This window comes from Vipera berus (genome assembly GCF_964194415.1).
Source record: "Vipera berus genome assembly, chromosome: Z".
Lineage (NCBI taxonomy): Eukaryota > Metazoa > Chordata > Lepidosauria > Squamata > Viperidae > Vipera > Vipera berus.
In genome coordinates, this window is record NC_138205.1 from 91,300,415 (window position 1) to 91,522,857 (window position 222,443).

Sequence of the window (222,443 nt, forward strand, 5' to 3'; positions counted from 1 at the left end):
TGGCATTGAAGTCTCCTGCTAGTATTATAGTAGCTTTTGGGTGATTTGAATTTATCTTTAACAGTGTCCTTTCTGGATTCACTCAAATATTAAAAGAAAGCTGGGGAAACCTGTGTGGTGGTAGATATATGGAACCATTTCAGAGACATTATATGAAAATTTAACAGCTAAATAGGGGGGCAGCGGTTTGCAAGGGTACTAATTCCACCTGATGTCCCCTTTAGACTAGCACTCCCTTGCAGAAATAGTCCAGGATTTAAAGCCTAGTAAATGAATCTTTTCCTCATTTGTAGTCAACCAGTTCTCTTAGAGTGCTATGAAAGGAACTCCACTAGGTCCCCTCCATTAATCTTTTCTTCCAGTCAGCAATATTCCAAGTCAGTATCTGTATAGAGCTCTTTGCTTAACATTAATGGGGATGATTGGGAGGGTATTGGAATTTGGGGTTGAAAAGCATGCATTTTTCAGTTATTCAACAAGAATGATGATATCCAAAATTTCTTCAGTGCAAAAAAAAAACAAAACCAACCCACACTGGTTCAAAATTTATCTACCTTCACCACTGCCTTGTAAGCATCTGTGGTTTTTGAGATAAGCAGAAAATTGGGTGGGGCACGTTTGTAGGTTGGCAAGTCAGAATATATCAAAGTCCAACAGGGATAGTTTACCTCTAAGTGGTGTGGATTTTTCTGCTTCATATTCTCTCCTTAGCTCATTTTGAACACCTTTGTGAGCTGTAACTCTAATGATGGTTTGAGGCTTGTATGTATTTTTAGAAGCAATGAGCTATAAGTATTTTCCTTATTACTCAGGCCTACTCCAAGACTATCTTTGATTACTAAGTCACAAAGATTTGGGCTGCATCTTGCTTCCTCTTGACTGTCAACCTCTATTTTAGAGGCTGTGACTAGGCCACGGATCATGATTTACATTTGTATGCATCCCATAAGTTGGGGAGCCCTGTTCCAATGCTTCCCGGGAGGGTGGAACCTGCTTTGTTTGAAAATCCATTGCTGTCATAAAAGTCAAACTCCTAAGTCACCACTGATAAGCCTTGATTAATAAAAGAAAATATTGACAAAGAACTCGAAAAATGTCTCTGAGTTAATTTAGATGTATTAGGGAGAGCAATAAGAGAATTCCTCTTTTAGAATTACTTCTTGGATTTCACTTATTTTTGTCATTTGACATTCCTTTAAAAGGTAAGGGTAAAGCTTCCCCCGCACATGCGTGCTAGTCGTTTCCGACTCTAGGGGCCGGTGCTCATCTCCGTTTCAAAGCCGAAGAGCCAGCGCTTGTCCGAGGATGCAGTGGCTCAGTGGGTTAGGACACTGAGCTTGTCAACCAGATGGTCAGCAGTTTGGCAGGTCAAATCCCGAGTGCCGCGTAACAGAGTGAGCGCCTGTTACTTGTCCCAGCTTCTGCCAACCTAGCAGTTCGAAAGCACATAAAAATGCAAGTAGAAAAATAGGTGCCACTACGGTGGGAAGGTAACAGTGCCTTTGGCATCTAGTCATGCCGGCCACATGACCACGGAAACATTCCTTTACACAGAGGTAAAAGCAAGAATTTAATTTCTGATAAAGCCAGTATATTACATGCTCCATCTCTCATATGAGAAAGGCTGGGGTTAGTTCTGTGGGGATGAGGAGAAGGCTCACTCCCCAAAGATGCAGTTATGGAAGAATGAAGCCCTAAATATAATCTGTCAGTTAAATCTATCCTATCAATCTGCCTCTGTATGTAGGCTTACATCTCTTAACTTATTCTTCACTCTCTCTTTTTAGGTTCCAAATTATCTGCTTTTGTATCACACTTGCCTCTGCATGAGCTTGTGTTAACTGACTCAGCAGTAGTATACGGATGAGTGTGTTTAAGATTAATATAGGTAGTCGTCAACCTATGACCACAATTGAGTTCAAAATTTATGTTGCTAAGTGAGAAATTTGTTAAGTGGGTTTTGCCTCTTTTTCTGACTTTTCTTGCCACATTTGTTAAGTGATTCACTGCAGCTGTTAAATTAGTAACACAGTTGTTAAGTGAATCTGTTTTCCCCATTGACCATGCAAAAGGTGGTCACATGACCCTGGGCTCTACAACCATCATAATGTGAGTCAATTGTCAAGTATCCGAATGTAAATCACATGACCATGGGTATGCTTCAGTGGTCATTAGTATGAAAAATGGCCATGTCACCTTTTTTAGTACCATTGTAACTTGAAATGGTCACCAAGTGAGCTGTTGTAAGTCAAGGACTACCTGTAAAAGCTCTTTTAAAGTGTCCACTTTGTTGTTTACTGTGGTCAGAACCTCAAAAAGTGACAATATTTCTGCTGTCAGTAGACATTGTTGGCTATAAAGTCGGTAACCTTTTTTTGTTTTTAACTCCTCATCCCCTTTTTTCATAAGCCTTGCAGCAACTGGATAAATGGCTTCAATCTGAGAAGGAGAAGCTTGTTCAGGGATACAGGGAGACAGATCTAAAAGTTGAGAGCTCTCTATCTCTGTTGGTAGCTCCCATTTCATGGGGTCATATCACTTTGAAAGGTTATCAGGAAAAGTAGGAAATATTTGCTTACTTATGGCAAGTGGCTGGTTACTTTTTAGGTATCTCAGTTTTGAGCTGCTTACTAGCTTAAGTGAAGTCTAAGATGCAGAATGGGAGTGCTTCTTGTATTATATGTAAGATCATTAACGTTAAATAGTTAAAACAGTTGTATTAGTCGTGAGGTAAACACCATGACAGCCAAACACGCGGGAGTTTTGACAGCTGTCAAAACCTCCCCAGCGAAGGCGCAGGCGCAGCCAGTTGACAGCTCTCCACTGTTAACACAAGCACGGAACCACGCACGCGCCCAGCCACACGGACGATGGAGCTATCAAACACAGCCTACAGCGGATTGGCTCCAGAATCCTGGCAGGAGAAGAACGGCCACTGATTGGACTAGCCGGCCGGCTGCCGGCTATAAAAGAACGAAAGCCTAACACCTGTTTGTCCGATTCTGAATAAACTAGTTGAAGTTAAGCCTGCTGTCTCTGAGGGTCTGTCAGCCACTTCACTTCTTCTTCTTCCTTTTCCCCATGGAAGAAATGGTAGAGTATCAATCTGTAGTAAAAGTAATAAAAACACAGGTATCCCCAGAATAAAAGAGAATAAAATGAAATGAAATAAAAGCAAAAGAGCTAGTTAAAAACTAAATTAAAAAGACCTTAAGAACAGGTGTGTCTAACACACAGCCCATAGGCCACATGTGGACAGCTAGTAAAGTGGTTCCATGAGATCATAAATATTTAACATTCTTACATGATTTTTATTGTTATTTATATACATTAACTATATTATACATTTTCTGTATGGTGCAAGACAATTCTTCTTCACTCAGTGCAGCTCAAGCAAACCAAAAGGTTAGACACCCATGCTTTAGAGAGAGCTCTTAACAACAGATGCTAGTTCTATGCCATCTTTCTGGGCTTCTCAACTTTCCTAATAAAAAATCTTCTTAGCTAAAAGGAATAAATGAAGCATGCACAATTTTACATACTTTACAAGTAGTATATTGTCCAGAGGGAGTCACTGTCTCTAAAGTAGTTTCCTTATAGAGAGAAACATTTTAATGATACATACCTTTACACACAAATCATGCTTTTCACACAAATCATGCTTTTCACACAAATCATGCTTTAAAATCAGTCTAATTTAAATAGTTTGATTAGCAGCAAATTCCAGGTAACTATGCTTTGAATTAAATCCCAAAGCTACATTGTCTTAATTGTCTACAATGGCATCAAAGTATCTTGTGGCACAGTAGAGATTAACAAAATGTCTTTGGTATGTATATTTATAAACATTTATAGGTACAAACCCCCTTCATTCATTAGATATTACCTGTTTTCCCAAGAACCTTGGCAACCTTGCAAGTCACTTGAATAGACAATTATTTCTAATAATATTTGTAAGATGCCTGAAACATCACAGAATATCTTGGTTATGTTAGTGTAACATAACTGAAGTATTTATTTTAAAATAATCTATCTTTCATTGGAAGTCATAAATAAATTGTCTATTTGTCTAGCTCTATTAAAGTAATCATAGTGTTTAACATGTCCTTACCCAATGGTGCAAATATATATCCTGACTTTCAAATAGTTTAGAACAGACCTACAAACAACATTGTTCTTGAGGCCTGCTAAGCCATATGGACTCCATAAATGAATACAGCAAGAACTGATTTAAAGTACAGGTAGTCTTCAAATTAGTGACCATTTGAAATTACAAAAGTACTGAAAAAATATGACTTATGACTATTTTTCACACTTATGACCGTTGCAACGTCCCCATGGTCATGTGATCAAAATTCAGACGCATGACAACTGACTCATATTTATGACGGTTGCAGTGTCCCATAGTCACCTAATACCTTTTGCAAGTTTCTGACAAGGAAAGTCAATGGGAAAGCTAGATTCACTTAACAACTGCAGTGATTCACTTAACAACTGTGGAAAGAAAGGTCATAAAATGGGATAAAACTCTTAGTGGCAGAAATTTTGGGCTCAAGTGTGGTTGTAAGTTGAAGACTTCTCCTATAACCCACTTCAGAGAGCCAGCTTAGTGTAGTGGTTAAGCTGTCAGGCTAGAAAGTAGGAGGCAGTGAATTCTAGTATTGCCTTGGGCACAAAGCCAGCTGGTCATCTTGGGCCAGGTATTCTCTTTTGGACCTAGGAAGCAGACAATGGCAAACCACTTCCAAAATCTTGCCAAGAAAACTGCAGGGTAATATCAGGATCAAAAGATAAAAGATAAAAATCAACCAGCAAAAAACTATACATAAAACCCAAGAGTGAAACCACAATAAGTTAGTTAGTTCTGAAGACATGATGAAATTAAATGGTTTGAAATGACTTGCAAAGTTTCTGCCAGGTGGAGGTCCCACACACCTCTATGGGGATCAAATTTTTTCAAGGTGGAAGCTGCCACAGAGAAGGCCTGTGACTCTCTCACTCATGACCCACAGGATTCTTCTCAACAATTCAGCCAGAAAATAAAGTGCTGTCTGGCAACCTGCAAAACAGAGGCAATTCTACAGTGGCATTTCAGCATTTCAGCTTATTGTTTTGTTTTTCATCTCCCAAGGACATAGAGGCTTCAGCCCACCAGATGTGAACATAACAACCTTGGTGGGTGCTCCTCAATTTCCTAATTACAACAGCCAGCTGGAGTTTTCTTTGCTCCATATAATCTGGGACAAGGTGACCCAATGCATGGTGTTCTCTGTGAAGGTATAAAACATCCCTGAAACTTCCTGGAACTAACCACCAGATCTCCTTAGCAAAGTCGATGAGATAAAATAACTTTGTGGGATGAATTGGCAGCAAGCATTTACATATGCTGGCAGTTCCCTGGGAAGCAATTTATTTTACTCAGTGATGGAAACATATCAACAATTAGGACTCTGAGCTCTCTTCATTCCTTGATTTTCTTTTCTTCTTTTTTTAAAATAAATAGTATGTGGAGCTAAACTGAGATTACCTTGAAAAGTAGAGCACCTCAAAATACTGAAAAACTTTATTTTAAAAATTAAAAAGTGACTCTGACTCTTTTTTAAAAGAATGCTGTGTATTGCCAACATTCCAAGACATATATGTTGTATAGGAATTGCCAAACTGTTGCCGTTAAATTTGCTTATAAGAATTGTACTGCATGTTTACTCAGATATAAGACCAATCAGTAAATAAGTAAATAACCTAATTTCAACAAATAATTCTAGGACACTCAGGTATGAATTAAATCATATCCCTGTTGAATATACAATAGAGGTGACAAATAGATTTAAGGAATTAGGTATGATAGACAGAATGCCTGAAGAACTATGGACAGAGGTTCGCAACATTGTACAAGAGGTAGCAACTAAAACCATCCCAAAGAAAAAGAAATGCAAGAAAGCAAAATGGCTGTCTGAGGAAGCTTTGCAAATAGCTGAGGGAAGGAGGGAAGTGAAAGGCAAGGGAGAAAAAGAAAGATACGCCCAATTGAATGCAGAATTCCAGAGAATAGTTAGAAGAGATAAGAATGCCTTCTTAAATGAACAGTGCAAAGAAATAGAAAAAAACAATAGAATAGGGAGGACCAGAGATCTTTTCAAGAAAATTGGAGAGATGAAGGAAATGTTTAATGCAAAAATAGGCATGATAAAGGACCAAAATGGCAGGAAGAGATTAAGAAGAGGTGGCAGAACTACACAGAAGAACTATACAAGAATGAGCTTAACATCCCAGATAACCATGATGAGGTGGTCACTGACCTCAACATCCTAGAATGTGAAGTGAAATGGGCCTTACAAAATCTGAGCAACAACCAAGCTAGTGGAGGTGACAGTATTCCAGCTGAGCTATTCAAAATCTTAAAAGACGATGCAGTAAAAGTGCTACACTCAATTTGCCAGCAAATTTGGAAAACTCAACAGTGGCCACAGGATTGGAAAAGATCAGTTTACATTCCAATTCCAAAGAAAGGCAGTGCCAAAGAATGTTCAAACTATTGCACCATTGCACTCATTTCTCATGCTAGTAAAGTTATGCTTAAAATCCTACAAGCTAGACTCCAGCAGTATGTGGATCGAGAACTACTAGAAGTACAGGCAGGATTTCGAAGAGGCAGAGGGACTAGAGATCAAATTGCCAACATACGCTGGATCATGGAGAAAGCTAGAGAGTTCCAGAAAAACATCTACTTCTGCTTCATTGACTATGCTAAAGCCTTTGATTGTGTGGATCATAACAAACTGTGGCAAGTTCTTAAAGAGATGGGCGTACCAGACCATCTTATTTGTCTCTTGAGAAACCTATATGTGGGCCAAGAAGCAACAGTGAGAACTGGACACGGAACCACTGATTGGTTCAAAATTGGGAAAGGAGTCCGGCAAGGCTGTATACTGTCGCCTTGCCTATTTAACTTATATGCAGAACACATCATGAGAAAGGCAGGGCTAGATGAATCAAAAGTTGGAATTAAGATTGCCGGAAGAAATATCAACAACCTAAGATATGCAAATGATACCACTCTAATGGCAGAAAGTGAAGAAGAACTAAAGAGCCTTGTGTTGCGGGTGAAGAAGGAGAGTGCAAAACTTGGGTTGAAACTTAATATTAAGAAAACCAAGATCATGGCATCCGGCCCTCTCAATTCCTGGCAAATAGATGGGGAAGAAATGGAAGTAGTGACAGATTTTATTTTCCTGGGCTCCAAGATCACTGCAGATGGGGACTGTAGCCAAGAAATTAAAAGATGCTTGCTCCTCAGGAGGAAAGCCATGGCAAATCTAGACAGCACACTAAAAAGCAGAGACATCACCCTGTAAACAAAAGTGTGTATAGTCAAGGCTATGGTCTTCCCAGTTGCAATGTATGGCAGTGAAAGTTGGACCATAAAAAAGGCTGAGAGCCAAAGAATCTAGGCCTTTGAACTATGGTGCTGGAGAAGACTCCTGCGAGTCCCTTGGACTGCAAGGCGATCAAACCGGTCAGTCCTAGAGGAGATCAACCCTGACTGCTCTTTAGAAGGCCAGATCCTGAAGCTAAAACTCAAATACTTTGGCCACCTAATGAGAAGGAAGGACTCACTGGCGAAGAGCCTAATGCTGGGAAAGATTGAGGGCAATAGAAGAAGGGGACGACAGAGAATGAGGTGGCTGGATGGAGTCAGTGAAGCAATAGGCGTGAGCTTAAATGGACTCCAGAAAATGGTAGAAGACAGGAAAGCCTGGAGGAATGTTGTCCATAGGTCGCGATGGGTTGGACATGACTTCGCAGCTAACAACAACAACAATATATATAATATACACACACAACAACAACAACAATATATATAATACACACACACACACACACACACACACACACACACACACACACACACATATATATATATATATATATATATATATATATATATATATATATATATATATATATATATATATGTTGACTCAGCCTTCCATCCTTCTGAGGTAGGTAAAATGAGGACCCAGATTGTTGGGGGCAATTAAGCTGACTTTGTAATAATGCCGCTTGGTGTGTGTGTAAGCCCTAATAAGCAGGCATATACATAGAATGAAGGCTACTGCTAAGTTTGTAAGCCGCCCTGAGTCTTCGGAGAAGGGCGGGATATAAATGGAATTAATATATATATATATATATATATATATATATATATATATATATATATATATATATATATATATATATATATATATATATATATATATATATATATATATATATATATATATATATATATATATATATGAACTAATTATAATGGTTTAATGTTATATACTAATCCAATGTTTAATCTAATCTAATGGTTTAATGTTATATACTAATCCAATATACCCATGTTTTTATTTAAAGCTAAATTTATTCTAAACTCCAGGATATTTTTGTGATGAAATGTCACATATACATCACAACTGAGAAAAATCAGGAATAAATAAATGAAAAAAATGCCTGTGAACAACAGAGTGCTTCACTATCCTATGTCTGAATACCCCATTTAAAAAAATAATAATAGAATTTCTAATCGTGTTCTGCTTGTTCTTTTATGTGACAAATGCATATGTTTATTGTGCTGACCTTAAAAGCATAATCAATGATGATTTTTTGAAGTTGGAATCAGAGTGTAGCTAGAGTTCTTCATTCTGCTATAAAATAATATGAGCTTTAACTGCTATATGGTGAGATAGCTACATTACTAAGTCTATACATATTAGCAATGAAGGAGAATATTTGTAGCTCAGGGTTGAAATCAGGGATCCTTGGTGCTTCTCTGAATTTGCTTGTTTTCTTGCAGACATTTCATTACCCTAACTAGGTAACATCATCAGTGCTATTAGGAGTGCTGTTTGCTGTAAGTTTAGAAAAATGTGGAAAAATGTGACAATCCTAGACCAGGTCAAATCCAAAAATACCAGGGAATTTCTAGAAGCCTGGCACTTTGACAAATCAGCCATCAATAGACACATAGATATTAACAACATCTATAGATTATGCAAAAGAGACAATCCACCAGCCCAAAAGAAAAAAAGAGTAAGCACTTCTCCACCAGTAATCAGCACTCAGATCAGCATAGATTAACTCCAAGGTCACCTTCAGACCAACAGTCAAGTAAGCAATACCCCAATCAAGAAACTCTGGAAGACCCATTAGTAAAGAGCCCAAGTAAAGAATCCCTAAGACCGCCCGCACCCACCCAGACAGGCAAGACACCAGAATATGAGCCGACAGCAAACAGCACTCCTTACTAGCACTGATGATATTACCTAGTTAGGGTAATGAAACGTCTGCAAGAAAACAAGCAAGCTCAGAGAGCACCAAGGACCCTTCTATATGTATTAGCCAAAGAAAATATAGGACAAAATAGAGGTAGTCCTCGAGTTATGAATGTAATGGCACCTGCCTATTCCATTCATACCTCAAGGATTCATAGGAGTGAATCTCATGCCTTGAATGTGATTCACTCCCAGCTTTCGCCCACACATTCACTAATTTAATGCGTGGGTGAATGCATGGCTCGTTAAGTGAACAGGAGGTATTTCAGGGTGGGGAAAGCCATGGGGTGCTAGTTATGGAACAAGCCATCTTCAGACCACCCAAGTCCTCCCCCGACCCACTGAAATACCACTCGCTTCCTCCTCTGGAGGCCCACAATTGCTCCTCCCCATCCTGCCGCATTGGGTCACTTACCTTTTGAAGATCTGTTTCCTCTCCAGCCTCTCTGTTTCTTTCTCTGGTCCCGGCAAGAGCAGAAGGAGGCTTCCAAGGCACAGAACAGACCTCCAGAAACATGTGGCTACCACCCACGGCCTCTGTTCTGGGCTGAAGTGGCTCAGAAAGGGCCTCTGATGCCCGGATCAGGCCTTCAGAGCCCTGCTAAATCATCCCCCGGCGTCCTTTGCAGGTGGCAGCGGCCTAGTAAAAGGCTCTGACATCCAGATCACTGGTAATTTCAGGGCTTTTTCATAAAGGTAAAGGTTCCCCTGCACATGCGTGCTAGTCGTTTCCAACTAGGGGCCGGTGCTCATCTCCGTTTCAAAGCCGAAGAGCCAGTGTTTGTCCGAGGACGTCTCCGTGGTCATGTGGCCGGCATGACTAGACGCCAAAGGCGCACGGAACGCTGTTACCTTCCCACCGTAGTGGTCCCTATTTTTCTACTTGCATTTTTACATGCTTTTGAACTGCTAGGTTGGCAGAAGCTGGGACGAGTAACAGACACTCACTCTGTTACGCGGCACTCGGGATTCGACCCGCCAAACTACTGACCTTCTGATCGACAAGCTCAGCATCCTAACCCACTGAGCCACCGCATCCCTTTTTCATAAATATTAGGGGATGGTTATTGCATAACTTCGAACATTCACTAAGGGAACCCTCATAACTAGGGGATTACCTGTATAGCAAACTGCAGAAAAGGATTATAGTTGAGTGGAAACTCTGCTTGTCCCAAGTAATTGATACTGAGCATCAGCAATACACATATGTTTTCTATTGTGATTTGCTTTGCTGTTTTATCTGACCAATTAACCTCAAATGATTGTCAGTATATATGATAAAATTGCCTTTCCATTTATTTCTTTTTATGTGGATCCCTAGTGTTCCCTGAGCTTGGTGGTTTTCTTGAAGATGTTTCATTACAAAACAAATGTTTCATTAGTGCTAGAAGGGAGTGGAGTTTGCTATTATTTTTACTAGAGGTTTGCCCTTTCAGTGCTGGTGGAAGTATTCTTGGTGGTTACTTGATTAGGCTGTTGTTTACTGGTAACTTATTTGTCTGCATTGGTAGTTCTTGACTGGAGTATTGTTTACTTGATTGTTGATCTAGCATTAATCTTGGGTGAGGAGGTGTTTGGGTCTTTTTGTTTCCCTTGGAGCTTTTTGATTGTCTTTTTGATTGTCTTTTTGTAGTGGTATGTAGATATCGTTTATTTCTACATGCCTGTTGGTGCCCAATATTCTATTTTTGTGTAGAATAGTGGTTGTGCACACAGATATCTGGGCAAACAAATGACAAAATGCATGTGTCAGTGGTTGAGACACGTGACAGAATTTGCATGACAACTTCACTGCAACTATGTTGTCATTCTGTTGTCATTGCAGATTGCCGCAAATGTTGCTGCTGTGTGTGATAGCAAATATCTTTAGCTCCCTTTATGTATAATATTTAGTTTTAATCATTTGTATCTGCAGGTACAAGTTGGAAAGATATAGAATAACCTCTGCCAAGTATTAACTGGCCTTTAGATATGTTAGAAAACAACTCTTATATGCTCATTCATCTTTATAATTGCCTGCCTTTCTCAAGATGATGAGACTTAGGTGGCCTCTTGGTACTTTACCTTTTAACTGCACTCATACTTCAAATGATCTATCAGCCATTTATGCACATGAGGTTTTAAATAACTTCCTTACTTAAGATTAGTTTAGTTCTACCTGTAGGTGTGATAATCTCAGTGACAAGTTTCTGAAAGCTGATTTCATAAGAGATGCAGCTTAGTGAAAGCCAGTTTAGTGGATGCATTAAAAGTTGCTAACCATGAAAATGATCACTGCTCACATGAAATTTTCTCCTCTTGGTATTCATAAAGTTACTTCTGGTAAGGATGACACCACTATAATAATTTATTTTCCTTCATGCTTTTGTAATTTGGTAGTTTTTCCAAATGTACATTTTAATCATCTCGTCTGCATACATCCATTTGCAAAAACATATTTTAATCCCCTTGCATATATATGAAGTTATGTGTATGTGCAGTTTTTTAAAAAAAACCTGTTTTCTTTCTAGGTTGTCAAGTGTTACGAAATCTTGCTGGTTCTCTAAACTCTTTATTTCTTCTGCCACCATTTCTCTCTGGTTCCTTTCCTTGCCTCACATTGCAACATTTGAAAATAGTTACCTGAAAAATAGGTTTAATGAAAAAACAGTGAGTGCCTATATTAGGGTCACATATTAATTAAAAAGAGAGAACAGCTGACTTTCCATGTGTAAAATGCAGCTAACACAAGCATATATCTGACACCCATAATAATTAGAAAGATTACAGATTTGACCAAGAGTTAAAAGGATAGGGTGACGTGCAGAACAGCCACAGAGTACAGATTAGTGGAGCTGAAGCTGAAATATTCCTTTTACCAAGAAATGCCATTAAGAAATTACAATGTAGTGTGCTGTAACAATTGTATTTGACATATCAAAAGAAATCATTTTTTTTTCTTAAAAAAGGGAGAATAGTTTGGTCACATTTCATATGGCATATGCCAGTTCAGTACAAATCTTCATTGCATTTCTTTCAATAAATTCAGTTAAATTCTGATGGGTTGAATCAGATCAAATGACCCGATATGATATTTTCCTTGTTCCTGTTGTTCCGTTCAATCATGTCCAATACTTGGAGGCTGCCTGCAGAAATCCCTACAATTTTCTTGGCAAGTTTTACAGAAGTGGTTTGCCATTGCCTCCTTCCTAGGCCTGACAGAAAGTCACTCAAAGTCACCCATCTGACTCTGCCTAAAGTAGAACTCGTGGTCTACTATCAAGATCTTCTATCCTATTGCCTTATCAAGAACTTCAATCCTATTACTTTAAGCACTTCAAGTAATTGGTAGGTTCGATATATAAGTAAATTGAACTTCAAGTCAATTGACTCGACTCATACATTTGATCAATTATTCAGACAGTTTTTATATTTGAATCAGTTCAGTATTACAAATTGGAGCAATCCAATTTTTCAAATGAATTTAATACCAGGAATAAATTTAATACCATATGTCCCACCATGTCCTACAGAAGATCTTCAGCTTACAGTTTTAAACTCAGTTATTTGTGAATAATCTAAATCTATGAATCAGCCACAGATTATAAATAGGGGACTTTGAAACTTCCAACAATTTTTGGAACTGAATGCTCATTATATCATGGTTACTAGAGTTTGTGAGAGATGAAGTGTGGTCTATTAAAGAAATAGAAAAATGATGAAATGTCATCATTTTTCTCTACAAGATTCACCTAAAATTAATTATTGATAAATATCAATTTACTTTGACATCTTATCCAATTATTCTCTGATGTAAAACTACAAAACATTATTTCTATTTTAAGCTTTCTGGTGGGGTATTCTGTGATGAAATTTAAATAAAATAAAACAAAATCTAAACAATCTTAACAAAACTAAATATAATTGTCTATGAACGAAGTACATGATGAAGGGATATGCAAAAAAATACTTTAAAATAAAACAGAAAAGCATTCAAGTATGCCAAGGAGGTTTTTATTTTAAAAAAGGAACAGTGGGGAACATTACAGAAAAAAAACATTCACAAAATTCCAAATAAAAATGAAGTCAGTATATGTTATCTAAATATTTGAGCAGAATTTTCAGTTTTCAGAAAAGTTGGTCTTTCACCTCTTTATTAGGTATTGTGGAATGTAGGTAGTTCTTGACTTACAGTAGTTTGTTTAGTGACCATTTGAAGTTCAGTGGCACTGAAAGAGTGACTTATGACCCCATTTTCAACTTATGACTGCTGTAGCATCCCCACGGTCCTGTGATCAAAATTGAGACACTTTGCAACTGACTCATTTTTATGATGGCTGCTGTATGCTTTTGCAATCCTATTGATAAGTAAAGTCAATGGGGAAACCAGATTTATTTAATAACCATTTTACTAACTTCACCACTGCAGTGATTCATTTAACAACTGTGACAGGTCGTAAAGTGGGGCAAAACTCACTTAACAACTGTCTTGCTTACCAACAGAAATTTTGGGCTCAGCTGTGGTCACAAGTCAAGGACAACCTGTGAATACTAATCACAACATCTCACTCTATTATTTGGTTCACTACATTAAATTCATGCGATGGATGGGGCATAAATCCAATAAATAAAATAAAATAACTAAATAATAGTTTCCATTCCTTATATCAGTCCAATTTTATCTGCCAATTTTGAAATCACTGAGCACTATAACTATCTCTATAACAGTTGTTAACATTCAAAGCCATAATGATCAATTGTCAGCAACTAATTTTGGAATCCATTATGAAGCGGACAATGCATATACTGTATACTAGTTTTGCATATATACACTGTCCACTTCATAATGGATTCCAAAATTCCAGATGCTCACGACGTACCATTAAATTCTATCAGCTTATAAGATTTTATAAGAAAATCCAGCATAATATTATGGGGCAAAGATCTTATTGTAATCATAGATATTCATGTGATGCATCATGTTGTGCAGTTTTGGAGGTGATATGAGGAACTGAATATTGCCAAATATCAATATTTTCCTTAGCATAAATTATTTCTTATTATATATTTGTAATGAAAAACAGTATAAATACTATCTGTTGTCTGGGATATAGTTATGTTTGGTTCTGCCACAACAGATATTAAAAATTCTTTGACATTTTAAAGCTTAATAGATTTATTGCGGCATACCCTAATTCATGAAGTTAATACCATAATAGTCTTGATAATAGTGCTGCAGACTGTTGTTGTTTCTGACAAGAAACTGTGTTCTACATTAATTATATATAAAAAGAAAAATGGGCATTCATCATAACCTATCTCTCCAAATATTTTTAACACAGTATTACAGTGTTGGCATGGAACATTTCACATGTTATTTAACAGCACATCTGTACTTCAAGTCTTTCATAATGTCCCCCCAAACATGATTTGGGTGGGGGCAGGTTAGCTTTCTCTTGAAAAAGTTTCTCTAATTGAAGAAAAAGCAGTCTACCTCAAAAATTTGGGACACTAATATAGTCCTGCAACTTTGTAGTAGTGGCTGTTTAGAGGCACTGTACTTATACACTGCTTATAGTCATCCTATATTAAGCATTTTTAAACTTTTTAAAAACTATTTTAGGAAAGATGTTCTCAAAAAGCAATCATTCTTTAAAAAATGATTTCTATGATTGTTTTGTAAATAAAAGGGGTTGGTTTTTTTTAAAAAGGCGGGGAGGGAGAGATGGCATTATTAAATTAATAATCAATCTACTTCTATGATGATTTGTTTTATAATATCAAAAATGCTAATATAGGTTCTTAGACAATTGCATGCATTTTAACATACTTGAAGTGTATATCATTAGTTTTGTATGTTACATCTGATCCTTCCCTGCTCACTTTGATGTGCTAATGATCAAATTGCCTAGCAAAATGGGAATATGATGACTAAAGTAAAAATCCTCCTTATACAGTACTAAGTAAGTTCTGATTTTGCTATTAATATCTCATTTTCAAAATAATATGACTAGAGTGCATTTATGTCAAGAAGCAAATGAAGTCTTCAAAATATCTGTTTGTATTATATCTTTATTGGCCTTTTCCATAAATGATATCTGCTCCCAAAATCACCACTACACTTTTACAATTGCCACACCAAACTGAAGCAATTGATTGGGATAATGCTGCATGCAAATTTCATAAACTGGGAAATTCAAAATCATGCGGGTGAGTTCATACAACCTACTAAGCCCAAACCAAAGAAGGTCGATTTAACATAGTTGAGGGTAGAGTAGAAGTTGTGGTCTTATATGCAAATCAGTCATATGATGCAAAGTGAGCTATTGTCGAACTCCATAATTACTTACAATGTTGTCTGTGAGAATTAAATCTCTGACACTAGAGAGTAAAGAATACAGAATTAATGCACTGACAGCCTTAACTACATAAACATTTTATTCCTGTATTTATCAATCAAACTTAGGTACATTTCACTCTTAGCGTCAGTATCTTTTATAAGGGAAAACATCCCCTAGCAGAAATCTTTCATGACCCTGAGAATTGTTCCCAAAACAAAACAAAACAAAATTCTTATGGAAAGAGTTATATTCCTTATCAGTCATCTGCTGCTTAGCACTCTGAAGGTCAGATCATTAGCTGTTTGAGAGTTGTTGAGGCCACTTGGAGGTTTGTCTGTACTCTCAGGCTTACCTGAATCACAGTGCAAATGGGTCTTTTAGCAATTCTTTTTAGCAAGCCCAAGAAGATTCCAGACCCATTTGTGCTCTGATTCAGGTGACTCTGAGAGTACAGATAAAAACCTCCAAGTGGCCTCAACAACTCTCAGAGAGCTAAGGACCAGATGATGCTAAGGAATATAAACAGGGCTTTTTTGTCATAGAACGCTCAGAACGGAGTTCCGGCACCTTTTCTGGATGGAACCTTGTAGGATAGGCAAGGCGGGTTGTATGACATGTGTGAGTTCCGGCACCTTTTTCTTTTACAAAAAAAGCACTGAATATAAATCTTTCCATTCCCCACCATTCAGTCAGAACTGAAGAACTTCTTGGATGAGAAGGGAAATGTTTTCAAGGAGGGAAAAAATAGCTGAGAAAGTCAAGTTGCCTTTGGATTAAACATGACCTGGATGATAAAGAATTTCCATATACCCTGAGAATTAAAGTACAGGTAGTCCTCGATGTATGATCACAACTGAGCCCAAAATTTCTGTTGTTAAACAAGATAGTTGTTAAGTGAGTTTTGCCACAGTTTTTTGCCACAGTTATTAAGTGAATAATTGCAGTTGTTAAGTTAGTAACACAGTGGTCAAGTGAATCTGGCTTCCCCATTGACTCTGTTTGTCAGAAGGTCACAACAGATGAACACATGACCCCAGGATACTGCAACTGCCACTTAGCAAGCATCCAAATTTTGATCACAGGACCATGGGATGCTGCAATGGAAAATGGTCAGAATTCATTTTTTCAGTGTCATTATAACTTCAAACAGTCACTACCTGAATGGCTGTAACCAAGGTCTACCTGTAGGAGCAAAACGGGAGAGGAAATTTACAGAACATTCGTGACCAATGTACAACATAATGCCTTACCATTTTCACCATACAGATTTTTCACCACCTGGTGGAAAACACCTGACGTACATGAAACCTGAAGGGCACAAACTAAAGCTACATTAAGACACATGTGTTAATATGAGGCATTACTGTCTGAAGGTTGTTTGGGTCACACTATTTTAGTAAATTAAAAATGTCCTTGCAACATCTATATACTAGCACATATATTAATATGAAATCACTTTAAGATGTGTACAACACTCATAGTAGCACCGCCAGTCTTTAAGCTCAACTTTTAGGATGTGTTAGTTAACCCACAATTTATATACTGAAGCATCACCAAAGGCTTTGCATTTTGGAAATAGATTCAGTCCTGGACATTTTGCAAGCTGGGAGATAGAAGGTGCCCATTCCCAAACCTTTATCATACTGTACCTAAAAGTCAATAATAGTGAATTGGATTCACAAAATAGTTGAGTATATTTTACAAAATGTTCAGCTTTGATTACTATATGAAAAATAAATGCTTTTCAGGTCCAATTTCAGACCAGCTTTCATTTCCTTTGAACAATGAGATCTAATTTGCCTTATTTTCTGAATCTCCCTTTATCACTAAGATTCACATACGACCACTCCACGCTTGACATGTGGATGGCTTCTTACTGGCTTATGAATTCTATGATCTCATACTGTTGTTCTTGTTGGACAGCTGAACTTATTTAATTTGTAAAAAAATTGCTCTGAACAGTTTTCAAGTTGAACTTTGGAGCTCAAGGTTTTGAGGTTGGCTAACCTGAAAACAAATGTGAGTTGGGTTGAAATTTTCTCTTAAGATTTGATGGGAGTTGGGAGTATAAAAAGGAGGATTGCCTTAGTGCCATGAAGTGCTTTTTATTTTTACATGATCTGTCACTAAAACCCTCTCTTGTTCACATGTCCTGATAAACTCCCATTTGGATTTCTGTATTTTGGGCTATCTTGGAATTAGATCACAGATGTCAGATGCCACAGAATAAAGTTGCATGACTTTTGAAGGTTAAAATATACTAAAGGTATTCTGCCAATAGTTAAAAGTCTTCATTTCCAAACTGTCTACTTCAGAATCTAAGTAAGATAAGGTATTGGTCTAAACTTGGGAGATCCAGATTTATGTCTAACTTCAGCCTTGGAAATTTAATGAATTACACTGAGCCAGTTATACTTTCTTAGCCAACTTCCTTCCACAGAATTGTTGGACTTGGGAAAAACTCAGAGAGAAGCTACATACAATGTGCTGGCTTGAATGCTTGAAGGAAAGGTCAGATACTATCAAGCAAACAAATTATAGCACCATGATTTTTATTTATTAAACACATCCAAAGTCTTGTATTATTAGTATTACTAAAATATAGCTGAATCAAATTGCAACACTGGACAAGCCCAAATTAACAAAGTGTCATATTTATGTATATACAGTACATAAAATACACAATATGTTATGCCATCTACACTAGAGGTCCCCAATCTTTGGGGCACCAGGGATCAGTTATGTGGAGAGAGGTTTTTCCGCAGACTGGAGGGGGCGTGGTTTTGTGTACTGCCTGCATCCCGCCGATGGGGCTTTGCTTGTTTGTGCAGCCCGGTTGCTGGCATGCTGCGGCCCAGTACTGGTCCCCAGACTAGGGGTTGAGGACCCCTGATCTACACTACATATGGATCTGCACAAGTACTATTTAAAATTATTTTTAAAATAATAATTTTAATAATTAAAAAATACCCTTCTTGAGTTTGAACACCTGGCAAGTTTTTACAACACACAAATCCCAATCCTAATTTACAAACGATGATTTACAAAGTAATTTACAAACCATTATTAACTTCAGGGAATAGGCCAAACTAAATCCAAACCACACTGTGATTTAATGTAATGTGTGGACTTAGTCTGGATAGATTGCAAAATGCTGTTTAACTGGTGAAGATAAATATCTTATATATATATATATTGTCCACTAACAAAAAGCAGGTTGTAAAATGTACCGTGTGCATGAAGAATATGAATCTATGTTATTTGACATAAGAGACAGATCATGCATACTGACATAACTGGGGCACTAAAAACCTGCCACTTGTTTGACACCTGGATTCAAATCTCAAAGCTATTAAATTTAGTGTTGGGCCACTTATATAAATTCTTCTCCCAACACTAGGAAGATTTGAAACATAAATGCTGTGAAGCTGGATAAGGTAAAACTGTAACAATCTTTTTTTTCCTTCTGGAAAACTACCTTAATAACTTTATATCCTAAATGTTCTATATGTAGGGTCTGATGATATATATGGGGGAGGGGAGCAAATGTTGTGCACCCCAAGCAGGCCTCAGCACTGGAACCCATAATCTAACTGTTGAGTCTCAGTCCCAGCTCCAGCTGTTCAACTTTCATTCTATAGCGTGTGGGGGTAAAAAAAACTTAAGAAGTTACTGAGAAATAGGCTCAGACACACCCCCAACTGTTGTGCTCCCCTCCCCTCCGCGCCCACGCTGCCGCCCAGCTCATAAAACTGCTGGCCGCTCGTCGCCGAGAGCAGTTGCTGCCCAACGTGGCCCGGGTCTTAGGCTCCCGCTGCGGAGGCAGGCAGCGACGGCTGGGGTTGCCCAGCTGTTTGAGTGCGGCAATGATCCCTCCTCCCAGCTGCGCCTGCCTCATCTCCCCCCACCCAGCAGCCCGTCCCTCCCCTCCGCCGCTCCCGACGCTGCAGCCGCCACCTCCTACTCTTCTTCCTCCCAACCCCCAGCCTCTCTCGCCCGCTCGCTCTCCATCTCCTCTCGCTGGCTCTCCCGTTCCCGCCGGCGGCCCTGGCAGAGTAGGCACCGCAAGGCGGAGGCGGGAGGAATCTCCATGCAACACCATGACAGGCATCGCCGCCGCCTCCTTCTTCTCCAATACCTGCCGCTTCGGGGGCTGCGGACTTCACTTTCCAACCCTGGTGGAGCTCATCGAGCACATCGAGGACAACCATATCGGTGAGCCAGTGCAGCCGGGTGACGCGTGGGCATCGGGGGGGGGGAGCCGGCGGGGGTGGGGTGGCGGAAAGGGATCTCCCCCCCCACTCCCAGCCGCGCTAGGGCGGAGGATTGGGCGGCAGCGGCATGGAGTGCGGAGCGGGAAAGGAGGGGCGTGGGGTCAAGGGAGCGGGCGGGACTGCAGCCGGGATCGAGCGTGGGATGAATGAGGGTAGAGGCTTGACGGGGAGAGGGGTGCCGGGCTGGATGGCAGGCGAGCAGGCACGAGGGCGGGTGGGTGTGTTGGAGGGTGGGGAGGATGACGGAAGGCGGCGGCGAGTAGCTGCCGGAGGTACATGGCCGGGTGGCTGCAAGGCGCATATGCAACCGCAAAGACGACTGAGTTTGCCTTGGCAGCGGTAGAGCGCCGAGACCCGGAGGAGGTGGAGGACGAGTCCAGCACGCCGCCTGCTGCTTCCGCCCCGGCTCTGGCTGTCAGGACTGTGGGGAGGGAGCAGCCGCCGCCGAGGCGGCCATTCCGCTTCCTCCTCCTCCCGCTGTAGCTGCGGCGGCGGCTGCGTCCTGTCAAAGCTGTTGCTAGGTGTGGAGGCTAGGATGGCGAGCGCTAGCCCTCGACCCCTTACTCCGATCAGCCCCAGACTGACTGCACCGTGTACCGGAGGGATCTGTTTGAGAAGGCGCCGTGTCAAGCCAAGCAGGCCGGACGGACGTCGCTTGGAGGGCGCCGGCGGCGGCAGGAGGCGGGGAGGTTAAGAGGCTGCTGCAGGGTGGCGGCGGTGCGGAAGGAGTTGCCTGTAAAGCTGCCGGCTGGCGCAGTGTCAGCGCGGCCGTGCGGGACACGCGAAGCGGCAAGGGTGTGGGATGTGCACAGGCGAAGTTGCGGTTAACTCCGCCTCGCCTTGTTCCTGGTTGTTTCCAGTGGGAGTCGAGCTGGGCCTCGAAGCCAAGACCTAAAGGCTGCGGAATGGGCACGATGAGGTCGTCACCTGTAGGATAGTCGTCTCCCTCCCCCATTTTTTTTCTCTGGTGCCAAGCAAATGCTTCGGGAATTCCAAGTGACCCTCCCCTTTCGCCCACCCCCAGTTATGTTCTGTAAAAAAAAAAGGCAGAGAACGGTGCCCACTATGAAATTCAAGCGGCCAGACTGAACTTGCTGATGGGAAATCGGAACGGTGTTCGCTTTTTAGGGCGTTGGCTTTTAGTTTCCCAATCTGTTTTCAAACAGGCGTTAATAAAGTTCAGAAGGAAACCCCACAAAACTGGTGCTTCTTTATCTAAATGCCACAAGTGAATGAAACGAGAGTTTTGGAGAGTGATTCCAAAATGATTTCAGGTTATAGTCCACTAGTGCCCTAAAAATAAGACCAACAGGTAATAGAAAATGTGATAACTCCCTTAATTACAGCAAAGAACAATAGAGGTCTTGTACAGGAGGTTTGGCAATTATTTAGAATACTTTCCTGCTTCCTAAACTATGTTACAGCCTGCAAACTATTAGGGTGAGGGGCACATATAAGAATGAAGTTATATAATGCTGCAAAATAAAGATTTGTCATTTTAAAAGTGCTTGTTCTGCTTTGACTTCATATCTTCACCGTGCAAGCTTTAGTAATTCAGTAAAAATGTAACCAAGTGCCACATTATGCTGTCCTGTAATGGACACGCTGTTCTATTTTATGACTCTCAGAAGAGAGGCCTAAATAGAGGGTAAAAAGAGAATAAAGTGAAAAGTCTAAAGTAAATTCCAGTCTTGGACTCAAAACTATGCACTCACTTTTAAAAACTCAAATTTGTTGTGAAACCAATTAAAGGTAAACAGGCATTTTGCCAGCAGGGTACTCAGGAAATCAGAATGACAGCTTCAAGGAGTCTTACTGATTTCACAGGACTTTCTGATGAGTAATTAGGAGCTGCATGCTTAGACCATTCAGGAGTTAGAGAAAATTCAAAAGCTCCCATATTTTAATATTTATGATACAATATGTTTTGTTTCAAAGTTGATGGGAATCAGTCCTGTATCTGTTATTTATCAAGATCAAGGTCAACATCCTGGCAAAAAACCTACCACTTACTAGAGCCAGTCCACCATCTAGAGTTGCTATCATTCTGTCATTAATACTGTAGCAGGTGATTTTTTTCATCCTTACTAATCCAATGCAGTGACAGGGACAGACTGTTCAATTGTGTATTACCTTTACTTTTCAGCCCATCGGGACACAAGCAACAATAATTGCTACAATATCCCCATTGAATCAAGAGAAAGAGTGAGCAAGTGATCTAAGGGCTGCATTGGATCTTGCTGTGGTTTGCCAATCTGGCTCTGGGGGGGGGAAGGGAAGATCTTGGTGTAATCTGGTAGGGAGTATGAATTACAGCAGTATTTGTAGTGACTGGAGTCCACTTGGCCAATGACAAGTAAAGTCAATTCTGATGCTGTATCTATTTTCTTCCCATTCACTAATAAGAATTTTGGCTCAATAGGTTTCTGTATTATAGATGTATACTTACATAATCTTGACTCTGCTAGAAGAAAAACGTGACAGTTTTAACTTACCACTTTTTCCAGATACTCTATTAGGCCATTATACTAGGTGAGAAAGTTCATGCTGAAGGGAATATTACAGTATATCCATATAGCGCCATTGCTTTGTAATGGCTCTCACATGCAATTTAATGTGTTGTTTATCACCCATGAAGTCCTACAGGGCCAGGTTATTTGCAGGATTGTCTGTCTCCCATTAGACCTCCACATACATAATAATAATAATAATAATAATAATAATAATAATAATAATAATAATAATAATAATAATAATAATAAAGTTGGAAGGGACCTTGGAGGTCATCTAGTCCAACCCCCTGCTCAGGCAGGAAGCCTTATACCATTTCAGGCAAATGGCTGTCCAGTCTCTTCTTAAAAACGTCCAGTGTTGGAGCATTCACCACCTCTGGAGGCAGGTTGTTCCACTGGTTAATTGTTCTAACTGTCAGGAAGTTTCTCCTTAGTTCTAGGTTGCTTCTCTCCTTGACTAGTTTCCATCCATTGCTTCTTGTCCTGCTTTCAGGTGCTTTGGAGAATAGCTTGACTCCCTCTTCTTTGTGGTAGCCCCTGAGATATTGGAACACTGCTATCATGTCACCCCTCACCCTTCTCTTCATTAAACTACACATACCCAATTCCAGCAACCGTTCCCTATATGTTTTAGCCTCCAGCCCCCTAATCATCTTTGTTGCTCTTCTCTGTACCCTTTCTAGAGTCTCGACATCTTTTTTACATCGTGGTGACCAAAACTGGATTCCAGGTGTGGCCTTACCAAAGCATTGTAAAGTGGTATTAGTACTTCACTTGATCTTGATTCTATCCCTCTGTTAATGCAGCCTAGCACTGTGTTGGCTTTTTTGGCAGCTGCAGCACACTGCTGGCTCATATTGAAGTGATTGTCTACTAAGACTCCGAGATCCCTCTCACAGTTACTACTATTGAGCAAGGTACCACCTATACTATACCTATGCATTTGATTTTTCCTGCCTAAATGTAGAACCTTACTTTTTTCACCATTGAATTTCATTTTGTTAGATAGTGCCCAGTGTTCGAGTCTGTCCAGATCCTTCTGTATCTTAAGCCTATCTTCTGGAGTATTGGCTATTCCTGCCAGCTTGGTGTCGTCTGCAAATTTGATGAGTTCCCCATCTATCCCCTCATCCAAATCATTAAAGAAGATATTGAAGAGCACTGGGCCCAGAACAGAGCCCTGGGGCACCCCACTACACACTTCCTTCCATGTAGATGCGGTTCCATTGAGGACCACACACTGAGTACGGCCTGTCAGCCAGCTACAAATCCATCTGGTGGTAATGCTATCTAACCCACATTTTTCTATCTTATCAAGTAGTAGGTTGTGATCTACTTTATCAAATGCCTTACTGAAGTCCAAGTAAATTATATCTACAGCATTCCTCTGGTCCACTAGTTTTGTTACTTGGTCAAAGAATGTAATAAGATTTGTCTGGCATGATCTGTTTTTAACAAACCCATGTTGACTTTTAGTGATGACTTTGTTTGCATCAAGGTGTTCGCTGATTTGTTGGGCTTGCTCTAAGCCCTGTCTGTGCACCAAGTCATTTGGCTGGACCTATCATCTAGGTCTGGGGAGATCACTGCCCTTTGGAGTGATCTTCCCACTGCTCAAGATTTGTTTAATCCTGATCCTGCTACCCTTCAGAAGTTAAAAAGCGAGGGGTTTTTTAATGGACATTTGAGTCAGAAAGAGGCGTTCATTTCAGGAGATGGTATAATGTGTTTATATCTGAATGTATTTTTAAATCTCTTGATTATTTTTAATAATATGTTAGTCACACTAAATTGATTTTCCATAATCAATAAACCAATAGATGTTTTATCTCCTCTCTTAACACAGAGAAGGAGACACCCTAAAAGTTGCCTTCTGAAACATGGAGTAATGGTTTCCTGTGTTCATCTCTAAAAAAGAGAGAAAGAGTTTGACTGTTATTGGTGGGTTAATGTATTTACTGTATCTGCTAATGCTTGAAACATAAAAAGACCTAAAGCCAGAGCAGCTTGCAGATCCCTAGCTGAATTGAGTGGGTCCATATCTGAGTTAAGGTCTTACTACAAGTAAAGAACTAAGTTTCAGAAAATCATACTTAAAGGATTTTTATTCTTGTATTGGACATTTTCTGGACTTAAGCACAAGTGTTAAAAACACACTAAATTGGACATGTTCTGTTGCTACTCCTTCCGGTCCAAAAACTCATAAATAGATGTTCTAGGACAGGAGTGTCAAACTCAATTTCATTGAGGGCCGCATCAGCATTGCGATTGCCCTCAAGGGGCCGGGTGGGTATGGCCAGGGTGGGCGTGGCCTACTGGGTGGGCGTGGCTACAGTGCATATGGCCTACTGGGTGGGCATGGCCAGCTCTACATCGTTCACATCAAGGGTGCCTATGGGGGCCTGGGCAGAAGTGGGACAGATCTGAGGGTCTCTGGCAGAAGGAGGGTCTCTGGGCCAGGGCCAAGGCAGTGGGGGCCGTTCCCTCACTGTTTCCAGGATGGCTTCACGGGCCGCATGAAACCACTTCGCGGGCCGGATCTGGCCCCCGGGCCTTGTGTTTGACATGTCTGTTCTAGGACATGGACCAGGCCTGGAATCTACTATTTTTGCTACAAATGTGGGTCTGGGAAAGATTAATTTGTTGCTATATTCTACACACACACACACACACACACACACACACAAAGTAATGAGGAATTTCCATATCTGGAATCCTGATATGAATTACTGCTATAATTTTTAGGCTGAATTAACACCGACTAAATTATAAGTGTTAATATTTTAACACTGTGATTTGATATGCAACAACTGGGTAGCCTAAAATAGACAATCATTTTATATTATCGATTTGACATGGTAATATTTATGACATGACATGGGCATTTGACATGGTAATATTTATGAGTATATACTAGTTGGAAGCAGTGTTACTCGTAATGCTCAGTTAATGTTACCTAAGTTTTTACTTGTTATATTCTCAGGCCTTGTCAACTAAAGATGAGATTTAAATACTTTATTCTCATGAATTTCTGTAACCAGCAATTTTTTCCTGTCTTGGGGCATGCATCTCTTTTTAGCCACCCATGCCCTCATTGCTTCATGGGTGGACTATTGCCTGCATACTATATGGGGCTGCACTTGAAGACCACTTAGAAATGCTACAAAATGCAGTGGCAGGAGCAAGCCTCACTGTGTAACATCTTTGCTTTGTCACTTGAACTGGTCACCAGTAAGCTAAGTGTAATTCAGTGCTGGTTGTTATCTATAAAGCCTTGTGTGACATAGGGTCTAGCTATCTGAGGGACAATACATTTCCTGTTTAGCTCCTTCTCCTGTGTGATCCTTCTCCTGTGTGATCACACAAAGTCAATAGTTTTGGATCCCTTCAATCTAATGGTATTCAGGAAGTAGATCTTACCTGTTGCAGCACCTGTCTTCTGGGACAGAATTCCCTGGAGATTTATATCATCTATCATTCAACCCACTGCTAGGGCTAGAGATATAGAAATTGTATCCACCTGCCATTTCTGCATATGTAAAGTGTATAAAATACATATCCATAAAATTCTACACCCAATTTATGCATGCAGAAAATATATAAATTGTGCAAAATTCATATGCATAAAATCCGATTTAGATTCCCTGGAAGTCTGCTTTATCGGATATACACTTTCCTACATTAGATTGTTAAGTCATGGTTTATTCTATTTGTCTTGCAATTGCTTGCTAAAAGACTGCCTTGCTTATCAGAGAAAAGAGAAAAGAGACTTTTCCTTTGAGTCTACTCCAAAACTACAAAATAAGGAGGCCATCACAATTTCACCTATTTGCCTTCTTTAAATTTAGCACTGTAACCTGATGTGATCAAAGATTGATAGCTAGTTTGCATCTATACAAAAGTATTTTATCTGTGCATCAATTAGCAGAATTTTTCCCTTCTTCAGATCAAAGCTCTTTTTAGCAACTCCCAACTAATGACCTGTAGCTGAGTTTCTTCTATCCCTCTGTCCTCCCATTAGTTAATAGGTTTTTTCTGATTCTCTCTTCTGGAGCCCCAAAATCTTTTTTCTGAAACTTTTGGCAGCTTTTCCTTTCAGTTCAACTTTTCTTCAATCTTAATTTTAATTCTTCTCTTTTAATTCTACTTTTAATTCTTCATCTCTGTGATTTATTACAGACCACACTGAAAGTGTGTGTAGGAAGATTTTGGTTTTCTCTGCTTTGGTTGCCCAATGTGACTGATAGTCATCAAGTATGTTAATAAAGGTAAAGGTAAAGGTTCCCCCGCACGTGCGTGCTAGTCGTTTCTGACTCTAGGGGCCGGTGCTCATCTCCGTTTCAAAGCTGAAGAGCCAGCGCTTGTCCGAGGACGTCTCCGTGGTCATGTGGCCGGCATGACTAGACGCCAAAGGTGCACGGAACGCTGTTACCTTCCCAGCGTAGTGGTCCCTATTTTTCTACTTGCATTTTTACGTGCTTTTTTTTTCCAATAGCAGGAAGCATTGTTGAAGAGTTTTAAAATACAGTTTTCCTTTAAAAATCCCCCCTTCCCCCTCCCTCCTCCCCCCTCCCTACCTCCCCCCCTCCCCCCTCCCCCCCCCCGACTTCCCAGAGCTAAATACAAGGTATATATATAAAAAGCAATCATAAACAATCATATACTAACAATTATAAACTCTAAAATCCATCACTTTCTAGCTTATATAAGATAAAACAAATAATAATAATATTGAATATGTATAAAAAAAACTAAGATAATAAAAGAAAAAAAAACGACGAAAGAAGACTTTTTACGTGCTTTTGAACTGCTAGGTTGGCAGAAGCTGGGACGAGTAGCAGGCGCTCACTGTGCTACGCGGCACTCGGGATTCAACCTGCCAAACTGCCGACCTTCTGATCGACAAGCTCAGCGTCCTAACCCACTGAGCCACCGCGTCCCTTATAGTATGTTAATAGGATGAGTGAAAGTTGTTCTCACTTCTTCTTATGGAGCACAAATATAAAGCAGAGAGTGCATCACATGACTCATCAACCTCCTTGTTGGTTTGCAGGGCCACAATCCTCTTCCATTGATCCCAGTGGGCTGAGTTACTAGCAGTTTGCTACCCCACTATGATGGGTCCTAGATACACACACACACACACACACACACACACACAAAAACAATCTAGGAAGCTGGCACACAAATCATGTATCTCAGACTGTTGCTACAACTTAACCCTTTTGATCAGTTGCAACAGAGGCACCTGCCACAACAACTCAATGCTGAATTATGAACTGCAAACAATATTTATAGTCATTTAAAAACAATAATTGCCTATGTATTATATGCCATTATTATAACTGGTATCCCCTCTCTGTTCTCCTTTTTGTTTCACACTGCAGACATAAATTTAGGTCTGCCATAGCCATTTGTTAGAGAATTGTAATCCAGCCAGTATAACAGAGTTTGTTTAAATTTCCCCAACAGTATTTATAGCTTTTTTTCTTTTCTTTATCAGATAAGCAATAGACTAATAAAGTTGCCTTGGACCTTACTCTCAGCAAAATTTCTATATTGCTAGTGTGAAAATATTTTTTTATCTGTGTATCTTATCTATCTACCCATGGACTCAACAATGTCTTTAGTTTGTATGGTGGTTCAACTCACTATGTCTCTGGTAGCTGGCAAATAAATTCATAAAAATCAATGCATATCAGTTTCAATCAATGCACAATGTTCCTTAGAGACAAGCCTATTCAATACTCCAATTCAATGTTGAGGAAACATCCAGTTCTTCAGTGTCTTGCAAAAGAGCATTAGAGTCAGGCCTATCTGATTTTGTGGTGTGTGTGTGTGTGTGTGTGTGTGTGAGAGAGAGAGAGAGAGAGAGAGAGAGAGAGAGAGAGAGAGAGAGAGAGAGAGAGAGAGATGGACGGATGGATGGATGGTGGGGAGGTTCCAGATAACAGCTTTAATGCCTTTAAAAATACTTTTCATGTATGAGTAATTTTTCATTCCAATTGGTAACTAAAGCATAGGCTTAATTACAGGCAGTGAAACAAATATACATTTCAACCAGGACTGTGTGTCACAGGTTGTCTTCAGAGTTAATATTACATGCCACTGTGCAGTAATGTGTGTTTCAAACTCTGTCACTCAGTTCAAACTGATCAGTGGTTTGCTTATTAATCCCACATTTAATAGTGAATTGATACATAGGATGTTTAACATATTGTTGAGCTGGAGCTTGAACAAATGTCTTCAGGTATCTACAATATAAGTTCGGTACAGCACTGAGTCTTCCAATCTTTTTTTTCCTGAGTGAAAATAATTATTCAAGTTATAGGTTAAGTTCATGTCTTCTGCCATGTTACATATCTTACAGGGGTGTCAAACTGCTGGCCCATGGGCCGGATGCATCATCCGGACGCCGTGCCCACCCCATTGCCGGCAATGGCAAAACCATCCCGATACATTGTGTGATGTCACGTGTTGTTGCGCAATGTATTGGGACGTTTTTGCCATTGCCGGCAATGGGGTGAGTGCAGCTTCCGGATGACGCGTCTGGCCTGCGGGCCGGCAGTTTGACACCCCTGCTAGCTTTGCCTTTTCATACAATGAATAGGTTGCTATTCTTTTCAGGTAAGAAATACATATATGTATGAATTGGTTAGATATACTCTTTGGTGGACAGTCATTTTTACTTTAGGGTGCACTGACTGCCCAGAAGTGGTTTGGGAATGTTGCATGTTTGTGGTCACACACATGTCCTTCCCATGCACTTATCTATGACTCCCAACATGCATTGATAACACCAATAGCACTCTGACTTATATACCGCTTCACAGTGCTTTACAGTCCTGTCTAAGCAGTTTACAGAGTCAGCATATTGTCCCCAACAATTTGGCTCCTCATTTTACTGACCTCAGAAGGATGGAAGGCTGAGTCAGCTTTGAGCCAGTTATGATCAAACCTTTGGCAGTCAGCAGAATTAGCCACTGTGCATTCTAACCACTGCGCCAGCCCAGCTCAATAGATCTGAGAAGGATTCCCACAGGATTTCCCCTTTATTCTGGCCACCCTACTTCCGGTTGCTAAATTCCTGCTTCTATTTGTACTTCTTCACTAAAGCTGTGCCAGCTTCACAGCTGAATTTGTTACATGTATCAAAAATAAGAATAGGCAACATTTTGAGGCCATTTGGAATTTTACCTGCACAAGGGAGCACTCACAAAACAGCAGTCATGGGGGTCTGTTAGGTCCCCATTTAGTAAATAATAGCCATTCTACAACCCTGTCCCTAAAAAAATCTCAAATTGAGTTTTATGGGTCTAAAGCAGGCATGTCAAACTGCCGGCCCGTGGGCCGGATGCATCATACTAAAACCGCGCTCACCCCATTGCCAGCAATGGGGGAAAAGTCACAATACATCGTGCGATGTCACATGTCGTCACGAGTTTGACGTGCCTGAAAAGGCTTTTGCTCCATTTGAATATTAAGCTACCTGCTGCTGTTTTCTTTGCAGCATATCAGTTTATTTTTTAAGTTTCTACATTTTAGTGTAAAAGCAGTTGGAGGAGGGAACCTGCTAGATGAAGGAGAGTGGCTGGGACATACTGGTATTCAACAGTATTATATTGCTTGTCAATAAATTAGAAGCATTATTTCATTTTTAATTGGTCTGTTTTTATCTCTGTTTTGAGAAAACCCTACGTTATACCCTTAGCATGCTATCAGGAGTTTTCAAAGGATGGAATGTGACCTGGGAAATTGTGAAAGGCTTGGATGGGGTTTGCAATTTTACAAAGTAGAATCAAGTTTTGAGAGTGCTCTTGCCTTGCTTATGTAGCTCTGGCACTTTGGCCATTACTTTGAAAACTTGCTTCCAGTTTTCCTGGATAAATCCCCAGCTGGTTTGCACAGCAAAGTAGAGAACAAGCCAGCTTTTGAAATTTTTTCCACGTTGCCTGGGCAAGCATGCAGTTAGAGAATTCGCAAAGCTCTTTCTAACTTAGCTAAAAGCAGGCTGATACAGGCAAAGTTGGGAGCAAAGCCCCAAGTGAACATGGAGACTTTTTTATTTATTTAATAAATTTATAAGCTGCTGCAATAATTATTAAGTTAATACAATATAAAACTCAATATCATTACCATACTTATTCACTTTCAACATAAATAACATAATTAAGCAAACACCATGTTGCAAAAAGGAACAATATTGCAACTTCCTCATTCTTAGGGGTTTTGTGGCTTTTTAAAATTCTAATAAATTTGGGAAGAGTTTCCTTCAGAGGAAAGTTGGTTCATAGAAGGTAGCGATGATTGAAGACAATTTCCTCTGAGAAAGAAGGAAACAGAGAGCCCAATTTTCTAGATCTGACTGGACATGTATATACTTTACAAGTAGGTAATTCTGTTCTGTGCCATATAGGCTATAACCGTGGTGGTGAACCTATGGCATGCGTGCCACAGGTGGCACGCAGAGCCCTTTCTGTGGGCATGTGCGGCGTCACCCAAGTCCTAGGCCTTCAGCTGGGTTTTATAAAACCTTTTTGCTTTAGGCTTCCACCGCCGTCTGCAAAAAAAAAAAGGTTCAATCAATCAATTTCAACTTCTCACGGGGAAAAGATGTTGCAAAGTTGGAATTGATTGATTGAACTTTTTAGTCCCACCCAGTCTGCCGTTACCACCGCAGCACGCCCACCCAATGGGCCATGCCCACCCGGCACCCGACAATACGTAAGTGGGTTTGGGGTTGCAGTTTGGGCACTTGGTCCCTAAAAGGTTCGCCATCACTGGGTTAAGGTAATAACCAGTTTCTAAAATGCCACCCAGCAACCTTTCACTTCAGGAGGGATTGTATATTGTGCACAGAATGAAGCTTTACAAAGGCCTGCTATCATGCTTTGATTAACAGGCAATCATCACAGAGTTGTACAACAATTTAAGGAAAAAAACAGGTATCATACAATCAAATAATGAAGACCAGTATTTGGTGTTTGCATTTTGCAAACATAGGAATTCCTAGAAGATCACTCAGGGTGTTCTACTACTATCTTCCCAGTACAGAGATTTCTAAAATTGGATCTAGAAAAGGGATTGAATTATATTATCCAGACTTTCCTTCATGATTTAAAAAGGTAATTCACAGGCTGAGAGTGTACACTTTTCATAAATCAGTGTTTGGTATCCGGTGTATATGCCTGTTTCTAAACACATATCAATCTTTTGAAAAACAAACAAGATCAGAATTCTTCACAATTAAATTCCAATGTTTTAGAAGTATAATTCAATAATACATTAACGTGTTTAAATCTTAAATCTCCTCCATCTTTTCTTTATTTTCTTGATAAAGTAAACTCATCTGAAGATTAAAAAATATCAATCCTGTCAATCAATCCCTTTAAAAAATAAAATACAGTTGTGAAAAGTTGGAGTTCTGTCTTCCATAACAAAAGAAAGGTTGAAAAGGGTAAAAGAACAGATTCACAGACCAGATGGAAGAGGATAGTTCCAAAGAACCTAGCAGAACCAGTTGGAGGTATAGGTCTACCAATATGGCGCTTGCCATTTCAAGCCATGTCTTCACATCCAGCCACATACCACACATTTCCTGCCTGCTACATCTAGAGGCAAGCTAAAGGGAAAGGCACTACTTTCAGAACACACTATCTAAAACCACCTTTAAGCTTCCTCAACTGTGGGTAGACAGGTAGATAAACATGTTGACATATCCCCTGGAAATAGCCAGTGGCTGTCTCTGTGCTGAAACAAAGAGGCTGGGCAAATTTTTCCTTTAAGAGGAAAAACCTTATGAAAACATTTTTCCGTAATAGCCACTAGAGGCTGCTGATTAACTGTGTATGGAAGATTTAACACACTGAACTTTTTTGTGTATAGTCGGCTTGAACCTGTATTAGTTCTTGATACAACGTCCCCTCCAACTTTTCACAACTGTTTTTGTTTCAAGCATTTGCGTTTTTTCTTGGTAGACAAATATCATTTTTCTTAAGGTCTTTCATTTTCTTCCACGTGGAATGAATTTTTCTTTCAAATGCATCATCAATAATTATGGATGTTCAAGAAATCCTCTACTTACAACCATTTGTTTAGTGATCTTTCTAACAGCACTGAAAAAAGTGACTTACAATAGGTCCTCACACTTATGACCCTGGCAGCATCCCCAAAGTCAGATAATCAACGTTGAGGTGCTTGGTGACCAGCATGCATTTATAATGGTGGCAGCACCCTGAAGTCATGTGATTGCCATTTCCAAGCTGCCTTCTAACACACGCAGTCAAGACGAAAGCTGGATTCGCTTAATAGTTGCATGATTCATTTAGCAACTGCAGTGATTCACTTAACAGTGGCAAAAGTCATAAAATTGGGCTCATCTCATTTAATAACTGCCTTGCTTAACAACAGAAAATTTGGTCTCAGTGGGGATTATAAAGCAAAAGCTCCCTGTATGTTATGAACTTTCATGTTACTAATTGCACCTAGCAAGTAGCTCAAGACTAGTTACTTCTCTTGGCCCAGTCCTTGGCAGTTCAGGAGTTAATATAGTTCTCTGTACATCTCTAAAATAATAATCAAATACTCAGCCAAACTGGCAGGATTCTCAGAAATAATTGGATCCTTTAAAGGCAGCTGTTAAGGATTTTTTTTTCTCTCTGCTAGGGATGATCCCACTACAGTATATCTGGTGATATATATGGGGGCTGAATCTTTTTCTTGCTCATGAGACAAGTGCCAAACTTAGTAGAATCTTAGTAGATCTAAGATGGCGGCGCCTGGAATGGCTGCGGCTGCATTGGCTCTTGAAGGCAAATAGTTTTGGGAGGGATAGTAAGGGCTATAGGCCACATGATCAGGAAGATTTTAATGTTTTTGAGCAACATGGTGGAACTAAGGTAACATACGACATACGACCGACAATCTTTGCTGGCATGGCAAGTTTCTAGTTGTTTTGGAACTGTTGGTGAGACCGTTAAAAGTCGTTGGCACTGTTTGAATTTGTTCTACCAGCAGCAAGATCTGACTGCTGACCCAGTGATGGATTCTATTGCAAATCAGGGCTGTTTCCAGAGGAGGCAGAGGAGGAGAGGATCTGGAGCTTATGGAGCGAAGGAACTGGATGAGGCTGTCGGCAGGCCCAGAGGATGGGAGTGGGGCTTTTGGAGGAGTTGGTGGCGGCGGCAGCATGCTCCAGGGGCGAAAAGAAGCAAGGCCTCTTTAAGGAAAAGGTGGAAGAGTCAGCATCAGAAAAAGGAAAGAAGGCGAGGTTGTCAGAATACAAGCAAACTTGAGGGCTAATCCACATGGAGCCCCATTTCCATCTGTCCTGTTTGCCATCGTTCAGTCCCTAGAGACTAAAATGGACAATGTGAAATTTGAGCGGGCCCCGAACAAGGAGTATATAGCGGAGGTGGTGACCCTTTGAGAGCTGTATGCAACGAAATTTCATTTTGATGTATGCCGATTGGTGTACATTCAAAGTGACAATAAAGTTATCATCATTTAGAAGATTTAATTAAAGTTTTTGCTTACCATTACATTTACAAGCAGTCCAATTACACTTTCAACAGCTCCTGAAGGGGGAAGAAAACAAACTGCAATTTAGTGTTTCTCCACCTTTCTCCCATTAAATTATCATACCTACATATTATCGTGCTGCTTCTTCTCAGAATAAACTTTTATGCAGAAAGGGAATGAGAAATAGAACACAAAACTAAGTAAACACAGGAGATGGAAACAGGTAATCTACCTAAATCCTTGATTTCGTGTGTTCGTACAGCAGTTAATATATTGTCTATTTTTTTTATTTCTCATTAGTCACTTTTAGAGATCATTTCAATTTTCTTGAACTTTCCTCTTTTCTCATTCATTATTTATGTGTTTGTTTTTAATTCAGTCTACATTAATTTGCTCTTTTTGATCAAACCACTTGCTAGCTATCTACTTTTGTATTCAATTCATATAAATTTATTCATTGATCATTCATCCTTAATCCTTTTCTTCTCTGTTTTCTTTCATACACTTTTTAAGTAATTTTTCCCATTGCCTTTGCATTTTAACTTTTTCTTGGCATATCCAACTCTTACTTCTATGTGAAAAATGAAAAGTATATTCTGGCTTTTTTTTTCTCTTTTGATATTCATTGCTTACAGCTGACCTAGTACTAGCCACTATCTTTTTGATAATATTTCTCAACTAATATTCCCAGCTTTAGTAAGCATTCTATACTTGCTCTATTTTTTTATTATTTTTGTCCAACTTGCAATCCTTCAATCCATTTTCCCTATTAAACATAACTATTTTAGACTTTGATACTTTTGTTTCCAAATGCATACTCCTGCAAACAATTTGGTTTCTGGTGAACAATTCTGCATCACTGACATAAAAAAAGGAAACACCCATATATATCCTGACCCAACACACTCATAATGTCACCGCAAGCATTTCTTTCATATATATCCTTAAATGGATTATAAAACAAAAGGGATATCAGACAGTTTGTGTGACTCCTTACTGATCCATGTGCTCAATAATTCGGATGAAACTTTTTTTATAAATGGACATTTACTAAAATAGTTTGCATTTTTATTCATTTATTCAGACTTCCAAGGTGCTCGCTTATCTTTTCTATACAATTGTTCTGTACCAGCCTGCTACCGGCCCTGCAGAAAAGGCAGGGACAACCCCTTTACAAACGGCAAGAGGCTGGAATAAAGCCTGCCAAATTTATTAAGATAAAACAGAGCAAAACAAGACACCAACCATGAAACAGAAGCTATGAAACAGGAACTAATCAAGCGGTTGCCTTCAGCAAACCAGCCCTCCCACGCATTCCCCTTTTATACAGTTCAGGGCGTGGCTTCTCTCTGCCTCCTTCCGAGGTGCCCCATTGCCTTCCTCTGTTTATTCCTGATTGACTGCCTCCTGCGTCGGGCGTCCTTGAACAGGGCCAGCTGTGGGTCATCTTCATCCACGCTGTCAGGCTCACACAGCTGGGTCTCCGTCGTGACCAGGTGGGAGGGGCCTGGCTGAGGGCTCTCATCAGCAAGATCTTCAACCCCCTCAGCAAGCTCTTCAACACCCCCCTCCTCCTCTGAGTCATCCGACCCAACTGCCGAACCCACAGGCTGACCCTGAATCACAACAACAATTTTGCTATATACTTATACATCCAGTCATGTCATCTAAGAGAATTAGCTTTTTTGCACTATTTTTCTCAAAATATCCTAATTCTTTTTTTAATCATAGTTCACTAAAGCATAAAGTAGAATTATTGCCAATCTCTGAATCCCTAAGAATCCATTTTGTGTAGGGGTTAAGATATTAGGCTAGAAACCAGGAAATTGTGAGTTTTAATCCCATTTTAGGGACAACGCCAACTGGGCAACATTTAGTCAGTCCCTCTTCCTTATCCCTAGGAAGAAGGAAAGGACAAACCATTTCTGAAAATGTTGCAAAAATAACTGCAAGGAAATGTCCAGGCAGTCGCCAGCAGTGAAGATTAACTGAAGGTAACAAAAAGAAATAGAAAAAAATAATTTCTGCTTTCATAAACATTCACAACAACCAATTGATTTTTTGACACACATCTTAACCCTATCAAAATTAAACCTGCCACCTGATTTTCATGTATGTATTGACTCTATTCTAGAGGACACAATATTTTATTCTCATCATTTCTCAGATACAAAAGATTTTTTTCTTTTTCCTTTTTTCCATGCATTAATTCATAATCTTTATTATATATTCAACCGCAATAGTCTGTATATTGGCTTTGATCAATAAATCAGTAAAGGTTTTCATACAATGCTTTTTAGTAAGACAAAAAGAATAAATTACCAGCCTTGTTTATACTATAGGACACCTAATCCCTAGTAAAGGTACAAAACTGTTAGTCTGGGCACCTTTTGCCTATATCCCACAAACTCATTTATGCTAAGCAGCCTAAAATCTTAAAGAGTGTCTTGCAATCTGACTTATTATTGTCTACAATTAATTAGGAATCATCAATTAGGAAGTAGGTGGGTGTAGTGACATTTACGAAATTAAGTTATCTATAGATGTTAAAGGAAAATGTAATTTAGTCATGCAGTAATTACACTTTAAAATGTTTTAAATTGCTTTAAATCCTGCAGAATTCTAAGAAAGGTAGAACCTCTTAATTCTGTCAGTTTGACAAGTTGGCAAAAAATTATGTTGTAGACTGAAGAAATTACCAGCATCGTAATAAAGGTAGTTATGGATGTTGACCATGGACTCTTCCACACATTCACATTTCTTAAATCAGATTTTAAGACCCCTCCACAGACCAGAGACCAAGCTCTTCTCCTAGAACCTGCCAGCTGAAATTACTTGACTGACAGGGGGATGGTAGCAAGCCTTTTCTGGTGGAGTGAGTGGACCAGGCCAAACTTATATCATGGGGTCATAGACCATCATGGGGATAATCTATGTGGTCATTACGAGTCAAAACAATTTGATGGTACATAATCATCCATCAATATAAGCACATTATTTTACTGAAATTATTATTCTAAAAAAATATTTAAGTTTCTTTTTCAAAATTTAAATTCTTGTGTACACAGCAAAAGTCTGAAAAACAGAAAAAACATTATTTATTTTAACTTATCTAATGAGGGAAAAGCCACCATTTTCTGAAAGTCCTGTTTACTATAACTCAAGATACAGGGCATGGAATAAAAGATTTAAATTACAAAATGTTTGGATTTGATATGAACCCCAATTGTACAATAATTTCAGTTAGTGGAACCAACTATCCAGAGAAATAGTTAGCTCCTCTTCAAGTGGAAGGAAAATATTGAGGATCCTTTGATTTGCATTCTTATATTGAATAAGTGGCTGGGCTTAAATTATTTCTTCCATCACAAAGCTGGAAGTCCTTATCTAGGGAGCCAATCAGTCACAACCATTCAATCTAGTTAGGATTGAGTCAAAGTTTGTTCCTCCTCATCCAGACCCAAAGAATTCCAGACACTGAGTCAGTACATTGACAGCTGAATTGAGATGTACAGTTGAGCATAATTTACATACTGACATACTGAAACTCCAAACCAATAGATAATTTACCCAGAAGAATCATCAAACTAATGACAAACTGCAGTTGGGATCACTCCTGTTAACACTGACTGGAACTGTCCACTGAGGAAGGAGGTGAACCACTGCAACAAGGTGCCTCCCACTCCAGTCCCTAGCCAATTCAGAACAATACTGGAGTTGACAGTATCAAAGCCAATGAGAAATCAGGGAATGCAAGGATGGCTGCATCACTACCATCTTGGCTCCCCATAGGTTATCAACAATCACAACTAATATTGTTACCATATTTTATCCTAGCTACGTAATTCATAGCTTAAGCAAGGATCACGTTCCACAGCAGATGGGTTAGTAGAGCAGCAATAACCCCAATTGTTTCATCAACCAGAAGTTCTCATGCCTGGTTATCTGCACTGCAAAGCAGAGCCTCTGACAGTCCTCAACATTTCACAGACAACAATAATCACCCTATCCCAGGATCTTGATTGGTACCAAACCTGAAAGCTAGGAAACTATATTTCTGAGAAGTATCATCCCATTTAGGCTCACCAGGTCTTGATAATACATGCCAGATTGGCATCCTTCTTCACAATCAAGCCCTGGATGAGTGCAGTCATAATATACACCTGATATTCAATACTTCTTTCTAATGATTTGCATAACCTTATCAGCATTGTCAATAAGCAAATGGAATATTAGATTATTTGAACAGAAATAGGAAGTAATAGTTTCACTTTACTTTTCATTGGTCACAGTTCTTAGGTTAAGTTCTGGAAACCAATAGAACTGATTTAGAAGAGAACACAATTATAATCAAAGGACTAGAAATTACATCCTAGAAAGAAAAACTGAAGGGATTGAGAACATTTAAATTGGAAAAATAAAATGAGAGGGAATTAATAATACATTTTAAAGTAAATGTAAAGATTCCCCCGCACATGCGTGCTAGTCGTTTCCAACTCTAGGGGCCGGTGCTCATCTCCGTTTCAAAGCCAAAGAGCCAGCGCTTGTCTGAGGACGTCTCCGTGGTCATGTGGCCGGCATGACTAGACGCCAAAGGCGCACGGAACGCTGTTACCTTCCCACCGTAGTGGTCCCTATTTTTCTACTTGCATTTTTACGTGCTTTCGAACTGCTAGGTTGGCAGAAGCTGGGATGAGTAACAGGCGCTCACTCTGTTACGCGGCACTCGGGATTCTGACCCGCCAAACTGCCGACCTTCTGATCGACAAGCTCAGCGTGGTTAACAACTATTTTTTCTTGTCCCAGAGTACAAATTATGTAATAAAGAATTGAGATTCATACCAACAAATTCCAGTCTTTTCCTAACATTTAGAGAAAGTTGGTATTTGAATCTGTTACCAAAGAGATGTACATTACAGTTCAACAGATGTATATCCAAACAGAGGCCAATCAGCTATATAGAGATTGAGGGCATTTAGTTTGGATTCCCACCTGGTGAGACTTGATGGCATAAAATGATCCTTTCATCTATATGGTTTTAACTTACTCATGCTTTGATGACAAAAGTTAAGCAGCTGGAATGTGATATTATTCCCTCGTACATCCACAAGTGTTAATACAGTTGGCAGAACTATGAAGGGAATACACATTTTTCCTCAGAATCTTTACTCTTCATTGATGAGGGAGGGAAAGCAATCACCAGGAAATTCAATAGGTTGAATAAATTCAAATCATTCCTTCATTACTCCTAATTAAAATTGCACATTTGTTTTGGTGAATACCAATCTTAATAAAAATCACTAAAAGGAAAACTAAAGGAGAGGAACTAGAGCAGGGGTCAGCAACCTGAAACAGTGAAAGAGCCACTCGGAACCAGTTCCCTCACAAAAGGAAAAACTGGGAGCCGCAAAAAATGTGTGCGCATGCGTATACATGCGCGCATGCGCAGAACAGGGTTTGACTGAAGAGTGGAGCCAAGGCGAGATATGCACCTACCCTGCATATTAGAATTGATTGGTTGAACTTTTTTAGTCCCACTTTTTTTTTTTGGACTGCACATGGCAGAGGACTGGGAGCCGCAGGAGACGGCTGAAAGAGCCGCATGCGGCTCCGGAGCCGCGGGTTGCAGACCTGTGAACTAGAGGAACTAACTAGAGATCAAATTGCTAACATACGCTGGATCAGGGAGAAAGCTAGAGAGTTCCAGAAAAACATCTACTTCTGCTGCATTGACTATGCTAAAGCCTTTGATTGTGTGGATCATAACAAACTGTGGCAAGTTCTTAAAGAGATGGGCATACCAGACCATCTTATTTGTCTCTTGAGAAACCTATATGTGGGCCAAGAAGCAACAGTGAGAACTGGACACGGAATGACTGATTGGTTCAAAATTGGGAAAGGAGTCCAGCAAGGCTGTATACTGTTGCCCTGCCTATTTAACTTAAATGCAGAGCACATCATGAGAAAGGCAGGGCTAGATGAATCAAAAGTTGGAATTAAGATTGCCGGAAGAAATATCAACAACCTAAGATATGCAGATGATACCACTCTAATGGCAGAAAGTGAAGAGGAACTAAAGAGCCTCTTGTTGCGGGTGAAGAAGAAGAGTGCAAAACCTGGGTTGAAACTTCACATTAAAAAAACCAAGATCATGGCATCCGACCCTCTCAATTCCTGGCAAATAGATGGGGAAGAAATGGAGGTAATGACAGATTTTATTTTCCTGGGCTCCAAGATCACCGCAGATGGGGACTGTAGCCAAGATATTAAAAGACGCTTGCTCCTCGGGAGGAAAGCCATGGCAAATCTAGACAGCACACTAAAAAGCAGAGACATCACCCTGTCAACAAAAGTGCGTATAGTCAAGGCTATGGTCTTCCCAGTTGCAATGTATGGCAGTAAAAGTTGGACCATAAAAAAGGCTGAGAGCCAAAGAATTGAGGCCTTTGAACTATGGTGCTGGAGAAGACTCCTGCGAGTCCCTTGGACTGCAAGGTGATCAAACTGGTCAGTCCTAGAGGAGATCAACCCTGACTGCTCTTTAGAAGGCCAGATCCTTGAAGTTGAAACTCAAATACTTTGGCCACCTAATGAGAAGGAAGGACTCACTGGAGAAGAGCCTAATGCTGGGAAAGGTTGAGGGCAATAGAAGAAGGGGACGACAGAGAATGAGGTGGCTGGATGGAGTCACTGAAGCAGTAGGTGTGAGCTTAAATGGACTCCAGAAGATGGTAGACAGGAACGCCTGGAGGAACGTTGTCCATAGGGTCGCGATGGGTCGGACATAACTTCGCAGCTAACAACAACAATAACAACAACAAAAGTATCCTCTTTTCTGCCAAATCACCTTTTTTTCATAGACAACTTCTTTCTCTCATTTAGCAGCAAGGACAGTGTAATACTGATATGTATCATCCAGGAAGAAAAGGCTTTGGTCTCTTGTTTCTCCCAGGGATTATTAAGATTACTGTTTTCTTTTATGTTGGGAATGAGAAGAAGTAACATGTTCCTGTCCACTTGGTTTGGTTTCTGGAGATCAATATGGAGAAGTGGGTGGGATTTCTGGATCCTGGTGATTCAAGAGCAGTTTTGTTCCATACCTCAGTCCTTTTTTTCCTGTTCAATAGTGTCCAATTCTTGGAGATTTCCTGAACAGAAAACTGTCCCTGCAGTTTTCTTGGCAAAGTTTTTCAGAAGTGACTGGTCCAAGATCATCCAGCTGCTTTGTGGACGTGGTCTCCTAGGTTCCAGCCTGATGCCTTAACCACTACAGCAGACTGCTCTCATTGTCCATACATATGCTGGCAAAATGATAAATAGTTGGGATCCATTTGTTTTGCTCTCCAGTTATGAGCAGGGGATGGTGACAAGTTTGAGGCACAATCCCAATTCTTAGTCCAGGGGTGTCAAACTCAATTTCATTGAGGGCTGCATCAGCATTGCAATTGCCCTCAGGGGGCCGGGTGGGTATGGCTTGGTTGGGCGTGGCCTACTGGGTGGGCATGGCTAGAGTGCGTATGGCCTACTGGGTGGGCGTGGCCAGCTCTACATGGTTCGCATCAAGGGTGCCTATGGGGGCCTGGGCATGAGTGGGACAGATCTGAGGGTCTCTGGCAGAAGGAGGGTCTCTGGGCCAGGGCCAAGGCAGTGGGGGCCGTTCCCTCACTGTTTCCAGAAGGGCTTCACGGGCCACATGAAACCACAGCGGGCCGGATCTGGCCCCCGGGCCTTGTGTTTGACATGTTTGTCTTAGTCTTTTTCTGGGTGTTGCATGCACTAGGTATTTATATCTACCATTGGCAGTACACAACAGTGGTCTAGTAAGGTAACTGAAGTTGTCAATATACAAAGAACATCTTGTTCATCATCTTTGCCTCTATTACCATGAATTCTTTAACTGTTTCTTTTCAATTGCCAAAAGATTGGTCTCGAAGATAAGGGCAACTTTGGTTGCTGAGCCTATAAACTCTCTCAACTTTCTTCACTTTTCATTCTTCAGTGAAGTTTTTATGTAAAAGATTACAAATCTTGGTATAAAAATGACTATGATGGTTAAAAGAAGAATGAAGCGTCCATATTCTTCAATAAAAACCTTCATAGTACTTTTTAATCCTGCCAAATTGTTAAATAAACATTGCAGTGAAGAAAAGAAAAGCATGGTTAGGAAGTATGTAACAAGTTTCAGGAAGACTTTTTTTTATACTTAATAGTTTAATACATGTCAACAAAGACATGTTACTGCTTTTGTCTAACAGACCTGTCATTATGCTTTGTATGATATATACTTACAAAATGTTCACAGAAATAATTGTACTTTGCCACCAAATATGTGACAGAGTTTTCAGTGGCTCCAGCCAGAATTTTGTTTTGTATTTTTAAATTGTATACATAATATATTTTGAGTACTAATCACAACAAGAGAAAAGTACACTTTAAGAAGAAAGGTATCAGAAAGGTGTAGTAGAGAGACTCTTGTGCTGTTGGCATATTTCTATTGCTCTGTTCCAAAACCAGAAAATGTTAGGCCATGTTGTGATTCAGGGTCAGCCTGTGGGTTCGGCAGTTGGGTCGGATGACTCAGATGAGGGGGAGGAGGGGGGTGTTGAAGAAGAACTTGCTGATGATGGCTTGGAGGCTCCGCAGAGCCCCCAGCCAGGCCCCTCTTACTTGGTGGAGACCCAGCTGTGTGAGCCCGACAGTGTGGATGAAGATGACCCACAGCTGGCCCTGTTCAAGGACGCCCGACGCAGGAGGCAGTCAAGTAGGAGCAAGCAGAGAAAGGCTGTGGGACTTCTCGGAAGGAGGCAAAGAGAGGCCACGCCCTGAACTCTTATAAAGGGAGTGTTTGGGGGAGGGCTGGTTTGCTGAAAGCAACCGCTCCGATAGAGGATCAAAGCTCCGGTATCTTGTTTCATGTTTTGTTGTTTGTTTGTGTAATAAATTTGGCAGACGTATTCCAGCCTCTGCCGTTTGTACAGGGGTTGCCTTTCTGCAAGGCCGGTAGCAGGCTGGTACAGAACAGGCCAGTCTGTTAGAAGTATGTATATTGCAATAAGATCTAGGAAAAAAATACAGGATGTGAATACTATACAGTTAGTCCTCAGGACCATAGTTGAGCCCAAAATTTTTGTTGCTAAGCAAGACAGTTTGTTAGGTGAATTTTGCCCCATTTTATGACCATTTTTGCGAAAGTTGTTAAGCGAATCACTGCAGTTGTTAAGTTAGTAATTAGTTGTTAATTGAATCTATCTTCCCCATTGGCTTTGCTTGTGAGAAGGTCACAAAAGTCGAACACATGACTTATGCAAGCTTCATAAATATAAATCAGTTGTCAAGCATGTGAATTTTGATTACATGAGCACGGAGATGCTGCAACAGTTGTGAGTCTGAAAAATGGCCGTAAGTCATTTTTTTCAGTGACAACTTCAAATGGTCCCTAACGAATGGTTGAAGGTTGAGGAGTACCTGTATTTCTTGGTAATCTGCACAAAGTATCAATCATACACTGATCTTTTTATTAGTCTTTTTGAAAAGGTCTGATTTCTACACTTCTCACCCCCACAATCACTGAAAGCAGCCTACACACCTTAGTTGAAGGAAAACTGTTATCTTCTTAAAATTTAACTTCACTGAATAAAAGTATCATTTCTATTGCTATTTTGGTTTCACACAGTAGAGGGCAATACAACACATACTGGCTCTAAGAGCAGAAAATTTCCTAGACATCAATTCCTGGATTGTAAACAACTTATAGGAGCAGATCTCTAGCTGTTGGTAACAATCTTTTTGAATTTCTAGGTTAGACAAATAAAATTAAATTAGAAAAATTCCTAAAGGTTAATGTTCATTCTCTTTTATATTATTATTATTGTCCCTTTGCTATTTACAAATCACGTTTTTGTCTTATGCTTTGTTTGTAGATTATAGTATTTTATGCTTGTCGTTCCAGCCTGACAATCCCTTAACTTCTTACAACTTTCCCAATAAAATGGTTATCTTTGTTGTGTGAAAGTTGTGCTGTTGTAAAGCAGCTTTGTCTTGGACTTTGCTGTTAAGGACCACACAGTTCTCATTCTAATGACAATACTGTCACTTGTTTTTAACTTTTTGTAAATCTTGAAATGAAAAAGAAAAGTTGTTTAATTAAATTATATATCTCCATTGGTATTCAAAATGTCAGACTAATCCTACAAGTGTCCTAATAATTTAGGCCACTTTTTTAAAGCATGGAGACTTTGTTTACTGGTATAAATAACCTTAATACTTGTAGGATTCCTCTGGAAAATACATTTTGGAAAGTAATAACAACCATGAAGGTGATCGTTTGTAAATTCTGCAATTGAAGTCCACTATATGGAATGTGCCCAGTTTAAGAAAGGCTGATCTAATCCAATCTCCCATTTGGGGCAGAGTATTTCCAATAGGTAATTATTTCGTTTCTATATTAAAAACTGTTAGAATGAATTCATCTAGTCTAAATAATTAATTTCATAGTTAAATTGTTTTTGGACCCTAAAATTGTGTTTAGGTTCCAATTGTTCAATTAAAATTGTAAAGAAATTCCTTTTTTTGGTACATCATGCTTTGCCTCCATCTTTTCTGGACAAAATAACAAAGTATACATGGGCCTGCCCAGAAAGACTATGTGGGACCTTCAGCTTATACCAAACATGGCACTGACGGATGTGTTTCAATATACTAGGGTGACTCCACTGCTCTCGAAGATATATTGGTTGTTAATTGACTTCCAATGTGTTTCATACTATTAGTTGTTTTCTTTAAGGCACCGTATTTCTCTGGACCTTGTTACTTGAGAAACCATCTTCTCCTGATTAATCTGCTTACCCATCTAATCAATTAAGCTTATTTTCCTGTAGATCCATTACTCACAGATTTGACACCTGAAAGAGCCTTGGAAGCCGGTTAAATTTCCATCAATTTCCATTCCATTCTTTGGAACTGACTCCTGGCAGGCTTTCAGCTTTGCTTTAGGAAAATGGTCTCTTGCACAAGAAAAAGATGTGTGTTCTAAGTGAAGTTGGGTTTAGTGAGTGCATGGAATTTGCATTTTACGGTTTGTACTTTTTGATCTTTTTATTTTTTTATATGTATTTCCAGTTAGAAAAACATTATTTTATATGTTGACGTAGAGCCTTCAGGAATGGGTGGAAAACAAATAATTAAATAAAAATAAATAACCAGCATGGCCAACCTATTGGGAGAAGGGCACATTCCCATGGGAAGAATGTGTAGTATTCTGTAGCTTGAAATAGCTATACTAGTCTCCCTTTAATTCTTTGTCGGTAAATTTAAATTTAATACAGAATCTGTAGGATGCCCCATATTTAAGATGAACAAGGCTTAAATGCATATTTTATCTTTTTCTCTTTCCTTTTTAAAAAATTTTAAACTACAATCTCTGTCTCATCACATAGCAAAGGATAAAATAATTGTTTGCAAAATTTTATTATTTATTTAGATTATGTACATGGCTACTTATCTCATAGAAGTGACTTTGAATGACTTCCAAAGATTAAAATTCTGAAGAATTAAAAGCAATCATGCCTGAGATGAATTATGTGTTCCAGTGCTAAAGTCCAATCCGCAATAAAGCTTAACTAACCTCCCTCAAATGCCTGGAAAACAGCCAGTTTTTCAGAACTTTCCAAAGGCTAAAAGGTATTGGTGAGATTTAGATCTCCGAGAGGGATTTTTTCTACAAGACCAGTAATATTACAGAAAAGACACCACAACTTATAGGTCCAACAATATGATACTGCTTGATGGAAAGGATCTAAAGCATACCCTGGGTGTTAGATCTAGTAGGGTAAGCAGAAACAGTGGGAGAAAAGCAGTATTGCAAGTCACTAGGCCCTATGCCACACAAGTCTTTACAGATGACAAATGGCACCTTGAATCACGCTTGGAAGCCTATGTGGACCCAGTAAAATCAGGCCAAAGTCAGTGTAGACACATTTATAGCAATGCTTATCAACAGAAATAAAATATGTTTATCTATATAAAGTATAAAATTAGCTTTTATATAGCTAATACAGTTATATATGGTTCCACGCTCCCTTCTGTCCTTCTACGTAGTTTGCTTTTCTCTGGATATTATTGATCTCTGCCAATCTTTTCTAATTACCTATGTTTGCCTTTGGAAATTCTCAGCGTTTGATAATCTGAGGACCAATTAGAATCTTTAAGGAAGACTATTTATAAACAATGTAAAACATATTATTTGCTTCTGTGTTTAATTCTTCTGTGTACCATATCCCACTAGTAGACATTAACTTTCTTGGTCTTTTTCCTCAATCCAGCAGTTTTATAGAATTCAGCTTCAGAGATTTGAAAACATTCTTAATTCTAAAACTTTTTTGATATTGGTTTGCCAGTATCGATGCATCCTTTATAGTTTAAATAATATTTCTTGTGTATATATCTCCGCCGAAGTTGTGTGTGTCTCTGTGTGTTTCTAAAATAAAAGGCAGTTTCCTCATACCCTCTGCTTAACCATTATTGATGTGATATGACAGGTGCAAGAACAGAAAGTTACAGATGAATGGCTACATTTTGCAAATCTTGGCTGGTTGTTCCTTTCTCAGCACATCATAGTATAGCTTAACTGTCAGTATGGTTAATTTTGACCCATCTTCTCAGATTTGGTGTCTCCAAAACATGTTGACTAAGTTCTTGAAATCTCTGGCTAACATCAAGAGGAATCTAGATTGCATAATCTTGATTAGGAGGACTAAAAGCAAAGTTTGAATAAATGTATTATGATTTATGCTTTGGAAAACTGATCTGTAAATTGCCTTGATGTAGCAACCTAATGTATGTGCTTGAAAAGTTTAGTAGCTCTTCTTAAAATGGTTTTAGATAACTTCTGGTTTCACTTTGAATATTTCAGTAATTCTGTAGTAGCTCCAGTCATGTCATGGTTTGTTTCATTTTTTGTTTTGGTTATGTTTAGAGTTTAGGGCAGGAATGGCCTATGGATGTTTTTGACTCTAATTCTCATTAGCTCTAGGCCAGACATGTCAAACACAAGGCCCGGGGGCCAGATCCGGCCCGCAAAGTGATTTCATGTGGCCCGCGAAGCCATCCTGGAAACAGTGAGGGAACGGCTCCACTGCCTTGGCCCTGGCCCAGAGACCCTCCTTCTGCCAGAGACCCTCAGATCTGTCCCACTCCTGCCCAGGCCCTCATAGGCACCCTTGATGCGAATGATGTAGAGCTGGCCATGCCCACCCAGTAGGCCACACGCACTCTAGCCACGCCCACCCAGTAGGCCACGCCCACCCTGGCCATACCCACCCGGCCCCCTGAGGGCAACCGCAATGCTGATGCGGCCCTCAATGAAATTGAGTTTGACACCCCTGCTCTAGGCAGTGTAACGATCCTATCAAGAGAACTATAGCAGCTACAGTCTAACAATTGTACACATATTGCAGATCCTGGCTTTGAAACATACAAGATTCTGATTTAAAACTTGGGACAAATGCTTTTTGGAAAAGGAAGAACTCTATTGGCTTCTCAGGCATCTGCAGAGAGTTGAACTCTGCATCCCCACTTTTTTCTAACTTTTTGATTTCACTTTTTTCACTAAGAAATTCCACACATAAAATTCTTATACCATATGTAAAGGTCTGTGTTTTAGTTGGTAGAATTGCCTGTAATAAATTGTCCTCTAAATATGAGAGGTCACTGCATTTTCCTGCTCAGCTCAGAATATTAAGGGCTTCAAACATTAAATCTGCATTTTGAGTTTCACATGGAAACTAATGGACAGCAGTAGTCTACTAAAGGCAAGTGTAATACGATTTTTCTAGCTTCTGTACTGATAGCCTCTATGTGTTCTGTGTCTGCTGTAATATATGAATGTCATTCAAAGGCAACCATATGGAAACCTTCTTTCAGTAATTCCACCTGCTTGCTATCAAATGAGACAAAAATGTTTCAGTGATTTTCAGTGGGCATCTGAAACATTTATTGACTTCACTAAACTAATGCCAGCTGGTTTGATTTTCCAGGATGCCAAGGTCTGAATGGTATTTTGATAAATCTGAAATAGTGACCGTCAGAGAATGATTAGGCCTTTCATATTTGAAATTAACAATCTAAGCTTTAAATATACAAATGGGAAAATGAATGAAGAGAAGATGAAATGTGGCCACTACTTCTTCAACATAAATTTCCACAAAAGAAGCAGGCTAGTTTACCATATTTTGAAATCATCTGCAAAACTGTATTTTTTCATTCCCATGACCATTAACTGCAGAGATTAAAATATGAACAAAAAAGAGGTAAGCCTAGATCTTAACAATAGGGCTACCAGATCTGGAGTAGGAAAAGGTGGAGTGGAAACCCAGAGAGACAATAAAAATGAACCCTATTACCTTCTTATGGTTGCCTGAACTTTTGCAGCCTATAGTTGCAGCTTTTTAATCTTCTGCTCTGCCTGTTAGGAACAATAAAATTGAAAATCTCTAAAGAGCAATGGCAGTATTTGAAGCAATTTGTTCTTGATTTTGGGAACTCTGAAAATACTCATCGAAGCTCTGTGGTACTGGCAATAATATCTTGGCCCTATTGGTCCATGAATGACCCAAAAGAGAAAAACATATATACAGAATACTTACTCTTCAGCTTGAATCTGAATGTCTAAAATACATTTTATAATATGTCTAATTATTTTTCATATTACTGTATGCTATTGAACTTCAAATTTATTTGTCTTTTGGAGACAAGAAGCTGGTAAAGAGTTTTATTAGCTGCTTTTTCAAAATACTATTCCTTAAGGCAGGGGTGTCAAACTCAATTTCATTGAGAGCCGCATCAGGATTGTGGTTGCCCTCAAAGGACCGGGTGGGTGTGGCTGGGATGGGTGTGGCCTACTGGGAGGGCATGGCCAGCTCAACATCACTCGCTTCTGAGGCTCTCTGGCAGAGGAGGGTGGGACCAGGGCGAGCACCGGGTCATGATCCCTCCCACCCTCTGTTCCTTCTTCCCTCTGTCTTTCTTTCCTCCCTCCCTCCCTCCCTCTGTTCCTTCCTTCCTCCCTCCCTTTTTCCCTCCCTCCCTCCCACTCTCCCTTCCTTCCTTTCTCCGTTCCTTCCTCTATTCCTTCCTTCCTCCCTTTTTCTCTTCCTCCCTCCCTCCCTTCCTTCCTTTCTTCCTTCCTCTGTTCCTTCCTTTCTCTTTTCCTTCCTCCTTCCCTTTTTCCTTCCCTCCCTCCCTCCTTCCCACCCTCACTTCCTCCCTCCCTCCCTCCTATCCTCCATTCCTTCCTTCCTCCCTTTTTCTCTCCCTCCCTCCCTTCATTCCTTCCTTTCTTCCTTCCTCTGTTCCTTCCTTTCTCTGTTCCTTCCTTCTTCCCTTCCTTCCTTCTTTCCTTCCTTCCTTCCTTCCTTCCTCTGTTCCTTCTTCCCTTCCTTCTTTCCTCTCCCTTTTTTCCCTCCCTCTCACTGTCCATTCCTCCCTCCATTCCTCCCACCCTCCATTTCTCCTTCCTTCCTTCCTTCCTCCCTCCATTCCTTCCTTCACCTTCTCATTTCTTTCCTTCCCCCATGCTCAGGAAGGGGTGATGGGAGAGGGAGAGATTGCCAGCACTAACATGCTGCTGCTGGCCATTCCTATACCATTTGGGTGGGTGAGGGCAGTCCCATTGAAAGGGATGCCTTGTGGCTGCGAAGCTGGAGGTGCTGGTGTGTGTGGGGGGGTTGCTGATCTACAACCTGGTTGCATCCATCAAAGCCAGAATGTGCTCAGCCTAAGATCCACTGGAACCAGCAAGGAGCTGCCCCACTGCCTATGCCCCGCCCCCTGGATGTGTGCACAGGAGATGGCCAGTGCCAGCATCCTGGGTGAAGTCAGCCTGCGGGACAAGACTGCTAGCAGGGACGCCAGATTCCACTTGCACGTGCACCCAGGCAGCAGGGTGGGGCTGCCCCGTGAATTTATGACTCAGCGTGTTCTGGCTTTGATGGAGGCAACCAGGTTGTAGATCAGTGCTTGGTCGGCCTGGGCCAGACCAAGTTGCGGCAGGCCGGTCCTTCGTTCCTTCTGGAGCAGGTCCCCAGGTCGGACGGAACCACATATTGGGCCGGATGCAGCCCACGGGCCTTGTGTTTGACATGTCTGCCTTAAGGAATTGTAATTTGGTTTTTTAATAAATATTTTTGCTCTTAATTATGAATAAAATTATTCCATTATATAGTGGGGTGTTGTTGTTTTTTTAAAAAAAGCCCCTCTCTTTCTTCATTTTTCAAGCTACATTTTGTATTATCGAATCATAAAATCATAGCTGGATTAGGCCAAAGGCCTGACTAGTGTAGTTTGTTGATTCTATGATATATAAACAGGTTATGTGCCCCAGCAACTGGCATTTAGAGACGTATTGTCTTTTATACTAGAAATTACAGAACCATCATGTGTTTTGATAAGATTCTATGCCAACAAATATGCTTCTCATTACTAAAACTAAGAGTTTATGGTTGAGTTATGATTTTTAAAAAATTGTGGCTTCAGCTTTTACAATGATTTCATGGATCCACAAAATCTGGAAAGATCAGGAAAGATGCCAATCTAAGTCTGATGTTGATAGGACTGCTATTGTATTAGTTTGGTAAGTGGTGCATTAAAATTGCTTAAAATTGAATGGTTGGAGTGGCATAAAAGCATACCAAATAATGTGATACCAGTAATAATAGCCCTAGGTTTTTATCCTAGGTGGATATAAATGCCAAATACAGTCTGAAGATCTGGCTGATTGTGTGATGAGCCATATTAATTTTTTTTTTGGCAACTCAACAGGAAATTTTAAAGAAATTATGTAAAGGAGCTATGAACTCTCAGTGTCCATTAATAAAATAACTCCCAACTACAGAACAGAAGAGGACTAAATCTAGAGAGAAATGTCACTAAAGCAAAGATAGAATTGAAAAAAAATACCATGGAGAAAGAACAAAAAACTACGCCTGCTAATGGGGCATACTGCTTGGCAGAGTCATATGACCCAAGACGTTAGCTCATTTCCACAGATTTTAGCTAAAAATTGCAAAAGCCATGCTCTGCATGCTTTGTTTATTACATAGATATTCTTCCTGTTTCTTTCTTTTTTTTATTGAAAAGTTTTTCGATACATTTTATCTTTAACAAAACAACCCCTCCCCACCCACCCATCCCCTTCCCAACCCAACCCTCCCCCCTCCCCTCCCCCCCTCCCCGACTTCCCAGAGCTAAATACAAGGTATAAAAGTAAAAACAATCATAAACTACCATATGCTAACAACAATAAACTATTAGGTCTATCGCGCTTTAGCTCTTATAAAATGACTACAAGCAATATAAATATCACATCAATACTTATTCAAATGCTAAATGAAACTTTTTAGTCCCATATTTATTCTGGATGCCTGTTTCTTCAATACATTGATTTTGTTACCCTTATTATCCTTGCACTGTGAAGTGAAATTTTGAAATTTATTTTTATGCATTCCAGGAGCAATATCTTTTTACCTAGACAGACACTGATAATGAAAAATGAAAGCAGCCTTTAGAGCAATTTACTACATCTGGTAATGGATATTTAAAATTATTAATTTAAAAAAATCTTTTACTGGCCTAATTGCCCATACTCCATTCAGTGACTAATGTTGCTTATCAGTTTCCATTCAGAAAGTCCTAACAGCTGCCTTTCTATTCAGCTGAATGTTACTTTTTGCTGACTATATAGGTCACTAGTTCTATGCCATCTCCCTTTTCTCTTCTCTAGTATAATTAGCCTCACCAACTGCATTGGTTCATAAAAAAGCGCAAAAAGAATTTGTTTGTAACAATGGGTCATGTGTTGATTTGAACTTTTTATAAAATTACATAGCTTGGCAGTTTGCAGGGTTCATCTGGCAAACATGCTAATTATAGAGAATCAGTCCCATTTTTTAAAAAACTGAAATGCATTTGAAGTCCATTATTTAAGTGGCTGTATTTAAATGTGGTAATTTCTTCAAACCAGTTATATTATAATGAAAGTAAATAGTAGGGTTGTCAAGTAAAAGCATTCAATGGATTTTGCTGGTACCACTTGAAGTACTTTGAGTTTTTCTTCTGCTATTGGTATGCATATGTGAAAGAGAGCAACATTTTAAATATGCTTATTTTTGAGTCCTCAAATTGAATAGCCTAACTTGATGCAGGATTCACCTCACTGCTTTCATCTCTGTGGTCTATCTATTTGTCTTTTGTGAACAAATCATCTTCTCTGGAAGCACATTATATTTGCATTCATGCAATATTTTTCATATTTAAATATTTTTCAAAGAATGAAAAAATAATTATTCAAGTAAGATTAGTAGTCAAATATTTATTTATTTATTTTTGGGACTCCCGAAGGACTCAGGGCGGCTAACAACAATAAAAAACAACAGTACAAAAATTAAAAAAGAATTAAATAGCCCCAAAATAAATTAACTACACAGTTAAAAATTTAAAAATTAAAACATATTTAAAAACCCATCATCAATCCAGGTCAGCCTGATGGAAGAGAAAAGTTTTGAGGTCGCGGCGGAAGGACTGGAGGTCCGGGGCCATCCGAAGCTCAAGGGGGAGTTGGTTCCAAAGGGCTGGTGCTCCCACAGAGAAGGCCCTCCCCCTGGGGTGTTGTGACTCAGGGCCAGCCTGTGGGTCCGACAGCCGGCTCCGATGTATCGGATGACTCAGATGAGGGGGAGGAGGGAAACGAACCGGCTGATGATGGTTTGGAGGCTTTGCAGAGCCCTCAGCCGGGGACCTCTTCTCAGCTGCGTGAGCCCGAGAGTGCGGAGGAAGATGACCCACAGCTGGCCCTGTTCAAGGACGCCCGACGCAGGAGGCAGTCGAGCAGGAACAAACAAAGAAAGGCTGTGGGACTCCTCGGGAGGAGGCACAGGGAGACCACGCCCTGAGCTCTCTATAAAAGGAGTGTTTGGGGAGGGGCTGGTTGCTGAAAGCAACTTTTCCGCTTGAGAAGACAAGCTCTAGTGTTTTTGTTAACTGCGTAATAAATCTTGGCAGATGCCTTTTAGCCTTGGACGCTCTCCAGTCTCTTCTTTCTGAATAGGGGTTTGCCTTATTACAAGGCCAGAAGAGGGCTGGTTCAGAACAGTTTGCTTTCAGCCACTCACCCCTTATTACTACGATGGAGCAGCTTCTTGCCGAGAATGCCCAGCTCACCCAGCAACTCACTTTGCTGGCAGCTCAGGTGGCTCAACTGCAAGCTCAGGTACATGCTGCACCCCCACCCAGGAGGAAATGTCAGATAGCTATGCCGGATAAATTTGCTGGTAATCCAGAACTGTTTCCTGCCTTCCTGGGACAATGCCAGCTTTTTATCAGCGTGAGAGCAGCTGATTTCCCCACTGACCGAGATAAGGTGGGATTCGTGTTGAGCCTTCTGTCGGGAGATGCAGCTCGTTGGGGCACGCCTCTGTTGGCACAGCCTAGCCCTTTGTTGGATAACTTTGGGGGGTTTTGTGACCATATGCGCCTCATGTACGAGGACCCGATTAAGGCGCAGACTGCCACCCGACGCCTGAAAGTTTTGAGGCAGGGTCAGCGCCCTCTACAGGCCTATATCAGCGATTTCCGGCTGCTTAGCCAGGATTCCGCCTGGAATGAGGCTGCGCTCGTGGATGCCTTTCAGGATGGCTTGTCAGAGGAGATGTTGGATGAGCTGGCCCGCGTGGACATTCCCTCAGATCTGAATGGGCTGATCCATCTTTGTCTGCGGATCGATGCCTGGTTGCAGCAGCGAAAGAGTCGCCGTGCCACCCCACAGACCCCTGCCGCCCCTGTTGTGCGTGATCCCCCAGTCCAGAGGGAGGAGCCAATGGAGCTGGGTGCCGCCAGGTCCCGTCTATCGGTGACGGAAATGGACAGACGACGATCGGAGGGGTTGTGTTTTTACTGTGGGGACCCTGGACATTTGGCTGCTTCTTGTCCAAAGAAGCGTCAGCGGGCATCAGTGACCAAGCCGGCCCCGAGAAAGTCCCCTGCTTTGCTGTCGGGAAACGGCCCGAGCCCGATCTAGACGGTGTGATAGATCGGACGACCCACCACGACCACGCCGAGCGACGCCATTCCGATGGTGCCTGTGAACCTCCACGGCATTTGATTTTGGAGGCACGACTGATCCTTCCTGGCAAGCCAGAGGGGATTCCGGTCCATGCCTTAATTGACTCTGGGGCTACCACTAACTTTATGGACTCGGCCTTCGTGGCCAAATGGGCTGTTCCTCAGTGTCCGGTGGATCCGCCCATGCTAGTGGAGACTATTGATGGTCGAGTGCTCCTGTCCGGGCCTATTACGGCCGCCACGCAACCAGTGAGTATGGCTATCAGTTCCCATGTGGAGGCCATTCAGTTCTACATCACTTCGGATCTGCACTTCCCCGTGGTCCTGGGACTGGCGTGGCTCCGGGCGCATGATCCACAGATCTATTGGTCTCAGAACTTGGTCACCTTCCCAAGTTTGCAGTGCGTGGACCACACCCGCCATATCTGTGCCGGCCAGGTGGAGGGCTCCTCAGGAGTTTCTTTGCCTCCCGAACTGTCCGACTTTGCTGATGTGTTCAGCGAGTCAGAGGCGGACCAATTACCCCCGCACAGGCCCTATGACTGTTCCATTGAACTAGTTCCTGATGCGTCTCTCCCAGTGGGGCGTTTGTATTCCATGTCGGAGCCCGAGTTGGCTGCATTGCGGGACTTCTTGACAAAGAATTTGGCTCGTGGTTTCATCCGGCCCTCGTCCTCGCCAGTGTCTGCGCCCGTGCTCTTCGTCAAAAAGAAGTCGGGCGAGTTACGGCTTTGCTGTGATTACCGGAAACTCAACGCCATCACGGTGCGTAACCGCTACCCGCTGCCCCTCATCCCCGAGCTCTTGGACCGACTCCGGGAGGCTAAGATCTTCACGAAACTGGACCTGCGTGGAGCTTACAACCTCGTCAGGGTTCGGCCGGGTGATGAGTGGAAGACGGCGTTTGGTACTCGCTATGGACATTTCGAGTACACGGTGATGCCGTTTGGCCTGACCAACGCCCCCGCTGTGTTTCAGCATTTTATGAACGACATCTTTCGGGATTTGTTGGACCAGTTTGTTGTGATTTACCTGGACGACATCCTGATTTACTCCCCGTCGCGTGAAGCGCATCATCAGCATCTCCGTCAGGTCCTGCAGCGCCTCCGGAAACATCGGCTGTTTGCCAAGTTGGAGAAGTGCCAGTTCTACCAGGTGACCATCGATTTCCTGGGTCATCGCATTTCTCCTGAGGGCATCGCCATGGAACCGAGTAAAGTTGAGTCGTTGCAGAGTTGGCAACCCCCGCGTCGCGTGAAGGACGTTCAGCGACTTCTTGGATTTGCCAACTACTATCGGACATTCATCCCTGGCTTTGCTGCCTTGACAGCCCCCCTCACCCGGCTCCTGCAGAAGAAGACTCGGTTCCAGTGGAACGCCCCCGAACAACAGGCGTTCCAAGCTTTGAAGGACGCCTTCATGAAGGAGCCCATCTTGAAGCATCCTGACCCGCAACGGCCGTTTGTCATGGAGGCGGACGCCTCCGACATTGCCATTGGGGCCGTGTTACTCCAGGCAGCGACGCCCAACGATACCCTTTTCCCTTGCGCGTATCACTCTCGGAAATTGAATCCCTCGGAGCGCAACTATACCATCTGGGAGAAGAAGCTGCTGGCCATCAAGGCGGCGTTCGAGGCTTGGAGGCATCATCTGGAGGGGGCGCGGCATCAAATCGAGGTCCGGACGGACCACAAGAATCTGGAAAGCCTGCAGACCGCTCGGAATTTGAACCAACGCCAGATCCGGTGGTCCCTCTTCTTTGCGAGGTTTGACTTCCGGGTGCGGTACATACCAAGCGGGCACAACCAGAGAGCGGATGCTCTGTCCAGGAAGCCCGAGTACACCCGAGTGGAAGACAAGCTTCCGCCCAGGACAGTGATCCCCGTCGAGTCTTTTGCTGCGGTGCGGGAGCCGGTGGATATACGGGCTCGGATCCGGGAGGCGCAGCAGCAGGAGGCGTGGGTGGCTCAGCGGAAGGAAGAGGTGGGGCCAGATTCACCTTGGTCGGTCACGGATGGACTCCTGTATTATCGTGACCGGCTCTATGTACCAGGAGGGCCACTCAGGGGACTCGTCCTCAGCCAATGTCATGATAACCCGGCTGCAGGGCATTTTGGCCTGTTCAAGACTCTGAACCTGGTCTCCCGTACCTTCTGGTGGCCCCGAGTCCGACACGATGTCCAGTCTTATGTCACCTCCTGCGTCCCATGCAGGCAGGCCAAGTCAGTGACAGGGGCCCCGCCTGGTTTACTGCAGCCTTTGCCAACGCCCAAGAGACCCTGGGGGGCTGTGTCCATGGACTTTCTGACGGATCTACCCCCATCCTCCGGCTTCACGACAGTGTTTGTGGTGGTGGACATGTTGACCAAGATGGCGCACTTCATCCCCTGTCGCGGCTTACCGTCAGCTCGCGCCACTAGTCGCATGTTCATCCAACAGGTGTTCCGGCTGCACGGCCTTCCCGATAGGGTCGTCTCCGATAGGGGGGCCCAGTTTACAGCCCGCTTCTGGCAGGAGTTGATGCGGGCGTTGGACATTAAGGTTTGCCTCTCGTCCGCGCATCATCCTCAGACCGACGGGGGTACCGAGAAGGTCATCGGCATCTTAGAGCAGTATCTGCGCTGCTATGTTAACCTGCAGCAGGACAATTGGGTGGACTATTTGGCCATAGCCGAGTTTGCCTTTAACAACTCGCAGCACACCTCCACGCAGATGACACCGTTCTTGGCCAACGTGGGTTATCACCCCAGGTTTTTCCCCCTTTCTCCCGTGGACTCACCGGAGCCGGCAGCGAACGAATTCATGGCGGAATTATAGGCGATCCATCGGTTGGTGCGACGGCAGCTGGAGAAGGCCAAGGCCGACTACAAGAGGTTCGCCGATCGGTCGAGAAGGGATACGCCTCCATTATCGGTGGGGGATCGGGTCTGGCTGTCCACCAGGAACCTACCATCCACTCGGCCGGCGAGGAAGCTGGACCACCGTTACCTTGGACCGTTCCCAGTCGAGGCCGTCATCAACCCGGTCGCCTATCGTTTAACTCTGCCACGTTCCCTGCGCGTGCACCCCGTCTTCCATCGGTCCTTGTTGGTCCCCGAACAACCGGCTTGTCCACTTCGCCAAGCGGAACCTCCCCCATCAGGACCTCGTGATGGCGACAGCACCCCCGAGTACGAGGTCGCCAGCATCAGGGATTCCCGCTGGCTGAAAGGTCGCTTCCAGTACCTGATCGAATGGAAAGGGTACGGGCCGGAGGACTTCACATGGGAAGACGCGACCGCCGTTCATGCCCCTGCGTTGGTGACTGCTTTTCACGAACAGTTCCCATCCCGACCGCATCCGGATCGGCAGACCCGGGGGAAGGGCCCTGCGGTGCGGGATAGTGTTGTGACTCAGGGCCAGCCTGTGGGTCCGACAGCCGGCTCCGATGTATCGGATGACTCAGATGAGGGGGAGGAGGGAAACGAACCGGCTGATGATGGTTTGGAGGCTTTGCAGAGCCCTCAGCCGGGGACCTCTTCTCAGCTGCGTGAGCCCGAGAGTGCGGAGGAAGATGACCCACAGCTGGCCCTGTTCAAGGACGCCCGACGCAGGAGGCAGTCGAGCAGGAACAAACAAAGAAAGGCTGTGGGACTCCTCGGGAGGAGGCACAGGGAGACCACGCCCTGAGCTCTCTATAAAAGGAGTGTTTGGGGAGGGGCTGGTTGCTGAAAGCAACTTTTCCGCTTGAGAAGACAAGCTCTAGTGTTTTTGTTAACTGCGTAATAAATCTTGGCAGATGCCTTTTAGCCTTGGACGCTCTCCAGTCTCTTCTTTCTGAATAGGGGTTTGCCTTATTACAAGGCCAGAAGAGGGCTGGTTCAGAACATGGGGGTCGCCAGCCGACATTGTCTGGCCGACGGCACCCTGAGGAGGCCCTCTCTGTGTGAGCGCACTGGGCGATGGGAAGTCATCCCCGGTAGCAAACGGTCCTGCAAATATCCCGGGCATATATACCTTTCTTTGCAGATTTCTCTTTCTTTTATAGAACTCCTATATACTGTCCAGTTTTTGCTTCATATCCTGCTATTCTTCATTGACAACAAAAGCTCCAATGCAAATTACAGCCTGATATTCTACATTATTATAAACATATCACTGCTATGGTATTACTATCACAATAAGATTTCTTTTCCTTTCATAAATCTGTATTAATTTTAAATGACATGGAAGACGAATCGTTTAATAAAATGAATGGTGGGAGATTTAAGATTAGATTTTAAAAAAGACTTTTTTCACACACTGCTCTCATTATTGTAAGGTATATTTGATACTTGTAATTGAGAATTATGCAAAACCATGGATGATAGGCTTATCATTGTCCAGTTCTATATTGTCTTTAGAACCAGAAGCAGTTTAGTTGACAGAAATAGAAGCAGCAGATTGCTATCTTGATTACATATTCTTGTGAATTTCCCATAAACATCCAGTTGCCCACCAAGAGATTAAAAAGCCCAAGTAACAGTTGGGCCATTAGTGTGATCTATTACAATGATTTATTTTATTTTTTATTTATTTTAATCCCATTTATATCCCGCCCTTCTCTGAAGACTCAGGGCGGCTTACAATTTAAAGCACAAATCAATGTGCTTAGCAGTAGCCTTCATTCTATGTATATGCCTGCTTATTAGGGCTTTCGCCCCCCCCCCAGCAGCATTATTACAAAGTCAGCTTATTGCCCCCAACAATCTGGGTCCTCATTTTACCTACCTCGGAAGGATGGAAGGCTGAGTCAACCTTGAGCCTGGTGGGACTCGAACCTGCACTAATTGCAGGCAGCTGGTGTTACTTAAGGAGGCATCAGCCCACTGCTCCACCAATGATGATGTTTTTGTTGGTCAAAGAATGATTTACAGAACGTCTTCTTTCCCATGAACTGGGGGCAGAATAGTAAACTGTATACTTCCAAAGTTCTGGAATCTCAAATTATGTCATTGATTTTTTTTATTTCTTGCAATGGATCATCTGTTCATATCTTTTACCTGTGAAGAAATTATTTCTATTTTTCCATGCTATTGATATTGGAATTCAATTCTGCATCTTTACTGTTCTTTCTAGTTCCATTTTCTTTCTCATGTCTTTTCTCCAAGAGCATTTGGGGGGGAGGGGAATTGAAAAAAAAATCATCTCCTGGTTCCTTTTATTGTTTATACTCTTTTGTACATGCAAGGATAGCAAACGAATAAGAATAATTTTAAAACATTATTGTAATCACTGGTGAAAAAGTAAAGATGTAAAATTGTAAAAGGAATTACAATTTATTAGAATAAAAATAACAGCATAAAATTTTAATAGAATTGACTGTTGGTATTATTTTGCAGACTGAATAATTATCATGTTTTGTTATCTGTTTTTGAATAATACAGAAGCCATAAGCAGTTTTTTCTCGCTCAGCTTGCGGTGATTGTGAACATTTATAAAAGGAATAGCATGCATAGTCCACTCTTCTTACACATAAACCTATACCTTCTTTTTTAATTTAAAGTGAGATTGTGTTTGCTCACTTTCCTATAGATGCAAATAAACTAAATGTCAATAACTGATTTTTAATATTTGTTAAATTACATCAATGGATTTTTTTATTTCTGATCTTTCTCTTACTCCTGACTGAAAGAGGAAGAAAAAAATTAGTAAGCTAATTCATTCTCACAGTAATCCGTTGACAGCTTGTAAAACATTTAATAATCAGTCTAAATAGTTATTTCTTCTATTATTATGTTGCATTATCTGGTTCTTCCATTGTTAATTTAATGCAAGTCAGGACTTGGAGAGAATCTGTGTGAAGCCATTAGGCAGTGCAGTCTGTGTTTGTTTAGTCTAGCTGCACAGAGAACTGTCCATTCTGGCTCTATTCATAGCTTCAGCTTTTGTTTGAAAAATCCTTTCTATTTTGAGGGACGCTATCCACAAATTAAATCCACACTTAGCTGATTTCTATAACTAACTGGTCCAAAGTCTTTCTTTTTCCTATTATGCTTAAAACAGCTTCCATGATCTATCTTTGTGAGCCAACTCGTTAAACTGAAATTGTCTTTCACTGCTGTTTGTGATTAAATAGCATAGACATAACCTGAACAAAATTAAAGCTCACCTTTGTCTCAAACTTTTTTTACATTTTTTCTAAGAATTTTTTTTTAAAGGTAAGTAGCTAAACATTTGATGCTGTGTTGAGTTTATTTTTGAAATAAACTCAAAGGCTTTGTTTGAGAAAGCAAATAGAAAAATCAATGAAATAGTCTACTCTGCTACAATACAATACAATATAAGATGTCAAGTTTAAGACAAGTGACAGTCTAAACCTCAGCAAGTGTTAGCAGACATGTCAAACTTGCGATGTCACATGACGTCGTGCAACGTATCGGGACAGTTTTGCCATTGCCGGCAGTGGGGTGGGCACAGCTTCCGGATGACGTGTCTGGCCTACAGGCCAGCAGTTTGACACCCCTGTGTTAATGTTCTTAAGCTTGGCAACGTTAAAGCATTTGGATGTCAACTTCTTGAAATCCCCAGCTAGCTAGCATCCAATTCTCGGAGTTGAAGTCTACATGCCTTAAAATTGCTAAGATTGAGAAACTTTGTATTAGAGAGTAGACTGTGAAGTGCTTTGGATCTAGTTCTGAAAAGAAGTTTCAGATTGTTCTGCATCTGCTTCTGGAATTGTGCAAATGCTGCAGGGGGAAAAAACAGCTGTCTTAATGAAACTCTTACAGGTGTTACATTTCCATTCTTCCAGGCTTCAATACACCTTTTCAGAATCAAATCCAAAGAATTATACAAATGTGACAGAGAGGTACTTTTCTACAATGCCTCCAGGGTTTGTTTTGCCCTGGAAAAAAGACTTTCACCAGTAGAATATAAGGAAAGAGTAATACGAAGTTATTTTTTGCTGCAAGGAGTGAATAGTACAGACTTTAAAACACAATGATAGTTATGAAAAGCAGTTTGTTTTGCAGAATCGGACACTGCCGCCTATAATGTGAACAAAATATCATATATATACTGGTAAACATTTTCATGAACTGATGGATACTCTCCAATTGACCTAAATACTGCACACCTTCTGGCAATCTTCTCATCGTGAAACAAATAGTTTGTTTGATAAAATCTGAAATGTACCCTTGCTTGTAAGAAACTAAATAATCCTCAATCCCCAATAATTTATTTTCAAAGTTCATATTTTACCAGCGCATGAAATTGCTTATCTCCTCATGGAGGCTTTAAAAAGTATTTTAAAATGAAATAATTCTTTATTAATAAAATGTAAAGCAGAGGGATTTCCTGGAGAGAGAGAAATAACTACTTCCTGTTGGAAATTTTCAGGTCTCTCAAATGTTTGAATTTAAATAAATAACTCAAGAGCAATAGGCAGGAATGGACCTATTCTTTCTTTATCTTTCTCTTTTTGATATCCTTCCTGCTCTTTCTGTGAAAGAAAACAGATATATAATTCATACCAGAAATCTGAGTCAATTCATTGCACATGGTCTTGTTTGCGATAAGCCACATGTTGCTAGCTGTTGCTGTACACTTTCTGAAAAATTCTGTCTGACGATTTAGCTTTTACATGAAATTGTGAGGAGAAAATAGCACAAGAATTAACCAATCATCCAAAATCAGGCCTAAAATTTTAAAAAGCTTGCAAAAAAGAAAATAAAAAGCTTCCCATTCCCTCTTCTTAGATGTAACTTTCTGTCTAAGTCAACAGAAACAATATTGAGCTTCTTCTAAGTATTCTACCTTGACCTTAACTTTTTCATCTGCAGCACAATCACTCCATGTGGACTGTATTTCCAGGAAGAATCGTCCATCCTACTCATCATTTATATCTAATTTAGTAAGAAAATATTTAATCTACAGCTTCATGTCATGTATACAGAGAATGTCACTTTGGTCTTAAAGGATGCAGAAAACTGATGTAAAATCATTATACAGTAGTTGGAGGATCTGATAGCAGATAACATGAAAAAATGCTGGAGTTTCAGTTTAGGCACCTAACTAATATATAATAAAAAATTAACATATTTTAAAACATTGTAATTTGAAAATCATTGGGATAATTTTCCATTTAAAAAGCTGAATAATTAATCTAAATTACAGCTGGCTGATATTTTCAAATATTGGCATCTTTGTGTGATTTTAGGCAGGGGCATGGGTTAGATAAAATAAGAACATAAAAATAACAGAATTTTACCAAGATATCCAAATCACATGCAAACAAGGAAGCAAATTTATTACATAATCTCAGCCCCAAGAACTAGTACATTGCCTGAGCTGTGAAGTCTTGGTTGACTTCATTCAAGAATGTCATCTTGTGGGTTCTTAGAATACCAATGTTTCAAAACATTTGGTGAGCTTTTGTCTAATTTTTAGATTTTGACAATATGGTTCTTGCAGTGGAGTATTGTGGTTGTTTCACATCCATGTTGACAATCTCTGAGGTATATGTCTTTATTCAGAGCAATAATTCCTCAGCCAGATACCTTTCAGTACTCCCCAAATGTCCACAATGAGGATGTTGTGAGATTAGTTGTAAAAGTTAAAAAACTGTTAATCAGATTAGTTTTAAAGGTTAAACAAACTGTTAATTACATTTCCTCGCATTGGTATTATTATGAAAAAGAAAGCTCCAAGGTCAGATTTAATTGAGAACCTTCTTTGCAGTCTTACAGTTTGGGAAAGAATTTTGAGGGTGAGATAAGCTGGTATTTGTTGGGGAAACATTGTGTTTTCAAACCCGTGTAAGATATTGCCAATTAAGTTTCTGTAGCTGTGATATCTCAAGGATGTAAAAAGCCATGATTATTTATACAAGAGGTCTTGTTAAACAAGGGCAGCAAAATTCATTATTGCATAGAATAGAATCTTTCTTTAAATCCTCCACTGTAAATTAATATGCCCTCTGTACCATCTGTTGATGTTCATATTAAACTCCTGATAGCTGAGTCTTACTCTCCAAATTACTTACAATGTATTGAACCTTTCCTACTAATCATCAAGAATCATAGAGTCCCTGCAACATTATTTAGGCTCACTATTACATTTTCCAATCATCCTAGGAATGGAATGGCTTCAGGTTAATAATTCATATATTAATTATGACTGGGATGACTTAACAATTGAGTCTCTAGAATATAAATCTCACAAAATACAAGGCTCACGAAGTACAAGTACTCATAGATAATAGAAGATGCTCCAAAGCATTTTGTTATTGGTGAAAACATTCTTTGGCAGGTCGAATCCCGAGTGCCGCATAGCAGAGTGAGCGCCTGTTACTCGTCCCAGCTTCTGCCAACCTAGCAGTTCGAAAGCACGTAAAAATGCAAGTAGAAAAATAGGGACCACTACGGTGGGAAGGTAACAGCGTTCCGTGCGCCTTTGGCGTCCAGTCATGCCGGCCACATGACCACGGAGACGTCCTCGGACAAGCGCTGGCTCTTCGGCTTTGAAACGGAGATGAGCACCGGCCCCTAGAGTCGGAAACGACTAGCACACATGTGCGGGGGAACCTTTACCTTTTTTATATGGTATATTTATATATTTATTTACTGTTAAGCATCTCTAAGTGGCTTACAATATTAAAAGTTATTCAATACAATTTGAAATGAAACATAAATTATTATAAAGCCTGTAAATCATTGAAAAATAAACATTACACCTAGTATCTATCTATCTATCTATCTATCTATCTATCTATCTATCTATCTATCTAATGTGTTACTGAAGTTAAAAGAATATTACTGTTCTATGCTCAATTTCTGCATTTGTTTATAAAGTACTACCGTAATAGAGGAGAAAAGGTTTATTGCCTGAAAATAGCAAATTAATTCAGAATTAAATGCTGAAATCAGCTGCTGCATATTTAATACAACTTAAGAAATCTGAAGAAGCAACCTAAGAATAGGGATCAAATTGAAAGGGATCAGCTGGAGATAACATGATTGCTATCATAATAAGAAATGTTTTTGTTTTGCACTCATTCACACAGATGTTTTCTACATACATGTGCAGGATGTTTCTTCAAATCATGCAGTTTATTTTGTATTAATGCTAGGATTTTATGATTTTCTTACAGTAGTGCATTAAGAGGATTTATGTTGGTGGCTGAACTTAGTGAACATAGTTTAACATTAATCTGTCTTCCCATTTTTTCATATATTTTCTATGGAAAATATGAATGGAATATTATCCCAAATCTGCAGAATCTTGGTTTTGTTTTTTGTTTTTTTAAAGTGGATAAGTCTTTAGGATATTCTTTTTATGTTTTAGATCAGACATGTCAAACACAAGGCCCGGGGGCCGGATTCGGCCCACGAAGTGGTTTCATGTGGCCCGCGAAGCCATCCTGGAAACAGTGAGGGAGCGGCCCCCACTGCCTTGGCCCTGGCCCAGAGACCCTCCTTCTGCCAGAGACCCTCAGATCTGTCCCACTCCTGTCCAGGACCCCATAGGCACCCTTGATGCCAACGATGTAGAGCTGGCCACGCCCACCCAGTAAGCCATAGGCACTCTGGCCACGCCCACCCAGTAGGCCACGACCACCCTGGCCACACCCACCCGGCCCCCTGAGGGCAACCGCAATGCTGATACGGCCCTCAATGAAATTGAGTTTGACACCTCTGTTTTAGATGTAATGATGCAAGTATGGACTTAATCCCATTGTATGAACAGCTTTGCTAAGCAGCAGGAATACATTTTGTTTTGCTATACCATTAAGTTGACAAACTAATGAATCCCACCGTGTGGGATTCATTAGTCAAACCTGGCAATCTTCAGGGATCCTGGATTACAACATCTATTAAAGAGTGTCTGATAGCTTTTTTAGATAAAAACATACTTTCTGATAAATATACATAGATTTATGTGTGCAAATAATGACTTTCCTATTTTTTGTTTAGGAGAATTACTTAGGGGATATAAGTTGCGAACAATGAACTACAGCTGGGTACATATTCTAAGATGAGCAGAAAAATAAAGCACAACCTCCCTACTCATAGCACAATACTATTATTACCAATCTGCTATTTAAAAAAAATCATAATATGATGCAGGTGACAATAGAGAAACTTTGCATCATTCCATGCTACTAAGTTTCCCTTTTAAAGTGAAGTTTCTTGGCCAAAACTACCACCCAGGACAGTGCTTCAGAAGACTTATTTTTTTCCAGAAATTCTTAGTGCAGAAAAGCTCTCTACAATTTCATCAGCAGAGGGCAGTGTAAGTCAGTAGACAACTGCAGATTAATTAGGCTCTTATAAAATAGCACTGCGAGGTTTAATTTGTTTAATTTGTTCTTTGGTTAAGAGGTTTTTCTGTTTTTGTGTCTTTCTGGATAAATTTTATTTTTTTAAAGTGCAGTTTCAGATAAGTAGATAAGTTACATTTGAGAAGCTAATGAAAAATAAAAACTTGATCCAGAAGAGGAGAAAGGATGGGGGTAAAGAAAGCAGCTGCACAGTGATAACAGAGGTTTTTGCACAGGTTTGTCATGTGTACTAATTGTGCCTGTTCCTGACTGGGAGTCTTTATGCTTCAACAATTTCTTATTTGGATTACGGTACTGAAACAGGCTCTAAATGTGGATTCCCTTGAAGAATATTCAGAAGCCACAGTTAGTCTACAATGTAGTGGCATAGGCAGGTTTTAGCACTTTTCAGTATAGGTTGTTATTAGCTGCGAAGTCGTATCCGACCCATCGCGATCCTATGGGCAACGTTCCTCCAGGCCTTCCTGTCCTCTACCATCTTCTGGAGTCCATTTAAGCTCAAGCCTACTGCTTTAGTGACTCCATCCAGCCACCTCATTCTCTGTCGTCCCCTTCTTCTATTGCCCTCAATCTTTCCCAGCATTAGGCTCTTCTCCAGTGAGTCCTTCCTTCTCATTAGGTGGCCAAAGTATTTGAGTTTTAGCTTCAGGATCTGGCCTTCTAAAGAGCAGTCAGGGTTGATCTCCTCTAGGACTGACCGGTTTGATCGCCTTGCAGTCCCAGGGACTCGCAGGAGTCTTCTCCAGCACCATAGTTCAAAGGCCTCAATTCTTTGGCTCTCAGCCTTTCTTATGGTCCAACTTTCACTGCCATACATTGTAACTGGGAAGACCATAGCTTTGACTATACACACTTTTGTTGACAGGGTGATGTCTCTGCTTTTTAGTATGCTGTCTAGATTTGCCATGGCTTTCCTCCCCAGGAGCAAGGGTCTTTTAATTTCTTGGCTACAGTCCCCATCTGCAGTGATCTTGGAGCCCAGGAAAATAAAATCTGTCACTACCTCCATTTCTTCTCCATCTATTTGCCAGGAATTGAGAGGGCCGGATGCCATGATCTTGGTTTTCTTAATGTTAAGTTTCAACCCAAGTTTTGCACTCTCCTTCTTCAGCCGCAACAAAAGGCTCTTTAGTTCTTCTTCACTTTCTGCCATTTCAGTATAGGTAGTTCTGTTTAAGACCATTCATTTAGTTATTTTCAAAGTTACAACACTGAAAAAATGACTTACAACTGTTCTTCCCATTTATAATTGTCACAGCATCCCTATGGTCACGTGATCCAAATTTGAATGCTTAGCAACCGGCATATATTTGTACTGATTGCGCTGTGCCGTGGTCATGTGATCACCATTTGCAACCTTCCCAGCAGTCTTCCAACAAGCAAAATCAATGAAGGAAGCCACATTCTCTTAATTACCACATGATTCACTTAATAATTGCGGTGATTTGCTTAAGAACCGTGGCAATAAAGCTGTAAAAATAAAGCTATCTTCCGTAGCAACAAAATTCTAGTCCTAGTTGTATCAAGAACTACCTGGTATATGGGTAATCCTCAAGGCATAACAGGCCATTTAACAAACATCCAAAATTATGACAGACCCTCCCTCAAAAGCTACATATGATCCCATTTCAAAATTATAACAGCTGCAGCAGCCTTTTACAATTGATCATAGGATTGCTGCAGTATCCCCTATCCCACCCACCAGGACCCCAGAGCACTTGGCCTGTTCCCCACCCACCCGTCATGCACCATACTTACCTTTGGAAGCTCTCCAGAACTCATGTGACCACCACTTGGTGGTGACCTGAATGCGAATCCCATTTTGTTCCACCAACTTGTGGGCAGGGACAAAATGGTAGCTGCTGGACATTTTGTTATCTGAAAGAGGTCTGCATAGTACTGCAGAAGCTTTTGAACATTGCAGAGTTTCTGCCGCACTGTGCAGTCCTTTTTTAAGGCAGTGGGACAACATTGCTTTTCCCTGCGCCACTAGGTGGCGACCCAATTGTGGCCATTTTGTGAGCAGGACAAAGTAGCAGCCACTTTCAGAACTGTGCCATGCAGCTTCCAAAGAAGGAAGTCATTCCAGTACTCTGGAAGGCCTTGGAGCTTTTTAAAAGGTAAGTAAGGAGAAAGGTGTTTAGCCTGCTGAGATGGGAATCAGGTCTCAGGCCCGGGAGGATCCAGTGGGAGTGGGAAAATGCCTGTTGGGACAAAAGGTGGAGCATCTCGGGGGTGGGGGTGCAGGTCTGGGCCAATGCTAGACCTCCAATGGCCTCCCCCACCCACTCTCTGCTTAACAATTTGCAGGTTCGTTTAATATTTCACGGGGGGGGGCGTTGTTAGGTAACACATTTCACCTAAATACTGCTGTGACATGTGCCCATAATGGGCAGGATTCATTATGGTCATATCTTGTATTCGTATAACACTATTGTTCTGTGAGTTGTATTGATTCCAATAAGCTTCCAGATCTGATTAAAGCTGCTTTAATCCATAATGCCCTACAGAGTAAAGGACCAGGCCAGGCTGCCTCTCCCTCATTGTTTCTGCTAGCTCCACTAAGACTACCAGAGTATGTGCTCTGGGATCCTTCCATCTTGTTTAATCCTAGAATTATGCTTTTTCTCTCCACCTGGATTATGGCACAGCATCTCTACAGAGATCCAGACGGCCCTGTTAATCTTTCATAGTGCACTGAAGACCTGGCTTTTCTCCAGGCATTTGGGCTTCTAGGAAGTTAGATTAGCTCTTCTGTTGATATGTTGGGGGTGGGGGAGGAGGAGATTGTGAGCTGAAGTTAATGGAAGGGTAGCAGGATCGAAACAGTTCCAGTATACCGATAGATCTAGTTTAGCGACTGCCTCATTCAGGGACTGTTTGCAATCATGATGGTGATGAAAATAATGTTACGACCAATTCTCACATTTACAACCTTTGCAGGTCTATAAAGCAAAGAAAAGTGAAGTAACATTGTAAGCACAGTCACGGTTTCACTTAGCAACTGCTTTGCTTAATGACTGAGCTGCTGGTCTAATTGTGGTTGTTAAGTGAGGACTACCTTATGCTATGCTGGTGAAGAATTATTAGACTGCAACTAAATCAGCAATTTATTTCCTAGAAAAATGTGTGCAGAATACGGAATATTTCTATATTCAAGATTGATAGTCATGTAACCATAGTCCATTTTTTCATTCAGAGTGCTGTGGATTTTTTAAAAAAACATGTTAAAAGTGAAGATACACTAAAAAAGTACATGCTGGAAATTGTCTTCAAATAACCAGTTATATAACTATTATTTAGGATTCATGTATTTATTGTGTAATGAACTTTCATACGTAAGAGCCTGCTTTTATCAGATGCATAGGCTCAAAAATTGCCTTTTATATGTGTACTGGGATTTTCACAAAGTGAGATGAAGACAAAAACAAAACCATAGCCTAGTAAGCAGTATAACCTTAAATGCTAACATGACAGATTGTGTTTTATCTTTAAAAGTTGCATTTCATGTTTAAAAGTTTTGGTTTTAACATTTAGTATTTAGCATCTAGCAATGCAACAATATTGTACATAAACTTTAACTAGAGACTTGTCAGACTTGTTTGGCATAGGTTATTCAACTTATGAAATCATGGAAACAATTTCATAATTTGAACAAATTATGAAAATCTAAGCGGAAATAGTAAAAATTTAAATCTTTTATTGGGATTCATCCCAGCTGCACCTGGCCTGGCCTAATTGCCTTCAACATGGCCTTTACTCAAAAGCAAAACATTTAGCCACCAACAGCACTTATTCATGCATAATAGACATTTGCTTGTAAAAAAAGAATTATTGGAATGGTGCAACATAAAGATTGAGGTGCTGACACTTTAGATTGTTTTATAACAGTACATTGAGGTATAATTTAGGAGCTATATGAGGTTTAGGTAATTAATCATTGCTTGTGGCATTTTAGGGGCAGTTTGACACAAATAAGATTAATCTTTATAATAATTAACATTAAGGTGATCTTGCAAATAAAAATAAAAGTTGCCTGTTTCTCCTACAAAATTGGCAAAACATGAACTTGTGCAAGTAGCCAATGAATATTTGAATTAATGCAATTCTTGATGATTTCTATAAAGCATTCAATATTCCAAGCCATAAAAATGCTTGGAAATTCTGTCTTAGTATATAAAATGTCAGCAACTGAGCACTTCAATTCTGATAATTCTCAAACTTGGATTCTGTCAATATTACTCTGGAGATTGATGGTAACAGATCTAACCTATCCCATAAATATAATGTGCTGAGATTACAAAACCACTATTTCAACTACTTATGTTGGTTATATCAGCACTTTCATTGTAAAAACCCATTTTTAAGAGTTTTTACCTCAGCCATAAAAATTCACTTTGTAATGAAAAATAGCCCTTCAGACTACAAGCTAATATTTTTAATGGATGTACTAAGCAATAAACAGAATCCAGAAGTGTCAAAAATTCAATTCTGTTTCTTTTTAAAATATAAAATATATATTTGTACTTTTTGACACAAGATTCTGCCTTTTGAAATAAAATACTGATAATTCCAAATTGTAAAGCAAAATATCTTGATTTTACCAAATCAAGCAAGGATGTAAATTTTTAAAAACTGCCAACATATTTTATGTACTCATCAGCAAAATAGTTGCATTTTGGCAATATTACACACATCACTGAAAATAATAGAAGAGAATATTTCTAGCTCAGGGCTGAACTGTGGGTCCTTGCTGCTTTCTGAGCTTGGTGGTTTTCTTTGCAGATTTTCATTACCAAACTATTTAACATGCATTAGTTACCTAGTTTGTTAATAAAACATCTGCATATAAATCACTAAATTCAGAGAGCACCAAGGACCCCATAGAAAATAATACTTTTAGGCTGACTACAGGCAACAGTGTACAGCAGACATGTCAAACACAAGGCCCGGGGGCCAGATGCGGCCCGCGAAGTGGTTTCATGCGGCCCGCGAAGCCATCCTGGAAACAGTGAGGGAACGGCCCCCACTGCCATGGCCCTTGCCCAGAGGCCCTCCTTCTGCCAGAGACCCTCAGATCTGTCCCACTCCTGCCCAGGCCCCCATAGGCACCCTTGATGCGAACGATGCAGAGTTGGCCACGCCCACCCAGTAGGCCATATGCACTCTAGCCATGCCCACTCAGTAGGCCACGCCCACCCAGGCCACACCTACCTGGCCCCTTGAGGGCAACCGCAATGCTGATGTGGCCCTCAATGAAATTGAGTTTGACACCCCTGGTGTACAGGATGTATAAAGCCCTGTGTATAAAGCCATACCACAAAGTTAGACTTTTATTATTATAATTTACACTGATTTGAGGAAATGAATTTACAGCTATTTTTTAATATAAAGAGCATTTAAAAATCATTTTAGGCTTAAAAGGTAAAGGTTCCCCCGCACATGCGTGCTAGTCGTTTCCGACTCTAGGGGCCGGTGCTCATCTCCGTTTCAAAGCCAAAGAGCCAGCGCTTGTCCGAGGACGTCTCCGTGGTCATGTGGCCGGCATGACTAAACGCCAAAGGCGCACGGAACGCTGTTACCTTCCCACCGTAGTGGTCCCTATGTTTCTACTTGCATTTTTACATGCTTTCAAACTGCTAGGTTGGCAGAAGCTGGGACAAGTAACAGGTGCTCACTCTGTTACGCGGCACTCGGGATTCGACCCGCCAAACTGTCGACCTTCTGATCGACAAGCTCAGCATCCTAACCCACTGAGCCACCGCGTCCCTTCTATTTTAGGCTTACTGTATATTTATTATCATTTCTTGCTCAAATTGGGAGAAAACTATACAACCAGTTGTCAGAGGTGGATTCTAAGTACAAAAAAGAGCCTAGAGGGGACCAACTGTGGAGCTGTTAGGTTGTATGTTTTACAGCTGTCAGATTCCTCTCTAGGTGTGCTTCCTGAGACTAAGCTTGCAACTCAGTACCTGGAAGTAAGACTTGTTGAACCCAAGGAAAGTTCTTCCTGAGCAAATAGGCACACAATTACATGGTTAAATTGTTGGAAACTCTAATGCATGTAAAATGGTTATTATATAGTTCTTAAGCTAAATTAGTAAATGCAACATCAGAGACCCCAACATCTTGATAAGCTTTTAATAATAGTTTGAATGTGTTATCTTTCTTTCATAGATATAGATAATACTACCTATATTTTAGACCTTAAAACTTTTGATATTTGCAAAAATGTAGCAGCCACCTCCCATTATATCCAGAATTAATAAATGATTTCCTTTTTCTGGTGATCTGACCTTTTGGGTGGATAGTGTACAATTTCAAAAATCAAACTGTATCCTGGTCCTGGATCTGCCAGAAAATTGATTGATTCAAATATTTCTTTCTTATTCTACTCTTAATCCTGTTACGTTAATAGACCAATAATGTGATCATAAAAATTCAGTTTTTGTTGCTAAGAAGTATTGATATTCCTTGGTAGTGTTTTTTTAAATGAAGAAATTGCAAAAGTATGTGTAGATAGAGTCATAAAAGTGACCTTTAGCTATCTGAATGCTTGATTTCCTTGACAATGCAATTACATTATAACACATACTTTGATAACTCTAGTAATGAACTTGGATTCTTTTATTAAGATAAACATTTTATTAGAAGTAAATTCAATTTATTTCACTCTACTAAAGTTAGCTGGTATAATGGGTTTTTTACCTCAGCCTAAATATATTCTTTTATTATTTACCTGCCATTGATATAATGTAAACAATTCATTTGTTAACAGGATTTAGAATATCTTTGGTGAGTTCATCTTTTCCATGAATACTAAAAACTAACAAGTGATGACACAGATACACAGATAGTTGATTTCATTATTTGCAACACCAGATTTTCAGGATATTTGCTATGGCATGCATGTGTACAAGTTTTAATGTGTCATCCAGTTACATGCCAGTAAAGTAACTGTATTATAAAAGCAGATACTAAAATTCTTGAAGTAGATCATCCCGTGACTGTAGTTTCCTTGTCTGATTATGTAGGGTAAAGGCTTAATTTAAAAATCATCTTAAAGTTCTTTTTAATGAACTCCAAAGTCAGTAGTGAATATTTAGTCTGAGTAGAATGCCTTTGATTTACATATGCATAAAGTCAATATAAAATTATGTCTATTTAATACAACAGTGATACCTGGATTTTGTAATTGGGTTTTTGTGCTAAATAGAATTCATTCATTCCTGAAACCACCACCAACAGACTATAGAGAAACCATTTTTTGTCTACTATGTCAACAGCACAAAGCCTTCTACATGTCAGGTAATTAATAAAAACCTGGCCAATAGAATTCACATAACAAGATCTAAATAATTGTATTTTACTAACTCTGAGATACAAACAAATAAATGAACAGCTGTTGTGATTCAGGGTCAGCCTGTGGGTTCGGCAGTTGGGTCGGACGACTCAGAGGAGGAGGAGGGGGGTGTTGAAGAGCTTGCTGATGATGGCCTTGAGGCTCCGCAGAGCCCTCAGCCAGGCCCCTCCCACCTGGTCACGACGGAGACCCAGCTGTGTGAGCCTGACAGCGTGGATGAAGATGACCCACAGCTGGCCCTGTTCAAGGACGCCCAACGCAGGAGGCAGTCAATCAGGAATAAACAGAGGAAGGCAATGGGGCACCTCGGAAGGAGGCAGAGAGAAGCCACGCCCTGAACTGTATAAAAGCGGAATGCGGGGGAAGGCTGGTTTGCTGAAGGCAACCGCTTGAATAGTTCCTGTTTCATAGCTCCTGTTTCATGGTTGGTGTCTTGTTTTGCTCTGTTTTATGTTAATAAATTTGGCAGGCTTTATTCCAGCCTCTTGCCGTTTGTAAAGGGGTTGTCCCTGCTTTTTCTGCAGGGCCGGTAGCAGGCTGGTACAGAACAACAGCTACAAATGCAGAACTAAGCAAATTTTTCCAGCAAATATAAATGTAAGGAGGAATAGGAATAGGGGAATGAGAGGAGCATAATGAATATTCATCCCCACAGACTACAGGCAACTTTATGACTACAATTGGGAACAGAATTTCCAGAATTTCCATTGCTAAGCAGAACAGTTGTTAAGTGAGTCACTATCTCTTTTGCCATTGTTGTTTGATGAATCACTGGAGTTAATTGCATAGTCATTAAGCAAATCTGCATGCCCTATTGACTCTCTCAGTGCATGTTATTTTTTCAGTCTATTATTAGTTGAAAATCGAATGATTAGTCTGTAATTTAATAAATAAAGTTATAAATGTAGAAGGCCTGGTTAATGTTGATCAAAAGCTAAATGTAATCTTAACATTTCTAAATCATTTCTGAATCAATTTTTGAATTTGATATCACTATCAAAAGTAAACTATTTTTGAATTTTAGTAACACATTAAAAACCAATATATTGAATTTTGATAACACATCAAAAACCAGTATTATTATTTCTATCTCTTTTTTTATAGCTTCATCTAAAGACTTCAAGAACAACTGAAACTAGGTTTCTGATCGTTGTGCTCTCAGAATTTACTTTGAAAATCAAAAGTGTCCCTGTGCTTCATGCTTTGGTTAATATATGGAAAAGACTAGAGCAGTAATTCTTAATTTTCTCTATTTGCTGGTTAGGGAATTTTGGGACTTGAAGTCCACACATCTTTAAGTCACCAAGGCTGAGAAACACGGAACTAGGCAGTCTGCATCTGCTGGGTCTACTGAAACAGTAACCTTCCTGAAACATGCTTGGAGCCTTGATTAGCCTTTTGTTGTAGTTAGTTGCGAAGTCGTGTCCAACCCATCGTGACCCTATGGACAATGTTCCTCCAGGCCTTCCTGTCCTCTACCATCTTCTGGAGTCCTTTTAAGCTCACGCCTACTGCTTCAGTGACTCCATCCAGCCACCTCATTCTCTGTCGTCCCCTTCTTCTATTGCCCTCAATCTTTCCCAGCATTAGGCTCTTCTCCAGTGAGTCCTTCCTTCTCATTAGGTGGCCAAAGTATTTGAGTTTTAGCTTCAGTATCTGGCCTTCTAAAGAGCAGTCAGGGTTGATCTCCTCTAGGACTGACCGGTTTGATCGCCTTGCAGTCCAAGGGACTCGCAGGAGTCTTCTCCAGCACCATAGTTCAAAGGCTGCAATTCTTTGGCGCTCAGCCTTTCTTATGGTCCAGCTTTCACTGCCATACATTGCAACTGGGAAGACCATAGCCTTGACTATACGCACTTTTGTTGACTCTGAAAAAAAATTACTTGCATAGGCCTGATAGATTAACCTGCAATACTTGATCTCTCAGTATAAATAAAACAATTTTAATGTTTGCATTTCAAAAGACAAAATATTTTCTTTCGGGGTTTCATTTGTGAACCTGGATCCTAAAAGTGCATTTCAGAACCTCTTGTGTTATATTGTCTTTAATGAAAACAAAATATTGAGCAAAACCTTGAAATGTAATGTGTGAAACCTAACTCATGTATATGTTCATTTCTAGCTTTCCTATATTGAGTGATCATATCTAGTTACCAATTGTGGGGAGGATTTTAAGCACATTCCAAAGAAAAAAGAAGGAACTATTTCAGGTCAGGTATTAAGTAAACATGTGGACGATATGTGGGTGAGCTTGTATAAATCTGTATCTAATTTATCAGTTTCTATATCTATAATACAGGGATTCATAGAGAAAAATCTATGTAGTTGCTAAAGGTTATCACTGACTTGATGGCACATAATAAATCAGAAATATAGAAATAAAATATTAAAGCAAAAGTTGTGAAAGCTATTCAGTCAACATAATAATGTTATAAAGTGTAATGCAATAGATGTAGACAAAAATAGTATCTTTGTCATGATGAGAAGAAAGTTAGGTTGATGTGTTCATTGTTTCCTTTTGGAAGAATATAAAAGCTTGCTAGCAAAGAGGTAACTTTATTTATGTAGCTCCTAGAACGTTAATGTGTCATGGCTAGATTTAGGCAAAATGGTTAGAACTCCAGATACAGAATTATTTGCCCAAATAATGTCAGTTATTCTAGGATTACAGAGACAGACAGTTTATAGTCAGTACTGTCTTTATTACAGTAGACAAATGTAGAGTCTATTTATAAATAGGAGTAGGGCAAAAGGAGAGCACTAAGGTATGTAATGTCTCTGCTCCCCCCTCCTCCAATCTCAACTGATAATAACATGGATACTAGAAGTATATGTGTTTGGTCTTCATCAAGTTCAAATTGGAGTTTCAAGATTTGATCTGGAAAAAGCTCAGTGGACAGCAAAACAGAGACAGAAATAAAAGGAAAAAATGGAAGATAAAAAATACCTAAATATTGAATGGGCTTGTACCTGTGCCAAAACTCAATAGCTTCTCCTAGCATAATCAGAACCCATTACCCTAAACCTTTCCCATATATGGAAGAATTCCAGTGTTGTTTAAATCCCTGCCAAATCAAGTTATGCTGTACTAGAATGTCGTATCAAATGGTCAGAATGATTCGCATCTTTCCACAATCATTCCAATGACCTAATTTGATCTATGTGTTGAACTAACAAGTAATATTTGATTCAAAGATCCAATTTAAAGAGGTGGCTTGATTGATCCCCTTTAGATTGAATCTCTGATCTAATCTTTCCACAGACTATTAACGCTCTTACAAATAGCCAAACATTTAGTACCTTTTTAAAAAAATTAAAAATTGCCAGTGGTGTGCATATTCTTTTTTTGTATTACTTTGCTAAAGTCAACACTGCACTAGAATCTAATTAAATGGAACTAAAGAAATGGCCTGATGAGAGAATTTAAGTCTTTAGTCCCATATATATATAATACCTTGCAGCACTGGCCAGAATACATATTTGATGGATGACTTTAGTAGACTTTTATTATCCTTGGTTGTAATGTTAAATTTGATTCATAGGAAGTAAATTACCCCCCATTTAACAACTGAATAAATATATAGCTACATACTTACTCTGCTGATGAGATAAGCCAGCTAGTTTATGGCCTTCTCTCTAGAATATCACACCCCCTGAAATCCATGAGGCTTGACTGCTAACATTTAATAAATCCTTAAAGACCTGGCTATTCCTTTGGGAACTGGGGCCTAGAAGTAAATTGAGCCTATTACTATGAATTTTTGCTTTTTATAATTGGAGTTAGGTCTTAATTCATTAAGTGTTTTTTTTTAATTTTGCTTTGTTTTCAGCATATGGGCTGGATGAGGGTTTTGTGTGTTTTCTTGGTGTAATGAGTAAAGAAGATGGTCTTGACTGAAATAAACAATACCCATTACTAATGCAACAGGGGAAAGATATATCTTCAAGTCCAAAAGAAGCTGAAAATATATGGAAGTGGGTCAGATGCATCCCTAATTCACATGACTATAAAAAGGGGAAGCCGTACAGCACAATCAACCCAACACGTTTCTGTGGTTAGAGCCACTGTCAATAGAAGTAGTCTTAGCCTTCATCTGGAGTTGATTCCTAATCTGGTCTGTTTGGTAGGGCTGCCAATTGATAGAATGAAATGTGTGATTGATATTATGCTTAACATAGCTGATGCTACAGCTTTTATTTGTTTCCTCCCTAATCATGCCACCAGTTTTTAATAGCAATCTTGGGGCTGAAAAAAGTATCTGGGTATTGTATATGGCCCTTGAATTTCAAGACACACCCCCCCCCCTGGAAATAGGAGTTAGAATTAACATATCTTTTTCAACCTGGCATTCTTTGAGAGTGTTAGGATTGGAAATAACACTATTATTAGGGAATTCTAGAAGCTGGACGGCTAAGTTATTATAGATTGCTAGATTGGGGAAGGCTCTTCCTCCGATAGCTTGTTTTCTGTATATTTGTTCCAGGTCTTGGAGCCTATGTAAAGTATACTTTAACATTTTGAATATTCCCTATTTTTCTTTGTTATATTATTAGAATCAAATGCACAGGCCATTTTTACCAAGATTACAATTTGATAAAAGCCAAAAGGGTAGGGAACCTTATCAGCCTTTCCATTTGGCAGTATTTTGTTCTTTAAAAGATACTTTATGACCTGCAGCTTTAGCTCAATTAGCACTACTTGACAGATGCTACTTCAGCATTTTTACTCTAAGCCAGAATAAATGTCAAGAGTTTATGTTACTATTCAAGGTGCTTTATGTTTGGATAAAATAAAAAGTTTGAGATTTACCTTTTCTTTAGGGTTGCAAAAAATAAGAGATGCAGGCAAGTTTTTTTGGAAGTAGCTAGTTTCTTTGGAAAGGAAATATTCATTATAAACATTTTACAGCCATCGTGATATAGCACTACTTACTTATTTTAAATAATTTTCTAAATGCAATTAAAATGATTCCTATCTATACTTTTATCCTTTTTTAAAGGGAAATTGTAAAAATACCTTTAGATTCTAATACTGTAGTGTTATGTCTGCCTACCAAATGTTCCTGCTTGAATAAAAGGTATTGTAATCCAAACACCTGAAACTGCTAAAAATCCATGCGATGTATAAGTCCATGTATGTATAAATACAATATTGTTATTGATTCTTGCATGAAGGATATCATTGTGAATACTTTTCCAGTCAGTGGTCAGGTCAGTGATTCTGCTACTGCTTAGTATAAAAATAATTAGAAAATAATAGTTATTAGAGCATATGTTAGGCCTTATTTGTCTCATTTATCAATTCATATAGAAGAGCAGATGTGTTTCCCTAGAATAAAAAAAAGAGGGAGGGGCCTACAAACGTGCTTTTTTTAAAAAAAATGTAGATATGAGGTATTTGAAATTCTGGCTCATAGTGTAGATAATGTGACCCTCTGTATTACAAATTTCCAAAATATATTGTCATTTTTGATGATAGGTTATTAATTAGTTAATTAATTAATTAGTTATATTTATATACCGCCCTATTCCCTGAGGACTCAGGGCGGTTTACAGGGAATTAAAAATCCAAAATACAAAAATTAAGAACCAAATTAAAAAATATTAAATTGACCCTGTAGTCGATTAAAAAGAACCCCAGATTAAAATTTCTCCTCAGTCTGGGCCCGAGAGCTCGAAGAGCCAGGTCTTCAGGCCCCGGCGGAATGATCGGAGGTCGGGGGCAGTTCTCAGCTCCACCGGCAGCTGGTTCCAAAGGGCAGGCGCTCCCACCGAGAAGGCCCTATCCCTGGGTGTCACCCGCCGGCAATCTCTTACCGGTGGGACCCTGAGCAGACCCTCCCTGTGGGAGCGCACTGGGCGAAGGGCGTTTGATGCCGGCAGCAGGTGTTCCCTCAGATATCCCGGACCCAGGCCATGTAGGGCTTTATAGGTGATAACCAGCACCTTGAATTTCACCCGGAGGGCAACCGGAAGCCAATGCAGCTCACGGAGTAGAGGTGTTACATGGGAGTATCGGGAAACCCCCATTACAACTCGCGCGGCCGCATTCTGCACCAGTTGAAGCCTCCGAGTGATCTTCAAGGGCAGTGATCTTCATGGGTTATAATGTAAATTACATTGTGCATTGTTCTATTCTGCAAGGTAATATTTTTTGCATTCTACCAGGGAAAGAAAAAATTCTGTTCTGTATAAGTATTCATAAAATTTCTAAATTAATCAATACCGATAAATCCTTAATAAAACTGCACTGCAGGCAAGTATTTTAATCTTTCTCTACTTAGATCTACTACTCACATGTATTTTTCTGTAAACATAGTCTAATATGTTTCACCAGTTATAGTCAGTTATAGATTCCTGAGTATAATTTGAACAAATCACATGTACTTAGGTTCCATAACATGCTAAAAATATGGGATTCATATTTTTTTAGGGCCAAGGAAAATTTATACTGTTTGATGGCAAATATTACAACATTCACATGTGTCCTGTCTCAAATGGTGGAAAATTTTGTTGACAGTTTTCAACAACTTACTAAAATTGCTGTAGTTCTGTTCAATACACTAATGGCAAAAATTAAACTACATTATAATGTAGCAGTATGTAAACCCAAGTCACTAATCTGGAGATGTACTAGGTTTCCTTTAATCTTGATGTAGTTAACCAAAAATCTATTACTGTAAGAATGGATAATGCAAAACATGTTTGATGCTTTGAAATTTTAAACAATAAGGGACATACTGAAAACAATTTCTGAGTTTTGTTCAAGGTGTTACTTGAGTAGCTTCCTTTTCTTTCTCCCTTTGTATTCCATTTTTTTTCTTCAAAAATTGATATGCGCCTCATTATCTTTTAAAAAGTTCCTTGGTTTCACAACAAGTTTATCAAATGTAACAGGACTTACTTAAGAATTAGTGTTCTAATTCTAATTAATGTTCTAATTCTAGTTCAGCTGCATTCACAAAACTGAGATTTTTGTACCTTGACCTTAATGGAATGTAATATTCAGGATTAATCCATTGTTTTATATATGTGAACTACCTAAATAAATGTGTACAATGGAGCCAAGGAGGCAAAATAAATTGCAATTGGCTATCTAAAGTAAAATATCTCTATCCCTGATATTTTAGTATAGGATGTGCAATTATATAGTAAAGTTAGTAGGAAAATAGGAAATGCTACTATACAAGATACAAAATAGGCAGATAGAAAATTAAAAATAAATTCTTTCTGTAAAATGTATGATTTAATATTTATTAATATTTATTTAATATTTAAATATTTTCTTAAAAGATTTAAATACTTTGTTGATGGCTTGTTTTTCCTTTTTCCCATTTCTTTGCCCCTGCACTTACCCCTTAAGATTCTGGGTGGTGTATCCTTCATGTTTGATATATTAATGTTGAATTTTATTGTCACCATTCCTTTACATCGCCTTTCAAACCTTTCATTTGTTTGTTTCTTAAGCTTCAATATCTTGTAAAGCTGTCACCATTGTGGCTGAACATTAAGCACTTCCCATTTTGCTCTGGACTGTTGAAATAAATTTAGACCAGGTGCTCTTCTGTAACAGAAGCCCTTGATGCACTGTGCTAGCAAGCCAGAGAGCAGGAATTAGAGAATGCAATTAGAACCATTTTTGATGTTGTTAAGAGTTTCCATTAAATCCAAATTGCTGGACTTGTGCCATGTTGAGAATCTTTAAGGTATCATCTAAGATGACATGAAGCATGTTATTTAAGTCCCAGATAGGCATGTTTAAGAAAATGTCAATTCTGTCTTACTAAGTGACTACATTATAGTGTAAAATGGCTGTTCATTAAGGCAGTAAAGTGATTTGAAGAAGGTGCTCTACAAAATGTATGAATAAGAACAAAGCATTCCACTGGCTGAATGGTTAAAGCAGCTGCTTTGAACTTTTGATGGTCCACATATGTGTATATGGACAATTGCTTTCCTTATGTTTCTAAAAATGTTTTCTGTGCATGTATAAGGATATGCTAGGACAACCTTCGAAGCAGAACAGAGATGAGTTTTGGAAAGGATATATTACTCATGCTAACATGCATAACTATACATTATAAATAATTGTTTTCAAAGTTATTTTAAATTTCAGTTCTACCAACAGATTTAATTATTTGAAGGACTGTAACATCCCTTTTTTCCTCCATGTTTCCTAAACATATTATATTTAATATCCAGGTACGTAAGGTTTAATAGATAAAGAACTTTAAAAAAAACTGAATTTTGTTATTATATATGTTGACAGTAGCAAGAATATGCACAAAGATTGAAATATGTACAAACCTTAATTCCCTCAATGGAAGAGTGGATCGTAAAAGGATAAAATTAGTAGAAATGGCAAAATTGACTTTTTAAAATGTTTCTTTCTTCTATATTTTGACCTTATAATGAAACTTCATTTTAAAAACAGGCAGGTGTGAACTGCTCAAGCTGCCAGGCTTGTGATATTCATCCCATTATGTATGCTTTTAACAGACTGTTGGTAAGATTCCTCTATGAAGCTAGTTTTCATTCTTTCTGTGCAGCATGTGTTTTCACTTAGAAGCAAATCTCTTTGAATTCGGTGTGACTTAACTTCAAAGTAAATGTACATATGATAACAGGCAAAAAAGATAGAGAAAACAAAAAGCATCACAAACTTTGTTTACCTCCCATATGCAAAAGGAGGAGAAGGAGAAATGAGTACATGAACATTAATAAGGCAAATGGAGACTAACCATGTTTTCAAGAATCCAAAATATCTTTAATTTCAAAATGTTCCCCCTCAGACATAATAGGTGTGGGCACCTGAGGCCATAAGTTAGAGGTAACTTCCAGTTTGAGTAAGCTGGATTTTCTGTGGGTTTTTGGCAAGTTCAATTCAACTGTCACAGGGTTGATGATCCACTTGACAGGAAAAGGTCCCACAAATTTAGGGCCTAATTTCTTTGAATGTTGTAAAGATTGCAAATACTTAGTGGAGAGGTATACCTCTCCCCGCCTTTATATGTTTTTTGTTCCACCCTCTGTTTATCGGCTTGAGCCTTATAGGCCTCCCTGGCTTCATCCAAAAATTTTCTGACTACTGGCCAGGTATTCTGTAACTGTTTAATCCATTCCTGCAAGGAGGGAATTTCAGGTTCCTTGAATTCAGGCATGGCTATGAAAGTTTGACCATTAGCTACTTGGAATGGAATGAAACCTGTACTGGAATGCACAGCATTATTATAAGCAACTTCAGAAAACAGTAACAGGTCAGACCAATTGTTCTGCTGATAATTAATAAAACATCTCAGGTATTGTTCTAGAACTGAGATCAGTCTCCATCCCCCCCGTTCGTTTGAGGGTGATGGGAAGATGACAGCCCTTGACCAGAACCCATCAAGTCCAGAAAAGCTTTCCAGAACTTAGAAGTGAATTGAAGCCCTCTGCCTAAAATTATGCATTGGGGGGAGGGGGCCTCCATGAAATCAATATATGTTTTTCACAAAGAGTTTAGCTAGTCTTAGCAGTTGGAATGTTGGGGGCATGGAATGAAATGAACTTGTCTAGAGAACAACTCTGTTATGACCCAAATTACAGTGTTTCCAGCACTTTCAGACAGTTCTATAATAAAATCCATAGAGATCTCTCTCCAGGGTGCTGACAGACTTCCTACCAGTTGAAGCAGTCCTGGAAATTGTCCTTGCCGCCTTTTAGCCACTGCGCATGTGGGGCAGCTGGCTACATAGCTTTCGATGTCCTTTTTCAATGCAGGCCACCAAAACTGCCTCTTGATGAGATGTAAGGTTTTTACAAATCCAAAATGCCCAGCAGGTTTCGAATCATGCCCTGCTTGCATTACTTGAAGTCTTAAGGTTGCTGGGACATAAAGTTTTTCTCCAATCCAGGCTAATCCACCCTTTAACACACACAGGTTATTATGGTTTCGAACCACTCATCAGATTCTAATGCAGTTTTAAAATCCTGCAACAAAGTTTTTCCCACAGGAGCCACAGGTTTCAATTGGGCCCTGGTGGTTACAGGGGTTGCTAACTGATGAGGACATAAAAATGGTTTAGTCAGTTCTGCTTTCTTTCTGTTATATTGTGGTAGTCTGGACAATGCATCTTTTCCAAAGGGAGGTAGTGGATAGTGAAATTAAAGGAACATTTATTAGGGACTAGTGACAGTAGGAAAATCAAGGCGAGATCTGGGGAAAATCCGGCTTAAACGGTACAGTTAAAACTAGCAATTTTTCTCCTCCCACCAAAGTCATAGTGTCCATTTGAAATCCAGCCAATCCACAATGTTTGGGTAACTGGCACAGTTGGTGTGCATCTCAAGGTCTTCTCCCTGATAAGGGAGACACATCCTTTTCCAAGTGAGTAGGGGGAGGAGAGGAAAAGCAGAAAGCAAAAGCTATCCCAAGCGAAAGCAAATTCCCCCCTCCCCCCCAGCAGAATGGCAGGCCCCAAACGAGCACATATGCAGGGAAAACAATAAGGATTTGGGGCCTGACACAGATACTTGCATGCTACTTGATAAAGCTTAAAGAATAAGAAGGAAGTCAAAAGAGAAAGAGAAGAAAATACAATTCACATATTGAAGTGTAATATGTATTCCTGTAATTCCTGTAATATTATATGATAAATTATTAACACATAAATATGTTTACTTCACTATATAAAAAGTAGAAGATATAATGGATTATGATCTCCTGTTGGCTTATCTATTTCACTAGCAACTATATTATTGTATTTTCCCAAGTAAATAGTGCTTTTAAATGGATTAGATACCATCTAAGACAGGGGTCCTCAAACTTTTTAAACAGGGGGCCAGTTCATTGTCCCTCAGCCTATTGGGGGCCAGGCTATAGTTTGAAAAAAATTAATGATTATAACCAAAGCATCTTTAGTGATATGATGAGATACTACCAGGATAGGCCAGGAGAAGGTGGCAAGGGGATGGCAAAAGGGCAGCAGGGCAGGACTAAGGAAGGACTTCCCTCAGACCCTCCCTCCCTCTCATTCTAATCTCCTTCCTTCCTTCTTTCCTTCCTTCCTTCCTTCCTGCAAGTAGATTTGTTGAGCGCAAGGTCATGTGACTGTGGCTTTTACTTCCGTTTTTCCATTTGCTTGTTAAAAGCTGACTGCGAAGCAAATCACGTAACTCTGGGATGCAAAAACAGTCAGGAATTTTGTAAGAGTTGTAAGTATCAGGATCTACTGCTAAGCTTGTAAGCCGCCCTGAGTCTTCGGAGAAGGGCGGGATATAAATGGAATTAAAATTAAAAAAATAAAATCTATGCTGAAGTACGGAATGAAATTAAAAAAATATGTCTAGATGGGGAAAAAATGTAATTAAGATAATGACAGAAGTTCTTCCCAACAATGACAAAACTGTAAAATTGTAGCTTCAGTTCAAAATTTGTTATGACTCCAGGTTATATGAAAGGACATGTGTAATAAGGAAAAACTTATAGCCTTCTGAAAGTTCCTGAATTGTCGATCCTCACCTTCCAGTGCTTTTGCTGATTGTAAATAGTAATTCAGAGTTACGTGATTTGCTTCACAGTCAGCTTTTAACAAGCAAATGGAAAAACGGAAGTAAAAGCCACAGTCACATGACCTTGCGCTCAACAAACCTACTTGCAATGGAAGTGAGATGGTAGGTCTGTCCTGGTGCTTAGCAACAGAGTTGCAAGTTCCAATTGAGGTTGTTATGTGAGCATTAAGGATACCTATTACCTATACTAATTTCTTCTATGTAACAATATTTTAACAATATTCCCATAGTCAATGCTTAAAAAGACAAGAAAGCATGCAAAATGTATAGAACAAAAGTAAATAATATAATACCTGATTGTAAGCATAGATCTATTTTATTTATTTGTGCTATGTATCTACAGCCTTCAGTCTTCACTAGATACTAACAAAGCAATTAAAATTGCATTTTAAAATGTGAATAACAAAATTATACAATTAATATACAACTTGTATAATTAAAATTACACAAATAATAAGCTGTTGTGTAATCACACAGACACACACAGGATCTATTTTAGTTTGTTTCTAGTACATAAATTAGTTTAGCTGTTTTGTACCATTTTTTAAGAAATTTATGAAATAATATCAGTGGAGATTATGATTTCAGTAACTGGAAGTAATTTCAACATCTAGCAGTTTTAAATTATTTCACATCAGTCTCATTTTGTAACAAACACATTTAGGCAGGAACTCATGATTCTCTATGGTTTGTTGTGATTTCCTGTCTTTGGAATTCATGTCGTAGAGATTCTCACCTGGCCCTAGTTTTCCCTACTAGCTCTCTGAGGCCAGTTATCCGGCCAAGTTTGTACCATATTTTAATATATCTTACAAGACATAATTGTGTTTGTGAATTGAATTTGTAAATTATTAAACTGAATGAATTGGTGAAGTATAGCATTGTTGTTAATGCATTGTAATATTCTTTTTTATTTTTGTTTTTATGAATTACTATATTAAACTCTTAGTATTGTTAGCTACTTGAGTATTTCTATACATGTATATTTAGAAGTGCTTTGGCATTCTAAAACCACCAGGCAAATGTTTTTAGGATTTGGCTCTACAGTTGAAAAACATCATAGAATCATTTGTATCAGTTATTAACCCAGCTGGGTGGTTTGGTTTTTTGTTTTTGTTGCATTTTTTTAAATTTTTGTAAGAAAAGAAAATTCAAGTTTGCTCTAGAAAATTAGCTGATGTTACTTAAACCTATTTCAAAAATTATAAAAGTCATACCTGGATGATTTCAATTGTGCTATACATGGGGCTAACCCTGAAGAGCATTCAGAAGCTACAAGTGGTACAGAGTGTGGTGATGTGGGCAGCAGACTGTTGTGTATTTACTTATTGTTATGTATTCACACATTGAGTTAAATAGAAGTTAACAGGGCTGAGGTAAAACCGCGGCAGCTTTTGACAGCTGTCAAAAGCTGCCGGGCGGAACTGCGCAAGCACCAGCGATTGACAGCTCAACACGCGCTACCGATGACAGCTCCGAGCTGTCAAATCCGGACGGCCTCGATTGGCGGAGACAACGGCACGGGAACGGACTCACCCCTGATTGGTCAAACTGCCGGCAGCTGTCAGTATAAATAGATGTCTTGTTCTCTTGTTTCTTTGCCTGGTTCAGAATAAAAAGTTAAACTGTTAACTTGCTGTCTCGCCTGCTTATTAACAAAGCACTGGCGACGAGGATGGGATGCCTGCTTGCCTAAGCTGAAGTCACTACCTAAGGGGAGAAGAGATTTTTCCCCTTAGCCGAGCTGGTCACTTGCTGAAGTCACTGGGAAGCCGAACTCCCATTCAACGCAAGCGGCGGCACCCACAATTACAGACAGCATGACGAACCACGGCCACATTCGAGAGTTCGATACCCGCCACCCAGAAGGCTGGGAATCTCATCTGGGCCAGGTAGAAGGATACCTGGTAGTCAAGAAGATTACGGACGACCGGGCCAAGGCAGCCGCCCTCCTGTGGCTCAGCGGGCCCGCCGTATATGATGCCGCTGTGGGGATCTTCACCCCGGAGCCGATCGCAACTATCTCCTACGCCGACCTTACCGAGGGGCTGAGCAAATACTTCATGCCCATCAAGTCAGAACTCTACTGGAGAGTGAACTTCGCACGGAAACTTCAGCTCCCTGACGAGCCAGCAAATGACTTCATAACCCGGGTCAGACACGCCGCACGTCGGTGCCGGTTCCCGGACTTAGAAGACCGAATCCGGGACCAGATCATCATAGGGCTCAAAGACGAACGGCTGAGGAAGAAGCTGATCGCCAAGCCTGAAATGACGATGACCGATGTGGCGAGAGAAGTCATTGCGTACGAGGACTGCCACGGAGACAACCGACGTGCACCTGACAGCGGACCCAGGGGGTCCGTGCACCAGGAGGACGGCGGGTTCAGCGGTCCCGAAGATGACGACGGCCCCACAGACATAGATGCGGTACAGCGGCGGTTCGAAAAGCTCAGGTTGCAACGCAACTACAGAGGGGGGCCTGCCAACAATCAGAAGGGCGCTAACTTCCAGCCAAACAGAGCAAAGTGTGCAAGCTGCGGCAGAAACCACCCGAGAGCGACGTGCCGGTTCCGCAGTGCCAAATGCCATGGGTGCGGGAAGACAGGTCACCTCAAAGCCGTGTGCCGCAGCCGGAGCCGGGAAAACCTGCATGATCTGGAGGTGACAACTGAAGGTATGACCCTACACACACTCAGAGCCAGGCACAGTCCCAGAACCCTAGTGCTTAATGTAAGGGGGAGGGCGGAGAAATATACAGTCCACAGCACTCTTAAGCCCAAAGTCAAGGTGGACGTTCTGATCCAGGGAATTCCCTGTGAGATGGAAGTGGACTCTGGGTCCTCCGTCTCACTCATCTCATGGCAGACTTACAGGGACATTTGCAACCGAAGTAGGAAACGGCCCGCCCTTCGACCCACCAAACTCCGCCTAGCTGACTTCCAGAAAACGCCCATCAAACTCCGGGGAAAAGCTTCCGTCCCCGTAGAGTTCAGGAAATTTAAAGGATCCCTCCCTATTCTTGTGACCCAAGAAAACAGAATCAGCCTGCTAGGATTAGATTGGTTTGAGGCACTAGGGATAGCGTTGACAGGTGTCAACGCCATTCAGCTGTCAAACTTGGAATCCGTCTGCCTTCAATTAGCGGACGTCTTTGACAGCTCGCTAGGAAAGTACACGGGACCGCCCGTATCACTTAAACTAAACCCGAATGTAATGCCTGTCAGAATCAAGGCAAGAAGGGTTCCCTTCGCCTTGAGGGAAAAAATAGAAGCGGAGCTTGACAGATTAACAAACTTAGGGGTCCTCGAACCGGTAGAAGGGGCAGAATGGGAGACACCCATAGTAACCCCAGTTAAGCCAAACGGCCAAATAAGATTATGTGCCGACTATAAAGCGACCCTCAACCTCGCATTGAATGCACATGCCTACCCGGTCCCGGCTGTCAAAGACATCCTCGCGGCCGTTAAGTCAGGCGCCATATTTGCCAAGTTAGACTTGGCGCAGGCGTATTTATAGCTGCCTGTCACCCCTGACACCGCTTTGGCTCAAACAATTGTCACCCACAAGGGAGCATTCAAAATTAACCGCCTTCAATTTGGCATCTCTGCAGCCCCGGGAATCTTCCAGGAAATCATGGAAAAAACACTTAAAGGGATTCCCGGGGTCTGCCCATATTTTGACGACGTCCTAATTGCAGGGGAATCAGAAAAAGACCTAGCGAGAGACTTCCGGTGGCTCCGCAGCGACGGAGACAGCCTTCCCGGGCTGCCCGCGGCTCAGCTGAGTTTTTTTTCGCCCGAAACAGCGCCGATCAGCTGTTCGGGCGAATTTGAAGCCCCCTCCTCGGGAGAAGAGGAGGGGGTGAGGCCCCAGGTAGGGGTTGAGTTCTCCGGGGCCGCCTGAGCTTGCAGCTTGGGCGGCCGAAGGATCGAACTCCCCCGTAGCCTGGGTCGCTCCCAGCTGGCCAGCGCCTCTGCTCCTGACTTTATGGAGCAGAGCCAGGCGTCTGCGACCACCCCTGCTTGAAGGAAGGACTATGGAATAAAAAGAGCAGGCAGAGCGGTACAAGAGGAAAAGGTGAAGAGGACTATTTTATTCTACTCTCGAGCTTGATGGATTTTTTTAAACTCTAAGTGAAAGTGCGTCACAATCGAAAGTAAAAGATGGCGGCTAAACCTCCCCCTAAAACTCTTAGGAGTGCTGGAACTTTCCCGGTGCAACAATCATCATTGCAGGCATTACATCCTCCTGATGTAGTGACATCGAAGGACTTACGAGATGCTCTGGATAAACTTTTGGAATCAATTAATCAATCAATGGATGATAAATTTGCAAAGATGGAGGAGAAATTGGAGAAATTGGAGGAGAGAATAGAAGAGAGGATGGAACAGAAGTTCAGCGTGATGAAGGTAGACATTTTGTCTTCAGTGTATAAAGTGGCTGAATGTGTGGAAGATTTGGATGAAAAAGTCAAAGATTTGACTCAAAAGAATGCTATATTAGAAGCAAAAGTATTGGAGAATGAAGATTTAAGAGACAAAATGGATAGAGAATTAAGTCTTGCTCAATATTTCCAGATGCAGTTTGCCATTAGAATTAGAGGTTTAAAGGAGAATATTAAGGAAGATTTAAAGCAGCTGGTTTCTGAGGCTCTCGAAGTGGTATTGAATCAGCCAGCATCTGAAATAAAAGGAGGCATGGATAAAGTGTATCGTGTGAACTCATGGATTGCTAGACAGAGAAAGCTGCCTAGAGATGTGGTGGTTTATTTTGCAAAAAGGGAAATTAGAGATGAAGTTATACAAGCTGCCTATGATACTAAAGTCGTGATTGCTGATCAAGAAGTTCTGGTTCTAAAAGAAATTCCTCCAAAGATTTTAAGGAGAAGGAAGGATTTTACATTTCTGGTGCAAGAGCTCAAGCAACGAGATATAAGGTTCAGATGGGAGATTCCAGCTGGGTTGATGGTGATGTATGAAGGTAAAAGGTACCGTTTGGTTACTGTGATGCAAGCGCGTGATTTTTACAATAATGTTTTAAAAGCAACCCCATTAACACTTCTGGAAGCTGCAAAGGGATCTGGAGAAGGAGAATATCAAGAGGCTGAAGATGGACAGATAGAGGAGAATGGTGCTGCAGGAGATCAAGTTATATCACTTTTGGATGATCCCAGAGAACAGAGGGTGACGCGTGCTGCTTTAAAACGATCAAAAAAGATAAAAGAACAAGATCAGCAGAAGTCTATGGAACTTTCACAACGTGCTTACAGCCAAGTAGTGGGAGGTGGGAAAAGATTTGGATGAGGAATGTAAAATTTATATAAGTTTGAAATCTAAGAGAGAATTTTCACAAAATGTTTTATAGATGGTATTTAGACTTTAAAAAGCTAAGCATGTATCTGAATTATTAGCCTAAATGTTGGAGGTGCGGTGATAAAGACGTAATATATTTTCATATTTTCATATATGGTAGACCTGCAAAAAGGTTAAGGCTTTTTGGATAAAAATTTGATGGAATATACTAAGTTGATGTTGAATTTAATTACGGCAGTAAGACTTTTGATAGGATAGTACTGGAAAGAGGAACTGCCGACCATAGAAGAGTGGATTTTAAAGGTTTCCGACTTGGTCGAAATGGTGAAGATTTCGGCCTATTTGAAAGATTACTCGCAGGAACGCTATATTATGGAAGGGAGAAAATGGCTTGAGTTTACTCAGAATAAGTATAGGGTTAAGAAGTTTTATATTTGAATAAGTCTTCTTTCTTCTTTCTTTATTTTTTTTTCTATATTGGTTTTTTTTAATATATATATATTTATGTATATTTAATATTACTTAGGTTTGTTTTATCCTATATAAGCTAGAGAGTGATAGATTTTAGAGTTTATGGTTGTTAGTATATGGTTGTTTATGATTGTTTTTTTTATATATACCTTGTACTTAGCTCTGGGAAGTCGGGGGGGGAGGGAGGGAGGGGGGAGAGGAAGGGGGGAAGGGAGAAGGGGGGGAGGGGGGATTTTTTAAGGGAAAAATTGTATGTTAAAACTTTTTAATAAAAAAAAAAAGAAAAAAAAGAAAAAGACCTAGCTGACAAATTAACTAAGGTGCTCCTAAGGTTCAGGAAGGCTGGTCTCAAATTAAAAAGAGACAAATGCTCCATCGGGGTGCCCTCAACAGAGTTCTTAGGTTTTAAAATAGACGCTAAGGGAATTCACCCCACTGACACAAAAATTAAAGCTATTAAAACAGCACCAACCCCTAAAAATAAACAAGAACTTCAAGCCTTCCTGGGGTTAGTTAACTTTTATCATGCCTTCCTGCCTCATAAGGCCTCCATTGCTGAACCCTTACATAGGCTATTAGACAAAGGCAAAACCTGGACTTGGTCCTCTGAGCATGACAAAAGTTTTAATCTATTAAAAAACTTACTCTCCAGCAACACAACAGTAGCCCTGTTTAATGAACAGCTGCCCTTATGTCTAGCTTGCGATGCCTCCCCCTACGCATCGGAGCGGTCCTAAGCCATTTAACTAAAGAAGGAATACAGACCCCTGTAGCGTTCTATTCCAGAACGCTGTCAAAACCTGAGCATAATTACGCTCAGATCGACTTGGTCCTCTGAGCATGACAAAAGTTTTAATCTATTAAAAAACTTACTCTCCAGCAACACAACAGTAGCCCTGTTTAATGAACAGCTGCCCTTATGTCTAGCTTGCGATGCCTCCCCCTACGCATCGGAGCGGTCCTAAGCCATTTAACTAAAGAAGGAATACAGACCCCTGTAGCGTTCTATTCCAGAACGCTGTCAAAACCTGAGCATAATTACGCTCAGATCGACTTGGTCCTCTGAGCATGACAAAAGTTTTAATCTATTAAAAAACTTACTCTCCAGCAACACAACAGTAGCCCTGTTTAATGAACAGCTGCCCTTATGTCTAGCTTGCGATGCCTCCCCCTACGCATCGGAGCGGTCCTAAGCCATTTAACTAAAGAAGGAATACAGACCCCTGTAGCGTTCTATTCCAGAACGCTGTCAAAACCTGAGCATAATTACGCTCAGATCGACAAAGAGGCTTTAGCTATAGTAGCTAGCGTAAAAAAATTTCATGATTACCTGTACGGCCGACCCTTTACCATTTTTACAGACCATAAGCCCCTGTTAGGACTCTTTACAGTAAACAAGCTAACACCACAGATATTATCCCCCCGCATCCTGAGATGGTCCACCTTTCTGTCAGCCTATTCATACAAGCTAGAATACAGGCCAGGGAAAGCCATGGGCCATGCTGATGGCCTGAGCAGACTACCCCAACCAATAGTTGACCCAGACCCAGCACCAGCTGGAAGGATACTGGCTATCTCAGACCTGCCGGAATGCCCATTATCTGTCAAAGATATCTCTGCAGCTACCGCTGCAGACAAGATCTTAGGCAGAGTCTTAGGATATGTCACGACTGGCTGGCAATGCACACCCCCAGACCCAGAATTCCAACCCTATATTTTAAAGCAAAAGGAATTATCCACCCATCAAGGATGTTTACTATGGGGCAGCAGGGTAATCATACCCAACAAACACAGACTCAGGGTGTTAGAGAGCCTCCACGAGGGTCACCCTGGTACCATCAAAATGAAGGCTCTGGCCAGAAGCTATGTCTGGTGGCCAGGGTTAGACAAACAGATTGAGACACACGTAGCCAGCTGCTATTCCTGCCAACTGGTAAGAGCCGCCCAGCCACAGGCTCCCATACATAGATGGGAAACTACAAAGACACCCTGGTCTCGTATTCATATAGATTATGCAGGTCCATTCCAAGGACAATCGTTCTTAATTGTCGTGGACAGCTATTCGAAATGGCTAGAGGTAGCGCCAGTAGCTAGCACAACTTCATCAGCCACAATACAAGTTTTAAGGGGATTATTCGCAACACATGGGCTTCCTGATGTTATAGTTTCCGATAACGGCCCCCAATTTACCTCCTACGAATTCCAGAGTTTCACAACGGCGAACTCTATTAGGCACACCACCACGGCTCCCTTTCACCCATCGACGAACAGCTTGGCAGAGGTGATGGTAAAATCAACCAAGGAGGCACTGCGGAAAATCATCTCCGGCAACTGGCACCGAAGACTGGCACAATTTCTTTTATCACAACACACCACACCATGCACAACTACTGGAAAATCCCCAGCAGAGCTTCGCTGGGGCAAAAGATTAACTACCAGACTAGACCGTCTACACCCAGACAGATCCCCTCCAGACCCAGAACCACCCCTCCAACATAGAACCCTCAACACAGGGCAAGCTGTCTGGGCAAGGAATTACGGGGGGGCAACAAATGGACACAAGGGGTGGTCATCGAACAAACAGGGCCCCTGTCATACATCATAGACATTGGACAGGATATACATATCCGCAGACACATAGACCAACTTCGGCGGCGCAGTCCTCAAAACATAGGGGGAAGGGGTAACGACTAAATGCTGACAGAAGCACCGCCACAAAGCCCCGCACGCCAAAATTCCCCCAATCGGAATATACCATTTCAACACCCCGCTCCAAGTGACGCGGAACCTGCGGAGCCAGACCCCCTGCCCCCGGAGCCAACCCTAGAAGCCCCTGGGGAAAAGGAACAACCAACCGAGACAACCCCCCGGCGCTCCGAAAGAATAAAAAGACCTCCTACCTACCTAAAAGACTTCGAATGGGGAAACCCGAAAAAGAAACAGTTGGGGAAAAATCAACTCAATCAGAGGGAGGGGTAAGGGGTGTTGTGTATTTACTTATTGTTATGTATTCACACATTGAGTTAAATAGAAGTTAACAGGGCTGAGGTAAAACCGCGGCAGCTTTTGACAGCTGTCAAAAGCTGCCGGGCGGAACTGCGCAAGCGCCAGCGATTGACAGCTCAACACGCGCTACCGATGACAGCTCCGAGCTGTCAAATCCGGACGGCCTCGATTGGCGGAGACAACGGCGCGGGAACGGACTCACCCCTGATTGGTCAAACTGCTGGCAGCTGTCAGTATAAATAGATGTCTTGTTCTCTTGTTTCTTTGCCTGGTTCAGAATAAAAAGTTAAACTGTTAACTTGCTGTCTCGCCTGCTTATTAACAAAGCACAGACTTTGAGGCTTTTACGGTGACTCATATTACACTGCCATTCCATGAACTGCACTGGCTTCCTGGTGCAATTCAAGGAGTTGGTAATTAGCTTTAAAGCTGTGCCCGGCATGGCCAGATTACTTGAAAATTGTCTGACCCCAGTGGGATAGATCTGGTCCACTCTTGACAGCAAAGGAGATACGCTATGGATCCTGTTAGTCAAGGATTTCTGGCTGGCAGGTCCCGGAGAACATCCTTCTCTGCTGTGGCTCCAACCCTTTGGGTTAAGATCTGTTCCCACCTTTCTGACCTTCTGTAAGGGCCTGAAGACCTGACTCTGCCAGTTGTCCTGGGACCCCAGTGGGAGAGTATCACACTGGAGGTGATTGATGGACCAATAGCAGATCCTACCTCCCCCCTACGCATCCTGCTTCCTCTCCTCCTATATTTTAATTATAATTTGTACTTTGTGTGTGTGTGGTGGGGAGAGAGTGTGTGTGTATGTATGTATGTATGTATGTATGTATGTATGTATGTATGTATATATATATATATATATATATATATATATATATATATATATATATATATATATATATATATATATATATATATATATATATATATATATATATATATATATATATATATATATATATATATATATATATATATATATATATATATATATATATATATATTCCTTGATAAGATTAAAAATACGAATCCCAGGCATGTTAAAATTAACAAACGAACACTGGGATGGAATTAAAAACTAAAACAGTTTTTATTGCTAAAAAATCAAGCTTTCGTTGGCCAACTGCCAACGTCATCAGGATGGAGATGCTGGGGTGGGGAGATTCCGTTTATACTGTTGGTGTCTGCACTCTGCTCATGGAGCGCGCTCAGATCTGTTTGTTGAGGTCTGCCGTATTTCTTTGACTTGTCGCGCATCCGTTTTTGGGGATGTATTTATCTCTGGGTATCTGTTGTTAAAAGTGAATTGTTTATAGCTCCATGTGTTGTAGCCATAACTCTGGTCATTGTCCGTGTTCTCATGCCAAGGGTCTTAAATGGTTGTTGCTCTTCTTCCTTGTGTTTGACATTGCAGAGTGGTTGTGTGTTTGTGCAATCTTGGATTTGATGCAATGAGGTGATTTGTGAACTCTTGTGCTGTATATGTATATGTTTTTCCTATATAAGCATTGCATATGAAAAAATCTGAAAATTGTTCTGTCTCTGGACATTTATAATTCATGTATAGGTACAGTGGCAGTTAAGCTCTTCAAAACAGGAGTTTATGGCCTTAGTTCAGAGAGCTGCTGTTTAAAGGTAGTTATGCGTCTGTTGAATGGATGGATGACTGACACTGGCATCTTCTGAGTGGAAGGATGACAGGCTGTAAAATTACTTACTGTGATTTAAAGTTCAATGAAAAAAAAATAGCACAGAGGCAAGATTAAATTGTGTTGCTCATATCTGACATTCCACCTAAGCCTTTAATGTGCTGCTCTTTCATTGTAATTGCAGGAGAAGGTAGCAAAGTAACATTACTGTCTGCAAAACCATCAGAAATATAGTATTATCTGTGATTCATTTCACAACCATGAAACATGGAAAAAAAATAAGATAACAGGTACCTGGGAATATCAGAAAGTAATTTATTTGAATTGTACTCAGAATACATTTAACTTAGTATTTCAGATCCGCATATAAAGTGTTATTTCCACCATGTCTCTAAAGCTCTTCTGGGTAGCTGATCTATATAACACCCTCTAAAATGTATGGTTATTACTAGGTAATTTGGAATAGTTTTAGAATAGCTTTCCTTATCTTGATGCTATTCAACCAGTTGGCATTATTTCCAGGATTCTCACATTGGTTGGGAATTCTGGAGCTCTAATCTCAATGTATTTGGAGAGCAGCAGACTACAGAAGGCTGGATTAGAATATCCGTACCTACTGGATCACACTTGTCTAACTTGTCCTCATAGTGATTAGGTAAGGGAATCCTATAATGCAAGGAATGAAAGTGTGATAGTCTTTCATCATTGTGTTTTACTGTTATACTATTTATAAAAATCTATTCATAACAATAGCATGTAGTATAACTTTAAAAAGATCCAGTTTGGTGTAGTGGTTAAAGCACAAAGCCAGCTGGGTGCCAGTTGCCATCTCAGAGCTCTAGGGCAAGCAGCTCCTGAAAATTTGCCAAGAAAACAGCAGGGATTTGTCCAAGCAAATTGTCAGAAGTCAACAGTGATTCAAAGACACAAATAAATAATAACTTAAAAAGTAATCATGATAAAAAAGGGTAAAAGGGTAAGAAAATTATATTATAAACTGAAAAAACTGCTTCAACTTTGAGATTTCTTGAAAGTCTTCATTGCTCCTTTGTCAATATTTGAATTAGTTTAGCTTTGTGGTGGAATGGAATGTGCAATTTCCAGAATTCAATCTCTATTTTATTTTATTTTTTTTAAGAAAAAAGTATTACTTGGCTTAGAAGCCCTGGTTAATTTGTGCAAAACTTCCATTCTCTGAAACACCAGAACCAGCAATAGAATTGGGAATGAAAAGACAAAATAACCAATGTTAAAATTGAATATTCTGCCAGGACTGTAAACAAGACTCTAAATCTAAATGTAAATTTTAAACAATATTCATTCTTTGTCATCTGACTTTTTATGAAATGCTTTTAAAATAGTAGTTATGAAACAGTTTTCAATTATCTATGCATATGCACTCATGTTTCAGCAAATTAAAAAATACTTTGATGTATTTGATATCCCATAAACCTACCCACACAAACCATGATAAATGCAAAATTTAGATACTCTGCAGTCTTGCTTATTTTGCCTTATTTTGTAAAGTTATTAAGACATATCACTTTCCTAATGCACTACTTGAGCATTTTCATTGGCTATACAGTACTTGAAATTCAATTGTAAACCAATAAAGCTTGCTGCCATGTTATAATACTATTTTTATATAATAGTCAGAAATTGTCCTCAGAGAGAGTTTCATTTTGGGGTGCCTGTCTGTCACACCTAAACATTCTGTGAACACCTATTAAAAAAGCTTGAAGTACAACCCAATGCTCCAAGTACGTTTTGGACAAAGCAGAATGAAAGGTGATTGTGACAGAAAAATGCAGAAGTCAGATCAGCTTGACAACATTATGTTATCAGTTAATTTCTAGATTTATCCAGACTGTAGTATTTTAACTTTGATTTCAATATTTTTTCCCCTCTTTAAAGGCTAATTTGCCACTTCTGTCTATGAGGGAGTGGGAGGTGTAGTCTCCTCCCTTCACTTTCAAGGTTTTTTTACTTTGGGGATATTTCCCAAGGACTTAGTTACAGAGGAGATGAGAGAAGATCAATACTCTCACCAGTTTCAAGCACGCTGTTCACTATTCTGGTTTGTGCTCTTGGACTTTGGCTGCAAGTAGCTTGGGCTAGATGCTAGTGTGCAGCTACCTTTCTGCTGTCGGATTAGAGGGCTTCCCCTGGATTGAACAGAATGACCACCGTCATTCTGTGATCATCGGGGCACCCCTCTTTCTTCAGCGCCTCTCTGGGGCGACTTCAGACTCATTTAGGGTCCCCTGGCAGGGCGAAATCAACTGTGGGGTGCAGAGCTCTGCAATCCATTGGCTATGCACTACGGTGCAAAATCCAGAAAATTTATTTGTTCTTATTTTTTATTGTTTACTGAACTTTGTATAATGTTGCTTATCCTGAACTGGAAGCATGTTATATGTATGTATGTATGCATGCATGCATGTTTGTAAACAAGCTTCAGCTTAATAGTACAAGAAAAATCTATAGTACAATAAATGCTCACACATTTGGCTAGCCGATAATATCATTTGTTTGGTTTTGGCATAGCATGTTGTGTGGTTTGTTCACTTTGATTTATGGTTTATTATGTGGTATGATGCTAAAAAATAAATAAAAACATGAAGTCTGATGAGTAAGAGCACATTTCTAGGAAACGATCAGCTTAGATAGTTTGTAAAGTTCATATTCAGCTTAAAAATAGAGATAGATGTACTTTTAAATTAAAGTAGGAAGAAATGGCTGCTTTGTTTTAGCAATAAAAAGTTCTGAAAGTTATTGGAAAGTTATTTTAAGATGTTTTATGATTTAAGATGTTAAGCAGTTAATGCTTGACAAAACAAAAGTTCAAAATGTATTATATCTTTGGCTTATTGCAAAACATGTCATGTGCTATGACAACTGAAAGCAATAACACTCATTACTTACCTAGACATATTCCTAACAAACAGTACTTACCTTACTATTTTATGCTAGCAGATGATTAACTTGAATATACACTGCTTTTTCTCATCAAGGCACCCCGCATCTCTTCTGTTTTCAGAAAGTCTGTAATTGGAAATGGTTTGGCAGATGTTTTTGAACTGTTATCTTGGCAGTCTATGCTGCAAATTGATTTTTGTTGTATAATTTTTTTATGTGTCTCATTGTTGGATTTTTTATAGTTCTTTAAAAATATTATAAGGCTTAACACTGACCAGGAGCTTAACAATTATACAATTGTAATGGTAGTTCTTGTAATATTAAAAGAAAATGTATTTTTTAAAAATCTTCTTGCTGTTACTGTGCTCTCAGGCAAACAAATATGTCCCTATATAAGTGTATTTATCTTATTGATCGAAGAACCACAAGAGAGTCATGAAGATACTCTAATTGTTAATAGTCAGATAATATAATCTTATATATATCTTCCGTATCATGTTCAGTGTTACATAGTTATTTGTAATGTAATTTACTTCACAAACTGTAACAAAATGTTCTGTGAATATACTTAATAAATTAGTAGATATGGTTATGGTTTTGTTACCATTTGAGGTATAAGTTGGATTCCCATTATCCAAAAGCTTTTATGGCTGTGCATAGCTCATGGATGCTTTGCTGAATTGGGGAACATACTGTATACTTTTTAAGCCTAAATGTCTGCAAAACCCACAAGAAACCACTTTCAAACAATAGGACTGCAGTGTTTTGTAAAGTCTTACATTTTGTGAAACAGCTCTTTTGAAAAATGTGCTTATAACCTGTGTTAAAAGTTTGCCTATCTTGTGGAAATTAAAAACTTCTGATGACAATATGCTTCACATAAAGGAAAAGACTAGCAACTGGTCTTCCAGCAAAGCAGGGGCCATTTAGCCAAAAAAGTTTTATTCACGTAAGTAAATCTATGATTCCCTATTACGGGGTTCTTCAAAACGCTTACCAGGATTCTTGCACATTCTGATTGTTAGGTTTTTGATAAAAACACATCCAACAATTACTTTGTTCATAACCCTATCTGTATTGTTTCTTTTCTCTAAATCCCAAGCATATTGGTATATATTTTTTCTGCCAAGACAATTCAGTTTTAAGGGCATATGATGAAGGCAACTATGCTCCAGGAAAATTTAAGATAACATTGTTACTCAAAGTAACAATGGTTACTTTGCCTTGGTGGAGCAGTGGGCTAATGCCTCCTTAAGTAACACCAGCTGCCTGCAATTAGTGCAGGTTCGAGTCCCACCAGGCTCAAGGTTGACTCAGCCTTCCATCCTTCCGAGGTAGGTAAAATGAGGACCCAGATTGTTGGGGGCAATTAAGCTGACTTTGTAATAATGCCGCCTGAGATGGGGCTGAAAGCCCTAATAAGCAGGCATATACATAGAATGAAGGCTATTGCTAAGCACATTGATTTGTGCTTTAAATTGTAAGCCGCCCTGAGTCTTCGGAGAAGGGCGGGATATAAATGGGATTAAAAAAACAAAAAACAAAAAACCCTAATTAAATTAAGTGGGATTTAGTCCTATCATGAGTTTATATTGAATTGAAACATTAGAAAAACTGTGGGGGAAAAATATCAACTGCCAATATATACTTTAATGCTGAAATAATGATAGATTGCTATTACAATTTTCTATTGCAAAACATAATTTGAGGAAAATTGCCATGTAGGTAAATGGTAGATTTTTTTCTGTGGGTAATAAATGGCATTTCTATTTTCTATGTTATAGAATTGCTGACCGCAAGATGTCAGTATAGGACCAGCACCAGTTGTATTCATGCTGGCTTGAAGAAGAAGTAGCTTTGATCTAGTAGTCTTATCATGTATACATACGTATATGTATTTATAAATATAAGTAATCACTATTTGTCTTCACCAAATGCAATTGCTTTTTCCTGTAGATTATTATGAAGAACAGAAAAAATAAGAAATAAAACAAGAGGGAGATAAACTGCAATGACACAGAAGTACTGCAATACTGCTGCAATGCTGTATTGTTCAGATCTCATGTTTAAGAGAATCACATTTTTACACTGTATTATATGTGAAAGGCTCCTACTAGTAAAACAATAGAAAATTGTTAAAATCAATTACTTCCTCCTGATTTAAAAGTTCTTAATAGCAAGACAGTTTTGATTAATATTGTGCTGAAATTTGCTTTGCAAAATTGGTTTGTTTTCCTGTTTTACTTTCAAAGGGATTTCTTTTGCATTTCTTTGAGCTTCCTTTATTTCTGGATGTTGTAGAAGCTTCTACTGCTACTTTCCTCTTTGAATATTTTTCTGGCTATCCATATTTCTTAGTCTGGAAACATCTTGTGGGGAAAAAAATCCCTTTTCAATATCTGACTTTGAGATTTAATTTCAGGGCGGCTGCCAGCTATTAAAGAAATAATTGTATAATGAAAGGTATGGCAATATTTATATTAATAAATGCAACAACATGACCCTCTAAACATGGAATTTCATAGAAAATGTGCTCTACGTGAGGCTGACCTTTAAAAATATCCAGAAGCTTTTGTCGGTTCAAAATTTGGCAGCCTGCACAATGTTGTTCAAGGAACAACACACATGTAATCTCTCTCTTATGGGAGCTGCACTGGTTGCCAGATACTGACTGTCATCTTTAAAGCCCTACAGTATATGGCTTGGGACCAGGTTATTTGAAGGACCATCCTTTCCCAGTTACCTCTACCCAACCCACCACAGTGGGGAAGCACAGTATATTATAGATATCTTTTCTTAAGGAGGTCCATCTAAACCTCCAAGAAGAAGGGACTTCCCTGTTGTGCCTCTTTCTCAGTGGAACATTATCCATGGAGATAAGATTGGCCCCTGACTTAATATTCTTTGAAAAGACTGTGAAAACATGGTTTTGCCAATAGATATAGGGGCTCAGAGTGATATGATATTATGTATTGCCCTGTTCACCGCCCTGAGTCCTTCGGGAGAAGGGCGGTATACAAATTAAATTAATAATAATAATAATAACAAGTGCTAGAAGGTAAATGTAATTTTTTTGCTGCACAGTATTTTCTCCTATTCAGAAATTTCCAAAATTCAGGAATATCTGTGATATTATAATCATTAACCTGTTTATTCTTATTATTGATTTGATAAGCTGCCCATCTCATCGAATTGACTGTGGATAATTCAAAACAGATAAAAACCAATAAAAACAAGTTAACCCCAATATGCAAACATATAAAAACAATCCATAATTAATTGGATTAAATTATGGTCAGCTGCAGAATCTATGCTTACATCAACACACCACTGTAAATGCACTGTAAATACTTTTAGCTTAACTAAGAACCTCACTGAAGAGATGCCATTTTCCTCTAATAGATACCATCTGAGGAAGCTGCATGTTTTATCCTGAAGTTTAAATATCAGTGGCCTCAGATTGTTCTCCATGCAGCTGACACAGCTCTTCTGAGTACATAAAATAAAGTTGGAGAGCTGAGTAGGCAGAACCATGAAAGTGAATTGAAGGCCATGTGGTAAAGAAATTTGCATTGCCCCCAGTTGGCCAGAAGATAGATAGTCATGTGATCAATATTGGAGAAGGATACAGGCAGTTTATAGAGAGGAACATAGCACTCACCAAAGTAGGAGAAATATTCCATGAAGAAACGTTAACTAAACCATTTACATCTCTTTATTATTTATTGATGGATTGATTAAATTTATTTTCTGCCACATAGTGGTTCAGGTGACTGAATCTTACAATGTGGTTCAGGTATCTTGAATCAAGATAACATGAACATTTAATAATTATAAAAATAAAATTACAAAAACATTAAAACAAATAAAAAACAAGGGTTTGGAGGGGATGCATGGGGGTGCCTTCTCTAATTGTGTACTAACCACCATGAGCCACAGTTTCTCCTTCAGAATCTCATACAAGCTGGCATAGCCAAGTTTTAAAGACTTTCCTGAAAGCTAAAAGAGAGAGGTGGATCTTATGTCTTGTGGCAAGATAAGAACCATGACAGAAAATGCTCTTCTTCTGGATCATACCAGCTGAAATTCCTTGGCTGATGGGATCCTGAATAGGTCTCTTCTGCCAGCATGAATGGGGTGGCCAATCCCAATGGAGAAAAAAGGTTCCACAGAAGTTCTGGACCTATGCTATCAAAGGTTTTAAATGTAACCAACTGATAGTTAAAAGACAGGAGGGAAGGAAGAGAATGCCCAATGGGAGAGGTGGGATTGTCTTTTAATTCTTTAATCACCTCCAGTGTGATACTCCCCTGTTAGGAACCCCAGCCATCTGGTAGAGCCAGGACTTCAGTCTTTATAGAAGTGTGGGAGCCAATCACTTCAAGGGGTAAGATGTTCCAAAGGGCAGGAAGGCCTGACAGTGTGCCTACAGTATGCCTCCTCTGCCAGCATGGGTGGGGCAGACCAGTTCCAGTGAGATAAGATTGTTCCTCAAGTAACCTTGACCCATGCCATGTAAGGAGTTTAAAGATAATAACAAACACCATGGATTGCATCCACAAGTAGAGTGGCAGCCAGTGCAACAGTGGTATTAAACCCTAGAACCCCCAAAACTGTCCATGCTGCTTCTACCACTTGTAGCTTCCGCATACGCTTGAAGAGTAATCTCATGTGCAGTGTGTTGCAATAATCCAATCAAAGCTGAGCAGGGCATGAGTGACTGAGTTCAGGACCTCAAATCAATATGTATCCTGCTAGTAGGAACATGTAAAGGGTATAAAAAACAAGGAAGATATACTGTATATACAAGATATTGTAACATATTGCAGACCACCGGAATATATTACAATGTAAGAATCTTCATAAATAAATGATTAGTAATTGATCTGAGATCAGAATTTCATGAATATGAAAAATAGATATGCTAGTTTAGGATAAGTCTTTTTAGGAGTTTTCTTTAGTTCACAGCCAAAATATACTGCAATTCAAATTTTTCAAAGAATAACAGCAACTATTATAATTTGTTCCAGTGCATCTGCAGCAAACTGATGATGTCAAAGCATTGACCTGTGGGCAGGGAAGTCATCACATAAATGCTGGCATTATGTGCTTGCCTCCTCATGTGTGATGCTAGTATCGATAGTTTATGACTGCTTTCTTAGCAAATGTTTGAAGTTACAGCTGTCCCCCCAAAAAGGGCACTTACCGCCTGGATTTGAAGTTCCAATTGTCAGGCTCCGTCTGGGATCATGTGATTGAACTTTGGCAACATAAACCACATTTATTTACAGCCGATTGTAGCATCCTGCAGTCACTTGATCACATTTTATGACAGTTTATGACACTTCCCGTTTTCTCAAAACCATACTCAGTTAATAATACTAACTAGCTAAGAAAAGCTGAAGCCCTGGATTTATCATTTTTATTTATCTATTTTAGACTATTTATTAAGTCAGTCTGTATTTTGTATAAAAAAGTATTTCCAGTAATTGACTTCTTTCTTCTACTGTGATAACTTACTGCAAGTCAGAGAAACAGAGACAAGATTGCATACAATACATTTCTGGTAGTTATTGTGAAAACTTAGTGCAAACAATATGGTGGAGAATCCAGAGAAAGGGACAAGAAGTGGCATGTGTGAATAACTGTAAAAGGATAAACACAGGAAGAATGGGTGGTAACATAGTCCAGAACAGAGAAAACCTAGTACTGAAGAAATGGGACCAGAGATATTTACTTGGCATTCTGATCAGCCATCTGTTATAGGGAAAGAGGGATAGGATGTAAGCAAGATATCATCAAGAAAGAAGGCAGGAAATCCCTTGGAAGCTCCTAATGTGGCCACTACTGATATTTCCCATAAGCAGTCATTTGCTAGTAATTTTTCCAGACCTTGTTATCTCTGATGAATAAGGATAAGCCAGGTACCAATGCCATTAAAATTTTTAGGTAGGAAGATTAAAAAGTATATGCATTCATATGCTAGTTTTAGAAAGGTGGGATTTTTGTATTTTTTTTGTTGTTGTTGCTAATGTTGTTCATTTGTTTGCTCTCATTTTGTTTTGCTTTCTCATCAAATTCCAGATACTCAAGTTTAAGAACTAAATGCATTAGATATTTTCACATTTCTAATCAATTTACTCAAAGAGAAAAAATGCTGAATAATTTTATGAATAATCATTTTTGCCTTTTTCATCTTCATTTGTAGTTGGTCACAATGGTCATCATGACCTTTATATTTTTAAAGAAGCAATCACTACAGTTTCAATATAAATTCCATGCCTGCATTATATTTTAAATCAAATAGTATAGCAATGACATAATGGCCACAAAAATGTGGGATAGAAATGTTCATTTAGTTTATAGATCTAATGATATAATGCTCCTTTAGGACCTTTTGGAATTCTCCTTTTGGAAGAAAAATTACTCCAACAAATTAATAATTTACTGCCAAATTTTGGCAATACGATCTTGGAGACACCATTAACTATATGCTGATTTTTCTTCCTTTACAGTTGTATATGTTAAAACTATACTACAAATTCTTGAAATTTATAACCTGGTTAAAAAAATAGATGGGGGTGGTGTATTCTTTTTTTTCTCTGTAGTATCATTCTCTCTAATTGATTTTATTACATTTGAATATAAGAGGTCACTTATCCTGAAAGAATAATTTGAGGCTTTGAAAAATATTTGAGAAAGAGTTTGTTGCAATCTGGTATTTGTCAAAATACAATTGATGAAAGATGTTTAGTAAAAATCCTACTTGTACAATCGTAAATTTGTAAAATTTCTCATTTTGTCTGCTAATAATGAACTGTCTTCAATTAGAATAGAATAATCTTAAAGCAGAGATTATCAACCTCATGCTCAGATATTTTGGCTTATAAAAGTCAATCGTCCTTTGCTACTGGCCTACCGTATTCATTTGGAGGATGAAAACATAAATAAAGAATATCTGGAGACAAATAAAGAATATCTAACATGACCCATGAAAATCCCTAATACAGCCCACACCATTCATGTTGAAGTCCAACAAATGAAAAACAGCAAGATGACATACTTGCTCAAAACTAGTTTGCTGACACAGACACCCCTTTTCATTTAAATCACTTCATATCATTACCAATAATATTGTAATTTTGATGAGCTATTGTTTGTCAATAAGATTATATAGATATAATGGTCTAATTCAGTACTATTTACATTTATGTCTTCAAATACTCTGCTTTGCATTTGTGTTGCAAAATAATAAGACTAGCACACAAGATTTGCTTTTATTACAATAATTGTTCTTTCAGACTGGAAAATCAATTTTGGTGACATGATTTCTCTCTTTGTTTCCCTTTTCCAAATGGGATGTGTCCGTGGGCCACATGTTCATTTCTGTAGTCACACTTATATGTGCATACTTAATTTTAAGTTCATATTTAGACAGTAATCCACAGATAATCTTTTGGAACCAAAAAGAATTTAAAAAATAATAATATTGCAAGTAAAGAGGCATTTTTTTTAAATTAGACTATTCTGTCTCATTAACTGAATGAGGGTTTTTTTTAGTTAAAAATAGAGCCACTCTATTCATTAGTGGAACAGATAATGCAATTCTATCTGTATTCCTATAAAAATTGCAACGTCTCTTGCGTTCATTGAACCAAGAGTTTTTCCAGTATTCCCAAGAAATCACATCATTCTATAGATAACCAAACTAAAAACTTTTAGTAGAGTCAGATGTGCAATATTTCTATAATATAGAAACACAATTTGTAACATATTGAAATATTATGGTACATTTGTTCATTTTTTGGCTTGTTTGTTTTGGCCATATAGATATTTTTTATAATCCTATAAATCTTGATGGTACTGTGCTTTTTCTATCTGTTATTAAAAAATATATGGCTTTTTCTGCAGCTTGCAAACTTATGACACTTGAAATGTAATTGTCATGGAATTTTCATCCAAAGAAAGAAGCTCATTTTTGAGGAAAAATGACCAAACTTTATTCAATGATCATTGGGTGCCTGCTTTGCAAGAAAGTAGGACCCTGAACATTAAAAAGGGAGAAATCTTTATAAAGTTTGAGGTTGAAGGGCAGGAAATCTGAAGCAGTTGATTCATGGGGACATTTTGAGCAAGTAAGATAAGTGTTTAAACCAGAGGAAAAAGTATTTCTAAAGTAAAGCTGTTAAGAATTCCATAGTTAAGATGATAAATGTTAAGACAAGTGTACACACTTGATTGTGATGGAATAGCTGTGGTTTCTCATCTCCTGCTTCCTAGATGATAAGATCAAAAGGCTATTTTGGCAACAGAACTGTACTGTGTTTGAGCTATGCATTATCTTGGGACTGGTCTTGTTTACATATAGAAATGGGGGTGGTACAAGGATAGCAGGGGGAAATGAGGAATTTGCAACCAGAGGTGGGGAGAGGGAGGAAAGAAGAAAAAAATTAAAAGGAGGGGGGAGTTGAGAGAAGAATTTGTAGCTTTATTTTATTATTATTATTTTCCATCAGATAATTATTGCAACTAATGTTTTATGTTTATAATAAAGAATCATATTATTACTTTACAATGGTCAGATATGGGAGATTTCATGCTATACCATACAATGAGCGTCTGTGCATTTGCGGAGCGGCAGAGGTAGAGGACCTGGCTCATATCCTATTTGACTGTTGTCTGTATAAGAGGGTGAGAGACAGGTATCTTGGTCTATATACCAAACGAATGACCCATTGGGATCCCCATATCAAAATAACTTACCTTATGTCTGGCCAGAACTTGAAAATAACATTCAACGTAGCACAGTATTTAAACAAAATGATCCGGTTAAGATCTGCATATGTGGGACTGATTGGGGTAAATTGTAAGGGCGACTCCAAAATATAATGTTATCATATTTTATCTATATCTTAAATTTGTATTTTATTACTATATCAACTTAAATTGTATTTTAATTCCATTTTAAATTGTATTTTATCAAATTCCATTTTGGATTGCTTTTATCAAGTTTTGGTGACGGTTTGTTGCTGGAACTTTGTACTTTGATATGGCCCAAGGGCTAATCAATAAAGTTGTTGTTGTTGCATATTATTACTTTATTTTTTTCTTAGAAGTAATGCACTATTGCAAATTTTGAACACCATCAGAAACAATAGTGCCAAATTCAGAGTAAAACATCTTAGGGCTTCTGGTTCTGTACCGTAGCACTCAGCCAAGAGATTGCAGAGCTCCACACCCCACGGCTAGTTTCGCCCTGCCAAGGGACCCTAAAAGGGTTTAAAGTCACCCCAGAGAGGTGACGAAGAAAGAGGGGCGCCCAGTTGATCACGGAATGACAGCAGTCATCCCGCTCGATCTAGGGGAAGCCCTCTAACCCAACAGGAGAAAGGCTTGCCACACCTCAGTGACCAGCCCAAGCTACTTGCAGCCGAAGTCCAAAGGCACCAATCAGAACAATGGTGAATAGTGTGCTTGAAACTGGGTGAGGAATTTGATATTCTCTCTCCTATTTTGTATCTGATTTCCTGGAAAAGATCCCCAAGAAGCAAAAATCCTCCCAAAGCGAGAAGGAAGGGAACTATACCCCACCCCTCCCATAGATGGAAGTGCCAAATTAAACTCTTATGGGGGAAAAATATATTGAAATGAGGTTAAAAATACTACAGTCTGGACAAATTTGAAAACTAAGAAAACTGTTAAAATTCCATAACTGAAAAAGTATTGATGAAATTATAAAATAATAACAACAACAATAATAATAATTCTTTGCTTTAAAAGTTCGAAAATGAACAGCTACTGACATCTAGTGGAGGATTAGAGAAAACTATAGCTGCATTGACTCAGAATTTGGCAAGATACCCAGAAATAGTAAAAAAAAAACAGCTGAAAACAAAGCATTGTGCTATCTAATAAAGAGAGAAACTATATATGTTTAGAAACTGCTGACCTTACTGCTAAGCTTGTAAGCCGCCCTGAGTCTTTGGAGAAGGGCGGGATATAAATGTAATAAAAATAAAAATAAATAAATAAAATACTTCTGGGAAAGATTGAGGGCAATAGAAGAGGGGGACGACAGAGAATGAGGTGGGTGGATGGAGTCACTGAAGCAGTAGGCGTGGTAGAGGTAGAGGTAGATGGTAGAGGACAGGAAGGCCTGGAGGAACATTGTCCATGGGGTCACGATGGGTTGGACACGACTTCGCAACTAACAACAACAACAACAAGCTGCATTTTTAAGTTTAAGAACTGTTTGCGGAGAAAGAAAAACCTTGGGTTTTGGCTAATCTTCTAAAGGGAGCATTACTGGAAAGCTTTCAGGTGGTTAAACACTATGAACAGAAATCTTGGCTGGCTGATAATCATAAGATCCCTGAACAGAAGTACTTTTACAAAACACTGTTTTCAATGGTGCTTTGATAATTGGAAACATATTGGATTACAAAAGTCATATATAAAGATAAGAACTACATAAGATTTGGTTGTTTGAATTTTAAGATGGGCTGGTTTGATAAAGCTAATTAAGAAGACTACTTAGAGGAGGAAGACAAAATGGATGTTGTATATCTACCTAAAAGTGACAAAGCCACACCCAACACCTCCTCCTGAAGACCCCAGTGTGGAACATCAGAGATCTGCAGGAATAATGACTCAAGACAAAGCAAATACATTCCAGGGGGGGGGAATGCAATGCTGCAACAGATTCAAATGACAATTATCTTAAATCATGATGAGATTAAAAACAACTTTGATAACATAAATGAACATATCTCTAACCTAAACTCACAAACAACACTCAAAAAATGATGATAAAGAATGAACAAATAAATCAGATAATAGAATACAAATCAGAGGAAAATGACTTAAATATGAAAGCTACAAATGAAGAGAATTACACCCTAATTCAAACAAAAGAAAATCCTCAAAAGTTTGCTACAACAAAGGAAATAAAAAAGATGTTTTATCTTCCAGGACTTCAAAACAAACTTGAGAACAAAAAAGAAGACTTAATAAAATGGATTAAAGAGCTGTCAGGAGAATCATTAAAGCATGGAAGACAAAAAACAAATATTCTACTTAATTTGTCTTTTTTATCCCCAACAATATCTACAAAAATAAAAGATAAATTTATTGATTTGGAAAGTGACCTGGCAAAAGATTAGAATTAGATTTAAAACATGTGATTCAACTTACCAGATGGAATACTATATGACTAAACACCTGTTTGAATATGGTTAAAAATATAAATTTTGGATATAAAGAGGTCCTACAGTAAGATTGCTAGATAGTGTATTATATGATTAAATATTTGTTTGAACATGGTTAAAAGAATAGACAAAGCTTGACAGTCCCCCCTACCCCTCCCCTGTCCCTCCCTCCTTACCCCTCCCCCCCTCCCCACCCACCCCCCGACTTCCCAGAGCTGAGTACGGTATAAAAAACAAAGAAAGAATCATAAACAACCATATGCTAACAACCATAGACTCTAAAATCTATCACTCTCTAGCTCACATAGGATAACTACAAACACTATTAATATAGAATATATAAAAAAACAGAAAAAAAAAGAAAAGGAAGACTTATTCAAATACTACATGAAACTTCTTAGTCCCATATTTGTTCAATCCATTCCTCTTAACAGTTTAATAGCCTCCTTAGACTTCACAACCTCTAAATTCAAAATCAAAGCCTTTTCTTTTTCCTTTATTTCATTCTCCAATTCTTCCCTCCAAGCTTCCACAGCACATCTATGTTTATTGTTCATATATATCAACACCCCTCTCAAATAGGCCTTGCTAGCATCCCAAACCATATCCATAGAGGTGCCCTTATTCATATAAATTTCAAAAAAAAAACCCTTCATCCGCTGTTTACATTCTTCCACATTTCTCTGGTTTCTAAACAAATTCTCATTTACGCGCCACGAGCGCCTATCTCTATTCTCCTTATAAATCTCTAGCCAAACTGGGCTATGATCAGAAATAGTTCTTGCACATATCTTCACCTTCTTAATCCTTAAAAAAAAAGTCATTAGTCAACAAAATAAAATCGATCCTGAAAAAAGATTGATGTCTGTCAGAAAAAAAAAGTATAATCCTTTTCATGCGAATATCTTTCACGCCAAATATCTCGCAGTTCCAAGTCATCCTTCATTTCAAAATAGGATTTAGACAGTCTAGCATGACTTGGGCCGCGCTTAAAAGCTCCAGCCTTGTCCATCTGTACATCCAAAACACCATTCCAATCCCCCATAAAAATAAAAATTTTATAATCCAACTAGGTAAACTTTGTATGAAATAAACTAAAAAAGTCAACTAGTTGTTGATTAGGAGCATATAATCCAACTAAAAGCATCTTTTGCTTAAATAGGACTATCTTTTTTAGGCCGTGCTCCTCCCACTACTTGGCTGTAAATACATTTTAGAAATTCCATAGACTTCTGCTGATCTTATTCTTTTATTTTTTATTTTTGATCGTTTTAAAGCAGCACGCGTCTCCCTCTGCTCTCTAGAATCATCCAAAGAAGTTGTAGCTTGATCTCCTCCAGCACCATTCTCCTCTGTCTGTCCATCTTCAGCCTCTTGGTGTTCTCCTTCTCCAAATCCCTTTGCAGCTTCCAAAAGTGATAGTGGGGTTGCTTTTAAAACGTTATTGTAAAAATCACGCGCCTGCATCACAGTAGCCAAACGGTACCTTTTACCTTCATGCATCACCATCAACCCAACTGGAATCTCCCATCTGAACCTTATATCTCGTTGCTTGAGCTCTTGCACTACAAATGTAAAATCCTTCCTTCTCCTTAAAATCTTTGGAGGAATTTCTTTTAGAACCAAAACTTCTTGATCAGCAATCACGACTTTAGTACCATAAGCAGCTTGAATAACTTCGTCTCTAATTTCCCTCTTTGCAAAATAAACCACCACATCTCTAGGTAGCTTTCTCTGTCTGGCAATCCATGAATTCACACGAAACACTTTATCCATGCCTCCCTTTATTTCAGATGCTGGCTGCCTCAATACTACTTCCAAAGCCTCAGAAATCAGCTGCTTTAGATCTTCCTTAATATTCTCTTTTAAACCTCTGATTCTAACAGCGTACTGCATCTGGTAATATTGAGCAAGACTCAATTCTTTGTCCATTTTGTCTCTTAAATCTTCATTTTCCAGTACTTTTGCTTCTAATATGGCATTTTTTTGAGTCAAGATAAAATGTATGATAAAACTTTTCAATAAAAAAAAAGAATAGACAAAGCTTGGACATAACGGGGGCCTGATAGTAAGAGGGATAAGATATATAAATATTATAATATTTTTATAATACATGTAATGTAAAAATATTGAGACAGTGTATTTGAATGAAAAGTTTAGATATTCAAAGGTAATGAATTTTGAGAAAATTATGATTGATAAGAGTGGTTTCAATACTGAGGGAAAATTAAGCTTAAATAAGAACCTTGAAAACAGGACATATAATGATTCAATAAGATGACTTCTATAAATCCAATTGAAACATAAGCTGATTAGAAAAGATGTTATATGTTGATGTTATTGTTATATGTATAAATAATAGAGAAATGTTTATACCCAACTATGTATGTATTAGAAGTATTACGAATTATATTTGTTTAATGTAGATAAAGGGAGAATATTACTGGAAGAAGAGAGGATCAAGGAAATATATTATCAATTAACATGTTGATTAATTATAGAAATTAATTATTATTGATTGTTTTTAAATATATGAACCCAGACAACACATTGTTCACTAAGCACTAAAGATTGTTATTGTAAAAATTAATAAAATATATTTTAAAAAAGAGTAAAACATTTTAAATAATCCTTAATAAGCTTTTGTTTGGTGTAGCATTGTAATAAACAAATCTCTTTCACTAATAAAAAAAAAGGTAAAGGTTCCCCCGCACATGCGTGCTAGTCGTTTCCGACTCTAGGGGCCGGTGCTCATCTCCGTTTCAAAGCCGAAGAGCCAGCGCTTGTCCGAGGACGTCTCCGTGGTCATGTGGCCGGCATGACTAGACGCCAAAGGCGCACGGAACGCTGTTACCTTCCCACCATAGTGGTCCCTATTTTTCTACTTGCATTTTTACGTGCTTTCGAACTGCTAGGTTGGCAGAAGCTGGGACGAGTAACAGGCGCTCACTCTGTTACGCGGCACTCGGGATTCGACCCGCCAAACTGCCGACCTTCTGATCGACAAGCTCAGCGTCTTAACCCACTGAGCCACCGCGTCCCCTTTCACTAATATCTGCTAATAAAAAAAATAGTGATCATTATATTTTGCATTCTTGACCCTTTTTCCACGCACTCCCTTTCATTGCTAATGAAAGTTATTTAAGTATATAGGATACCTCCTATAGATGTGAAACACATTTTTGTCTTTGTCCACACTCTATGCGATTTGAGAAAAGAGGTTTCAAGTGTGCTTAATCTGTATGATGTAAATCAACAAACCCTAATCCGTTTGTATACTTTGAATTCCAGATACGGACCCACGTGTATTAGAAAAACAAGAATTACAACAACCCACATACGTTGCTCTCAGTTACATTAATAGGTAAGCTATCCTGTGTATAAATGGAAATATCTGTACATTTTTATAAAGTCTGCTTAAAGGACTTCTTGTAATACATTTCAAATGGGAGAGGAATACCAACAATTTTACTAAGGTCTATAATTCTGGAGTTGCATAAATGTAGCTTCTTCCAAACATAACCCGTCAGATGTTTTGGCTAGCATAATTACTTTCAAATTTGGAAGGGGGGGGAAGGTTGTGGATTTTTTAAAAAAACTAGTAGATAAAATAGGTCTGTCGAGTTTAGTAGAATATAGTGGTTTTGTTTCTAATTCAGAAAAAAAATGCAGTATTTTGGCAGGGAATTTTGACAAAAGGATTAGAAATGGCTTTCATGGCCTACAAATAAGGGTCCATCAATTCCACGATTATATAGCTTTTTTGTATTAATAAAAATTAATATTAATTAAGTAATTAGACCTGGGTGTCCTGGAGGGAGGGGATCAAAAAATCACTATGGTCACCACAACATTAAAATAAGTTATAGGGTTTTGATTGCTTGGTGGTGGCTCCTGTCTTGATTGGTTTTGACACACACATCCATGAACACCCTTGATAGCCACCCATTTTAGAATATCCTCTTCTAAACTTCCTGTTCATTTGTACTAATATTCTGAAAGATATTCAATAATGCCTTGGTTTCAAGTTTTTTAAAAGACAAAAAAGTTGCTTATCACAGAACAATGTTCACTGGCTTTGATTCAAAGAACTATGCAAGGAAGGAAAAAATGTTTCGGTATCATCATTCCATTGCAGAAATGCTAGAAGACTTCTTGCATTTGAAGCATTGAAAAACTATTTTTGGAAATTAGGCCCTGTTTAATCAGGTGCTAACGTGTTATCACTTGCACCTATATTCAAATAAATATTAAGTAAAAGGATGGAATTAAATGGTAATGAAATGTTAAAATTGTAGCCATCCAACTCATTTAAGGCATACGGTGAAGTATATAGAACAAATTCTATGACCTTTTCAGCAATATATTGTGAATGGTATTATTTTTAATCATAGCTGTACAGTAAAGTGTATTATAATTGGATATTCTTGTTTATAAAGTTTGGTTCTATTTGCATCTTTCCTGTTATTAGAATTTAGTATAATCCCACTTTTTAAATAAATAAAATCAATATGTTTTTCTTTCTACATATACTTTCTTTAAAGGCTGTTATTATTTATTGTTTCAGAAGGAATAACAGGTCATTTGTGGTTTTCTAAACAAAAATACAATTAGATCTATTAAGATTAGATCTCTGTGTATATCTATGTCTAAATGTATAATAATGAGCAACTAACAATGTTATGTTTTTATCTACCTAATCATATCTTCGCTTCCTATCAGAAAATTATTCTAGAGAAAGAACAACACTGTTGTTAGAATTTGTTGTGGAAGAATCAAATACAGAATTCTAATTTTCAACATTTCTCCCAAATTTCTTGTGTATGTTTTGTGCTGAATTTTTTTTTCCTGAGCATGGTTGGTATTTTTTGGCTTTTTAAGGCCAATACTTGAAATATAAGCCCACTCTTCATGTATAAGATTAATCCATATTTTTCTTTTTATGAAGAATGCTGCCATTTTGAAGGGAGGTAAGTTTTTACATGTAACATATCTGAGTCATTTTTGTGGCATTTGCCTCCTATGTAAAAGTTATTTGCTGAGCCGGCCTGAGAATTAAGGAATAGCATGTTTTAACAAAAGTAAAATGTTTTCAGTTGTGGTACTGTGGTCAATATGTTTTTATATGTAGCCATCTAATTTCAGTAGATGAAAATAATGCAAAGTGTACTCCTTATCAGAAAGAAAAAATTGCTGTTGAAATAACTTCCAATAGAAGGCCTTGTTTTTTGCAAAATAGCCAGAGTGGTTTAGTAGTTTATAGTACTATTTCTACCTTATATGTATATTGTTGCATATTCTTTCAGATTTGTTTAAAGTAGTAAATAGAATTAAAATCTGTTCAGAATGGAATTAATTATTTTTGGCATTGATATAATTAAAGTTTTGGACTTGTTGATTCAACAAAACTGGCGATACATTATAATTATAACTCTGAGCTTATGGTTCTTACAAATGAGGCTAAAATAAGGCTAAATAACACCACAGTGAATAAGTCTTCCATCTTAGAAAGTACTGGTGAATCTTTAATTTCTTTTCATTTTCAATACGTGTGCATACTTACAATTTTTGTGGATTTAAAATCTTTTTTTTAATTACAATTAAATAGTTTTAACTGTATGCCACCTAGAGTCACTGTGAGTGAGATGGTGTCCAAATTAGATAGGGGGAGAGGGGGAGAGAGAGAGAGAGAGAGAGAGAGCATCTTGGTGTAGTACAGTGTGGTATTTTGAATTAAAGAGAGTATCTGTGAGACTAAATGTTGCTTAACTGTATTAATGCTTTGCAATGCATTCAGAGAAGTGCTGTCCAATTGGTGCAGATCCTACTCATCTACACTGATTACCAAATGATAGTTTAAAAAAAGTAAGTTTGGCTAAAGACGGTCATTCTTTATATTTTAGGACAGGAAAGTTTTTACTGGCCATTGATTATATTTTCATGTTTTGAGAGACAGTGACAATGACAGAAAATAGGTGAAACTATATCATACGTTTGGGCAGGGCTAGCTTTGGGTATGGATTGGAAGGGTTTCCTTTAAAACTCATAATAATCATTTTTTGTTTATTTCCTGTCTCAAAATGGACAAAAGTATTGATTTTTAGCAATTACAGTCAGCAATTGTTTATGGGACTCAATAAAGGCTTGAGGTTACATGTAGCTGGGGCCTCAGTTCCCCATTCCTAGTAAATTTCATAACCCAACATCATAAGCATAAAAGGGGAATCTAAATTTAGGCATACTTAGAGCTATTGCAACAAATGTAAGTTAAATATATCATGCATGAAATTATGATTTTTCTGTATTGGGATTCCACAGGGGGAAAAAAGTTACTTTCAATTACCATAGTCCTAAATTGGCACAAATGGTCCAGTTACCACTACAAGCTTACAAGAAAGAAAGTTTGTGAAGCATGAGAAGAAAAAATAGCCTTTTCCCCATAAAATGCCATCACATGGATAAATAATAAATTTAAAAAATGACTAATTAATCTAAACAAAAGTAATTTTTGAATGGAATAAAAATAAATCCAGATTTGAAAAAAAGGGAAAATTAAGAGATTTATTTCAGATTTATGACACGAACTTGTTAAAGTGTAAGAATTTATTATCAGAAAAATTACTATACTGCCACCTAAGATGAATAAGAAAGCTGACCTAACATATAGTCAGCTGGGCACTGGGGGGGATTTTCATCTCTCAGAGATACATCATAGATAGGAATATAGCTATGACCAACCGATATAATCTACTGATGTTCACAGATACTATTTTACAGATTACTAGATACCAGACATTGCTTGTTAAATTGGGCTTGTGAATCATTTTAGGATTGTTGCTTGATTCTAAGATCAGTTGGACTCAATGGGCTGGTAGTGTAGTTATAGACCTGGAGGATTTCAACTTGTTTTTTGGGGATTGGGGGGATGAGGTTTGAGGCAGTTTGCAAGTTCATAGTCATTGTTATTATTACTTAATTTCAGTTCAATTCACACTCTGGAACTGGTAAAAACTTTACAGTTCATGTCCAAGGACCTAAGTACTGTTAAGGTAATGTTTAAGTATATGGGCAGTTCCTAGTAGAGTGGGTTTCTTGCAAACTCAGAATATTCAGGTCTAATACATTCAGTATTCCATGCATCTGGATATTACTATTGGTACAACCACTGATTTCTTCCTCCATAATCTGTAAATCATGATATTTCATTAGTTTTTCTAGATGTTTCTCTTTAACCCGTACATTATGTGGTATTGCAATAGCAATGACTTTTTTCTTTTCCACAGTAGTGATGTCAAATGTGTTGTGGGCCAGTTGTCCAGTTGTTTGGATTAAAAAGTTTTCAAGAACTTTGTCAACTTGGTGTTCCCAGTGATTTTTGCTGCATTTGAACCCAAACTTCTGGCAAAGCTTCCAATGTATGATTTTGGCAACTTGATCATAACGTTGTAGATAATGTCTGTGAGATATTGCTGCAGCCACTGATAGAGTGATCCACTCTTTCATTTTTCTCATTGCATAAGTGATATTTGCTGTTGTTACTGACATGTTGAATTTTTGTTTTTATCGAATTGGTCAGCAAGGCTTGTTCTTTGGCAGCCAAAATGAAGCTTTTAGTTTTTCTTCACCACTGCTGATCTCAACCAGCTCTATGTTAGCTTTGTTTCTACCTTTCCTTCATAGGCTTCTTTTTCCAGTTAGAAACCTGATGCTGAATTGTTTGATATTCCGCTTTCAATATTATTGTTTTCATGAGATTTCCCTTGTTCACCTCCTTCAGCAGAAGCTCTTTTCCTTTTTTTATGTACTCATTTAAGCCAGTGGTCCCCAACCATTGCAGCTTGGCAGCCTGGTGGGGGGGAAAAGAGGGGAACCAGGTTGCATGACCAGCTCAACTTCCACACATGACAGGACTGCATGTGGCCCAATTGCGAATAGGCCAAGGCACGATAGTGGGCCACAGCCCAGGGGTTGGGGATCCTTCATTTAAGCTGTCTTTTTCCTCTTACCTGTAAGAGTCTTGGCAAGTACAATCAATCAATATTACTTTTTGGGTGCAGAACACAGTGGCATTGTCATTAGTTTTCATCTTTTGATCCAAGCTATCAAGTTCTAGCTGAGTCTAATCAATTATTCCATCTGAGAATTGTATTACAGGCACTGCCCAGGCATTATGATATTCCCTCTGCTCACCTTTGACCTCAAGATTTTCCAGACTCGCTTTATATATTTTGTTGAACTAGCTTCCTTGACTTTTGTTGTGTAACAGTTCAGAAGCTTTCAAAACTCCTAAGTACTTGTACCTTTCTTCTGGTATTACTGCTTTTATCAATTGTCCATTATCAAGTCCTAATCCATCATCTTAAAAAAACTTTGTTGCCTTAACAGCAATTGTGGCACATTTTTCAATGCCAAATTGCATTCCAATATATTATTATCATATTATTAGCATTATTACAGTAGCCAGGAGACCACAGTATTATTGCAGAGTAGTAGTTTGGCTTGCCAAGATACAGCCCTGTTATAGGACATGCTTGTGCATTTCACAAGGTGAACCACAGGGATGGTGTGCTGGTTTCGCATCAGAGAGAAAGACGGGCGACTATTTCTGCAGCATCACCCAAGGCTTCTTCCCTTCCTGGAGCTGCCTCGCAAACAGGTTCCCTAACAGGAAGATTAGAGCCATCAGTAATCTCACTGCCTGCACAGAGCACTAGTTTGTGTCCCCACCAAAGTGGTATCTATCTATCTACTTGCATAGAACATGCTTTCTTCTTTTTTAACATATCTTTTTATTTTATTTAAGACAACATTAAAATATGAAACTCTAAGACAAAACTACAAACCACAAAATAATCAGAACATTAAAAAAGAAAAAGGTTCATCAAAAAAAGATCAACACATATACACATATGATAACCCCTAGCTGAATATTGATTAATACATTACTATGCTATTAGTTTCCACCCCTTGTGAAACAGATCCTCCCCAAATTTCTAAACTACAAAATCTAATTTGCAAATTATTGACCTCTTACCATGCAGCAGCCATCTTTGGAGGAAGACATAGAACATGGTTTTGACCTGTTAAGTGGATTGAAGCTGAGGCAAGTGACAGGAGGTCTCCCTGCCAAGCAGTGCTTGAACTCGAACCGTCAGAGCTAAGACCATTTCCAATGTCATTAAGCCACTGCACCACTGTCCATAGCCATTATGGCAGCCACCATACCAATGCAGTTTATCGAAGTCATGACATAGGACAATGGTCATGTAGAACTTCTGAGAATGAAGTTCTCAGCAGAGTGTTTGGAAAGCAGATACTTTCATTCAGGTTTCAGACTTAATACAAGAATGAAGCAGCATTGATTATATTAATGGATGGGAGCAAGGTGAATCCATTCTTACTTTGCTTGACCTCTCAGCAACTTTAAACACCAATAATTAGGATATCCTATATTTGAAGTTGAAATTGGGTGGCACTGTGTTACACTGGTTTGCTTTCTTCTTCCAAGGCAGGTTCTAGTCAGTGCCATTCGAGGGGGAGTAATGGCCCATAGCCCCTGCTTTGTTGAGTGCCTTAAAGCCTGGTGTGCTTGTTGCGCCTTTTCCTGTACAGGGAGGTTCTTCTCATAATCATTTATGCCTTAGTCACTTCCTGAGTGGATTACTGCAATGTCTGTACTTTGGGCTGCTCATAAAGAACATCCAAAAGTTGCATCTGCTTCAGAATGCTCTGAGTAGTTATTAGTTTCCTTCATGTGCACCTGCTACCCCTCTGCTCTTTGAGCTTTACTGACTGCTTCACTAACTATGCCATGAAAGGCTTTATAGGTGACTATCAGACTCTGTGTGATTTAAAGTCCTGATGGTTACCTATAAAGCCTTTCATGGCATAGGGCTGGGTTATTTCTGGGACTGTCTTTCTCTAATTGTTTCTGCCCATTCGATGAAATCTGGTAGAAGAAGTGTGTCATGGGTCCCATAAGGAATGTCATCTGGCAAGATCTAGGAAGAAAGAGTTTTCTCTCATTTTATCTGCTCTGTGGAACTTCTCTTCCTTGTGATCAGATCAGCCCTAAAGACATAAAATAAAATAAATACAAATAAATAGCAGTAAGCCACTATAGCCTGCCTGTCTGCCTCTTTCTACAATTAAAAGTTGCATATTTTAATAATAATAACAGCCTGAAGGTAAAAATGCTGATGGGCAAAGAATTTGGCACCTTTCATCCCACCCATCTGTGCCATGCTATAACCAGCTTCACTTTTGGCATTATAGGAACACATTTGGGCAATGCTATTTTCCTGACTCATTTAACTTTGAGTAATACCATGTTAATAGTGCAAGTATATCAAGAATCAGGTTTTATATTTGACAAATACCAAATTATAAGACTTCAGTGTGAAATGAAGGATAAATAATTAATATAATCCATAAATATATAAAATAGATTGCTTATTAGAGGCATGCTGGAATGAGATGTAATAGTTACATTATGATTGGAAACAGAAGGTTGAATACAATTAAAAGAAGAGTAGGCAGGTTTTGAAAGAGATGGGTTTTAAAGTAGAATAAGCTAAAATAGATAATCCCACAAGGTTGTTTCAATACAGCTAAAGAAAGTCAAATTAGGGAAGCTAAGGAAATTTATATAACATTCTGAAGAACAGTGCATTTTATTTATTTATTATGTGGCCTGAAAATCTAAAGCCAGATTAACTCCAGTGAACTTTACTAGCAGTTGTTCCAAATTCTTCATTAAAATGCTAAACACATGTATGTGTGCTTGTGAATGAAGGTGTGTTTGTTAACTGTTCACAGTTAATGTGCTTTATTTTGAGACTAAATATTTTCTGGCTAATATTTTCATCTGAATATATTTAATACTTTATAAATTCATATCACCTGAGCTATATAATTGAAGTCTGTGGGATGATAACCAAAGGCATTCACTGGGCTGAAGAGGTATCATAACTGTAGAGGTTACTATGCAATCAAAACCCTGCCTCTTTTCTACATGTCATGATGCATATAAAAAATATGAGGCTTCAATTATGCAGTCATCCCATCACAGCCCTCATGCTTCTGATAATGGTCCAAGCCAGTGGTAAACAAAATAGCACTTTGTGGTTCTTAAAAATCCAGTGCTTTCTCAAAACATTTCTATTAAGAGAAAATTTCACACTGCATGAAAATTTATGTCCAGGTAGCTTCTTAAAATGTCTTGAATATACTATTCAAGACATTTTAAGAAGCTACCTGGACATAAATTACATAGTTTCAAAGGTTGCATTCAACTAAATATGGTGCTATATAATAGCATCTCTGAGCATTGTCTGAGCCCCATTGCACAATTATTATTTGTTCTGTTATTCTCACAGGCTTTCTGTCAAAAATTGTCCATGTGCAAAATTTTGTTCTAGTCAGAGAATGTTCTGGTGTTCCTCAGAAGTTCCATTTTTTCCTCCTAGAATATGCAGATCCTGTTCTTCCAAGACAGTTTGTCATTTTTGGGAACTACATTTTCTGAACAGAAAGTGCTGTTCCAGATGTGTTCTGGCTGTGAAACTTATTTCTGGAAATGACGAACTACCTTGGAATGGCCAAGGATTCTCCTTGACCAGTACATAGAGTTTTGCACACACCTCCTTTTCCGTTATTACACAAAGAGACTGACCTTTTCAATAAATATAAAAAATTGATTTGTACATTTCAAAAAAATATATTAATCACTTGGGACCTAATTTCATTAATTTCAATAGGCATAGACAGCTGCATCCCAATGTACAGATATTATGAATTAATGTTTTAAGATAAAGACATCTTTCAACATTGAAACTGGAAATGAGTTATACTTTGTAATTCAGAATCACAAACTTTAATGTGTTTGACCTTACATGAGCAAGTAAAATTAAGTTGTTGTTGAAAATAAGAGACAGTTTTAAAGCCTTTTAAAAGTAACTGCTTATTAAATGATTGGAATTGCTCTCTTTTCAAAGTACGTGCTCTTCAGGAGAATAAGCATTCCAAGTTTAATTTAACCATAAATAATAAAAGAACAACAGAGAGATGTTGTCAAAGTTTTATTTTACTGAAATGTCTTCTGGGATGATCTCAGTTTCTTTCTTTGGCAATAATTCTTGTCAGTGCTTTTTTTGTAAAAGAAAAAGGTGCCGGAACTCACACGTCATACAACCTGCCTTGCCTACCCTACAAGGTTCCATCCAAAAAAGGTGCCGGAACTCTGTTCTGAGCGTTCTATGAGGAAAAAAGCCCTGATTCTTGTCCAGAACAATACTAGCAATACTATTCAGGCTATTTTGGTTCTCTGTCTCTGTCTCTGTCTCTGTCTCTGTCTCTGTCTCTCTCTCTCTCTCTCTCCTTCCCTCTCTGTCTTCCTCCCTTCTTTTCTCTCTCTCTCTGTCACACACACACAAGTTCCACTCCTCTGAGTAATACTTTCTGTTCCTCCTGCCAAAGTCATAAGTGGCAGGCTTTCAAGAACCTGGTCCTAAGATGAAAAAGTCTTCTCTCTCTTCCCTTTACATCTGTGAAAGTTTGATGTAAAAGCTTTTTATTTCCAAAGGCTTTTTATTTAACTAGTTCAGGAATTGATTATTGAAGTCCTTGTTAAGATTACTTCCAGGGGACTGCTGTTTTCACATTAATTAAGAACATTTTTACATTCTGCAGTATTCTGCAATATTTATCAAGAAATTAAAATATGTACAATTGCTGTGTTTGATCTGTTTCAATTACAAATATGTTTTATATGTTATCTGATAAAATTTGGATCTTATGTGTAGAATGTAGATTTATTAATTTAAAATTCAAGAAGGTAGGATCATTTTCAAGCTAATCAATGAGTCAGAGAATAATCTGCCCCTAAAGCATAATTTACCATTAAAAGTTAAAAAAAGGAAGGAGGGAAATCTCTACATCACCTCTAATAGGTGATTCATCAAAAGGTGCAAACTAGTAACTAGTTTATAATGAAAACATTTGAAGAAGTGGAGCCAGTATTTGCAGCACAACCTTTTCACCTGGGGCAGAGTTGGGCTTTCCCCTCTCAAAATAGTAAGTTACTTTTTAAACTGTATTTATTTAAAACCCAAAATATAACAAATTAACTGCTGAAAATGATTTGCTCTGAATTCTAAAGGTAAAATTAAAATTTCCCAATCGTGTTCGACTCTAGTGGGCTAAGAAACTCCATTTCTTAGCCACAAGAGCCAGCGTTATCTGAAGACACTTCCATGGTGATGTAGCCAGGATGACTATATGCTAAGGTGCACAGAACACTGTTATCTTCCACCAAAGTGGTACCTATTTATCTATTCTCATTTGCATGCTTTCATACTGATAGAGGGCAAGAGCTGAGGCAACTCATGGTAGCTCACCTCATTGCATGGTGCATGGGCTCAAACCTGGACTTCAGCTTTCCACAAACTCGTTGTCTTTAACCACTGAGCCATCACACCTCCTCCCTCCATGCTGCTAAATATAAGTGTTACCATTCTAATCAGCTGTAGAATAATGGTTTTCAAACTTTGCAACTTTAAGATGCGTGGATTTCACCACCCAAAATTTTCCACCCAGCATTCTGGAAATTGAAGTCCACTTATTTAAAGTTGCCAAGTTTGAAAAACACTGCCTAGGGGCCTACACAAAAGCAGACAGAAAGTTGCCTACATGCTTAAGAAGAAAGGTTAGATAATCCTTTTTCTTAATATAGGTTAGACAGTCTTTTTATCTTATCTTTGCATAGTAAGATGGGTGGCATATAATATATATATACATGCATGCATACATACATACTATTATCTAAATTGGAGATTATAGATTCAACTAGTTCTATTATAAATCACACTGAGGTTTCTTTGAATAGGAAGCAGTTTATAAATATTTTAATATATAACTTGCATTAAAATGACCAATGCACTGAGTTTAAGTAATATGTCAAAGCTTAGCAATTGCACCTTAGCAATTTCATACAAAATATATTCCTTGTTTTTTACACTCCCCTGGCCCATGTAGAAATCCAGATTAAAATATCTCAAAAGTTGGTTTCATGTATTCTGATTGAATTATTCCAACAAAGGACAGCCTACCAGGTCCTTTAGTGATTTGTTCCATAGTTGAATTGCTCATACCATTAAGAAACTTCATTATATCGAATCAGAATTTGCCTTATAATTTAAAATTGCTGTTCTGTGATCTATACAGTTTATTTGTTTGCTTGGTATATTTCAATACTTTTCTTATAAGTTCTTTCGCTTGCACAATTGAAAATATAAATATATAACAATAAATACAATAGATTAGAACAAAAACATATTAAATAAAATGACGAAGAGAAACAAACACAACCACTTATTTAATAAATTCCTAGATTAAGGGATAGGACACCTAAAAGATGTTATACTAAGTTCGTCAGAGAGAATATTCAAGAGGTCAAATGTCACCAGAAAGAAACTTGTCTATGAGCAACTCTGCCAATCTTGTCTTACACAACAAGACCTCCTTTTATTACTTCAGCAGTCAGCCAGATCTGTAATGGTGAAGATAGTCTGTCCGGTATCCCCTTCAAGTTGTTCAAAACCATATGTGCTAACAGCCAGGGCTTGAATCTCATTCAGTGTAGTTGAGTCAAGGGCTTCTGCAGGAATTTCCTACTGAGATGGAAAGGTTTATGGAGAGTTCTTGATTACTCTCCAGCCATGACCTCTTGGATGGAAGATGTACTATAAAGAAAACAACTGATAAATAAGGCTTATATCTAACTAAAATGGTTCAGTGCTTAATTGGTTCCTTGTTAGGAATGGCTATCCCAATTATGATTTATCTATCATCCATATTTTGTAGTAGGGAAATGAAACAGTATTTTCTATTCCATATAGCAAATTGCATTAAAATTTTGCCTTGGTCTGTGTACCTTGGCTTTTGGTTCTTTAAGTGAAAAGAAGAAAGCTTTATTACACTATCAGGAAGATCCTTGCTGATATTTCAGAGCCAGGCAGCTTATCTCAGATGGGGAAAACATTAATTAAAGATTATATACTACTATCCTAATGTACTATAAAGGAAGATACAACTTAAGATATAAGCTTTGAAAAAGAGACAGTGGTTGTTTTGTTTTTCAAGTGAAGCAGCTTGTATATTTCCAGTAAATACTAATCTACTTAAAAATATTAGATATTATTTGACTAATTTAGTTTCAACTGCAGCCTTTTTCTGAGATTTCTTGACAGTCCTCTGAATTTTCAAGCAAGCTTTGGAGAATGGAAGAAACTGCAGTACAGCTGAAATAGAGATTTCTCATTGCTTAGATATTGCATTGGACATAAGCCATTTAATATACTATATTGTTTTTTATTCTAATGATTTGCTACAATAGAAATGTAACTTTGAATGCATCAGTTTAAGATATGTTAATTATGCTCTAATTTTATTTGGTAGTGTGTGGCTGTGGTATTTTTAATATATAAAATTGATACACTAGAACAGGAAACAGAAATTGTAAAGAACAAATACTAATAATTTTAAAAGTTGATGTCCTGTTTGATTGACAATTTTCAAATGTCATTTTCCCATGAGGAAAATTTTTCAGAGTTTGATGTTTTTATCCAAAATCTCATGACATTTACTAAATACTGAGAGATTTAGTAATCATGCAAGAGATTGACCAATTATATATACCGTAATACTTCTTTCTTATGATATCATGCCACTGATATCATGGTATCCTATGGCCAACTTCTTTGTTAGAGTTGCTCTATAAAAGCAAAGAAAAGAAAATGATTTATCAGTAAAAGATTTTTTTATTTATAGAAGAATAGATATACATAATAAAAAATGTATGTGATAAGATAAAGTCTAACATGAATGAAAAATTAGGTCATGTAGAGCTTGTGAAGTACTTGATTTCAGATTTTCCCACACTAAACTAACATGGTATTGGCTCAAAGTTTAAAAATCACATTCCGTTCATTTATTATTATTTATAATAATAGATAACATTAAACAATAGATACTATGGTCTTGAAATGTTGGGTCTGACAATTCTCTTGAGTGAGAATTTGAACTAAATACTTCACCTTTATTTTATGAAGCCTTCTGTTTCAGCCAAATATCCTTTTCTTCTATAGATTGGATCATTTTATAGAGTCTATTCTAGGACATTCTGAAATTCTGAACCAATTTTGTTAAGGTCAATCCTTTTATTTTCCCTAACCCAATAAATTTAATTGACATAGATAGGCTGTGATTACTGATACTAATTGTCCACAAGCAGTATTAAAATGTTATAAATATTTTTAACTAGCAAGCTGAATGGAATAGAAATTTAGATTCCATAAAACTATGTTTTTGTTTTGAAAAGTTGTAGAATAATAATTGTATAAAGAGAACATAAAACTAACTTCTGGATCATTGTTTCCTGATGTATAGAAAAAACTTAAAACTCCACCAGAAAGTATGTTATTATCTTTAACAATACAGACAAATGTTTCTGGCCTTTATATTTCAACCTTGGTAAAATAGCCTCTTTTTCTACATGCATTACTCATAACATTCTGTTCTATACAAAGTCAGCATTATAGGTGGAATTCCTATAACAGTAAAGTATCTACTTTTCTGCATAATTTGGGTTGGTTTTTCAGAAAAAAAGTTTTGTGTAGATAGAATTACATAAAAAACCTATTGACTCCTGGAAAGCAGGAAGAGGATGTCTGGAACAAGCACAATAAACAATATTCTTTATCCGTTTGGTTATTTTCTCCTTTAAGTTACACTCTAACAGTGATTTCTGACATGGTGTGAAGACATTTATTTCCATAATTATTAGAACTAATCAAGTTAACTGAGCGACAAGTGCTACATAAAGCAATGATATAATACTCAGTGGATTTTCTGTAAATTTAGATTGCCAAATGATGCAGATTTTTTTCAGAAAAACATGAAGTTTATGAACATTCTGACAGTCAGATACTAAATATTAGTTTCCATGATGAGAGAAGAAAGTGGATAATTGGGCTGTTATTTCTGTTTAGGAAACATACTTGCTATTTCTAAAGTGCAAAAAGTTCATAAATAATCACAAAATACAACTTTCATTGCTTTCAGGAAAGAAGAAAGTTCCTTCCTATCATACAAACAGACTATGTTCACCATCTTGAGTTATTTATAAAAATGAGATAAAAATCTAATAAATATATTCAGGTATGAACTTAATGGGTGAAATTTAGACAGTTTTCCAGAACTAATCTGTTTGTGAAGATTATTATGAGAATAAAATGGAAAGGATCACCTTTCAAATTTATTTTGAAATATGTCCTGTTTTTATTCCTAGGGTATTCAAACTCTTAGAAATAACAAAATATAATATGACAAACCCAATTAAAATGTAATAAATACATCTGCAGTAATTTTCATCTTTTTTTTCCTCATGCATTTTTAATTCAGAAAGCATTTAAAACATTTTGCCATTTTGTTTACTTTGACATTACAATCACTTGGCTGCATATTAACTAACGTATTTCTTATATCCATACTTGTGGCCTTTTTGCTTTCTACTGGAATACCTGCTTTATAATGAAGTTTTTTTATTGAACTGTTAATTTCTCTTTGTTCATTTCAAGCTGACTAAATTCACAGGCTCCTCATTTAATATATATGAAAATTGTTAAAACTAACATTGAAAAACAAAGGGTGGAAAAGAATAATATTATGTATGCTATAGTTCTACAGTATAGTCTACTCTATTAAGTTTTATGGCTGTCCTTGCAAATACAATGGGATTGTTTCTTCTATCAATGAAAAAGGTACAGCAGTCATATCTCTATTCAATTTCCTCAAATTATTAAATATAAATGACATGAGGTGCTTGTCACTGAAAGCAAAGGTTCCTGCAAGGACTAGCAGTAAATGGCATCACAAGTGACTCTACATTGTTGATCTCCCATGGGCAGCAAATCCAGTCCGTAATTATCTAGTGGCAGGAGCTGAGCTTCATCATTTTGTCAGTTCACTAATAAGGAGGTCACTGCAGATACAGAATCCTAGATTTACATGTGGCAGATGACAAAGCATGATGGGAAATCTCCTTTACAGGACAGGCTTGTGTGGTGCAGTTTACAACTGGCACCCATTCTCTGGTTCCATAATTGACAAGAAATGCTATTATTAAGCGGGTCTGTTGAGATAATTAGCATTCAGGATAGCATTTTTAATCAGACTTGAGTCAGATAATTTATCACAGTGGTAGCAAGCTGTCAGGGTCATACTATAAATACTCATTAGAGATGAATAAAGATTAAGTGCAGCCTGAAACAGAATTCAGCAAAGTAGTACTTATGAATCATTTCACTTCAATATTTGCTGTTAATAATTTGATGTGCTATTGGCAAAAAGATCAGATCTCTGCACTGAGCTCATCTATGTAAGGGGTGATAATATTGTGCAGCTGAGATGTCTGCTCAGCATCTATTTTTAGGCTGAAACCTTTTTCATAATTGATCAATTGAAAAAAATATTCATTCTGAAATGCTTATTTAGTATAACTGTGCTCACAGTTGCTATTGTTCCATAGTAATAAGTTGACAGATTAAAGAGAGAAGTGTTCCATCTCAAAGGCAGAACTAATTTGTTAACATTAGTATCCTATTGCACATTGAATTCAGTGTAACTGTCTTCAATAGGTTCACACATGAACAGCTTATGGCAATTTAAAATGGTTTACAGTTAATTAAAACAGTATTCAAATACTCCTAGCACTAGCACAATGGCTGATTTTTAAAAGCATATAAGAGTAAAGAACACTCGTTATTGAGAATGCATTCTGCATTTAAAAGAGTCAGAGGTAGGATATTTGTTCTTAATTTTCTAACTATTCTCTCTCATTTTGATGCGAAATAAATTTATTTTGGAACTTTTTAAAAGAAAAAATATGTTGGAATTCTCTTAAGTGAGTGTAGGCATCTTGCATTTATTCTGGATACAACCCAATGTACCTTAAATTCCTCCAGTAATCTACACCCTCTCAGCTTTCTGAAACTTCAGTGTCATAGTAGGAGAATATTTTTAAAAAAGTGCCTTCTATGGGGCTATTGGGGACGATCAGGGATGGACAATGAGGGAGACTATAACAAAATAAAGATATAAAAGGAAGTCTTGTTTTAGATAAGACAAAATCTTGAGTAAATTGGAAGACAAAATTCAATTAGCCAAAGCACAGCCCATCCTTTGAAGAGGACCACAGTCTAAATTGGATGAAAATAAAAGGAAATATGGGAACACAAGGGATCTAATCTTGAAATCTAATCTTGAAATTTTCTGTCAGTGGTTGGAAAACTCAATGGTCACTCAGGTCACAGGTTACAGTGATGTTTTTTCTAGGATTTTAAATGTCTATATTTTCAGGAACACATAATCATCAAATGGAAAATTTGAAATCTTGGGAAAATGGTTATATAGTGCACAAAATACTGTAATGAAAAGGTACAGAAAAGGAATAGAAAAAATCAGGCTTGAAAAATTTTGCTATAATAACCAAATGTCAAATCCAGCTCGAGAATCCAAAATTTTCATGCTTGAAGTTTCATGCTTGACACCAATCTCAATAAAAGCAGTTTTAGCCACTCTGTGGATTTCGTGACCAGGTCCACTACACATATTGCAAGCATTATATTATATCTCCTCCTTCTTATAGTTCAGTGAATTAGGGAGGTTTTGTTTGAGCTGCTTCCATATGTTATTGGGATGTTCTGGATTTTAAAGAAAGCTTTTGCCTTTTTACCAAGGGAGCAGCTACATGTCTCCATCAAAGTCTTCTTCCTTGCTCTACCTAAACATTTTGGATTCTATGATACAATTTATATTTTGCTTAGCTGCATGTGCTGAATTTGATACTCAATTTTGACATTGACACAAAACAGAGAGAATCAAATTATATTTTGAAGGAATTTAAAATGATTATTTTCAAATTTATCATTTCTGGGTGTTAATATATATGATAATTTTTGGCACAAGAAATTAACTTGGCTAGGAATTTTGAGAGATATAGGGTACCTTATTGGGCAGATCTGGGCAAACTATTATACTGACCCCGTAGAACAGGGGTGTCAAACTCCTGGCCCCCGGGCCGGACATGTCATCAGGAAACCGCGCCCACCCCATTTCCGGCAATGGAGAGAAAGCTCCAATATGTCGTGCGACGTCACATGACACCACAAGTTTGACATGTCTGCCATAGAGAACAAGACATTGTGACTAAAGAATCTATAATGTTGGTTTATGTTTTCAGTGGCTGTTTACTTTAACAGTTTGATTTCTTGTACCTTTTTGGCAAAATTTTTACATTTTGGCTAGTAATAGGCCAAGAAATTAGTAACGTCTACAAAAGGGATCCAGAAAAATCACAGACAAAAACAGCATGGTTCAATTTAATTGTATAAAAATCATTTTCCAACAAGTGGACATCACAAAATGAGCAAATACCTTCAACATCATGAGCTTTCTAGCATGTTCTATGAATACAAAGTGTGGAATTTAGGAAAGTCAGATGCAGAAAGTTTTAAGTGACAGAGCTTGTGTTGGAATGATGGATGTTAAAGAACCTGCTAAGAGAATCAATCAGAAATGCGAGATTTTGATGACTAACTTCAAAGATGTCATGAATGTAACATTAAAATAGAAATATAAATGTACAGAACACATTGTCCATCTACTAAATAGATGGGCACAAAAAGTAACATTACGTACCAACTTGATAGACATATGAAGTAGGCACAGAACAAAAAATTAAATGAAATATGCATATTTGTTGAAGTTAACACTTCAAATATCAACATTATCTGGATTACAACAAAAAAGTGATAAAGTGAATGAAGTTAGTACCACAAAATATTGGTATTTTCAATTTTTCTTCATAACTGTTAATTTTAAGATTTCATTTATCTTATTTGGACACGGATGATAATTTATTTGTTAAACTGATTGACTATAAATAATGCTCTTGAATGAAAAAAATTGTAAATTTCTTAAGTATGAGAATAATTCTTGAATAAGATATTTGTAATAAATTTAGTATCAAAACATTTTCAATTCAGAAAGTATTAACTCCACTGGGCATATATGTGACCTTGATACTGTTTACAGGATTTCCCAGGCTTGCTGAGTGAAAACATTCAGGCAGTCTGATTTTAACTGACAGAAGCATAAATTAAATCATGAGTGGTGGAATGACAAGAAAATCAAAAATAGATGGCAAACCCAGAATTAATGTAAATGTGATAGAGGTGACAGGGAAAGTGATCCCTAATTTGGAATATTCAAAGTATTTGTGATTTACTATGTGTAAAAATCATCAAGATGATGACCACAATTGCACAAAATCTCCTTAACAATGCTGATAATGTTCTCTGGCAACTCAGTGTTATAACAAGCATTTCACTGACAGGACACGTGAAGTATAATAATAAAATATAAGAATATAATTCCATATTTCCGTGCTTCTGCAATATTATTAAAGGAAATATTTCACAAAATATGAGTACATGATATGTGGATTTGTCCTTGCATGCATGGTTTCTGGAGAGATATTAATAATGTGATAGGATTTCATTCATATGAGCTATTTTGGCATAGTGTTTCAACCTGACATATTCTGCAGCTCCATATCTTTTTATGAGACTGTAATTTATGGGACTGAGTAGAATTTCTCTCTATTTATTAATTGTTCTCTGATTAAATAAAATAAAAAGGACAATATATCTCAGTTTCATGAAAAAAATATTCAGGGTGCTTTAAAAAACTGTAGCTCTAATTAGCCTGAAATCATTTATAGAACTTTTGTTCAGTCACTTTGAAAATGTGGATGGCTTGTAATTATCTTTAATAATCAGTGGGATGAATTTTATAAAGTGATTGTGATCAGTTCCCATTCGTAGCCCAATGTCATATGGCTGGTTTAGCTTGTAAGGTTGTCTTCCATTAGCTTTTCTTCCGATCTTTGCTAAAAGAGTTCTAAGGAATCTACCGCTTGCTTATTTGTTATATTAGCTACTTAACCAAGCTAATTTAACATTTTATGATTTTGCTATTTGTGGCCACTCACATTTATATGAAATCATGTGGACACTGGAGTTAATTTTGCATTCCATTGCAAAATATATGCAAACTTAATTTTGCTCTCAATTCTCATTACCTTTTTCTCAACATGGTAAGCATATACATTGTTTGAGTTTTGCTCTTATGCCACTGCGGTCTCAGTTCCTGTTCCAAAGGAAGGATATGAGATAGAGAAGATAGGGAGTAACTTTAAATATTACTATGGCATTCCTGCATATATTCTGTGTCCATTTGGCATTGTGATATATACTAGTTTCCTTCCAGTGAACATCAACAGAAAAACTATTTACACATTTGGATCCTGTTTTTCTTGGAGATACGGATTTTCCCAGATTCCCTAATTCATTATTTGATATTTTGACTCCAAGGGTATTATCTGATATTTTTAATGTATGTTATCCTGTATGATCGTTTCATATTCACTGATGGCTAATATCTGTTCTACATTTTTCATTTTTATTTCTTATTCTTGTTTTCTAGACAGGTTTTCTGTTAAGCATGATTACTGTTCTTTATGGTTTGAATTCTTAAGTAGGACCTTTACTGCTTTTTGGAAGTGGTCTAAAACTGGCTCAGCAGTTTGTGAGAGAATTGTGTTTCCAGTGATTGTGTAAGAAGGAAGAGATCACAATCTAGATGTAAAATATACAGTACTTCACTGAAGACTTCTCATAAATAGTTCTATAGAAAAGGGATTTTTTTAAATAGCACATTTACTGGAAACACTCTACAAGCTGTTTTTAAGATTTATTTTATAATTTTTGTTATAAGCTATTACTGATCAATAATGGAAAATATATTGTTAATTCTGCAATTTGATTTTAGTCAATGTATTTACAAATCTATACATACATGTGGCAATCTGTGGCAATCTGATATTTACAATAAATAAATAAATTGTGGCAATCTGGTATAATCAAAGAATGATCATCATTATATATTTTGAGAGTTTGATTAAACTCTCAGATTTAATTATATTTTAATACAAATTTTAATGTGACTGCAGCATGTTATAGTGTAAGTATGCAACATGTTTTTAAAAGCAGTGTTACATAAGAAAACATTTTTCCTGAATGTTGTGTGAACATTATTGTCAAATAATTTGGCTTTTCTCATCTAAAATTCTCTGGCAGTAATTATAATATATGTTTTATTGTTACCACAGATGGCAATAATATCAGCGTATCCATTTTAATGTGCATCCAATCGAAGTAACATTTGTGGATAAAAAAAATTCTTTTCTTGGCATGCATGAACAATGCTTTTTTATCCCTAACTGCCATAACAAGAGTTTGGAAAATATATACATTTTTCAATAAAACGCCTGTTTTGTTGAAGCAAAGCCTTGGTGGCAACCTGTAGAGGGCTCTCCAATACCATCTTTTGCAATAATATCAGCGTATCCATTTTAATGTGCATCCAATCGAAGTAACATTTGTGGATAAAAAAAATTCTTTTCTTGGCATGCATGAACAATGCTTTTTTATCCCTAGCTGCCATAACAAGAGTTTGGAAAATATATACATTTTTCAATAAAACGCCTGTTTTGTTGAAGCAAAGCCTTGGTGGCAACCTGTAGAGGGCTCTCCAATACCATCTTTTGCAATAATATCAGCGTATCCATTTTAATGTGCATCCAATCGAAGTAACATTTGTGGATAAAAAAAATTCTTTTCTTGGCATGCATGAACAATGCTTTTTTATCCCTAGCTGCCATAACAAGAGTTTGGAAAATATATACATTTTTCAATAAAACGCCTGTTTTGTTGAAGCAAAGCCTTGGTGGCAACCTGTAGAGGGCTCTCCAATACCATCTTTTGCAATAATATCAGCGTATCCATTTTAATGTGCATCCAATCGAAGTAACATTTGTGGATAAAAAAAATTCTTTTCTTGGCATGCATGAACAATGCTTTTTTATCCCTAACTGCCATAACAAGAGTTTGGAAAATATATACATCTTTCAATAAAACGCCTGTTTTGTTGAAGCAAAGCCTTGGTGGCAACCTGTAGAGGGCTCTCCAATACCATCTTTTGCATCAAAAGTTGCCTGAAGGAAGGGGGAAGGGAGCAAAGAACAAGTCTGGGTTTTGTTTGGTAAACAGGCAATGAATTGTGGGGCGGCAAAGTCCTTTATGGCCTGACTTGCACCAGGCATGAGATTAGATGACTCAGCCCAAACTCATTATTTTAATTGCCTACAGCTAGTTCTCGTAGCAGGAGGAGGCCACCCGCTCCATTAAAGAGGCCATTTAATTTTTTTAAGTTCAGCCTGGTACATTGAAATTGTAAAAAAATATTCAAATGCATGGGGTATTTGTAAAAGACTGCATAAGTTGCATATAATTCAGTAATAAGTACATATAACATGGTTTCATGGTTCTGTGTGAGTAGCCAGCATGGAAGCCTCGAAGCAGTTGTGTTTTGTTAGGAAATTAATTAAACACCAACATATGCATCTTCCCCCACTTATTTCTAACAGACTTTCCTATGTTGCTTCATTTTTTTTTCTTTCTATCATTTTTAGGTATGGTGATTGTTTTAAACTTTTAGCAAATGGTATGTTGAATTTCTTCTCCTGATTTGTTTTTGCAGTTATAATTTGCTTGATTTACTATAATGAATTATTAATTTTTATTTTTATTTTTTGCAACAGTGCTGATACAACAAATTGAGGGGGAAAAACATTTTTCTTCTTTATTCAAGAGAAAGAGCATTCTGATTCAGAAGGGGTGTGTTTTCCTATCTGCAGTCTCTCCTGAACTCTCTGCACTCAGCCTTGAGTGACTCAAGAGGAAGTAGAAAAGAGAAGAATTTACCCCTTCAAGGGAACCAACAGATCTCTTTATAAAATTGTTTTAACACTTGCAGTTGATGTTGTTTTTTATTTTTATTGTTCTACATTTTCAGAAACCCACTGGGTCACTGTATGAAAATCTGTCATTATTTCTTTTTTGATTCATTGTTCAAATGTTACTGTTAAATAGGTATTTATGTATATGCATTTTTACATATAACTATACTTCAATTGTTGCACTGGGGTCAAAGAGACCCAAATTCTGCTCCATTCTCAACAATGGAAAGTCAATGGAAATTCCTCTTTCCCAGCCCAATCCATCTAACAATCTGTTGTTGTGGATAAAAATAAGGAGAAGTATTGTGTATACTGCCTTGAGTCTTTGAATGACTTGTCTGAAAAAAGATACAATAACAACTGTATGAACTTTCATCATGTAATGATTTCATCTCATAATACCATATATTTTCAACAAACATCTAAGTAAATATCAACAGGTATGGTTTAATATATTGTAATAATTCCAAAAACCAAAGCGTGTAGGACAGTAGTCTTTAGTTTTTAAGATGACAGACTGTTCTCTAACCCAATCTAACCCTTAATCTCCCTGGCCATATTGGATGTAATGAAGAAAATTTTCAGAGGTGTGGAAGATCACTTTGCAGTAGATTATCCTTATTCTTTGTGATATATATTTATTCATTTTGTCTCTACTGAAGATTATGTGGTGTATTACCACATCAAAATTCAAACAATCAACTCATCTTTCATTTCTTACTCCATGAACTGTGTAATCCACTAGTTGTTTTTTTTCAGATGGTATAGGGTTTCCTACCTGAGCAGGGGGTTGGACTAGAAGATCTCCAAGGTCCCTTCCAATTGTTTTTTTTTATGTTCTGTTAAAATTAGGTAGTTCTCAATTTATAACTACAACTGAGCCCAAAATTTCTGTTGCTAAATGAGATCTTGAGACTTGCCCCAACTGGTCTTGTTTTTGCATGAATTGTGAAGAAATCTGATCATCTACCAGATGATGTAAAGATTGTCTTTCTAACAGCTTTCCATCATAAAACTTGGTGGTTTCTCATAACTAAAATAAAACAGTAAGAATTACAATATTTGTTTTTAGTGATGCACTGATTGAATCCTAGAAATCATGTTACTTAAAAAAAAGAGCTGTGTAGTCTGATCTAAATTAAACAATGATATGTTCAGATATAATTGCATTTTGTTGAAGAAATATTACACCCTGCAACCTAGTCATCTGGACTATACATTTTGAAAAATTTTCTTTTATTGCTATATAGTGTAATAAGGTATCTGAATCCTTTTAAAAATAGGTTATGAAATGATCCCATAAACTATTTCCTATAATTTAGCAGTAACCCATAAGCTATGTATTGTTAGCAGCAAGCGATGACTGGTTTGCTAATTAATGACCCAAAGCAAAAACAAAGCTAATGAATGCCTTAACAATCCAGCTGTTAACTGCTTTGAAAGTGAATTCTGAGATGATAATTGGGATATTAAATTGTACTCAGTGCCTTTTATGCCTTTATTAAGGTTTTGAAAAATTAGCCAGGGTAAGCTTTTTTATTACAGAACATAAGACATTTATTTGTGTCTATGCGGTAAACCATATGAAATTGACACTTGTCAGGAATTTATGTCAAGTATGGTAATTAACAACTAAAACTAAACATTATCTAAACTAGTAGTCCTTGACTTATAATACCATTCATTCAGCATGTTAAAAGCTACAAAGGCATTGAACTAAGAGACCTGTGCCTGAGGTTATAGCCACTGCATTTTCTCCACAGTCACATGATCAATATTTGGACACTTGGCAGCCCATTCACACTTACAGCCACAGGGATGCTTCAACTCCTCCCACCTATCTATCTTCCCTCCCAGCTATTCCCTTGGGCCCCTGTTGCCCTGTACTCTACTCCCCCAGTTGACTTTCACTTTTTCTTGCTCCTGCTGCCTCAGAGCTGTAGTGCACCAAACATCCATTTCTAAAATATTTGTGCAGTGTGGCCTGCCCAGGAGCTCTTTGCAAAGGGTTGCTTTTTATGGGCATTTGAGGGGAGAATGTGAAGCACAGTGCCACCCAGAAGTCTTTGCAAAGTATCATTTTGGTGCACTATAGCTCTGGGGCTACTCTTGGTGGAGGAGGTTTTGCACCTGAAGCCTAGCCTGGCCCAGCAAGTCAGGCTAGATATACCTCCTCCATAGTGGGAGCAAGATGAGGGCAAAGGTCAGCTGGAGCAGCAGATTGCAGAGTCATACAGTACAGGGTAGTGAGGCAACTGCAGCTTGAACTGGGTTTGGCTGCCTGCAGCATCCCAGGGCAGGACACGTTTTGCCAAAGTTAGTGTGAAATTTTTATGTCAAATAACAAGCAAAGAAACTCTTAACCCAACAAATTCGTAAAAGTTTCAGTAAGTCAAGGAATATAATACATTACTAATATGGTAAATACACCAACATATAATGCCTCTTACTATGAATGTCTGGATTGATCTTCTCTTGTAGGCAATCTGTGCTGCCACCACGTGGCTGTTTTGGAGAAAGTACAATGTGGGCAGTCAGACCCTCCTACCCTATGATGTATTTCCGCTTCCTTCCCCTTTCTGGGATGAACTTCCTCCTCCTTTGTCCCTAGAGAGTCCATTCTCTTTTAGCCTGAAGACATGGGGTAACTTGCAGACTCAATATGCAGCATTCAGATGACCTTTATACAGCATTTCCAAGATATTTCCAAGGTATCTCTAAGGTTAGAAAATGGTAATATTCCCAGCGCCTGTGTAAGTCTGCTGTTGTCACATGTTAGCTGAATAATGAAGGATGGGATTCTCCCCAGGGCCAAAGGAGGAGGAAGTCCATCCCAGAAAGGGGAGGGAAGCGGAAATACATCATAGGGTAGGAGAGTCTGACTGCCCACATTGTAATTTCTCCAAAACAGCCACGTGGTGGCAGCACACAATCAGACAAATATTTTGTTTGTAGGAGAAAGTGCAGTGGTGTAATTAAGTATGATGTGCCTATATTGGTGGGGTATGTGTTCTATCTTTCTTCAATAGTCTTCAGCCTCCTGACTTCCCACATTTCAATTTAAGGGAAATCAACACAGTAATGCACATGGGTATTTTACTGACCAGGAAGCATATGCAAGCAGGAAGGCCTCTAGAGCAGAGGTCTCCAATCCCTGGTCTGTGGACCGGCACCGGTCCGCAGCATGCCAGAAACCAGTCCATGCAAACAAGCTAAGCCCCATCTGTGGGATGCAGGCAGCACACTAAACCATACCTCCTCTGGTCTACGGAAAAACCTCTCTCCATGGAACCGGTCCCTTGTGCCCAAAAGGTTCAGGGCCACTCAACCACTGCTCTATAGTGATTCATTTTTATAAAAAAAAATGCGTACTTTGGCAGCCTAAAATATGCTCATTGCAAAATTATCATTTGAACACATTCTAAAGAAACTACCCAAGAATGGAGTACTAAAAGGGAAATCTCTTTTGAAAGAAAATAAAATTTTAGAAGACAGATTTTGACATAGTATTATGTCCCCTATGGGTAAGCCAGTTTATCCTAGTGGTTAAAGCATTACTTTAGAAATCAGGAAATTTTGAGTTCTAATCTTAAAAATCTTTAAAGATTTTATTTATTTATTTATATCTCATACTTCTTAATCATCCATCTCCCTCAGAGAGGAGCTTTCTGTGTGTCAATTTAATCAGTAAAATTAAGCATTGACAACAACTTTTTATCCAACTTCATTATTTTTTAAAATAACTCAATGTGGTAAACATACCTAATACTCCTTTCTCCTATTTTTTTCCACAACAAATAACCCTTTGAGGTGAGCTAAGAGAAAGTGACTAGCCCCAAACACTCACTTTCAGCTAACAATGTCAGGCTTGGGCAATGAGCTAGTCAGTTAATTCCTATCACAATCCATGGATCAACACTAAATTAATAAAAAAAGCAAAACCAGATCTTGCACTTGTGGGAAAACACTACTAAAAAAATTATTCCCTTCTATCCATCATTTGACAATATTTGGTTTACCAGGAACAAGGGGAGGTAAGAAATGAATAGCATAAGGAGTACTCCCATGTACTTGCGCCAAATGTTTACAGTTGCCAATTCACAATATTTTTTTCCCCATAATATTGGTATCACTGCTTTTATAGGTTTATGACTGATGCTGCTCGTAGGGAACAGGAATCTCTGAAGAAGAAAATACAGCCTAAACTCTCCTTGACCTTATCAAGCTCAGTGTCCCGTGGGAATGTATCTACTCCTCCACGTCACAGCAGTGGAAGCCTTACTCCACCTGTCACACCTCCGATCACCCCTTCCTCCTCATTTCGTAGTAGCACACCCACAGGTAAGATAAAATGGATTTGCTGTTTGTGGTATATACTTTAAAAAGCAGCAAAAAAATAGCAAGCAAATCACAGTAAAGTTAGACTGCAAAAAGAATCAGCAATATTTAAGTTAAAATAAATCTCAAATATGTTATGGATGGGCTTTCTTTTCCGATCCAAAATTGTTTTTTTACAGGCATGACCTCTTTTTCAGACCATGTTTGTCTTTTTTTCTGTTGATTCAATTATTGAAGATGAAAGGAAAATATGAAAATAAGTACAAGTTTTGTTTCTGAAAAAGAATACTAAGAAATTGAACAGGGAAGATAGCCTAACCCTGTTGCAACAAAAGCAATGCATGAAATAAGAGGGTGATTATTAAATAGAGGGTGAGTGTGTGAAAACATAAGTATGTTCTCACAATAATGACAGTAAGATGTTTTGTCAACTTTCTGCGAAATTAAGCAAATATGATCCTATATCACTTCTCCCTCTTTCACAACCAGTCATTCAACTAATATAGAAAAGGCCTATGTCAAGAGGAAAGTTTTAAATAGGCAAATCAAGTTTAATATTCAAAAAATGTCAGAAAGGTTCATAATATGGATGCTATCTCAAAGAAGGCTCATTGCACAAGATGGCATGCACTAAAATACTATGGCAAAATCTCTATCAACTATGTAGTTCTTTCATAAATGTGTATATCACACATTTATATACTGTCACAATCTCAGACAGATTCTCCACTGCTCACAACATGAGAAACAATAATAACAATAAACATGTGAAAGGTCAACAGTCAAAATTCACATATATATTCTAGATCAGTGATGGCGAACCTTTTAGAGACCGAGTGCCCAAACTGCAACCCAAAACCCAGTTATGTATCGTTGGGTGCCGGGTGGGCATGGCACCCAACGATACATAACTGTTGCTAAAATGTTGCTAAGTGAAGAAATAATACTAATTCAACTGTCATTGAAGGAGTAGAATACTATTATTTAGCCAAAGATTTATTCCAAAAATTTCTACTGCATTATGTCAAAGATCTCCCCTTGTCAAGCAACTAGATCCAAACATGAAAGATTCAAGTTGACTATTTTATTTATTTTACCTGTTATACAACAATCTCCCTGGACTGCTCACCCTCTCTTGGACCAGATAAATGGAATTAAGGGGAGGTTGGTCCTAGATCTCTTGCACTTAACTACTCAAGGCTAACTTCCCACTTGATCTCTACTCCAGGTGTTATGTCCTACAAAGCATCTAGATGATTAGAGAATTTCTCCCCTTTCCCCCTGAAAAGTGAAGCCCAGACATTGAAAGTCAAGCTGTGTGTGTGTTGTGCTTCCCCTATGATTAGTTAACTCCTTCACTTATTGGTTCCTCCTCAGGCTTTAGTGCAGGGTCAGATATTAGCACTCTCTGTAAGTAAATTGGCTTTTACAATCAGAAATTAGCCTAGAAACCATTCCATCATAGCAAAAGACTTGATCCAGGGACTGTCTCCCTCGCTCTGGGCAAACCTTTACAAGAGACCAAATGTCCCTGCTTGTTGAAAAGATCTACCACTAGCAATATGAAATTATAGTCTTGGAGCTGTGGTAAGTCCAGTGACATTGTATGCCAGGGCTGGGATGGTGTTTCCAAGGCCACAACAGCCCTACTGGCCTCTAATGCTGAGGCTTTGTCCTCCTGAATATGTGACAAGACACTACACAGCCCTTGATGTCTGTTGCCACCATAGGTCACTAAAACTCTCTCAATAGCCTGTGTATCATCGTGAATGCACCCGTTGCCCCATTGTCTCTCTAGCATGGCAAAGCTGTAGAACCTCCTCCCTCAAAGACACTTGCACTACAATTCTGCCTTTATGTCATGAAGTTCCTTTTTCTGTGAAAAATTGTAATATAGTACCTGGTAGGGTCTGCAAGTTATGGGTCAAGTTATTGCTGCACTTTAATTCTGAAAAATAGCATCTAGATTATGTGACCTGTATCCAAGAACTCAATAGGTGTTTCTGGGGGAAGCCAACAAAAATCGGAAAGTTGCAAAATCCTTGTGGGGGTGGTACTTACTGCATCTGGAGGTACTCTGGCTTTCAGGACAATGCATCCGACAACAAATTCTTCAAACTGGGGATATATGTAATACAAAAATTGAAATGAGAGAAAAAAAATATTCCATTGCAGGAAAAGTGGCTGAACTTTCTACATTTCCAGATTTTTAGGGTCAGTGCAGACTTTAATTAATACAGATTCCAATCATTGTCTCAAGTGGACAAAAGTTGCTTTCACTGCTAAGAGCTCCTTGTTAAAAATGTCGTAATTCCTTTCTGGAAACATTAAAGCTCTGGAGTAAAAGACACAAGGAAGCAATTGGCCCCCTCCTCCTGCTGCTCCTACAATAGCACCAGGGCTACATATGAGGTATCTGTCTGGACATTAAATTTCTTTAACAGGTCAGAGTATTGGAAAAGGCATTGCTTAGCAAAGAGTTGTTTTAAACCTTCAATGCAGACTGTGCTCTTTCCAATGAAGCAAACTTCACTTTCTTTTTCAGCAATTAAGTAACAGTCTTAACCTTACATGCAAAGATTGGAATGAATTTCCTATATTCACAAAACCTAGGAAACACTTATGTATTGGGGGCGGTGCCATGAGACCATTATCTGTACCTTTTAGGGGTCCATTTGGATTCCATCTGTAAAAATCTGATAACCGAGAAACTCAAGTGTTTTAGGCCATTTTAGGCTATTTTTCTAGCTTGACAAGTAACTTATTTCCCTGTAGCCTGTTCAAATACCTCTTGTACATACTGTTCATGACCTTCTTCATATTCTAAGCAATTCAAGATATCATCCAGATACATCACCACAAATTTATCCATTTTATTGGAAACAATTGGGTCATAAGCCTGGCAGCACAACTCCACAACTGACCAAACCAAAAGGCATTACTGTATACTCAAACTTCCCATACTGGTATAATATTGAATGCCATAAAAATGTGTGTATTTCTTTGACTCTAATGAGTTTATATGCATTTTGAAGATCCAGTGTGGTAAATATGCCTGCATTCTGCCATCCATCCAACAAGCTCAATAAGATGGGTAATGGTCCCTTACTGTGATCTCATTAAAGTCTTTGTAATTGTGGACATCGGGACCTCACTACTTGGGTTCAGAAAAGCCATCACTTGCTTCTTAAGAAAAGAAAAGATAGTGTTGTGATTCAGCATCAGCCTGTGGTTTCGGCAGCTGAGTCGGACAATTCTGAAGAGGAGGAGGAGCAGGGGTTTGGAGAGCCTTTGGTTGCAGAGGAAAGTTCTGATGCACCGCAGAGCTCTCAGCCAGGCCCCTCCCGTCTTGTTCCTCCTCAGACCCAGCTGTGTGAGCCTGAAAGATTGGAAGAAGACGATCCACAGCTGGCTCTGTTCAGGGATGCTCGAAGCAGGAGGCAGATTAGCAGAAGTGAACAAAGAAAAGCAATGAGGCACCTCAAGTGATGGCAATGAGAAGCCACGCCTTGAGACTGATGTTTAAAAGGGGAATGTGTGGGAGGTGCTGGTTGCTGAAGGCAACGGTTTGAAGAGCTTCTGATATAATCTCAGTCTGTATTTGTTTAACTCTGTTTTGAACTGTTTCGTTTAGTTTTTGCAAATAAACTTGGTTGGCTTAATTCCAGCCTATTGAATATAAAAAAGGGGTTGTCCCTGACATTCCAACAGGGCCGGTCGTAGGCTGGAACAGAACAGGTAGGTACTGAAGTTGGTGACTTAGAAAGTCCAATAAATCTTTTCTTCAAACTAGAATCCAAATATTGCCTTAAGAAAGCAGTTCATTTGCTGACATCAAAGTTGGTTGCTACCAGATGGGCAGCAAATAAATTCAAATAAAAATCAGTTATTGCCTCATGGGTTAGAATTTTGGCCTCCAATATTTCCACAATATCACAGCCACAGGTTTTAAGTGGAAGAGGAACTAAAGCCTTCTCTTCTCCCAAAATATCTGCAAAGTTCATATATTGGGCAGGTAACTATGTCCCCTTCCTTCAGGGCTTTTGGCCAGCTGCTGCAAAAGAGTTGCCACATGAACCTGGTGGTGTTGGCAAGTGGGAGTAGGGAAACACAGAACCCTGTGTTGCAAGGTCATGAAACCTCAACTTTGCAAACAACAAGATGATTGGGACTTGAAGGTTTGTGCCATGTAGAGAGAGAAAAAGCTTGGTATGCTGTCCAGCTGTAGTGTTAGAGTGCATGATGGGGTAGTGGCACTGTGGACTGCATAATGGGGCCTGCTCTTTAAGACTGACCACCCATCAACTCTACCTTCATAGGAACAATAAGGTCCACTCTAGGTTCTCACAATTCTTTACTACTGCCGAGTCTATAAAATAGTGGTGCTCAAGAATCAAAGCTTCCTGCTGTTTCTTACATCCAGAGTTAAAAGACAAAATAGCTGAACTTTTATGAGCATACCTTGAACTGGATATCCCTCATAAGTTCTTGAGAGAGGGACTGCTGTTTTTCACTTAGCAGGGGAGTTAATGCTCTCTTGGTTGGTTAATCTGCATTCTCTCCACAGGGGTTTGGCTGGGCAAGCTCTGTTGATATGTCTCAGCTTTTTGTAAGAAATAAAGTGTGAAACTCTCCATCTGCTTTCCCTCAGCAGCTGCTTTCCAATTGCATGATTTAAATGAGGGGATAGAAGGGATACATGGCTCACTAGTAATAACCATAAGAGGGATCTTGTAATCCTAGTGGACAATCACTTAAATATGAGCCAGCAGAGTGTTGCAGCTGCCAAAAAAAGCCAATGCAGTCCTAGCATGTATTAACAAAGGGACAGAACCAAAATCATGTGAAGTGTTAGTACCACTTTATAATGTCCTGGTAAGAGCATACGTGGACTATTGCATCCAGTTTAGATTGCCACAATATAAAAAAGATGTAGAGACTCTAGAAAGTGTGCAGAGAAGAGCAACGATGATTAGAGTACTGGAGGCTAAAACATATGAAAAATATTTGCATTGGATATGTCTAGTTTAATGAAGAGAAGGACTAAGGGTGAAATGATAGCAGTGTTTCAGTATCTCAGGGATTGCCACAAAGAAGAGGGAGTCAAGCTATTCTCCAAATCACCTGAAGGCAGGACAAGAATGGAATGGATGGAAACTAATCAAGGAGAAAAGCAACCTAGAACTAAGGAGAAATTTCCTGACAGAACAATTAATCAGTGGAATGACTTGCCTTATGGCTTGTATCGGGTTTCCAAAATACCCCCTGAATCTTTTGATAAAGTTCTGGTAGTTGTCCATGACTGGGATGTTTTCTTCTATGATTGCAGTACCCACTTAGCCACTGATTCCTTTAACAAGCTTAGCATGAAGGACAATTCATGGGAATTCTACAGCTAGGTTCCAATGTACAACTCACACTGAGCAATGAAGGTTTTCATCTTGCCCACTTCTCACCCAAATCTCTCTAGCAAGCCTCCATGGCAACATAGCAAACCTGGCTGCACAGTTGGAACCACTCAGTGCATTAAAGCAATCGGACCCTCTGGTAATGGAAAATTTTGAACCTTCTGAACTAACTGAAGCATCGTGGCCGCCAAGTTCTTCAGTTCAGACATTATCCCCTTCTAATGCCATAGCAAGGTATCCACCATATCTTGAGCAGATCCAGCAGCTACATGTGGGTCTGCAGCTATCCCAGTAAACTTTCTCTTTTTCTTAGGAGTAAGAAGTAGGAGTCTGGGAGACTAATGTCAGGTGCAAGCAAATAGATCTACACATGAAAGATTAAAGTTTATTACTTTATTGTATTCTATCTATAATACAAGAATCTCCCCAGACTGGTCACCCTCCCCTGAAAACAGGTAAGAATTTAGGTGTGGGGGGCAGAGTGAATCCTAGGTCTCTTGCAGTTGTGCAATGAGTCAAGACTAAAATTGCTTGATTTCTTCTTCTTGCCTGATAGTTTCCAAATATTCCTGTTCCAATGAGAACCCTATTATTAATTAGTTTTTCTGAATGAATATTTAACACATTAATTAGTGATATAATATATAAGGTTTATCTTCTTTAATAAAACAAGATTGCACAGAATAAGCAAAGATAATACTGTCAGTAGTCTATATGCCAGGATTATTGTTAAAACTTGGTCATTAGCATTTACCAGGTAAACCAGGCAACAGATTAATCAACAGAATCTCAATAGTGTTCAAAATCACAGGTTTATAAATTACATTAAAGGAAGTTGGGGAAAAATACTCAAAAGATATCATCATGTAATTCAACAGTATGGGGACAAAAAATTGTTTTCACAGATTTAATAATATACATAGAGACAACTAGATAATTACTGCTATAAGTACATTATTGTCCCATCTTAATTAAGCTCAGCTTTAGGTGACATGACTTCATAGACACATCCATATAATTCCTTTGCAACAACACAGAAATGATTTACTGTTGCCAGAAATTACTTTCCAGGATGTTTTTCTATAAATGCATTTATTTTAGAAAATCTGGTTCTAGAAATGTAATTGGCTTGGTCTCTATTTCAGCAAAGTTGCACAGCTTTTAGGGAGAATTTGGATTGAGTTTGAGATCCTGTTCAAAAATCCTTAACCAAAAATTTAATGTTACCTTCTGTATATTCTGAATTTCTATATTCTATATCTAATACACTTTTCAATGTTTAATGTCTATGACATTCTCAGTCATCCAGGTCATAGTTGTCCCAAATAGGCTTTTTCATGAGGCAACTGGACTTTCTTGTTTTTCTTTGAAGATGTTTGAAGATTTTCAATGTTTATTTTTTAAAATATTCATTCTGTTGTGTGTTTTTTTAAATAATGTTGGGTCACTTTCTCCCATTTACTCTATTTCATAAGGTATGCATAACTTCGGTGCTTTCAGAAATCAATGTATTTTAACAACTTGTATGTCTTGTATTTAAAAGAAAAAGATTTCAAGGCACCTTTACCATATTTTGCAATATATGTAGATCTTTGTTTTCAAAGCCATCTTGCCTACTTGTGTGGTAAACTGTAAATGGCAGAAGCCCACCCTAATAGCAGAAATGGAATATCAAGTCTGGCTAGATATATCTAAAACACCTCATGAATCATTTAACTCAAAAGGGAGATGCCAGTCACATTTTGAGATGACTCCCTTTTAAATTGTGGAGACCTCTACAGTGCTGTTTCTGACCTAGGAAGTATTAAATGACTTGAATTCCACATAAAAGTAACTGATTCAAGCATGAGCCCATCAGGAGAGCATTTTTTAAAAAAATAAACACAGATTGGTTTTCTTCATGACTATTTCACACATATCTGATCAATATGTCATCCTAGCAATCAATATGAATGTTTTCAAAGCAGTTTAAGGAATGAAACTAAAGTACTGTACATAGAAGATTATTTTTTTTAGATTAACCTGAAAGTTAAAGCACAAATAAAAGAAAAGCAATGATACATGAAAATAAGCCCTGAAACATTTTTACAGGACAATAAAAAAATGAAATTGGTTAAGAGCAAAGTGGGTACCAGCTGAGCACTGCTCAACAGAATGTTTTAATCATATCTAGATTTCCAATATTTTAGATGACAAATGTAGATGTTGTGGGGGGGAAAACCCAAGTTAAATGGTTCTTTAAAGTCAACCTGACTCTTTGGTCAGGTTCATTCTTAGTTCCTTATCTGGAAAAATTGCAAGAATTGCAAAGATAAAATCTGTGGTTTGATTTCTGAGAACATTCTAGTCTTTAAGATCAAAAATTTCAATTTGTTTCTCCAACTCCTTCATATTGTTTCCACTCACTTCAGTTATAACAAATATTCAAAATATAATAATAATATATTTTATTTTCAAAACCAATATCTAAAAATTCAGAAACCACCTGGATTTTCAGAACATTGTTTAAGCTGTTCTTGAAAACAAACATTTATGTTAATTTAACTCACCAAATTGGATATTCTTCATAATAATCTATATCAATAGTAAGAAAGAAGTAGCATGAGTTCCCATTAAGTAGTTATTTAAAATTGCAAGTTTGCTTGGAGCTGCGGTTCCCCCCCCCCCGATTCATGCTGAAACTATAGATGAGATATTCTTATTTTATGATATAAAAGGAAATTCTCTAAAGCAAATACTGTGGGCCAGTATTTTAACTCATATAATATTATATTCAATATTTTGACATACTGTTTATTCATAATACTTACATGGTTTTCAGTTGCCAAACTGCTTGCAAGTCTCTGTTCAAACAAAAGACCAAAAAGAGAATTTAGATACTGCTCAGAATTAGTCTCTAAGCATGCACAGGAAAAAAAATTGTCATAATTCTTAGGAAAAAGTATGAGAGGAAGTACAGTAAAGTATTATGCCATATGGGGAATGAACAGAACACATGTTTGTTTTCCAACAGATCTTGAGAAATGTATGAATTTGAGAAAGAACAGAAAGAAAAAACAATTATTGTAGAGTTGATCACTTAGAAAAAATGCTTAGGCTTGAATTATAGAATGTTTTACACAAAAATAAGAAATGAAGCTTGATTGCTGAATAGAGTAAGAGCAGAAATGATGGAAGTAAAGCATGTAGAACAATAAATGGAATGCTTAGCAAGTGGCTCAGTATTGAGCAGGACATGGCAAAAGAAGTATCATATCTTTCTGATTTTTATGTCTGTGTGATACCAAAAATGTTATGGTTGGGGATATGAATATATGTCTACCTTTGTAGTCCAGACAGTTGCCAAAAACATATAGCCCCTGTGCCCCCCTGCCTGTGTGTGTGTGTGTGTGTGTGTGTGTGTGTGTGTGTGTGTGTGAAAGAGAGAGAGAGAGAGAGAGAGATCATGTCTCACATACACCCCACCTAAAGAACAGAAAACGAAGGTGGCTTTTTTCTTTGTAATCATGGGTACCTTATGATCTGCCAGACATTGATGGACAACATGTTTATACAATATAGGCTGTGTGGACTTCTTGCAACTCTCATTTTGGCTTCCTTTTGTCTGATAAGTGGACTCTCCATTGGCTGAGCTGGTTTGTTTGTTTGTTTATTTATTTATTTATTTATTTATTTATTTATTTATTTATTTATTTATTTATTTATTTATTTATTTATTTATTTATTCCCTCCCTTTTCATGATTCCTTACTGCCTTTCCCCTTTCCCTCAGTCACAGCATTTTTGCTGTGCCACTGAAATAAAATCTGGCAATGGAGACAAACATTGCAGGCTTCCAGGAGCTGCTTCTTGAAACCAAAACTTTTATAACACCAGGAGTAATGTTGCTAAAGAGTAACATTCTTGTCTAAATTGCATTCATAAATGCTGCTTTTCATCTTACAGTGTGTTTCAAAGATCTCTGGAGCTTCATGGATTATAGGAATTAACCTGAACCACCTTGTGAAAATTCCTGCATGTTGCCAGAATGCCTCCCATGTTGAATGTGATTTTGCTGACCACCAGTGCTACACAGTAGAATTATTATACTTATACATCTGTTTGCTTTATTTACTCTTGTTTTCTTTTTTTCCCCTGTGTAGCAGCAGTTTTGGACTATTTTCAATAAATGATTTATCTCATACAAGTCAAGCAACAAGGTGTGGATGTAGTTTGTGCAATAGTCACTGAGGGTTTAGTATTCACATCTGCAGAACACTAACATCAATATAGTATTTCTACTTCTGTATGTTTTATTAATTTGCCAGTGCGCTAATATGTTTACATATTTTTGTACATTTTACATTGATAATACTTTGAAACAGGTGTTAGCGTTTTAATGCATTCCTCAATGATAGGATTTTAAAGTGTTAAAAATATCATGGTGAAACAGATTACCCCATATGGGTTAAGATAGGCCATTTATATCATTTATATACTGCCCAGCAGTATCTGTAGAAGGTAAAAATGTCAAAATGGCTGCTACATCCATGTGATCAAAGCCCTCCCCACACCCCTTTTTAATATGCATCATGATGCATTAAAAGGGCAAGTCTTCATTCTCATGATTGTATCTGCCATATTTATTTTTTTAATCCCCTCCCCTTTGGAACACCCCCATATTGTCATTGCTACAGGCTCTCAAGGGGGCTTACGTAGGGATCTCCTTTTGTTTTATCCTTCTGAATTAGGTCTGTGAGCAGCAGCATCTATAAGTACTTGCCACTTTTGTTAGAAAATTCTGTCAGACTTAAGCTTTTCCCATTTGCTATGTGCATGATGTAAGCAAGAAGAGAGCAAAGCTTGGATCAGGATGTTGCCTTTCTTGCGCTTCCCCCTTTTTCCCAGAAGAAAATGTTGCCGTGAAATCAGTCAGCCTGAAAAGAGAGAGTGACTTTGAAACTCACTCTTCCCAGTCTTAGTTCAGTACCTTAACACTAGAAGATTTGTCAAATAACTTTATAACAGCTGTAAAGCCAAAACATTACACTTAAACAATGAATGTAATTGTACATATATCAATTGACTAGTGAGTGTGTGTGTATATGTGTACATGCATGTGCACATGTGTGTGCATTCTTTCATATAAATGAAATGCAAGTGGTTCTCACTTAATGTCCACTCATTCAGGGACTGTTTGAACTTGCAATGATGCTAAATTAATGGCACTTATGACTGGTCCTCCAAGTTCTGGCCAACCTAGTGCCCTCACAACCATGTGTTTGTGATTCAGGCACTCAGCAATTGGCCCACATTTCCAACTGTTATAGTGTCCTGCAGTCACATGATCACAATTTGCAACCTTTCCTCCTGGATTACCTCAAGCAAAGTCAATGGGGAAGCCAGCAAAAAATTGAAAATTGCAATCATCTGAGATTCTCACTTAATAACCAGTGGTGATTTGCTTAATGATGGCAATCAGAAATGGCCATAACTGCTGTTGCTGAGCAGCACAGTCAAAAATGTCATACTTTACAACCACATCATTTAGCAACAGAAATTCTGGTCCCAATTACTGTTATTAAGCAAGAACTACCTTTATAGAATATAAATACACAAGAATAAAAGTGAAATCATCATCAACCTCCAGTGAGGCACTACCTGGACGTGGTTGTAGGGCTTGTGTGCTCTAAGGAAAATGAGAGGTATGCTAGAGGTTCAATCATACTGGACAGGTCTCATCAGAGGAGTCAAAAAGAGTGTCTCTCCCCCCAAAAATATGGTGAGACATAAATTTCAGAAAGTCATACCACCTCAGATGTCACCCAGGTTAACAAGGTACGTGCTAGATGTTGCAGTTCCTGGATATGTGGTGGAAAATGGGCTACAAGACTCAGGACTGAGCAACCAGGGCCAGCAACCAGAGCCAGCAGCTGCAGAACTACTGGAAGAAAAGGTGGTTTACCCATCACAAATACACAGTGTTTGAAAACAAAAAATAATGATCTGTTATTACAGATCAAGTCCAACAAGAAGAGAATATCTGAAATGAATGCACCAGTTCTGGAAACAACAGAGGCTAGCAGATCAATATTGATTTATAATGTAAAATAAAAGTATTCACAGAAACAGAACTGGCAAAGAAATCAAAGCCTTACCAGAACTCAGAATGTAGAGGCAAACCAGGGGGAGTTGGCAGTAGAAGAATCCAGCAGAGATGTACAACTGTTTTCATTTGGAAACCAAGCATCTCTTCCTCAGAAAGAACAAAGCCCTCTAACAAAAAAATAAAAGAATTGAAACAAAGAATAACTGAGCATCTAGAAGAGCACACCCAGCAAAAGGGGCAGCACCAGGCAACTACATGCCAATTACTGCTTACCAGCAACTTTCAAATTGCTAACTGGTTTTTTAGTTGAAAACAATTTCTTTCTACCTGAGCAAAAATGAAACTGCCCCAATAGCAGAAGATCAACTCCTAATAGACAAAATGATTTTGGAAAACTGCAAGAGAAGAAAGACTAATCTGAATTAGCATGGACTGACTACAAAAAGGCATTCGATTCTCTGCCACATAACTTGATAATCAAGTGCCTAGAAATAATAGGTGTCAGTAGAAATATCAGAAGCTTTGCGCAAAGATCAATGGCACAATGGAAGATGCAGTTGTATATCCATGGTGAGAGACTGGGAGAAGTTATATCAAGAGGAATATTTCAAGGAAATTGATTATCACCACTATTTGTCATTATACTCTGTCAACAATAACTCAGCCCATCGCTATCAAACATTAAAATATCTGTCAGACTATCCTACCTCCTTTACATGGATGATCTGAAGCTGTTTGGAAATAGAATCTGAAATAGAATCACTGCTCAACACTGTCTGTATATATATAGCCAAGATATTGCAATGGAGTTTGGATTGGACATATGTGCCACTATCACTGTCACTAACAAACAAGAGAAAATAGTGAAAACTGAAGGAATCAAGATACCCCACAAAAATAACATTAAGATGATTACTACAAATATCTGAGGGTCCTTAAGCTGAAAACACCAACTACACAGAAGTCAAGAAAAAGATTAGAGGTGAATACATCAAGTGAGTGAAGAAGATCTTAAAGTCCAAACTCAGAGGAGAAAATACCATAAAGGCAATCAATACCTGGACAATTCTAGTCATTAGATACACAGCTGGAATAGTGGACTGAACTGAAGGAGAACTAAAAGAAATGGATAAGAAGACCAGAAAAATAATGACAATGAATCATGCCCTTCATCTTGCAGTGACATTGACAGACTCTACCTACTAAGGTGGGCATGGAATCTTTCAAGTACATCAGATGGTTGAAGAAGAACAAAATTCCTTGGAAGAATATCTGAAGGACAATGAAGAAGATGCACTGAAGTTAGTGTATCAGGAAGGTTTACTGATAATTGGAGAGACCAAACTGGCCTACAAGAAAAATCAAATGAAGAACAGAATAGAGGAATGGGAAGATAAAGCACTACATGGCCAGTACATTAAAAAAATAGAAGGGAAAGCAGATAATAATAAGACCTGGCAATGGATAAAGGAGAAAAGTTGAAGAAAGAAAGATTAATTTTGGCTGCAACAAGCCTTAAGGAAAACGCATACAAAGCCAGAATTGAGAAGACAGCAACAGGCAGTAAGTGCTCCCTATGCAAAGAAACTGAAGAAATAGTGGACCACCTGATAAGCTGCTAAAAGAAGATCTCCAAATTGACTACAATCTGGACTTTCTACAATCTAGTGGCATGATCATGTAGCAACAATTGTGCATTGGAAGATCCGTAAGAAACATCATTTACCTGCAAGCAAGAACTGGTGGGACCATAAAATAGAGAAAGTCATAGAAAATGAAGAAGTTAAATTGCTTTAGGACTTTAGAATTCAAATAGACAGAGGCACCTGCCACATGACAACCTGGATTTAACAATTGTTGATAAGAAAGATTTTAAAAGTCTGGATAGTGGATATGGCAGTGCCTGGAGACAGGAAAAGAGAAGAGAAAGAATTGGAGAACAAAATACAAAGACCTACAAATAGAAATAGAAAGATTGTGGCAAGGACAAGCAAGGATAGTACCAATAGTAATAGGCATCTTGGGTGTGATCCCAAAACAACTGGAGCACTACTTGAACATGGTTGGCATTAACAAATTTGCCATCAGTCAATTGCAAAAGATGACTTTACTGGGTACAGCTTCCATCCTGCAGCAATATCTGTAACACCATCAAATCTCCAGATCTGCCTGTCCCAGGTCCTTGGTAAGGACTCGATAGGTAGACAAAAATGCCAAATCCATTCTGAACATCTGGCTGTGTGATGATTAATAATAGTAACAACAACAACAATAGTAATAGTAGTACCTGGGCAGTGCCTATAATATGATACTTAGATGGAATAATTGATTGTACTCAGCTAGAACTTTATAACTGCATCATGCTCTGCACCCAAAAAGTGATATTGATCAATTGTACTCACTAAGATCTCAGGTGAAACAAAACTGTGGAAGAGAAAATAATGCCTTGTGAACAAGAGAAACCTCTTGAAAACAACAAGCATAATATCAAAAGGAAACAATTGGGCACTGAGTTTCTAACTGAAAAAAGAAGCCGATACATAGTCAAAACCTGAAGGACATTGAAGGAAATGTAACGTGGCGCTGGTTGAGATCAGGAGTACTGAAGAAAGAAACATTTTGGCTGCCTAAGAACAAGACTTGTAGACCAATTCCACTAAAGCAAAAATTCAACATGTCAGTAACAACAGCAAATGTCACTCATGCAACAAGAAAGATGAAACAGTGAATCACCTTATCAGTGGCTGCAGCAAAATCTCACAGACTGATTATCTACAATATCATGACTGAGTTGCCAAAGTCATACCCTGGAAGCTTTACCAGAAGTTTCAAATGCAGCAAAAATTACTGGGAACACTAAATTGACAAAATTCTTGAAAATGAGCAAGTCAAGAACCTGTGGATCATTTGGATCCAGACAGACAACTGACCCACAACATGCCTGACATCATTATTGTGGAAAAGAAAAAAAAAGTCTGGTTCATTGATATTGCAATACAGCTTATGCTTGAATTTTAAGATAAACAACTAGAAAAAAATAACAAAATATTGCGATTTAGAAAGTGAAGTTGAACAATTATGGAGGAAGAAATCAATGATTGTACTAATAGTAATAGTAGTTCTTGGAGCAATACCCAAAGGATTGTCTAGATACATGGAAATTTTGAACCTGAACCTGAATGGAAATTGTTAGGCCTGAATCTCTTGACTTTGCAAAAACCACCCTATTCGGGAATGCCTTTGAATTTAGACTCTACCTTAACAGCTCTTAGATCCTTGATTAGGACTTAAAAATGTGAAGTTTTTACCAGTCCCAGACTGTGAATCAAATTGAAGATTAAATCAATAATAATAATAATAATAATAATAATAATAATAATAATAATAATAATGAGGAGGAGGAGGAGGAGGAGGAGGAGGAGGAGGAGGAGGAATAAATACATACATACATAGGTAAAGGTAAAGGTTCCCCCGCACATGCGTGCTAGTCGTTTCCAACTCTAGGGGCCGGTGCTCATCTCCGTTTCAAAGCCGAAGAGCCAGCGCTTGTCCGAGGACGTCTCTGTGGTCATGTGGCCGGCATGACTAGACACCAAAGGTGCACGGAACGCTGTTACCTTCCCACCGTAGTGTTCCCTATTTTTCTACTTGCATTTTTACGTGCTTTCGAACTGCTAGGTTGGCAGAAGCTGGGACGAGTAACAGGCGCTCACTCTGCTACGCGGCACTCGGGATTCGATCCGCCAAACTGCTGACCTTCTGATCGACAAGCTCAGTATCGCCCAGATCAATAAGACCCACATTGAATACTATGGCTCCTGAGTATTCAGTGAAAAATATGCTACAGGGCTCAGCTCCCTCTCCTAGGCAACTAAGACATGGAGTTGACAGGCAACTGGAAAATGAATGAAAAAAGCAAAAACATCTGGAAAAGGAAGCTTTGTCATGCTCAATTATGGAAGCTTATTGTCGATCTGAGCCAATAAAATGTGGATTTCAAAAGCACACGTTCAAGATTTGGAAGAAGAATCACCTGGATATGGAAATCAATAAACAAAGACTTATGGACCAGAGGCGTATTATTTTGAAACACAAACTCTTCACTAATGCAAAAATTACAAGAGATTGCAAGCAGAGCAGGGCAAGATCAAGGGCCATGTGTAGCTGATAATAGAGATAATTTAAAAGTGGAGCAACAAGAAGTGGAGAAAAGGAAGGAAATCAGAGAAGCAAGAGCTGGATTAGATCTTGAAGAACCAACAGCCAGAGGCGAATTAGTTGAAAAGATTAAGACTCAGATGAAAAACATGGTAAGAATTAAATTGCCAAAACTGAATCAAGTTAGTAAAAGACGTTTGACTAAATTATTGAAGAATGTGAATTAATCTGTCCAGATTATTCCAACAGAAACATTATTTCAAACAAACCAGCTAATTAATATATGCAGCACTTGTTACTACAGAGGAATTGAGCTTGAAAATTGGAAAGAATAAAGCAATTAAAAAGGGAAAACCAAAATAGAAAATCCACCTAGATTTAAAAATAAAGAAAATTTGATTGGATTTAAGTAATTTGAAGAATTTGAGGCAAGGAAACCTGGAGAATAAAAAAATCAGAATTAGTCTGACAGCAAGATATAACCTGGAAAACACAGAAATTGCAGTTGTGGTTGAAGAGCTATTGCAGAGAAAATAAAGCGATATGATAACCAAATAATGCAATTTCAACAAAATTCACAATTTCAAAGGACTCAGCATCATTTCTATAAGAAATGAAAGTGGACATGGTGCACCAGAAGTGAAAAACCTAATAAAGAAAATACCTTGAAATTTTGGAAGAACTTGGGGAAAACAACAAGCTCAGTAGGAATGCAAAATGGATCAAGCTGGTTGAAAACACTGTAAATGTAACTAGAATGGAAGATGTTCACATAACAACAGAAATGGTGCAAAAACAAGCAAAGAAAGTCAAGAACTGGAGTGCCCCAGTTTAGATAAGCTGCATGGATTTTGGTTGAAATCACTAACAGGTTCGCATGCAAGATTGGGAAATCAGATGAAACAAGTCCTGGAAACACCAGAAAGCAAAAAACGGCTAACAGCTTCAGTAAAGGGAAATAAACCTGAAAATTACAGGCCAATAACTTGCCTGCTGACAACATACAAATCACTTACAGGCATTATTGCAAACGAAACCTATGGATGTCTGGAAAACAAGGATTTGCTGCCAGTAGAACAGAAAGGGTGCTGAAAAAAATTCAAGAGGAAGCAAAGACCAATTGATGATTGACAAACTGGTTTTGAAGAATTAAAAAAAAAAAGAAAAACAAATTTCACGGCCTGGATTGATTATAAGAAAGCATTTGATTCTGTTCCACACAGCTGGATTGAGAAATGCTTAGACATTTTTGGAATTAGCAGCAATGATAATTGATAATGAAAAGTTGATAAAAGTTAATCTAGTATTTTTTCAGTTTCATATGATTTTTATGCCATGAAATTCTTTTCAAACTTAATTAGTTGTGGTCCAGTATTTTTGAAAAAATGATTGAGATTGCTAACAGTACAAAGTAACAGCCCTGCTTGGAAGTCTATAGAGAACACACATTGTAAGACTGGGAGCAGTTTGTTATTATTAAACCATATAAAATATCAATCACATTACTTGATATTTTAGAGAATGTTGAGTCTGACTTGATAGTTTGGTGTTAATTTTGTTCCTTATATTCTCTTTAATTATTGTAAAGATAGCAAAACAAAACAAAACAAAAAAGCAAACGCCAAACAAAGGCAAAAACATTCTCTTTTGGCATGCCACAAGCATGCACTTTTTCTTCAGCAAGTAAAATTAACCAGCTGATTTCAAGATGTCTAATAACAATCAGAGCTTTTTTCCTCATTGAACGTTCAGAACGGAGTTCCGGCACCTTTTTTGGATGGAACCTTGTAGGGTAGACAAGACGGGTTGTATAACATGTGTGAGTTCCGGCACCTTTTTCTTTTACAAAAAAAGCACTGATAACAATAACTTACTGCCTGCCATTGCTGAAAATATGTGCAATGTATTTAATAAAAAATATTCAATTAAAACACTTCACCAAAGAAAGAAAGAAAAAAGAGCCCAACAAAAGCTTTATGCAACCTGGAAATCTGTCAATAGACCTCAGCCACAGAGCAGATGAATATGTAACTCAGCTTTCCCCAATTTTGTTTTCCAGCCCTTTAGATGTTGGGGCTACTAGAATTCCTACTCAAGTCTGGAAGGCTGTTTTGGTAAACATAGTTTTCCTGACTTTTGTAAACATTAAGCTTGAGTTGGAGAAGCTTGTAACTTTAGTTATCCTGCTTTACTCCTATTCAGCTGGGATATTTATGCTGATATTTATTCCTACTCAAGTCTGGAAGGCTGTTTTGGTAAACATAGTTTTCCTGACTTTTGTAAACATTAAACTTGAGTTGGAGAAGCTTGTAACTTTAGTTATCCCGTGTTACTCCTATTCAGCTGCGATATTTATGCTGGTCTATAACAAATAAAGATTTGATAAAAATTATGTAAAAAAATATGCTTAAATGAAAAGATATTGTGATATATGGCTAACAAAGCTCAACTTTCCATGCTTGTGTAAACAAGAAGAAAACTATTAATTCCTTGGATGCCTTTATGTACACAAATCCTAGAGAGATAAGATTAATTTAACAACTTAATCCTTTCAAACATTAATAGCTGTGAATATTGTTAAAGCTTAATGAATGTCTTAGAATATACTGTATATAGAATAACAGATGAATTCTGTTTAAAGAAACATACAGGAAATAGTACTGGTTTTAGATTGTTAATAACTAATATTTGCAAGAAAAGATAGAATCATTTTGCAGAAAGATAGAATTTGGGTCTTTAAGCTGGACATTTAAATTAATGGTTTCACAGAAATATAGTTCTGCTTCCATTTCATTAGCATTCATTTCTGTCTGCTTTGTATGTCTTACTGAACAAATAGCTTGATGTCAGCATGCAAGATAGAACAGAAGAGATCCCAAGTATGATGATTTGAACCTACTTATTTATGCCTTGAATAAGAACTTGGGTTGATTTGTTGATCCATTTTAAAATTTTAAAAATGTCAATACTTGCTTGCAGTGTTCTGATCTTCATAGATATAGATGCATCACTGCATTTGGATACCTTTTCCAAAGCCTGTTGCTCTACCAAAGGCTAGTCTACAATATACTTTTGATCATTTGTTTCTTTACTGTTGATAGTTGATCCTAAAACAGACATGTCAAACACAAGGCCCGGGGGCCAGATCCGGCCCGTGAAGTGGTTTCATGCGGCCCGCGAAGCCATCCTGGAAACAGTGAGGGAACGGCCCCCCTGCCTTGGCCCTGGCCCAGAGACCCTCCTTCTGCCAGAGACCCCCAGATCTGTCCCACTCCTGCCCAGACCCCCATAGGCACCCTTGATGCGTAGGTCATACGCACTCTAGCACGCCCACCCTGGCCATACCCACCCGGCCCCTTGAGGGCAACCGCAATGTTGATGCGGCCCTCAATGAAATTGAGTTTGACACCCCTGTCCTAAAAGATAGAAGCCATTTATGAGGTGGCTGGATGGAGTCACTGAAGCAGTAGGCGCGAGCTTAAATGGACTCCAGAAGATGGTAGAGGACAGGAAGGCCTGGAGGAATGTTGTCCATAGGGTCGCGATGGGTCGGACACGACTTCGCAGCTAACAACAACAAATCTTCACTGTCAGTTCTAAGGCTGGTTGTTGTAGTTTGGTTACCTTATTTAATTTTCGTTCCATTTTTATTGTTCTTTTTGACATTTATTATTAGAGCTTACAGATCCTTTGCCTTTTCAGTTACCAGAGTATGTTTTAGTTTATCTGTATTCTTGCTTTATATCTTCTTAGGTAGTGAATATGATGAAGAAGAAGTAGATTATGAAGACTCAGATAGTGATGAGTCCTGGACCACAGAAAGTGCCATCAGTTCTGAAGCTATCTTAAGTTCTATGTGTATGAATGGAGGAGATGAGAAACCTTTTGCCTGTCCTGTTCCTGGGTGTAAAAAGCGATATAAAGTAAGTGTGTTATTTAGGATACGAAAAACTGTTCTTTCTAAAGCAGATGCTGTGCGATTTCATAGATTTTATCATGATCTGTATTTATTTAGAAATTTAAAAGATTATTCAACTCTAAAATACCTCTGGGGACCATATAGTAAAAAAGAGTAAGCAAATGTTGAAAAAAGCAACAATTAAAGAACAATCATTTACTTAGGACTTGCCTAACCTAAGATCTGAGAACAAAATCAGGTTTGGAGGCCTTTTTAAACATGGCCAAAGTGGAAAACAAATATATCTCAGGAAAAATAAGTTTTAGAAGGCAGGCACCATGAGGCAAAAGGCACATTTCATAGGTCCCCATGAATTTATGGACAAAACCTGAAGTCTACCCAGTCTGTTTGATTGTGCAGCCTGGACAGAAGATACAGAAAAGCAATGTTCTTATATGTGATTAGGCCCTGTGCTGTGAATATATTCTGTATAAAAGCCCTAAGATCTGTTTTCTACAATCTAACACTTTTCAGATTTGTCAGACATTCCTATTAGACATGGCGGAAGTATTTTATTGCAAGACAGCTTGCAAATGACTGGACTACTTGAAAAGTGATTCCAAGTTATGCACAAAGTGCTGAAAGGCTATTAGAATAAGGAACAGGGTTTGGGATCTGGATCTTATAGATTGATGCAGTTTCTGCATGATTATATGTGTAGAATATGATATGTTTTGCTATAGGCAGCTATCATTCTGGTCTTCCCAAGAGATAGGATAAAAAGCTTACAATGGAACTATTAGGATTAGAAGAAAAGTGAACCGTTAAAGTCCTAGCTAAAACATCCTGTTTCAAGCTGTCGTGTGATTAGATTTTTAGCTAAATCCCTGGTAAAATATATTCTTTAAATGGCTTCTTAAGATACACTTTGCTTTGAAAATTAAACAGCCTGACAATATTTCTAGCATCACTACAAAAACCTTTGTTTTCAATCCTCTGTATAGAATGTGAATGGTATAAAGTATCATGCCAAGAATGGCCACAGGACGCAGATCCGTGTGCGGAAACCCTTCAAATGCCGCTGTGGTAAGAGTTACAAGACAGCTCAGGGTCTGCGGCACCACACAATCAACTTCCACCCACCAGTGTCTGCTGAGATTATCAGGAAGATGCAGCAATAAGATGCTGGTCAAAAATGTGCCAAGGAATCCTCACCAGCAGTTGCTGATTTTGAAGACAGCCACCTTCTCTTGGGAAGCATTGAGCAACCCTTTAAAAAATTAAAATGCATGCTTTACATTTTTCCCCCTGTAATTTTGGAATGACGTATCTTTGTAGAGTTAATGATTTTGTACATTTGCACATGTAATCATCATGCCCATATACATTACTTTAATATAAAGGTGCTAAAAGCTACAGATTTTTTAAAAGTATTTTTCCGTCCCCACCCCCACCCCAAAGGTGAATTAGGGAACGTTGTATATTTAGCTGTTCCACAGTATTAAATAAGGACGGGGGAGGAAAATGTGGCACTAGGATAACTTCCAAGATTGTAATGTGTTTGAAGAAATTCAACACATCAGTTCCTATGTGCTTGCAAAAACCAAAAGAATTCCCTATTATCCACCTGGTTAATATGCCTTATGTAACAGAGATATCTGTAGGATAGCAAGGTTATAGGTATTGGAATTATAAATAAGAGAATGTTTAACATATTCGAAGAATATTTTCATACTCAAATAACATACATAAAAGGTGTGCTTGCTGTATTTTATATTATCTTGCAAATCCTTTTAGTCTTCTGAAATGCTGAAAATTTTGCAGTGAATTAGTAGATCACTCTATCATTAAAATCCCTACTACTATCTGTACAGAACCTATGTTATTTAATGTTAACAATCCACTCAAGTTTCTGAGGACTATCTTTTCCTGGTCCTGCTATTGGCCTCTGCTATCTATTACTAGCAAATACTTGGAAATGAAGTGCAAATTTTCTGAGAGAAATTAATCTTCATCTTAGATGGAGTCCTTAAAGCACTTTGTAGTTCTTCGTTGCCAACAAATTTAAATGTTTTATGTTGCCAATTCTTGCAACTATCATTGTTGCAAATAAAAAGGAGGCATATTGTTAAGAGGTACAGTATTTATGTTAAGGGAGTTTCTCATTGTACCTTTGGATTTTGCATGTGTGTGTACAGGTAGACTTAAATTTACAACCACAATGGAGCCCAAACTTTTTGTTGCAAAGCAAGAGAACTGTTAAGTGAGTTTTGCCCCATTTTACAATCTGGCTTGCTACAGTTAAGTGAGTCACTGCAGTTATTAAAATAGTAACGATTGTTAAATAAACCTGGCTTCCCCGTTGACTTTGCTTGTCAAGTCACCAAAGGTGATCACATGACCCCAGGCCACTGCAATCATCACAAATGCATACCAGTTGCCAAGTATCCCATGTGACTATGGGGATGCTGAAATGGCCGTATGAAAACCAGTCATAAGTAACTTTTTTCAGTGCCATTATAACTTTGAATGATCCCTGGATGGTTATGAGTCAAGGACTACATGTAATATGTATGTAATATGTTGTATATGTGTATATGTAAATGTGTGTTTATGTATATTACACACATATATACACATATATACATACACATAGGTATGTGCGTGTATACACAAAAAAAACCAAAATTGTTTGTGTGGATTCTACAGGTTAGCGTTACATTTCTTTATGAACTGTGAGACATCATGAGCCTTACTGAAATGAAGCACTTTTTGATGCAGGTAATTCCAAGGTAAGACTTCTAACACGGAGTTCCATAGGTCTAAACCATACCTGAATGCTTCATTTATTTGATGCTCCCCTGCCTTCGGCATTCTCTTGTTTAAAGTAATAGTTAAGGTTAACAGTTTTAGTATGCAAAAGCTAAGTTAATACTAACTTGGGAGATTGTCTCCTGCATGAGACCATATTTTTTCAGATAATCCTTTTCTGTGTATTTTGTATTTATATATAAATGACATGGGAAATACAACTCTCTTTTCTTTTAGATTAGAATACTGATAAACAGTGAGTGGACAAAGATTCTTCACTAAAAGATTTTTTCCAACCAAGATCTCTCATAATGAGGGTTTAAGAAGATAAGCTTCTTTAGACGTTACCCTGCATCCACCTTCAGAAAAGTCAATGTACTAGCATCACTAATAGTTTGATGTTAACAGATATCCTAATATAACAATCTATTGCTATACTTAAAGCTTTATATCGATCTAATATTTTGACTTCATTTAATTGTGCTCTCAGTGAAAAGTACTGAGTAACTTAACCATTAAATAATGTTGCATGTCAATTCTTTCCACTATTACAATCCATTACTATCTACATAGTCATTGTGGCAGTATTAAACAGACGGAAATGGAACTATTTTGTTATACTGTGTATAGTGAATGTATTGTACTGTGTCTGTGAAAATGTGCTTTAAATTATATTTTCTTATATTTTGCTGGGGATAAGGGTCATTAAGTTTGGAAGTCACACAAAGTTTGTTTTAGAACTGAGCACCACAAAATGTATTGAAATTTCTTTCCATAAAAGCTGCTTAGAAATGTTAATCAAATCATTTAATAAATTGCCTCTGACCCAAAAGAAAATTGAATATTGTTTCATTATCTTTGATTGCTTTGCACTGTACAGATGCTATACATCACCAAGTCACACAATAGTGTTCTCAATTTACTTTAAAAAATACTCAAAAATGGTGAGCAGGAAATAAATAGAATATAACACATGTGAATTTTTACCATAATAAATATACTATGCAAATAGGGAGTTTATAATTTATAAATATAACAAGATTCTATTGGATTGAGATCCAATACAGCTCTCACCAATAGAAGAGTTCATTCTCAACTGAAGACAATTTTTTTTTTTGAAAACTTGGAAAAACACAGTTTCAAGGGAATATTTTAAGAGATTATATATTCACCGTCTGTTCATGATTACTATACAGTAAGTGTATTTTAAAACCTTTCAAAGGCAATACATTTCCTTGCCACTAAAACCAAAGTGATCTGTTTTCTTTTTTTCTTTCTTTTTCTTTCTTTCTTTTTCTTTCTTCTTTCTTTCTTTCTTTCTTTCTTTCTTTTTCTTTCTCTGTCGATCTTGCTTCAGAATGACTCTGGGCAGTTTATAACATTAAAAGATAAATATTGCTAACAATAAAAATTACAATTACAATGTAAAATAGAGTTATAGTTAAATGGATGTGCAGAAGGGGGAGGTGAGATTACCTCTTAATTCATTAACTACCACCAGTGTAATGCTCCCCTGATGAGGCCCCAAGATATCTGGCAGGTCTTCAGGACCTTATAGAAAGGAGCCAATCTCACATGAAGGAATAAGATGTTCCAAACAGAAGCCCACAGCAAAGAATGCCCTTCTCCTGAACACCAATAGCCATAATTCCTTGACTGACAGCACCTGCAGCATGCTTCCTCTCAGTGCAAGTGGGGAGCGCCAATCCCAGTGGGGTGAGATGGTTCATCAAATAACATGGACCCATACCATGCAGGGCTTTAAAGGTAATAACCATCACTTTGAATTGTACCCAGAAGCAAACCGGCAACCAGTGCAGCTTATAGAGCAATAGCGTAACATGGGCTGGCCCAGGGACCCCAAGAATTTCGCACGTTACCACACTCAGCAACAGTTGAAGCTTCTGAATGCTTTTCAAAAGTAGCTCCATGTAGAAAGTATTGCAGTAGTCCAGACATAAGATGACCTGGCCTTGAATGACTAAGCACAAAGACTCCCAATCCAGAAAAGGCAGTGGTGGGATTCAAATATGTGAACAATCGGTTCTCTGTGTGGATGCTGCTTCCGGAAGACCATTCTGGGCCTGGGCAACAAAAAATTAGCTACCAGTTCTACCAAAGTGGTTTGAACCAGCTGAATCCCACAACTGGGGTATAAATTGAAATTGTGCAAAGGCTTGCCTAGTCATGACTGCCAGCTACTCTTTGAGCAGGAGTCATGACTCCAGGAGAATTCCCAAGTGGCAGATTGGGTCTGTCTATGGTAGTGCAACTCCATTCAGAACTTTGTTAAAATCCCATGCACTCAAAGCCATTTGAACTTGCCAGGGTGCAGTGAAAGCCTATTGCCTCCCATCCAGGCCCGCACAGCCTCCCGGCATTGCAAAAGCATTAATTGGATAACCATGGAAATATAACATGTTGATGATCCTAAACTAGCAAATCATCTCATCCAGCAGCTTCAGGTATATGTTAAAAAGAAGTGAGGAGAGTACCGAGCTATGCAGCATGCACAAAGTAGCAGCCATGGGCTGGACTTCTCTAGCAACATCAGTTGGGACTGGCTTTGGAGGAAAAAGCGAAATCAGTGCAAAACTGTGCCACCCAATCCCAAACACTACAGCTGACTCAAAAAGATACCATAGTGGATGGTACCAAAGGCTGCTATGACATTAAGGAGAGCAAGGATGGTTGCATTGCCTTTATCTTACTCTTGCCAGAGATCATCAAGTGCAACCAATGACATTTCTGTCCCATAACTGGGCCCAAATCCTGACCAGAAGGGGTCCAGAGAATCTGTTTCATCGAAGACCGTATGAAGCTGCCAAGCAACCACATTTTCTACCACCTTCTCTAATAAGGGAAGTTAGGAAACTAGACCAGGGCTTTTCAACCAGTGGTACGGGTACCACCTGTGGTACATTGGCACCTGGCAGGTGGTACGCGACCATCCTAGAAAAGTAGTAGCGGGGAAAGGGAATGGCAGCACCACACAAGACTGAGGAAGAGATGGCTGGAGCTGCAGGGCTGTCAGGGCTTAGTGGAAGTGCCAGGATCAGCACCAGGCTCCAGCTGGAGCTCGGCACTGATCCTGGTGCTTCTGCTGAGCCCAGAAGAAGCGGCGATCAGCTGGAATGTTGCAGTATCTCCAGGGTCTTGATTTACATTCAGATGCTTGGCAACTGATTCATATTTATGACTGTCACAGCGTCCCAGGGTCATGTGAAGTGACCAAAACATGCTGCAACCACCCAGCAGAGGTGGGGGGGAATAAAAACCAAACACCCCCCACCCCACCTGCCAATCCTCAACAGAAATGCTCACAATGAAAACCTTGGACAGGAAGAGTGCCGCCAGGCAGGCAGGTAGGTGTCTTGCTCGGCTGTGGCTTGGGGGGCACTTTTTTCAGTGCCATTGTAACTTTGACCAGTCACTAAGTGAACTGTTGTAAGTCGAGGACTACCTGTACTTCATCACTTTTTCCCCTTTTTTTTTGGGTCATCCAAGTTTTTGACACCTTGCTAGGTGACTGGTGGTACTCAGATGTTGCCATTTCCTAAAAGTGGTACAATGGGTGAAAAGGTTGAAAAGCCCTGAACTAGACAAAAGCTGTCCAGATAGATGGGATCAAGTGATGTATTTTTTAAAGAGAGTACGAACCATGGCCTTCTTAAGATTCTGGTAATATCCCCTCCTGCAATGAGGAATTTATCACTGCTTGAATCCAAGTGCTAGTCCTAGAGGTTTTTACCAATCAGGCAGGCCAAGGATCTAATTGAAGGGGAGTTGCACTGGCAGTTTCAAGGACTCTGCCCACTTCATCGGGTCCAACACGATGAAATTGTTCTTAACCAGGCCAGATCTTTCCCCAGCATCTCATGGGCTTCAACTGGAAACAAATACAAATGACTTTTTCTGTTAGGTGTTGAACAAATTCCTCCGCACAGTCCTGAAGATATTCAACCAAGTTCCTCTGTCCCAGAAGGGACTTGGGTGACCCAGATCAGGGCTGTGGGGCAACATTCTGTGGATGCAATAAGGGCGGAGAAATAATGTTGATTTCATCACTCTTATCACAAGGTAGGCCTTACTACCAGCTCTGTTAAGATTGTGATTGGTGAGTCATCCTTCATTTCCCTCCAGTGGTGCTCTAGGGCAGACATGTCAAACACAAGGCCCGGGGGCCGGATCCGGCCCGCGAAGTGGTTTCATGCGGCCCGCAAAACCATCCTGGAAAGAGTGAGGGAACGGCCCCCACTGCCTTGGCCCTGGCCCAGAGACCCTCCTTCCGCCAGAGACCCTCAGATCTGTCCCACTCCTGCCCAGGCCCCCATAGGCACCCTTGATGCGAACGATGCAGAGCTGGCCACGCCCACCCAGTAGGCCATACGCACTTTAGCCACGCCCACCCAGTAGGCCACGCCCACCCTGGCCATACCCACCCGGCCCCCTGAGGGCAACCGCAATGCTGATGCGGCCCTCAATGAAATTGAGTTTGACACCCCTGCTCTAGGGTCTCTTAATCCTTTCAGTATCCACAACTCCTCCATGAACCATAGGAGCGTCAGGGCAATGGTTCAAAAGAGGCTGCATAAATGTGATCCTGTCCAGAGTCCTGGCCTCCCTTTTATTCAAGGTTACCAAGGCTTTGGCAGGACCATGCAACAAAACTTTCAGGATGTCTTCCAGTTTCCTCTGAAATCCAACCAGTTCCATCAGTCACCGGAATGAATCAGGCCTCCCTGCAAAGAGGGTGGCATAAAAGAATCTCACGGACACCAGGGTGTGATCTAACCACGAGAAGGATGATGTTAGATTCCCCCAGCAGATCATTTTGCCATTGCTTCAAAAAGAAAATCATATCTGTCCTGAGTCAGTCCCAAGATTACCTGGGGTAAGCCTGTGGCTGTTGTGGAGGCCATGAATTCCTGTGCTGCTTCTGAGAACCACACTCAGGGATGGCAAGTTGAAATCCTCCAAAACATAAGTCTGGGGAACTCTACCGCCAGTCTCAAGATGGCCTCCAGCAACTCAAGCAGAGAAGCTGATGCAGTAGCAACATTCTCAACTGATCCAAGAAATAAGGTCTTAGAACAAGAAACTTGGAAAGCAAGGCCTTTGAAGGCAAAAAGAGACTCTGCCACCCCACCTCCCCTATGCTGGGGTCTCAGCTGATGCCAAACCTTAAATCTGGCTAAGCACATCTCCAATTATAGCCAATTAGAGCAAAATCAGTCAACAAATATGAATATTCTCACAATTATCTGTCCTGAATCCCCTAAGTGGGACAGAAGAAAAAGATGGAAGCCCCATAACTTATGATTATTATGGAAGATAACGCAAAAAGAAAAACCTCTCAGAAAAACTATTAGTAGGAGAGAAATGTGTCAGTACCTAAGAATAACCAAAATCTATGACATTAACTGGTAAAAAAATTGACTATGAAAGGATATCCAAATATGATTAAGTGAAAGACAATTTTATTCTATTAAAGGGTGATTGTGGCATTTTTTCATCTGCAATAGTTTACAAAACATTTCCTAGTAGACTCAAGCAAGATTTGATACAGGTTTGAAAAATATAAGGAGATTAAATGAAATCAAACACTATTTTTTCCTTTAATTTGGCTATCATAAAACATGAAAGGTTAATGTTTTTATCCAAAAAGATCAAATTATTTCTGCAACTCTTAAAAATATAGTGGTTTAGATATATACATTCAACAAACATATGGGGGAAATGTGCTAAACAGAATACTAAAAATATTGATGGTATGAACACAGCTTTGAATGTCTATTGAAGGACTTAAACATTGAAAATTTACCAAATAACAATAATTTTATTACACATTTATTAATAGCTGTAATTTTCATAGTTTTAGTAGTATATTGGACATTTTAGAACTGGGATAATAATGATAATGGTGAATACTATTGTAAGGCTTTTCTGCAAAACATTTAATCACAACACAACTATATTTTTGCAACAGATGAAAAACCCATGTTGCAGAAAGATATACATAAAATTATTGAAAAGCATCATTTTATTAAGAAATGAACTTTAATTATGTTAGAACAAGCAAGAGGAAAACTGTTATCCCATCACAGATTGAATTCTGGAGACAAGTCTGCAAATTTTCTATGTGTTTATGAACTGTTAGTCAAGGAATAAATATTGACAGATACAACATATTTTGCTATATGCTAGATTGAGAAATAGGCCAAAGATTTATTCTAATCAACTGCAATGCTAGTCACTATTTTTTTAAGCTTACATCATTCATGAAGCATTCTCGTCTGACATACCTTAATCAAGCTTCACCTATTATAATGCATGATACCCCAAACTAATCAAAATTTAAAACATTATGATCAAAGTGTTTTTGAACATGGTTTTCAAACATTTGCTGGTCATAATCAGGAGGAAACTGTTCACAGCACATTGGACACACCTTCCAGTGACTTTCAACATGTTCTTCAAACTTGGTTTGATCATAGTTAGGAGGAAACATCACTTCACAGAGTGGACATTTCTTGATTTGCACAAAACTTGGAATAAAAAGAGAAAGAATTGAAGATAACAGTGACATTGAGACCAGTATTTAATCTCCAACAGTATTATCTTTATCATTGCTATTATCTAAGTGGATGGACATAACCAGCAATAGTAATAGCACTTAAGACTTATATAGCACTCCACAGTGCTTTACAGCAATGTCCGAGCAGTTTACAAATGTCAGCATATTGCCCTCAACAATCTGGATCCTCATTTTACTAACCTCAGAAGGATGGAAGGCCAAGTTAACCTTGAGCAGGGCAAGACTGAACTCCTGCTTTGGGCAGAATCAGCCTGCAATACTGCACTGTTACCACTGCACCACCATGGCTAACCTGTGTTTCTATGCCATTGGGCATAAAGGGGTTTTCCATTTAATCAAAGTACCTGTTCCTAGTATTTATCCACTCTGTAGCATAATCTTCCCTAACCTCAGGACCCTCCAGTTAGACTTCAACTGCCTTATTTCTCCATGAAGGGTAGGCATTACTCAGAACATGGGAAATCATATCTGGAAAAGTAACCAGGTTAGGGTCACGAACCAATATCCTTCAAATATTCTCATATACCAGATTTCCTAATCAACAGTCATAAGGTATAGATGTTGTAATCTAAAAGCTTTTCAAGGTACTATTATACTATTCCTTTACCCGCCATGGAGAAAGTCTAGGAAGTTAATTAAAGTCTAATTAATTAATCATTTATTTAACTGAGAATTCTCTCTCAAAATAGAAAGCTGCAAACTTTTGCTCAGTGCATTTCAACATCTTTAAATACTATAGTTTTTAATCACTGATTAGAATGAGGCCTTCATATAAGCTATATTTAAAATTTTTGAAAGCACTGATTATTCAGGCCACTTATATTTATGAGCATGATAAAGACTGAGGAAATAAAGTGCTAGATGAAGCATGAAATGAAAACAATAGAGGAATACTAAAGTGAAATTTATTTTGTATAAAGAATAAAATAGATATTACTTCAAGAACGGAGATGCAGAGACAATACAGAAAATTATATTCAAAGGAGGGGGCTGATGACTCAGCAGTTAAAGATGCTGAGCTTGTAGGCTGGAAAGTCCAGTCGAGATTCAAGATCCAAGCACTGAGCAATGGGTTGAGCTATTATTTGCCACAGTTCCTGCCCACATAGCAGTTCAAAAGATTGCAAGTGTGAGTAGATAAATAGGTACCACTTTGGTAGAAAGGCAAAAGTGTTCCGTGTCCATATAATGTCTTAAAGCTGGCTCTCTCAACTATGAAAGGGAGATGAGCATCGTTCTTAACAGTTAAAAACAACTGGACAAGGGAAACCTTTATTTTTAGCTTTATATTCATACAGGACCCTGTATTTTTAATCATAATTCCAATTTTGGAAAATAAATGGAAAATCATTTATTTTTCAAACTGTAAAAATTAAAATTCAACTCTTAGAGTTCAAGACCTGGGCTTTTAAGGTCCTCCAGTGAAATTTCACTCATTTTTGTCCATAGTGAATGATCACACTATCACATAAAGTATAACAGTGAAAGCTCGCAAGAAATGTCTGATGTTAATTTGAAAACACAGCTTTGGCATTAGTATCTTACCTGGAATCAAAACAAAAACCTGCACTACGTTCATGTAAGTGCAGATCTGATGGATCTGGAGCTGAAGGTGCACTTGCTTCATCATCCTGCAAAGAAAGTATTTGATTTTATTGAATGTATTTTGCTCACAAAATTGTTTTCTACTTATATTCACAAACCCAAAAATACTAAATCACCCATTAGATATATATGCATTTATCTTGATTCATATTATTAAAGCTATGCTATTTTCTTTGCTGAAGCGAAGAGCCATAAAATGTATTCATGTTGCCTTGAAGCTTTTCCTTGCTTCATTCCTGTCACTTGCAAATGCAGAAGAGCAAAAATCTCTTAAAGGACCTGCTGAGGATGTAACCTGTAAATTTTCTTGCAATACCATTAAATGCTGCTGAGGAAGCTATGATGGGCGTCAATCGCAAAAACATCCCTTCTCTTTTAGAAATGATGAGAACACCCTGCATTGCAAAGCACCATTTTCAATAGAAAGACTAATACTTAATATTTGATTAGAAACTTTAACACAAATGCCTAGGGACTACAATCCTGCACAGCACTTCAAAGTAAAATGCAATTCATTATAATACAAATCAACTCTCCATTTTATGAACAGCTATATTAAACAAGGCATTTGCTAAAAGAAAATATGAAAGAAATAAAAAATATGAAGAAGTTACTTATTTATAAAGTTTATTTCCAACAGCAAAATTCGAGATTGCCACTATTGTAAACCAATGCAATTTGCAAGGATAGTTTACCGTCATCCTCAGTGAGAGCTGTTGCCCAAACTATTTAATTCTGATCATTTCCCTCTTCATTTTTGTCACTGGTAATCACGCTAGCAACATTAACGGCACACAAGGAACAGAAGTAGAGTTGATTAGCATGGGGATTATGGTTTATTTGAAATAATTTCACATTTCAGAAATTTATCCTGAATGTAAATATATCCAGCAATACCAAATGGGCACACATATCCAAGCTGCATTCCAATTGTCAGTGATTAGACACATTCAAACTGGTATCATTCTGAAATATTTTATGATATGATTTTCAGATAATCAAGATGATCTAATGTATTCATGAACTAATAAATCAAAACTCCCTGGCTTCCGGTTTGCGCGCGCAGCACCAGCGGACGTGCAGGAAGAGCCCTCTCCCCACCGTCCAATATTTCTTCCTTGAAGGACCCTGAAAAGGGTTGAAAGTTGTCCTGGAGTGGCGACCATGAGAGGCCCTCCTTATGATCACGGAAGGGAGGCAGCCCTCTGTCTGATCTGGAGCAGCTCCTCTGGCCCAAAGAAGAGATCGGCCATTAAGATGGCCAATCATTAAGCCGTTCTCTGCCGAAAGCCAAAAGCACCATCAAGCACAACAAAGCAATCTGGAGGATCTGAGTGAGACCTTACCTTTCTTATTTCCCTAACTACTTACCTATGGGACCTTTTTGAAAATCTCTTCCCCCTCAGCGACTGCTTACTTGGAGAACAAAATTTTTAAAGCCTTAAAAGAAACTAAATGACTAAGCTAAAAAATTAAGCAACCTTATTTGTACCTTTGAAATTCCTGGGCTATTAAAAAGCTTTTATTTCTGCGGAGACCTACTACCCTATTTTCTGCTTAAGCTGTGAAAGAAGAGGAAAAGAAAAATATTGATTAACTGGATAAAAGCCTCATATCAGTCTGGAAAAAAAGATTTTGCACCTTATATTATATGCTATTGGTGACATCTTGTGGCGAAACCTGGTATAGCAAGTAAACCTTTTCTTTATTGTGAGAGCTGGCTGAAACACAGATTTGTCCTTGACACTGAATTGGGAACACCTGGTACCGAAAACAATCTCTAGAAATAGTGGAGGTGGAAACTCACTGACTCCTATTAAAAGAGTCTCCACAAAACACCTACCTGTAAACATCAAAGAAATGGAGGATTATATCCCACCACTTAACTATAAACTGATACTTGAAACAATTCTGGCACTGACTGAGCAAACGAAAGCCAGACTGCAAGATAAATCTGACAGCTTAAATCTACCAAACGAAACTTTGACTTTAAATGATGAATTGACAATCCAAAAACAAATAGAAGAGGAAATTAACATCAAAATAGGAGACCCTAAAGAACAAATACAATCTATTGAGAACCTTGATGCCCAAATCTCGATTTTAACTATAAAACCTACAATTCAAAAAACAATAGAATGCAAAGAAAGCAACACTAAGACGGAAGATACCAAAGGCTTTCATATATAGTACGTTGAGAACCTAGCCCAGGAGTAGGCAACCTTGGCTCTTTTATGACTTGTGGACTTCAACTCCCAGAATTCCTGAGCTAGCTTGTGTCCAGATATCTGTGACTAAAGCATCAAACTATGTTAGAGAATTACATGCACCTGACACACAAGCATATTCAGCTTCAGTAGATGAACAAGAAACAAAATTCTGTTTGCACACATGCCAGTACACAGGACATCCATTTAAAAACATCATATAACCTGAAGTACTTTTACGTGATTTATCACTCGCCCAATCAGAATCTGCATAACAACATAACTCTGCATAGTCAATATGTGTCGGTTCTAATAATAACTTCATGTTTTTAGTGTGCTTTAAGTATCTCAATAATTTTTTAACACATGTCCAATGAAACTGTTTTGCCTTGCCTACATGTCATGATAGGAGATTAACACTAAGTGCAATGTCAGGTCTAGTCCAACTACTAATATACAGCAGCGACCCAATGACTGAGCAATAAAGTGTTTGATCTTCGAACTCAGGACTTGGTTCATGTGCCAAGTTGTGAAAATCGGTTTGCATGGGTATACTGTCATAGCATCCTTCATGTTGCAGTGATGCAATAGTTGTTCAATTTTATCTTCTTGAGTTTTGACAACTTGAACACCCAAATAAGTGTTAATATATCCTAAAGACTTCAATGTGAAAAACGTTTGTAAAACTTTAGCAAAAATCTCACTCATCTGCTTATTTGGACCAATATAAACAATATCATCAACATAAACAAGAACTATCTCATACCTATTATCAGATCTTTTAGTAAACACGCATTCGTCTGTTTAGGACTTAATAAAGCCCATTGAATTTAGTTTGTCAGAAAGACATAAGTACCACATTAAACCAGACTGTTTCAGACCATAAAGACTTTTGTGTAGAAACCAAGTATCCCCTTCCTGTTGTCAGAAACCTGGAGGACCTTTCACATAAATTTCTTCATCTAGATCAGCGTGTAGATAAGCCGTTTCAACATCAAACTGGAAAACCTCTAAACCAAGGATAGTTGCAGTGGCTAAGGCGATTTTCACACTCTCAGTCCGCACTGTGGGTGAATAAGTATTTGTATAGTCCTCAGGATAACGTTGAGAAACCCTGAGCTACAAGTCTGGCCTTATACAATGACTCACCATTTGGCTTCTTTTTAATTCTGTAGACCCATCGAGTGCCAATAACTTTGTTTGCTGGAGGGCTTGCAGGTGTAAACACTTGAAGTTTCTTTAGATTGTCCATTTCAGCCTGCATTGCCTCATACCATTTATCTTGCTCTGATTCAGGAAGGTGTTTGATTTCTGTGAACTTATCAGGAGGAAGTATAACATTACAAATCAAAAGTAAAGGTGCTTTCGTTACTTGCCACGAATACCGTTTTGGAGGCATTCCCTTTGTCGTCCTCTTGGAACGTCTCGGAACAACCATCTATTCTTCTTCCGTTTCGTCGTCTTCATCATCGTTGCCAGCGGCAGCATCGGCAGCTTGCAAAGACGGAACAGTAGGTTGAGAAGAACTCGTGGAAGGAACATTCGCCTGTGAATCTTGATCATCAGGCTGCGTGGCATTAGCAGCAGCATCTCTAGGAAAATAAACTCCAGGATCGTTAGAATGAATCCTGGACCAGTCAGCATCTTCCTCAAAAGTAGCAGATTGGGAAATCACAATTACATGAGTGGAGTCAATGTATTTCCTCCATTTTGAATTATCATCAATACCCATAAATCTCATTCTTTTTGCTGCAGGACCTCCTTTCTTTCTTTGAGCTAAAGGAATATTTACCATAGCGTATGAACCAAAAATATGGAGATGCGAGAGATCAGTCTTGTGTCCATATAACATGAAATAAGGGGTCTGATTTATTACACTACTCCAAGTACGGTTGATGATATGATCAGCATATTTAATAGCCTCACCCCAGTATGGGAGACTGAGGTTAGAATCTTCAAGGAGGCAACGCATCATTGTTTGCAGAACCCCGTTTCTGTGTTCTGCCACTCCATTTTCAGCCGGAGTGTAAGGAGCTGAGATCTGGTGTAGTATGCCATTCTTATGCATCCAGTCCTGAAAACGCTGAGACATAAATTCAGCATCGCTATCACTCTGAATTCTGGCAATGCCGACTTCGAGTTGGGTATATACTAGAGCGGCAAAGTCTTTAAAGATCTGAAAGGTCTCAGATTTTTCTTTCATAGGAAATACATATCCATATCTAGAATAATTATCAACAATTTATTTATTTTATTTATTTATTTGTTTGTTTTTATAAACCGCCCTTCTCCCGAGGGACTCGGGGCGGTGTACAGAGTAAGGTAGGTAAACATAATGAAACAATACTGAAAAAACAATAGTCAAAACAAACTGGGACCCCAATTAGAGCTATCAGGCCAGGCCGGACTGCTGGAAAAGGTAAGTTTTTAAGTCACGCCGGAAGGTGCGGAGGTCGGGGGCCATCCGGATTTCAGTTGGTAAGCAGTTCCAGAGGGCTGGCGCACCCACTGAGAATGCCCTCCCCCTGGGGGCCACCAGCCGACATTCCTTGAGTGGTGGCACCCTGAGGAGGCCCTCTCTGTGGGAGCGCACAGGACGGTGGGGTGTTGACATTGGCAGAAGGTGCTCCCGTAGGTAGTCCGGACCCATGCCATGTAGGGCTTTGTATGTCATTGTTAGCACCTTGAACTTCACTCGGAAGGCAACCGGAAGCCAGTGCAGCGCACGGAGGAGAGGTGTGATATGGGAGTATCGGGAGGCTCCCAAAAGTGTCCGTGCCGCTGCATTTTGCACCAGTTGAAGCTTCCGAGTGGATCTCAAGGGCAGCCCCATGTAGAGCGTGTTACAGTAGTCTAGGCGAGAGGTCACAAGGGCATGGGTGACTGTACGTAAGGCATCCAGGTCCAGATAAGGCCGTAGTTGGCGCACCAGTCGAACCCGGGAGAAGGCCCCCTTGGTCACAGCTCCTATGTGATCTTCCAGGGATAGCTGCGAGTCTAGGAGGACACCCAGGTTGCGGGCCCTATCAACAGGGGGTAGTAACTCATCCCCGATGTTAAGGGGTGGGATGCTCTGAGTATCCTGGCTTGCCGGTACGTACAGCCATTCAGTCTTGTCCGGGTTCAGTTGAAGCCTGTTCCTCCCCATCCATTCCCGGACTGCTTTCAGGCAGCGGGACATCACGTCGAGGGCATCACTGATGCTGTTTGGAGTTGATATGAAAAGCTGGGTGTCATCAGCATACTGATGGTACCCTACTCCAAAGCTACGAATGATCTCACCCAGCGGTTTCATGTAGATGTTGAACAGGAGAGGCGAGAGGACCGACCCCTGAGGGACTCCGCAAACGAGAGGCCTCGGGGTCGACCTCTGTCCCCCTGCCAGCACCGACTGCGAGCGACCCTGGAGAAAGGAGGAGAACCAACGCAGAACCGTGCCTCCCACTCCCAGTCCCCTGAGGCGCCGCAGCAAGATACCATGGTCGATGGTATCGAAACGAGCTTAATGATAAAAACTAAAAAACAGTGACATGATATAATAAAAAACATTATTTTAATAATTGATGAACTATTAAGATGATAAATAGAATATTTTTGTTGTAATGATAGAGCTTAAAATTTCTCTTAATGGGCTAAGGGGAACTTTTAAAAGATGTAAACTGATTTTATATTTAACTTCTAGACTTGTAAGGGAAAGAAAGTTAGCTATTAGAATTGATTTATATTATAAAATCTGGAAGGATACAAGATATTTTTTCAACAAGTGGTGAACTATTAAGATGATAAACAGAATATACTTACATAAAATAAGAATGCACTGAAATGAACAATGTATGTACTTTAGACAGGATAATTACTATACAATTACCCCAAAATTAAGTTTTTTTTATATATTATAGGATACTTTGAAATATTCTATTGCAATTATGTAAAATTCAAAAACAGGACATGGATATGTATAAGTGAAAATATATTGAAAACTGTTACAATTGATTGTGTCACAATTAGAAATGCATTAATTTGATTAGTTTGACTATGTTATCATAACTAAGGGAATCGGAGAGGGAATTCTTGTTGATGTAACTTGACCTATCTATAAATGATTCTGTTATTTGCTATTGTTTACTTTTAACTATCCAACCACCGTATTGCTTCATAAATACCTAGATGTAAAATTTAAAAATTAATAAAACTTGTATTAAAAAAACTCCCTGCAACTCCAACTAGCATCATAAATGGTGATGAATATTGGAAGTTATAATTCAACAACATCTGGAAAGCTATTATTTTACAAACATTCATTTAACAAAAAATGATACTCTATGGCAGCAAATTTATACATGCTATCAACTATTCATCTATTACAAATTCCTTCTGTTTTATTAAACAGTTTATAATTTAGCCATATTTAAGTCCATGTAAGAAAGGTACATGGATTCACCTAATTTATTCTTTATCTCTGCTTGAAAAGGCCCTTCAAATTACTAAGTAGTCGGCAGCACATGGTCAAAGCATGTCAAATAAAAATACAATTAAGATTAGGATTAAAACTGTTTAATGGTCAATGTAACAAGTTATTATTATACTAAAGCATTCCTTTTTTTCTATTAAGGAAATTAATTAACAGCTTTATTTGATATTTTTAACACTTCTACCAGGTGTCATACACATAAAGGATTTTTGCTTATTTTAAAGGAATATTACTTAATCAGCTGTTATATTGGTGTTTGTCAGATTCCTACATACCAGTACAAAATAGTTAGCATCCTATGTTTCTTCTGTTAAATATCCTTGCCTAGCCAGTTAATTCCTTTTTCCACTGACAAGTCAAAAAGCTACATTATAATATGTTAAAACTTCTATTTGATGTAAGGCAAGAACCATTTCTGAGAAGATATACACTTGCCCAAAGTTAGCTCTCATTTGAGCACATTAGAATCCTTCTGCCTCATTACAAAAACTAAGCTGTGTCAGCAAATGAGCACAAGGCTAAGCTCTGTTCCTCTTGGGTTTTGCAAAAGGGTAAAGCACATAGATTAGAAAGAACAGTCTCCTAATTAAACTGCAGCAGACATCTAGAGAGAAGACCTGTCATCATACAGTAGTGTCTATGCCAAGAATGGTCACATTAAATATTCAAAATGTGAAATAAAGGTAGCAGGCACACTAAACTCACATTCAAGATGTTAAATAGGCCACAAAGGTTCTGAAAGTTTCCATAATTATTCCCAGTAATGGACTCAGAGGGCAAAAGGCAAGAAGAAGAAATAACATTCTCTTCATTATTAGTACTAAGCACCAAGGCTAAAATTGTGCTTTCTGAACACTTATCAGTTTTCAAAAGGTTAATAGCAATTAAATGTGGCAAACTGGACTAAAGAGCAACAGGTCACAATACCACAATATTCGCCACAGTAAAGGACTTCTTAAAAATAATTCTTACTCAAGGGTTTTTTAAAGACTACAAAATAATAATTATCTATTTTACAGCACTATCACATTTTATATGATCTAGCAACTGTCTTCATGTGAAATAGGCATTTGATACACAAATACTATTACCTTCTTTTGAATTTAAAATATATATTTCTGTACAATATTCCAATTAGGGTAATTCTTAACATAAGCAGCCCAGGCCAACTAGAATTGAAAAATTTCCAATTTTGAACTTTGTTTGGAAATTAATGCTTTGGCTATGTTTCTGATCACTTTAATCATTGAAAGAGCATAGTCATTAACAACGCTGACTGGCAAAGATAAAACCAATTTTCATATCTTTGAATAAATATGCAACTGATTTACATTCATAAATAAATGCCGTTGACATTCATGAACCTTCTGCTAGAGATTATGTCCACCTCATTTAAACTGGAAACTTTCAGAGAAAAATATTCAGATAAGTGTGAGTGGGAGATGGAAATATACCTTAAATATAAGAAACATAAGTGTTATTTTTAGTTCAAACTTACATTATTATCCTCAAGATCTTCTAAATCATCAGGGCGACTGAAATTACGAGCAGGCTGACTGCATACCACATTATCTTCAAGGTCCCAAGAGGCTGTTCTCATGGGTGGCCTTTGGATGTCATCAGGATAAAAAGCATCATCTGCTCCCTCTGAAATCATAATTAGGGGTGAACACTAGATTATATACAATGAAGCCTTTTCTGAAAGCCATATTCCAAAAGACCTTTTTCTTTAGTTAAAATGTTTGAAACTAATAGCCACTTTTATCAGCTACAAATTAATTAAAATTGCTTTGAGAACACAGTGATATACTTCCAATGGAATTTTCCTAGCACAACTAATTGACAAAAACTGAATCCTCAAACCTCTAGTTTCCTGGTTTGTGTAGGGATTTCCATAGTGCAGAAGTGGTACACTAGGTGCTATAGCAGGAATCTGCCCATTATCTTCAGAATTAAAATCTGGATTGAGAAAATGTAGGGCCTCCTGAGAAATCTGTCCTTCCTTGATCCTTTCTGTTTCATTTTCTGGTCTCCTTCCAGGCTTCTAAAGAGTGGTTGAAAAATAATGCTATGATACAAAGAACAAATCAGTCTTTTAAGGATGCATCATTTAGCATTCTCTTTTCCCATTATCAATAGATATTTTTTAAATCTTCATATTTGCCTCTATGAGGTACTATAAATGTCCAGCTTGATATCTCGTTTCTTCCTATCCCTTAAATAATCTGAATTATGTTATACCAAAGAATATAACATAACTAAAAAGTAGTAAAACTTAATTTATGTAAAATTTCTGACACAGTAGTTTAATATTGAATGTTTTAATCCTTAAAACTTTCTGAACTAAAACTTAAACAAATTCCTTTGGTTTTTATCTAAAGTGATTTGGAAACAATTTCTAAATTTGATAAAATAAAATATTTTCTAAAACTAACACGGCTGTTATATTATAATATAATGTATCTTATATTTTAATTCTTACACCCTGAAAAAATACAAATTTATTTCCAGAAATTATACACTCACATGTCTTGAGGCTGTGGGAAGAAGCTGCTTAACGGCTGGTATGATAATGATATGGCAGGAAACTATGCAAATTATTTTAACTTTTTATACAGAAACAATCTGTTGCCACCCTAAAATCATCATCATCATAATGGCTGGGTTACAGTAGTTAACATACACATTTCCAAGTTCCTTTGGTTATTCATACAAACCTACTGTCCTGTGTTCTCGTAAGCTTTATAAACAAGGTATCCCGCAGTTTAAAGCTTCCATGATACAGTCGTACCTTGGTACTCATTGTTATTTTGGTTCCGGGAGATGCAATGAATACTAAAAGTGACAAGTACTACAGGACTTACCACATGACCCTTTTCCTGCCCAGGTAGGGTCTGTCTGTCCCTTTCCCTACTGTCAGTGACTTTCCCGGTATGGCTGACTTCCTGTCTTTTCTCCATAGCCATCCCTTTTCCTATTGCACTGTGCCGAGTACCAAATAAACAACAAGTACCAGGACAACATTTTCACATCAAAATGCATCAAGTACCAAATTTGACGAGTTTTGGAGCAGTTGAGTACCGAGGTCCCACTGTACTGTTATAAACACACATTTAATTATATTCCAAGGTAATTTTTTTTTCTTCGAACTACTACAGTATTCATATTCTGGCTCTAATGCAGCTATTCATACTGAAACAGTTCCAAGTACCACATGATAAAATATATATTATCAGTAGTTCACTGATGTTAAATCAGTACCTTCTCATTGCTGACGGCTCCCAGATGAGATCTCAATTCATCTATCTGTCTGTCTTTTTCAGCCAACTGCATCTATTTAAAACACAAAATAAATAATATTAGTGACTGTAAAACAGTTCTCTAGATATATTTCCAGTGTCAGATACTTAACATAAAGAACCTGTATTATTGAAATAATGTATAATATATGCTTTTCATGTGGGTGTTGGAAATATCACATCATTATTTACTTGTTCTACCAGTTCTTTATATTGACTGTACTTGGCTTTCATACTTTTGTCTTATTGAGTTTTTAAGAGTTCTGCTATTTCCAAAACTTTCTTAAGTATTAAGGCAAAGTAACACAATTGCAATTCATAAATGGGAAATCAGCCTTCAGACTGTAACCTTTAAGCTGGACTTTGCTGTCATTTGTGTAAAAAAAATCTGATTTAGCATGTATTTTGCTAATATGCACCTTTTACAAAGTAGTATGTAACACTAGCCTTTGAAGTACCATATTGGGATGAGGACATGAATAATATGAGGAAATGGGATGAGGGCAAAACAAAAAGTTCACAGACTATTTAAATTTGTAATTGCCAGCATCAAGTTCCCTTCATCCAGTGCGCTCGCAGAGGGAGGGTCTTCTCAGGGTGCCGCCGGTAAAAGATTGCCGGCGGATAACACCCAGGGAGAGGGCCTTTTCTGTGGGTGCGCCTACCCTCTGGAACCAGCTGCCCGTGGAGCTCAGGACTGCCCCTGACCTACGCTCATTCCGCCGGGACCTGAAGACTTGGCTCTTTGAGCTCTCTGACCCAGGCTGAGAATTTTAACTGGGGTTTTATTTTCAGGGATAATTTAATCTTTTAATTCTCTTTTAACTTTGTATTTTATATTGATGTGATTTTAAAATGCCCTGTAAACTGCCCTGAGTCCTTCGGGAAAGGGCGGTATATAAATCTAATAAAATCTAAAAAATCTAAATCTAACTTACTAAATTGAGTTGCTAATATAACTATTTTTATACGACAAAAACAGAATCATAGCAATGTAATTTTAGGGCTGTAGTAAAGACTGTTCTCTCCTACAATACTTACTTTTCTTTCATTACAAAACAGAATTTCTGCAGTCACTTATGGTATGGAAAACAATGAACACTTTTCAAGTTAGGCTACATATTGATAAAAACAATTGTCTTCATTGTGTAATAAATGACATGCTGAAACTCATGTTCAGAAAAGCCAGCTGTCATATTAGTCCCCAAGCCAGACAAATAAATCATTCTGTATCAGTGACCACAGAAGATAAATGAAAGAGGTGACATGTTCACTGATAATAGTTCTATCAGAGAAATTTGGCCTCGATAATAGCAATAGCAATAGCCCTAGACTTATATACCGCTTTACAGTGGTTTACAGCCCTCTCTGAGCAGTTTACAGAGTCAGCATATTGCCCCCAACAATCTGGATCCTCATTTTACCGACATCAGAAGGATGGAAGGCTGAGTCAACCTTGAGCCGGTGAAACTTGAACTGCCAAACTGCTGGCAGTCGGCAGTCAGCAGAAATAGCCTACAGTCCTGCATTCTAATCACTGCGCCACCATTCTATAAAGTGATTGTATAAAGTGAGTTCAGGCAGTCTTTAATTTATAACCACAATAGGAACTGTAACTTCCATTATCAAGCAACACAGTTTGTTAAGTGAATCATGTGGTTAAGTGAATTCAGCTCCCCCCATTGACTTTGCTTGCTGGGAGTCCACTGGGAAAGTTGCAAATGGCAATCATGTGACTCCAGGAACCAGCAACTGTCATAAATACATGCTGTCTACGTTACCCAAATTTTCATTACGTGATCACGGAATGTTCATAAGTTCAAGGATCAGTCATAAATCATTTTTTTCAGCACCATTATAATTTAGAGTAGTCATTAAACGGTCATAAATCAAGGACTACCTGTACACATTTCTGTTAATCACTAACTCTAATTTCCCTCTGTAAAGTGAATATTTTAATTAGAAGATTATACAAACATATTAAATAATTGTTCAAGTAAGGGTTATGCTTACTAAATACTGGTCTTTCACTGCAGCTAGTTGCTGCTTCACGCTCTCACTAATTTTCACTTGCTCCTTCCATTTCAGTTCCAATTTGGCCAGTTCATCAGCATACATTGTACAATTCAATTTCTCATCCTATAGAAAAATTATAAATCATCAGGGTTTGACAACCCTACAGATTAATTTGGCCAGGTTTTTCTTTAACTGAGCATCCAAAAATTAATTTATTTAATTTATTTATTTATTTTTTATTACATTTATATCCCGCCCTTCTCCGAAGACTCAGGGCGGCTTACAAGCTTAGCAGTAGCCTTCATTCTATGTATATGCCTGCTTGTTAGGGCTTTCACACACACCCCAAGCGGCATTATTACAAAGTCAGCTTATTGCCCCCAACAATCTAGGTCCTCATTTTACCTACCTCGGAAGGATGGAAGGCTGAGTCAACCTTGAGCCTGGTGGGATGCGAACCTGCACTAATTGCAGGCAGCTGGTGTTACTTAAGGAGGCATCAGCCCAGTGCTCTACCAAGGCTCTTATTTGCTCATTCACTGCCTATTCATATATAATTTGCCATTTTAGCTAAAGAATCAAAACAATGAAACACACTTCAAAATGTTTAGTAGTTTTCTACACGAATTCGCAATTCTTTTTCCGGTAACTAGTTTCATTTTAGATATTGGATCACTGCAAATACACTCCATAAATTTTGCAACTATCAAGTGCACCCTATATCCAGAAATAGAAATCGATTGCCCTTAATTTCAATAAACAGTGTACTCAGTTATGACATATTATCAAGTGCTAGTAAAATCAAAGAAAACTATAAGCAAATCATCTTCAGAATAGTGTTTGATATGTCATGTTCATTTAATTAAATAATTCATTCCCTTCAAGGAAAGCCCAGAACTCTCTATTTATTTATTTTCTCATTTTATATTATTTGACACGTAATTTATATTCCTATTTCTTTGGAAGTTTACTTTTCACCCCTTTTGATATTGCTAAACTGTACATTATTAAAAGGTACACATTAGAGCTTCCAGTATTAGTTTTAAAGTATTTTTATACAACTGAATAAAAATAGCCTTAAATAGGGCAATACTATGCAGCCCTATTGTATGTGACCTAGACAATGCAAATTTATGAATATTTAACAATATATGAATAAAGCAGGACTTACTTCTGAGTAACCATAGATATGAAAGTACAGGCTTTCTTTGATGAAAGAATAACTGTTGTAACTAACTAGTTATGTCATTAATATATTTTGCTATCTATAGCCCAGGTCTCATTTCCCATTAACACTTAAATGAATTATAAAGAGATATTAAATTACAGAAACTTTTCAAATTCATCAAGCCAAATGTGGAAGTAAACATACTAAAAACACTGAATTTTTCTATAATGACCCCCTACTTCTGTTTTATTCTATTGCTAGTTTCTTCTGTTTTACTTACTGACAGTATCGGCTTGCATTTCATAAATTTCACTGTTCTGTTAGAAATTTCCTTATTCTTTTCATGATCTTGCTCCTTTTCTGAAAACTCCAAAACTGTATCAGATGAAATGATGCTAACTGCATATATTGAAGAAAAATATAGTTTTGAATGAATAGTTCTAATTAAAATAAAATCTGTTTACATTCTGATGACAACCTATTCAGGGGTACTAGAGATCTTATATTTACTGATTTTTGGTAAAGGCTGCAAAAGCATACTTAAAGCTGAAGATATATCAGCATTTTTGGAAGACTGACCTCTTCCCCTCCTTCCAGCTCCAACTGGAAAATTATTAGAATAGGTTGAATCAGAAGTTGGTAAGAGAGTACAAATAATCACCTCTTTTCCCATCAAAGGGAACAGGGAATAAGGACACTTGATCTTACAAAGCAGCGTTATTCTGCAAACAGGAAAATTCCCCAACTCTATTCCCCCTTTTTCTGGAAGGATAACTGAAATGGATGGCCTCCCCAATAAGACTGGCAAAGGAGAACTGTGAGGCAGAAAATAATAGGCAGTGTTTTCACTTGCCTTCTTTGTGACAACAGCATTTTTAGTCATGAGAGAGAGAGAGAGAGAGAGAGAGAGAGAGAGAGAGCAGTTCAGATCTGAAAAATAAAACAGCGATTCTTGCCAATTTTTGTTTTTAAAAAAATATGAGCAGGGATATAGTTTAGGTTTGTCGCCATCCTTCAAGGATAAAGATTGGATCTCTGCAGCACAGACGCCAGGATCATTGGCAGGCAGATCTCAAAGAGAATGATGCAGAAGATCCAGTATTGAGTTCTAAATGATCCAGTACTGATGCTACAGCACCAATCACAGTCAACGGAGGAAAAAGCCCCCTAAACTTGCTAGATTCTTTCCTATCCGGTGCCCGGTTCTCTTGATTCTCCAAAGAACAGAGGACTCAGTCATGACTGAAAGAGTGCTGCTGGCATTCTACCAGGTATAACTGGAGCCAGAGTTCCTAAGAAGACGGAAATGGCCCACCACTATTTCACCTCATGTTCCTAAGATCTGGTTTTGTAGCAGCACAGACAGAAAGGGCTGAACTGTCGTCATTTCCCAACCACAGAGAATGATTGGTAATCTTTTTTTAAAAAAAGAACCATAGAAAAAGGCCACCAGGGGAGCTTAGACAAAGACTTGCAAACCATGGCTAAGTATGATTTGGAACTGGGAAGTAATTACCCTCCTTGCATGTGAGGATGAAAGTTCTGGATCCTGACCATCAGAAAAAGGAAGAGGAGCATCCCATTACAGAGTACTTTTCACCATTACTGGAAAATTATTACTTATTCTTCTATTATAAAAATGCTAAGAAATACTAGTTATAAACAGTAAGGTTGATGGTATAGGTTAATGGACATAATAAAGCTATCTAATTAAAATTTACAATTGCTATGCATCATTTCAATATCAGGGTAGAAGATATCATGGATTAAAAATATGTAATTTTTTTAATATTCATGTTTAACTAAATCACAGACCAGGGATAGTTTAATTATTCCCCTCATCTTCCGGAATCAATATGCTACACATATGAAGTTTTTGCATTTTCAAAAATAATCTGACTAAGACAAAACATGAATTTCCTAGGCTGTTTCACGATGAATCAATTGGAAGACAGCGCTACGTCCATTTGACAAAGCTGTTTCCATGGTAAAAAAAAGTCTTGTAATTAATTTATTTAGATCTGCATCTTATGCCAACATTAGCCCCGAGAACATTCTGACTTTTCAAAGTTTTTTAAAGAGTTGTCAGTGGAAGAGAAATACATGCTATATATGGTTTGGGGGATTTTTAGATTTCAGCTTTATTTTTCTAAGGGATCACAGAAGGAGCTGATACCTGGAGATGCGGGTAATGTTTTATCACCAGCCTCGACCGTAGAAGTTTCATTTTTTGAGCCATCTGTCAAATTTGGTCGATCCCCTGAAGTTTTCTTTATGAAAAAGATTTCATTTAAAATATTTCTTTCATTAAAAGGATTCTAGGGCAAGTTCTTCAAACAAATGTAATAAAAATAATCCTTAAGATACAAAATCAATTAAACAAAATCAAAACTTTGTCTTAAGAAAGAAATTTTTATCTAAATACCTCAGCAAAAAGGGAAATCTTAATAAAATACTGTATAACTTGAGGGGTCATCTAACAACATCTGCAAGCCACCCTGTTTACTCTATAGGATGACTGGGATACAAAAGATTGTAGTGAATTCTCTGTAGAAGATTACGATTAGCATTCTGGATAAGGATTAACAAGAAGTTGCAAATATAAATGGAGCAAGTTACTACACTTTTGCATATATTATACATAAGTATAGTGAGGGAAAAATTATTTGATTCTTCTGCTGATTTTGTACGTTTGCCCACTGACAAGGAAATGACCCATCTAGAATTTTAATGGTAGGTTTATTTTAACAGTGAGAGACAGAATAACAAAAAAAAAACCAGAAAAACACATTTCAAAAAAGTTACAAATTGATTTCCATTTTAATGAGTGAAATAAGTATTTTGACCCCTTTGCAAAACATGACTTAGTACTTGGTGGCAAAACCCCTGTTGGCAATCACAGAGGGCAGATATTTCTTGTAGTTGACCACCAGGTTTGCGCATACGTCAGTGTTGTGATTCAGGGTCAGCCTGTGGGTTCGGCAGTTGGGTCGGACGACTCAGAGGAGGAGGGGGGTGTTGAAGAGCTTGCTGAGGGGGTTGAAGATCTTGCTGATGAGAACCCTCAGCCAGGCCCCTCCCACCTGGTCACCACGGAGACCCAGCTATGTGAGCCTGACAGCGTGGATGAAGATGACCCACAGCTGGCCCTGTTCAAGGACGCCCGACGCAGGAGGCAGTCAATCAGGAGTAAACAGAGGAAGGCAATGGGGCACCTCGGAAGGAGGCAGAGAGAAGCCACACCCTGAACTGTATAAAAGGGGAATGCGTGGGAGGGCTGGTTTGCTGAAGGCAACCGCTTGATTAGTTCCTGTTTCATAGCTCCTGTTTCATGGTTGGTGTCTTGTTTTGCTCTGTTTTATGTTAATAAATTTGGCAGGCTTAATTCCAGCCTCTTGCCGTTTGTAAAGGGGTTGTCCCTGCCTTTTCTGCAGGGCCGGTAGCAGGCTGGTACAGAACAGTCTGGAGAGATTTTGTCCCACTCCTCTTTGCAGATCCTCTCCAAGTCATTAAGGTTTTGAGGCTGACCTCTGGCAGCTCAAACCATCAGTTCCCTCCACAGATTTTCTATGAGATTAAGGTCTGGCTAGGCCCACTCCAGGACCTTAATGTGCTTCTTCTTGAGCCACTCCTTTGTTGCCTTGGCTGTGTGTTTTGCCATGCTGGAATATCCATCCACGACCCATTTTCCAATGCCCTAACTGAGGGAAGGAGGTTCTCACCCAAGATTTTATGGTACATGGCCCCGTCCATCGTCCCTTTGATGTGGTGAAGTTGTCCTGTCCCCTTAGCAGAAAAACATTCCCAAAACATGTTTCCACTTCCATGTTTGACAATGGGGATGGTGTTCGGTCATAGGCAGCATTCCTCCTCCTCCAAACACAGCAAGTTGAGTTGATGCCAAAAAGCTCAATTTTGGTCTCATCTGACCACAACACTTTCACCCGGTTCTCTTCTGAATCATTCAGATGTTCACTGGCAAACTTCAGACAGGCCTGTACATGTATTTTCTTGAGCAGGGGGATCTTGCAGGTGCTGCTGGATTTCAGTCCTTCACAGTGTAGTGTGTTATCATTTGTTTTCTTGGTGATATGGTCATAGCTGTCTTGAGATCATTTACAAGATCCTCCCATATAGTTCTGGCCTGATTCCTCACTGTTCTCATGATCACTGAAATTCCACAAAGTGAGAACTTGCATGGAGTCCCAGATTGAGGAAGACTGACAATTATTTTGTGTTTCTTTCATTTGCAATTAATTGCACCAACTGTTGTCACCTTCTCACTAAGTTGCTTGTAGCCCATTCCAGCCTTGTATAGGACTACAATCCTGTCCACCACATCCTTGGCCAACTCTTTGGTCTTGGCCATGGTGGAGTTTGGAATCTGATTGCTTCTGTGGACAGGTGTCTTTTATACAGGTATCTTTAAAGAGAATGCTTTTACTCTCAGCTCGTTTCCTGTATAAAAGACACCTGGGAGCCAGAAATCTTGCTGATTGATAAGAGATCAAATACTTATTTCACTCATTAAAATGCAAATCAATTTATAACATTTTTGAAATGTGTTTTCTGGATTTTTTGTTGTTATTCTGCCTCTCACTATTAAAATAAACCTACCATTAAAATTATAGACTGATCATTTCCTTGTCAGTGGGCAAACATACAAAATCAGCAGAGGATCAAATAATTTTTTCCCTCGCTATATGACTCTCTGTCTACTGTGCCTTAGTTCCAAATAAATTTGAGTGGCTTATAGTAAAACGTTCATGAAACTTTTAGGTTATTCAACTTTGAGTAACTGTGAACTTTTGCTTTTCTAAAGATAAACATTCTGCTTCATCTAAAACAACAAATTGATTGTATAAAAAAGATAACTTACATTCTGGTTAATGAATTTATTGACTTGTTTTTGCAGCTTCTGGCACTCTTTAAATTTTTCCTTGTAATGATCAGCAGCCATCTGTAGACGGAGCTTTAAATCTTCAACTTCCCTGCGTAGTTCTCTCTCTGCAACATTTGATGTTCCCTTTCCCCACACAAGAACATATATATTCTTAAAAACATGGTTTTTTCTACATTTAATCACTGGTTAAGATATTGCCTTGAGTTTGACGTGTCTACCCTACTCTCCTGTGTTTTAATTTCAGACAGAACTCTGAAATTTTAAATATATGGAAAGCATTTAAAGCTCAAGTTTAATCTAAATAAACTTTAGCATACTGTGAAGCCTATAGGTTAAGGTAAATGCTTAAATGGAATAGAAACCTACTCTCCACTGAAAGTTATCCAAATAATTTTATAGTAACTGACACTTTATAATTAATTATATATAATTAACAGCTTTATAATTAAATGTAAGAACAAAACATATTTTTTACCTGTTCACTGTTTGCAGGAGAGATTTTTTTAAGTTCAGCTACTGCATCATTCAACTGTTTCTTTAATTTTTCATTTTCAAGTCGAGCACTATGAAGATCTGCCATTGTTTTATCACGCACATTTACTGCATCACTTAGTTCTTTTGACATTAACAGAACTTCCTGCCTGCTTGCCTGAATTTGATCCTCAGCTTTCCGAAGTTGCTCTTTTAAAAAACTTGACTCTTCCTAGAAAAATAATAAGTAAATTTATATATTACTCTTACTATATTTTCTGTTATCCTTAAACAAAAAAACCCTTTATTTTCAAGGCATAAATAATATATTAAAATGTCCAATTGTTGGAGATTATAGCTATCAGCTGTTGCCCATGGCTCATGGCAATCTGTCATGTATATACTCAAACACCCAGCAGAAAACTGTTTTTAATTGGCAGCTGTATTCTGAGAATAAAATAGATAATATAACTTTCTGAATGGTATTGTGTTTGTTCCTAAGAGAAAGGGCAACTACTGCTGAAGTAGCAATCACAATGATTTCAAAATGAAAAGACCTCTAATAAAAAAAGAAGAAAGCAGTAGAGATCTAAGGACTAGCAATCAAGGATAGATCTAGACAATACTGTCGACTGAAAATACTTTTTTTATTTCAAAAAACAGCAACAATGATCGTGAGAAAGATTGGGGAGTTTTAAGTTCCCAAAGCAATGATGATCTAAGATAAGTTGAAGTATCCTAGGGCTAATTTTGCAGAAAATCACCGAAATAGGAGAAGACTCCATGGAACAGTTCTACTTATAACAAGTGAGCTTCTCAGAAACTGAAGACTGAAATGGGAAAACCACATTCTACAAGCCAAGAAAAAAACTGGACACCTTAAGAGAGAAAAAAAAAGTAAGCTTGCATAATTACTTCACACTTATCCCTAGCTAGACAGTAGGAATAAAAACAGCAGCACTAATATTATAGTAATTTCTTGGTTTTGGGCCACCTGGAATTGTTGGGAGTTAGGCAGAAAACAAGTTTTAATAATAATACTAATAATTAAACATGTTAAACTTCACATATAACATTCAAAAAGACTTACCTTATTTAATGAGCAATTATTAAGCAACCACCTTGTTTACTGACTATTCAAAGTTGCTCTAGTGATACTGCAATGGCCACAATTTTGAGACCGGGTATTAAGTACAAGGGGGATTTATGACTAGTCTTTATAGATGCATCCGTTGCAGCATCCCCAAATTACATCATCACAATTTGGGTATTTGGCAAATAGTTTACAATTACAATGTTGTAGCACCCTCATGTGATCACCATGTGTAACCTTTACTACTGACAAGTAAATTCAATCAAGTAACCAGCAAAAGGTTGCAAATAATGACCATATGACCAGCAGTTATGAGAGATCAAAAACAGCTGGAATGAAAAATTGATTAAGAAATTGTGTAAGTACATGCTAAGTTTAAAGAAGGAAGAGGAACAAGTTAAAGGAACAATGATAACATGGGCAAAAAACGTTGGGCATAACAAGAGCTAGAAAACTGGAAAAGACTTTGGGAAAGAAATTCTAAAATAACAACGGCGGTGGCTTACAAAGAAAACTTACATAAAATGTTTAACAGATGGCGCTTACCACCTGTGAGGTTAGCAAAAATGTTTAAAAATATGTCTAGCAATTGTTGGAAATGTAGACAAAAACCAGGCACATATTATCATCTTTGTGGACATGTCCTAAGGCTAAAAGATTTTGGTCAAAAATACATATATGGTTAGAGAAAATGACAAAAAAACACATAGATTTTGAACCAGAATTATTTCTGTTAGATATAATTGCAGGAAATTATGAGAAAGAATGTGTACATTTAATGTTACATGTATTAACGGCAGTGAGAATTGTATTTACTCAACACTGGAAAGATGAAGAACTACCAGCGGAAGAAGAGATAATCAGGAAAATTTTGGACTGTGCAGAAATGGACAGACTTAAATTGAAAATGAAGGAGAAAGAAGATTCAGAATACTTTAGAACATGGGATACATTCTATCAATGGCTAGAAAAATGAGGTAGAGAAAGGAGTTTAACATATATTAGTAAGCTAAACATTGGAACCCAGACATGTTGCTGATAAAATGTTTGATAAAATGTTTGTGATTATAAATAATTAATACAATATGGTTATTAAAAAAAAAACAGCTGGAACTATCTCAAATGTTGGTGGGGTCATGTGATGTCTTGCTTCACAACTGTGTTGCTTAGTAATTGAGTTTCCAATTCTAAATACCATTGTTAAGCAATGATTATCTGCACTTTCCTAGTAGAAGAAATCTCCTTTGAAAATGTCTGGCTAGTTGCTTCCACTCATGCACTAATTTATTACTTTATGGTGGCAGTTATTAGTTGTAGGAGAAAGGAAGGCAAGAGCAACTATAAAAAGGAGTATATCTTTGAAATAAAATTAAATGTGTATCTTGCTTTACAGGTAGTCCTTACCTGTGACCACACTGACTTATGATGCTAGTTCCAGCAATGATTGTTAAGCAAATTATGACAGGTTACAAGTGACATCAGGTGACCATACCTTGTAGCCTCCTGCTAGCTTCCCCATTGACTTTTCAAGTCAGAAGCTGGCTGTGAAAGTCAGAAACATCACATGACCACAGGATGCTATAACTGTCATAACTGTGCATGTTGGTTGCCAAGGTCCCGAATTGCAATTACCTGACTCTTGCGATGCTGCAATGGCTACAATTTTGAGACTGGATTGTGGGCCTTCTTTTCAGTACCATTATTAAATTTGAACACTTACTGAATAAATGACTGGTAAGCAAGGTCTGTGTGTACTATGCTTGTTTTGAGAGCAACAGAGAGAAAAATTAAAAGATTTTTGTGTACTGAGCTTTGGTTTTATATCCTGAGAGCCCAAGAGTTCTTGTGGCAAATATATTCTTCAGCTTGGAAGAATTTATGTATCACTGTCACCAAGTCATGTACCAAAAGATTCTAAAAGGATATTGAAAAAAATATACATAAATATTTGTTGGGAGAAATAAAACCACAAATCTACAGGTCCAGATTTTTTTTTGACCTTATTATAACTGGAAAAAATAAAGTAACTCCTGCTTTAATAATCCCTCTGCTGTCTTAACAATGAATTTGTCCTTAACTGTTTATTGAAGCAATTGTCATGCAGGTAATTTCATTTGAAATATGCTGAAAACAAACACGTCAAAGACTTAAAAATAAAAATGCTTTTTGTTATCAATACCTTATTTGATGAAGTAAGCAGGAAAGCTTTTTTCAATTTTTCTTTTTCAGTCACACACAGTTGTAATCTGCCAATCTCTTCTTTATAATACGCTATAAGGTTTTCTTTGTTTCCATCCAAATTCTTAAGTGTCTGAATTTCAGATGATAATTTAGTGTTTTCAACTTCTGTATTCTTCAAGTGTATCTGTAATGACATAATCAATTCATATTTCTAATCCTGATCTTTATTCTAAACAGGCCCATCCCAAGGTAGCCTGGATAAGATAGAAGGCCGAAGCAAAATAAACTTATTTGGGTGCATATTTGATAAGGAACAAATCTGAAGGGCCTTAAACGTATATGAGGATGTATTTCTAGCTAGATATTAGCTTGTTTGGGCAGAAAAGGCATAATACCTGGGACGGTTTCAATGCAATTTTGTAGGGATCTAGCCTGGGCAGTATATTTGGCTTTCTCTATCTTGGTAAGGTGGAGAAGGAGTAGTTTCCAATTCTTGTTGATATTACAAAGTTGTACTCATTATTATTATTATTATTATTTGGTACATGGACTTAAATTTGATGATTGAATCCAGGCACATTTTTTTAATCTAACACTAAATCAGAGTTAAATTACTGCTTTAGGTTAGGAGGCGCTCATACTGGTTTATTATGGAGGTAGTTCATGAACACTGAAAACTTGAGTAAGGTACCTTCAGTAATGGAATTATCTCTACTGTTAATTGCTACAAATACTTAATAGCTGAAATTTTACCTTGTAAAGTTCTTTTTCATCCTTTTCTGTTTTTAACTGGCATTCAAACTGTTCCTTTTCCAAGACTACTTTCTTGAGTTTGTCTTTCAAGCTACATGGAAAAAAACCATTTTAATTTTATTAAATTTATATGCCACCCATCTTCTTCCTCAAAGCAACTCTGGGCAGCTGACAATTAAACTTTATTTAGTTACTAGTGAAAATAATTTTGTATTTGTCACATACCTATCTAATTCTGTTTCCTTGGTAATAGCTTTCTGAGTAACAATCATGATGTCTTCTTCAAGCTGAATAACTTTGGAAGTAGCTTCTTCATATTTTTTCTTGAGTTTTTCATTTTCAGCTTTAAGGGTTTCTGCAGTTTTAAAACTATCCTTTAAAAAAAGTTATAAAACTGATTTTTAAAAGTGTGCATGTTTACATTCTTTTAATTTACTTTGCCAAATCTACATTAACAATTACATTATCTTTAGGAAACAAAATCTCTATTGAATAGATGTATGATATTTAAGTGATTTTTATTAAGTGAAATTAAATCATCACTAGACCCACAAGGTTATCTCATATCACTGAGTTATACCATTTACCATAATGATATTTAGCATGAACAGTAAATTCTAGATGTGCACTATTGGTGTGCCTTTGTAACACAGCATGTCATTAGCATATTTACAGGTTAATACTACAGTGAAAAACCTTGAGGACTAATTTGTTAACAATACAGTCATAAAAGAACTAAGATATAATAAAAAGTTCTGTAAACAGCAGGAAAAAAAATAGGGGGTGATACAATCTTGGGAAAATGATAGGACTCCTCTTTCTCAGTATTGTAATACAAGGGCCATTCATCCAATCATCCTTTTCCAGCAGCCCACTTTGAACCACTTTTCTCACAAAGACATTCTTATCAGCACATTTTAATTTAATGCTTTGCTAACAATCAGCAACTCTTTACTAGACTTTGTAACTTCTGTCAAAAAAAAAAGACTAGCAATCAAAAATGCCATCCTCTTCAGAGAAGACATCTGCCAGAATTATCATCACTATAGCCAATATTATATTCTGATTATGGAAGACACTGTTAATAAGAAAGCAATCAAGCCATTTGCTAAAAACTGATCCCACGTGCCTGTATCTTTACTAGCCATTCATGGAAGAGATGTATTAGTTCTGAATTAGAATCCCAATTTTACTATATATTTTTCTTTAGGATAAAAGGTTTGATATACTTTATGTATACCAAACAATATAACTTGCAAGCTGCAGATTTTAAAAACAAGCACAGGATTTTCATTTAACAAAACCTGATAAAAACTGTTTCAGTATATACTTTTTTGTATGAAAGACAGTTACTTTTTTTACTTACAAACTTGCTAAAAAATAAATTGCCAACTACAAAATTTTCAAATTACATTTTTTATATCTTTAAGTGATTATTCCAAACAAGATAGCCTTAATATGATTTGACACAGATAACTCAATTTCAATCTTTTTAAAAATGTTTTTATCAATTATAGAACAAACCTTTTGCTCTGCTTCCAGTTGATCACATCTTTCTTTCTCATATACAAGTTCTTTTTCTAGTCTTTCAACTTGATCTCTGAGTTGCACAGTTTCTTTTTCAAGTGATGCAGTTACCTTTAGTAATTCTTCTTTTTCTTTCAGAATTTTTTCAATTTTGAACTAAAAACAAAAAGTGTTTGCTTCAAAAACAGATTTTGCAAATCAAATTTACATTTTTTTCTCCCAACAAACAGTAAGGTAGACTAAAACAAGGAAATATTTCATAACCCATCATATTCAAATCCACAGGTGCTTATGAACTAAATAAATTTTATAATTGAAAACTGAACACTAGTAGTTTATTTAAAAAAATGTAAAAATGTAGTAAGGAGCAAAGTTACTTCTGCAGATGCAGATATTGCAGTGTTGCATGGCATCAATCATGCACACATTTTGCTAGTTAAGTTTTAATTACATCTTAAAAATGCTTCTTCATTCAAGATAGCCCAAATCTCATATAAAGCATTCTGGCTTGAAACCAGTTTGGATTCAATTACATTTGATATAATGTCCTACTTTCTTCATCTCTCTCTCAGATACTAGTATAATATAGTAAACTATGTTCTAAAAAAATGTTCATTCACACCTCAAGAAGTCCAGCCTTCGTAGTCACTACCAACATATCAGAATTTCCTTCATCCTCCATTGTTAACAGTTCTTCAACTGGAGACGATGTTCGAAATTGAAAAGGGGTGCTCGCTCCACGTATCTCTCCCTTATGTGTCACATAACAGAACTGGTAAAATTCTCCATCATCATTTGGAAGGTAATATCCTAATAAAAAGAATTGAAAGCACATACTTGTTCTTATCTAAAAATAAAGCCAATTTGGTCTAGTGGTTAAGGGACCTGGTGAGAAACCGGGAGACCACTGAATTCTAGTTCTGCCTTAGCCAGGAAAGCCAATCACTCTCTCTCAGCCTAACTCACCTTGCAGGGTTGTTGTGGGGAAAATGGCAGGAGGAAGTAGTTTCTGCCTTGAGTTCTTTATGAGAAAATAATAAAGGTCGCATACACACACACACACACACACACACACACAAACATGCACATTGTATTGCATCATTGTTGTAAATAAAATCTAATAAATGATAAATAATAAGTTTTCTAGCTCCCACCAATTTTTGGTACTATATAATGTCTCCTAATACTGTTCCATCACCTTCTTGTAATAATCACTTTCTCTTTATTTTCCAATTCCCTTATCCATTTTGTTATATTTTATTACATTTCAAGGATAGAAATAAGGGTACAAATACTATTACAAAAAGAAGGTTGCTACCAGGTTTTTCTTTGTTCCCTCTGACTGTGAATGACAAAGCATCTGACAAGAAATTCACACTCAAAACTTCAGGGATAAATTCAGACTGCAGAGACAACTATTGTTGTTTGAAATAGTTAAAGTTAAGCTTAATATGTTTAAAATTAGTTAAACTAGGTCAAGGTAAGAGTACATAGACACCAGCTTATTTAAAAAGGGATTTTAAAATATGGTTTAAACAATCTGGATTCATCAAGATTTTATTTTCATTATAACATTTTCCATTTGCCTTACTTATGCAGCCTTTGAAAAATTCTGAACTTACATGTCATCCGCAACCCCCAAAGGCTGTAAGCATATGAACTCAAAGCTATCATTTTCTATTTTTTACTAGTAAGCCCCGGGAATACAGATTTTACAGTTCAGGAGATTTCAAACTCTTTTAGCCCATGAATCTATTTAAATATATATATATATATTAGTCCTGATCAGAAAGCAAAACTCTAGTGATAAAAAATTGAAAAAAACTAAAATTGAGCTTGTTCTAGTGTATTCATACACATTTATATAATATTATTTGACTATCAGAAAAATAAAGACTCAAATTGATCCAGAATGTTCTTCCAATGTCTTTAAGTGCAAAAAATAAAGTTTATGATAATTGCAAAATTAATACTTCCGAGTTATAAAAACTAAAACTTGATTTTGACAGTTACCTGGAACGTTACTATTATAATCAAACAGATCAATGCCTGTCACAGAACTATTAATTTGGAACAGATATACAGAATACACGTATTACAGTATCATTTACAAACCAAAATTCTATTCCAGAGGATTCATACAAAATATGAATATATTCTATCACTGGAAATTAATTTAAGGAGCTTTGCCTATTCATCCTAATCCTTGGGGGGGGGGACATCTTCTATTCCAAAAGTCCTTTTTAACTGCTTCAATAAATGGTAAAGAATACTGCATGCCCTTATACTTAGCCCTAGTTTGAATATGATCAAATTACGGTTGTGCAATTACAATTTTACATTCTCAACTAGTTATTCAGAGCACCTAATTAAAACTGTTATATAACCCTGAGTAATTTTAGTGTAAGCCTAAGAAACAATGTATGTTTCAATTATTTATAATAAAAATATCACAGTTATTTTGAAATAGTAAATAGACATATTGCCCGTTTGCTTCTAAATATTTACCTTGAAAAGATAACACACAATTAACTGTTGAACCTTCCACATAATTTTCAGGCATAGGTGACCAAAGAAATGTGTAATAATCTCGAGCAGTACTCCAGCCAACCTAAGGAAAACATTAAAAAGGTAATACATTATAACAGAACTGTGGATTAATAGACAGCTATAACTTTCCATATAGTTTAATAAATAAATATGCATCAAGTAAACATATAAGGGAGAAAAGAAAATAGAAGTCAATGTTTTTGACATAACAAAATAATTAATTTCAGCATACAGTAAACTGCTACCGAGCAAAGGCTACTCTTCAAAGACAACAGAAGTTAATATCAGCAGCCATCTTGCACTTCCACCTACTCGCTTGCTTAAAACTATTCTTTTTGGAGAATATATGAAAAACTTTAATGTGTTATAACACTGAAAATAATTTACAAAATTAATAAAATGTAGTCATTGTATCTTATTCTAGTTGACTGCAAACTAGAATTCCATTAAGGTATCAGAACATTCCTAGGAAATATGTACAATATTTACTAAAATCATGTATAAGGTTTCATTTTGTTTTATTAAAAACCAAGAATTCTAACAGTGATTTTCTAAGTAAATTGGAACAATATTACCATTGTATGGAATTTCATTCTAATGTGCTTGTAAACAAGGTTTTAGGACAAAAGGCTTTTCCCTTTATGTTTGTAAGGTTTATTACTTTTGAAAAATATACTCTTAGAAATGTTTTAGCTATAAAGATGATGCTGGATGAGGCAATAAGGTGTAATAGTAGTTTATATTATAATAAAGTAAAGCATTTAATGATATATAGGCAAATAAAATTCTTTTCTTTCATGAACAAGTTAAAGAATTAATCTCCAGCTTACTGTCTAATGACTCAAGAAACATAGTGTGTGCCTATGTGTGTGTATTAACAGGAGAAAGAGGTCAGATTTTTTAATATAAATATTTTATTAATTTTCTAATTTTACAATCATGAGTACTTAATAAACAACATGTTGTCTGGGTCCATTGGTAATACAGTGGTACATATTGACTTTCTCAGTCTAGTTCCAGTACTACACCATTCAGTGCTTCCTTGATCCTCTCTTCTTCCGATGGTATGCATTTTTCCACTGTGCAAATTATACAATTCTTGTTACTGTTAATACATATACAGTTAAATACAGACATCTCCATCACATTTTTCTCGTATTATACTTAATATTGATAATGTCAGTTTATAATATCTTTTCTAGCCAAAACATTATCTCAACTGTATTTGCACTTAAAATCCATTTGTTCAATCAATATCCTGTTTTTCCCGCTTTTTAAAATATTTTAATTTCCCATCAATGGTCAAAATATCTCTACCACTTAATAGTTTTCTCATAATAAATTATATTTGGGTAACCAAAAGCTTCCCTTATTCAAACCCTTTTAGAATTTTCATATTTCCCATCTCCTAATAAAGTTTAATATTCTAGTTACAAATCCTATTCTTCTAGTTATAATAATACTTTTATTTCTAACAATTATCTATTTTCTTAACCATATTCAAACATCTGTTTAATAGTATAATATACCATCTAATGGGACGTGGTGGCTCAGTGGGTTAGGATGCTGAGCTTGTCGATCAGAAGGTCGGCAGTTTGCCGGGTCGAATCCTGAGTGCCGCGTAACAGAGTGAGCGCCTGTTACTTGTCCCAGCTTCTGCCAACCTAGCAGTTCGAAAGCAAATAAAAATGCAAGTAGAAAAATAGGGACCACTACGGTGGGAAGGTAACAGCGTTCCGTGCGCCTTTGGCGTCTAGTCATGACCATGGAGACGTCCTCAGACAAGCACTGGCTCTTCGGCTTTGAAACGGAGATGAGCAACGGCCTCTGGAGTTGGAAACGACTAGCACGCATGTGTGGGGGAACCTTTACCTTACCATCTAATAGGTCAAAACCTCTATTTTCTTCAGTCTTAATCTAGCTTTTTTCCTTTGCCAAATAAGTTTCTGAGTCAAGTAATTCTTTCTCTGTTTCTGAATATATTGTTTGGAATGAGGAAGAGAATTTGATTGAAGCATTTTTGGAAGAACGCTCAATCCATTTATATTCATTAAATAGCCTCCATCCTTCTCCTTCAAGTTTTTCATTTCATGTTTGTCAATATTCAGCATTTCTCCTAACAGCTTTATCATCCATTCGATCAGCTCTTCTTCCTTATCCTCAAATGTGTTCTGAGATCTTGATAAGTAAGATATCTTTTCCATTTCCGGTGTTTATCACTGCATCTTCTAATTTTTCATTTAACTGTGTCTGTTAATTCCTTCCTTTAGGTCCTCCATCTTTAGATTCGTTTCTTCTAATTTCCTTCTGTTTTCTGGGTTACTAGTTCCTTTGTTGTAGTCATTGTCTGGATTTGTAAGTTTAGGTTAGAAAATTATTCTTTTATCTCATATGCATTATTTTAAGTCTCATCATGAAATAAAACAATTGTCTCTTGGACTGATTTCAACATAGAATTTCTTTCAGAGATTCATTAACATTTTCTTGTTGGTATATCAAGCTGGGGGCTTCGGAGACAAGTGTTAAAGATGGATTTTTACCATTTGAGGCTAAGTATGGAACACCCATTTTGGTTTTGTATGTAGTCTTTATAGTCCAATAGGTGCCCAACACAGATAAGCAGCCCAAGAGTCTTTTTTCCCCTTTTCCCAGCTGCAGTCTGCAAAAGTGAGTTTCCAGGAACAACATAGAGTCTTATCTAAGTCCAGGCTTCAAGCCGTTTCCTTTAAGCATAATAAATTGTAGTGCTGTGATTCGCCACTAGATGTCATTGACACCATTTTCCAGATTTCCAAATCTAAGCCTATTTTACAGACTTTCAAATATCTTTTCTAAAAAAAAGTCTCAAAGGTACTTATAGTCCCCAAATTTCAAAGCTATATATGTATTAATTCCAGACTGATCTTGTAATTTTCTCTATTTTTCCCCCAAAGCAATTGATTTGCCACTTTTCTTTTCCTAAGGGAGCAGGGCAAAAACTTCCCTTCCCTTCTTTGCTTTGAGCATTCTTTTTTCCAGGAAAATAGTATTAAGGACATAAAAAGAGGATAAGTCTCACCCAGTTCCATCCACATTGCTCAAAAATTGCTAGTTAGTGCTTATCTTCAGTTGTCAGCAGCTTCTGATTGGCCACACAAATGTATCCAGTCTTTCCCCCGCCAGTTTGGAGGGCTTCCTCGGATTTAGTGGAAGGGCCGCCACCCCTTCGCAATCAACGAGTGTCCTCTCCTTCGTCGCCTCTCTGGGGCGACTTTAGACCCTTTTTAGGGTCCCCAGAGGGGAAAAATCGAACATGGAAAATGGAGCCCCGTCTTCCTGCGTCCATCACACTGCGACCCCTAACTGGAAGTCGAGAGAGGTCAGTTTTATAAAATCATCTTAAGATCATATGCTGGGATTTGTATTATGTGGATTATGTAAATTGATGGGACAGCTGATATGTAGATTATCCAGTAATGAATGAAATGTAATGAAGCATGGTCTCAAAATGACAAAAAATTAACCAATGAGATTAAGCATCAATATTTTAAGATAAAAGGCATTTTACATTTTCACTTGACCATTACCCATTCTTTTAAAAACAGGCACTATATATTAAAATATTCCAGAGGCTGCTTACCTTGAAAATACCAACCCAATCTTTTTGGTGAGGGCGTATATAGGGAGTCAGAGTGTAATGGCATTCAAGGTACACATTAGGAAGATAGCTTTTTGCTACATTTTGAAAGATAACATGTGCAAAATTTGAAGTCTGGAGGGTACTGTTTGAAGATGAAGCCTCTTGAAAAGATGACATCATTGCTCTGTAAAAAAAATGGAACTGTTTAGGTGATGCAATAACATTTGAATGACAACATATGGATTAAATGATTTAAAATATTTACAGTATTCTACTTGTTTCAATTTTAAAATCCAGGCAGGAAATCAAAAATAGAATATCTGATTTTATATAATATATGCTAATTTCTTGGCATTTTATGCATAGCATGCCAACACACTGAACATGTTATATATTTATCCTACCTATCTGTAAAATCTCCAAGTGGTAAACATTCCTAATAACCCTGCCTAACAACAAACAAACAATCTTTTCTTCAAACAACAATCCAGTGATATGGGCTGATAGAGAATGACTAGGCAAGGTTACTCAGCCAGATTCCAAGCCTAAGACAGGCATACAGCTCACGGCCTCCTCTTTTCAAGGCCAACACTTGACCACTACGCCAAACTGTTTCTGCAGTATATACAGAGTACACAAAGAAAATACTCTCTCTTAGTCATCAATATTGCTACAAGAGATGCAGTAATAAAGGAAATACCTCTGAAAACAACAATGAACTCATAGTGACATGTACTATGCCAATTAGTGAAGCATCAGAACATAAGAAAGCATATAAAGTTTAAATAAAATCTATCAAATACCACACAAATAAAAATGTAGAGCAAACAACTACAAGCCAACTACTATATTAAACTATCAACCTTGGCTGATCTAGAAATAGGTCTGGTTAGGTCTGGTTAGTAATTACACTGGAAACTACCAGGAAATTTCAGAGTTCTAAATCAGATGACAAGTAAAAAATGCAATTTATTGCCATAAAAGTATATGGATCCCATTCACAACATAACCATCAGCTGAATTTGATTTCAGGAAGTCTTTCTCCTTGCCTGCATTTCTGAAACATTGGAAATCTGACCAAAAAAAAATCTTTCAAAAGGAAAATTATCAACTGAATTAAAATTATTTAATTAAACTTTATTAAAGTTAAATACAATTAAATTCTAGTCCTCTATGATTGAGTTTTCCAACAATTAAAATATTAGCACAAAAATGTAATTCTAATACAGGGGAGACATATAATCATCTTCATTCATGAATTCTAATAGTTTCATGACCTCATTTTTCAATTTTTCAAAAACTATATAAGAACTGTTTCAGACTTCATTTTCAATCCCATTTCTTATGTTTTTATTCCCTTTGCATGAAAATACATGCACAATATTTGTGATCCCTTCTAATATTTCATGCCTTTGATGAAATGAATTCCCTAAAAGTTTTTGAAAGAACGTGCTTGTTACTGAATATTTGTTGTTTAGGATTGAAAAAATGAGTCCTTGGTTGTTTTTTTGCTAGACATTTCAATACCTAAACTAGGTAATAATATCATCATTGCTAGTAGTGAGTGGAGTATACTCTTATTTTATATTCTAGTGGCTTGCCCTGTCACTAACCCTCATTGTTAAATACTTGTTAAAATCTAGGACAGGATATTACATGTGTGGCTTGCGAGCATTATTTTTCTGATAAAAATAAGTCTAGCCATCACAGGTTTCAGTATGAAAAATGTTAGCCATTATTTTGCATTTGGGACTAAGTGGCTTAAGCCTTGGAGAATCTTAAAATTTCTAAACTTACCTCCCAAAATTAGTTATACCTCTGCCCATCTTGTAGGCACATATACCACATGAAGCTTGATGTAATCCCTGACGCAAGTTATATAGCTCTAGCTTAAGATATCTGAACAGCAATTTTAGAAAATTTGTTAAATAAATATAAAATATGTGAATTTTTCAATAGTAAAATATTGCTAATTTTCTCGTTTAGCAAGCATTTGAAACATGTTAATATATTATCACATTTATTTAAAGCAGCTACAAAATTATAATTTTGTCCTTGACTAATTCCCTAGAAATAATAAATGGAGAACACTATAAAGGATCAAATTATTAAATATTTTAAAATATACAGAGAAAGAATCAGTGTGCAGTTTAAGCGACATATCATTTGTTAAAAGTGCTAGTAAACATAATGACAGAATAATCAATACATGTATGTGATTATATTCTTGTACTTAAAAAAAACTTTTAACAAAATCCCACACAAAGTTAGCATTTACAGAATGACATTTAACATTATGACTAGACATTTGTTAAACAATAATCTGAAACAATGAATGAAATAAAGCCAAGAATCTCAGCTGCTGTTATTGAACTTGGCAGTGAGTTTGTTACAATTATAAAATGGTCCCTTTTTAATCAAAACAGTAAACATTCAAATAAATTGTAAAGTGTTCAAAAGAACCAATTAAATAATTGACATAACTGGCATTCAGAATATGTGGTTGTGTAATTTAAATAAACTTAAGAGGAATGAAAAATTTATGGAATCTAGCTTAATCAAGAAAACTGCTTTGGACCCAGCTATTTTAAATAATTTTCGTCCTGTCTCCAACCTTCGCTTTATTGCGAAGGTTGTTGACAGCGTGGTGGCACGGCAGCTCCCGTTGGTCCTGGAGGAAACTGAGTATCTGGATCCATACCAATCGGGTTTCAGGCCCGGGTACAGCACGGAGACTGCACTGGTCACGCTGGTGGATGATCTCTGCCAGGCTCGGGATAGGGGTTATTCCTCTATCCTGGTCCTATTAGATCTCTCAGTGGCTTTTGATACCATTGACCATGGTATCTTGCTGCGACGTCTCCGGGGGTTGGGAGTGGGAGGCACTGTTTTATGGTGGTTCTCCTCCTACCTCTCGGGCTGTTCGCAGACGGTGTTGGCAGGAGGTCACAGGTCAACCCCGAAGCCCCTTGACTGTGGGGTGCCTCAGGGGTCGGTCCTCTCTCCCCTCCTGTTTAACATCTACATGAAGCCACTGGGTGAGATCATACGCAGTTTCGGAGTGAGGTATCATCAATATGCTGATGATACCCAGCTTTTCATCTCCACTCCGAACCAACCCAGTGATGCCCTCGACATGATGTTCCGTTGCCTGGAAGTGGTACGAATCTGGATGGGGAAGAACAGGCTCCAACTCAACCCGGCCAAGACCGAGTGGCTCTACGTGTCGGCATCTCGTGTTGTCCAAGATTTACCATCTTTGGTTATGGGGGAGAGGTGTTGCCTCCCGTTGATAGGGCGCGCAACTTAGGCGTCCTCCTGGATGCACGACTCAATTTAGAAGATCATATAGGAGTCGTGGCCAGGGGGGCATTTGCCTAGGTTCGCCTGGTGCGCCAGTTGCGCCCCTATTTGGAAGGAGATGCCTTACGTATGGTCACTCATGCACTCGTTACCTCCCGTATAGATTACTGCAATGCTCTCTACATGGGGCTGCCCTTGAAGACCACCCGGAGGCTTCAGCTGATGCAGAATGCGGCTGCGTGGGTTATGGTGGGAGCATCCTGATACTCCCATATTACACCCCTCCTGCGTGGGCTGCATTGGTTGCCGGTTGCCCTCCGGGTGAGGTTCAGGGTGCTGGTTCTTACCTATAAAGCCCTACATGGCTTAGGCCTGGGATATTTACAGGACCGTCTGCTGCCAGGAACGACTTCCCATCACCCTGTGTGCTCACACAGGGAGGGTCTCCTCAGGGTGCCGTCGGCCAGACAATGTCGGCTGGCGACCCCCAGGGGGAGGGCCTTCTCTGTCAGGGCGCCTGCCCTTTGGAATCAGCTCCCCCGAGAACTTCGAACGGCCCCAGATCTCCGGTTCTTTCATCGCGACCTAAAGACATACCTTTTCCAACTGGCCGACTTGGACTGACGACGGGGTTTTTAATTTTTGTTTAAATTTTTATTGGTTTTTAGTGGGGCTTTGTAAAATTTAATCTTTTAATATTTGTATTCATTGTTTTTATTATTGTTTTATTGTTGTTAGCTGCCCTGAGTCCTTCGGGAGATAGGGCGGCATACAAGTCCCATAATTAAATTAAATTAAATTAATTAAATAGTTATGAATGTTATCATGAGAACTGTGTTCAGAGACAACATGTACTCAATACCAGTGGTAGGGAGAAGATACAACAGTGGAACATAAGAACATTATTATGAAATTAGTTTTCTGGGACACAGTTTTAATATTTTTTCATTTTATACACATTTTACATATTATTGCCATAGTCTTTTGACTGGAACATAAATTGAGTGAAATATATAATGAACATTACTTACAACTTCAGTTATGCAGAACATATCATGTATGGCATCTAAAGTAGTTACAATTAACAAATTAAAGACTTTTACTTTTACTTGATTGAGCTATATAAAAGAAAACCTTCTACCTTATTTCTAAAAAATTACTTTCATGGTAAGAATATATTTGCCTGCATTTCTGAAACATTGGAGTTACTAGTATCTCAGCTATTCAAGAGACATTAATAACTTCCAATAAAATTATGCCCACATTATTTCAGAAGTACATTTGGGGAAATTCTGTAATGTTCTGTTTTTCTCCAGACCATACCAAGCCATTCTAGGGTACAGTGCACATCTTAGAAACCACAGGAGAATTGCATGGATCAACTTTTCACATTACCAACAACACATTAACACATTGCATAATATTTACTACTTTGACCTCATCTGTAACTGTTCAGCTCTGCAAACAGTTTCTACTTTTAAACTGTTGGCACTGAAACACATATCCACATATCCTTCAACCTATTCATAACTAATGTTTCTTCAGCTCCCAAGCCTAGGTCCCTTCTAGTACTGAAGACATTTCCCTCCAATATGTATTACCAACAATCATATTCTATATACAATTATATAAATTTACATTAAATGATTGGATTTGGCTGCCATTTTTCTTCTAAACACTTTGTTATTCATTTGATGAATTTAAACATTTCTGTGCACAGTAGCATTTCTTTGCATAGTAGGATTTTCTCTGGAAACATATATATAAAACATATTGTAATTGTTCTCAGGACCAGGCTGTTGGTACATCCCACATATGAACTAAATCAAACCCATTTTCTACAACTATAAAATAGCCATATTAAACAGTACTTTACATCTAAGCAATCCTATAAACTACTACTTTTAAACTTTAGATCTGTGCAGCAAAAGAGACAAGGTACACATGGGCATGACACAGTCATAGCACATGCCAGTCATTCCTTAAACAAGCTGTGCTTTTCCCCTGGACTGAGCATTTAGGAATCCAAATTAAATCCAGATCTTTATTAACCTAGAACTAAGGAGAAACTTCCTGACAGTTAGAACAATTAACCAGTGGAACAACCTGATTCCAGAGGTGGTGAATGCTCCAACACTGGAGGTTTTTAAGAAGAGACTGGACAGCCATTTGCCTGAAATGGTATAGGGTTTCCTGCCTGAGCAGGGGGTTGGACTAGATGACCTCCAAGGTCCCTTCCAACTTTATTATATTATTATTATTATTAATTATTATTATTATTATTATTATTATTATTATTATTATTATTATTATTATTATTTATATCCACAATTCACATAATTGCTCTAAACCCTATAATAATATGAGCATGAATGCACATTTCTATTGCCACATATCTAATTCATCCATACCAAATGCAACCACTCAAATATATGTTTCCAAGAAAATATCTCATTGCTGTTTTTCCCCCATACTTTGCATTCTACATATCCAGCTTCTCTAATCACTCTTTTGTCTTTCACACTAAGATGCCTTGCTTTTTAATCTTATCCAGCAGCAACAGTTTCTTTTCTGCTGCATTGAAAAGCACTCAAAATCTGGTCTTAATCTACTTATTCTTGGTATTATAGTTCCTAGGATTAGACTCATGCAGCACATCAAGTGCCAGTGTTCCTGAAATAAAATCAGCTAAATTGAGAACTTGCTTGGTAGTATATTTTCCAATGTGATAGTAAGGCATTATCTGTTTATAATGACACTCCACTTTGTATACATGTTAAATAAGACAGTGTCTCAATAAAATAAGAAATTGGTCTCTGCATTGATATTGATAAAAGATACAACACTGAATTTAATTAAGATATATTGTTGCTAATCTTTTAACTTTGTTTTCTACTCACCTTTATTATTTTTGCAAATAACTTATGGCAGGGAACATATCCCTACAAATAATTTTAAGGACAATATAAAAGTTAAAATATCAAAATACCTCACCAATGTTGTCCTCTTAATGAGTATTCCTATTATGACTGTCTACTTAGATTATATTTCTGCATATGAACCTTAGCGTTAAACCATTGACTTTGCATTCTGGTCCATTAATTATAATTACCTTATTTTCTCTTGTATATCAAGTGAAAACAAGAATTCACATATTCTAAAAAAGCAGATTATAATGAAATCTTATATTCCAATTCTATTTAGTCAAGAGTTCCAAAATACCATTAAAGCTTAATGAAAGGAAAAACAAGCCAGGTAGGTTTCTTACTTTCCTTTTATCAAGAGACTCTTTCATTATAAAGTGCATTATAGTGGATAATAATTGATGATTTTTAAAAATAAATAAATAAACGGATTTTATTTAAATTGTGTTTATTTTTATCAAATTTATTTTAATAAAGTGCTTTTGGAATAAAAATCTATCTAAATATAGTTTTCTATTTAAGATACATTAATAATTTGGTTTATTCAGCATGAAATGAAACTTAGTTATGTAGCATGAGGCTGTATATTCTGCATTATTTACATTTTTGGTCCACTCAGTCAATGAATCCAAGCTCTGCAAGTTGAGATAACATGCACTGAATTGATGCATTCATACAATTTCAGATAAATCATAAAACAAAGTTCAGGAATATTCCTTTATCCCATTGTTTTGCAAATCTATGTACACTACAAGCTGTATGATTGTTTGAAGAGAAATACATCTATACCAGGCTCTAAGTGTTTTAATTAAATAAAAGAATTTGAGTAATTCTCCACCTATATGTGATTAACCTATTAACCTAAAATCGGTTCTGATATCACTGTTTTACTAAGCTGGCAGCTTATTATACTAAACAGTAAACCTTCATTTTGTTTGCAAATAATAATATTAAAGATTCTAGCTACCAGCAAGAATGAGTCCTTACATTTAAAGAGCATCTGTCATTTCAGATCCATCCTGGCATTATAACATTTTAAAATATTTAACACAAAAAATATCTATTTTTGTTTTTATGTTCTCATATACTTCAACAGCTTTCTTCTCCTCATATAGCTCTCTAAAGCAAGCACCTAATAGAAAGTAATTCTGCAATGTAATTAATTTTGCAAGGTCTTCTATTACCTTTCGACTGGAACAAGTCTGAAGACAAGAGGCTAGCAAAAGACTTCAGTAAGAAACATACTTCATTTGTATTCTTTTAGAGAGCTATCTTGGCATTCAGCCTAAAGATGACTTTGGCAACCATGCAAAAGTTGCAAATTAAATTGGAAACTCTAATGGATTGAAATAACTATATTCTTCAAATAAGGGTTACGTTTCTTTTTTCAGGCCTAATCTGAAATGCTGGTTTAGAGATTCAGCAAGGTAATCTTATAATTTATTCAGAAATAAGTACATTAAGAGGTTATTTCCAGATAAGATTTAGAATTGCAACATAAACTATAAAAGGCATGTGTTCATAGGATCTCAACACTTGATATTTAGAAATGCTATTTCTAAAACTATATTTATTCTGTGTTGGTTGTTATTGTGTTGTTAGTTTAAAATTTATTTCTAAATATTTACTTCTTTTATACAGATTCTCTAAACCCTATGACTAGCTGTCTTGCATTTATTTATCAATAAATGAATAGTTATTCATCAATATTTTGCATTATAAAACCATAATCAAGCAGCTGATTTTTCTGTTATAGATTTTCCAATTTTTTCCATATAAAAATCACCATCATCATTTTGATTAGGAGATAAAAAATTTCCAACACTATATATTTTGGCCTATTGTTCAGTAACAGAATTTGTAACTATTCATCCATATTCAGAAAATCCATTACAATAAGTACAGTATAACTGAGGTAGTCAATGAAGCATCTATGGAGAACTCCCTGATATTCAGCAAACTCTGCCTTTCCTTTTAATATAATATTCTTTATGCATAGAAAATTAAGAAGAAATAGCCTTTAACATTTTCATTTATAAGAATGCCTTTGGTATTCAGAAATCTCAAAGCAACCTTGAAAAATAATAAAGGATTGCAATCAATGTTTTGTTGGAAACTATATCCATCAGAAAAAAGGATAAAACTAAATAATAAACTAAAATATTCAAGAAGGCTAATAAAGATGAATTCAACAGCATACTCCTTGGTAAATATACTTAATAGGTTGTATTCTTTAATAGGCTGTACTTACCAAGCCTTGATGATTAGCAAGTGCTTATCTATATAACTGTAGCACATAAATTACAACTCTGTCTACTAAGATTTATGGTTTATTACAGCCATGGTTTTCAAAAAATGCAGCATGACCAGCAATGCAAATTACTTTTTATACACAGTATATCCAGAAATACTTGTCTCCCATAGATTGCTATCACTCCAGTAACTAGAACTTTGAATTATTTATGAAATGTATATACACAGGCTCAATCCAGCTGGGGTCTAATTCTATATAGCATATAAAAACACACTGTACAGAAAAAGTAAAGAGAAAAAATATACTAATATAACACTATCTTTTGTTTTCCACTGGAAACTGCAATACTGAAGAGAAAAATTCAAATCTCACCGAAAATTAACAAGTTTGATATAGTTTTACATTTATTACTATTAATAACTGTGAGAACTGTATAATAAAACTAATTCCAATGACAAATAATTGATAATTTCCATGCAAGAAACACTTACAAATCACGATTCTTGTTTTCAGTTATTATCTTCTAACTATTGTTTACACCTGAAGGTTTCTGTGGATTTCGCTACCAGCTGCTTGCGAAAACAGGATGAGGGTGAAGAATAAAACCTATGTCTTTAGATATTATATGCAATTAACAGATTTGAAAGGTGAAGCTAAATTTCAGACAAGATATTATCAATCTGCACTAGTTTTTTCATTGCTTATTACAAACAAGTGGGGAGAATGCACTTTGCCCTTTCTCCCGCTCCCAAGTATACTCAGCTGTGATCAATGCCGAAACAAACAAACCATGCTATGATTAAACAAGATGGGCTGGTAATCCGATTTAGCCGATTCTCTCCAATGCAGCCGAAATGCAAACCATCTAGCTCTCAGGAACGGAATGTAACGCGTTGCGTGATGCCAAGCAAGGGGCAGAACAGGGGAAAACCCACTGTCCTTTTGTCACTCCACGCGACCTCTACTCGTGTTGATTAATCCGCAAATCCCTTGCTTTCTACAGTACGTGACCTTTCTCCAGTTTAACCTCTCCAAGCCAGCGTTCCGTTTCAATAAAAAAAAAAAACCCTCGCAGTTTACGTAACTCACCAGTCCAGATTAACCTGAAACCGTTTTGTTCTTATCACCCGCACCTTTCCCCAAGTTTAATTTGGGATCCGGTTTCCTCCATCCTCACGACCTTTCCCATCTAGGCTACATACATGCGTACTGTATGCTCACGTCTCAATACATTAAGCTTCGCCTCTAAATCCCTTCCAGAGGCCGAGTATTTACATTCACGCCTTCCCACCCTGCTTCTCTCCACTGCGATGGGAGCGCTAGCCGTATTGCGACACGCGATCAATGCAGCCTATATAGCACCATGGCCTCTAAAACCTACCTCCCGATCAACACAGGTAAGAAAGAGACCGGAGAGGCCTCCTACCGAGGAAGCCGTCGGAGATTTTATCTGCACCAGCTCGCGGCCGCCATTACGCCTCACGGACAGGCCTACACGAGTCACTTCCGCTCACCGTGCCCGCCTCCTCTCCGCACGTGACGTAGCCAGATTCAATAGGCGTAAAAGGCCTACAACGACTCCGCCTATCTGGGCATTCCGACTTTGACGTTTCTGAATCGAAATTGAATCGTTGAATCGAAATAGAGAATGTTCGTTGCTCGGAATTGTGCCTTCGGTTCCCTTAGGCAAGATCTGTAGCCCCTGTTATGACGAACCCACCTAGAGATCACGAAGCCCCGAGTAAGCTTTGGAATAAGTCACTATAGCCGTTTCCATAATAAAGCAAAACACCTAATAGACACACCCTTAAACGCTCATTCTTATCCGAACCATTAAGGAAGTTGGATTGTTATTTAGGAATATTATTTTCATTTGCAGACGGGAAAGTCCAGAATTGCGTGAAGGCGGTTAATTAAAGACCTTGTACTTTGAAACGAAGTAACTCGGAGTGTTTTCTTTAAAAACACCATTTAAAAATCATAATGCCCTTGTTAATAATTGAAGATTGACTATTAAACTGAAGGACAAAAATAGGTTTACTCGCATTTTCTCCAGTGCCTCCAGCGAATATTTGAAATATTTTATGTATATTTTAATAATGTAAACCTCCATCTGCTGAATTAAAATATACAGTTTGGATTGAAACTATGGATGTCCATTAGCTGACTTGTAATAGAACTGAAGCGTTTTAGAAGCATGTTTAATATGGGCAAATTTTAGCAGTTGTTAGAGCCTCCAGGTATATCTTTAAAAAAAGATATTTAGCCTCAAATTTGTAATTTTTTTTAGTTTCTTATTTCAGCTGTAAAATGGAAATACGGCTTTAGATTTCAGCTGCAGAATTCCCAACTGGGACAATTAGTGCCTGAGATGATTATTTGCAAGCCAGAAGAGCACCTGATTAAGAAAAAATTATCTAGGGTTCTGAGATCTTAACCAGTATCTGTTATTATTGTATCATCAAGGCAATGAGTTGGAATTCATAAATTATGAAGCAAAAGACTTGATCACGGGATAGCTGGCAAGAGAGAGTAATGGAAGATTGGCTTATCACTGTGGAATTAGGAAAACATCCTGGTACTAAGTATTTATGTAATTGATTTCCATAACCGCCCATCTCATTTGATGATGTGGGGCAATTTACAATTCAAAAAACTACTACAGTTAAAACAATTAAAATATTTTAAAACAAAAACAAAAATTCAAAAAATATTTGTTGTTGTTAGTTGCAAAGTCGTGTCTGACCCATCACGACCCAATGGACAATGTTCCTCCAGGCCTTCCTGTCCTCTACCATTTTCTGGAGTCCATTTAAGCTCATGCCTATTGCTTCAGTGACTCCATCCAGCCACCTCATTCTCTGTCGTCCCCTTCTTCTATTGCCCTCAACCTTTCCCAGCATTAGGCTCTTCTCCAGTGAGTCCTTCCTTCTCATTAGGTGGCCAAAGTATTTGAGTTTCAACTCCAGGATCTGGCCTTCTAAAGAGCAGTCAGGGTTGATTTTCTCTACGATTGATTGGTTTCAATGCCTTGCAATCCAAGGGACTCGTAGGAGTCTTCTCCAGCACCATAGTTCAAAGGCCTCAATTCTTTGGCGCTCAGCCTTTCTTATGGTCCAACTTTCACAGCCATACATTGCAACTGGGAAGACCATAGCCTTGATTATACGCACTTTTGTTGGCAGGATGATGTCTCTGTTTTTTAGTGTGTTGTCTAGATTTGCCATGGCTTTCCTCCCCACGAGCAACTGTCTTAATTTCTTGGCTGCAGTCCCCATCTGCGGTGATCTTGGAGCCCAGGAAAATAAAATCTGTCACAACCTCCATTTCTTCCCCATCTATTTGCCAGGGATTGAGAGAGCCGGATGCCATGATCTTGGTTTTCTTAATGTTAAGTTTCAAACCAACTTTTGCACTCTTCTTCTTCACCCGCAACAAGAGGCTTTTTAGTTCCTCTTCACTTTCTGCAATTAGAATGGTATCATCTGCATATCTTAGGTTGTTGATATTTCTCCCGGCAATCTTAATTCCAACTTTTGATTCATCTAGCCCTGCCTTTCTCATGATGTGCTCTGCATATAAGTTAAATAGGCAGGGCGACAGTATACAGCCTTGCCAGATTCCTTTCCCAATTTTGAACCAATCAGTGGTTCCATGTCCAGTTCTCACTGTTGCTTCTTGATCTGCATATAGGTTTCTCAAGAGACAAATAAGATGGTCTAGTACTCCCATTTCTTTAAGAACTTGCCATAGTTTGTTGTGATCCACACAATCAAAGGCTTTAGCATAGTCAATGAAGCAAAAGTAGATGTTTTTTCTGGAACTCTGTAGCTTTCTCCATGATCCAGCATATGTTGGCAATTTGATCTCTAGTTCCTCTGCCTCTTCGAAATCCTGCCTGTACTTCTGGTAGTTCTCGATCCACATACTGCTGGAGTCTAGCTTGTAGAATTTTAAGCATAACTTTACTAGCATGAGAAATGAGTGCAATGGTGCGATAGTTTGAACATTCTTTGGCACTGCCTTTCTTTGGAATTGGAATGTAAACTGATCTTTTCCAATCCTGTGGCCACTGTTCAGTTTTCCAAATTTGCTGGCAAATTGAGTGTAGCATTTTTACTGCATCGTCTTTTAAGATTTTGAATAGCTCAGCTAGAATACTGTCAGCTCCACTAGCTTTGTTGTTGCTCAGATTTCCTAAGGACCACTTCACTTCACATTCTAGGATGTCTGGCTCGAGGTTAGTGACCACCTCATTGTGGTTATCAGGGACATTAAGCTTGTTCTTGTATAGTTGTTCTGTGTAATTTTGCCACCTCTTCTTAATCTCTTCTGCTTCTGTTAGGTCCCTGCCATTTTGGTCCTTTGTCATGCCCATTTTTGCATGAAACGTTCCCTTCATCTCTCCAATTTTCTTGAAGAGCTCTCTGGTCCTCCCTATTCTATTGTTTTCTTCTATTTCTTTGCACTGTTCATTTAAGAAGGCATTCTTATCTCTTCTAGCTATTCTCTGGAATTCTGCATTCAATTGGAAGTATCTTTCCTTTTCTCCCTTGCCTTTCACTTCCCTCCTTTCCTCAGCTATTTGCAAAGCTTCCTCAGACAGCCATTTTGCTTTCTTGCATTTCTTTTTCTTTGGGATGGTTTTAGTTGCTACCTCTTGTACAATGTTGCGAACCTCCATCCATAGTTCTTCAGGCACTCTGTCTATCAGATCTAATTCCTTAGATCTATTTGTCACCTCTACTATATATTCATCAGGGATATGATTTAGTTCATACCTTAGTGGCCCAGTGCTTTTCCCTACTTTCTTCAGTTTAAGCCTAGATTTTGCAACGAGAAGCTGATGGTCTTAGCCACAGTCAGCTCCTGGTCTCATTTTTACTGACTGTATAGAGCTTCTCCATCTTTGGCTGGAGAGCACATAGTCAATCTGATTTCTGTGTTGACCGTCTGGTGATGTCCATGTGTAGAGCCGTCTCTTGGGTTGTTGGAAAAGAGTGTTTGCTATGACCATCGTATTCTCTTGACAAAATTCTATCAGCCTGTGCCCTGCTTCATATTGTACTCCAAGGCCAAACTTGCCTGTTATTCCGGTTATCTTTTGGCTTCCTACTTTAGCATTCCAATCCCCCATGATGATAAGAACATCAATTTTTGGTGTTAGTTCTATAAGGTGCTGTAGGGCTTCATAGAATCAGTCAATTTCATCCTCTTCAGCACTGGTGGTTGGGGCATAGACTTGGACTACTGTGATATTGAATGGTTTGCCTTGAATTCGAACTGAGATCATTCTGTCATTTTGGGGATTGTATCCCAGTATTGCTTTTCCTACTCTTTTATTGACTATGAAGGCTACTCCATTTCTTCTGAGGGATTCTTGCCCGCAATAGTATAACTGATGGTCATCTGAATTAAATTTATCCATTCCTGTCCATTTTAGTTTGCTGATTCCTAAGATGTCAGTGTTCAGTCTTGTCATTCTTGTTTGACAACGTCCAGCTTTCCTTGATTCATGGATCTTACATTCCAGGTTCCTATGGAGAAAAAATCTTTATAGAATCGGACTTTCCTTTCACCACCATATACATCCACAGCTGAGCGTCCTTTCGGCTTTGGCCCAGTCACTTCATTCTTTCTGGCCCTACTAGTACTAGCCCTCTGCTCTTCCCCAGTAGCATACTGGACGCCTTCCGACCTGAAGGGCTCATCTTCCAGCGTCATATCATTTTGCCTTTTGGTACTGTCCATGGGGTTTTCATGGCAAAGATACTGGAGTGGGTTGCCATTTCCTTCTCCAGTGGATCATGTTTTGTCCGAACTCTCTGCTATGACCTGTCCATTTTGGGTGGTCTTGCACGGCATAGCTCATAGCCCCTTTGCCACAACAAGGCAGTAATCCATGAAGGGGCAAAAAAATATACAATTGGCCAATTAAAATAAAGCCAGGAAATGGGGCCTATAATACATTCAGCACCAGAGGCTCAGGAACATAGCCAGGCTTTTAAAGCCTTATGAAACACTACCAGGGCTGGGGTCATACTTATCTTGGACGGGAGGATGTTGCACAGAGCAGTGGCAACTGTAGAAAAAGTCTGTCTTCCAATCCCCATCAGCTGACACTCTTTGGCTGATGGGATCTGTAGCCCAATCTGCTAGAGTGAATTCAATTATTTGAATTGTGAACTGACTCTTGGAAAAAGATAGTACCTCACATAACTGGGTTCCAAGCCATATAGGTGACAACCAGCACCTTGAATTGCACCTGGAAACATGCTGGCAACCAATGCAGCTCATACAGTACAGGTGTTACATGTACCATATATCTGGCACTGTTTATTATCCATGCAGCTGCATTCTGCATCAGTTGAAGTTTCAGAATGATCTTCAGAGGCAGCCCCATATAGCACATATTATGATAGTCTAAAGGAGAGGTTACAAGGGCATGATTCATCTTGAGCAGGGCCTTCCATTCCAGGAATGGGTACAACTGGAGGTGTGCAAAGGCTCTTCTTGCCACCTGCTCTAGAAGCAGGAACCATAAATCTACAAAGACCTTTAGATTGCACTTTGCCCTGTCTGGAGTAATGCTCCATCCAGAAATAAAGATGGAAAAACCTTGTCTTTGGAGGGCCCAAGTACCCACAGACTCTTTGTCTTTCTAGGATCAAGTCCCCAACAGCCTGCAGAAACTGCTACGACACCCACAACATCACTCATATAGCTTGGGCTACAGATATAAAGCTGGATGACACCTGTATATTGATGATATCTCATTGCACACTGATGGATCTTCTCACTCAGGGGGCTCATGTAAATGTTATATAGTAGGGGAGAGAGAAAGGAAGGAAGGAAGGAAGGAAGGAAGGAAGGAAGGAAGGAAGGAAGGAAGGAAGGAAGGAAGGAAGGAAGGATTTCTGATGCTCCTGACAGCTTCCCACAAAGAAACTAAATGAGGAAGCCAGGTGGAAGTTGTTCACTCTTCCAGATTTTTTGCCCACCTATGATTATTCTGTTTTCTGTTTAGGAAAGGAAATACCTCTGAAACAACTTAATTGAGGCAGGCCATAAAGGAAAATATAAATAATACCTATGGATGCTGTATGTCATAAATGTGAGGTAGGACACAAAAGTAAGGCATAGAGAGTAATACGTGTATTAGTTAGAAGAAGAACCAGGAAATGGAAAATGTCAGACCACACATTCACCCCTGGGGCACCTTTGAGATAGCTGTCACAGAATTCAGTTACAGCTAACCACATATGTCTCGCTTGTACCCAACCACAGACATAGCACAGGAAACTTAGATGCTAGCAAGGGGCCTGTGACCATTGTTAGAAACAAGGTTGCACGATATTTAGCTAGAATTTCGCACTGCAAAGGGGGGCTAGGGATGAGCTAGAAGGGGGCTTAGAATCCATGTAACCAATCAGAATTAATAATTTACATTTCCATGTTCTGTGACTTTTGAAGACTATAAATGTACCTGCTTGTTTCCTGGAAAGTTGTTCAGACATTGCCTTTGTTTTCTAATCTGAACCTTTTGCGCGCAAAATAAAACAAACTTCTTTTGATTCCGAGGTCTGAGTCTCTTAATTCTGCAACATAATAGGGCACAGATTTTCTAGTATGATAACAAAAACAATAAGTTGATAACATGTTTTGGAAAATTATGCAGAAATCTTAAACAGTATGTAGAACAAATGTTTGCAATCTACAATACACATAAGGAATTACATTTTCTGACAATGAACTATTTTTTTCTGAATTGCTTTTTATTTTTCTGGGAATTCATATTTTAAGCTCCGTGTTGATACATTTTCTGTAACAAATTCTAACAATCCTGTATTTGCACGAAAGCACTCATAAAGACACACGAGAAAAAATTGTGATTTTGGTATATTTGATGGTTTCCAAATGCATTTTTACAAACATGCACTTGCAATTTTATGTATACTGATATTGAAGTAATTCTGAAGATTTATATACATTATCTAAAAAATCATAACATTAGCAATCCAGTTTTAAAACCTTTGTACTAGTAGCTTGTATAATATTTTGCAATAGCAAAAATGCAAGCAATTCTTAGAATACTTTCATTTCTTAGTACACTTTCATTCCTTTCAGAGGAATGTTGTTAAGCGAGATTAGTGTGAATGGTTGGAGGAAATATGTAAAGTCATACTATCCTAGGGCCAAATGTTATTAACCCCAAGAACATATTGCCATTTATATATCAAAAATGTAGCACTAGAAGTACATCACTGTTTTGTGTAACATGCTAATATATTACCCACAAAGATGCAGTTTTATAAATTGTGGTCCAATAGAGACCATTCCTTTAACTGAAAATTTCTGTCCATACTATTGACAATGATCAATGTTCAGGCTTCAGGACTGGCCCTTCCTTGTCATCCTCCTTTTCATCTCTCAGAAAGGTATTCCAGTCCCAAAAAGCAGTTATTGGGGCAGAGTGCTGAGTCACTGAAAACAGCCCTTCTTCCCTTTTTCCACATTTCAGAGAGGAATACAATACATTTCACTGGAAGAGAGGAGACAATGACTTCCCGGCTTGCTCACTTTGTTTTCCAAGGGTGAGTATGTCTAAAGCAGTCTAAATTGAAAATCATTAGCACATCCCATGGAAACAAATTATGTAGACTAACTGTACATTTTTAAAAATGCTATCTTTGGCATATAAAGAGAATTTATAATGCTTTAACAGAATTGGATTCAGAAATGGAATTAGTGAAAGCTTTTTTTCTCATAGAACGCTCAGAACGGAGTTCCGGCACCTTTTTTGGATGGAACTTTGTAGGGTAGGCAAGGCGGGTTGTATGACATTGTGTGAGTTCCGGCACCTTTTTCTTTTACAAAAAAAGCACTGGAATTAGTTAAAGATTGCATGGTAAAGTGGGCCCAAAATATTCAAGAACTGATTCCATTGGATATATGGGAGGTAATTTGGGTTAGAAATGTAAAATTTACCCAGGCCCAAAATTTAAGAGAACATGTTTACAAAATGTTTTATAGATGGCATCTGGATCCTAAAAAGTTGTCTTATATGTATCCTAATTTACAGCCCAAATGTTGGAGATGTGGCAGTTTGGATGCTACTTATTTTCATATCTGGTGGACTTGTAGAAATATAAAAGCTTTTTGGATTAAGATTTGGTGGAACATTCAAAAGATATTCAAGAGAAAGATAAAGTTTACTCCACAATTATTTTTATTGGGTGTTATTATAGATTGTGATACTAAAGAAACTAATTTGATGTTGAATTTGATAACAACTGCAAGGTTATTGGTAGGGCAATATTGGAAGAAGGATTGCTTGCCTACTATAGAAGAATGGATGCTTAAAGTGTCAAATTTAGCAGAAATGGCTAAGATTTCTGCTTATTTGAAGGTTCATTCACAAGAAAGATACATTTCAGTCTGGAGAAGATGGATAGATTATATTCAGAATAAATATGGGACTAAAAAGTTCCATTTAGCCTATGAGTAAATTTTAGAGTATTATTATTATTAATAGTTTATTATAGTGGAATTTTTATTAGTTTTAATTATATGATATTATTACTATTTTTAGTATTAGTATTGTTTAACAACTAGGATATTGTATTGTTTAATAATTAGGATATTAATTTGTTTATGTTTTTATTATTATGTTTACTTTTAATTTGTTTATATTTATGTTAAAGGGGAGTTAAAGCGCATTATGGACTTGGTTATATTTATTTATTTATTTATTTATTTATTTATTTATTTATTTATTTATTTATTTATTTATTATTGGGATTTATATGCCGCCCTATCTCCCGAAGGACTCAGGGCGGCTAACAACAATAACATACAATAATACAGAAGTTAAAAGAAAAATTAAATTAATGGCCCTGTAGAATAAATTAAAATTAAAATTAAAATAAGTTAAAAATTAAAGTTAAAAATTAAAAACATAATTAAAATCCCTGTCAGTCCAGGTCAGCCTGGTGGAAAAGGAGTGTTTTGAGGCCGCGGCGAAAGGACTGGAGATCTGGGGCCATCCGAAGCTCAGGGGGGAGCTGGTTGGTTAATGTTAGTTAGTTTATGATTATTATATTTGTAACCCTGTACTCAGCTCTGGGAAGTGGGGGAGGGAGAGGGGGGGTTTAGGGTGGGTTGGTTTTGGGGTTTATATTGTAAAATTTTATAAAACTTTTCAATAAAAAAATGCTATCTTTGATGGAGAGTATCCCACTACAGGTTTATTTGATGTCTATGTTTCTAGAGTTATTTATTTATTTCACTTCATTTCATTTTTATAGCTTTCCATCTCAGTCCAGTTGACTCTGGGCAGTCAGTTATGAATACATGAACAAAATGTTTCCATATGCTTTTCATCTGCACCATATTGCCACAAGGTCTTAATAACAGGTCTTACCCATGTTTGTCCTTCTCTTCCTCCAGCGGTGCTCTAGATGTCTTCTTTTGTTTTATACCACAGGGGACAAAGAGGTCTACAGGTTAGGAGATGTCACATGGGCATAATCCTATCTAGAGCCTCAGTCACCTTCCTATTCCAAGAGAACTGCAGGACTGCACAGCAGATCTACAGTTATAACCCCCAGTTCCTTCTGAAACTCATTTGGGTCCATTAGTCAATGGAGTGGACCAAGCTAATAGGTCCTGTCTCCCTGTGGGGAGGTACAGCTCTAGAGAAACTTATTGCCACGAGACTATGATCTGACAATGACAGGCGTATCAAAGACAAGTCACATAGGCACTACTTCAACAAGAACACCCAATTGGGTGTGTCACCACTATTCTCAGTTGGGCCCTGGATAACCTGGGATAAGCCCATGGAAGTCATGGTTTCCATGAAATGCCAAGGTACCTCTGACCCTGCTCTCAGGGTTGGCAGATAGAAATTCCTCAGAACTATAAGCCTGGAGAACTCTACCACCAGCCCACGGTGAGGTCCAGGAGCCCGAGTAGGGAAGTTGCTCTGGTACAGCAGCAGCAGCAATCCCATCTGATTCCTGCAGTTCATTTTTGTGGTATGATTTCAGCATGAATTTTAGAAAGCCTAAGTAGTGCTTATAAGTTTATTTTAAGTGTCCTTTTATAATTAGCTTTAAACTCTCATACTGAAAGATATTTAAAAATATTTTATATATAAATATTTAATATATAGCACCTAGAAATGTTACTGTTGTTGTTTGCGCAGGAAAGAAGTCAAGGCGAGTGAGTTCAACAAAGCTCATGGTTTATTGCTTGCAGGATCAGAACTGAGAATTGGGCTGCAGCTTGCAGCAATTTTTGGTGGGGAGGGTAAAACAATATCACATGGTTCATGATGTCATTGGATAATTGTTATGTATGCAGGCACCTGCATAGCAACAGCCACCAGGGGGCATTGGCCTGAACGGTTTTGGCGGGAAACCCAGTTTCAGTGGGAAACCTAGGGCCAACCCCATTGGCTGTCCGCTTACCTGGCTAGGTATTTAAGGAGGCCAGGTAACCCTCAGTCCCCAGTACGCTACCCCCTTTCAATAAAGAGCTGAACACGTACTCCGGCTGGCGTCTCTTCCTTGCGTCGGACCCACTACACAATAGTGGCGACGAAGATGGGATTGCTGCCGACAAGGAGCTGAAGTCACTGGGGAAGCGCTCCGCGAGCTGAAGGGAAAGGCATTTTCCTTCCTTCTTCCCCCCCCCACGACCGCCAGCCGACCAAACCACGCCGATCGCTGCACCTGCGACTCGAGACCCGAACCAACACCACGATGGCAAGAGACGGACAACCCCGCGAATTCGACACCTGCCAACCCGAGACATGGGCCCGTTACCTGGCTCACACCGAACTGTACATGCGGTTCAATCAGATCTCGGAGGACGTCGCGAAGGCGGCAGCCCTGCTCTGCATCGGGGGACCAGCACTCCTGGAGATCGCAGCGAACCTGTTTGCCCTGGAGGCCATCAGTTCCGTCGCGTACCGGGACCTCGTGGCCAAGCTCAACGCCCATTTCAGGCCCAGACGTTCCAAAGTGGCTGCAAGGTCACAATTCGAAAAAAGGGACCAGCGCCCCGATGAGTCCGGCGCCGAATTCCTCGCCGCCCTACGAGAAGCTGCCGTCGCCTGCAAGTTTTCAAACTTGGAGGAGCGGCTACGGGACCGGTTGATTTGCGGCCTACGAGACAGGCGGCTGCAAAAATGCCTGTTCGAGAGAGAGGAGGTTTCGCTCCAGGAAGCCGAAGACGCCATTCTGGCCCACGAAGCGGCCTATGGGGCCGTCCAAGCAGTCCAGGAGACCCGGGCCGGCAGCCAGGCGGCCAGCGTCCACTGACAGGTCGCCACAGCCGAGGACGAGCTAAACATCGACCTCATCCAGCAGAAGCCGACCCCCGACCAGCGAGCCAGACACCCAGACAACCCCAGGCCTCCCGGAAACGCCACCAACCCTCAGAAGTGCGCAGGGTGTGGTGGGAACCACGTGTACAGCCTCTGTAAGTTCCGGTCGGCCACGTGTCGGGCCTGCAAGAAAACAGGCCACATAGCCACGGTCTGTCGTAGCCGCCGCCCCCGAGAGGAGATCCACGAGCTGCAACCGGAGGAATCGCCGTTCGAAGGTACTGGGGCCCTGACCAAAACGCGAATTGGCTATGTTGAGAGCCGGCGGGCCATTAACCACACGAGTAGCCGCCGGCTGCTCAAACCCAAAATTAGACCAACAATCCGCTTGCAAGGCGTCCCTTGCAGCATGGAGCTTGACTTCGGATCAGCAGTCTCGATCATTTTGGACGAGACCCTTAACTACATAAATAGCCGGAGCAAGCAGCGGATTAAATTACGGCCTACAAATTTAAACTTGACCGATTTCCAGAACTTGCCGGTCAAGGTAAAAGGGGAGGCTACCGTCTCGGTGGGGTTTAAGGGTCGCAAAGAGCACCTGGAGGTTGTAGTGGTAGAGGGCCGGAGGGCCAGCCTTGTCAGCCTAGACTGGTTTGAGGCCTTGGGAATCACAGTCTCTGGGATCCACCGGATCCAAGGGGACTCCGTCGAGGCCGTCTGCAAGGAGTTCGCAGACGTCTTCGACGGGATGCTAGGCAGGTACACAGGCCCCCCCATTTCGTTCAAGCTTAACTCGAATGTTCCCCCCATTAGGGTCCGGCCGCGGCGAGTCCCCTTCACGCTCAAACACAAAATAGAGCGCGAACTAGATAAGCTAGTGGCCCAGGGAATCTTAGAGCCAGTAGATGGGGGGAGTGGGAAACCCCGATCGTCACCCCCTTCAAATCCAACGGGGAAATTAGGATCTGCGCCGACTACGAGTGTTCGGTGAACCGTGCTCTGAACCTACACGCTTACCCGGTCCCCACGGTCAGACACGTTCTCGTTTCCCTCCATGGCGGCGCCATCTTTGCAAGGCTCGATCTTGCGCAGGCATACCAGCAACTCACGGTTACTAGGGCAACAGCTGACATTCAAACCATAGTAACACACAGGGGAGCGTTCCGGGAGAACAGGCTGCACTTTGGGGTCAGCGTTGCTCCTGGCATTTTCCAGGAAGTCATGGAGAAGACACTCAGGGGCATCCCAGGAGTCTGCCCCTATTTTGATGACATCCTGATCGCAGGAGCATCAGCAGAGGAGCTGGCAGGTAGGCTCAGGGAGGTACTGTCCAGGCTGCTCACAGCTGGCCTAAAACTAAAGAGGGAGAAATGCAGCATAGGTGTTCCCTCCACAGAATTTTTGGGATTCAGGGTAGATGCCAAGGGAATCCACCCCACAGAGTCCAAGGTGAGGGCCATCAAACTAGCACCCACACCCAAGAACAAGGCAGAGCTACAGGCATTCCTGGGCTTGCTGAACTTCTACCACACATTCCTCCCACACAAGGCAGCCATTGCAGAGCCACTCCACAGGCTAATGGACAAGCAGGCAGCATGGGTTTGGACTCCCGCCCACGACCAAAGCTTCAGGGCTTTAAAGGCACTACTGTCGGATAAGTCCACAGTAACCCATTTCATCGAGACAAAGCCAATATGCATCGCATGCGATGCATCCCCTTACGGTGTGGTCGCAGTACTCAGCCACCTCGAGCCCAATGGGGCGCAAATTCCCATAGCATACTATTCTAGGACGCTGTCTAGAGCGGAAAGAAACTACGCCCGAATAGACAGAGAAGCCCTGGCAATCGTGGCAGGAATCAAAAAATTCCACGATTATCTGTATGGCAGGGAATTCACTGTCTACACGGACCACAAACCACTCCTTGGCCTGTTCACAACGGACAGGCAGACCGCCCAAATCCTGTCCCCCAGAATGCTCTGGTGGTCCATCTTCCTTGCAGCCTACAATTGCAAGCTGGTGCACAAGCCAGGGAAGGAGATGGGCCACGTAGACGGCCTAAGTAGGTTACCCATCAACGCCCCCGAACCAGACCCAGCACCAGCAACACAGATCCTAGCCCTGCAGGAGCTACCAGAATGCCCACTCCACGCCAAGGACATTGCCAGCAACACAGCCACCGACAACATCATGAGCAGGTTACACTCATGGGTTTGCACAGGGTGGCAGGACAAGTCCCCGGGGCCTGAGTTCCAGGCCTACTTCACCAGGCGCAATGAGATCTCCACGCACAGGGGTTGCCTCCTCTGGGGGAGCAGGGTCATCATTCCCACCGCAGTACGGGGCAGGGTATTGGACTCCTTACATGAGGGACACCCGGGGGTGGTTAGGATGAAGGCCCTTGCCAGAAGCTACCTCTGGTGGCCAGGGCTGGACAAGGACATTGAGGAACGGGTCAAGGCCTGTTACACATGCCAGAGATCCAGGCCAGAGATGCCACACGCACCCGTGCACATGTGGGAGGCCACACACACACCCTGGTCCCGCATCCACATTGTCTATGCAGGGCCATTTCAGGGCCAACTGTTCTTGGTAGTAGTGGACAGCCACTCCAAGTGGTTCTCAACATGACCACG

At 38.4% G+C, this 222,443-nt stretch overlaps 2 protein-coding genes and 1 long non-coding RNA gene across 12 annotated transcripts; 1 reads left to right on the forward strand and 2 right to left on the reverse strand.

Annotated features, from left to right (window-relative positions):
- The first annotated feature begins 19,372 nt into the window (after positions 1–19,372).
- Positions 19,373–161,364, forward strand: JAZF1 (JAZF zinc finger 1). 5 transcript variants are annotated; one of them, XR_014028473.1, is made up of 7 exons: positions 19,636–19,858; positions 112,144–112,216; positions 137,976–138,172; positions 157,576–157,745; positions 158,725–158,806; positions 160,430–160,512; positions 160,769–161,364. XR_014028473.1 is itself a non-coding variant. In XM_081343770.1 (6 exons), exons 1-6 carry the CDS (start codon positions 19,744–19,746, stop codon positions 160,432–160,434), a joined length of 642 nt encoding a protein of 213 aa, XP_081199896.1. In that variant the 5' UTR covers positions 19,636–19,743; the 3' UTR covers positions 160,435–161,364. The 5 variants fall into 5 exon arrangements, 2 of the variants coding, with proteins under 2 accessions (XP_081199895.1, XP_081199896.1); XR_014028474.1 differs by having other exon boundaries at positions 160,430–160,501; XR_014028472.1 differs by having other exon boundaries at positions 19,373–19,858; positions 158,725–160,512.
- LOC308677410 lies at positions 134,112–146,422 on the reverse strand. Of its 2 annotated transcripts, XR_014028475.1 has the most exons (4): positions 146,388–146,398; positions 146,127–146,151; positions 140,231–140,287; positions 134,112–134,169 (listed from the first exon to the last, which is right to left on the reverse strand). It is a non-coding gene; the product is annotated as an uncharacterized lncRNA (long non-coding RNA). The 2 variants fall into 2 exon arrangements; XR_014028476.1 differs by lacking the exons at positions 134,112–134,169; positions 140,231–140,287 and adding an exon at positions 144,022–144,146 and having other exon boundaries at positions 146,388–146,422.
- A 4,625-nt stretch (positions 161,365–165,989) lies between the features above and the next one.
- TAX1BP1 (Tax1 binding protein 1) lies at positions 165,990–208,977 on the reverse strand. Of its 5 annotated transcripts, none has more exons than XM_081345200.1 (18): positions 208,855–208,977; positions 198,993–199,176; positions 195,332–195,434; positions 193,446–193,633; positions 192,821–192,979; positions 191,522–191,670; positions 191,297–191,387; positions 190,542–190,727; positions 187,274–187,501; positions 186,775–186,921; positions 184,072–184,165; positions 182,176–182,294; positions 180,725–180,850; positions 178,674–178,745; positions 177,276–177,456; positions 176,911–177,059; positions 168,675–168,760; positions 165,990–167,079 (listed from the first exon to the last, which is right to left on the reverse strand). In XM_081345200.1, exons 2-18 carry the CDS (start codon positions 199,170–199,172, stop codon positions 166,878–166,880), a joined length of 2,460 nt encoding a protein of 819 aa, XP_081201326.1. In that variant the 5' UTR covers positions 199,173–199,176; positions 208,855–208,977; the 3' UTR covers positions 165,990–166,877. The 5 variants fall into 5 exon arrangements, with proteins under 5 accessions (XP_081201326.1, XP_081201327.1, XP_081201328.1 ...); XM_081345201.1 differs by having other exon boundaries at positions 208,900–208,964; XM_081345202.1 differs by lacking the exons at positions 198,993–199,176; positions 208,855–208,977 and adding an exon at positions 196,903–197,135.
- Between the last annotated feature and the right edge of the window lie 13,466 nt (positions 208,978–222,443).

Excerpts from the sequence above, each read along its gene's own strand:
- JAZF1 (XM_081343769.1), top strand. The coding sequence starts at position 19,510 with ATGATCCCTCCTCCCAGCTGCGCCTGCCTCATCTCCCCCCACCCAGCA. Across the intron at positions 19,859-112,143 it reads CATCGAGGACAACCATATCG|ATACGGACCCACGTGTATTA; the intron begins GTGAGCCAGTGC and ends TTTGAATTCCAG. Across the intron at positions 157,746-158,724 it reads GGTGTAAAAAGCGATATAAA|AATGTGAATGGTATAAAGTA; the intron begins GTAAGTGTGTTA and ends TCCTCTGTATAG.
- TAX1BP1 (XM_081345200.1), bottom strand. The coding sequence starts at position 199,172 with ATGATGTCATCTTTTCAAGAGGCTTCATCTTCAAACAGTACCCTCCAG. Across the intron at positions 191,671-192,820 it reads AACTGGAAGCAGAGCAAAAG|GATAGTTTTAAAACTGCAGA; the intron begins GTTTGTTCTATA and ends CTTTTTTTAAAG. Across the intron at positions 190,728-191,296 it reads ATGAAAAAGAACTTTACAAG|ATACACTTGAAGAATACAGA; the intron begins GTAAAATTTCAG and ends ATGTCATTACAG.